This window comes from Schistocerca americana, chromosome 2, assembly GCF_021461395.2.
Source record: "Schistocerca americana isolate TAMUIC-IGC-003095 chromosome 2, iqSchAmer2.1, whole genome shotgun sequence".
Lineage (NCBI taxonomy): Eukaryota > Metazoa > Arthropoda > Insecta > Orthoptera > Acrididae > Schistocerca > Schistocerca americana.
In genome coordinates, this window is record NC_060120.1 from 957,426,034 (window position 1) to 957,714,391 (window position 288,358).

Here is a 288,358-nt window from a genome sequence, read left to right on the forward strand (position 1 = left end):
TAAAATTGTGAGCTATATGTTTGTGACTATTACAGCGCCATCTGTCACAAAGTGAAAAAAGTGGTCCAACCAAAGCATTCATATATCTTTACGTACTACACGAATATGTAATAAAAATTGAGGTTCCTAGTTAAAAATCGCAGTTGATATCCGTTTGGCCTATGGCAGCGCCATCTAACGGGCCAACCATAGCGCCATCTGGTTTCCCCCATCAAGCTAGATAAGTTTCGTTCTTTGTAGTTTTGTAGTTTGACGTTTATTTCGTGAGATATTTGGCCCAGTCATGATGCGTCAGATTGCATTGCTCCATCTATTTGACACGATACTTCTGGATAACAACACGAACTTCCACATAAGAAATTCGTTTCATGTTCAAAATCGGTAAATCCTATGTTCTCAATATAGCAGTTTCTCTGAAACTAATTATGTAATTCCAAAGAAAGAACTGCCAAGATCTCCGGCGGTAATTCGTTTGAATACCGCCCTTCGATTGTGCTATTACGGTACCAATCGAAGCGATAGGTGTTACAGGCGCCAGCCAGCCCGTCAACGTGCAGCAGTCCAGCCAGCATCAGTCCTCGCCAGCAGCCAGCAGCGGTCCCCGCTGGCAGCCAGCAGCATTTCCTGCCAGCGTCCAGCAAAGGTTCCTGCCAGCAGCCTGCAGGCAGCGTCCAGCAGCGGTCCCAGCCAGCGTCCAGCAGCCAGCAGCGGTTCCTGTCAGCAGCCAGCAGCCTGCAGCCAGCGTCCAGCAGCGGTCCCAGCCAGCGTCCAGCAGCCAGCAGCGGTTCCTGTCAGCAGCCAGCAGCCTGCAGCCAACGTCCAGCAGCGGTCCCAGCCAGCGTTCAGCAGCCAGCAGCGGTTCCTGTCAGCAGCCAGCAGCCTGCAGCCAACGTCCAGCAGCGGTCCCAGCCAGCGTCCAGCAGCCAGCAGCGGTTCCTGTCAGCAGCCAGCAGCCTGCAGCCAGCGTCCAGCAGCGGTCCCAGCCAGCGTCCAGCAGCCATCAGTGGTTCCTGTCAGCAGCCAGCAGCCTGCAGCCAGCGTCCAGCAGCAGTCCCAGCCAGCGTCCAGCAGCCAGCAGCGGTTCCTGTCAGGAGCCAGCAGCCTGCAGCCAGCGTCCAGCAGCGGTTCCTGCCAGCGTCCAGAAGCAGTTCCTGCCAGCAGCCAGCGTCCAGCTGCCGTCCCAGCCAGCAGCCAGCAGCGGTTCCTCCCAGCAGCCAGCGTCCAGCTGCGGTCCCAGCCAGCGTCCAGCAGCCAGCAGCGGTTCCTGTCAGCAGCCAGCAGCCTGCAGCCAGCGTCCAGCAGCGGTCCCAGCCAGCGTCCAGCAGCCAGCAGCGGTTCCTGTCAGCAGCCAGCAGCCTGCAGCCAACGTCCAGCAGCGGTCCCAGACAGCGTCCAGCAGCCATCAGCGGTTCCTGTCAGCAGCCAGCAGCCTGCAGCCAGCGTCCAGCAGCGGTCCCACCCAGCGTCCAGCAGCCAGCAGCGGTTCCTGTCAGCAGCCAGCAGCCTGCAGCCAACGTCCAGCAGCGGTCCCAGCCAGCGTCTAGCAGCCAGCAGCGGTTCCTGTCAGCAGCCAGCAGCCTGCAGCCAACGTCCAGCAGCGGTCCCAGCCAGCGTCCAGCAGCCATCAGCGGTTCCTGTCAGCAGCCAGCAGCCTGCAGCCAGCGTCCAGCAGCGGTCCCAGCCAGCGTCCAGCAGCCATCAGCGGTTCCTGTCAGCAGCCAGCAGCCTGCAGCCAGCGTCCAGCAGCAGTCCCAGCCAGCGTCCAGCAGCCAGCAGCGGTTCCTGTCAGCAGCCAGCAGCCTGCAGCCAGCGTCCAGCAGCGGTTTCTGCCAGCGTCCAGCAGCAGTTCCTGCCAGCAGCCAGCGTCCAGCTGCCGTCCCAGCCAGCAGCCAGCAGCGGTTCCTCCCAGCAGCCAGCGTCCAGCTGCGGTCCCAGCCAGCGTCCAGCAGGCAGCAGCGATTCCAGTCAGCAGCCAGCAGCCTGCAGCCAGCGTCCAGCAGCGGTCCCAGCCAGCGTCCAGCAGCCAGCAGCGGTTCCTGTCAGCAGCCAGCAGCCTGCAGCCAACGTCCAGCAGCGGTCCCATACAGCGTCCAGCAGCCAGCAGCGGTTCCTGTCAGCAGCCAGCAGCCTGCAGCCAGCGTCCAGCAGCGGTCCCAGCCAGCGTCCAGCAGCCAGCAGCGGTTCCTGTCAGCAGCCAGCAGCCTGCAGCCAACGTCCAGCAGCGGTCCCAGCCAGCGTCCAGCAGCCAGCAGCGGTTCCTGTCAGCAGCCAGCAGCCTGCAGCCAACGTCCAGCAGCGGTCCCAGCCAGCGTCCGGCAGCCATCAGCGGTTCCTGTCAGCAGCCAGCAGCCTGCAGCCAGCGTCCAGCAGCGGTCCCAGCCAGCGTCCAGCAGCCATCAGCGGTTCCTGTCAGCAGCCAGCAGCCTGCAGCCAGCGTCCAGCAGCAGTCCCAGCCAGCGTCCAGCAGCCAGCAGCGGTTCCTGTCAGCAGCCAGCAGCCTGCAGCCAGCGTCCAGCAGCGGTTTCTGCCAGCGTCCAGCAGCAGTTCCTGCCAGCAGCCAGCGTCCAGCTGCCGTCCCAGCCAGCAGCCAGCAGCGGTTCCTCCCAGCAGCCAGCGTCCAGCTGTGGTCCCAGCCAGCGTCCAGCAGCCAGCAGCGGTTCCTGTCAGCAGCCAGCAGCCTGCAGCCAGCGTCCAGCAGCGGTCCCAGCCAGCGTCCAGCAGCCAGCAGCGGTTCCTGTCAGCAGCCAGCAGCCTGCAGCCAACGTCCAGCAGCGGTCCCATACAGTGTCCAGCAGCCAGCAGCGGTTCCTGTCAGCAGCCAGCAGCCTGCAGCCAGCGTCCAGCAGCGGTCCCAGCCAGCGTCCAGCAGCCAGCAGCGGTTCCTGTCAGCAGCCAGCAGCCTGCAGCCAGCGTTCAGCAGCGGTCCCAGCCAGCGTCCAGCAGCCAGCAGGGGTTCCTGTCAGCAGCCAGCAGCCTGCAGCCAACGTCCAGCAGCGGTCCCAGCCAGCGTCCAGCAGCCAGCAGCGGTTCCTGTCAGCAGCCAGCAGCCTGCAGCCAGCGTCCATCAGCGGTCCCAGCCAGCGTCCAGCAGCCATCAGCGGTTCCTGTCAGCAGCCAGCAGCCTGCAGCCAACGTCCAGCAGCAGTCCCAGCCTGCGTCCAGCAGCCAGCAGCGGTTCCTGTCAGCAGCCAGCAGCCTGCAGCCAGCGTCCAGCAGCGGTCCCAGCCAGCGTCCAGCAGCCAGCAGCGGTTCCTGTCAGCAGCCAGCAGCCTGCAGCCAGCGTCCAGCAGCGGTCCCAGCCAGCGTCCAGCAGCCAGCAGCGGTTCCTGTCAGCAGCCAGCAGCCTGCAGCCGGCGTCCAGCAGCGGTCCCAGCCAGCATCCAGCAGCCAGCAGCGGTTCCTGTCAGCAGCCAGCAGCCTGCAGCCAGCGTCCAGCAGCGGTCCCAGCTAGCGTCCAGCAGCCAGCAGCGGTTCCTGTCAGCAGCCAGCAGCCTGCAGCCAACGTCCAGCAGCAGTCCCAGCCAGCGTCCAGCAGCCAGCAGCGGTTCCTGTCAGCAGCCAGCAGCCTGCAGCCAGCGTCCAGCAGCGGTTCCTGCCAGCGTCCAGCAGCAGTTCCTGCCAGCAGCCAGCGTCCAGCTGCCGTCCCAGCCAGCAGCGGTTCCTCCCAGCAGCCAGCGTGCAGCTGCGCTCCCAGCCAGCGTCCAGCAGCAGCAGCAGCAGCAGTAATAGCGTCCCCACCGGCCTGCCAGCCAGGTCGCCTCCCCGGCCAGCAGCAGCAGAGAGGGGCTTCGGCCCCAGTCTCCTTCATAGTTTCTCCGTCCCTTCTACACTGTGTTTCCGTCGCCTTCTTTGTCCTGTCCTGTGCTTTTCCCCTTCTCGTAATGTCGACCCCCACCACCGCTACTACTGCCACCACCACTGCCATCATATACACATCCCCCTCCACCACCGCCACCACTATCATGTGGTGTGCCACATCACTCCCCCCTCAGTCCATCCCCCCACTTCTCACTCTCCCATCTCCCTCACTATTTGCTGCCCCATCCCCGGTTTCTCCCTTCCCGCGCCTCCTCTGATCCCTTCCCTCCACTCTCTCCCTTTGCTCCTTCCATTTCTGCGGCCCCTGCTAGGGTTGTCGCCCGGAGGGCTACTGCCCATGCTCCACTCTCCCCTTTGCCTTCATCATCATCGTCTTCACCGTCGCCTTCGCCATCGCCCTCACCTTCTCCGGCGCTGACTTTAGCACCGGGACCTGCCACTCCCCGCCACATTCCAGTCACTCCCATCCCCCACACCTCCTCCGCCGCCGCCAAGCGCCCCAGTGGCACCCCTGCCTCCTCTACTCCCAGAAAGTCTCCGCCTCGTCCCCCTTCCCCAGCCCATGATGCCATGGATGTCTCTCCACCTGTCCCTGCCCCCTCCTCCTCCTCCACCACCCCCTCCTCCTACCGCTACCACCTCTCCCGTCCTGATCCCTCCCTTCTTGAGGCCTGGAACCTCACCCTCTTCCTTTGCCAGAATTTTCCTGGTGCCCCCATCTCCCTCCTCACTCCTCACCATGATTCGGTGCTCATTTCCTCCCCCAGCCCTACCCTCCATACAGATCTCCTTTCCTGCATCCCTGTCACCCACTTTGGCCCTCATGCCTCCCTCACCCCTACCCCTTCCCCGCCTCCCTCCCGCCAACCCCAACCTCCGCATCGCCCGCTGACCCTCACCGCCGTGATCACTCAGCTTAGTCCGACAATCACGGTGGAGGAGGTGTTGGCGGAGCTTCAGGCACATCCCCATCTGGAGGTGCGTGCGGTTTGCCGCATCCACAACTCTGCCGGCCCCACCCACCTTATGCGGGTCTTTTCCGAGCACGCCCCCTCCGTAGACCGTCTCCTGAATGAGGGTGCCCTCCTTTTTAACCAACGTTATAAAGTTGATCCCTCCCGTTCCCCTCCTCAATCCCTCCGCTGCCAGAGGTGCTTGCAGTATAATGCAGACACGACATCTGAGTGCCGTGAGGCCCCCACCTGGCCGCACTGTAGACAAGCGCACTTCTTACGGCAGTGCCCCAATCTCCAGTCCCCCCCCCCCCTCCTCCTGAAATACCTGTAACCTGCCACATCCTACTCACTCCCAGAAATGTAAGGCCCGACCCCCTCCTACCACTCCTGAACTCACCGTTTCTGTCCGCCCTCTGGACGCCCCCACCCCTCCCAGCAATTCCCCTTGCCCAACCCCTACCGCTGAGGACATCATCAGATTCCTCACCATCGTCCTTCAAAATGTTCATCCTTTTCAGCGCCCCCACGCCCTCCAACAGATCTCCCTCGCCGCCTGTTCCGTTTTCCACCTAAAAATGTATGCCACCTATTCCAACAACTAGGCCCATTTCACCTTCTCCCGTCTTGACACCCTCGTCTAAATCCCTGTCATGGCGCGACAACACCGTATCCTTTTCAACAACATCCGCTCCCTTCCCGCCAACAAGAACCTCTTCCTGCACACCCTTGCCACCCACTGCGTGTGGATGCCTTCCTCCTCAATGAAACCTTCCTCCAACCCCACCACACTGTCCACACTTCGCCCTACCTCCTTCACCATTCCAATAATCCCCTCCTGATTGCGCATGGCGGAGTTGCCATTGGTCACCACCGCCAGATCCTCATTCGGCTCCAACCTCTCCTTCCCGACCCCACCGAACACCTGATCCTCAGCCTCTTCTTCCCCGGCCTTACCGTTACCTGCGCCACCATCTATGTACGCCCTAACGCTCCTATTCCTTTCGACTTCCTCTCCCACATTGACCGTACCTTCTCCTCCTACACGATCATCGCCGACCTCAACATCCATAGTCGTTCCGCCGCCCAGTTACGGTGGTGGCATCGGTTCCTCTCCTCCCTTCAAGGCGACCTCATCCCCATCCCCAGCACACCTGTCCCGAATCCAACTCCACTCCTGATGTTATCCTCTCCTCCCCCAACCTCCTTTGCCGCATAACGGTGGATGTCCTGGAGCCTATTGGTAGCGACCATCTCCCTGTCCTCCTCACCGTTTCAGACGGTCATCGTCCCAGCCCCGACCCTCATATTGACCCTCCCCCTAAGTACGTCCAAGACTATTCCCATGCCAACTGGAATGCCTACCGGGATACCCTCTCCACCCAGGTCGATAGCCACCCCTTCACCTACCACCACCCTGACGATGTAACCCATGCCGCCTCCTTTCTCCAGCAGACCTCGTCTGAGGCCGTGGAGGCCCACGTCCCTACTGTCGCCATCCAACCCCACCGTCCTACCTTACCCCCACAGGCCGTCCTCCTCCTTCGTGAATCCCACCGTCTCTACCGTGCCTTCCTCCACACACATGACCTGGACACACTACGACGCCACCGGCAACTCCAGCGACACATTCGTAATTTGCTCGCGGCTAAGAAACTCCGGGACTGGCGACAGACACGCACCCATTTAAATGCTACCCTACCTATCAACTCGTCCAAGTTCTGGTCAGCCTTCCGTCGCCTTACCGGAACTAAACCCTCCCCCTACTATCCTCTTCTCCATGATGATCACCCCTTCCCTGACACCCTTAGTAAGGCCAATCACTTTGCCTCCTACCTCTCCGATGTATTTTCCATCCCCGATGATCCCCAGTTCGATTACTCCCTATTCCCCGATGTCCGCGGTCGAACTGACACCTCTGTCCCTCCCCTCACACCTGGTTTCCAGTACTTGGACAACATTGCACACACAGAACTCAATGCCCCTATCACTACACAGGATCTCATTGCTACACTCCGCACAAAATGCAACACCACTCCTGGTCACTATCATGTCACCTACCATCACCTTCGTGAAGCTCCTGTCTCTTTCCTCTCCACCCTGGCCAGGCTCTACAATGTAGTCCTGTCCACCAGTTACTACCCTGACCTGTGGAAAACCTCCCATATCCTGATGTTCCTTAAACCTGGCAAACCACCATTCGCCGTCTCCTCCTACCGTCCCATCAGTATTACCTCGGTCTTCAGCAAGGTCCTGGAATCTATCCTCACCCGACGCATCCACCAGCATCTCCGCCAGCACCGCCTCCTTCCCGTTACCCAGTGTGGCTTTCGGCCATCCTTCTCTTCCGACGACCTTCTCCTTCACCTCACTCATCTCCTTTCCGACCAGCTTAATTCCCGTCGCTCCGCAATTTCCCTGGACCTCGAACAAGCTTATGACCGCGTATGGCATTCCAGTCTCCTCTTCAAGCTCCAAACCTTCGCCCTTCCCATTAACTACGTCCGTCTGATCGGCTCCTCTCTCTCTCACCGTCCTTCCTACATCACCATCCATAACACAGACTCCTACACCTTTTTCCCCTCCGCTGGTGTGCCCCAAGGCTCCGTCCTCTCCCCCCTTCTGTACCTTTTGTATACGGCGGACATGCGGCCGCCGTCACCCCCGTCCACCTTCTCCAGTTTGCCGATGACACCGCCTTCCTTGCCCTTGCCCCCACCCTGCAGCGCTCCCAACACCTTCTCCAATCCCATCTTGACTGGTCCACCGCTTGGTGCAACCAGTGGTTGCTCAAGGTCAATCCCTCCAAAACCCAGGCGCTCATTGTAGGCAAAACCACCCCTTCCTTCCGCCTCCCTGATTTCTATCTCACCATCTATGGCCGTCCTATCGCCCTCACTCCCACCCTTAAGTACCTTGGCGTCACCCTCGACCGTCGCCTCTCCTGGACTCCCCATCTCCAGACAATCCAAGCCAAGGCACGCTCCTGACTCTGTCAACTCAAGCTCCTTTCCGGCTGTACGTGGGGCCTGGACCCCTCCACCTTCCTCCACACCTATAAATCCCTCATCCACCCTATCCTTTGTTACGCCCATCCGGCATGTATCTCTCCCCCCCCCACCTTACCTTTTATAAATCCCTCCAAATCCTTGAACGCCATGCTTTCCGCCTCGCCTATCGCATCCTTCTCCCCTCCCCCACGCGGATCCTGTACAATCTCATCCCCTTCCCCCACCTCCTCCTCTTCTTTGAAAGGATACGGATCCTGTACACCTCCCGCAAGCTCGATCCTCCTCACCTGCTTGTCTCACCCATCCTCTCCCACCCCCACCCACTGCCGCACCTGTATTCCCACGTCCCATCCGGTCTCCATCTCTCCACCCTCCTTACCCTCTCCCAAGGTGGCTTCTGCCAGCTCCCCCTCCCTGATGATGTCCTCCTCCCCTCCATCTACCCCTCCTATCAACTTTGATCCTCCCCCCCCACTTCCTGTGTCCTTTCCTTTAGGCACCCTCCCTCCCTTCTCTTTCCTTTTCCCCCGTCCCCTCCCTCCACCCCTCTTCTCCCGGGCTTCCCCTCCCCCCTTCCTCCCTTCCTCCTATCTCCCCTGCCCATGGCATCTGCTCTCCCCTCTCCCACCACCCCTCCTCCTCTCTTGGCAGGTCCCCAGACTCGCACACGCTCAGTGAACATTCGCGCGCCGGAGATCATCGCCATCAGTGTCTCGTGTGTGTGCCTTTGTTTGTGTTTAGTGTTTGTTCGCCGTCACGCCTCCACTGTTCACGTGTGCCGTCGCCATCATCCATGTTATGCGCGCCGTGTCAACTAGTGTTAGTGATGTTTCTCGTCCAGCATGAATAGCTCCATGTTTTTTTTGTTTTTTAGTGTCTACATTTTTTTGCCCGCCGTTTTGATTGTATTCTCTGTGCCACCTATATGTAATACTTATTGTGAAACTCAACGCTGAAGAGCGGCGTACTATGCTGCTGACAGCCCGCCTTTGTATAAGGTGTTTAAAATCACAATAAAGAAAAAAAAATAAATAAATAAATAAACTGCCGTTAAATTCGCCTATTTTAGAACTTCGATAGTAGCAGCAGAAGTTACTATGCTTTCATTTGAAAAAGCAAAATTGATACCGATATCTTTGCAATTAATATAGCTATGAAAAGAGAATTTACGTCATTTAGTGACGTCTTTCACAAACTTCAAGTGGCTTAAAGCAAATTACAATATCTCAAGAGAGTCAGGAAACATCTAAGGTGAACGTGTTATCTAAATTGCTCTTTGTACTTTTCTTAGCACATTACGTGCCTGAAACGCGACCAGGTGGCGCTGAATCTCGCGGTGGATAGTGGTTGATTAATTCTTGTCAGTATGCTACGTTAATACGAGGTGGGATATTTTGGCAGTAGAAACCTCGTTTAGATGAGCTTTTCCAAATCCTATTGCCGCTTGATACTGCTAAATTGTACACGATGTCTCAGTAAAACTTCCGTAAATTATAGAGGAAAACCATTAGTATATTACAACATGTACAATACCCAAGAGATAAAAACAAGAATGGGAGATCATAAACCAAGTTCATAGATTACAAGGGCTAAAAGGCAGGGATACAGTTAGTCGCCTCTACTGTTCAATCTACAAAGTGATTCCGTGACGATGTTGCAAACATTCCGGGATGACGACAAATGTATCAATCTGAGGTAAGCGACCGTGGTCCGGAAACGACTGAACCGAAAGATGTAAACGAAAATCGTTCTGATTACTCTGGCAGTGGACCTTTTTTACTGCTAGCTCTTTGCTTTCCATATTTTGGGAGGAGATAGTATGGAATAAAACAAAAAAAGACGAGTGTGCATGGCCACTAAAGCGCATAACTTAATAGATACAACCACTTGATCATTTTTGCTACTGTGGAATACATCTCTTCCACTCAGAAAGTGCTCATAGTTCTTAAGGTATACATTCTAGAGACCATGTTCACACTGGAATTTTTTTTTCGTATTTTGGTCTATACTACCTCTTCCAAAATATGGAACGCAAACAGCTTGCAGTAGAAGAGGTGTATTGTCAGGGAATCGAAACGATTTTCGCTTACAACTTTCGATATGGTCATTTCCGAACCTGGATAGCTTACCTCAAATTGATACATTTATACTTCTCTATCATGCCTGAAATTTTTCAGCAGCATCACGGAAATATCTTGTATACAACGAAGAAACAGTGATAGAAATGCAAGAACGATTAAGGAATGGGATTAAAATTCAGAGTGAATGATTGTCAGTGATAACATTCGTTGGATGGTATTGCTATCCTCACTAAAGGTGGTGAAGAATTACAATATCTTCTGAATGGAATGAACAGTCTAATGAGTACAGAATATGGGATGATAGTAAACCTAACAGAAAGGTAAGTACGTAGCACAGAAATGAGGTTAGTGATAAACTTAACATCATAATTAGGGACCACGGAAGTAGTCTGCTACAGCACACTATCACAGGTAAAGAGCCCATTTCTGGCCGACAGAATACTTATTTTTCCGGATCCAACCTCTTCATCTCAGAGTAGCACTTGCAACCTACGTCCTCACTCATTTGCTGGATGTATCCCAAACTCCATTTTCCTCTACAGTTTTTAACATCTACAGCTCCGTCTAGTACGGAAAATAGACTCTTCTGGGGAGGTGAGAAACAGAAGAGAATTAATAATTCTGGGAGAGGGAGAGACCAAATGAAACTTAACGGCTACTTACTTTCCTATGCCTAGTCTGTATGATCACTCGCATTTGTCCCTTCTTAATTATTATTCAATCTGTTCTTTGGGGCGCTCCACTTCTCTATTGGAACAGCCCTCAAACGTCCGTGGAATAATTTTACTTCCTGTCCACAACCAGGGGAAAGGGGCGAGAATGAGAGAAAACCGCCAGTTTACGGCAATAGTTACTTGAGTTAATGTCGTCTGATATTATAAGGGCGCAACGAATAACTGGGGAGAGAAAGAGGGAGGTCCAAACAAAAGAGCAGAACGTGTCTTTACTCTTTCGTATTTACTGGTTATCAAAGGGACTAGGGTTGCACATGCTAATATACACTACTGGCCATTAAAATTGCTGCACCACGAAGTTGACGTGCTACAGACGCGAAATTTAACCGACAGGAAGAAGATCCTGTGATATACAAATGATTAGCTTTTCAGAGTATTCACAGAAGGTTGGCACAGTTGGCGACACCTACGACGTGCTGACATGAGGAAACTTTCCAACCGATTTCTCATACACAAACAGCAGTTGACCGGCGTTGCCTGGTGAAACATGGTGGTGATGCCTCGTGTATGGAGGGAAAATGCGTACCATGACTTTTCCGATTTCGATAAAGGTCAGATTGTAGCCTATCGCGATTGCGGTTTATCGTATCGCAACATTGCTGCTCGCGTTGGTCGAGATCCAATGACTGTTAGCAGAATATAGAATCGGTGGGTTCTGGAGGGTAATGCGGAACGCTGTGCTGGATCACAAAGGCCTCGTATCACTAGCAGTCGAGATGACAGGCATCCGCATGGCTGTAACGGATCGTGCAGCCATGTCTTCATCACTGAGTCAGCAGATGGGGATTGCAAGATAACATCTGCACGGCAGTTCGACGACGTTTGCAGCAGCATGGGCTATCAGCTCGGAGACCATAGCTGCGGTTACCCTCGACGCTGCATCGCAGACAGGAGCGTCTGCGATGGTGTACTCAACGACGAACTTGGGTGCACGAATGGCAAAACGTCATTTTTTCGGATGAATCCAGGTTCTGTTTACAGCATCATGATGGTCGCATCCGTGTTTGGCGACTTCGCAGCGAACGAACATTGGAAGCGTGCATTCTTCATCGCCATACTGGCGTATCACCCGGCGTGATTGTATGGGGTGCCATTGGTTACACGCCTCGGTCACCTCTTGTTCGCAATGACGGCACTTTGAACAGTGGACGTTACATTTCAGATGTGTTACGACCCGTGGCTCTATGCTTCATTCGATCTCTGTAAAAACCTACATTTCAGCAGGATAATGTACGACCGCATGTTGCAGGTCCTGTACGGGCCTTTCTGGATACAGAAAATGTTCGACTGCTGCACTGGCCAGCTCATTCTCCGGATCTCTCACCAACTGAAATCGTCTGGTCAATGGTGGCTGAGCAAGTGGTTCGTCACAACACGCCAGTCACTACTCTTGATGAACTGTGGTATCGTGTTGAAGCTGCATGGGCAGCAATACCTGTACCTGCCGTCCAAGCTCTGTTTGACTCAATTCCCAGGCGTATTACGGCCGTTATTACGGCCAGAGTTGGTTGTTCTGGGTACTGATTTCTCAGGATCTATGAACCCAAATTGCGTGAAAATGTAATCACATGTCATTTCTAGTATAATATATTTGTCCAATGAATAACCGTTTATCGTCTGCATTTTTTCTTGGTGTAGTACAATTTTAATGGCCAGTAGTGTATCTTTGTGCTAATGGCATCTGACGTATTCTACTGATTTACAGGGGATATCTGTCTGCACGTTAAAGATTATGTTCATAATTTAATTATTTATTAACTGAATTAATTGAATCGATATACACCACGGTTAAGACATATACTAACAACAATTCAATTTATACAAAAGTTTCACTACGATTTAGACAAAACTTTCATTGACACACAATACAATTAAGATAGAGACTGAAATATTCACTCTGCAGCGCAGTGTGCGCTGATGTGCAGGAGAGCTTCTGCGAAGTTTGGAAGGTAGGAGAGGAGTTGCTGGCGGAATTAAAGCTGTGAGGACGGGGCGTGAGTCGTGCTCTACCAACTGAGCTACCCAAGCACGACTCACGCCCTGTCCTCACAGCTTTACTTCTGCCAATACCTCGTCTCCTACTTTCCAAAGATTACAGAAGCTCTCCTGCAAACCTTGCAGAACTAGCACTCCTGAAAGAAAGGATATTGCGGAGACATGGTTTAGCCACTGCCTGGGGGATGTTTCCAGAATGAGATTTTCACTCTGCAGCGGAGTGTGCGCTGATACGAAACTGTGAGGACGGGGCGCGAGTCGTGCTTGGGTAGCTCAGTTGGTAGAGCACTTTCCCGCGAAAGGCAAAGGTCCCGAGTTTAAGTTTCGGCCCTGCAGACAGTTTTAATCTGCCAGGAAGTTTCATATCAAGATAAAGACTTATTATCACTATGAGCGCGCACTGCGTGAACACGTGAGGGAGTGGTTGGGATTGCGTTTCGTCAACTTGCCACAACCCGTAATTCGTTAGTCTAGTTTGCATGCATTCAACTACACAAAATGAGAAATCAACTACAATAAGACACGAATGTAATAAGACAGAGAGTGCTGGGGAGAGAGCAGATCTTTAACAGACACGAGGCTATCTTTTGCATACAAGAAAACGTTTAACTTTCTAAATTTCTTCCGTCTTTGCGCGCCTAGCTTACTGTGCTCGCATATTGTGCCGAAGACCACGTGGTCCTGGTCACAGACATAACGCGGTATCCTGTTCGCAAAATCGACCTAACGCGTGCGTGAAGAGGGCCGTGAAGCGGCAAGGATCACTGAATCGATTCCGTTCGGCATCTGATTTTATCAGCGGTGGGCAACAGTCGCTTTGAGAGCGGCACTGTGCACGTGGTCCACACGAAGCCTCATGGGTCACAAAGTACAAACCTTCGTTAATCTAGTCATTTCACACACCAAAAGCGCTTGCAGTTAACCTAATAGCGGATTGTAGGGAGTTTAAACTTCAGCATTGTCAATCACGCGGAGAGGAATAAGGAACAGAGTCCTCTCCAACACATTTTAAAGCAAACCTTAATAAAATTCACAGAAAGAAAACATGAAGTCTTTCACCATGCAACAATGTGAAGGTACTGAAAATACGTCTGCTCCCTTACCTGTCTTCTTACGCTCTGTCCTCCGTCTGCCGAATTGGCGAGCTCCTAACTTTTTTACTGGGCTTCGGTACAGGGGGTGAAAGCGCCAAAACTGCCGTGACCAACATCTCCACCTCCAAGCTTCTTTTAGTCACCCGACGATCTCTGGTCACTACCTGTTTGTGTTCTCTCTGCTCTCATCCCGTAGTGGAAGAAACTAAGTAGGTATTACTCTGTAGAGCTTCTCTGCTACGAAACGTCGTCTGCTTCCCACCTAACGTTGATTACGCTCAGGGATAGGAGGGGAAGGACATGGGATGTATAGACACAAATAGCGCTTCAATACTCACCTAACAATAATAACAAAATATATACAACCTATTTACAATGTTTTTGACTACTGCCATCCGTCGACATAGGGTTGAGCTCTGCCCACGGCAGCGTCGCGCTATATGAAAGGTGGTGGAGCTGCCGCTTGAGTTATTGCATTCGCGTCGTTGCGACTTTAATACTATAACAGACAATCTTATACTGAAGTGCAGGATGATCTGCAACAAATTGACGCATGGTGCAGGGAATGGCAATTGAATCCCAATGTAGACATGTGTAATGCGCTGCAAATACGTAGAAAGAAAGATCCTTTATCATTTAGCTACAATACAGCAGATCAGCAACTGGAAGCGGTTAATTCCATAAATTATCTGGGAGTAGGCATGAGGAGTGATTTAAAATGGAATGACGATATAAAATTAATCGTTGGTAAAGCAGTTGCCAGACTGAGATTCATTGGAAGAATCCTAAGGAAATGCAGTCCGAAAACAAAAGAAGTAGATTACAGTACACTTGTTCGCCCACTGCTTGAATACTAATCACCGGTGTGGGATCCGTACCAGATAGGGTTGACAGAAGAGATAGAGAAGATCCAACGGAGAGCAGCGCGCTTAGTTAGAGGATCATTTAGTAGTCGCGAAAGCGTTACGGAGATAAACTTCAGTGGAAGACTCTGCAAGAGAGACGCTCAGTAGCTCGGTACGGGCTTTTGTTGTAGTTTCGAGAACATGCCTTCACCGAGGAATCAAGCAGTATATTGCTCCCCCCTACGTCTAATTCGCGAAGAGACCCTGAGGATAAAATCAGAGAGATTAAAGCCCACACAGAGGCATACCGACAATCTTTCTTTCCACGAACAATACAAGACTAGAACAGAAGGGAGAACCTATAGAGGTACCCAAGCTACCCTCCGCCACACACTAACAGGAGGTTTGCGGAGTATGGATGCAGATGTAGATGTAGATAATCCTTTCCTAACAGATTTTGAGGAGAATCTCCTGATTCCTTATTTTATCAGTCCACTTAATTTTCAACTTTCTTCTGTAGCACCGCATCTCAAATGCTTCGATTCTCTTCGGTTCAAATTTTTCCACAGTCCACTTTTCACTACCATACAATGATGTGCTCCAAAAGTACATTCTCATAAACTTCTTCATCAAATTAAGGTCTATGTTTGATAAAAGAAGACTTCTCATGGTCAACAGTCCCCTTTTTGAAAGTGCTGGCCTACTATTTACGTCCTCCTTGTTCCGTCCGTCATTGGTTATTTTCCTGCCTCTGTAGTAGAATTCCTTAACTTCATCTACTTCGTGACCATCAATCCTGATGTAGAGTTTTTCGTTGTTCTCATTTCTACTACTTCTCATTACTTTCGTCTTTCTTCGATTTATCAATCCATATTCTGTACACATTAGACTGTTCATTCCATATAGCAGATCATGTAATTCTTCTCCACTGTCACTCAGGATAGCAATGTCATCAGTGAATCGTATCATTGGTATCATTCCACCTTGAATTTTAATTACACTCCTGAATCTTTCTTTTATTTCCATCATTGCTTCTTCGATGTACAGATTGAACAGTAGGGGCGAAAGACTACATTCTCGTCTTACATTCTTTTTAACACGAGCAGCTCGTTCTTGGCAGTCCACTCTTGTTATTACCCCACGGCTGTTATACGTAGTGTGTATTAGCTGTCTCTCCCTATAGCTTGTCCCTATTTTTCTCAGAATTTCGAACAACTTGCACCATTTTACATTGTTGTTGTTGTTGTGGTCTTCAGTCCTGGGACTGGTTTGATGCAGCTCTCCATGCTACTCTATCCTGTGCAAGCTTCTTCATCTCCCAGTACCTACTGCAACCTACATCGTTCTGAATCTGCTTAGTGTATTCATCTCTTGGTCTCCCTCTACGATTTTTACTCTCCACGCTGCCCTCCATTACTAAATTGGTGATCCCTTGATGCCTGAGAACATGTCCTACCAACCGATCCCGTCTTCTGGTCAAGTTTTGCCACAAACTTCTCTTCTCCCCAATCTTATTCAATACTTCCTCATTAGTTATGTGATCTACCCATCTAATCTTCAGCATTCTTCTGTAGCACCACATTTCGAATGCTTCTATTCTCTTCTTGTCCAAACTGTTTATCGTCCATGTTTCACTTCCATACATGGCTACACTCCATACAAATACTTTCAGAAATGACTTCCTGACACTTAAATCTATACTCGATGTTAACAAATTTCTCTTCTTCAGAAACGCTTTCCTTGCCATTGCCAGTCTACATTTGATATCCTCTCTACTTCGACCATCATCAGTTATTTTGCTCCCCAAATAGCAAAACTCCTTTACTACTTTAAGTGTCTCATTTCCTAATCTAATTCCCTCAGCATCACCCGAGTTAGTTCGACTACATTCCTTTATCCTAGTTTTGCTTTTGTTGATGTTCATCTTATATCCTCCTTTCAAGACACTGTCCATTCCATTCAACTGCTCTTCCAAGTCCTTTGCTGTCTCTGACAGAATTACAATGTCATCGGCGAATCTCAAAGTTTTTATTTCTTCTCCATGGATTTTAATACCTACTCTGAATTTTTCTTTTGTTTCCTTTACTGCTTGCTCAATATACAGATTGAACAACATCGGGGAGAGGCTACAACCCTGTCTTACTCCCTTCCCAACCACTGCTTCCCTTTCATTTCCCTCGACTCTTATAACTGCCATCTGGTTTCTGTACAAATTGTAAATAGCCTTTCGCTCCCTGTATTTTACCCCTGCCACCTTTAGAGTTTGAAAGAGAGTATGCCAGTCAACATTGTCAAAAGCTTTCTCTAAGTCTAAAAATGCTAGAAACGTAGGTTTGCCTTTTCTTAATCTTTCTTCTAAGATAAGTCGTAAGGTCAGTATTACCTCACGTGTTCCAGTGTTTCTACGGAATCCAAACTGACCTTCCCCGAGGTTGGGTTCTACTAGTTCGTGTTAGTATTTTGCAGCTGTGACTTATTAAACTGATAGTTCGGTAATTTTCACATCTGTCAACACCTGCTTTCTTTACAATTGGAATTATTATATTCTTCTTGAAGTGTGAGGGTATTTCATCTGTTTCATACATCTTGCTCACCAGATGGTAGAGTTTTGTCAGGACTGGCTCTCCCAAGGCCGTCAGTAGTTCCAATGGAATGTTGTCTACTCCGGGGGCCTTGTTTCGACTCAGGTCTTTCAGCGCTCTGTCAAACTCTTCACGCAGTATCATATCTCCCATTTCATCTTCATCTACATCCTCTTCCATTTCCATAATATTGTCCTCAAGTACATCGCCTTTGTATAGACCCTCTATATACTCCTTCCACCTTTCTGCTTTCCCTTCTTTGCTTATAACTGGGTTTCCATCTGAGCTCTTGATATTCATACAAGTCGTTCTCTTATCTCCAAAGGTCTCTTTAATTTTCCTGTAGGCAGTTTCTATCTTAACCCTAGTGAGATAAGCCTCTACATCCTTATATTTGTCCTCTAGCCATCCCTGCTTAGCCATTTTGCACTTCCTGTCGATCTCATTTTTGAGACGTTTGTATTCCTTTTTGCCTGCTTCATTTACTGCATTTTTATATTTTCTCCTTCCATCAATTAAATTCAATATTTCTTCTGTTACCCAAGGATTTCTACTAGCCCTCGTCTTTTTACCTACTTGATCCTCTGCTCCTTCACTACTTCATCTCTCAAAGCTACCCATTCTTCTTCTACTGTATTTCTTTCCCCCATTCCTGTCAATTGTTCCCTTATGCTCTCCCTGAAACTCTGTACAACCTCTGGTTCTTTCAGTTTATCCAGGTCCCATCTCCTTAAATTCCCACCTTTTTGCAGTTTCTTCAGTTTTAATCTACAGGTCATAACCAATAGATTGTGGTCAGAATCCATATCTGCCCCTGGAAATGTCTTACAATTTAAAACCTGGTTCCTAAATCTCTGTCTTACCATTATATAATCTATCTGATACCTTTTAGTATCTCCAGGGTTCTTCCATGTATACAACCTTCTTTCATGATTCTTAAACCAATTGTTAGCTATGATTATGTTGTGCTCTGTGCAAAATTCTACCAGGCGGCTTCCTCTTTCATTTCTTTTACATTGTCGAACGCTTTTTGTCCATGTTGACAAATCCTATGAACGTGGTTTGATTTTTCTTTAGTCTTGTTTCCATTATCAACCGCAACGTCAAAATTGTGTCTCTGGTGCCTTTACCTTTCCTAAAGCCAAACCGATCCTCATCTAACACATCCTCAATTTTTTCCCATTATTTTGTGTATTATTCTTATGCATGAACTGTTAAGCTGATTGTGCGTTAATGCTCTAACTTGTCGGATCACGCAGTCTTAGGAATTCTGTTACCACCGAACATTGGTCTTAATCCGAGGAAGGAATTCCTGAGAATGTACGTTTGGTGCACAGTAGTGAATCATGTGGGCAAAATAAAAATAAAATAAAATAAATAAATAAATAAAAAACCGGGTGGATTGGTAAGCTAAGGAATGAGGAAGTTCTCCACATAATCGGCAAGGAAAGGAACATGTGGAAAACACTGACAAGAAAAGGTATACGGTGATACGACATTTGTTAAGACATGAGAGAATAAGTAACTTGGTATTTTAGGAAGCTTCAGAGAACAAAAAATGTGGGGAAAGACAGAGATTGGAGTACATGTTAAAAAAATTGGGGACGTTAAGTGCAAGCGCTACTTTGGCACTGAAGAGGAAGTCAGAAGACTGATGATACAAAACACAAAAAGATGTATCCTTGATCACACACCGTAGTCTTTCTAGCTGTGACACATGTAGATGAGTGAAGGCACTTATGCCCCGAGTACGAAAGGGTTGGCGAGTAAAACCAGAATTTTGGTTGGTTCGGTCAGACACCACGTTCAGCAAGTTCTGCGGGTGAAATTCTGTTTCCACAAGTGTTCTTACGCCTGTGAAGTAGAAAGTCACAGATCTGACGGAACTTAACACTCGGGGAAAAGGTGGTGACGTACGCAGCGCGGCGCGGAACGGCAACTGGAGGCCTCCCTGCGGTTGTTGAGGCAGGCCAGCGGACGTCGACCGCTGTTGTCTTAGCGGTGTGTTTGTGACGCCTTTGTTTCGTGGCCAGGAGGGAGGCTAGATCAATAGCCGCGCAGTCTGCACAAAGAGGTCTGCCGCCATCGCGGGTCCCAACTAGGGTCCGACCATCGCGGATCCGAAGCTGTTCCTCTGCCATTCTAAAGCGCTCACTTAAAGTAGCACTCATGGAAGTCCGACTCCGTAAAATGCCCACAAACCGCGTTCTCCGTAGGTTTTCTTCTTTTTTTGTTTTTGTAGTTCGTTAACTCCAATCCTCGCAGTAGGGGGCGGGCTGACAGCAGCTCCCAAGTTTGTAATCTTCAGCCTTTGAATTGAAACAAAATAGATATAAACTGATACGAATAATATCGATGGTCTGCAGCTTGATGAGGTACTGGTGACGTGCGTGGTTTCGAGTCCTGTGAGTATGATGCTGCGGGCTCTTGGTAACATTTTCTAGGTAACGGAATTGGATTTAAATGCGAGTGGAGGGAGGTGATATATTAAAAGCATGTAGTATGAGCACGGGAATTGGTCAAGAGCAAGGATGTAGGTGACAGGAGGCAGGTAAGTTAGCTTTGCAGCAAATGTAAATGTCGTATGACTAGGGCCTCCCGTCGGATAGACAGTTCGCCGGGTGCAAGTCTTTCGATTTGACGCCACTTCGGCGAGTTGCCCGTAGATGAGGATAAAATGATGATGATTAGAACAACACAACACCCAGTCCCTGAGCGAAGAAAATCTCCTACCTGGCCAGGAATCGAACCCGGGCCCTTAGAATTGGCATTCTGGCGCGCTGACCACTCAGTTACCGTGCCGGACAGCTATACAGGGAATGGTTGGGTTGAAGTCTTTGGGTAGTTCTCAGGAATGATTTAATGGGGAGAGAATACTGGCTTCAAATACTCTGTAAAAGGAATAAGGTGTGTGAGCAGGTGTAATGAAGATGAGATTTGTTGACAGAGACGTGGCTTTAGTCCAGCAGTAGTCTATGTTTGAGGATATAGTGGAATGTTGAGATTCTATTTTGTTGTTGACACAGGACTGGTACAGGTATTCCAGGAATTAGACCTGATGTAAGAAATTTATCAGGATTCGAACCATAGAATTGCCCAAATATTTTCAGTGGTAGAAGCTACAAGACAGATATCTCGAGCCACGTAAAGGCTTCCTTGTAAAATTCCGAAATAACAAACATATTAATTGCCCAAAATCAATCTCACTTAACGATAGCGACGGTAGAGTTACAGGTTTAGACAAAGGCGCTTCGATAATAGTCCCCCTGAGCACAATTCACGAGTGTGTCTTCCGCCACAGTTTTTGCTTTTTACAGCTCCCTCTAGTACCATGGACGTTATTCCCTCATGTCTTAGCAGATGTACTATCATCTTATCAATGTTTACCACAGCCGGCGCGGTGGCCGTGCGGTTCTAGGCACTTCAGTCCGGAACCGCGTGACTGCTACGGTCACAGGTTGGAATCCTGCCTAGGGCATGGATGTGTGTGATGTCCTTAGGTTAGTTAGGTTTAATTAGTTCTAAGTTCTAGGCGACTGATGACCTCAGAAGTTAAGTCGCATAGTGCTCAGAGCCATTTGAACCATGTTGAGTCCCATAGTGCTCAGAGCCATTTGAACCATTTTTTTTGTTTACCACATATACCTTTCCTCTCCGATTCTGCACAGAACCTCCTCATTCCTTACCTTATCAGTCCACTTAATTTTCAACATTCATCTGTAACACCGCACCTCAAATGCTTCGATTTTCTTCTGTTCCAATTTTCCCACAGTCCATGTTTCACGTACAATGCTATACTCCAGACGTACATTCTCATAAATACCTTCCTCAAATTAAGGCTGATAGTTTATATTAGTACACTTCTCTTCGCCAGGAATGCCCTTTTTGCCATTGCTAGTCTGCGTTTTATGTCCTCCTTGCTCCTTCCGTCTTTGGTTATTTTACTGCCTAGGTAGTAGAATTCCTTAACTTACTCTACTTCGTGGCCATCAATCCTGATGTTAAATTTCTCGCTGTTCTCGTTTCTGCAACTTCTCATTACCTTCTCCTTTCTTCGATTTACTCTCAATCCATACTCTATACTCATTAGACTATGCATTTGGGTCAGCAGATCATGTAATTCTTCTTCACTTTCACTCAAGATAGCAATGTCATCGGCGAATCGTATCATTGATATCCTTTCACCGTGAATTTTAATTACACTCCTGAATCTTTTATTTTCATCATTGCTTCCTCGCTGTACAGATTGAATAGTAGGGGCGAAAGACTACATTCTTGTCTTACATCCTTTTTAATACGAGCACTTTGTTCTTGTTCGTCCACTCTTATTATTCCCTCTTGGCTGTTGTACATATTGTATATGATCCGTCTCTCCCTATAGTTTATCCCTATTTTTCTCAGAATTTCGAACATCTTGCACCAGTTTACATTGTCGAACGCTTTTTCCAGGTCGACAAACCCTATGAACGTGTCTTGAGGTTTCTTCAGTCTTGCTTCCATTATTAACCGCAACCTCAGAATTGCCTCTCTCGATCCTTTACCGTTTCTAAAGCCAAGCTAATCGTCATCTAGCGCATCCTTCATTTTCTTTTCCATTCTTCTGCATGTTATTCTTGTCAACAACGTGGTTGCATGAGCTGTTAAACTGATTGTGTGATAGAATGAGATTTTCACTCTGCAGCGGAGTGTGCGCTGATATGAAACTTCCTGGCAGATTAAAACTGTGTGCCCGATCGAGACTCGAACTCGGGACCTTTGCCTTTCGCGGGCAAGTGCTCTACCAACTGAGCTACTGAAGCACGACTCGCGGACGGTACTCACAGCTTTACTTCTGGCAGTACCTCGTCTCCTACCTTCCAAACATTACAGAAGCTCTCCTGCGAACCTTGCAGAACTAGCACTCCTGAAAGAACGGATATTGCGGAGACATGGCTTAGCCACAGCCTGGGAGATGTTTCCAGAATGAGATTTTCACTCTGCAGCGGAGTGTACGCTGATATGAAACTTCCTGACAGATTAAAACTGTGTGCCCGACCGAGACTCGAACTCGGGACCTTTGCCTTTCGCGGGCAAGTGCTCTACCAACTGAGCTACTGAAGCACGTCTCATGGACGGTACTCACAGCTTTACTTCTGGCGGTACCTCGTCTCCTACCTTCCAAACTTTACAGAAGCTCTCCTGCGAACCTTGCAGAACTAGCACTCCTGAAAGAAAGGATATTGCGGAGACATGGCTTAGCCACAGCCTGGAGGATGTTTCCAGAATGAGATTTTCCCTCTGCAGCGGAGTGTACGCTGATATGAAACTTCCTGGCAGATTAAAACTGTGTGCCCGACCGAGACTCGAACTCGGGACCTTTGCCTTTCGCGGGCAAGTGCTGTACCAACTTGTTTTTTTCTCTATCTTTTTTTTATAATCTTTTTTTTTTTTGCATAGAAGAACATCAACGATGGTTTGTTAAACCCTTTCCATTACATCATGAGTGATGAAGCACGGTTTCTTCCTTCCAGCCTTGTGAATTCAAAAAACACGAGGTACGGGGTAACGGAGAACGCTAACATTGTGAAATGATGATTAAATCAAGACCTTAAGCCACCGACCGACGTTGATATACAACAACGGGGACAGTTGAAAATGTGTGCCCCAACCGGGACTCGAGCCCGGGATCTCCTGCTTACATGGCAGACGCTCTATCCACCTTCTTTTTTTTTTATACAAAATTAGGCAGTTCGCAAACACTAAATGAAATGCATCCTCTGCAAAAAAAGAAAAAAAATCATTGTAAAACAAATCACAAATTTAAAGGAACAGGGATGTTGTTTTTATTTATTTATTTATTTATTTTCAATAAATATCACTCTGTTAAAAGGAACATGTAGATCATTTCATCGTATAGTATGTGCATTACATATTGAGTGGAGAGAGAAGGGTGAGGTTCATCATCAGCTGCCAAATGTGCACACCAACTGCACCAGGCACAGCCCAACTGCGTGGGGGGTCAAGGAAGACTGCCTGAAGATAATTGGCAAAGGTTTTCGATAGTGTGACCATGTATGAACCTCATTGTGGGCTTGCTGCAAGAAATACCAAAAGTCGAGTCGCGACTTGGCAGCATCCCCATAGAGGTACGCGATCGTCCAACCTTTGACCCAGATGATCGAGTGTGATTTAGTCGCCGGAAAGTAGTCACTCTCCGGATGTAAGAAGGAAGCAGGTGTAACATGTTGCGGGGTCACACGGAGGTAGCAAGCCACCATCTGTCTTCCTAGGAGCCATACGTCCTCCACCGTGATAGAAGTTAAGCGGTGATGGTCGTCATCCACTTGGCGACATTTCGAGCATAGTGGAGTGTCCACTAGTCCAATTGCATGGAGTCGTTGGTTGGTGTTGAACTTGCCACAGGCGACAGAGAACCACAGTGCCCGAACGAAGGTAGGAAGGAATTTTTGGTGCACATGTCTCCAAATCTTCGGCCAATGCAACTTGGGGTGTTTGAGTTCAATGACATTACGACTTATCCGTCGTAGCAGCCAAACAAAAAAATCCTTCGCGCATGGTGGTCTCGTGCGCGGAAGCTCGTCTCTGATATAACTAAGTTCCACGATAAATGTTGATACATGCGCAAAATGTGACGTAATGTTGCCCACCGCCACCGGAGGTGTGAGGGACGCTGGAACTAGGAGATCCAGTAAGCGTGATGTAAGGGAATCACGCCCGCTACGCCATTGCTTGTACATAGTGGCTAGAAGGAGCGCCGTCGCTCGGCAGTGAACATTCGGAAGTCCGAGTCCCCCCTTGTCCGTAGGGAGCGTGAGCGTTGCGTATCGCACCTTGAGGGGCGACCCAATCATCACAAAATAGCCTAGTGCTGATTGAAGTCGACGTCCGAGCGTGAGTGGTAGGGGCAGGATCTGCGAAATATGCACCATTCGAGAAACCACGTAAGTGTTCAGATATTCGACTCGCTGCAAAGGATCAAGGCGCCGTAGGTGATGTTGTCGGACCATGGTACGTGTTGTCTGTAAAATACGTCGGTAGTTAACTGCCGCAGTATGTTTTACAGATGAGGTAAAGTCTATGCCGAGATAGCGGAATCGTTGCACATAAGGAAACGGACTGATTTCTTCCGGCGTAAGGCCCCTTCCAACCGGCATTGCCGCCGATTTGTTCATGTTCACTGCAAAATGGTTCAAATGGCTCTGAGCACTATGGGACTCAACTGCTGTGGTCATAAGTCCCCTAGAACTTAGAACTACTTAAACCTAACTAACCTAAGGACAGCACACAACACCCAGCCATCACGAGGCAGAGAAAATCCCTGACCCCGCCGGGAATCGAACCCGGGAACCCGGGCGTGGGAAGCGAGAACGCTACCGCACGACCACGAGATGCGGGCATGTTCACTGCACTACCCGCCGTCACACTGTGGTCCAACAACAGTTCAAGGACCGTCTTCACCTCTTCCTCAGAACGAACGAGCAGCAGGAGGTCGTCCGCATAGGCACGACATTTGAAGGTGTAGCCCCGCAGTTCCATCCCAGAAAGAGAATTTGTTAGCCTCCCAATTAATGGTTCCAACGCTATCGCGAACAGCAGCATCGAAAGAGGGCAGCCCTGGCGAATGGATCGTCGAATTTGAATGGGCCCTGCTATACGCCCATTAACCTGTACCAAGGATTGTGCGCCCCCATAAATCCTTCTAATGAGACCAGTAAAACGGTCTGGAAATCCCATTTGTTCCAGTACAGCGTACAGATAGTTGTGGCGCACCATATCAAAAGCACCGTCAAAATCAACCGCCACCATCGCCGCTTTAAGCCAGCACTCCTCCGCCAGCGCCAGCACATCACGGCATTTGCACATTCACCGATCCACCCGGTGTCATCTGTTCTGGAGAGAGAACGCTACGAATTAACATACGACATCGGGACGCTAGCAACCGTGCAAAGATCTTATAGTCGGCATTAAGCAGGGTGATGGGGCGATAATGTGTGACCGTAATTCCTGGCTTCGGTTTATGTGCTGGCACCAAGAGGCCTTCCATAAAAGCCGGTGGAATAGGCGCATCGGAATTTAGCATCTCGTTGTACATTTCCGTCCATCGCGGTGCCATTTCGTTGCGAAATTCTCGATAAAATTCAGCAGGAAGTCCATCAACGCCTGGGGACCGATTCAACGCGCCCTTTGCGATCGCATCATGTACTTCCTCACAGCTAATGGCTTCCAGTAAGGTTCCCGCGGCTTCCACCGTCAGTGTACGGGAGACGTACGTGGCTATACGTTCGAGGTCATCGACAGGGGCTGTTTCATCCCGACAGATGTGTTGGTAATGGTCGACGAATGCAGAGACAATGTCCGCTTGACGCGTCACTCTTCGGTCTTCGCGGGTAATTAATTCCCGTACCAAAACGCGTCGTCGGTGCTTTCGTTCATTCACGACGTGGTGCATGGAAGGAATCTCGTGCATTATCGTATCGTGACATCTGGCGGGCACCATGGTTCCCTGAAGATGTTTCCGAGCTAAAGCCACTAGTTTAGCTTTTATCCTTTTGCGTTCGATCCAGACGTCCTGTCCCGGCGGACCATCGTCCAGGTCGCGCAGCGCTGCAAAATAAAAGTCGGTCGTACGGCGGCGCCATTCTGCCATCTCCCTGCTATATGAGATGAACGTACGGCGAAGCGCCGGTTTAGCACAAGCCAGCCACCAATCAAGCTTCGTCGCATACCTTCCAACCCTTCGCTCGCACATCGTCCATGTCTCAAGGATCCGGTGACGGCATTCAGGATCATGTACATGTTGAATGTTTAATTTCCACGGGGCCTTACTGCTCCACACCTCTCTATGGGGAAGAAGCACCGTACAGATGTAAGCGCTGTGATCGGAAAATGCCAATGGCCAGCATTCCGCGTCCTGGACATCATTTGCATGAGCCCGTGAGATATAAATGCGATCTAACCTGCTCGCCGAATGACTTGTCACATAGGTGTATCCCGGTGCAGCTGCATGTCGTAATTCCCACGTGTCACTAAGTACAAGGTCGTTGACAACGATTCGCAACTCCTGGATGATGTTTGCTTGCGGCCATTGGTCTTTCTGGCTGAGAACACAGTTGAAATCTCCACCAATTATTACACATTCATAACGTCCATGGAAAAGAGGGGCAATGTCTTCTGCATAAAATCGCGCCCTTTCCCGCCGCCGATTGTTTTCCGACGGTGCATAAAGATTGATGATGCGTGTCCCAAACGTCGTGAAAGCCATTCCTCTGGCCGACGGAAGGTAACACACGTTTCCCACTGGGAAGCCATCTCGCACGTAAACTGCCACCCCACTCCCATTGTGATCTCCATGTGACGAATACGATTGGTAGCCTGCGATGTATGGGAGTGCAGCTATGTGGACTTCCTGCAGCAAAGCAATATCCACATCAGATGCCCAAATCGTTTCCTTCACTAGGTGTATTTTGGCCGGTGAACGCACGTCATTTATATTTAATGTCGCGATACGGTTCGCATGGCGTTGAATCCCACTCTGTCGATGCGCAACAACATCTCCCTCCATCGGCGCTGGGGGCTGAGTTAGAAGACGTTCTCTCGCCCCTCTCCCTTCACCTTCATCAATTATTAGGCTGTCTTCGTGAGTGCCGGCTGCCTCTGTATGACGTCCGGCGCCTCCTCAATATCGTCATACCACATCTTTGCAGGCAGTGATGTATTCGTGTCCATAGCCACAGCATCTGCGTCTGGAGAGCCAACTGGTTGTGATTCCTCTTCAGCATCACCACGTCCCGGTACCGTCAATTTGACAGACCGCTGCGGGTCTGATCGAACAGTTTCCATTGCCTCATCCTGTTTCATAGAGGCTGTTGTGTCGTCTTGGTCCACAGGCACATCGTCGTCGGGGCAAGGGGAGTCATCCCTAGGAGATGTCGTGCGACGACGCCGTTTCCTCCTTTTCGGGGAACGTTGTTTGCGTGATCTTCCTTCCGTGTCCTGAGATTGGAGGGAATCACGACTGCCCGACAGAAAAGCATGCGTAGGAACCGGAAGTGTTTCGAGTCCCATCGTTGTACTTGGCGGGAGTTCGGTCGAAACTGATGTTGTCGTCACAGAGTGCGTTCCAGACGGAACATCATCCGTAGTGGCTGGAACGGCTTCATGTACTATCGGTGTGCTTGGTGGGAGTTCGGTCTCATCTGATGTTGTCGCCGTAGATTGTATGCTCGATGGAGCAGCATCCTCTGTCATCCCGAAGTCTGTTACAAGGTTTCAGAGAGTGCCATCTTGATCTTCCACCGGGGCTGTGTCTTTTCGGTCATCAGCGGACGCAGTGAGGGCTTTGGCATAGGTGATCGGTAGTACTGTCATCGCCGGCGACGGCTCCCGCACATCTGAAGCCAGTTGCGTAATCCGCCGTTGCATACAGTTCGACCTGAGGTGTCCTTCCTGGCCACAGCCAGAACATGTACGTGGTTGACCAGCGTAAATCACCACCGCCCGAAACCACCAATTGTCAGATAGGACGGTACATGCTTCTGAAGATCAATAGTGATCCGTCGCACTCCGTTAAGAACGGGGTACGTGGCGAATTGTGTCCAGCGTTCTGCTGTGTGACCATGTACCGTGCCGTATGGCTTAAAAGCCTCGATAACTTCGTCAGCCGGGAGCTCAAATGGTAGCTCAAAAACACGTATTGTCCGTACACCCAGACCAGCATGTTCTACAGTTACCGTGCCGACATTCCCGTCACTATGGCAAAATCGGAGACCTGCTTTTGTCGCATGTAGAATTCTCTCACACGCCGCGTCATTTACCATCTTAACATACACCGTGGGACTATCGATGGACAGGTGAATTCCGACAATATCGTTTGACGGTATCCTGACGTCCTCTCGAATGAATCGTTCCACTGCTAAAGCCTTTGGTCGTTCGTAGTCTTTGCAGAAATTGAATCGTAATGTAGTTTTCCTGTACTTGTTCGCCATGATCGTTGTTACTAGCCCGCGCGCAGACTAAGTCCACAAGTAAACAAACACTCGCACACGCCGCACAGGCGGAAGTATCGGACCTCCGCTTCGCACGGCCGCTAGCGCCGAACTGCTCAAAAAAATGGTTCAAATGGCTCTGAGCACTATGGGACTTAACATCTATGGTCATCAGTCCCCTAGAAGTTAGAATTACTTAAACCTAACTAACCTAAGGACAGCACACAACACCCAGTCATCACGAGGCAGAGAAAATCCCTGACCCCGCCGGGAATCGAACCCGGGAACCCGGGCGTGGGAAGCGAGAACGCTACCACACGACCACGAGCTGCGGACAACCGGTATGCCATTTGAGTTTAAAAGACTTCAATTTCCGATCCGTCTTACATTCGCCATGACCATTAAGAAATCACAAGGCCAATCCTTGAAAGTTTGTAGTTTAAATCTGGAATATCCATGTTTTTCACATGGTCAGTTATATGTGGCATTTTCACGGGTCGGAAGACCATCTGCGTTGTTTGTTCTTGCGCCTGACAATAAAACAAAAAGTGTAGTGTATCAAAAGGTACTTAATTGAAGAGTGGAAGCTATGCTCCAAAAAACATAAAGAATAAAAAATCATTAAAATACTTAATTTTTTATTTGTATTTCCTAATAAAAAATTTAACTTAACATCCAAAATCCGATTGTTTATTTGCTTTAAGGCGGAACAGAGTTCGCTGGGTCAGCTAGTACTAAATATTCCTTGACTGGCTGGCCGTCCTGTAGAAATGTGTGCCGGACCGGGTATGAACCTTGGGACTTTCTTCTATCTTGCACAAGTGATCTGTCGGCTGAGCTATCCAAGCACGACTCACGAGTGCACATTACTTCCGCCACCAACGCTTCTCTCATCTACCAGAGTTCCTGTGCTAATACGTTATGATAAAACAGTCTGTGAAACTGAAGTCCATAATAACGTGTGTTTGTACTTTGTTGGTCCAATGTTACTTATCGTTTGCAAAAAAGAAAAAATAAATCTACTCAGAACAGCATTACATGATATAACGTTCCAGTCCGTATATAAAGGGCGAACCACCTAAAACTTGAATTGCAAATGTTGCGGAAATGGAAAGTGCTATTGATTAGCTATTATCACAGACGGGATTGGTAGTCAGGGGCTCCTATTATCAGCCAACAGACAGATTATAATAATATTCATGATTTGGATTTTCAGCTCCTTGTGTTTACAGTGGTTCCAGTTAAAATTGTGGGATGTGAGGTCCTCCAGTTATGCAATACACCGTTTTCTCGAGTACTCAAACATGTTTCAGGTCTTGAAAAATTAGGCACACCAAGTGTGAAAAAAATGGTTCAAATGGCTATGAGCACTATGGGACTTAACATCTATGGTCATCAGTCCCCTAGAACTTAGAACTACTTAAACCTAACTAACCTAAGGACATCACACACATCCAGGCCAGAGGCAGGATTCGAACCTGCGACCGTAGCAGTCGCGTGGCTCCGGACTGAGCGTCTAGAACTGCTAGACCACCGCGGCTGGCACCAAGTGTGAAGATTAAATGAAACGGAAACCCACTGACGATCGCTGAAACATGTACTGAGAAAGAAACGATGTTTTGCATAACTGGGGGACCTCTCAGCCTACAGATTTTAATAATACTTAGAAAGTGTATTTTTTGTTCAAATGATTCAAATGGCTCTGAGCACTATGGAACTTAACATCTATGGTCATCAGTCTCCTAGAACTTAGAACTAATTAAACCTAACTAATTTAAGGACATCACACAACACCCAGTCATCACGAGGCAGAGAAAATCCCTGACCCCGCCGGGAATCGAAACCGGGAACCCGGGCGTGGGAAGCGAGAACGCTACCGCACGACCACGAGCTGCGGACTGTATTTTTTGTGCAAACATAATTTTTAAATGAAACAAATGCCATTTGACATTAAGAAACTACAAGTAGTGAGAATTAGAATGTCAGCGTTGTTTGTTGCAGTATTCTAATGCAAGACGATTACGAGATATCGTATTTTGAAAAGTTCCCACTTGTGCAAAGCCTGTGGTAGCACACACTAAAGACCAGCTCGAGTACATACATTAGTTATGTGGGTTCTGACTAGTAATGAGACGATTGACCAGCACAGGTTGTGTTCAAAATGACCACCACCGGCAACGGCAATACGTGCTTCCAATCTAGTATAGGACGAATGCTGTACACGTGCTTGCGTTTCAATGGAGATGTTCGTGCAGGCTCCCGCAATACGTCATTTCATATCATCTGGTGTAGTGGTATGCCCTGTAGACAACATCTTTCAGTTTGCCCCATAGATAAAAGCCTACAGGCCTCAAATCCTGGGAACGGACCGGCCAAGTTACAGGTCTTCTGCATCTAGTCCAACGATTTGGAAGCTATTTCTGAAGACATGCTGTAGTACTTTGTGCGCTATGGGCTGGACAGTGGGCTGGACAGCCATCATGTTGGTACCATGGGTTCCTCCTAGTCTACAGAGGAACATGTTATAGCATCCGTGGAAAATGATCTGTTAAGAGACTGCAATAATTGTGCTCGTTCAATGACCTACCTACGAAAAACACATGTCTATACTCCATGGGCGCTGACGTTCCACATGACGAAGCCAACCGGGATTATCAATAGACCAATAGTGCATGTTTCGGCGGTTTACATGGCCATGATTGCTAAATGTAGCTTCATCACTAAACAATCTGGAGTATCCTCTCTTAATACCCATGTACAGAAGTTAAGACGATTATCATAATCGTTTCCATGCAGCTCTTGATGGAGAGAGATGTGATTCGGATGGAACCTACGTCGATGGAGAATGCCTACGACACTTGCCTGACTCATGCCTCTGCCATCCGCGACAGCGCGGGAGATACGTGCACCATGGGTGACAAATCAGGAGACTGGTCAGTCACTTCACATATTCTTCAAGGCACTTGTGGTGTGGACTGCAGTGTGGGGTCTGGCCTTATCCTGATGGAATATCCCATTTGAGACCACGATTATGGCGACAGGGTTTATCATTCTTGCCACATACTGGTGAGCATTCATCCTCCCTTGAGCATTTACCAAATCAGTCCTGTTGTCATGTCAAATAGCTCCCCACATCACCACTGGACAAGCTGGAGAGGATGGTTGTCTAATTTTTTGAGTCGTTAGTCTTCACACTGGTTTGATGCAGCCTGCCGCGAATTCCTGTCCTGTACCAACCTTTTTATCTCAGTCTAGCACTTGCAACCTACATCCTCAGTTATTTCTGGATGTATTCCAAACTCTGCCTTGCTTTAAACTTTTTTCCCTCTGGCTATGAATGTCTACATATGTTGATAAATAAATGCTATTGTGAAACTGTGAAAGCTAGCGCAATTCAGCCCAAAACTTCACTCCATAAAATCCTGCACTGCAATATCCGACAGGTATGGAAATAATCGAGTATCATTTTAGTAGTTTTCGCTCGGTATCTTCATGCTATAACGCTTTATTTTACATCGTATGTAACATTGAGGTGAAAATAAAAATCGTGTGAAACCCAACTGCTACGGTCGCAGGTTCGTATCCTCCCTCGGGCATGGATGTGTGTGATGTCGTCAGGTTAGTTAGGTTTAAGTAGTTCTACGTTCTAGGGGACTGATGACCTCAGAAGTTAAGTCCCATAGTGCTCAGAGCCATTTGAACCATTTTTTGAAACCCAACTCTTAGTTTTCTCACATGGCAACAGGAATGCCAAGCAGTCAGGTAGATGCAGTGTTTCTCGATTTCCGAAAAGCGTTTGACTCAGTAGCACCTTCGTTAATTATCAAAAGTACGATCGTATGGAGTATCAGGCAAAATTTGTGACTGAACTGAAAATTTCTTGGTAGGGAGGACTTAGCATGTTATCTTGGATGGAGAACTTCGGGCGTACACAAGGAAGTAGTGTTGGCCCCGTCTCTCTTCACGTTGCGTATTACTAGTGTTGCGGACAATATTAACCCAAGCATCGCACATTTGATATTAATTACCTTGCACCTCACACAGGGGTCCACTGGACCCCACCAAAATGTTATCATATATAATGTGTTCCAAGCTCATTGATATATACGAGTACATTGGACTGTCTTATGTATAAGGGACGTTCTAAAGAACTATGTAGTTAACTGTAGTCATTTTTTTGTTATTACAACAATGAGTAACACGTGGTATTCATAAAATATGCGTAGTATTATTAATAAATAATGTTTTGTATTTTTTTATATTTAGCTTTCTCATATTTGAATGTGTGTAATGCAACAGAATGTCTTACTTGACTTTATTTAGTTACTACAATGAGTAACATACGGTATTTGCAAATTCTGAACATGTTGCACTTCAATACTATACTGAAATTTGGAGCTAAACTGCTGAGGTCATCGGTCCCTAAGCCTACACACTACTTAACCTAACTTAAACTAACTTACGCTAAGGACAACACACACGCCCATACCCCAGGGAGGACTCGAACCTCCGATGGGGGGAGCCGCGCGAACCGTGGCAAGGCGTCCCTGACCACGCGGCTACACCGCGCGGCAACACTATACTGAAAATCAGTTTTTATATATATTTTTTATTAATGTATAAATTCAACATGAGTCTGAACTTGAATGTATAAACTAATATAATGTAATATATAACGGATTATTTGATTTGTACAGGATATTTTGGCCTAGGGTGTTTACAAAATTACTGTTATAGCATATTTGTGCAAAAATGCATCAGAAAGATGGAACTAATGTATATTAGAAGCAAGTGAAAAACTGTAACTAATATACAAGTCACCATTTGCACTGTCAGTGAGCACACTCGGTGTAAATTAGGGCTCTACGTTCATCACAGATCGCTCTTTTAAATCCTGGCAAAACATTTTTGTTTTTCTGTCCCTTTTCCTTGAACGTAGTAAACATCTCACTTTGCTGGTTAGAGGTTCTGGTCTGTCTGGTATCTATTTCCAATATTTTTTCTAAGTTCTCTTCACATTCATTTATAGGTATATTGAATCTAGCCCTTAGGCGAAGCGCAATTAAGTTCCATGCCAGTTTATGCAGAAATTTCACTCGTGGCTTCTTTACTTCAGTGCTGAAAAGGGTAAACAAAATCATGGCGTTTATCCCACTTTGATCCAAAATGCCACAGAAAAACCTCATAGGCCATCTCCTTGTTGCACGTGCAGTGGTGTAAGCTTTTCACAGCTGATCAAAAGTGTCAGTACCACCTTTCATTTCCTTGTGTGAAATTATCATTCCAGGTATTCCTGTTGTTTTGTCGATGTCACTTGAGTAGTGCATGGTAGACAGCGAGAATACAACTTTATACTTCTTTGGAACTTATGACAGTAGCATCTTATACACATCAAAGGCAAGTTGTGTTTTACCGACATTTTGAGAACGTAAAAACGATTGTGGTATTTCAGGTTTATTTTTTCTTACCGTTCCCAACTTTGTCAAACCGAAGTTTTCAATCAATGTCTGATAAAGAGGAACTGACAAAAACCCGCTGGCAACATTCAGGTTCCTATTAGTGCCATTAATGGGTTCTGATAACTTTTTCACGTGAAAAGATGGGACAGCATAATTTTTTTCTGTCACTACCTTGCCAGTGTATGGAATAGCGTTTAGCATGTAATAAGCCTTCGAATCATTCAACATCAGAATCTTAATTCCATATTTGTCCAGCTTTGAAGAGATGTATATTCTGATGGGCATCTGCGACGGAAGCCCATTAGCTGCTCGTCTATTGTACAGTATCTGAAAGGGATTTGCAGTTATCGATAAATTTATTCCAAATGTCCCAAATGGGTGCAAATTTTTCTTCTTGTTTTCTTCACATGCGTGTAGCTTTGTCGTCAGATCTTAGACAACTAATCAAAAACTGAAATCGCCTTTGTGATATTGTAGCGCGAAACAGGGCATTGCCAAATTTCGGAGACCAAAGTTCTTCAAAATTTGTGTGAGCAGAGATACAAGAGCCCAATGGCAGCTCTTAGCTCTACAATATTTGTAGTGTTATGGTAACTTTCCGGGTTTCCGACTGAACAATGTTTGCGGGTAATTTCGTCGTTCGTGTAAGTGACATCAAGTCCAGCATTTCACCTGCCACTAATAATGGCCATGCTTCAATTGGATTAGAAATGGACCTTGCTTGACCCTTTGGTCCTGGGAGGTGAGTAACTAAATTTCTGGATTTAGTTCTTCCTCCTTTAGATGGTGTGGTTGAAGACCAATTATAGCCATTCTTACCTAGTAGGATACTTGAGTTGGGAGAAGTATCGTGACTATCATCATCGTCGTCTCTACTCTCTTATGCACCTGATGGTTCCTGTGTTTCGACAAAATCAGGATCTTCTTGAGAATCCAGATCTCCAAATAAATCGTCTTCCTGGTCCATTTCGTCCGTAAGTGCATTATATATACTGTCATCTGTTATGAGTCGTTTACTCATTGTCGCTGAAAAATAAAATAAAATAATATAGGGCTATATTGAAAGGAAACAGTTATAAGTTACACACAATATATATTTCAATATTGTATATTTACCAAGTTATTATTTTCAATCTGCATAAATGAGCTACACGGAACGCACACTGTGATGATCAAGACCCCACGGATCTTCAACAATCTTTACAGCTAGACACTACCGAAACGACAATGCAAATGTTTGAGTTAATATCGCATACATGTAGACAGTGTTTCCAACCTAATATATGCCAAGTTTCAATAAATTGTAGACAACATACTCTTTGTAATACACAATAAAAATTACGCTGGGCTCCCTAGGACCGCAGTGTGCGGTGCGAATGTTAATATAATCTCATGTTTTTCGATTTTTCGTTGATGGTGTAGCTATCTAAAAAGAAGTACAGTGTGGAAAGTTACAGAGGCCACACCAATATTAAAGATAGGTAGTAGGAGTAATCTACTAAATTATTGGCCCATATCATTAAAATCGACATGCAGCAGGATTTTGGAACATATATTGTGTTCGAACATTATGAATTATCTCGATTGACACACCATCAACACGGATTTAGAAAACATCGCTCTTATGAAACACAACTAGCTCTTTACACACACTAAGTGTTGAGTGCTACTGAAAAGGAATTTCAAATTGATTCTGTATTTCTAGATTTGCAGAAGGCCATTTACACTGCACTGCACAAGCGGCTTTTACTGAAATTGCGCGCTGATGGATTATCGTCTGGTATGCGACTGGATTCGTGATTCTCTATAAGAGAGTTCACAGTTCGTAGTAATTGACGGAAAGTCATCGAGTAACGCAGAAGTGATTTCTGGCGTTCCCCAAGGTGATGTTATAAGCCCTCTGCTGCACCTTATATATATAAAAGCCGTCTTACGCTGTTTGCAGATGACGCTGTCGTTTATCGTCTAGTAATGTCATCAGAAGATCGAAAGAAATTCCAAAACGATTTAGAAAAGATTTATATATGGTGCGAAAATTGGTAGTTGACCCTAAATAATGGAAAGTGCGACGTCATACACATAAGCGCTAGAAGGAATCCGCTAAACTTCGGTTACATGATAACTCAGACATATCTAACGGCCGTAAATTCAACTAAATACGTAGTAATTACAATTACGAACAACTTAAATTGGAAGGAATACACAGAAAATGTTGTGGGAAAGGCGAAACAAACACTGTGTTTTATTGGCATAATACTTAGAAGATGCAACGCATCTTATCCATCCTCTTTTGATTAATACTGCGCTGTTTGCGATCCTTATGAGATATTATTAACGGAGAGCATCGGGAAAATTCAAAGAAGAGCAGCACGTTTTGTACTGATTAGAAATAGGGGAGAGAGTGTCACTGACATCGTACAGGATTTGGGATTGACATCTAGGCGCTTCAGTCTGGAACAGCGCGACCGCTACGATAGCAGGTTCGAATCCTGCCTCGGGCCTGGATGTGTGTGATGTCCTTAGGTTAGTTAGGTTTAAATAGTTCTAAGTTCTAGGGGACAGATGACCTCAGATGTTAAGTCCCATAGTACTCAGAGACATTTGAACAATTTGTTTTGAACATCATCAAAACAAAGGAGTTTTCGTTGCAGCGCAATCTTCTCACGAAATTTCAATCACCAACTATTTCCTCCAAATGCAAAAATATTTTGTTGACGCCGACCTAGATGGAGAGAAACGATCATCATAACAAAATAAGAGAAATCAGAGCTCGCACGGAAAGATATGAGAGATCGTTTTTTCCGCCAGCTGTTCGAGATTGGAATAATAGAGAATCATTTTGAAGGTAGTTCGACGAAACCTCTGCCAGGCACTTAAGCGTGATTTGCAGAGCATCCATGTAGATGCAGATGAAGCTCCACAAATATTTAGTCAGACCTTGATAAGATTTCAAAGTGGTGCAGGGATTGGCACCTTGATTTAAACGTTTAGAAATGTAAAATTATGTAGCTCAATAAAGCAGAAAACGTAGTAATCTATGAATATTATAGTGAGTCACAGCTGTAATCTGTAAACTCATATAAATACCTCATAGTTAGTAGGGGCATGAAGTGAAACCATCACGTAAGTTCAAAAATGTTCAAATGTGTATGAAATCTTATGGGACTTAACTGCTAAGGTCATCAGTCCCTAAGCTTACACACTACGTAACCTAAATTATCCTAAGGACAAACACACACACCCATGCCCGAGGGAGGACTCGAACCTCCGCCGGGATCAGCCGCTCAGTCCATGACTGCAGCGCCGTAGACCGCTCGGCAAATCCAGCGCGGCACGTAAGTTCAGTCGTGGGTAAAGCAGGTAGCAGACTTCGGTTTATTTGTAGAACACGAGTGAAATGAAATCGATCGACATAGAAGATTGCTTAGAAATCACTCGTGCAACGCGTCTAGAGTATTTGCTCAAGTGTGTGGGACCTTAGCAGTTACGACTAACAAGGACTATTGAACGTATACAGAGAAGGGCAGCGTGAATGGTTACTGGTTTGGTTGATCTGTGGGAGAATGTTGCAGAATACTGAAGAAACTGAACTAACAGGCTCTTAAAGGTGAATGAAAACCATCCCGAGAAAGTCTACTAACAAAGAAGTGGTTTTAAACGATTACTCTAGGAATATATTACAGCCCCGTATACAGGGTGAATCACCTAACGTTACCGCTGGATATATTTCGTAAACCACATCAAATACTGACGAACCGATTCCACAGGCCGAACGTGAGGAGAGGGGCTAGTGTAATTGTTTAATACAAACCATACAAAAATTCACGGAAGTATGTTTTTTAACATAAACCTACGTTTTTTTTTAAATGGAACCCCGTTAGTTTTGTTAGCACATCTGAACATATAAACAAATACGTAATCAGTGCCGTTTGTTGCATTGTAAAATGTTAATTACATCCGGAGATATTGTAACCTAAAGTTGACGCTTGAGTACCACCCCTCCGCTGTTCGATCGTGTGTATCGGAGAGCACCGAATTACGTAGGGATCCAAAGGGAACGGTGATGGACCTTAGGTACAGAAGAGACTGGAACAGCACATTACGTCCACATGCTAACACCTTATTATTGGTCTTTTTCAATGACGCACATGTACATTACCATGAGGGGTGAGGTACACGTACACACGTGGTTTCCGTTTTCAATTACGGAGTGGAATAGAGTGTGTCCCGACATGTCAGGCCAATAGATGTTCAATGTGGTTGCCATCATTTGCTGCACACAATTGCAATCTCTGTCGTAATGAATGTCGTATACGCCGTAGTACATCTGGTGTAATGTCGCCGCAGGCTGCCACAATACGTTGTTTCATATCCTCTGGGGTTGTAGGCACATCACGGTACACATTCTCCTTTAACGTACCCCACAAAAAGAAGTCCAGATGTGTAAGATCAGGAGAACGGGCTGGCCAATTTATGCGTCCTCCACGTCCTATGAAACGCCCGTCGAACATCCTGTCAAGGGTCAGCCTAGTGTTAATTGCGGAATGTGCAGGTGCACCATCATGCTGATACCACATACGTCGACGCGTTTCCAGTGGGACATTTTCGAGCAACGTTGGCAGATCATTCTGTAGAAACGCGATGTATGTTGCAGTGCTCTCCGATATGCAAGATGGAACAGCGGAGGAGTGGTACTCAAGTGTCAACTTTAGTTACAATATCTCCGAATGTAATTAACATTATACAATGCAACAAACGGCACTGATTACGTATTTGTTTATATGTTCAGATGTGCTAATAAAACTAACGTGGTTCCATTTAAAAAAACGTAGGTTTGTGTTAAAAAACGTACTTCCGTGCATTTTTGTATGGTTTGTATTAACAATTACACTAGCCCCTCTCCTCACGTTCGGTCTATGGAATCGGTTCGTCAGTATTTGATGTGGTTTACGAAATATATCCAGCGGTAACGTTAGGTGATTCACCCTGTATATTGCTCCCGTATACGTCGTGAGGACAAGATCAGACTAATAAAAGCACGTGCAGAGGCATTTAAACAATCGTTCTTCCCGCACTCCATACGTGAATGCAAAGGGAAAAAGTCATAATAACTGCTACAGCAGGACGTATCCTCTGCTATGTGCTTCACAGTCGTTCGCAGAGTGTAGATGTAGATGCAGATACCTGTTTAACACAAGCGAGAGTTACAGCCGCTGTTGTATGAAACGATTTTTTCGATGCTGTGAGTTTAACGCTGTTTATTCGTTAACCATTATCTCATTATATAATTTATACGTTTATCGTGGCAATTAGTTTTCCAGTTCACGGCTCGGCCTCGCAGCGGGGCTATGGTTTGCCGTGTGACGTAACTTGTTCCGCGGCGTGTGTGTGTTCCCGGCTCACACAGCCCGCGCAGTGAATGGTGGCTAATTAAACGGGCTGCATTATGCCGATAACTGGCGAGCCGCCTCTGACGTCAGGTAGCTGCACCACCTCTGTTCGCCCGTTCCCTCCACCGCCACGTCACCGAATAGCAGAAACGAGGTCCGCATTCAAATTTTTAACTCGATAGACGTGCACAGAAAGCGGGCTGAGAGTTTTAACGCGGTCTGCGAAACGCTTGTGAATGCACTCCCTTGTTTAACGACTCGAATAGAAGCAGACGATTCATAACAACGATTATGTGCCTAAGCCACGCCAAATTTCCCCCATCTGTTCCGAATAGGACTGAAGGAATATCCGTGATGTGATTTATGCAATGAAGAAGGAGACGTAAGCCATCTACTATTCTTGTGTGCCAGATACAAGATACTACATCAATCTTTTAGCCTGTGGCATAATAAGGAGTGGTGGGGCCCGGTTGAGCTGTGAGTGATTACAACCTCTAAAACTTACATTTATTAACATACGAAAAATAGGAAACAATTTGGTAATGAATTTATGCAGTTTTAAAAATGATATTGTTTTTAAGCTTACAACATTATTCTGCACTGAATGATAGTCTCTGAATCATGCCAAATTTCTACGGCGTTGCAATATCCACGAACAAATTCAAAAACGGGTAACGGACCGTAAGGACATTCACATAATGGTAAAACAACTTCACTACTGGCCATTAAAATTGCTACACCACGAAGATGACGTGCTACACACGCGAAATTTAACCGACGGGAAGAAGATGCTGTGATATGCAAATGATTAGCTTTTCAGAGCATTCACACGAGGTTGGCGCCGGTGGCGACACCTACAACGTGCTGACATGAGGAAAGTTTCCAACCGATTTCTCATACACAAACAGCAGTTGATCGCCGTTGCCTGGTGAAACGTTGTTGTGATGTCTCGTGTAAGGAGGAGAAATGCGTACCATCACGTTTACGACTTTGGTAAAGGTCGGATTGTAGCCTATCGCTATTACGGTTTGTCGTATCGCGACGTTGCTGCTCGCGTTGGTCGAGATCCAATGACTGTTAGCAGAATATGGAATCGGTGGGTTCAGGAGGGTAATACGGAACGCCGTGCTGGATCCCAAAGGGCCTCGCATCACTAGCAGTCGAGATGACAGGCATCTTATCGGCATGGCTGTAACGGATCGTGCAGCCCTTCTCGATCCCTGAGTCAACAAAAATGGTTCAAATGGCTCTGAGCACTATGGGACTTAACAGCTGTGGTCATCAGTCCCCTAGAACTTAGAACTACTTAAACCTAACTAACCTAAGGACATCACACACATCCATGCCCGAGGCAGGATTCGAACCTGCGATCGTGGCAGTCGCGCGGTACCGGACCGCGCGCCTAGAACCGCGAGACCACCGCGGCCGGCCCTGAGTCAACAGATGGAGAAGTTTGCAACACAAAAAAACCATCTGCACGAACATTTCGACGACATTGGAGCAGCATGGACTATCAGCTCGGAGACCATGGCTGTGGTTACCTTTGCCGCTGCATCACAGAAAGGAGCGAGTGCGATGGTGTACTCAACGACGAAACTGGGTGCACGAATGGCAAAACGTCATTTTTTCGGATGAATCCAGGTTATGTTTACAGGATCATGATGGTCGCATCCGTATTTGGCGACATCGCGGTGAACGCACATTGGAAGCGTGTATTCGTCATCGTCATACTGGCGTATCACCCGGCGTGATGGTATGAGGTGCCATTGGTTAAACGTCTCGGCCACCTCTTGTTCACATTGAACGCACTTTGAACAGTGGACGTTACTTTTCAGATGTTTTACGACCCGTGGCTCTACCCTTCATTCGATCCCTGCGAAACCCTACATTTCAGCAGGATAATACACGACCACATGTTGCAGGTACTGTACGCGCCTTTCTGGATACAGAAAATATTCGACTGTTGCCCTGGTCTGCACATTCTCCAGATCTCTCACCAATTGAAAACGTCTGGTCAATGGTGGCCGAGCAACTGGCTCGTCACAATACGCCAGTCACTACTCTTGATGTACTGTGATATCGTGTCAAAGCTGCATGGGCAGCTGTACCTGTACACGCCTTCCAAGCTCCGTTTGACTCAATGCCCAGAGTATACGGCTGTTATTACGGCCAGAGGTGGTTGTTCTGGGTACTCATTTCTCAGGATCTATGCACCCAAACTACGTGAAGTGTAATCACATGTCAGTTCTAGTATAATATATTTGTCCAATGAATACCCGTTTATCATCTGCATTTCTTCTTCGTGTAGCAATTTTAATGGCCAGTAGTGTAGAATAACTGCATTACAGAGTGCTGCTCATCAAAATAAGTACAAAATTTTAAAAAATCTAAAGGACATAGAAACTCAAAATAAACTGCTATACCTAGGCCAGAGCACCACATACAAGCTTTCTTGACAGTTCTTACTTGAATGCATGCTCTAGATAACTGTACACACAGGACGGTTAACAAGAAAGTTACTAGAAGGGGCATTCAATAGTCGGCCCCAAGTGGCCGTGCGGTTCTAGGCGCTACAGTCTGGAACCCAGCAACCGCTACGGTCGCAGGTTCGAATCCTGCCTCGGGCATGGATGTGTGTGATGTCCTTAGGTTAGTTAGGTTTAAGTAGTTCTAAGTTCTAGGCGACCGATAACCTGAGAAGTTAAGTCACATAGTGCTCAGAGCCATTTGAACCATTTTTTTGGCATTCAATAACTACTGTGATACTGTCTTTTGTCATTCAATTTCCGTCTAAAAACTGCGGAATTTGTGGTGAGGCATCGTGGAATATTCCCGCTCCAGCCCTTATAGTTTCAGGAAGTTCCGATAGGTAGCGCCGCTGTATGTAGTCTTCAAAAAGGTGCCTGTAACAGAGGTGCGTTCCAATCACAGAGTTGTAATTGAGTTTCTTTGGCGGAAAACCAGAGTATCGTAGATATTCGTAAGTACTTGCAGAATGTCTGCGATGACCTGGCACTGAACAAAATCACGGTGAGTCGTCGGGTGAGGCATCTGTCATCATAGCAACAGGGTGGCGCAAAGCTGTGCGATCTCCTGTGTGCGAGGCGGCCACATTCAGCTGTGACTTCTGCAACGCTAGAACGTGCGGACACTCTCATTCGATAAGATCCACGGATCACAAGCAAACACCTCGCTGATTCTGCCTGACAGCGCAACATCGGTTTCCTGCAGGATCCTTGAACATACTCCCTGTTACGCGGTAAAGTCACGCGCCGGCACGTCAGTCGGGAACGACAGAGAAGAGATGGCTGTGAGGAGTGGTCAGTCAATCGCACTCTGATCGCAACTCCCTCCAGGACGATATCGCAACAGCTGCGGTCCCTATGTGACGAGGACGTAAGCGCCGCGACGGTCTGGCGACGGCCCAGTTCAATAGCAGCTTCAAGATTAGGCACTTGTGTAGCAGCGTCAACTCTGGATCACATCCTTTGTACTCTCTATGTAGTGCAGACTTAGAATTGTCTATACTGAAGAAGCTTGTTTACTTTTTACGCCGTCCTTTGCTTGTGACACATCTGTATAACTGCAAAAGTTAAGTTTTAATGTACTTTTTCTCATAAAACACATTAGTACGATTTGTTTATACACTCCTGGAAATTGAAATAAGGACACCGTGAATTCATTGTCCCAGGAAGGGGAAACTTTATTGACACATTCCTGGGGTCAGATACATCACATGATCACACTGACAGAACCACAGGCACATAGACACAGGCAACAGAGCATGCACAATGTCGGCACTAGTACAGTGTATATCCACCTTTCGCAGCAATGCAGGCTGCTATTCTCCCATGGAGACGATCGTAGAGATGCTGGATGTAGTCCTGTGGAACGGCTTGCCATGGCATTTCCACCTGGCGCCTCAGTTGGACCAGCGTTCGTGCTGGACGTGCAGACCGCGTGAGACGACGCTTCATCCAGTCCGAAACATGCCCAATGGGGGACAGATCCGGAGATCTTGCTGGCCAGGGTAGTTGACTTACACCTTCTAGAGCACGTTGGGTGGCACGGGATACATGCGGACGTGCATTGTCCTGTTGGAACAGCTAGTTCCCTTGCCGGTCTAGGAATGGTAGAACGATGGGTTCGATGACGGTTTGGATGTACCGTGCACTATTCAGTGTCCCCTCGACGATCACCAGTGGTGTACGGCCACTGTAGGAGATCGCTCCCCACACCATGATGCCGGGTGTTGGCCCTGTGTGCCTCGGTCGTATGCAGTCCTCATTGTGGCGCTCACCTGCACGGCGCCAAACACGCATACGACCATCATTGGCACCAAGGCAGAAGCGACTCTCATCGCTGAAGACGACACGTCTCCATTCGTCCCTCCATTCACGCCTGTCGCGACACCACTGGAGGCGGGCTGCACGATGTTGGGGCGTGAGCGGAAGACGGCCTAACGGTGTGCGGGACCGTAGCCCAGCTTCATGGAGACGGTTGCGAATGGTCCTCGCCGATACCCCAGGAGCAACAGTGTCCCTAATTTGCTGGGAAGTGGCGGTGCGGTCCCCTACGGCACTGCGTAGGATCCTACGGTCTTGGCGTGCATCCGTGCGTCGCTGCGGTCCGGTCCCAGGTCGACGGGCACGTGCACCTTCCGCCGACCACTGGCGACAACATCGATGTACTGTGGAGACCTCACGCCCCACGTGTTGAGCAATTCGGCGGTACGTCCACCCGGCCTCCAGCATGCCCACTATACACCCTCGCTCAAAGTCCGTCAACTGCACATACGGTTCACGTCCACGCTGTCGCGGCATGCTACCAGTGTTAAAGACTGCGATGGAGCTCCGTATGCCACGGCAAACTGGCTGACACTGACGGCGGCGGTGCACAAATGCTGCGCAGCTAGCGCCATTCGACGGCCAACACCGCGGTTCCTGGTGTGTCCGCTGTGCCGTGCGTGTGATCATTGCTTGTACAGCCCTCTCGCAGTGTCCGGAGCAAGTATGGTGGGTCTGACACACCGGTGTCAATGTGTTCTTTTTTCCATTTCCAGGAGTGTATGTTTGTATAGCGATCCGCGAATGCGGGCATCCTAGACACTACATTCCCAGTTTGAATATAATAAATTTCCTTGTAATTGAAGTTCTTGTGTCCACAAATCAGCACCGGCCGCCGTAGACGAGCGGTTCTAGGCGCTTCTGTCCGGAACCGCGCTGCTGCTACGGTCGCAGGTTCGAATCCTGCCTCGGGCATGGATGTGTGTGATGTCCTTAGGTTAGTTAGGTTTAAGTAGTTCTACGTCTAGGGGACTGATGACCTCAGATGTTAAGTCCCATAGTTCTTAGAGCCATTTGAACCATTTGAACCACAAATCAGCACGGATTTAGAAAGCATGACTCCGGCGAAACTCAGCTTGCTCTTTTCTCACACGATATTTTGCGACCTGTGGATGAAGGACAACAGGTGGATTCCATATTCTTATGTTTCCTATGTTTGACACGGCGCCCGCTATTAACTAAGGTACAAGCATACGGAGTAGGTACCCAGTTATGTGAGTGGCTCGAAGACTTCCTAAGTAACAGAACCCAAGATGTTATGGTCGATGGCATCTCAAAGGTACGGTCAGGAATGCGCCAAGGAAGTGTGATAGGACTATCGTTATTTGCTACAACTGATCTGGCTGAGGGAGTAGCAATCTGAGGTTGTTTGCTGATGATGCTGAGGTTTGCGGGAAGGTGTCGGCGTTGAGTGGCTGTAGGAGTATACAAAACGACGTACACAAAATTTCTAGTTGGTGTGGTGAGTGATAGCTAGCTCTAAATGTGGAAAAATGTAAGTTATTGCAGATGGGTAGGAGCCCACACTGTTCGAATACAACATTAGTGGTGTGCTCCTTAACCCAGTTATGTTGATTAAGTATCTAAGAGTAACGTTGCAAAGCAATAAGAAACGGAATAAGCATGTAACGATTGTAGTAGGGAAAACGAATGGTCGACTTCGATTTACTGGGTGAATTTTACGAAAGTGTGGTTCATGTTTAAAGAAAACGTCATACAGGGCACTAGCGCGACCCTTTGTTGAGTACTGCTCGAGTCTTTGGAACCCGCACCAGGGCGGTTAAGGGAAGACATCGAATCAGTTCAGAGACAGGCTGCTAGAACTGTTACCTGTAGGTTACAGAAAAACACGCAAATATTACGGAGTTGCTTCGGGGACTCAAACGTGAATCACTGTAGGGAAGGCGATAATTCTTTTCGGGGAGCAATATCGAGAAAATTCAAAGACCCAGCATTTGAGGCTGGCTGCAGAACAGTTGTACTACCGTCAACGTACATTTCACGTAAGGAGTGCGAAGATAAAATTGAAAACATTAGGACTCGTACCGAGGCATACAGATAGTCACTTTTCTCTCGTTCTATTTGCGGGTGAAACAGGAAAGGATATGACTAGTAGTAATACAGAATACCATCAGCCACGCATCATACGGTAACTTACGGAGTGTGTGCGTATGTATGTAGATGTAGATGCAGCCAACTCTTGAACGACAAGATATAGATATAAGGCAAGGATTCCAATTAGAAACTCTGAATAGATATTAGTGCAGCGTTAGCAGACGGCGCGCAAATTATCACACATACGATATTGCATTTGCGCTTTTTTTGCACTAAAATATCAGCCTCAGTGGTAACGTTTTCATATGGTATGTCTTAACTACTAAAACTGTTCGCAACATATTTTGTAGGCAGTCTCCACCATATATCAGAGAATGTTTATGCAAAATTATATCTTTGTGCGACACATAGTGCAGGAGATATGACGTCATAAACACTGAAATTCTTGAAAAACTAGCTTCTGCTTATTTTTTTTTTTTTTTCACTCTCTCGACTTTCTGTTTGTACCCATACAGCCATCTCAATAGTGGAAAGATGATATAATACCGTTTGTTGAGGGGACTTTCGTCATTTATGATTATATGAATGTACGGATAACACAACACCCAGCACCGCAGCGGAGAAAACCTCCTACCCGACTGGGAATTGAACCCGAGCCCCTTCGGTTAGGATTCTGCTTCGCTGATGGACGAGCTTTTCCTTCAAATGCCGAGGATACGCTCATCCATTGCTAGATATTGAGAGCGCTTAGCGTCTTCCAACAAGCTTTTCTAAACCTTTTTTCGCTTATATCCTTAACGGATCGGAGCGTGGAATGTCAGATCCCTTAATCGGGCAGGTAGGTTAGAAAATTTAAAAAAGGGAAATGGATGGCTTAAAGTTAGATATACTGGGAATTAGTGAAGTTCGGTGGCAAGAGGAACATGACTTTTTGTCAGATGAATACAGGTTATAAATACAAAATCAAATAGGGGTAATGCAGGAGTAGGTTTAATAATGAATGAAAAAATAGGAGTGCGGGTAAGCTACTACAAACAGCATAGTGAACGCATTATTGTCGCCAAGATAGATACGAATCCCACGACTACTACAGCAGTACAAGTTTATATGCCAACTAGCTCTGCAGATGATGAGGAAGTTGATAACATGTATGATGAGAGAAATTATTCAGGTAGTGAAAGGAGACGAAAATTTAATAGTCATGGGTGACTAGAATTCGACACCTGGAAAAGGAAGACAAGGAAACGTAGTAGGTGAATATGGATTGGGGCTAAGAAATGAAAGAGGAAGCCGCCTGGTAGAATTTTGCGCACAGCGTAACTTAATTATAGCTAACACTTGGTTCAAGAATCATGAAAGAAGGTTGTATACATGGAAGAACCCTGGAGATACTAGAAGGTTTCAGATAGGTTATATAATGGTAAGACAGAGATTTAGGAACCAGGTTTTAAATTGTAAGACATTTCCAGGGGCAGATGTGGACTCTGACCATAATCTATTGGTTATGAACTGCAGATTAAAACTGAAGAAACTGCAAAAAGGCGGGAATTTAAGGAGATGGGACCTGGATAAACTGAAAGAACCAGAGGTTTCACAGAGTTTCAGGGAGAGCATAAGGGAACAATTGACAGGAATGGGGGAAAGAAATACAGTAGAAGAACAATGGGTAGCTTTGAGGGATGACGCAGTGAAGGCAGCAGAGGATCAAGTAGATAAAAAGACGAGAGCTAGTAGAAATCCTTGGGTAACAGAAGAAATATTGAATTTAATTGATGAAAGGAGAAAATATAAAAAAGCAGTAAATGAATCAATCAAAAAGAAATACAAACGTTTCAAAAATGAGATCGACAGGAAGGGCAAAATGGCTAAGCAGGGATGGCTAGAGGACAAATGTAAGGATGTAGATCTTATTTCACTAGAGGTAAGATAGATACTGCCTACAGGAAAATTAAAGAGGCCTCTGGAGAAAAGAGAACCACTTGTATGAATATCAGGAGCTCAGATGGAAACCCAGTTCTAAGCAAAGAAGGGAAAGCAGAAAGGTGGTAGAAGTATATAGAGGGTCTATACAAGGGCGACGTACTTAAGGACAATAATATGGAAATGGAAGAGGATGTAGATGAAGATGAAATGGAAGATATGATACTGCGTGAAGAGTTTGACAGAGCACTGAAAGACCTGAGTCGAAACAAGTCCCCGGGAGTAGACAACATTCCATTTGAACAACTGACAACCTTGGGAGAGCCATTCCTGACAAAACTATACCATCTGGTGAGCAAGATGTATGAGATACGCGAAATACCCTCAGACTTGAAGAAGAATATAACAATTCCAATTACAAAGAAAGCAGGTGTTGACAGATATGAAAATTACCGAACTATCAGTTTCATAAGTCACGGCTGCAAAATACTAACGCGAATTCTTTACAGACGAATGGAAAAACTGGTAGAAGCCGACCTCGGGGAAGATCAGTTTGGATTCCGTAGAAATATTGGAACACGTGAGGCAATACTGACCCTACGACTTATCTTAGAAGATAGAATAAGGAAAGGCAAACCTACGTTTCTAGCATTTGTAGACTTAGAGAAAGCTTTTGACAATGCTGGCTGGAATACTCTGTTACAAATTCTGAAGGTGGGAGGGGTAAAATACAGGGAGCGAAAGGCTATTTACACTTTGTACAGAAACCAGATGGTAATTATGAGAGTCGAGCGACATGAAAGGGAAGCATAATTCAATCTGCATATTTAGCAAGCAGGTAAGGAAACAAAAGAAAAATGCGGAGTAGGTATTAAAATCCATGGAGAAGAAATAAGAACTTTGAGGTTTGCCGATGACATTGTAATTGAGAGAGCAGATGAACGGAATGGACAGTGTCTTGAAAGGAGGATATAAGATGAACATCAATAAAAGCAGAACGAGGATAATGGAATGTAGTCGAATTCAGTCGGGTGATGCTGAGGGAATTAGATTGGGAAATGTGACACTTAAAGTAGTAAAGGAGTTTTGCTATTTGGGGAGCAAAATAACTGATGATGGTCGAAGTAGAGAGAATATAAAATGTAGACTGGCTATAGCAAGGACAGCGTTTCTGAAGAAGAGAAATTTGTTAACATCGTGTATTGATTGAAGTGTCAGGAAGTCGTTTCTGAAAGTATTTGTATGGAGTGTAGCCATGTGTGGAAGTGAAACATGGACGATAAATAATTTAGACAAGAAGAGAATAGAAGCTTTCGAAATGTGGTGCTACAGAAGAATGCTGAAGATTAGATGAGTAGATCACATAACTAATGAGGACGTATTGAATTGAATTGGGGAGGAGTTTGTGGCACAACTTGACTAGAAGAAGGGATCGGTTGGTAGGACATGTTCTGAGGCATCAAGGGATCACCAGTTTAGTAGTGGAGGGCAGCGTGGAGGGTAAAAATCCTAGAGGGAGACCAAGAGATGAATACACTAAACAGATTCAGATGGTTGTAGGTTGCAGTGGGTACTGGCAGATGAAGAAGCTTGCGCAGGATAGACTAGCATGGAGAGCTGCATCAAACCAGTCTCAGTACTGAAGACGACAACAACAACAACAACATCCTTAACGTCAAATATTTATCACGTTTAGTCATTTGTAAGGCAGTCGGCGCCATGTGAAGCTGTTTGATACCTGCGAGTCCGAGTCCATAAAGAATCGGCGTCGGAGGGGATATACTGGTTGTTAAAAAATACTGTTACACGCACGTAACAGTCTTATGACGCTCCGTTTTGCTGATAAATTAAATTTTCGCCGTGTTAACTCTATATATTATGCAATTTCCGTAACCACAGTCTCCGAGAAATAAAACCGTAAATATTTTCTTGGGGATCAGATGTGGTTTAGCCCTTTCGTACTGGACTACGGCGCATGGCTATTGTGTTCCTCATATTCGTTCTTTCTTACGGTTCACTTTCCACGTGAATGGAACGTAGCCGCGTAACTGAACACTAAACATGAAAATTATTCCATTCTATCTTGACGTGGTGGTAGAAAACCTATTGCTACTATCTGAAAAAGAATCTTAGGTTGCACGATATTCTGTAAAGAGAAACGCGTTTCGCCCGGATGGGGCGTCATCAGATATGTTAAAAAATCAGAATTTTTCGCCAAAAGGCATCCGTCAACAGGGCAAGATATCGAATAAAACGTACTAAAAGGCAATCTCATGCTATCTCGCATTCCTTACGGATGCTTTTTGGCAGAAAATTTCTGATTTTTTAACATAACCTGATGATGCGCTATCCGGACGAAACTCGTTGCTCTTAAAATAATAAAGCATATTTTGCAACCTACGACTGTTTTTTAAGTAGTACTTAACATAAATGAAATTTGTTATCTTCCACCTCTGCACCCAGAACAGGTTCCCAAAATTCTACACATTGTTGCTTATCACCGTCACGTGCGGCTTGTAGTAATTTAATGTGTATGGTTTCAAACTGAAACGCCATCGCATAACACGCCAGACAAACATATGAGGCATGGCTACCCCTTGGCTGTCACGATGAGTACACGTCTGTGGACTGCGTGCACAACTCTTTTAAATGCTGTCTACTTCTTGGACAAGCACGGGAGGGCGACCTGTGGATTTCCCCATCCATAAACAACCTGTCCTTAAAACAACTTCTGTCATCGTCGAAAGCGTTGAGCTGTATGGGTTATAGTGTCATAGACCCCATGAAAACTCTCCGCGCCGTTGTAACTGAGCTGCGTCTGTTGAAACGTTAAATACAAAACGCCTTTTGTTTGCTGCGCTGTCACCATCTCGACTGAAAACCTATTGGGTAATTAATGATCTGTGTGTGAGGGACCACTAACAACAACCACATCAGCCAGAATCAGTCTGACAAGTTTCGAGAAAGAATTAACCAAAAATAGAGAACATTTAAGATGGTGGTTTTGATGCTACGGGTGTTCTGCATATTCCTCCCCACCCCCCCCCCCCCCACCCACGCCGGCTCCTCCTCCCCCCACCCCCCACCCCCCGTACCCTCATACGAGTACACCGCACAGAACGTCCACACAACCATGTGAAACTCTCACGTCTTGCGGATGTCATTCAACTCGCGCCTCGCCTTGGCTAGAATGTCGGTTATGTCATCAAAGCGTTGAACCTTCCTGTGGATTTCTATAGAAAATATCTTCCTAAAGGCCATTTTAGAATATATTCATTATTTTCAAGCTATTAAGCAAATGTTATTTTCCAGAATAAAACTAAAAACATGCTACGTTAACTGTTAGAACTGCGAGAACAATTTAGATATTCCAGTTAAGGAATAAGTAATGCTGTACATAATTTTATAACTGAATTTGTAATATTTGAAAGCACACTAAATGATGAACATATTTTGTTGGAGGTGAAGGACTATGGTTCAGCAACGTTTTTACGTTATTTTAGCAATGTTTACTGAAGTACTGTGATGGTTTTTCTCCAGTTTCACTGGCATCAGCCCTCTATTAGAAATAAAATAATAATTGGACAACTTACAAGCAACTAATTAAAGAACTAGAGGTATTTCACTGTCACAGGCCAATTTCTCATATAATTTCAGAGAGATTTTTCGTATGTCATCTGCGTCCGGATACGCCTAGAGCGTCAGCTAGAAAGTCGTAGTAGCGTCCGTAGCTCGTCCCCGCTATACAGCCATGCGTACCTGGGACGACTGTACTAGAAAAGCGTCGTACGGTCTTGTAAAAATTTGCTTTTGAGATGACGAAACAGTATATCGAAAAGAATTACTTTCTCAAGATGTGAAAAACTTATTTAATGTAGTTTTGTATGCAACACTCTTATGGAACTGTGACGTTATTTAAGTCAGCTGCCTCTCAGATTTTAGAACCTTTTTTGTTGCATTTTGTGCCGCCTGCATGACACACTGCGTGGCAAGTAGAAGTTTCTCGGCACCACGTATCGACTTCATGGCTTGCAAACTTCCTAGCTTTTCAGTTCCAAGTTGCAAGACGCTATTACTGATTTTTTCTAACAGGGTTCCTAGATGCGGAATCAGTGCACCGTTATTAATCCATGCAGGAACTTTTATTAATTGAACAGAAAACTTTTAGATACCCTAACACAGATTTTACCTCAATTTTCCTCATGTTCTTGAAAAGATACTTCTTATTCAGGTCAGAAGTCGACACGTGGATAACAGAGAGCGATTTATCAGCTTTTTGACCCTGTTTTAGTTATCCCATAAATGTTCCTCTGGCTCTTGTTGACTGGGTAGCAAGAACTGTTTTCGAACATTAGCCCAGGTACGAACTAACGGAATGAACAGTCGAAAAAATCTAATGTGATTTTAGAATGGGTCGGTGACCGGGTAACTGGAGTTTCAAATGTGACACTTAAAGAAGAATGAGAATATTCTTGCGGAGAAACAATGAAAATTGACATACAGCAAACATCGGCATGAGACGTTATCGCACATGTCATTACGGAGACTACATCCCATCATTCATGAAACAGGTGTTCACAATGCTGCTTACAGCTTTGAAATCGTGAACATGAACCAAGTTTGCAGGATGTGTTAGAAATCAGCATACAAAGAGATATTGAAACAAAGATATCTTTGGTAATAAACGCTAATCTCTACGGTTAGCGCAGAAAGAAACGTTATTTAGGAGGAAAGCGAACAGGTGGTTACCTGATAGTTAGGCAACCCATGTTACCCTCATGTATGCTATGTGGACTGATAACGGGGTACTTCATAACGCGTGGAGCAACCTCGGGCTAACGCACATGCATATCACATACTCGTAGTAAAGTGATGTGTGATGCGTGACCTCATAGTCGTCACTCGTAGTCATTGGTACACTTTCAGCTCATGCCTGCGACCATGTACACTCCCAGTTTTCGAAAAATACAACATAATCAAAACGCTGCTATTGGACGTAAGTGTTACTTTTCTTGTTCATCTCACAGTACCATCATTTACACAGATATTTGTCATTTGCATCTGAAACAAAACACGAACTGCATTTTTAGTTGGTCCATGTCCAGGCCACTGACATGGTAGATACTCTAGCTTGAATCGAATAAAAATTATCTTAAAATACGGAGATATGTCTGTTCTACCACCAATGAAGATAAGTAATGTGTAAAATTCTGTATTTGAGTACAGTCGATGATTGAATGTTGACAAATCCAACGAAGACTGAGGAAACAATACCCCATGGGCCGCAAATCGCACAACTGTGCTCAATTCTAGTCCGGTGCTCAATTCTAGTCCGGCTCATTTCTATAGCTTCGTCTGCCATCTTGCACTGGCTGGAACCCACTAACTGTGGGTAGCCTATCTTCCACCAGACCTAAGCTGTCGCCGTCTAGAACCACACGGAGTCAAAATGGCATCCAGTATTCTGGCATTTGTGGTTCATTATTTATTGACTCATCCTCGAATATTAATTGAGTATTGTTCTAGTCATCTAAGCTTTGGAGAGGTAAACCTCAATTGGCAGACTTCATTGTACGTGCCTGTTTTACATCTAAAAACTGAAACGAAAAACTAACTACGAATTTTAATAAAATAAAAGTTTAGCTGTTAATTTCAACAGTCTCACTATGACTTGCTGTAATTATTAAAAACGCGTTATCCAGAAGTTTTTTTTGCCGATTCTAGACGCTATAAATCCCTCAGTAGTTGTAGTGGCGACTCGTCGTGAGTGCCTGGGAAGAGATGTAGGCGTTCTCTGTCATCAAAGTTCTCAAGACTTAAATTCACTATTCTTTTATGTATAGGACATATAGAAAGTCCCCAGTACAAGATACAGAGAATCTTCGTTTGCATATTGTGGAGGAATGTGAAGCGTCACTGCATCCATAATTCATCATGTTGGTAGTTGGTGCATGTGTCAACGGCAGCAGAGGGCGTTGCTTGTCAGAAGAACTTTCGTGTGGTATACTAATGCGTTGTTTGTTTCTTATTATTAATATACATGCTGTTTCATACAGATTCATCTGGTTTCACAAGACAACACTGTCTGCCGAAAAAAGTATAAACACCAGAAGCGGAGGAGGAAACTAAATGAAAATTCACTGGCTGACAGGGTATGTGTTTACAAAATCGAGCTTTTATGAGTGTGGCATTGTCCGCTAGACAGACTGGGCCAAAACTGTTGTAGCTGGTTCCTTATAGCCGTAAACTGTCACTATGACACAGTTCACTCCCGATATAGTGCCGCACATGTTCTATCGGGCTATCGAGGACGAATGTGGCTATTTTGCTGGCCACGCTAGTACCTCAAATCACGCAGAAAATTCATAGAGACACGTGCCACACGGACGAGGATCGTCCTTTTGAAAAATGGCACCATGGTAATGTCACATAAGTGGTGACACATGAGGACGCAGGATGCCCGTGACGTAACGTTGTGCCGTCAGAGTTCCCCCAATCAACTGTGCCCTGAAAGCATATGAAACCTGAAGATAAAGGTTGCGATAGGAAAAGAATCACATGGAAGGGTAGGTCCACAGTTTTTGCATCATTTGTCCTTTGAATGATCCCATTTATTTACAGTGCACATGATAGCACAAAATAAAATACAATAATCACCAAATATCTCTGAACATAAGAGGTTATTAAATGAAAATAAGTCCTTTTAAATTTTAACCACAGACTGACATGACTAAACTTTTGATTCTTGGTACCACGAGGAATCAGTGCCAGCAACAGAGAAAAATAAACCACATTAAAATCTCTCTCAAACAGTAAGTACGTAAAAGATAACTCTTGCACAGTCTTTTTTAACAAAAAAATCCTTAGAACGTAAACAATGACAAATTAAGCTCAAGCAAAGAATTCTATTCTATCGCTTGAGCCTTGTCGCGCAGTCACGCAGGGTCGACGCGGACAGCAGGCGCAGATGTGAAGAGGTTACAAGATGCTGGTGCACTACTGGTTGATTCTTCCTTCCGATGACTATTCGGTCAGTCGGAGCCTTGGTGACGTGTATGCTTGACCACGCGTTCCCTTATGTCCAACATCGTGCCACTGTCACAGCAAAATGCGCCAAAAATCTGGATATTTCACGATTCGACCGACCACCTAGCCAGCTGGAGGCCCACAGTGACATAACTTTCGAACTCAGCCTGGCTGATAACTACGTCTTACACAATTATGCAACATACCGATGTCCTTCACAGTGATCACTTAACATCTGAAGCTGTTCACGTCTTGTAACAACAGCAACATAAACAATGCTAATGCGCTCTGTTGACCATTCTACCAATAACAGAGAACTGCAACTCTAATCGTCGATATACTAGCTGTTGATGTGTGCATCTGTGAAGTTACATTGACATCTGAACGTGTCTTCTGCGTGCTTCACTTTTTTTGTCAGGCAGTTAATATCTTCTACACGAATGAACGTGTAAGTTTGGAGTGAATTTTAACTTGCGAATCGGCGCCGGTTGTGTGCTTCTGGTTATGTTATTGACGACAGGAGTTATCCCGATAGTCGCTCACTCATTCATTGCCAATATGCGTCGAGTTAAAATGGCGATAGCCGGCCGAAGTGGCCGTGCGGTTAAAGGCGCTGCAGTCTGGAACAGCGGGACCGCTACGGTCGCAGGTTCGAATCCTGCCTCGGGCATGGATGTTTGTGATGTCCTTAGGTTTAACTAGTTCTAAGTTCTAGGGGACTAATGACCTCAGAAGTTGAGTCCCATAGTGCTCAGAGCCATTTGAACCATTTTAAAATGGCGATAATACAGGAACAAAAGGCGATTGGCGATCTTCGGTTAAAAAGGTACGATGAAGTTACAAGTTGTGAGGAGTACTTTCTGTCTGAGTACGACGCTGCAACTCCTACATGTCAAAGCATTCGAAGATGACAATAGCAGATCTGGCTTTTTCCACAATTGCAAGAAAACGCCGAAAATTCCATTACTAGACAGGATAGACCAATACCGCACTGGCACCACGATGTGAGATCGTTTCTTAACAATAAATTGCCTTAACAATGAATCGCCGAAAGGGACGTACGGGGATGGGGATGCACCATTCGCCTCAAAGGTCACTTGATTTCAAGGTATGTGTCACTTTTTTTAGGCTCCAAACATCTGCCTCCCCTTCTAATAATTTTGAGTGATAGACAACGCCACGTATCAACAGCAGTGAACATCATAACTCCAAAGATGCTCACAAAAGCACTTGACGAGTTTGACTGTGGTTTGGACGTCTCTCGTGCTTCCGGTGAAGGGCACTCTGAACATTTGTGAAAGCGAAATGAAAGCTTTGGTATTAAACGTAACTGTGAAAAGTAGTAGAATGTTGTTCGCGAATGAATGTAGAAGACATACTTTTAAACAAGTATATGGTTCTTTTGAGAACAAAGAATTCGTTGCCTTATGCACGAGAGAAAATCTACCAAAAGTTCCCATCTTCATTCGTGGAGAAATATATCTTGTGAGATGACCCTGAGGAGGTCTACACTGATGCGGTTTTTCGCAGACGTATTCGCGGTCATTCGCAGTAATACTTAGTTTACCGACAAAAGGTAGAACCGATACGAATATCGGTGAGTATACCTGCAGACATCCGAAAAAAAAATACATTGCTGTTTTAAGTTAAATGACAGTGCGAATATTACGATTTTCCTCTTTTTCCATTACATGCGATGGATAATTGTTGGGAATGCTGCAACTAAAAGCTGTTATTAATTCTGCCCAAATATCCTCGGTAACAGAACAGCGGTTTCCTGCTACTGTTGAATAAATTGCGTGGAAACGCCGTGATTGAACTAGCAGCATATATACTCGCTTGACAGAGTAATGTTACGCTTATTTAGGCGAGCTAGTCCCTCACTCAGAATTGCTACAAGGTGGGCTGAACGGAACTAAGCCTGGGGCTCATGGCAGACATAGCGCCTGCTCCAGGTCCACCCAAAATGAAGACCAGAAGTGGGTGAATCCCAACAGAGCGGAGCTGGACAATGGTCGCTCGCCTAGCAGAATGCGGAATGACCAGCAACGGTGGGCTTTGATACAAACTGAAAGATGGCTTCTTAGAGTTCTTCAAGAATCTGTAATAATTCACAATCAGCAAACCTCAATATGTTTGACAGCTCATAAAAGTCTGGTGCGTACAATGATACAACAATATTTCAATGTCTTTAAAACTAAAAAGTTAATATTTAACAACCAATAAAAAATTTTATAATGAACCTCTGAATTAACAACTTTTAAGCGCTTCATGTGATTTCAGCGTATCATATCTCAGATGACAGCATTGCACTACAGCTATCAACAGTGAAAGCTACTTATATGTATCAATTTAATTTATTAGTTAATTGTGTTTTTTATATCTTTTCATTATGCAAATGTTTGTCAGAACAGCGTATCCTCAACAGTTGCACAACAAACGAGTACAGCATGAAGACTTCATGTTTTGTCATATTTGTTTGTCTCTCTTAATGAACAGTTTTCTATTTTGCCAGCAACTTTATTCAAATTTTGATTGCAAGTGTTATTACAAAACTGTGCAAATTTAAAAGCGGTCAGTTGCATATGGTAGCGGACAGCACAGTTGGACAGAGAACCAAAAGAGGCTTCTATTAGGCAGCCCTAAATAATTGTTTAAATAGTTTGTAACGACAATTCGTTATCATTTAACATGGGTGCACTGGCGCAAAAACACTAGCTTATTTATTTATGACAACCCTTTATTTGTAATTATTCTGAACGATCTGTCTGTGACTCAATATTTATAACATTTCTTAAACATATCTTCCTGTAACATATTAGTTTAGTCTGGGAAATGATCATGATGAGTCACGTCATGCTTGTAGCATGTAAGGAAGATGTAGTTTTGGTGAGGACGACCTTCAACCAAAGGAAGAGCAGACAGTAACAGAACTCTATGGAAGTCAACTGAAGACTGGGACTTTTCGAGTAAAGAGCTCATGGGTGCTATTCTGCTCACTTTATGTTGAGTGCAGAATTCAATGGAAGTCAACTGAAGACTGGGACTTTTCGAGTAAAGAGCTCATGGGTGCTATTCTGCTCACTTTATGTTGAGTGCAGAACGAAAGTTGATCTGTCTACAGTTGTAAGTAGGCTGTTTATGTTTTCTTATTGGCAACGTTACGTAGCGCCCTGTATGAAAATCACTGGCTGTGCTGTGTGCAGTCTGTGGCTAGTTAGCATTGTTGTCTGCCATTGTAGTGTTGGGCAGCGGCAGCTGGATGTGAACAGCGCGTAGCGTTGCGCAGTTGGAGGTGAGCCGCCAGCAGTGGTGGATGTGGGGAGAGAGATGGCGGAGTTTTGTAATTTGTCATGAACTGCTATATATATTATGATTATCAAGGTAAATACATTGTTTGTTCTCTATTAATATCTTTCATTTGCTAACTATCCCTATCAGTAGTTAGTGCCTTCCGTAGTTTGAATCTTTTATTTAGCTGGCAGTAGTGGCGCGGGACGTTTCACAGTAACATGCGTGATTCGGTTGTATAGGTGATTGAGTCTAGGTGGTGAACAGCCGATACCAGACTTTAATCTCTGAAAGGACTTTAAACTTTGAGAGGTCTGAATATGTGCCAGAGTAGGATTCTAACTTTTTCCATTTGAATTACGGAACTGAGGGTAGGCAGAGTATGCGTTACTATTCATTGTATTGCTTGTGTCAATTTGTGAGTCATCATGTTGAAACTTCCCAGCAGATTAAAGCTGTGTGCCAGACAGAGACTCGAATTCGGGACCTTTGCCTTTTGCGGGCAAGTGCTCTACCGGCTGAGCTACCACAGCACGATTCACGACCTGTCATCACAGCTTTACTTCCGCCAATATCTCGTCTCCACATTTCAAACTTGCTCGCAAAAAGTAAAGATCCGAAGTTCGAGTCTGTGTCCGACACACAGTTTTAATCTCCCAGGAAGATTCATATCGGCGCACACTCCGCTGCAGAACGAAAATTTCATTTTGGAATCATTATATTGAACTCTGAACTGTTTTTAGATAGTCAATATAGTGTGTACTGTGATTACAAAATGGAATTAATGTTTGCATATCTTTGATGACTGTTTAGTTTGGAGATATTGCTACCTTTCTCTTAACGCTCCCGACTTAACTTTGCTACATTTGACAAGGGTATTTTCTGTCTGTATTTTAAATGGATGTTGTAGGACCATTTCCTGTTGATTTGAGATGGCCATTCGTGAATAAACATTATTCAATGTAGTTCTCTGTCACTCACATCAATTACAGATGTTAGAGCAGAACCTTTGTTATTAAATTATTCATATAACTTTTATTTTGCGTTTTTGTGTAATTTATTGATTCGAAATGTAACCAATGCACAAACTGTGTGACTGTTGGATCACGGCTACAGATTATTATTCACAGCGAGTTAGTTACGGAGCATGAAAGCAGATGTGCGCGGCTCGACCCTATGACTACACTGAGCTATTCTTCTTAAACAGAGCCCTGCATAGACAAAGTACCTAAAGTATCAATAACTATATTTAGAGACGGAACTGGTTTGCTTGTATGGGATTCTGTTTGGAAGAGCACTAATATTCGCTCAAGCTAAGATGACAGTTGGGGCAGTGGATGACAGGAGAGACTGCAAATGGGAAATGTCTTTGCGGTCGATCCCACCAGCCCCCAAGCCGAGTGTCAACATAGTCTGCCCTCGTCGTACACTCAGTAGCAGTAGCAGTTAGGTACTATCGCAGAAGGACTGCACTAGAACCGAAATGTGGGAACACAATAAGAAATAACGAATAACAGGCTACAAAATGGTACTTAACTTCGGTGCAATTTGATGTTTGGCACTTGATGTCCTATCTCCTACAGAATGAAGGGTAAATTACTTTGTTGTCTCTTGCCTGTCTATGATATTTTCACTACGACTGAACGTAATTTTTCAGACATTCTTGGTTGTCTCAGTACTCTGTAATTAGCGACTAATGCGTCGGAATGTTTTGTCCTTAACGGAACTCGTAGAACTGTGGCCATAGCATAATTGAAGGCAGTGAACTGAACTGTTTGACTGCAGGATTTGAACTGTCTCGTCCAACTATAGGATCGGAATTGTACGAGTGGCTTGTGACTGTTAGAGGAAGGATTTCCGTCTCTGCCAGGTACAAGTCGGAATTAATGTGGTCAGTGGTTTACAGCGCTCCTTTTGGGTCCTAGAAACACTATAGGTGGACGAGCATGACGCAGAGATGGACGTGGTGCAGAAGCAGAAAGTGGTCCCAGTTGGTGAGCGCCATATGGAGGCTGCTGCTAGAAACTGAGCGACCCAGGCTTCTCTTGGTATTTGTTGTGTACGTTTAAGCCAGTTACACATCAATAACAATACATTTACATTGTAAGGTTTTGAGGACAGAACAACAACTGTGTAAGCTGTAAATATTTTTGGTTTAATGTAGCAATCTTATCGCAGAAATACACGCATTTACACAGTTTACAACGTGACAGTGTTACGACAGTTGTCAAACGAACGCATCTCGTCCGCAGAAAGTGAAATAATCCTATAGACAACAATGGTAAATTTTAACTAGAAGTTTATTTACAACACTATTCTTACGCCTACGTCATGATGTTGGCCAGTACTATGATAAATCATCTGATTCCGGTTCAAAGTTCAGTACTATTTAGGATGACAATCAAGTCTACTAAGGATGGTTAGTTTTGGGATAAGTTGAGCAAAAGATTACCCAAGGTCGCTCGAGTTTACAGTGGAGACAAGCTGGTGAACCAACAACTTTACGCCTCTACTCACGATATTTACCTTAGCTGAATGAGCTGTCATACGCATGGCTGCTCCTGTCCTCTGAAATTCCTATAAAAATTAATTAAACCTCTGCTAATTTTTCCAACAGAAACTCTCCCTATGTTTCTTGTTATGCGAGAAAACATGTACTGATCCATAGTCTTGGAATACGGCGATATGCAAGCGCATGGCTGGAGCAGCGTGCATATCAAAATGCCCTCTCAGTCCTTGCAAGAACAATTAACTAATTAGCTGGTTCGTTTCTCCACAGTTGGAGCTCAACGATTCTACAGCTAATATCTAGCTGAATGTCAGCCGCAGTAATAGCAGTGTTCACACAAATTTCTCCTTTGCGCCGTACAGAGCGTTATGCGGCCCGTTCTGCACTTGACACCAGTTCAGGGAAGAGTCCTCGAAAATTTCGGTCTTGTCTTTCTCGTAGCCGAGCTGTCTCCCCACCTGGGTTCTTTTGTTCTCCATGCCACGGCTTTTTTCGACCAATGGGAGTGTTCCTCTTATTTTGTGGAAGCTCTCTGTGCCAATTGCAAGGGCTCTACCATTAAACTGCTTCGAAATCTCGGCACTTTACTCGTTCCTGGTTCGTTTCCGACAATAAGACATTTCTTGCCCGCTCCAGACGACTATAAGTTACATGTGTACATCACATGTGTACCACTCGCTGTTCGCGTGATCAACTGTGTCACTGGTTTTGTTTGTATCCATTTGGAATTCCGAAACGCAGCTTTCTAAAGCTTCTTCCTGTCCTACTTCTGGTGGCTCATTACTTGCTCTCCAGTATGCGTCACCTGACTGGTCGCTGACTCTCGCTGCGGGACGCCCCCGAAGAGCTTTTCGTTGTGCCTCCCGTGGTGCGGCCTCTGCTTCTGCCCCTGGATGCTACTACACAAAACATTTCCTTTTGGTGTTTGTTTCACCTTCTGATCATTGACATGCATTATATAAGGAGCGGCGTGTTAATACCGTGGACTGAGTGTCATCCCTTTTGCATTACATACTTACAGGCAAATCTGCTCTTTATCGAAGTAAGTTAGGTGTCATATTCACCTTCCCATTATGATGTATAAAACTCTTATGTAAGGTGCGAAATTGACCTTCATTTATTCTGCCACCTTATGACATCCGTGTTATTACACGTGTGTCCTTGGAGTCTTTACAGTTGCATGTTTCGATAAAGTCCTCTCAGTTTACAAGCCAAGTCATTTCGAATAAAACACTCGGGCTTTCAATAGATGTCTATGCCGTCGTAGTCAGGACACTCTGGGTCTTTCGGCCCAACAGTTTTCACCTGATATTGTAAGCCTGTTCTGCCAAGACTCAACGACAATGTCCTTTCTATACTGCAACAAATAGTACGAGATGGCCGATGTCACAGCCATCGGCTTCCCACAGTCTCTGGCCATCGTGAACCTTTCCATGAAGCACATTAAGGAGCAAGCTCTGAACTCTGCGAGGTTGCGACTATTTTGCTTCCTACTATTTGTTGACAATGTCTTCTTCGTATTGCCTCATTCTGAAAATGCACTGTGGCAGTTCGAGGACAACATAAGTGGTGTCCATTCCAACATTAAATTTACTGCCGAGTTGGACATGGGTGACCTTCCATTCTTGGATGTTTGGTACATTGACCTGGTCTTAAACGCCAACAGGTTTCATCACCCTGAACAAAAGAAAGCGCTACTGAGCACGTTTTCAGCAGAAGGAAGAGACACGGGCTGAGAGCAGTGATCTGGCCTGCCTCCAAGATAAGAGATATGTTGCGTCCCATTAAAGTCAATATACGTCACTGAGCTCCTCGTGTGTATGGTATCAAGTGTGAATGTGGTAGCATCTCTATTGGTCAGACTATTCACACTGTTGCTGAATGTTGTGCAGAGGATTCAAGACGTATGAAACAAGGGGACCTTCAGAAGTTGGCCGTGGCTAAAAATTGCCTGCTGCGAAACGGGCAGAAAATACAATTTAAAACACGTTAGATTTGGCTCATATATCATCATACCGGTATTCCGTTATCAGAGAAGCGGCCGGAATTAGAATAAACTGCAATAGTACTAACAGAGACCAGGTGTACACACTCAGTAGGCCATGAGAGAGGGCTTTGGTCATTGAGTGAAAGCAAAGACGTAGGCTTAACGCTTTTAGGGACGCGGAAACGGCAGTTACAAACGTGGCGCCTGCTGCTGGCCCCATGTGACGTCACCCGGTCCCGCAGCGGACGGAGCCGCTAGGAGCTGCACAGCTTGCCTCGCATGCAGTCGTCCTCTGGCCCTCTCTGGAAGGTTCCAGACGCTGTCATTACGTCTATATATGTAGAACACCGTGATTGTAATCCGAGTATACTTTATAGCACTGTTAGTACAGCATTTGGACCGAATGCCAGCATATTTATTTGAACGTGCATTCTACTGGGGGGCGGTAGATACATTGTTGGCGTTTACAAGGACTAAAGTTAGTAAAATGTCCGTTTTCCTTGCGTCTGGCAGAATTACATGTACATCCTGCTTTCGTTCAATCAGCAGCTGCCTTGTGTCTGCCTCACTCCTGTTTCATTCACATTACGTTCTAATACACTCCATCCAGTGGAATCTTCGGTTTTGACTTGTCTCCTGTTTGCATGTCACATATGACGCAAATAATCTTCGGCGTAAAGTCAATAAAACAACCGGATTTTCTCTTAAATATGTTTGCAAGTATACAGGGCAACGCTTACTACACTAACAGTTACCACATTGTAATATGGTTTAAAATTATAGAGAATTGACGTGCGTTAATAAATGCAACAATGACTAACAGTTAATAGTGTGCAAGATGTGACAACTTGTAACACGATCAACTGACTTCCCAAACCCGAGGAAATATCATGCAGCATATTTCATAAAATCTGTTTCGGTAATTCAGATAGAAAGACGCCGCTTAAGCAACGTATCAACAATATGACTACACTATATGCCCATGATCAGCCTCTTTGTACTTAGTCCAAGAAATATAAATTCCGAGGTCTGAATTCAACAGACGAAAATTCAATCCAGGGGCACGCCTACCTCAGAAATGTTGCTTATCGAACCCGTTGCACTGGCTTACAATATTTTTGTATCCACCGATGCTGACGGGGATAAAATATTGACTGGATGCGGATAACGGATTTTTAGATAAAGTGCGGATTTGGACAGTAGTTCTCTCATCCGTGCAGAGCTTATATTTCGTTTTATGTTGGACTAATGTGTCCTTGAAGTCTGGCCATTGTTTTTGGGTTCATTTACTTTCACTTCGCTACTACGAAAGCCACGTGACGGTTGGTGACGAAGGGTACTTCTGGTATCCTTTTCCACCAACTCGTCTGTCTTCCATCCGTGAATGGGGCGTGAGGAGAATGATTGTAGGTAAAGTCTGGCGTTCTAAATTCTCAGATTTTCTCTCTGTTTCCATTTCACGATCCTTATGTCGGAAGAAATAACATGTTTCCCAACTCATAGCAGAACGTACTCTCTCGGAAACTCCATAGCAAATTTCTCAGTGTCGCACAATGCCTCTCATGCAGCGTCTGCAAATAGATCCTGTCGATCAACTCCGTAACGCTCTTCTTTATTAATGTAACCTGGTAAGGTTCGCAGAATGATGAGCAATATTCAAGAATTGGTCGAAAAAGCCTTCTGTACGTCATTTATCTCGTAAAGAATCTTCTCATCCGTGCCAAACTTTTCATCTCAAAGCAGCACTTTCCACCAACGTCCTAAATTATTTTCTAGATGTATTGCAATTTTTCTTTTCCTCTACAGTTTTTACCCCAGTGCAACAGAGGTTATTCCCTGATGTCTTAACAGGTGTTCTGTCATCCTGTCCCGTCTCCTTGTTAGTGTTTTCCACATATTTCTTTCCTCGTCGATTCTGCGCAGAACCTCCTCATTTAGTATCTTATCAGTCCACCTAATTTTAACTTTTGTATGTAGCACCAGGTCTCAAACGCTTCGATTCTCTTCTGTTCCAGTTTCCCCACAGTCCGTATTTCCCCACCATACAGTACTGTGCTCCAAATGTACGGTCTCCGAAATTTCTCCCTGTGGTTAAAGACTATGTTTGATATTAGTAGGCCGCCCGCGATGGTCTCGCGGTTCTAGGCGGTCAGTCCGGAGCCGCGCGACTGCTACGGTCGCAGGTTCGAATCCTGCCTCGCGCATGGATGTGTGTGATGTCCTTAGGTTAGTTAGGTTTAAGTAGTTCTAACAAGGGGAGGCCGCCAATTGTGAAATTCAGATTCTATTCATACTGCGCATAATAAAAGCTCATGGCCAGAGGTGTAATGTGGCGAAGCACCAAGATGCACTTCTCAGCCATTGTCGAGAAATTGACGGTTAAAAGAAACCGTTACGGTGAAATACTCTCTACGATTAATAATTTTCTACAGCTCGGGTTCGTAATCCGAAGGTAGCCGGATCGAATCTTGCGCCATGCAACTTTTTTTATTATTAGTTTTTTGTAATTCAAATGTATACACGCACACACACACACACACACACACACACACACACACACACACACACACACACACACATAAACTATTAATGAATAGCTTATGCATGTTGGTGAAGGCGGACCGCTCTCCAATTGTACCGCCTCCATTTTTCCGTTTGTTTAACAGGGTGTACCAAAGCTCTCACGTACGCACTGATTTTCGACGATGTTATAAGTTGCGCTAGGGACCGCATCTACCTTCTTTCGAAGTTAGCAGGCAACTACGCTGTTGTGCGGCGGCTCGTTTCGGCCCATTCAACATCTGTCCTTCAAGTGTAACGAGCGAGTAACGGAGTTCATATTTCATACCTGCCACAGCAAATTTGTGTTCTTGGGTATCTATTCTAATTCGAACGTTTGACTTACGCTATACGTATTCGTTTCGGAATATCGTTTCTACGTCTTCCGTTAACTATACGTGGTAAACATTACGAAGACAATTAATAACATTTGTGAAATACAACTTTGTTTGCGGAAAACATAATGATGTTCGAAGTCGCCAGTTTTTCCACGACAAACGACTTTCAACAACTTATTATATGCATAATTGTTGCAACTGATTTACAAAAAATAAATACTAAAAAAAAAAAAAAAAAAAAAAGGTTCCATGGGGCGAGATTCGATCCGGCAACCTTCGGATTACGAACCCGAGCGCTTACCGCTGCGCCACGACGCAGCTGAAAATCGTTAATCATAGAGAGTATTTCACTGCAACGGTTTCTTTTAACTGTAGATTTTCTCGACAACGGCTGAGAAGTGCATCTTGGTGCTTTGCCACATTACACCTCTGTCCATGAGCTTTTATTATGCGCAGTATGAATCGAATCTGAATTTCACAATTGGCGGCCTCCCCTTGTAAGTTCTAGGAGACTGATGACCTAAGATGTTAAGTCATAGTGCTCAGAGCCATTTGAACCATTTTTTTTTATATTAGTAGAATTCTGTTTGCCAGGAATGTATTTGCTAACATTTGTTTTATGTGGTTATTCCATTTTAGCTCTCTGCAGATAGTTATTCGTAGGTATTTTGTGTTAGTAACCATCTTGAGTGATTTGTCGCCAATAGCTTAATCGTAAAATAGCGGCTTTATTCACCTATTTATGCGCAACACGATACATTTATTTACTTTCAGAATTAACTGCCAGGCCTTGCATTACTAATCCACCCTCCTGCAGTTCTTCTTGAAATTTGCTGCAGTGTTATGGCGTTGCTACCTGCTTATAGACTAACGCATCATCTGCGAACACAGCTATGGAGCTTCCAGTATCATTCATTGCATAATGTAAATTGCAAACAGTAACGGTCCTATCACACTTCCTTGAGGCACTTCTGAAATTACCCTTGCATCTGTCTATTATTTCTGCTACGAACGTCTTGTTGACTTCTGTTTGCAAGCAAGTTTTGGATCCAATTACCATCTTATCCAATTCCCCCTAATCTCAAACACTGCTATTGACATTTGAGCAGCATATTACCGACGCAGTATTGGTATCTGAATGGTCAGCACGACGGAATGTCATACCTAACGGCCCGAGTTCGATTCCAGGCTGGGTCGGAGATTTTCTCCGCTCAGGGACTGGGTTTTGTTTTGTGCTTATCATCATTTCATCCCCATCGACATGCAAATCGCCAAAGTGGCGTCAACTCGAAAGGCTTCCTCCAGGCGAACGGTCTACCCGACGGGAGGCCCTAGCCACACATCATTTATTTACAGGTGCAGGGGCAAACGTCTTTGGAAAAGAGAAAACGAAAATTTAAGCATTAGATAAGCGACAGAATATGTATACAAACAGACACGTGCTTTTAAAAGAATCCTGGCTGTGCGCCAGTAGCCCTGCAGACGTTGCGGACATTCACGGGTGTGAAATAAGGCATTGGTCCGACGCCTGCTAAGAGTTAGAAGATAATGCTTATCAAATTCGAAGAGCAATGTTACAGAGGGAGGAGAGCAGGGATTCGACGTCTGCCTAAGATATGGCTACAGCACTTCAGGCGGGGTCGAGAGTTGGTGCACAAATATGCATTACACGGGGAACTGCCCGAACGTTGGATATGCCTGCGAGCACAGTGCACAAATCCTAGGAAATATCCTGCTTTGTTATCTATACAAAATCATCTGTGTTGAAGAGTTACGGAGTTTCTTTCGCACGTGGAAGTGAAAAATGAACGGAGATGGATCAGTCCCTGCACAGACGAAACCCATTTCCACCACCAAGGACATGTCAATTCGCAGAACTGCAGAATATGGGCAACAGAAAATCATGACGCAAATCAACCGGTACCGCTTCATTCTACATAAGTGACTGCGTGGTGAGGGTTGACGGCTTGTGGCAGGAGCGTATTTCTTCGAGGAGATTCGTTCTGCGGGTCCTGTTGTAAGGTGTCAGGCAAATCCAACACCTTCCATGAAAACCCTGACATGATAAGCAAATCCAGTAGTATGTCACATAGCTCCGAATAAATCGTGACATTAAATTAACCAAAGTAATAGGAGTAACGAGTGAGCAAACGGAATACCACAGACTAACACAAGAATGCCTAAATGCATGTCATACCTTCCCACCGTGAGACAGACGCAGTTCCGAGGGGAGAAACGAGAACAGAAGCCGAGAGCAGAACCGTGTTAAGCTGGAAGGCCCTACGATAAGGGATGGACGGACACCCATGTTGCCAGCTAACCTCTAGGACCACACCACCCGCAAGTTTTAGCGTGAGACTTTTTCGCATCTCTGTTACGTCAGCCAGCCAATGTTAAAAGCTAGAGCCCTCCAGAAGAACAGTATAGATCTTACGATAACACAAAAAGGGCTACACCACCCGCAAGTTTTAGCGTGAGACTTTTTCGCGTCTCTGTTGCGTTAGGACCCCCCCCCCCCCCCCCCCCCCCAGCCGATGTTAAAAGATAGAGCCCTTCAGAAGAACAGTATAGATCTTACGATAACGCTAAAAGGACCACACCAGCTGCACGTTTTAGCGCGAGACTTTTTCGCGTCTCTGTTATGTTGCAAATTTTAAAAATGTTGCCCCACCACGAAAAGTATAACGTTTCTCATTGGATAGACAGAATTTTTGTAGGCGGAGTTTAAGGTTAACATTGAGACCCTGATTGGTCAGATGAAACCACAGCCAGATAGTTTTTTTTTAAACCAGCTTCGGTAAATTGTAGTAAGGAGAAGTTAGGACAGAGTCGCTTCCGAGATGGCGAGGTGAACGGAGCTGTGCTGCCCGCCGCCCCCTGACAAACACCGACAAGGTAATGAACGCACGCGATGCCGCATTTTTGAGCGCATAAGGCTTCACTCAGAACTGCTTAAGTCTCATCTGTTACACCCCCTTTTTGCGTAATACTAGTGTTGGTCGTCAATTAAAGCTCATGGTGTTCACATTTGCCACTTGAAGTAAAAATCTGAAACGCGATGATTTTTCTGTTATATAGTTATTGAGAAGCCACATCAGCCACTGTGATTTACGACAAGTTAGATAAGTAATTAAAGATAATTGAGGGTCACTGTAGAGCATTTTGATAGTTTTCTCTTTTGTGAAACTTAATTTAAACCTAGATTATAGATGTGATATGGCATAGGTCATCCTTCGATCCATTGTAGAACTTGGAAACCCATTCAGGGAATATTCGTTCACATTTTTGTTGAACGCAGTTGGTTTTTACCATCCTGTATTAAAACATTTCCTTTTATCAATAGTGCAATTTATAAACAACGTTTTGTGAGTAGAATAAAATTTCCAATGCTAAACTTAACTGCTTTTTCGATGTTATTTTACCAGTTAACTAAAAATAAGAAAGCCTTGAACCCCTTCCACTAAATTTAGTTAGTATTAAGATTCTTTTACAGGGAGTGCAGTGGAGCTGACGCTGAAATTATTAAGTATTTGGTTATATCATCGCTAGTCTCACTGAACTCTTCTGAATTCTACATGGCATGTGTGGTCTGGCGTTTCCTTACCAGCGACAGGTCCCAGGTTCAAACTGGTCAATTCCCTAAAAAACACACTCTGCGCGTCGTTGCGCGAAAGTGGTAGGTAGACACGATATAGAACAAACAGACACCACGCAGAATGTTTAGACTGTTACCTGTAACACCACTGGTAAACGCTATGAGAGTTTGCGCACCAGCGTCATTCTAGCCCTTCAACAGCGTGGATGTGTGGGTAAAATCAATTTAATGCAAGATGGCGCTCCTCTGCATATTGCACAGCCAGTGAAGCGGCTGCTGCAGAGGCATTTCAGAAATGCGAGAATAATCAGCCGTCATTTCCCTGCAGCCTGGCCGCCAAGATCACCTGATTTTAAACTGTGTGACTTCTGGCTGTGGCGTTCTCTAAAAGATATTGTGTTCACTGCTCCACTTACGAACGTAGCTGAATTACAGACACACATTGCGCAACGAATTCTGAACGTTGTTGTGGAACATGCAGTTTCCCGATTTACACTTGTGGCAGAAAACAGTGGTCAGCACACTGAACGTGTCTTGTGTCACTCTCACAACAGCGGGAAAGTGATGTCATTTTGCTTTTTATGTGGTTTTTTGCCTCAGGACGACTAAAACCTGATTTTTTCCCATCCGATGCGGTACATTCTCGCCTTGGTGGATGGGCTTCCCTAACAGTGCCACAACAGTTGACTGCCGAACTTGTGCAGTCATGCACATTGAACAGTACACATGGTAATGTGCAACACAAACCGTAGCCGTCGTATTGCGTTTTATCCGTCATTTGTAAGTTACAGTGCTATCTACTGGTAAAATTTTTGCTAAATTATTTTTTGTTCCACGAAGCTTCCCCCTGAGTCAATAAGTTGCTGTTCAGATTTGAAGTCGTTCTGAACAGTGGTTCTCTTTACATAGCGTTTTGAAACTGGGACTTTAAGCACGGACACCCTGTATTTTGTTCACTAAACGACAGTGCGGTACTTTATATCTCGAAAACTAGCAAACTTCTGTATATATTTCAGTAAAAAGAAAGCGACAGATATAGTCTTCCTGTGAAATAAATTTCAGTGGGCGCGAATCAGTGATTTGCCGGTTACCGACCTGGCGGGAACACGTGAGACGCCTTTTCGTCGACGTGACACTCCAGCGTCGTCTGCCGGAGATGTCAGCGCCGAGACCTCGTTACTTGCCACTTCAGCGGGCGACTCCTAGTGTGCACCAGAAGATTGCGCGTCTCCTGCTGGTAGGTAAGGAACGATTCGAGTGCTCAGTCGTCTGTTCATAAGGAAGCACACAAGCGAAACCTAAGCTTAATGAGTTTGACAAGTACGTAGTCCATTCACAAAAGGAATAATGTTTACGCAGTGTAAAAAAACTTGAGGGGATTTTTACTGGATGATATTCCCACGTTCACCTCATACTTCACAAAATAATATCATTTTCAGTCACAACCGCAAAGCACTTCTACAGCTACGACTTGTTTCGATATTTAGGCTTACAGCACAATAATGACTCTTGATGGAAGGAGGGCGTCTTCTTCAGTACTTTTTCCAATCCTAGATACCTGGGAAAGCTCTCCGCACGTAGTGCGGCAACCAGAGATGTGGGAATTTTAGTAAAATTATCTGATTAGGATACTTCATGGAGGTATGTTCAGTCTTCGCAAGTAAATGAAAAATTTTTATTTATGAAGCATCTTCGTGAGGTTAAATTATCGTTAGGTGTTACTTACGATTTCCGATGTTGCTAGTCCGTGTATGTGGTCCTGGAGATGTATTCATTCAGTCCCCATACTCCAGATGGCCGATTTCCGGCATTTTCCAGCATCATTTATTACAGCTCATCATGTACATTTTTCATTGTGTGATCACATGTGTGTGTTTACTGTTTGCAGTTTCGTCATCTGTCGCTGTGTGCTTACCTTTTCTCCTTTTGTTTGTGTAGAGTTTGTAGTTTGATATTTTTCAATTGTTTTGTGTGTGTGTGAGTGTGTGTCTATGCCAGCGTGTGTGTGTGTGTGTGTGTGTGTGTGTGTGTGTGTGTGTGTGTGTGTGTTCTTGTGAGTGTGTTTTGTTATGTGTGAATGTGTCATTCACTGTGAGAGTGCTTACAAATGAGGATCTGTTATTCTTTATGTGTGTACGTGTGTGTGTGTGTGTGTGTGTGTGTGTGTGTGTGTGTGTGTGTGTGTGTGTGAGAGAGAGAGAGAGAGAGAGAGAGAGAGAGAGAGAGCGAGAGAGAGAGAGAGAGAGTGACGGCCAGAAGAGAGGACGATTCGTTAATTATTTAGTTAGGTTATGTTTCACATTATTGTTTGTTATTGTTTTAATGGCTATTATGATCACTGAGCTACTGCTTACATTGATTTGATCATTGATTACTTTCTTTTTCATTGCAAGGTCCCTTTGCATGGGGACCGTATGAACACGTCTCCAGGACAACAAACACGGACTAGCAACATTGGAAATCGTCATTAACACGAAATGATGATTTTACCTCACGAAACTTGTGCTACAAAAGTTGTTTCTAATCTGGAAAACAAGAGAAAAACATGAGGAAACGTAACATCGTAACATTGTTGTTACCACTGCATGATGAAATTATTACATATATCCAAACAGACATGTATTACAGGACACTGACGATGCTTAATAAATAAAAGAAGCGAAACGCGTACAGCAAAAAACAAAGTGTCTTTTATTTAGTTGCAAAGACGGAAGAAACCTCCATCAATTTTGAAGCAACTAAGGAACGACAGAAAACGGAAAAAACGACGACCTAGGAAACTTGCTTCAAGTGAAATGGGTATTTCCCTTATGCGATATGTTTTACTTGATAAATACTAAATTTTGCATAGCAATTTTCTAAAAGTTCTTGAGACGAGAGCCTCGAGGGGTAGCCGTGCGGTCTGAGGCGCCTTGCCACGGTTCGCGCGGCTCCTCCAGTCAGAGGTTCGAGTCCTCCCTTGGGCATGGGTGCGTGCGCTGTCCTTAGCTTAAGTTAGTTTAAGTTACATTAAGTAGTGTGTAAGCCTAGGGACCGATGACCTCAGCAGTTTGGTCCCATAGGAACTTACACCAAATTTCCAAATTTTTCTTGAGACGAGAGAGAAACGAAAATTAGATCATAGTTTGTAGAAGATTTCAAGGATGATGAAACACCATTCAATTTATAGTTATTAATTTTCACCAATCGATCGATTTTTCGCTGCCTTCCCTACATGGGACTTGTTTATTGGAAGTCAACTCACACTGACTGGTATCTTCACACTGATAATTGTCACTACCCGGCAGTAGTGGTGCAAAGTTTGTACCACCCCACGTTGTATTGTTGCCAAATTGATTCAAGATGGCGGATCCAAGATGGCGGCGATAGATATGGCAACATCGCAAGGGCGTCATGGTGGGAAGTTTAATGTCGGGAAGATAGGTCAATTGGGCTACCTTCACTAACCTAAACCCTTCCCCTCCCCCAGAAAATGGCGGAAAGTTCAAATTCCATCAGGACAATACAACACACCATGGCTGCCTCTACTAGCCTAAGAAACAGCTCGGAGACTTGCGCTACCTCCACTAACCTAAAGATGGAGGCAAGGTATCTAAGATGAACATCAAGAAAAGTGAAACAAGGCTAATTTAATATAGTCGAATTAAATCAGGTGATGCTCAGGAAATTATATTAGGAAATTAGAGACTCAAAGCAGTAGATGAATTTTGTTATTTGGGCAGCAAAATAACCAACTATGGCCGCAGTGTTGAATATGTAAAATGCGGACTGGAACCAGCAAGATAAGACTTTCTGAAAGAGCGAAATTTGTTACAACTGAATATATATTTAAATTTTAGGAAGTCTTTCCAGATGTTGCATGTAAGCAGTGTTGCCTCCTACGGGAGTGAATTGTGGACAATAAGCAGCTCAGATAAGAGAATAGAAGCATTTGAAATATGGTACTGTAGAAGAATGCTGAAGTTTAGATGAGAAGGTACTGAATCGAATTGGGGAAATGAGAAAATATGGCACAGCTTGACTCAAAGAAGGAAGGACACATTGTGAGACGTCAAGGTAAGGTCATTTTGGTAAAGGAATGGAGTGTGACGTATAAAAATTGTAGGAAACCAAGACCTGAGTAGCAGTTTCAAATAGCTCTAGGTTGCAGCAATTATGTAGAAATGAAGAGGCTTGCACTGAATAGTATAGCGTGGGGAGATGCATCAATAAAGTCTTCGGACTGAAGACCACAACATCAAAATGTTAAGTTCATTTTTCATACACGCCTCGCTATAAAGATCGATTGTGAGTCGCATTCTGTTTGGCCATCTTGGTCAGAGCTCATTATTCAGATGCCGCGTATTGAAGAACTCAGCTGCTTTCTTTCTATAATAAAGGTGTCGAGGCTGATACCTAAATATGCTCGGTTGAAGTATTTAATTTCTCCTTCATATTGTATCAAGTTCAATGAAGAAAACACAATGAGTTTCTAAGAAGCGTAAGCATTCTGCTACATTAGTTACAGTCGCCAGTAGTCCTTCTAATTAAGTTTGTTTGCCTACAGATTCGTAGCAGCCAAGTAGCATCAAATAAATTGCCATAATTGTATAACGCGAGGAGATTCTAAAGCATATGAATCATTTAAAAAAAAACTGGTCTAGGTAGATTGTCATTCATAATGTAACAATGTAAGAAATGATACAGTATGTGAATACAAATCTCTCCCTCTTTCTCTCTTTTTTAAACGTGTTTAGTGCTGGCAAGTTAGTTTGGAAAACCACCAACAAGGGCGCCACTGACTGTAGTTGCTGAAAATGGCGGTGACCCGCGAAGAGAAAGCATTTTGGTTATTAGAATTTACGCATTGCCAATCGGTAGTGCATGTGCGAAGTGCTTTCCGTGGCAAAATTACAACAGTACAGTGAACTGGTACAAGAAATTCTCGAAAAGAAAGGCCCTTTGTGCGACAAGAAACATTCGAGCTCAGCAGTAGTGTCAAAACATATAGTGGACCGTGTGAGCGTCATGATGTTGCGATGTCCCATACAGTTTACCTTTCTAATTCGTGAGAACGGACCTCATTCAGCAGCGCGAAAAATCTTTCTAAAACGGCTGAAGGTGAACCCGTACGAAGTGCAGCTCCAGGAAGCAATAAACCTTGGCTAAAAACTGTGTTGTCCGCATCTCCTCACCAATTGCAGAAAAATCTTAATATTACGGCTTCGTTAGTAAATTAATCTTAAGTGACAAAGCCACCTTTCACTTTTCGGGAAAATTCAACAGGCACAGCACACGAATATGCGGGCAAATAATCTACAAGCAGCTGTCGAGCTCGTCCGGGATTCCGAGAGAATTAGTGTGTTTTGTACCATGTCCAACAACATAGTCTATGGACCCGTCTTCTATTCTGAGAGAACTGTCAATAGTACCACCTATCTCGACGTGCCGCAAATGTGGCTCATACCAGAGCTTGACACTGATAGGATGGATTTCATCTTTCATCAATATGGCGCCCCTCCACATTTCCACAGTTGTGTTGGTTGGTTGGTTTGTTTGTTGGGTAAAGGGACTAAAGGGCATGGTCATCAGTTCCAACACAAGTCGTGTACGAGATTACCTGAATGAGACGTTGCCAAGTCGATGGACAGGTCGTGTTGCGGCCGCTGATCTGGTGCTACTCGTGTGTTCACCAATCACTGATTTTTTCTTGTGGGGTTACATCAAGGACACCGTTTATGTTCCACCTCTACCACAGAACCTCGAAAACATGCGACAACGCGTCGCGGTAGCTATTCGTACCGACGCTCTTGACATGCTGGGTTGGGCATTGGCAGAATAGGATTACTGAGCAGATGTGTGTCTTGTGACGAAGAGTAGCCACACAAAATACTTAACAAAAATGAAAAGCTTCGAGAGTTTATTTTTCATTTATTGCGTAATTCTAGGCCACATTTCAATACCGATTTTCAAGAACTTCGTAATTATTCGATATCATATAAAATATAATGGCGAACACCCGACGGACAGGGATCTGGCAAAACGACTTAAAACACCTTTTCGCGTGAGTATTATCATGGCCCCTAAGCCCTTCGTGCACGATGCTGTAGGAAGTTGAAATATCAGCTTACAACTTGTATAGCACTGTCTTCGTATCAGAGAATTAAACATGATAACAGAGTTTTTAATGGACTGTAATGTAGACATGTAATTGAGTGTATTCCTACAGAAAACTTCCGTACAATGCCAGCGAGTGTTAGGTCTAATCCTCTATGTACACATCGCTTAATATTATGGATATACTGTCAGTCTGCCATGCAAACCGCTGTTTCTTCATATAATAGCCAAACATGATTCAGCATCTTCGCCAGTAGATATTCTTCATTTAGTTTTATAAAATATTAACATGTTTGAAGTGACAATTACTCTCACGAAAATTAGGCCTAAAGACAGATTCTGTCTGTTGCTATCAGTGCCTTAATTTTTACATTGTTGAGTTATGTAAGGTCCTCTATACATTAATGGATACTTATAGATGCAAATATCCAATAATGTGCAGAGAGCACTGCATTATCCAAGGCGATGATAACAACCTACAATAACTGTTTTAGGCCTAATTTTCGTTACAATAAATGTCACTAAAACTCGTTTACATTTTAAAGAACTAAATAAAAAATACCGATTGGCGATGGCATAAAGGTGCTGACACACGTCTGAATTTGATGTGAAAAGCAGTTGTTTGCATAACAGGCAGACCTTGCAGCCATAGTTTTGTCTGTAAATGCGGGTGTTGTTAAAGCTTCAAAGCTAAAGCTTACCTTGTAGATCCCATCGTGTACCCAAAAGATTACCTTGCAGTATCGCTTTAGAAAAAGTATTGCGATTGTTAACCGGTTTTCGGCTTACATGGCCATCTTCAGACATTTACTGAGTACAATCACCAAAGAAGTTAAATGTTAGCAAACAACATTGGAAGAGAAGTAACACATCTAGACTGAAGTAGAAACATACAGTAAGTAACATCTTGCAACGAAAAAGTAAAAACTGAACAGTACATAAATAACAATGGAGTTGACAGGAAAACCTTTAGGACAAAATAGGAATGGCATGCCTACATAACAGTTTATATTAATAAACAAAACTAATAAAACAAAATAAAATTAGTACTAGACAAGGCTGCATCAGGAGGTATGGAACATGGAGTATGACACATTTATTATAATGTTGTTCTACCAAGAACAACCGACGGAAGATTCTGTTAATTGCGATTGTTTTATTCTTTATCTGTTTATTGTTCAACGATTTGAAAGAACTATTGTGACATTATGACCTTATATTAGGTACTATGTGCTGTGTAATCCTTGCAAAATTTTTGTATTTATCAGATGTAGCACTTACATTATAAGGTGCTGGAAGCATGGTCTGTAGACTTTGCGCCTAAAAACCAAACTTTTACGGGATACAGTATATATAAGATTATGTACCTTGGTTGTTGCACTGACAAAGTGATTTGCGAGTCCCTGGAGAACCTAGAAGATCTCAAGCAAACTTTCAGATTTCAAGATACTTTCTTGAGTAATCCCATTGATCAGAGATGATTAGTGCTCACAAACAATGGATAAAGCTTCACATACAAATACTGTAGCGAATTGTTTAGTGCTTTACAACCGTTTAGGTAGCAAACGATATCAACTCTTTATTTTTACGATAATTATGGAAGCTGAAGGAATGAATTAAAATTTGAGCCATGGCTAGGACTTGAACCCGGATTACCTTGCGGAATAGGCAGGTTGCTAGCAATTACACCACCACAACATTACAGCCAACAGATTGCATGGACTACTGTCGTCCAATGTCCTCGCTAAAACAAACATCAATTCATATCTTCTTTATTTGTAACGCACCTTTAATTTTGCAAGATTTTACATGTTCTTAAAACACATGTTTTGCTCTATGAACCTTTGTTTTTGGCAATATTCATCGCTTTTGAAGAGATTTGGTTGCTCACCTTCGTTTCTCCCGTGGAACGCTGAAACCAATAGATTTCGTTCTACTGCGCGATCATTGGCACATGTACAATCATTGCTCGTAGATGATTTTCCTTGGATATACCTGTGTGAACTTCAAGGTGGATGTACAATTTGTGGATGTACAAGTTTGCTTAACATAGTAGAAATGACACTTTGAAGAGTATCCCTTTTTCAGTTAGATTTGCCTGTTTGCATTGCACATTAAGCGAATCTCCGTTTGAGATCAGCAGGCAAATAATACGCTTTTAAAGTATCGATATAGTTTTATAACCAACTGTCCACAAGGCACAAAGAAAATTAAGAGAAATCCGATTTCTAGTTCCCGCATAGAGAGTGATGTAAAAAAGTAGCTTCAGACTGTCAGGTACACATATGTCTAAGAATCTCAGATTCCTCTTTGAGTAGGAAGTCGTCCTGCGCTATTGAAATGTACTTCTGTTGAAAACGTATTCCAACATAAATTCATAAATGATTATCTCTAAAAGAATTAAGAAAAGTAAAAGGTAAGAAGAAATTCTTCTGAGTGGAAAAGAGAAACGAGGAACAACAGAAGAAATCACTTATCTCCCTCGCTCGTAAATTACAGTCGCGAAGGAGAATCTTGGATAAAGCATTTATCCATCATGTACTGGCTTAACCAGAAATCCGCTTCTACATGACAATAAACCCTTAGGTATAAATTCACTTCTGTTAGTGTGAGAGACATGATGTGTACTTTTACTAGTTTTTTTTAAAGATGTGGTAATGAAAGAACATAAATACAAACATAGTAAAATGAACAAATGTTAATTGGATGTACATGTGGTAGTGTGTGTTGAATTTCTATTAACTTCTCTTTCAAAGTAGTTACATCACTTTCACAGCCTTTCACATATTAACAAACAGTGTAATAAAGCACAGAATCCCATCTTGGAAATCCATTTCTACATAAAATCAACAGATGAATGAAGATGTTTATATTTTCTTTACATAATAATTTTATTCAGAGTCACAAAGACTACACTGTGGCTCGAAACTTAGTTTTTAATGTATTCACACAAGTTTGCGTTTCCAAAAAGAAATTACACCTTAACAACAATTGGTTTCACTATTGTGGCAAGTCGTATATACATCAAAAAATTGGTATATTTGAAGATTTGTACTTTTACACATATTGCAGAGTAGAATTTCCTGGAGCACATTTTTGGAAGCTGAAATTCTCTGAATGCATTGTATATCTGATATTTTCACAGGGCCATAAAAAGGAAAAAATACTGATTATTTTGGAATTAAAAATTTACTGCCTGTCCAGGGTATTCTCCTTCATATCACATTTTCAAAAATTAGCTGCAGGGGAAGTAAATAAGCTATTAGATGTGAATCGCGCTTCCAGTACATATGTGCGATTACTTGGTACCACAAAAAGCACATGTATGTAGAGCTGAAAGAAAAGGCGAATTTAAAGGGTTCCATTAACAAAGGACACAACCACTATGTTGTTCGATAAGAGGAATGTAATAGAAACGTTTGCATTTTCTGCACACTTATCGTTTCCTACCGCACTTTCTATCTGTCTGTAGAGTAACAATAATATGATACAACCATTTTTCCAGATAATCACATTCTGTTGGTAGCAATGTTTCAAAATTTGTCCCTTTGTACTTTTCGATGGTAACATACTGACATGCTGCGTCTACACGGCTGTCACAAATATTTCTAGAAGAATGTAATCAATTTCATGAGTATTTGTCCTGTTACCTGACGTTTCTTCGTAGTGTAAAAATCCCACCGACACGTGAACAGTGCAAATTGTATGGGTAGTGATTTTCACTTCAGAATGTAAATGAGAGGTATCTGGGAGAGGGGCAGAAGTTAGAGCTTTTCAGTGTTCTCGGAGGTAACTGAATTTTGTTGAGTATTTACTATGTAAGTGGTCATAGTGCGTGGAGAAGGCTGTGTCTTACTGCAGTAGTGAATGTAAGATTGCTGATGATGATGGCTGAGAAATAGAGGTAATACGTGGAGGCAAGGACAGTGAGAGAACTCTTGCGATTAGCGGCAATTTGGGCGTATCTCACTGCAGTCACGTTTATGATAAGATACATTGCTATCTCGCTGTCCTCGCCTCTAGAATACGGTTGAAGTAAGAAATGGAAATGACCAAAAGCAAGCCATCATGATGGCGAGACGCGATGAGTTTTCGCCTCTGGGACCGCTGGTCCTTCGGGACACTGGGTCGCAGCACAACACGGAGCACTTTCGCCGCGGATGTCCACACGGAGAGACGACGACCTCGCCGGACGAGACGAGCGGCGGCCTCCGGCCTGCTGGACGGGCTGCGGTGCAGAGGCCGGGATTCCAGAGCGAGGTCTGGAGGAGCGGCAGCTGCAGCGGCAGTCAGTGCGGCCGCAGGAAGGCCGTGACGGACGCCAGGCCGGACAGCAACGTCGCGACGCCCAGAGACGCCGGCGCCGTGGCCGCGTTGCAGCCGTCCGCGAAGCACTGGCACACCACCTCCAGGTGGTCGTCGTCCTCGTACTGGTAACACGGGTTGCGGCTGCGCTCCCAGCTGCACGTGCGGCGCACGCGGACCACCGGCTCGTCGCGTTGCACTGCAACACAGGATATGAGACTTGTGGCGTGTCGCAACGCGGCAGGCCTGAAGGCAGGGGAAAGCAACTCGCTGGGAAACGACGTTTCACGCAGCCTCCCAAAGGCCGTTGTGAGCACTATGTAAAAAGAATTAGTCATCCCCGAGAAAAATGGCGTGAAGATCATCTACAGCCAGTCGGTACATTTCGTGGTGTTTCCGAGGCATTTGATTCTCTAGATCACTGGTTCCCACCAGATGGTCCGCGGACCCCCAGGGGTCCGCGAGCTTTGCCAGACGCGTCCGCAAGATGCTATTAGAATAAAAAAATACGTTAAATATATTCCGTATTGTGGTGTGTGTACTGTAAGACCTTCAGTACACGCACCATCAGATTATTTGACTTGTCGCTCTAACGAAGTAGGCGAGTGTCAGCTATATGTCTCGTGGTCTTATCGTGACGTTTTTATCTTCTGCCGTTAGGTCAGACAATAGAAATGCCACTTGCACGCTTAGAGTAGCAAATTGACGGTGACCAACTTTAAACAGAACTTGATTAATTTTCACACACATTTATTAAAATAATAACAAGCATAAAAATTAATTAACTTGGTTCTGGATGCTATTTACAATTGACAGTCTGAAGTTAATCTTATTCTCACACATATCTCTGATACTTGACAAAAGTGTCTATACATTTATCTTCGTGGCTATGTACAGGAATATGAGAATCTTATTAGGCGCAGACTGATACTTGACTATAGACTGGTACAGACAAATGTAGAACTCGTACAGACTGGTACAGACAAATGCAGACTGACTAATCGGAGGTCTGTACACTCGTTATAATACCTCGCGCGTTCATGTATCACTGCGCGAGTGTGATCCATGAGGAGAAAAGGTTCTACGTTAGCAGCAATCTCATTGCCTGCGTTACATATTAATACGCGGATCGGCGGAAGCAGAATTTGGTCCGTCTCTATGGCAGCGCCATCTTGTAGTGCAGAGACGGACGAGCGCTGCACCTGCGCTGTTGTGCTTAGCGGGGCGCGCTCTAGTGGGAAAGTTGTGTACACGCTGACTACATGGAACTATGTACACAACACGTATGATAACAGATTTTTTGTTGTGGCCGCTTCCTGCATGAGCAGAGCCTTAGCGAACGCTAGCCTCTGCGTCTAGCGTCTTCCTAGAGCCAACTGACACTAGCACACTAGCAAAACTAGAATTAGATAGAGGCAAATAGTTCTGCTGTATGCCGTTAGACTGTGCTCACTGCCCCTTTGCAGCCGACAACTAAGAACTGAAAATTAAAACTAACTGTATACTGATGGAGTACTGTGTTGTAAGTGTATTTTTTCAAATAAATAATACCCTGCATGAAATTAGTGGTTCCTTATTTTTCACACATGTCTACTCAATGCAATCTCAAGTGTAGTACATTTGATAGACCAATACACTCAGTTTTCATTTTTTCCTGTCATTTTCAGTTCTTACTCAATTTTTATTTTTTAAGGAGTTTGTTATACTAAACACCCAGATCTGAAGACAAAGTTTTTGAGCAATAATCAAAAATTTAAGAATAACAATGATGTCTAAATTGATAAAGTTTTAATCTCAATTTTTTTCAGTAATGAATATGTCAATGCTTTTTCTAAGTACCAAAAATAGAAAAAGTATAAAAAGCCTCTTAATTTGGCTTTTTTAGGTACTTGATACTGTGATATGACAAGGTACCAATCATGCTCGATGAGGGGGTCCTCGAGAAAGTTTTTTTGGCAACCCCTGCTCTAGATCGTAAATTATTACTCTCTTAGAAAAATATAAGTTTTATGGAACCGATGGCTTCACTAATAACTGGTTTCGATCACAGTTAACAAAAACAAAGCAAAAAGTTACGTGGAATATTTCAAACAACGTTCGCTGGAGAGAAAATTTTAGTGTTTCGGTACAATGCAGGAGGTATGTCCCACAGGGCTCTACTTTGGGTCTACTCCTGTTCGCTATACAGGCTGTCACTCCCAAGCGTCGACAGGCGCATCTTCCCTGATTTTTCCATTGATAACTGAAGCTTATTTTTTTCAGTGTGTACCTGTAGTCAGCCCAAACAAATGCTGCTCATCAAATCTTTCATGCAACACCCAGTGACAACAAAGTGTCAATTTGTTTCCCAGTATGAGCAAAATCATTTTTAAAGCGGGATTTTACGAGCCCATTCGATTGATCTGTCGCAAATTAATGTAGTGCGATAATTTTTATCCATTTGTGTTAACAGGAACATTAAAACACGAAGAAAAACTAGTACTCCGGCATCAATTGAGCAGCGCTCCTGCATGGGGGTAGCAGTCTGCATGTGCCAGGGCAGTGCTGTCGTTGCTGGAGTACTGGTTGTTCTTCGTATTTCAGTGTTGCTGTTAACACAAATGGATAAAATGAATATCTCCTCGACTAATTTGGGACCGTTCGATCGAATGGACACTTAAAACTGGGCTTTAAAACCCATTTTGCTGCTAATGGGAAACAAATCGGCACTTTCTGGTGTCACTGGCTGTTGCATGGAAGCGTTGTTGAGCAGTATTTTTTGGGGGGGAGGGGGGTGGGGTTGACTCCAGCTACACATTGCAGAAACGAAATTGCAAATTCCTGCCGAAATACCTGAGAATATGCGCCTGGCGGTCCATGGGAGACACACTTGTTAGTGCGGATGAACGTTCACCCACAATTAGTCAACCAGAATGTGTGCTTTTTTGCAAATGATACTAGCGCGTTAGTAAATCCTCCTAGATAGTATGCCACAGGAGAAATCGTTAATGATGTTTTCCACAGATTTAATTGGTGATTCCTTGAGAATAGACTATCTTAATTTTGAAAGGGTACACTATATTCAATTCTGTTCAACAAATATAACCTTACTCCATAGCCAATGCTGATAAAGCACACTTCTGCAGTGGCACTCGACTCGTAGGCAACAAGGCTTAAATACTGGTGGTGGAAATATGCACTGCCAGTGTTCGGTCAGAAAGAGGAGGAGATGTGTTTATGTAGAGTTCCTGATCATCAGTTTTTGTGCCAGCGTCCTGGATTAAATTCCAACGCCTCTGCAGGATTTCACTGTTACCTTCCGGCAGGATAACTGTCCCTATCACAAGGCCAGATTCGTGCCAGGGAGGTTTCAGAAGCATGGTACTGAACTCACGTTGTCTTCGCCACAAGGTCACCTGGTCTGAATCCGATGCAACACGTCTGTGACGTTGAACCCGATGCGACACGTCTGGGACGCTATCGAGCGCCAGCTCCACATCCACAGTCCACTGGCCCACAATTTACATAATTTCCGCGACCTGTACGTAGATATCAGACACCTACCAAGAATTTGTCGAATGCATGCCTCACAATATCACTGCTGTACAGCGTTTCACAGGTGGACCAACATGCTGTTAATCAAATGACAATAACGCCTGGCTCATCACTTCATGTCGACTGTGGTCGTACCCAATTGTCTTCCCACGGACCCTTAATTTCATGTTAAATGTTTAACACAAACAATAAGACGTAAAAATGCGTTTCTTATGCGGAAAGTGTTTAGCATGTCACATTGCCATAAATACAACAGACAACTAGTCGCTTACTCAGACAGTGGAAAGGCTATTTTTACGCCATGACGACAGAGACATAATTAATTGTGGAAAATATTTTATTTCAAACACTGATATTATTTGCAAGTTTTAGGAATGCGTGGAACTCCCCTGAAGAGAAAATGCTTACTGACAAAACAAATGTTCGATTTTTCATGATATTTCACTTGTAAAGTCGTCGTTACAGGGAGCGTTCAGTAAGAAATACACTACTGGACATTAAAATTTCTACACCAAGAAGAAATGCAGATTATAAACGGATATTCATTGGACAAATATATTATACTAGAACTGACATGTGATTATATTTTCACGCAGTTTGGGTGAATAGATCCTGAGAAATCAGTGCCCAGAACAACCAGCGCTAGCCGTAATGACGCCCTTGATACGCCTGGGCATTGAGTCAAGCAGAGCTTGGATGGCTTGTACAGATACAGCTGCCCATGCAGCTTCAACACGATACCAAACTTCATCAAGAGTAGTGACTGGCGTATTGTGTCGAGACAGTTGCTCGGCCACCATTGACCAGACGTTTCCACGTGGTGAGAGATCTGGAGAATGTGCTGGCCAGCGCAGCATTCGAACATTTTCTGTATCCAGAAAGGCCCGTACGGGACCTGCAACATGCGGTCATGCATTATCCTGCTGAAATGTAGGGTTTCGCAGGGATCGAATGAAGGGTGGAGCCACTGGTCGTAACAGATCTGAAATGTAACGTCCACTCTTCAAAGTGTCGTCAATGCGAACAAGAGGTGACCGAGACGTGTAACCATTGGCACCCCATATCATCACGCCGGTTGGTACGCCATTATGGCGATGACGAATATACGCCTCCAATGTGAGTTCACTGCGATGTCGCCAAACACGGATGCGACCATCATGATGCTGTAAACAGAACCTGGATTCATCCAAAAAAAAAAATGACGTTTTGCCATTCGTGCACCCAGGTTCGTCGTTGAGTTCACCATCGTAGGCGCTCCTGTCTGTGATGCAGCATCAAGGGTAACAGCAGCCATGGTCTCCGAGCTGATAGTCCATGCTGCTGCAAACGTCGTCGAACTGTTCGTACAGATGGTTGCTGTCTTGCAGACATCCCCATCTGTTGACTCAGGTAACGAGACGTGGCTGCACGATCTGTTACAGCCACGCGGATAAGATGCCTGTCATCTCGACTGCTAGTGATACGAGGCCGTTAGGATCCAGCACGGCGTTCCGTATTATTCTCCTGAACCCACCGATTCCATATTCTGCTAACAGTCATTGTATCTCGACCAACACGAGCAGCAATGTCGCGATACGATAAAGCGTAGTCGCGATAGGCTACAATCCGACCTTTATCAAAGTCGGAAACGCGATGGTACGCATTTCTCCTCCTTACACGAGGCATCACAACAACCTTTCACCGGGCAACGCCGGTCAACTGTTGTTTGTGTTTGAGAAATCGGTTGGAAACTTTCCTCATGTCAGCACGTTGTAGGTGTCGCCACCGGCGCCAACCTTGTGTGAATGCTCTGAAAAGCTAATGACTAGCATATCACAGCATCTTTTTCCTGTCGATTAAATTCCGCGTCTGTAGCACGTCATTTTCGTGGTGTAGCAATTTTAATGGCCAGTAGTTTACAACACACTTTTCTTCTCGGCCTGTTTTGGTTGAAAAAACGCGAATGTGTTGTGGGACATCGTGAAATATTCATGTTTCAGCACTTAAAATTTCATAGGTGATGGCGCTATGCGTAGCCTTCAAAATGGCGTCTGTAACGGAGGTGCGTTCCAAGCTATGAGCTACCATTGAGTTTCTTTCAGCGGAAAACCATAGCATCGCAGATATTCGTAGGTGCTTGCAGAATGTCTACGGAGACCCGGCAGTGAACAAAAGCACGGTGAGTCACTGGGCGAGTCGTCTGTCATCGCAACGAGATTGCGCCAACTTGTCCGATCTCCCGCGTGCCAGCCCGCCGCCCACAGCTGTGAGGCGTGCAAAGTTGGAACCTGCGGTCACTCATTCGTGGTAATCGACAGATTACAAACAAACATTTTGTTGCAAAACTGGACGTCTCAGTTGGCAGTACTGACACACTCGTCCAACAGTTGGGGTACTCTAAAGTGTAGTGCCACTGGGCTCTCGTCGCCTAACAGAAGACCATAACGAGCAACGAGTTTGGATCAATGGAGGAAGGATTCCGCGCGAAACGGTATGTGGATGATGGGGAGGTTATTGATGCAGAGAGTGGTACCATGCGAACATACAGGTCCTCCCAGTATTATAACGTAAGGCGGTCGCATTAAAAGGAGATTATGTTGAAAAATAGGGTTTTAGTAGCAAAAACAGTGGGAAATAATATCGTGTACCGGAATCTGAAGAAAACCAACCTGCCTTCATAAAAAATGTGTTGCATCACATGTTGAACGCCCCTCGTATGTCGAACGTATAAGTCACAATTAGTATTGCTATTTACTGTTCGTAGCTGGTGTAATTAACATCCGAGGAATGACAGAACAGGATGACAGACAAAACACCAGACGCTACCGGAAACGTAATGTCATCCACCAGCTGATGGGACTGTATGTCGACAGTGCGTAACGCAACCGAAACAGAGTTAATGACGCTATCGTCGATCAAAAAAGTGAAGCCACATTATTATTAATACTCAAGAAACGGAAATCGAAATAAATTAATGTCAGAAGAAACGCTATCAAACTTGTTAATAAAGTTACATTGGAGATCCTTGGTAGCTTCACACACTGGAGAATTAAATGCCTTTAAGCAGAGCGAGCCATTATCGTAGAAAGGAATAGAATTTCAGCACAACATTTGTTGTTGTTGTTGTTGTGGTCTTCAGTCCCGAGACTGGTTTGATGCAGCTCTCCATGCTACTCTATCCTGTGTAAGCTTCTTCATCTCCCAGTACCTACTGTAACCTACATCCATCTGAATCTGCTTGGTGTATTCATCTCTTGGTCTCCCTCTACGATTTTTACCCTCCACACTGCCCTCAATTGCTAAATTTGTGGTCCCTTGATGCCTCAGAACATGTCCTACCAACCGAGGTGGTCACTTCTTGTCAAGTTGTGCCACAAATTTCTCTTCTCCCCAATTCTATTCAATACCTCCTCATTAGTTACGTGATCTACGCATCTAATCTTCAGCATTCTTCTGTAGCACCACATTTCGAAAGCTTCTATTCTTTTCTTGTCCAAACTAGTTATCGTCCATGTTTCACTTCCATACATGGCTACACTCCATACAAATACTTTCAGAAACGACATCCTGACACTTAAATCAATACTCGATGTTACCAAATTTCTCTTCTTCAGAAACGCTTTCCTTGCCATTGCCAGTCTACATTTTATATTCTCTCTACTTCGACCATCGTCAGTTATTTTGCTCCCCAAACAGCAAAACACCTTTACTACTTCAAGTGTCTCATTTCCTGATCTAATTCCCTCAGCATCACCCGACTTAATTCGACTACATTCCATTATCCTCGTTTTGCTTTTGTTGATGTTCATATTATATCTTCCTTTCAAGACACTGTCCATTCCGTTCAACTGCTCTTCCAAGTCCTTTGCTGTCTCTGACAGCATTACAGTGTCATCAGCGAACCTCAAAGTTTTTATTTCTTCTCCATGGATTTTAATACCTACTCCAAATTTTTCTTTTGTTTCCTTTACTGCTTGCTCAATATACAGATTGAATAACATCGGGGAGAGGCTACAACCCTGTCTCACTCCCTTCCCAACCACTGCTTCCCTTTCATGCCCCTCGACTCTTGTACAACATTTGTACATCTATATAAAAACAAGATCGTAACAGCAGTCTCAGAAAATCAGGAAGTCAAACATATTGTGTCGTTGCTATGCATGACGATCAACCTAATGCAACTACGTGTACAACGCAGGGTGCGAAGGTGCGTTCGGTGCCTACACATGAAGGAAAACCGAGCGAGGTGGAGCAGTGGTCAGCGCACTGGACTCGCATTCGGAAGTACGACGGTTCAATCCCGCGTCCGGCCATTCTGATTTAGGTTTACCGTGATTTCCTTAAATCGCTCCAGACAAATGCCGGGATGGTTCCTTTGAAAGGGCACGGCCGACTTCCTTCCCTGTCCTTCCCTAATCCGATGAAAGCGGTAACCTCGCTGTTTGGTATCTTCACCTAAACAGCCCATGAAGGAAAGTGGAATCTTTATAGTGTGACCTAGTGCATTGTTCTGTGATACCCCAGAAAGTGGCCAGTAAAACTGATATCTGATAAGTTTGATTCCAATTTACGATTACAAAAGAATTCGCTTTGTGTTCTTTGAACCATTTCAGTAAAGAGTATGTATAAAGTTTAGATATTTTGCGATCATAAATGCTAATGTCGCCGTTTGGGGAAATATGTCGAACAGGATTCTAAAAACTTAATTATTTTCCTGTCTCTCAGCTCAATGAGATCTAGAAATAAAATCCTCTGGTAATTCTTAGTCCCAGCCATTAATTACCAAAAATACCGTGGGGTATAGGATTCGGCCGAAATTGCAAAAAAGGTGGTGATTTATTTCGCAAGACTCCTTATTCCTTTTTTTTTCTTCAGGTATGTGTCATTGGTGACGAGTTTTGAGTTACACGAGTATCTAACTTTTCTTGATGGTATGTTAAAATTTGCTTCTTTTGCCAAACCACCGTAGAGTTTACATACATTCTTAGTGCAGACACTCCAATGCAGTTGCAATTGCAAAAGAATCCTGAAATAGTGTATTATTTAACTAGCAGGTGAGGAAGATGTACTTGATGACAGTCGGCTAGAGTTTTAACTTTAAATGCGAACATTTTTAGGTTAGGCTTTACCATGACTGTTACTGACATTAAGTGAAACAACAAGTTCACTGTTACCAGTCACCGTTTTATTTATTTCCACGACGCGTTTCGAAGGTTTAAACCTCCACCATCGGGTGGATTTACATTATTAAGTATTACATTTGTGTGTGTGTTGTGTTACGATTTTTTGGAGGAACTTGTGGCACTGCCTAGTGGAGAAACGTGACACTATTTCAGAATATGGTTTAGGATTACTTTTGACGAAAAATTAAACTGATATCTAATGGTAAACATAAAATAGGTAAACTACAGTACCTTCAGTGATCACAGGTTCCTTTTGCTATCGTAACACATCACATGTATACTGCCACATTTGTAAACAACATCGCCACACGAAACCCACTTCATCACACAGGTGTGTACAAAATTGAATGTTTGGACTGTGACTGCTTCTACATAGGCCAGACAGGCAGATCATTTGAGATTAGGTTCAAGGAACACATGGCAGCACTAAATAACAAAAAATATCACACATCAGCAATAGCTACCCACCTGCATGAAACAAAACACCATGTTAACAACACAAGTATTAGCATCTTACACATCCAACCAAAAGGCAGAAAACTAGACATCCTTGAAACACTCCAAATATACAAACATCAAATGAAACAACCAGAGTCCATCTTAAATGACAAAAATGACAATATTTACAATAGTATCATCTCCGTTTTCAGAAACTGCCTCCACTCATAAAACTGCACACACACACACACACACACACACACACACACACACACACACACACACCTAATATTTACCATAAATATTGACAGCTGCCAAGAGTACAAGAGGTTGACCTCATTCACAGATAATTCATCACACCAACAGCTTGTACCCCTTGTCAGCTTAAAACTGTATGTACACCAACTACTGGCATAAATGTATATCTATCTACATATTTTATAGCATTAACCAATGTATTACCCCAACCTTTAGGCAGCTAATATATGCAACATGCAATCTTAAGACTCCTTGCCATGTAAATGTTTCCTCTCATATAATCACACTTTCCTCTCTCCCTCTCTCTCTCTCTCTCTCTCTCTCTCTCTCTCTCTCTCTCTCCCTCCCTCCCTCTCCCTCTCCCTTTCACTCACACACACACACACTCTTTCTCTCTCTCTACCTCTCCTTCTGCCTCCAGCCCCTCACTTCACATCTGTTTATTAACCCCAATCAAAGAGTGTAATGTATGTATGATTTTAATGTTGTAGCCAATATGATCATTGTAATTACAGTCTGTAACATTTCACCTAATTGTTATCATAATTGTTATCAATAAGTATGAAGTTTAAGCCATTTTAACATTTCACCTGATTGTATAAACGAGTACGAATGTTTGCTGTTTTAACTTGTCAGAATTGGATTTATATACCACCGGAAGTACACACACATATATTTGACACCTCAAAACAAACACCGCCAAATGCTTAAAGCAATTATTCTGTAATAATATTGTTATGATGTGTATTCTTTGCACTTTGCGATTATGTCTTCACTTCCGCTATACGAACCTTGCACCCAGCTGATTCCAGACGCCATATTTGTTTACAATGTGGCAGTATACATGTGATGTGTTACGATAGCAAAAGGAACCTGTGATCACTGAAGGTACTGTAGTTTACTTATTTTATGTTTACCATTAGATATCAGTTTAATTTTTCGTCAAAAGTAATCCTAAACCATATTCTGAAATAGTGTCTCGTTTCTCCACTAGGCAGTGCCACATGTTCCTCCAAAAAATCGTAACACAACACACACACAAATGTAATACTTACTAATGTAAATCCACACGATGATGGAGGTTTAAACCTTCGAAACGCGTCGTGGAAATAAATAAAACGGTGACTAGTAACAGTGAACTTGTTGTTTCATTTAAAGTCGGCTAGAGTGTTTGTCATTTCTCAAACACTCCGGACCATCTATAAGCCGTTTAAACCAATCATATGCTTTGGTCAAAGCTCGCTCATGCGGTGGGTGTGTACTTTATAGTTTGTGTTCATGAGCGGAAGGTGAAAACAGATTATCAGTGTCTTTGGCGAGCTAAATTGCGTTTCAGGCGAAAAAATATAGTTGAGGTGACAAATACAGTCCTTCAGTCTGTGTAGGAATAAGAACTAAAAGTTATTATACAATGAGCGGTGAATTGTTTTCGTATTTCTCGGATCATTAATATACAGAAATATAACTCTTTGAGAAGTTTCAGTTCCAGAAGTTTATTATTAAAATACTTAGGGTATGGGATTGTGCTGAAATAACAAAAGAAGTTGCGTTTCATTTTCTCCAGACTTCTTACTCCTTTTCACTTTCTTCATAAAAGTGTCATCAGTGACGAATTCTAATACATAGTTCTCTTGCTCTTTTGTTAAAGTTTTCTTCTTTTATAAAAAAAGTTAGAGTTCACAAACATTTATCTCACTAACAGTGTAATGTAGTTTACATTGCGTCAGAATCCTGAAACAGTGTATTATGAACCTAAGAACAGAGGGCCAAGACAGGCCAATAGTTTATGAAGGAGCCCACTCATGGTACAAAAATAAACGAATAATTTATTCACATATGTTATTGCAAAACCCACAGCACTCTCTTCTCATCAGTTATTGATGACCCTTAAAATTACATTACTCCATCGAAGATATCTGAAGTTACTTCCATATAGCGGTTAAAAGTAATTTCTGCGCATTAACCATATGCCAAATTCTCTCCTCTTGTGGGCTAACGTTTGCCAAAATCTCGTTTCGATATCTCAAACAGTTTGAGATAGAAGGTATGTTACGAATGTTTCATTCTACTTCTATACTCCAGGTCTCGAGCGGAACTGTGTGAGCAACATACATTGTAGATAAATGATCTGCTCCCAACACTAAGGAAAAGTTCAGTATCTTAGCTACATTTCATATGCAGTAATGTGTGACTTAACATGCACCAAATGCAAACACATAGCAACCCTTAATTTTCAGTGCAAACTATTGGAATTTCGATCATTATGTTGCATATTGTCGAGATACGACAATAACTATGATCATTAACAAAATTATAGGCAGTTCATTAAGAAGCTCATGAATTGGAGTAAGAGATGCGAGTAATCATAGAATTTTACCAGAAAATTTTTTGAGAAAATTGTATATACCCGGCGGGCGTGTCATATTTCATTTGGGGTGGTTAACCAGCGTTCCCTGTGAGATCCTGCCTAGCAGGCTGTGACATCAGACCCTAAACAGGTCTCCTCATTTGCCAGCAGGTAGCAATCAAAGAACTTTGCTCGCGAAATAGAACTGTGGCTATCACGGAAAACAAACGAAGCTCCTTGAACAGGTGCCAGCTAGCAGTCGACAGAGCCTACTTGGGAACCGTGGCGAAAGCCAGCAAGTACGTTTACAGCAAATCTTACTGTATGAACTGAAGACTTGGGGAAAGTATATAAGTGGAGCAGACTCGAGTGGGGACTGATTCTAGAGACGATGCGGGTTGCAGATGGAGAAATTTTCACTGACGTAGATAATTATGGCCCAGCAACTGAAAACGAGCATCTCGGAAAGAGTGAAGCTAATTAGATGTTCACTTGCTACTGTTGTGAACATATATGGAAAGTGGTTGAAAGATGGTGAAACCACGCGCAGGACAAGTGGCAATTTGTGACAGATCTGACGACAGACTGCAATACCAGTGCGTAACAAGTGTTTTGGAACACATGATTCAGTACAAATTGTTGAACATGAGGCTGCGCAGCAGATGACACCTACGCCACCCCATGCCGACCCAAGACATTGTCAGTTACGACTGTACTGGGCACGGGATCATAGAGATCGGACCGTCGATCAACAGAAAAGTGTCGCCCAGCCGGATGAATCAGGTTTCTTGTTACAACATGTCATTGGTCGTGTCTGGATACTCCGTCATCGATTTGAACAGGCATGTACTGTAGCAGGGACACAGATCAATGGGGCAGTATTAAGCTGTGGGGGATATTCAGCTGGGCATCCCTGGGATCTCTGGTAGCAACGAAGGCGCCGTGACTGCTGAGGATTAAGTGAACATTATTGTTCACCACTTGCATCCCTTGCATCCCTAGATGTCTCCCCCAATAGACATAGCCTCTTCCAGCAGACTAAATGTCCATGTCACAGCGAGCATGATAGTGAGCTCATGTTGATATCCTGGCCTCCAAATTCATCTGATCTGAACCCGACAGAATACATCTTGCACGCTGGTGGAAGCCAAAAACGCATCCACCGACCGCAAACACGTGATGTGCGGTTACTGTTGCCACATACCTCTAGGAACTTACCAAGGACTCGCCGAATCGACACCAGCAAATTGCTGCTGTATTGCGTTCCAAACGTCAACCAACACGCTGTTAACCCGTTTGTCGTAATGTTTTGGCTCAGCAGTGTATTACTACGACATTGCTAACTCAGTAGCGGAAGAAAATTATTTCATTTCTGCGAAAGCTGTTCAGATTGTTCACTAAATGTAGATACTGTGTGCAGTACTCACGCGTTTGAACCATTTTGCGGCAGAAGGGCTCCGCCCCGTTATAGTCGCCGTCACACGGCTTGAGAAGGCGATCGTACGTCGCGTTGCCCATCGTTATCTTGTCGCAGTCAGGATCCTCGAAGGAGTTACACTGGTAGCAGCTGATGGCGCGAGCTGCAACATATCGAGACACACCGTTGTCAGCGCAGATCCACTGCCGATGCAGAGGCAGCCATCTTCTACACTTCCAGTAGCAACTGCGGTGGCTCTCCTGTTACATGAGAACGACAAATTCCACAATTCATACACAACAGTTGATACAAGTTCACTGTGCCATATAATTCTTTTTATTCTCCGTTCATTTCGTAGATTAACCTTTGGAGAACTAAATCTGTATCTCATCGATTGCTTCAGAACGAAAGCCCTCTGATCATCACAACCTACATGTTCGCCCAGTACAATTCGACTCTAATGTAACGTAGCAGTCACTTTTGGCTATAACATAAAATTGCTTAACATTATTCGTCTCTTTCTATATCGATCTCTTTACTTGCAATTACTTTATTCGTATTTGGCTTCTCTTTTAGAGCCGGCCGGGGTGGCCGAGCGGTTCTAGCGGCTACAGTCTGGAACCGCGCGACCGTTACGGTCGCAGGTTCGAATCCTGCCTCTGGCATGGATATGTTTGATGTCTTTAGGTTAGTTAGGTTTAAGTAGTTCTGTTCCAGAGGACTGATGACCTCAGAAATTAAGTCCCATAGTCCTCAGAGCCATTTGAACCATTCTCTTTTAGAAATTGTCCCCAGAGCGACTAGCAGTTACTGGAAGACAAGCTTATCTCTCACTAAAAAAGATGTTTTTAACTAAGCAAAGCCTACAAAGCGTAATATGACCGTAATGCTCAACTACTTTGTTTTTAAAGCATTCTAAAGTAGTAAAGTATAACAATCTACGTACATGGTCGAAATGCCTCGATACAAGTGCTTTGTTTCATCCAAAGCTGATGATTTAATTAAAATCACTTAATTAAAACATTGATACAAAAGAATCGATAACTTACGACATACATTGACCTAGAAAAATTCAAGACCAGATGTATTATCGGTGATTAAAACGTAATCTTTTGATAGTTATAAACCTTCTGAACGTAATTATCCTTACAGTCCTACATAACACGTAAGTGACCACTCGATTAACATCTCATGATTGTAGTTCACAGTCACGTAGAATTTTTTAAAGGATATCATATTCGCCGTTGACTGCAGGGAGACTTTATTTCACAATTAAGTTTCGGGCTTAAGGCCATTATCAAGTGCTATCCAAAAGATTTTACTTCAACTCACGTCAAACCTTAAAATCCTCTGACATATTCTATTTATTTATTTATTCACTCATTTAGCCTGACCTGATTAGGGCCATCAGATCCTCTCTACATCACACCAGGATTTCACACATACAGTACTTTCTTTACATCATAGTTCCCTAAGAAATAACAATTATAGTATGGCAGATAGTATCAAAATGATTTGAATGTCTACATTGACAGTAGGAGTAAATAATACTGATTATGCACTGTTGTTGTTGTTGTTGTTGTTGTTGTTGTGGTCTTCAGTCCTGAGACTGGTTTGATACAGCTCTCCATTCTAATCTATCCTGTGCAAGCTCCTTCATCTCCCAGTACCTACTGCAACCTACATCCTTCTGAATCTGCTTAATGTCTTCGTCTCTTGGTCTCCCTCTACGATTTTTACCCTCCACGCTGCCCTCCAATCCTAAATTTGTGATCCCTTGATGCCTCAGGACATGTCCTACCAACCGATCCCTTCTTCTACTCAAGTTGTGCCACAAACTTCTCTTCTCCCTAATCCTATTCAATACCACTTCATTAGTTATCTACCCACCTAATCTTCAACATTCATCTGTAGCACCACATTTCCAAAGCTTCTATTCTCTTCTTGTCCAAACTATTTATTGTCCATATTTCACTCCAACCGATCCCTTCTTCTAGTCAAGTTGTGCCACAAACTTCTCTTCTCCCCAATCCTATTCCATATCTCCTCATTAGTTATGTGATCTACCCACCTAATCTTCAACATTCTTCTGTAGCACCACATTTCGAAAGCTTCTATTCTCTTCTTGTCCAAACTATTTATTGTCCATGTTTCACTTCCATGCGTGGCTACACTCCATACAAATACTTCCAGAAACGACTTCCTGACACTTAAGTCTATATTCGATGTTAACAAATTTCTCTTGTTCAGAAACGCTTTCCTTGCCATTGCCAGTCTACATTTTATATCCTCTCTACTTCGACCATCATCAGTTATTTTGCTCCCCAAATAGCAAAACTCCTTTACTACTTTAAGTGACTCATTTCCTAATCTAATTCCCTCAGCATCACCCGACTTAATTCGACTACATTCCATTATCCTCGTTTTACTTTTGTTGTTGTTCATCTTATATCCTCCCTTCAAGACACTGTCCATTCCGTTCAACTGCTCTTCCAAGTCCTTTTCTGTCTCTGACAGAATTACAATGTCATCGGCGAACCTCAAAGTTTTTATTTCTTCTGCCTGGATTTTAATACCTACTCCGAACTTTTCTTTTGTTTCCTTTACTGCTTGCTCAATATACAGATTGAATAACATCGGGGAGAGGCTACAACCCTGTCTCACGTCCTTCCCAACCACTGCTTCCCTTTCATGCCCCTCGACTCTTGTACAAAATTTGTACATCCATATAAAAGCAAGAGTATTCCAGTCAACATTGTCAAAAGCTTTCTCTAAGTCCACAAATGCTAGAAACGTAGGTTTGCCTTTCCTTAATCTTTCTTCTAAGATAAGTCGTAAGGTCAGTATTGCCTCACGTGTTCCAACATTTCTACGGAATCCAAACTGATCTTGCCCGAGGTCGGCTTCTACCAGTTTCTCCATTCGTCCGTAAATAATTCGCGTTAGTATTTTGCAGCTGTGGCTTATTAAACTGATAGTTCGGTAATTTTCACATCTGTCAACACCTGCTTGATTACGCACTAATGAAGTTAATATTGAAAGTATTTCTAGTACTGCTTCTGCTACAACTAATAACAATAGTGAACCGTTGCACGATCGAAAGCTGACGCCACGTCTCCTGGAACACGATCTTCGACGTTTAAGTGGCGAGGCACGTCTGCAGCGATTGGCTTTGAGGCATTTTTCCAGGAGAGGCAGTAAGTGAAGCAGCACGGGCAGCGTGGGTCTCAGGGATAACGGGCTTCCTGTTTGTTCTGCCGTCCGTGGCGACCTCCAAGTTTGCCTGGCTGAGCATCTTCCGGACACGAGGGACGTGCACCGGAAATGGGAGTGGACATATTATTCCTTTGACTGGCCAGATTCGGAGGCGAACGGTGGGTCATCGTCATCCACACATTTTCTGGCGGCTCCAAGTTTTTCACTGTTTGTCACTGCAAAGCGGCTATGGGTGTTCGATGAACTACTTTTAGTCCGTTGCTTAGGTGCCGAAGCCACGCGGCATTCGTAAAGTCTGATCTTGCTCCCCGCTGTGAGTGTGATAACAGTGACTGGTTCGCTTCCAGCGTGTATTTGTGCCCTGCTGCTTCTATATCGGACTCAGTTCAGCCTCCTGTTGTTGTTCCCTGTTCCTGTGTCTAGCCAGGCGATCCGAGTAGCATGTCACTCGTGTGAGAACGTAATAGCTCCAGTTTTCTGACAGTCATAAAGCTGTGATTTGACTGTCTCTTTTAAATTATTGAGGTTTTATAATCTTTTTATGTTCAGCGTATCACTATTCATGACGTCCATTTCTTTTTTTTTTTTTTCCTTGTTACATTGACAATAAATCGCCAAGTCGTTTTCTTTAGCTATTTGGAGCCCGCAAGCTCATGTGTCTTATGGGGCAAATCTTGTTTCTTGTACTGTATTTTGCTGGGTTATGACTCCAAGCCAAGCTTGTGTTTGACGTAAGTGAAGTTCATCAGCCAACCATTCGCTTCTTCCTTCCACCTACGTTTCCGTCCCACACGACAGTTAAGCATTTACCGGTTCCACCGCATAGCGTGATTTGAAACTGAATCTCCTGAACTTCCTTCCAATCAGGTGTAAGTGGGTAGGATTGCCTTGGCCTGGTACCTTATTACCTTTTAACAACTCACCACAACTGTTTTGTCTGCGCTGTCAGGGTCTAACTGATGACTTAATTTTTTACTTGTTTTATTTAAAAACTACTTCTGTTCTTCAAGCTATCATTGTATGTTTGTGTCTTGGGGCATGGGCCCACTGGCTGCTTAGAAAAGGAGGAGCATGGTGAAGAGCGTATCACGTCTGCCTAGAGTAATTTTGGGACCGTTCTTCCGGACCACATTGCCCAATGCATGGTGGTTTCATATCGAGCAGCTTTAATTCTTTTTCTTCCTTTTGATATACTCTCTTTTAGGTATTTTATTTTAGCCCCACTTTCTAGAGATGTGTATTGCCTGCCTGTTTCGGGGACTGTTCTTAGGTTATGTTCTACTTATTGTAAAAAACTCTTATTTGGACTTCATTGAGTTTTGTAAGAAACTTAAATCTTAAGAACTTTTAAATTATCTTGTCTGAATTGTTTTGTTTAATATATCAAGGTCCTGCTGACCTAATTGGTAAAGCTACTTTTTCGGAAGAACACGAATAAAAATCTTGATACGAATGATGTTCAGTCGTCGTTTTGCCCAGTCCTTCCATTCCCAGGCGACGTTACTACAGTAGTGTGCACCATTTTAGTAGCAGAGCATGGTTGTTTCTGGAAGTTGAAGGACTAAGTTATACGGAACATATGTACTGTTTCTGGCTGGGCACAGTCTGTTGGTTTTTGGCTTTGGGTTTCAGGTGCATTTGTCTGTTTGCTACACCTAAGCGAGGTGGCGCACAAGAAGTCGAACGGAACTCGCTTTCGCGATGGAAACGATTCAGATGTCCGTTCAGCCAATGGATTAGGATTCTTCGTCGTTTCCTTGTATCATTTAACCCCCATGCTAGGACGGTTCTTTTTGAAATGGACTCAGTCGAGTTTCTCCCTCTTCGTTGTTCATTCCAGCCTTAAGTTACAACCCTAACGAGAGTCGGCGAGGCGCTAAATTCTAATCTTCCTTGTCTATAAATGACTTAACATCATTATGTGAGTCCGCGATCATAGTTATCAACTAATATAATTGTCCATCTAGATCGCTACGTGTTTTAATTATACGCCCTATGGTATTTCGGTCACAGCCATCATCACAATCTGTCAGATTAGAAGTAGAACAAATCAGTGGCTGTATTTCTAAAATTATTATAATAATACATATAAAGGACGAAATGGAAACATATCACTGTTAAAATTTCGATACACTGTATCTTGTCAGTTCTCATGCCTATTTGTACCATAGACTAGTGCTGCTAACTAAGAATAGTAGGCCGGCCGCGGTGGTCTAGCGGTTCTAGGCGCTCAGTCCTGAACCGCGCGACTGCTACGGTCGCAGGTTCGAATCCTGCCTCGGGCATGGATGTGTGTGATGTCCTTAGGTTAGTGAGGTTTAAGTAGTTCTAAGTTCTAGGGGACTAACGACCACAGATGTTAAGTCCCATAGTGCTCAGAGCCATTTGAACAATTTTTTTAAGAATAGTAGAAAAAATTGTAGAAGTCTGTTTGCATTTGATGCTAACAAGCGGCAGCAGATTTTTATTTTAAGCATTCTGCCTCAGTAAACAGCACAAGTGTATGGTGGAGGTATACATGAGAAATGACAAGATGTAGTGTACCGACGTTTTGAATGTTTCTGTTTCTTATCTGACGGATTATGACTATGGCTGTGACCGGAACGCGTTAGGGTGTTTTTTTTTTTAAACTAAAATCAACAATACAGGTGGACAACATTATCGCCTAATATTCCTTCTTTTCAATCTGCACATATTCTTTCGTTTGTCAGAAATTCTACATCAGCCACAATGTACTCTTGGAGTTCGCCTTAAGACGACTAGGACGTTATGTGTCCTTCGTATCAGTTTGTGGAACTGAGATGTGATAAAATGTCCAATCAAATAATCTGAAACGTATCAGCACATTCCACAATAAGTCGTATCAGTCTACAACAGATGTTTTCTCATAACTTAGTCTCCATACTTTTCGCCAGTGCGCTAAAAAAACTTCGAACCTCAGTTCAATAACTTGACTGGGAGAAGAAACAGAGACAACTCTGACAATAATGGCTGTTGTAGGTGGTCCCATGATTTAAGTCATAAGCTGGTAATAAATACGCTCAGAGAAAAAGAGGCACCACGAAGGAATTATTCGAATGATATGGAAATCGATAGATGTGGTGCACATCCACATTCATACAAATGATTACAGTTTCAGAGAAACTGGGTGATTCGCTCAAGAGAAAGAACTTCACAAATTGGGCAACTCAGTAAAGCTTTGGTACACCTCTGACTATTGGCATTGATTAATAGATTCATTGGGTGTCATCATGGGGAATATAGTGCCAAATTCTGTCCAATTGGCGATTTAGATAGTGAAAATATCGAGATGCTGATATGCTCCAAACTTTACTAACTGGGGAAAGGTTCGGAGATCTTCCTGACCAAGGTGGGGTTTGGTAACCACAAAGATAAACTATAGAAACTCTCGCCATGATCGGTCGGACGCTATCTTGCTGAAATGTTAGCTCAGAACGGCTTGCCATGAATGGAAACAAAAGGAGAGTACAAAACAGTCGACGTAATGATGTGCTGTAAGGATGTCACAGATGACACCCAAAGGGGTCCTGCTATGACAAGAAATGGCACCCCAGACCGTCACTTCTGATTTTCGTGCTTGCCACACCATACCTTGACCAGAAAAGTCGCCGGAACTCTCCCAAGCTAACAAAGTTTTATATGTTCCTGGTAGGTATCACTGTGTTTGCAAGAGCTCGTTGTGGTTTATAACACTGGAACACACTTCCATTTTCTACCTTCACTATTATTATCACATATATAAAAACGTACGTGAAAATAAAATATCGTGTTGTATTGTCTACAACATTGCTTTCCACGAGTTGATTTGACACCGTGTCAAACAATCAATATATCAATAGTTTTTGTGTTTAGGTGCACATGTCACTGTGGCAGAAGTGTTATTCAAATACACATAAGAAAAAAGTTTTACATCGTCTCAGTTCCGAGAGTTCCGGTACCTGAACAGAAAACTGGAATAGAGATCAACATAAACATCATTTCCACTCCTTTTATTGCTCATGAAAACCACACACTGCATTTTGTACCACCATACAGCGAGACCTTCAGAGGTGGTGGTCCAGATTGCTGTACACAACAGTACCTCTAATGCCCAGTAGCATGTCCTCTTGCATTGATGTATACCTGTATTGGTCGTGGCATATTATGCACAAGTTTATCAAGGCACCGTTGGTCCAGATTGTCTCACTCCTCAACGGCGATTCGGCGTAGATCCCTTAGAGTGGTTGGTGGGTCATGTCGTCCACAAACAGCCATTTTCAATCGATCCAGGCATCTTCGATAGGGTTAATCTGTGGACCACATGCTGCCCACTCTAGTCGAGCGATGTCGTTTTCCTGAAGGTGGTCATTCACAATTTGTGCATGATGGGGGCGCGGAAGAAGACGACGAATGTCTAGCCAATCTGCTGCCGATATGGTTGCACTATCAGTCGGAGAATGGTATTCACGTATCGTACAGCCGTTACGACGCCTTCCATGACCAACAGCGGCGTACGTCGGCCCCACATAGTGCCACTCCAAAACAGCAGGCAACCTCCACCTTGCTGCACTGGCTGGACAGTGTGTCTAAGGCGTTCAGCCTGACCTGGTCTCGTTTCTGGCGATTGTCTGGTTGAAGGTATATGCGACACTCCTTGGTGAAGAGAACGTGATGCCAATCTTGAGCGGTCCGTTCGGCATGTTGTTGGGCCCATCTGTACCGCGCATGGTGTCGTGGTTGTAAAGATGGACCTCGCCATGGACGTTGGGCATGAAGTTGCGCATCATGCAGCCTATTGCGTAGCGTATAGTTTGAGCCGTAACACGGCGTCCTATGGCTGCACGAAAAGCATTATTCCACATGGTGTTGCTGCCGGCGTTCCTCCGAGCCGTAATCCGTAGGTAGCGGCCTGAGCAAGGCACGTCATCATCAGTTCCTGTCTCTCTGTATGTCCTCCATGTCCGAACAACATCGATTTGGTTCACTCCAAGACGCCAGGACACTTCCCTTGTGGAGAGAACTGCGGTACTGACGGTCTAGACATGTTTGAACTACAGACAAACGAGCCGTGTACCTCCTTCCTGGTGGAATGACTGGAACTGATCGGCTGTCGGACTCCCTCCGTCTGATAGGCGCTGCTCATACATGATTGTTTACATTTTTGGGCAGGTTTAGTGAGATCTCTGAGCAGTCAAAGGGACTGTATCTGTGATACAGTATCCACAGTCAACGTCTATCTTCAGGAGTTCTGGGCACCGTGTTGATGCAAAATTTTTTTTGATGTGTGTAGGGTACGAGTTCGAAATGTTCCTATCGTTCGAGTATACTACACCGACCGCGTAAAATTATGAGAACAGAACTAACCACTTTATAATGGCACATTGACAAAATCAGTTAATCGTGTGAAGTTATGGCTGTGGTCACATTGAAAACAAAATGGAGGGATTTCTTAAATGTGACTGTGGCACTGGATATGAAAAAAAATTGCCCTCGAACGTGGATTCTATTTTCCAGAGCTTTTTGGACATGTCGTAGGCAAAACATGAGGTAATACCAAGTTTTCAATACCGATGACTTCCCGCATAATTATCAGTTAGTTTTACAGGGAACCAACAAACCAGAAAGAATAAGTGCTGAGTACGTGGACAGTTCCTAAACTAAAAACTGTGAATTAAACATAATGGCTTTGCAGCAATATCAGAGGCAAAAATTTACGATATCTTTAATTTGAATCATGGTCCAAATCGAAGTTTCCGACTGTATGTTGTAAGTTTCAGATTCAGTGTTAAGCTATTCCCAGACATCCCTCCTCTCAAAGATGTCGTCCGTTACGCAAAGTATCCACCGTCTAGCCATGTTCGTTACTTGCCATTATAATATTACTTCTGTTCTTATTGCAACAGCTCGAATAGCACCTGAAGCAAACCTACAGATTTTAGATGAAAACTACGATTTTTCACAGTATTTTGTTCAACATAAATTGATTTAAATTCTCTCAATCAGGATAAACCAATTGAACATACTTGCTGATCCCCTTTCGTCGAATTTTGACGATGGTCGGAATCGTCTAGAGAACCGCCGACCAGTTAAGCAGGAACCGGTAGAAATCGCAATCGAAAGAGTAAGATTCAAAACTGAAATGTTAGACTCCTGTGAAGTAATGGTTACAGAAATCAGTGTGAAATCGTACGTAAATCTTTCCTTTCCCATTAGCACTTTGATTGTGGTAAGCACCAGTCGCTGCTTCGGGACTTTGTACTGGTGACGCGACACGGCATTTATAAACTTACAACCTTTAGCACCAACGCAGTATTTAGGGCCTACATTTACATGTTCCATAAACACACTCGTAATTGCAGCAACCCATGGTCAAGCTCATCATGCTGCTGGTTCTTAGAGCATCTTCAGTGTTATCGAAGTGTGGATGTCTCGTGCAGTGCAGTTGTATTGTTTTGTTTTTTTTTTATTGCTTTTTCAAGAGTGTCTCTCTCTCTCTCTCTCTCTCTCTCTCTCTCTCTGTCTCTCTGATTTCGAACATTGTAGTAGGTTATACAATCGGATACATGGATTAAAAGCGTACCCGTCAAAATCTAGTGGTAGATGCTACTTAGAGAGACGTTGTGCATCACGGAGAGGTTTACTGTTGAAAGAACCGCGAACATATATTGCAAGAGTTAGGCAACATTTACTTCCACTAAATAACATGGTAATAACAGTAAAAATCGGGGAAATTAGATATATTGCTCTTAGTGACCGTCGTTCTTCCAGTACACCTTTCATGAGCGGAACAGGAAAGGGTCGAAGTGATAGGGAAAACCAAAGTATCTGTTGTCATGCACAGGGTGAATCACCTAAAACCTGCACTGCAAATATTGCGAAAATGCAAAATGCTATTGATGTTCGGTTTTTAGAGAATGGATTGGTAATTAGGGGCTCGTATTGTTAGCCATTACAAAATATTGTAATAACGCACTTAGAAAGTGTAGTTTCAGTGCAAACATACACGTTTTAAATGCAATAATGCTTGATGACATTGACATTCTAATTTACATTTATTTTGTTAATGTCAGTAGGCATTGTTCCTTTTAAAAAGTGTATGTCTGCACAAATACACACACACAACATATACATATCGGGTGTTAGGGGTGTAACTGCAGATATTATAACCATTGTTACCTTAATATGTACCCAGTTCATTGTATTTCTTGTGTTTTCTCTGTGTCTAACGTCTTCCCGCAAACATGTCACGTAATTTACTACTTGATGTTTTTTGCAAAGTCATAGCTCCACCAGTAAGTGTTGCCCGTCAGCAAAGGCTAACCGTTTTGCGTCAACAATTCAAAATCTGACCTGCTGCCCAGGGATTATCCTTTGAGGTGACAAAAGTCATGGGATAGTGATATGGAGATATACAGATGGCGGTATTACCGCATACACAAGGTATAAAAGAGCATTAACATAGGCGGAGCTGTCATTTCTGCTTAGGTGATTCATGCGAAAAGGTTTCCGACGTGGAAGTAGCCGCACGACGGGCAACAACGGACTCTGAACGCTGAAAGGTTGTTGTAGCTAGATACACGGGACATTCCATTTCGGAAATCTTTAGGAAATTCAATATTCCGAGATCCACAATGTCAAGCATGTCCAAGAATACCAAATTTCGGGCATTACCTCTCGCCAGGAACAATGTGCTAACTGAGAGCCTTACTTAATGACCGAGAGCAGTTGTAATAGAGTTGTCAGTGCTAACAGACGAGCGACACTGCGTGAAATACCCGCAGAAATCAATGTGAGATATGATTAATCTATCTGTTAGAACATTCCAGCGAAATCTGACGTCAGTGGTCTATGGCAGCACCCAACCAACGCGAGTGTCTTTGCGCCTGCAGCGCCTCTCCTTGGTTTGTCATGATATCGGTTGGATGCCAGGTGACGGGAATACTGTGGCCTGGTCAGATGAGTCCCGATTTCAGTTGGTAAGAGCTGATGGTAAGATTCGAGCCATGGACCCAGGTTGTCAACAAGCCACTGTGCAAGCTGGTGGTGCCTCCATAATGATGTGGGCTGTGTTTACATGAAGTGGACAGAGTCCTCTGCTCCAACTGAACCAATCATTGGAAAAGGCTATGTCTGGCTACGTGGAGACCAAATACAGCCATTCATGGATTTCATGTTCCCAAACGAAGACAGAATTTTTATGAATGACAATGTGCCACGTCACCGCGCCACAACTGTTCGCGAATGGTTTGAAGAACATTTTGGTCGATTCGAGAGAATGATTTGGGCACCCAGATCACCCGACATGAACCCCGTCGAACATTTAGGGGGTGCAATTGTGTGGTCAGTTCGTGAACAAAATTCTGCACCGGCAACACTTCCACAATTATGGACGGCTATAGAGTCAGCATGGCTCAATATTTCTGCAGCGGACTTGAAATAACGTGTTGAGTCCACACCACGTCGAGTTGCTACAATACACTGGACCGACACAACGTTATGAGGTATCCCGAGACTTTCGTCAACTCGGCGTAAGTATTAATGGCTTGCTCTTGCCACATGTACTTGGAAGTACTAATGAAACTGAAAACATAGTACTCTTAATAGCTACAATAACTAGTCTCAAATGAAGTAAGTTCTGATGTAATGATTTTCAGTACACTGTCCATAGTATCCAGCAAAAATTTTTATACTCCCGTACGACGAAAAACATCGCAGATTTCAGAGGGTCCCACGAGAAAAACTAACTGCAGATAGAAACCCGTGTCTGAAACCATCATCCATCAAGGCAACAGAGAGTCGCATTCATAGGAGTCAAGGCCTGTGTAGGCAGCAGCTAGCTCCATCTTCTCCACTGGCAATCGTGGCAATCGGTTGAGATCACTGAATAACGAATAGAGTCTCAAGACGTTCCGCCTACGGTCTGTCAGCGTACAAAGTTACGTTCGCTGCTGAAGCGGTAACGTAGTGGCAGGTGCCAGCGTCTATAACTTCGACGCTCTGTAGCGTCGTTGAGTGACGTTCCTGGACATGGGATCCTATCCTCAAGGGATCCTCTTCAGTCCTTTGGAGTTTGTCGCAACATTTCTGGGACACCTTGTATAATGCACAATAAAATTAAAGGGTTGCTTTTAAGAAATTTCGTAACTGTCTCCCGGTGAGATACAAAGGTTTGAAATTTGGCTCGAAGGCGCTTACAACCTTCCTCTGTAACAGTGCAGAAGCAAGGCGTCCTCTAACACCGCCCTCTTGCTCAATGACGCTTCAATCAACAAGGTGTCGACACATGAGGAAAGAAGTCCACAGCTCTGAAATTCATGTGCCCGCATGGAAGCAACCCCTTCGACATCGTTCAGATCCTGCGAGCCTGCAAGCAGGCATTAGAGCAGCAGCTTACTGCCACTCAGCTTAAGAGGGTCGAGAGGTTGCCTGCCTGCAGGCGCTTAGGAATCTGTCATGGGCTGTCTCTGTACAATTCCTTTTTTTAAAATGCTCATGAAAGGTGTGCAGGTGGCACTGAGGTTGCTGCAAAACTGGATGTCTCAAAGGGACCCTTTACCATTTTATTCAGGCATGTTTCAATCTTTTTGTAAGAGATGGAGAATCACAATGCCTTCAGTCCAGTTGCATATATGAATTCTGCTTCAGTATCATTCCCAGATCCATTGTTAAGGAAGAGCAATTCACATTAGTTCCATTTAGTATTAAAGTTTCGAGGTATTTCCGACCCTTGAATGCCTTACCAGTATCAAAATGGCTCTGAGCACTATGGGACTTAACATCTGAGGTCATCAGTCCCCTAGAACTTAGAACTACTTAAACCTAACTAACCTAAGGACATCAGACACATCCATGCCCGAGGCAGGATTCGAACCTGCGACCGGAGCGGTCGCGCGGTTCCAGACTGTAGTGCCTAGAACCGCTCGGCCACCCCAGCCGGCTTACCAGTATCTCTTGGATTTTGCAGTCTGAAGTTTAGCCCAATATTCCATGCCTATTACGATGCACATGATGACATTGACGTTCACGGTGGATGCTCTCAAGTTAATTTCTTATACACTTACCTATAACCAGAGGTCATTAGCACACACGTGGTTCTGACAGTTGGGACAGAACGGAGGATATGTCATTGGCATACAATGAAAAGACCCTCACACCTAATATGAAGCCAGGATGATGCCTGACAATCCATGTCCATGACGGATTTGAAGTATCATTTATCATGTAATACTGACGAGACGTCAGGTACAAGCGAAAACATTGTATAACGCGTGGTGAAAAATTCTGTCTGCTAACTTTGTCAAAGAAAATGTCGAAAGGTTTGCTAAAACCTAAAAAGCACACTTCTGCAACTTTTAGTGTGTCCATTGGTATCTTCTAGTCGTCCGTAACTTTTACTCGAGCAGATGCTGTGTTTGATGTTAAGGGGGGTAGGACGTCGAACGGGCCGACTTGGATTAGGAGAGACACCACAGGACATTTTAATTTCCACTGTCTATACTTTCACAAATAAATTCATAAAACTTTGTCAGCATGACCAGGAAGGATTCGGGATTCACACTCATAGCAGTAGAAGTTCAAAAACATAACAAAATAAATTTTATTACATGTGAAATTTCATCGTTATTTCGCTTACTATTGGCTGCATTTGTTGCTATAGGTACACTTTTCTTCGCAAGTAAGAGAGATTCTTTGATGAATTTTGTACAGCATACAAACCATACTTACAGGTGTATGAAACTCTAGAATTTTCCAAATCTATTAAAAACTGTGGTAAAAATTGAGATAATTAACTACAAAATTTGATTTTTTCTAAACATAGAGTTTAAAACGTAACAGCTCATTCATTTTTTCATAAATGAAATAGATTCTAGAGTTTCAGACACTTGTAAGTATGGTTTGTATGATATGAAAAATTCATCGAATAGTCTCTCTTACTTAAGAAGAAGTGTACCTACCCCCCTTAATAGAAGCCTGACTGGTATTCATTTCGTATGTCATCAACCTACGTGATAGCTCAGAAACAAATGAAGCAACCAGTATTTATTTTTCACAACAGGAAATGATATTAATTTTGTACTCGCAAGTACTTAGCATGAAATTATTAATGTTTCATTACTTGCATCAATCATTCATGTACCATCAAAGCTTGTAAATTAGACTACAGTTTTTAAATAACTCGTAAGTTGCCACTAAAATAGCTTCTCCCCGGACGATTAATACATATCCCAGTTGCACGTGTGTATGTTCTGCAGTTAGCAACAAAGCGTCTAAAGTGCTGTAATTGAAATGCTTACTTCGTTCACTCCGCCGAAAAGATGTTTGTCTGACGTCAGCTTACCGTCCTTGAGTGGTTTCATTCCGTAACCGGCACGAATTGCTTAACCACGCATGAGACGGAACAAATAGAGCGAAGCAATTTGTTAGTCAAATTCTCTGACAGGGAAGCTAACGCGATGGCCAACACCCGTGACTCTGACATCTTCCTTTATTACCTTCAGACTAGAAGACTCACGTAACAGCCTCCGCGGTCAGTTGTGTTGTAGGGTAAGAGTCCTGGAGACAACCTTGTCCATGGAAAGCGCACAGCTTACGACACCGAGACATGAATTTATTTTCATTGCCGTCAGTGCTGCCGTTCCCTCTGTAATCAACGGAGGAAATAATTTAATTTTAACTGTTCGAACTTTATAATATTTTGTGTAGTTCAGACATAAAATGCTCAAAACTCAAATTCGTTTATATCCCAGGCAATCATAACGCGTAGCCGAAGCGCGTGTCAGACCGCCAGGCTGCCGTTATATCAGAAATCCGACGCTTTACTATAAGTACCGACCCTTCCTTAAATAACTGTTGTTTATGTCTGCACGTCATCGATATTTGCAGTCTGACTGATGGCTTGGTTCAAATGGCTCTGAGCACTATGGGACTTAACAGCTGTGGTCATCAGTCCCCTAGAACTTAGAACTACTTAAACCTAACTAACCTAAGGACATCACACACGTCAATGCCCGAGGCAGGATTCGAACCTGCGACCGTAGCAGTCGCGTGGTTCCGGACTGCGCGCCTAGAACCGCGAGACCACCGCTCTGACTGATGTTTAACTCGGATATCGAAGGAGCAACGTCAGAGCAAACACCAATGTTAACACTGGCCAGACCACGACAAGCATTTTCATTTACTGTATTAACGAAACTAAACGTGAAAGTGCAGACACATGCCAGTTCTTGTCAGATAAATTTTTGTTGCGGAGAACCCGCACTTGGAGCCCTTTATTTGGAAATTAACACTGTGGTGCAGCCGTCCACTGCAGTGGACGGTTGTTAACGGTGGTTTCTTTGGCGTTCTTAATCAGTCCTGAGGCTGCAAATGCACGGAGAGTACAGCACCAGTGGGGAGTATCTGCAAGAGTGAACTGCGTGCATTTGCAGCCTCAGGACTGATTCAAAATGCCAAAGGAATGACTATTAACAGCTGCCCACTGCAGTGGACAAGTCCACTACAGTGTTAATTGACCTATAACTGCTTCTCAGCGTCACATACAGTTTCTCTCTTGAAACCAAAAGGAGTGTTGCCATATAGTAACCGCTACCTGTCAGGAACGCTTCCTTGCTATTCAGTCCACCGGACTAATCAGCACTTCTCAATTCATTTTTTTCGTCTACGGCATTCAGTTCCTGCTGGTCCTACATGAAACGTGTTGTGTGTAATGGTGTGGTTCATTGTTAAGTCAGAGACCTTACTTTCCTAGAAGTGACTGGCTCATGTTGCGTAACGCTCAGCACGCTGGCTTGAGGGACAGAGAGGTGAGCCAGACCCGGATCGAATGTGCCTGCGGCTTAACGACCGTGTCTTGTGCACTGCCAGCCTCCTTGTGTTCTTAGGCGGGTTAAGGTAAATTCTAGGCTGGTCCCAAATTTCCGCCTCATGAAATGCGACTCACAAACGGTTAAAATACGGTCACACACACGACAGAGTTTACAAGATTCGCATATGGGCCGCGCGGATTCTCTCCGCCATCCTCACGGCCCACCACTAACAAAAGACTACTTCACTTCCTTGGCGTATTTACTGTGGGATCCCTGGTACTAGCACACGTGGACTAGCTTTCATCAGGAATCTATATTCGACAGCGTGTTGTCTCCAATGCAGTAAGATGGACATCCATAAATATGGTGTAAGGGTCAACCAATATACTGCTTTCGCCTACTTATATCCATCCAAAACTTCACGAAAGTAAAATTACAGAAAAATTAGAGCTCACGCGGAATCTCACCAGCAATCGTTCTTCCCGCTGACCATTCCCGATTGGAACAGCAAAGTGGTACGCATCATAAGATGAGATGTAGATGTAAAGGTAAAACTGCATTCTCTGAGCAGCTGAGTAAAGATCTCTGCGTCTTTATTCTTGAACAGAACGCTGCGTCTTTTGTGTACATTACTCTGTTTAGGACAAGAAACGTTCTCAGAAAGTGGTATTGCCCGCCAACCTGGTGTACGCAACAGCGACATCTCAGACGCTATCGCTAGACACAAAACAGTGAAGACCTGTTTCCTAATGACCAGCCACTGTCAACACGTTCAACAACAGCAGCTGATGACCGCTATGTACGAATTGTGGCTTGAGTGCACTCTGATGAAAATGAGGCAGTATTGAGCGATCTCGTTTTGGTGACGACTGGAGATGCCGTACTGAATCCATACAGTACGCAGTCGCTTCCAGTCAATCAGTTTGGCCTTCAGGCGTCACTCACGAACAACAAGATCAACAGTAGAATCCTTCAGGCAGTATGGTGGGCGAATGAGGTGGGCGATGGAACACATGGTGCGCAACTTGGGTCAGTGGTGTCGGGTTCAGGATTTGTCTGACGCCTAATGATCGTCACAGAAGAGTATGGAGGCACCTTTTGAAGTATACAGTTCCATTAGGTTAGCAGGGAGGTGGGTTACTCACGTTTTTGGTTGCTGTCATAAGCAGATGCCTGATCTGTCCCAGAATTTTTTTTTTTTTTTTTTACGAATTCTTCTCCTGCACAAACCTCTTCATATCAAAATAGCACTTGCACCCTATGTCACTAGTTATTTGTTGAACGAATCCTAATCTCTGTCTTCCCCCAATAGTTTTACACTGTTCAGCTCCATCTGGCAGTAAAGAAGTTATTCCCTGATGTCTTAAAACAGGTCCCATTATCCTGCCTCTTCTCCTTTTCAGTGTTTTGGTATGTTCCATTGTTCGCCGATTATACGGAGAGCCTCCTCATTCCTTATGTTATCAGCCCACCTAATTTTCAACCTCCTTCTACGGCACCACACGTTAAATGTTCCGATTCTCTTCTTTTTCGGTTTTTCCACAGTCCACTGTGAGGCAATGGTTCGTGGACTGTAACATTCACAGAAATGGACTGATCTGACCAGTCCCTCCTCAATGGAACTCCGTTGGGATGAGTTAGAACGCCGACTTGGTTCCATACTCCAGCGTCTACTATCATTACCACCTCTGGCTACGGCTCCTGAGGACGAATGGGTCGCCATTCCTTCACAGTCATTGAGACACCTCACTGAAATTGCCTACAGCATTCAGGATGTCACAAAGGTGAAGTCTGGACGCAACACTAATAGGTCCCCGATGAAATAGTGTACACTGCTGGCCATTAAAAGTGCTACACCAAGAAGAAATGCAGACGATGAACGGGTATACATTGGACAAATACATTACACTAGAACTGACATGTGATTACATTTTCACGCAATTTGGGTGCATAGATCCTGAGAAATCAGTACCCAGAACAACCACCTCTGGCCGTAATAACGGCCTTAATACGGCTGGACATTGAGTCAAACGGAGCTCGGATGGCGTTTACAGGTACAGCTGTCCATGCGGCTTCAACACGGTACCAAAGTTCATCAAGAGTAATGACTGGCGTACTGTGACGAGGCAGTTGCTCGACCACCATTGAACAGACGTTTTCAATTGGGGAGCGATATGGAGAATGTGCTGGCCAGGGCAGCAGTCGAACATTTCCTGTATCCAGAAAGGCCCGTACGGGACCTGCAACATGATGTCGTGCATTATCCTGCTGAAATGTAGGGTTTCGCAGGGATTGAATGAAGGGTAGAGCCACGGGTCGTAACACATCTGAAATGTAACATCCACTGTTCAAAGTGCCGTCAATGCGAACAAGAGGTGACCGAGCCGTGTAATCAATGGCACCCCATACCATCACGCCAGGCGATACGCCAGTGTGGCGCTGACGAATAAAACGCTTCCAATGTGCGTTCACCGCGATGTCTCCAAACACGGATGCGACCATCATGATGCTGTAAACAGAACCTGGATTCATCCGAAAAAATGACGTTTTGGCTTTCGTGCACCCAGGTTCGTCGTGAGTACACCATCGCAGGCGCTCCTGTCTGTGATGGTGCGTCAAGGGTAACCGCAGCCATGGTCTCCGAGCAGATAGTCCATGCTGCTGGAAACGTCGTCGAACTGTTCGTGCAGATGGTTGTTGTCTTGCAAACGTCCCCATCTGTTGACTCAGGGATCGAGACGTGGCTGCACGATCCGTTACAGCCATGCGGGTAAGATGCCTGTCATCTCGACTGCTAGTGATACGAGGCCGCTGGGATCCAGCACGGCGTTCTGTATTACCCTCATGAACCCACTGCTAACAGTCATCATATCTCGACAAACGCGAGCAGCTATGTCGCGATACGATAAACCGAAATCGCGGTAGGCTACAATCCGACCTTTATCAAAGTCGGAAACGTGATAGTATGCGTTTTTCCTCCTTATACGAGGTATCGCGTCTCACCAGGCCACGCCGGTCAACTGCTGTTTGTGTACGAGAAATCGGCTGGAAACTTTCCACATGTCAGCACGTTGTAGGTGTCGCCACCGGCGCCAACCTTGTGTGAATGCTCTGAAAAGCTATCATTTGCATGTCACAGCATCTTCTTCTTGTCGGTTAAATTTCGCGTCTGTAGCACGTCATCTTCGTGGTATAGCAATTTTAATGGCCAGTACTGTAATTTGTAGCGACTATAGTACATTGCCTTTGCGTACTGCCCGTACCATTGTAAAGTCAATGTATACACAAATATCAGTATTGCACTCATTTACAGTGAGTAGCTTTTGAAATGAAATATGGCGTTTTTTCAAAAAAATATATTCTTTAGCTCTGCAAACTGAAACAAACTAAAAAAAATGGATAGCATTTCCATTTCGCTGATGACTCCTCTGCGTCCATGACATCACATGGACGATGGCTGTCAATAAAGTACTTACTGGACGACACAGCCGGAAATTTTCAGACGGTTTGGGTTCCACTTATCAGAGCACGTGTTTATAAAGGATAAATACATTCACAAAAATTTTAAAGTTGGGTTCTGAGGTAAACAGTAGGGCGCACGTGAAATAACTTGGCCTGTAGCAGCACAGCGGGTGTTAGGGAGGAGACCACATTAGTGGTGGGGGCTCTATTGTGAATGGTCACTGTCCAGTAGGTGAGTTACAGTTCGACAGATGAAGCCTAGGTACAAACGTGTAACTTGTAAGCTAAGCTAGTGGGTCTGCAAACAATAATATTAACAGGGTATGTTATTTCAACCAAGAAATCGCCAAATACATAAGTAAAAATTCAAAGTCAATAGTTTCTCCCTAGTGTACAAAAAAAAAAAGTAGTTGCATAAACAAAGGATCAAACAAAGCAAAACTGGTCTTAAAAAACAAAACAGATATAAAAATGTAGCGCAGCGAACGACGTTACTTAGTACGACACTTACAATCTCTATACATAAAAGGAAATGTCTGACTGACCCCTCATTGCGAAGCACAAATCGCTGAGGATCAAATTTGGAAAGGGTGTCTATCTTATGTGGTAGGTATCCCTTGAAAAGCGATTTTTAGAAATTCGACCTCTAAGGGGGTGAAATAGGGGATAAAAGGTCTTCTGAAAATGTGTTGCTATTAAGGCAATTTTGAAGCTGGAAGTACGAAAAATGGTATTTGATTTCTCGGTCAGTAACAAAAAAATACTTGTTTCAACATATTTGGAAATTCAATCCCTAAGGCGATGAAATAATACGTGAAAGGTTTTTAAAGAAATGGTTATTAAATAAGTACTACAGCATTTTCAAAGCTACATCTATGAAAATGTGGTATTTGACTTCTCCGCCATAAATAAAGAAATACGTATTTCAGTAATTTTGGAAATTCAACCCCCAAGGCGTGACACTGGGAATGAAAAATTTTATGAAAATATTTCATTATCTTGGTTCGAAATAAAGAAAAACGTGTTAAAGGCTGAAAGGTTCTATGGAAATATTGCTACAATAACTCAAAAGGCTGGATTAATAAAAACTTCAACTATCAATAGTGTTCTGGTCAGAACTACACTCGGAAAAGTCTATGCTTTATGGTCTTGATTAGAGTATACAGTCCACGCGAGCGAAGCAGTGGTTGCTCAGCTGGTGAAAAATAAAGAACATGTGTCACGTGGAAGTTATGTGTCAGTCCTCTGGCAACCTGTTCGCCTTTATTGCCTAAGTATAAAATTTTCTTCTCCTGTATCTCTCTAAAGTAATGTAGGCTTAGAAAGTACTTCTAGCTATGTTTGCCCATCTCCTTTTATTCTCGTTATTGTGGCATTGCAGTAGCTAGCGGTTCCTGCAGTCCTCTCAGGCACATTTTTAATGAGATTTTTGTTTCCTCATTTGCCTCTTTTAGCTGCACAGCCATGCTAGTTAATTAAGAGAGAGCAACGAAGACACCCAAAATGCGCTGGTCTGTAGGCTCAGGCAACTGAGGCGTCCATAGCTTCAGAACGATGGGATGCACTCGTCCAGTGTTCAGTATGAAAACGCATTTTTCGCCAGATCCATCTTACTTTGTGCAAGCCCTACCTGAGACTGATTTGTGACTAGTCACTAGTCCAGAGCAAAGCACGCAAGTCTCCTGCACTTTCTAATGTTAGACAGAAATATTTTGCCCCATTGTATTGTTGTCAGTGTGGCATCGCATATCAATACCACATCACAGGCGTCAAAGGTGTCAGCGGAACTGCAAGTTTCCATCAGACGCCGATAGCAATTGTGCAGGGTCCGGCGGAACCAACGATGCGCACCCACTGGACACGCCACAGTGGTTCTCGGCTACGAACCCCCTTTGAAGTAGTAATACAGAATGACTGTCACTCAGCCTTGTTGCGCTGGGAGACACTTCACCACGTGAAGCTATGCAGAGACAGCCCAGTCGCAGCTCCGACACCATCGTTCATTCTTAGTTCAGAGAGCTTAATTCTTGTTGACGTTGAGAGCTGGACTTTATTTCTTGCTGCGTCATCTTCAATGAGTCTACGTCACTGGGAGGAATATAGGTTAAGTAAATCTTCTGTTTATTGCATTAACTTGTTCACTTATCACTTCTGCTCCTGTCCACTTCCCTACAACGACAGTTGCCGCTGTGTAGCCCACGTCCCCTTACCGTTGTATACATAGTCACACACACAACAGTCGTATACCACCTTTCCCAGCGAGAAGCTCCGTGTGATTAGTGTTTATGTTTTATTGCAAATGCTCGATTAGATACGCAGACAATATACACTACTCATTTACACGTAAAAATCCGCTTTATCCGCCAATGTAGTGCATATTTGAGGCTACTGATTGTGACGAAGGAGAAGGCTTTATCCCATCAAATTTATGGTGTTATTCGTAAGAACTTCTTGGTGTTTCAGAAAACTACTGGGTGAAAACTGGAAGACATACAGAAAAGTGACACATAAAAGTGGGTGAAACCTCTTTCCAAGTTTCGATTCGTAGCACCTTGGCGGGAGGGGGGGCAGGTATGATAGGACACGATATATAATAGGAAAACGTGTGCGTTTTGTGTTCTTGAATGCGCTACGTGTGAGTCAGCTGCAACGTTTCAGCCATCGTTTCGTGCCATATAACAGGTGAGAGCTCAGAGAGACAGAACAGACAAAAGGTGGGACAACATATTCCGTGAGACTGGGTCCTTATGTTATGCGAAGCAAACAGGCGGATAAGGATCGTTTGCAGGGAAGTTAGACCGCGTGCGGGAATCGTTTCGTCACAAATAGACGACGCTCCTTATCAGAGAACCGCAGTCTACTGTCTGGCGCCTTCTACGCAAAAGTCTGCTTGTAGACCCAAGCCATTGCGGTTCTGACTGCTGCAGTGGCTTGCCGTGTCTACTGAAGGAAGCCAGTTCTAAACACTTGCTCTTCAGTGACGAAGCCATGTTCCATGTGCTCACACCAGACTGTGGAACACATTCGTGTTTCATCTCAAGTTAACGTCTTTCTTGCCATATCCTCTTCAACAGTATATGGACCATTCTTCTTTCGGAAAAACTGTGACTGGTTTCGTTTACCCGGAAATGCTGCTGCAGTGACTTATGCTACAATTATAGAAAGACAGTGGCACCTCATTTTGTAGTAAGACAGTGCTCCACCATATTTTCTGCCATTACCTCAATGCCGAACTGCCTCAGCATTGGATGGGGCGTACTTCCCATCATGAATCTTCTGTTCTTCAATGGCCCTCATGCTCACCTCGCTTGGAGCCATGAGAGTTCTACTTATGTCAAAGATCGTGTGTTCCTGCCTTTGGGAGAAATTCAAGGAAGCTAATATGGTAGCTGATATGGACCATGACGTATTGGGACGTTTATGGCAAGAATTTGATTCTCGTATTGACATTTGCTGCGTCGCAAATAATGCCCATATTGAGCACCTGAACTGTGAGCTGAAAACTTGGAGAGATGCCATCCACTGACGTATGTCTATTTTCCGTATGTAGCTTCTACGCAGTCGTCTCCTGAAACACTGGTTGTACTTGCAAATAACCCTGTATTAATCTTGGGCTTCGGCTTCCTACACAATTATCCTTCTGCTATGTATCAACGAGCGCACTGTCAGAAGTTTGTACAAAAACACATGTCTTGTTGGAATACAGACGTGATACGACTTACCAGCGGGCAGGCAGACCAGCAGAAGCACAAGTAGCGAACTCCCACATTGGGCGAGAAGCTGCGATGGGAGCAGTGACCTGGCCATGTTGGCGGAATTCTCTCTGAAACAAAGCAATAAAATTCAGTTAACCGTCATGGGGAGCCAGGTGGTCACATTAGACAAGAAATGGGGAGGTTCTCTGCAGAATCGGCGAGGAGAGGCATGTGTGCAAAGCATTGACAAGAAGAAGGGAAGGGAAGACAGGAGATGTGTTAACACATCGAGAAATAACCTCAATGGTACTAGAGGGAAGTGTACAGAGCAAAAATTGTAGGGGAAGACAGGGGTTTGAATATATCCAACAAATAATTGAGGATGTTAGGTGCAACAGTACCCTGACATGAAAAGGTCGACACAGGAAGGGGATTCGTGGTGGACCACGTCAAATCAGTCAGAAAGCTATTAATACACCCACCTGACCCGGCAAATATAAGGAGCTTTCAAGAAACGACACGTGTCGTCAGTGCCCCTCACCGCATATCAGACATCTACCAGCATTCCCTAACAACAACTCAAGATCTGATATGTCCTGAATTTTTATTTTTGCCTATGCATAACACCTAATTCTTCCCCATCTCCTTCTTCATATCAGCCCATACGAATCTTGAACACACTACCCAGTTACTATTCAAAGCCACTCTGCATAAAAGAGGGGATTAGACTCCACTATCACGGGATGTCCCAGCTTCCATATGTTCAACAACGAACTATTACTCGTGGCATATTGTCAACACTGTCAACGTTCCACCAGCTCCAACATAATCGCGTATACAAACAGTGATCCAATAGTGTCAAATGTTCTTTATTCCAGTCTCTGATTACAACATCAATTCTTTAGACGATGACCGGCTTCTGTCCGTAATGACCATCCTCAGATCTTTTTTACATCATGTCCTAAAGTGATAAGGCCATAATGGCATCGTCAAAACATATAAATATAATCAGCACAGCATCGTCACATAGATCTAAAATATGGTGTAGAATAGGCCACATTATTGCAATAATCACTGTGTGGACGATGTGGCCTATTCTACACCTTATTTTAGATCTATGTGACGATGCTGTGCTGATATTATTTATATGTTTTGACGATGCCATTGTGGTCTTATCACTTTAGGACATGGTGTGAAAAAGATCTGAGGATGTTCAGTACGGACTGAAACCGGTCATCGTCTAAAGAATTGATACTGTGATCAGAGACTGGAATAAAAAACATTTGACTGTCAACGTTTATTTCAGCCCTTCATCTCCTCTGCTAATCTTACTCTTTTACGCTCATCTCTCTGACGATCAGCTTCTTCTCCAACGTTCACTCCTTCTGTGTTGCTGCCATACATTCCTTTAGATATCGTTGTGGTGTAGAGAGCCTTATGGGTATAACTGCAGATATAGCTATCATAGGTACCGTAACATGTACCCATTTTATTTTGTTGTTTTTCTCTGCGTTAGAACCAATCTTCCCACAAATACGTCACATAATTTACTACGTGATGTTTTCTGCTCGGTCATACACAACTAAGTCGACTGCTCGTCTCAGCATAAATTAATCGTTTTGCATCCGTGTGTCCACTCTTCAACACCTAACCTGATGCACAGGGAAAAATAAGCATTAATGGCTTGCTTGCCATATGTTCTTGTAGATGATATCCAACCTAAAAACATTCTACTACTAATAGCTATAATTATTAGTCTGCAAATGAGGTACATATTGATGTAACGTCGTTCAATATATTGTCACCAATAGAAATATCTGTGCTAATACCCCCTATCATCCCGCATATTGTCACATTACTGTTGTCTTTGTTTTGCACAACATAGCTTACATTGTTTGGTGTAATCAAGTCAATTGCAGTTCACATCCAGCTTTCTGAAGAAGCTATCTCAGATAATAATACTTCATTTTCTTGGTTCAAATGGTTCAAATGGCTCTGAGCACTATGGGACTCAACTGCTGTGGTCATAAGTCCCCTAGAACTTAGAACTACTTAAACCTAACTAACCTAAGGACAGCACACAACACCCAGCCATCACGAGGCAGAGAAAATCCCTGACCCCGCCGGGAATCGAACCCGGGAACCCGGGCGTGGGAAGCGAGAACGCTACCGCACGACCACGAGATGCGGGCCTTCATTTTCTTCTGTGCCGCCTTATCTTTAATGTTCCCATCACACGGGATTAAGACTTCGATTAAGAGGCATGACCTTCAATCTGACTGGTATTATTCTTACGATTATTATTATTATTATAACTATTTACTGTTCATGTACTACACTTATAAGGGGTGATCAAAGGGTTTCCATTCGAAAGTCTTACAGTCCAGAATCGGTATACCAATCAGGCAAAATCGCCATGAGCACAGAGGCAATCATTGTACCGGCGCACGAGGTTGGATATACCACTTTGGTAAAATACCTTGTTATGCTGCCTAATGAAGTCCGTGGCAGTCTGCTGCACATTCTCGTTCGGCAGGCACCGTCGACCCTTCAAGGTCCTTAGTAAGCGACCGAAGACGTGATAATCGCATGGGGAGAGTTCAGTACTATAGGGCTTATGTTCAAGTATCTCCCACTTCAACTGGCGTAACTTCTGTGTCGTGACATTTACAATATCGAGATGTATGTTATCACGAAGCAGCAGCTCTTCTTGTCGCAGTTATCCCTTTCTGCAGGCCGTAATTGCTCTATTGTTGTGCAGTACCGTTCCCCAGCGATGGAGACACCAGGTTCTTAGAAGAATTGGGCCACGGTATTCAAAGAACAGGATGAGCATCACCTTTCCAGCAGATGGCTAGCTCTTGAACTTATTGGGACAGTGGGACTATGGATGACACAACTGCATCGTCGACGATTTCGCCTCCGGTTCCCAATCGTGACACCAACTAACGTCGCCTGCTAATAAAAAACCCAAGATCGATCGATGTCTTCTGTCGACCGCGATCAGCGCGCGCACCATTCCATAGCGGTGGTTAGCGACAAACATGCTGCCATGTATACACTGTTCATCCCACTGTAGATGACTACGGCATTTGTCCTTCAGCAGCCATGAAGAGAATAACAGAAAGTTAGTCGTATTTGGACGCATTTGGTAATAATGTCGCCATAGTTCACATTCCAACGTACACCGTACACACGTCCAAACGATACGATTGCCACACTAATTTCTTGCCTACATGTCGGTGATTATATACCCGCATCGGAGTCGCGCTAGGTTGCAAATACGGTGGAGAAACGCATTCAAACGGAAATATTTTGGTCGCCTCTAATATTATGGCTCTACCTTGCTGAGGAAGAAAACGATGTGTGTGGCCGTGGAGGACCTAACCACGTCAGGCGAAATAAAAAGCAAGATATAACGTACAGGGACCTTGCTGAGGAGGAGAAATATGTGTGTGGCCGTGGAGGACCTAACCATGTCAGGCGAAATAAATTCATAGATAAAAAAGCAAGATATAACGTACAGATAATCAAGTCTCAAGCGAATGCTGCACCTTCTAAATTTCCAGTATCGTATTATTTCCTAGAGTGTGTTTCGACTGATGTTATCAAATTACTTTCGCAATAGCGTATGGGAATTAGAACGCTTTTATTTATCACTAAACATTGCAAATGATTGTAAATCGCAACAGACCGGACAAAATTGTCATCACAATGCATGTCCTGCAGTCATGCGTGGTCGCACAACGCTTGTCTATCTTTTAATGACGTATAACCTGGAAGGAATTGATTAAGGAACCAGAACCCACACACATCGCCTGGGAAGTAATTTAGATATTACTGATGAGCCACAATTAGGCTACCTGCACAAGGGTGAGACGAGAGACAGGAGAGCCAGGAGAAAGCTAAGCAGACTCAGTTACGAGCCGAAGGCTACAAATAATCGAATGACCGACATCAACCGTTCTATGTGACTATAATCGCATGAAAAAAAAAAAAAAAAGAAAACGGCACGGCAAAAAACTGAAAATTAAAATAGCGTTTGAACCAGAAACAGCTAAGTACTTCTTACTGCGGCAGCAGATGAAGATGAAAACATCTGGTGACAAATATAAACACAGTCTGAAACCTTTGTTTCCAAAAGAGTGAAAGAGTGCGAAAAGTTTTTTCGGATACTAATGGAAATACTCAACGATTTCTTAACCACGGCACCACATTATTCTGTCGCCTTAAAGGCCGAGATCATACACAATTCTGTCATAGTCATCGCATATGTACACTCCTGGAAATGGAAAAAAGAACACATTGACATCAGTGTGTCAGACCCACCATACTTGCTCCGGACACTGCGAGAGGGCTGTACAAGCAATGATCACACGCACGGCACAGCGGACACACCAGGAACCGCGGTGTTGGCCGTCGAATGGCGCTAGCTGCGCAGCATTTGTGCACCGCCGCCGTCAGTGTCAGCCAGTTTGCCGTGGCATACGGAGCTCCATCGCAGTCTTTAACACTGGTAGCATGCCGCGACAGCGTGGACGTGAACCGTATGTGCAGTTGACGGACTTTGAGCGAGGGCGTATAGTGGGCATGCGGGAGGCCGGGTGGACGTACCGCCGAATTGCTCAACACGTGGGGCGTGAGGTCTCCACAGTACATCGATGTTGTCGCCAGTGGTCGGCGGAAGGTGCACGTGCCCGTCGACCTGGGACCGGACCGCAGCGACGCACGGATGCACGCCAAGACCGTAGGATCCTATGCAGTGCCGTAGGGGACCGCACCGCCACTTCCCAGCAAATTAGGGACACTGTTGCTCCTGGGGTATCGGCGAGGACCATTCGCAACCGTCTCCATGAAGCTGGGCTACGGTCCCGCACACCGTTAGGCCGTCTTCCGCTCACGCCCCAACATCGTGCAGCCCGCCTCCAGTGGTGTCGCGACAGGCGTGAATGGAGGGACGAATGGAGACGTGTCGTCTTCAGCGATGAGAGTCGCTTCTGCCTTGGTGCCAATGATGGTCGTATGCGTGTTTGGCGCCGTGTAGATGAGCGCCACAATCAGGACTGCATACGACCGAGGCACACAGGGCCAACACCCGGCATCATGGTGTGGGGAGCGATCTCCTACACTGGCCGTACACCACTGGTGATCGTCGAGGGGACACTGAATAGTGCACGGTACATCCAAACCGTCATCGAACCCATCGTTCTACCATTCCTAGACCGGCAAGGGAACTTGCTGTTCCAACGGGACAATGCACGTCCGCATGTATCCCGTGCCACCCAACGTGCTCTAGAAGGTGTAAGTCAACTACCCTGGCCAGCAAGATCTCCGGATCTGTCCCCCATTGAGCATGTTTGGGACTGGATGAAGCGTCGTCTCACGCGGTCTGCACGTCCAGCACGAACGCTGGTCCAACTGAGGCGCCAGGTGGAAATGGCATGGCAAGCCGTTCCACAGGACTACATCCAGCATCTCTACGATCGTCTCCATGGGAGAATAGCAGCCTGCATTGCTGCGAAAGGTGGATATACACTGTACTAGTGCCGACATTGTGCATGCTCTGTTGCCTGTGTCTATGTGCCTGTGGTTCTGTCAGTGTGATCATGTGATGTATCTGACCCCAGGAATGTGTCAATAAAGTTTCCCCTTCCTGGGACAATGAATTCACGGTGTTCTTATTTCAATTTCCAGGAGTGTATATTGTCACGCTGAGAGTGTTGTACATCGTTTCAGTTATGTGTCTTCCTAGGTGTTCAATTTGGTTATTTTATCCCGAGTTTTCATGTTACCACTGTTTGGACACTATTTGTCAGGCTGAAATGAGTAACCACTGTGCTGATACAGGTGAGGGAAACCCCTACCGAGCGAGGTGGCGCAATGGTTAGCACACTGGACTCCCATTCGAGAGGACGACGGTTCAAATCCGCGTCCGGCCATCCTGATTTAGGTTTTCCGTGATTTTCCTAAATCGCTTCAGGCAAATGCTAGGGTGGTTTCAAAATGTTCAAACCTATGTGAATTTCTAAGGGACCAAACTGCTGAGGTCATTGGTCCCTAACCTTACACATTACTTATACTTACGCTAAGAACAACACACACACGCACACACACACACACACACACACACACACCCAGGGTGGTTTCTTTGAAAGTGCACGCCCGATTTCCTTCTCCATCCTTCCCTAATCCGATGGGACAATGACCTCGCTGTTTGGTCTCCTATCCCAAATCAACCAACCATCCACAACCCTCTAAGTTTGATATTGTGCCTCGCTGCAGTACCGTGCCAAGGGTAGCTAATATACGGCTCAGGGAGTCAATTCAGCTCATGCCTGTTGCAGCTCTGATGCGAGAATTGTAAAACAACGGTTTGCGCAGCAATGGAAACAGCTAGTTGTAACTAATTGATTTGTACAGTTGCTTTAATTTGTACTCATGCAAGGTGATTAAACCTATCCAAACTCCTTTTTTCCGTTTTCTCTATGAGTCCGCCAGTCGCTAAGTACATCGATTTATTCGGACAAGAACTTAAGGCCGACGACCTTGTACCACACCAGTTTACGGTGGGCGCTCGTAGTTCCGCGTTATAGAGGCGATAAGATTGCTCCGAGAGAAATTAACGAGCCGCGTTGAAACCCAGCGTGGAGTAACATTGCAACACAACCACTGATACACCGGCAGACAAAGAAACATAGACATCTAAACACAAGTGACTTCAGTTAAAAGTTATCATGTTAAGTCACCAAACTACAGTACTTATGTAATAAAGCGTTAAAAAAGAATCAGAGCGTTTTTTCTTTTCACAGATTGCAGAAAAGTTCTCGGATGAAGGCAGCTTCACTAAAGAGCTTACCAGAATCGATTGCCCCAATCGTGAAAGGGCTGGCTGGCACTGGTTGATTCCAGCTAACGCTAGACGCTGCGCGCTCTTTAGCGGACTTGGCACTTAAAACTGTTAATCCTGCCTATGAGCTCATAAGCGCTCACTAATTAACGATTTCAGATAACTGGCCATGCTGCCGATCCTTACCTTATTTATTCCTCCCACTTCATATGAAACGTCATACAAAAATTGCCTTGGAGCACCCTTCGTTACAGAATCAAACTGACTCCGTTGAGTGAATTTAAGAAGATATCGGAACCACGTTTACCTCGTCTTTCATTTCCTATACGAGTTACCAGCACAGGCTGTTATAGTGCTCTGGTTGCTTTTCGCAACGATGCGGCAGTGGGTCACTGGTGTTGTTAGCCGGAAATGTTAGGAAAGGCACACTAGTTCCGGTATTTTCCCCATAAACAAGAGAAACCTCCAGAACACTTGGTCGGAACCGGAGGCATTGGACTTAGGGTCAGATGTGTCCAACAGGCACAATATCACGCTGTCGTCGTCATTTTTTATTTATTTTCGTGAATATACACACGAGGGACATTCCATAACTCTTGGCAACGATGGTATATATTGTGATAATGCGACAAGGAAATCCCACGATATGTACTGAACCGGTAAGGCGGTGTGTATCTGAATGCCAACATAAAACAGGATTTCAGTACAGGAGGTAAAAATTGAAATGTAACATGCTCATTGGAACTCTGTGTACATTTATTGCGCACGAGTACAAATGGAACAAAAATGAATCAAAATCTTCTACTGACTTTCAAAATAATCCACCAGTGCATCCACACAGCGTTGCCAACGATGGGATAGGCGACGAATGCTATTGTCATTGCCATCAATGTGTGCTGCCTGTCGCCGAAATGTCGTGAGGATTTTCGACCTCTTTGCAAAGTCCTTCCCATGCACTGGTTTCTTCTGCTGTGGAACAAGGTCGAAGTCGCATAGACTGAGATTCCGTGATTCGGGTGGGTGGGAGAGCTTTCTCCACCCCCACCGCAGTTCCTGATGACGCCTGCACTATGGGCTGTAGCGTTATCATGGAGTATAATTGCATTACACAGCAGTGCCAGACGTTTTCGCAGAAGTGTATATCGCAGGTGGTACAGCAGAAAGTTACGCTAGTATTTGTCATTGACGGTGAGGCCGTCCCTAACAGGGTGACTCCAGATTACCGTGGCTCTCATACGACAGAATGAGCATGACTATGGGTCTGTCACCTACAACTTGCCGTAGTTACGCTTGGCACTGAGTAGCGTTTCTGACAGCGAATAGGGCTATTTTCACGTATTCTCGCTGTTCCATTCTGCTTATATCCGTCTTGCAGCATGGCCAAGCTCACACACAATGTTGCAGGTGATGGTACCAAGATATCCCGATCGCAGTTGTCGGTTGATTGTAGTACTGTTTGCCGCGGGCTTTCGAATATGTTTATTGCGATTACGATGATGTCATATGTTCGCACGATGTATCGTAGTTGCCATGAGTGACCTATCCCTTCTTTTAGTTCAGCTAGTGTCATAAAGCTCTTTTCTCCTCAATTTCTGTAGCGCCACATTTCAGAAACTATTATCTTCATGTAACTATTACATACCATTCACGTTTCTCCTTCACTGAAAAACAGTACTTAGTACGTTGAAATTAAGCGAAAATGTTAAAGTGCTTCTTATTTCTGAGTATAAAGAACTAAATTACAACTGTATAATGTTTATAACACTACCTTTTAATTTACCATGTTGTACTCAAAAAGCGTTTAAAAACTATCGTAAAAATTCAAAAAGTAGAAAAAGCTACAAAACTGTACCATCACCATTTCAGAATAAAATTCGTTCACCAGTTGCACAGACATTTTTATTTCTCTCTACTGGTTTCAACAGATTAATCTGTCATCTTCAGAAGCTAAATACTAATTTCTTCACTGTAAACTGTCAGTCCGAAAATGTGTGTTTATAACAATCACATCCAATACGAGTATATACAGTTTTGGACATGTAATGGCAGTATGCTTCCGTGAAGATGCTGACATTCGATAAACCAATTCTAAGCATCTGAAGATGACAGATTAATCAGGTGAAGACGGTAAAGCGAAATAAAAATATTTGTGCAACTGGCGTCTCAATTTTATTCCGAAATATATACTAGACTCGATGAGAAAGTAACAGCAAGGACTAGAATAGCTCACCACTGTCATTACAAGCAGTTGAACTCAACAGTAGGTAACCAAGACTATCAAATGAAGTACAGTAGTATCTCACTTCATATTTAATTTTTAACGACGGTCACATTTTGAATGTCTTCAAAAAAAAAAAAGAAAAAATTTATTAGCAGGATAAAGGAGAAGTGTACAAATTTTTGGGATCTTATATACGTGTAACAATATATATATTTTTATAGCGGTGCGTCAGTATTTGTCATTTGTTACGAAACAGCTATATCATTAAAGAAAAATTATGTCAATCAGTTTATATTAATCTTTTGTAGGTCATGATTCGTCTGCTAAAGTCATCTTATGCAATCTTATCGGAACCGGTTATAGCCGATCATTTACAATACGGGCTCAGGAATGTGACCATGCAATTTCTTACGTGATAGCGCTCTGAAAGAACTTCCAGCGAATAAGAAACGGAGAAATCGGATTCAGAAGCACATTTCGTACACCAGGGCGACTACGAAAGTTTCACTCGCCTCGCGCTAAGTTTTTGTTGAACTTTCGCGAAAAGCCACCTTTCCCTCACGCGCTTGCACTGTTTCTGCAAGTCTTTTTTCATTCATTGTTTGCTGACATTCATCAACTGTCTGTTGATACAAACAGGAGCACCTGCGGTAAACCAGGCAAATGTTGCGTAGCCGTCTCTATTACAAACTTCCAGCAGCAGAAGTCAGACTGTCGAAAGGAATTACTTGGGAAGAATGAAACATGCATACGATATTTGCCGAAGCTGTCAATGAAAAATGCTGCTTCTATAATTGCAGTAAATGATATTGCGACGCTCAATTTCAATCCTGCGTTAACATCTGGAAGTTATTGAGTATGGAGGTACGTCTTTGTTAACCTCTAAATCAATTCGAGAAAGTGTACACAGAGCTGCTACATTTTCGTCGGAGATGTAAATGTAATTTCGACATTATAAGCACATTTCTGATTTGTCTACACTTGAAAATGGTCACAGAGGCTTAGGCCAGCTGACTGGGTAAAAGATGTACGTTATTTTCTAATTATTAGAACAAAGTGAAGGAAAATTTATTTCACTAAATAGCTTTATACAGCTGCTGACCCTAGTCACGTGATAAAAACCGGCAAAATGCATGCTTATTTTATTGACATATTTTTACCTTTTTTCGTGATTTGTAATTAGTGTTTATACATTATTACGAAACTCTTTGTGAATTACTGTCACATCTGAAGAATGTAGTTAATGTGTCAAAATCAGCGATATGAATGTTTGTAGCAATTAGTGGCTATCGCGACATTATAAGTTATTGCACAAACATACACAGGTTGAATCACCTACAACTTGCACCGTAAATATTGTGGTTTCAACAGAAAAGATTCGTAGTCAGAAGATCGTAATGTTAGCAAATCAACAGACTGTAATAATACTAAGAAACTGTAATTTTGTGCAGATATACACTTTTTTAAATGTAACAGTTCCAATTGACATTAACAAACTAAAAGAACAGTCAATCAGAACGTCAGCGGTATTTGTTGCAGGGTTCTATTGCAGGTCGTTTACGAGGTATCATATTTTGGAATGTTTCCGCACCGAAACTTGTACAATACCTGTGGTAGCACACAAAAAGGAACAACACAAGTGCATACATTAGGGATCTGGATTCTGACCATTAACGATACAACTGACCATCACAGGTTGTGTTGAAAATGACCACCGGCATCGGCAATACACGCTTCCAGTCTGGTATGGAATGACTGCTACACAGTTGGCAGAATGTCAGCGGAGATATCCGAGCATTCTGCAGTAATACGTCGTGGTATTTCATCGGGTGTAACTGATATGTCCTTGTATACAGCGTCTTTCAGCTTCCCCCACAGAAAAAAGTCTACTGGCGTCAAATTTGGGGAACGAGTCGGCCACTTTACTGGTCCGCTGCGTCCTGTCCAACGATTTAGAAACAATTCGTGAAGACATGCTGTAGTACTTCTTGCAATATGGGCTGGACATCCATCATGTTGACACCACAGGCTCCTCCTAGTCTGCAGAGGAACGTCTTTCTACATCCGTGGAAGACGGTCTGTTACGAGGTTGCGATACCTGTGCGCGTTCTGTTTCCGGAGTATGAAGAACAGACCTGTGAGCTGGTAGTTCACTATCCCACACCACACTACATGGACGCCAGCGTTCCACTAGATGAAGCCAACGGGGATCATCAACAGACCTATAACGCACGTTTCGGCGGTTTAAGTGGTCATGACTGGTAAATGTGGCTTCATCGCTAAACAAGATACATGATACCTCTGGAGTATCATCATACATATGGAGAAGTTAACACAATTCTCATAATCGTTTCCATGCAGCTCGTGATAGAGACAGATGTGATAGGGATGGAACCTATGTCGATGTCAAATGCGTAGGACACTTGCTGCCTCATGCCGCATTCTCGTGCGATTACTTGGGGCTATCGTGAGGATCAACTGCAACAGCAGCAAGAACATTAAGATCGCGCCTCTTCTGTCGTCACTTATTTCCTTCTGTTACGTTGTCTACGTGTTACTCTACCACTTTCACGTAACTGGTTGGAGAGGTTGATAAAGAACTGCTGAGACAGATGAGGTCTATTGGGATATCTTGCTGGATACACCGTACATGAACGAATTGGTTCTTACTACACTTCATACACCATGAGCCTGTCGACTATTCTGCATTAGTAAATCACATCGTCCACTCACTACCTACCGCTTACGCTGTTACACACTGACTTGGCGGAGGAACACACAAGTACACTGTAATCAAACATGACGACATCGTACTTAGGAACCACGCAGGCTGAATGCCACAAAGATGTGTCGGTGTGGAAACTTTCCAAAATATGGTATCGCGCAAAGGACTCACACTAGAATCCTGCAATAAACACCACTGACATTCTGACTGACCCTTCTTATAGTTTGTTAATATCAGTAGGAATTGTTTCATTTAAAAAATTGTATGTTTGTACAAGAAGTACAGATTCTAAGTACGATTACAATTTGTTGATTGTCTAACAGTGTGATCCCCTAAATCATTTATGTGGAAACCACACATCAATAGCACTTTCCATTTCCGCAATATCTGCGGTGCAAGTTTTAGGTGATTCACCCTGTTTAAGGTCGCATGTTTCCATTTCACAATTTATCACCTATTAAAGAATCCCGAAATTTGCCAGATGAAACTTAGGAAGAACATGGAATACCTATATCAGGACGGCAAGGTGGAGATTTATGCCTAGGACCTTCCGAATGCAAGCTTAGTCATTTTGAAACACACATCATTTCGTTCTTCTCTGGTGCGCAAAGAAGTTACTTTAAAACGTAAACTGCCAGTACTACACTATCGATACATTTCTCACTACCAGTCAAAAATGGCTCGAAATGGCTCTGAGCACTATGCGACTTAACTTCTGAGGTCATCAGTCGCCTAGAACTTAGAACTAATTAAACCTAACTAACCTAAGGACATCACACACACCCATGCCCGAGGCAGGATTCGAACCTGCGACCGCAGCTGTCCCGCGGTTCCGGACTGAGCGCCTAGAACCGCTAGACCACCGCGGCCGGCTCAAAAATGGCTCTGAGCACTATGGGACTTAACTTCTAAGGTCATCAGTCTCCTAGAACTTAGAACTACTTAAACCTAACTAACCTAAGGACATCACACACATCCATACCGAGGCAGGATTTGAACCTGCAACCGTAGCGCTCGAGCGGTTCCAGACTGAAGCGCCTAGAGCCACTCGGCCACAGCTACCTGCTTGGAAGAGTAAGAAAGTCCTCCACTTTGATGTTCATATCCGAAGTCAGTAATACAGGCTGCATTTCTTATCAGTCCGTTTACTATATATGTTTCGGTTTCGGTTTGTAGGTTTCATTTCTGGTAAATATCGGAAACGAAATGTAAGATCTAATCTGTCTGTATTCTGGCTTTTCATTTTTGATAGGTACCGGAAATAAAACCGAAATACAGAGGTCGACAGACTTTTACTCATAAAATATAATATATTTTACTGTCTCTACGTGTGACCTGAAACCATTATGAATTCGTTAAAAAATGGAACAAGTGCTTCATCTCTTGTATCTCTGTTGCTGTGCTCCCCTGCATGATGTATCCCACAAGGATCTCCAACATTTAAATTTCTCCAGATTTTTTCATTAAAGTTCCGTCCACCTCGCACTGTATCACGTATATTAGAACAGCATATAAACCTGGGCTCAGTGACAAAAGACGAACTATTGTATGGTAGCAGTTGGCATGAGATCGCTACGCACGGCACAGATAGTGTTTGTGGCGGGGAGGGGGGGGGGGCGGGAGGGGGGAGGAGGCGACGGCTGTCGTCGTTCCTAACCAATGGCAGGACAAGGAAAGTTGGTGGCTCTCTTGGGTCCTACACACGTCTAATTTGTCTGTCGGTCGGTTCCGCAGTTTGTAGGGACCTTTATTCTGTGTTGCACATGACAAAATGGCTCCTCAACGTGAAATGACAGCAAGTGGTCGTCACTTAACGGGCGCGTCCCCGTCAGCGTTAGTTAACTCGTCCCGTGTGAGTCCCGTGTGTAGCGCAGTTTACTCGAGCACGTTGCGCTCCGATGCCTCTTGTCTGGCACGCGACGGCGTCCTCGTGCCAGCAGCAGTGTTTGGAGGAGGATGGCGGCGCGGCGCCAGCAGAACTGGTGCTGACAGCGGCCACGCGGCTTCGCAGACATCACCAGACGCAAGGTCGCCGGCGCCCACAGCTGTCGCCGCCTTCCGCCAGCAGAACACCAAAAGCAGACAACAGCCGAGTCCCCCACATAAACTATACACCACTAATACTGCGTAAACTGTCACGACTCTGACACGTTTTGTAGGTACAGTTACAGTCAAGCAGTATTGATTGCAATTTTTTAATTTGTATCACGCAAGAGACGACGAACAAGACATTCCGGTTTTAAAGACGGCTTGTATTGGTCATACTGCACATAATTATAAGCCTACATCACTGAAGTCAGTCTGGTGTAGAATTGCAGAAATTACTTTTTACTCAAGTATTATGACGTTATTGAAGAACGAAAATTTTCTCTAAAAATTGGCCGGGTGCGAGTAGCACTCGCGTGCTGATGGTCCTGTACAAACTTAATTGTGTGTATAGACAGTTCCTCCACCCCGGGAATCGAGAATCGCGACGACTTTTGCCTGTTATCGACATTGATACTGGCAAGGTATCGGTCCCGGGAGTTCCAAGACTTCAGAGAACGTTTTAATTTCAAGTTTGAAATCAAATAACAAATGAAAAAAATATTTTTTCGCATCATATAATAATAAATTGACAATTCCTTTGATTGTATTGTGAAACCTTGTTTCTTGGGAAAATTCACAATTCTAGGTCGACTGTGCTAACTATTGTATTTTTCCTGGACTCTCTGTAAACGACAAGTAAAGCAGTCCGCAACCCATAGGAGTGTAACAGCTGCAAATTGGAATTTTATCTGTAATAGTACAGCTGTATGAAGTTTTCCCTTTCGTAAATGACCTTATGGTCGCCTTTGACTGTCAAATTATTTATTTATACAACCCACTATTGCCTTATGAAACAGTTGTTCGACCGATTCTTGAGTAATGCTCATTAGTGTGGGACCCTTACTAGATTTGACCGAGAGGAAATAGATGATATCCAAAGGAAAGCAGCACGTTACATTTACTAAGCCCGAAAGTGTCAAGCAGATGGTCATCCAGTTCTTAGTGACAGAGGCAGCAGGAGAGGCGCTATGCTTCATAGTGTGAATTGCTGTAAGTGACATGTATGTACTAACATGTGATGGTTTCAATACAGATATGAACACCACGGTAACCGCGGGGTCAGTGTGACTGGATGTCAACTGAACGGGCCCAGTTTCGATTCCCGGCAGGGAACTGTTAATTTGTAATTATATCACACGAATAATTTTTGTCATTTATGTACCCTTTGGAACTACTAGTGAATAAACCTGGTCAATTTATTATGTATTTCTATGTCTACCATGAGTTGCAGGATGGTAAATATTCATATCGATGACTCAGGAGCAAACACATTATGCATGGTAGTACCATTGGTAAGCACATTTAACACTTAATTCTGTTCGTTCGTTCCTAGAAGAGTCAGTGAATATACTGCTTCCTCCTACATATATCTCGCGAAAAGACCGTTGCCGGCCGAAGTGGCCGTGCGGTTAAAGGCGCTGCAGTCTGCAACCGCAAGACCGCTACGGTCGCAGGTTCGAATCCTGCCTCGGGCATGGATGTTTGTGATGTCCTTAGGTTAGTTAGGTTTAACTAGTTCTAAGTTCTAGGGGACTAATGACCTCAGCAGTTGAGTCCCATAGTGCTCAGAGCCATTTGAACCATTTTTTTGAAAAGACCGTTAGCTTCGTTTTGTTGACATTCATTTTATAGCCTCCTTTGAGGACACTATCCAATACGTCCAGCTTATCTTCCAAGTCCTTTGCTGTCTCTAAATGAATTACAATGTCATCAGAGAACCTAAATTTGTTTATTTCTTCTCTATTGTTTATTTCTTCTCTATGATCTTTAATTCCCTCTCCAAATATCTCCTTGGTTTGCTTTATTAGCGGCTAGGCGAGGGGAAAACAAAAGAGGAATCTGTTGAACTTCTCGTAGCTGGGGTTCAGAGTCATGTAAAATTTTTCAGATGACTAGAGGGTCGTCTTTGACTATAAAAGTACTTAATCTACTATCTACCTTGCAATTTCGACCATATGGACACTATAAAGTGGTACAACTGTGCTTTAGGAAATGTCAAAATTTAAAAACATCTGACATGATTGTGTGTTCACGTCACAGCCGTATGTTGCGCCTGTGATGTTACCTTTGTTAATATCTTTCAGTTGAGTCACTAATCACATCAAATCACTACTGGTATACACTGTGCACAGGGCTAATGAAATAATTTCGCTGCGTTAAAAACGACGGATTGAGCTCTGTCTGCAAGGAAGTCCTGAAATCAGTCACAAATCTAGTGCGAAACACGGTCGAGTTGATATTTCCATCACTGAACAAGAACGCCGAACTGTGTCAAATACCATTTGTGGAGTAAAGGATTACGACATAAGCCTGAGCGCCGTTGTGTGCGGAGTTGTCGATTTCTTCAGTACAGAGCGAGCTGAGTTGCGCAAAATCTCTACAGAGTGAAAAGTATTTAAACCGACAAACTCTGGGAGGCTATAGGGGACATCAAAACAAATATTTTTCCCTAATGTCATTTTTTCCTATGACGAGTATTTAAGCCGGTAGAGGAAGATTTCTCTGGCGACAAATTAATTAAACCAACGAACACTTTTCTATTTTTCTGTGACCAAAACACAACACATCAACACAACCCAATTTCAATTACAGTAGATCTTCAAAAATGCCTCCATTGACACGTAAACAAAGGTTACACCGTCGGATCATGTTCTGTCTGATATGAGAAAAAACTACAGGAGTATCCTGAATTGTTCCTGTTGCTGCTACTATCCGGGCAACCAGATCCCCTTCTGATGCAACAGGAGTTGTGTAAACCAGGTTGCGCATCTCTCCCCACACAAAAAAGTCCCGAGTGGACATATCTGGGGATCGAGCAGGCTATGGTACAGCACCACCTCTGCCAATCCACGTTTCTGGGAACCGATGGTCCATGAATCGACGCACACGACGACTGAAATGTGCCGGCGCCCCGTCATGTTGGAACCACATGCATTGTCTTGTAGGGAGCAGGACGTCTTCTGGCAATGCTCTGGCGAGAAAATTGTAATAGTGCCTGCCATTTAATGGTCTAGGTAGCAGATACGTCCCAGTTAAACAGTCCCTAACAAAACCGACCCACACATTAACGAAGAACCGCACTTGATGAGCGCTAGTAACTGTGGCATGTGGGTTATCCTCACTCCAAAGATGCGAATTGTGCATGTTGAAGACTCCAACACGCCCGAACGTTGCTTCATCGGTAAAAAACACAGAGGATGGAAATGTAGAATGCATTTCACACTGTTCTGGGTACCACTGCGAAAACTGTGCTCTGGGTGAATAATTAACCCTGGGTTCCTGGGTTCGATTCCAGGCGGGGTCAGGGACTTTCTCTGCCTCGTGATGATTGGGTGTTGTGTGATGTCCTTAGGTTAGTTAGATTTAAGTAGTTCTAAGTTCTAGGGGACTGATGACCATAGATGTTAAGTCCCATAGTGCTCAGAGCCATTTGAACCATTTTTTGAATAATTAACTGGTTCCAGATTGTGGACACGCTGTAAGTGAAATGGACGTAACAATTGCTCTCGAAGGGCTGTTCTTACATTCGTCTGATTCGTCCCCATGTTACATGCAATTGCACGAGTGCTGATTGAAGGATCCCGCTCCACAGGCTGCAAGACAGCTTCCTCAAACTGCAGCGTTCTTACCGTGCGACGGCTTCCCTGTCCAGGTAATCTGCTAAATGACCCGGTCTCACGCAGACGTTGGTACACAGCAGCAAAGGTCGTATGATGCGGGATACGGCGATTAGGATACTGTTGTTGATAAACACGCTGTGCAGGTCCTCCACTGTGGTGCGCTACGTAGTATGCACCAACCATATCAGTGTACTCACTGCAGGTGTATCGCTCCATTAGTAAACAGAGACAATGCACTACTACACTGGTGGACAACAGTTGCCTACAACTGAAGAGCGTAAAACGCCCTCTAACAAGTGAAGATCGTAATACGGCCTCTAAAAAATGAAGAGCGTAATACGGCCACAACCAGTTTAAATAATCCTCATAGGAAAAAAATGACATTAGGGAAAAATATTTGTTTTGATATCGCCTAAAACCTCCCAGAGTTTGTCGGTTTAAATACTTTTCACCCTGTATTTGCGGAATTCATGCTCATTTTTAGGATTCTGTACCTTAATTGGTAAAATCTGGACCCTTACAGGATCACTTTCTTGTCCGTCTTTCTGTCTGTCTGTCAAAAAACCTTTTCCTCATAAACAAGTAGGGGTATCAAGTTGAAATTCAAGTTGAAATTTATTTCACATACTGGTGTCTACCGTCCCATGGCGGTGTGAAAAAGTGAAGCTTCTAAGTCAGTGCAATCAAAAGATACGACCACTTAACGTCGCATAGGTAGACTCAAATTAGTCACTATTTCTGGGCAATGATTTCGTAGATACCGTTAGTAACCACTCGGGTGTTAAAGAAGGGCAGGAGCTCGCTACGGTGCCAAACAAACGTGACGGGGGAGCGGTGAGCGGCGCGTACCGGAGGCGGTGCGGCTGAGGTCGCTGCTGCGTCACAAACGCGCCGCGGATCCCCAAGCAGCGTCCGGCGGCTGCTGTAGTCGGACGCCCGGTGTGCGAAGCTCACTGTGCAGCAGTGGCCAGTGGGCAACGGGCTGTGGTCGTCCCCGCAGCTGGCAATGCTCTGCCGTGCTGCTAGCGGGCCTGGCGTGGGCGCGCGCCGCGGCCAGATCTGGGCAGTTTACACCAGAACTCGCCGCACTACACTCTCGCCACGGCACCCGGCACTACGTTTATAGCAGGCATCGCAGTGTCGCTGCCAACGGGGCCACTGCCGAGATGGCCAATCACTGGCGGAACACTCTCTCCCTGTCCACGTGTCTAAGCGTCTTAAACGACGTGCGGTCCCTGTTGCACGTTGCCTAACTAACGGCTTCCAGGCGCAGCAAAACTGATCTTCAGTATTTCATATAATTACTGACCCAATTTAAAAATTATAAATGCTCCAGAATGACAGTTTCACTCTGCAGCAGAGTGTGCGCTGATATGAAACTTCCTGGCAGATTAAAACTGTGTGCCCGACCAGCAGGCCGGAGTGGCCGAGCGGTTCTAGGCGCTTCAGTCTGGAACCGCGCGACCGCTACGGTTGCAGGTTCGAATCCTGCCTCGGGCATGGATGTGTGTGATGTCCTTAGGTTAGTTAGGTTTAGGTAGTTCTAAGTTCTAGGGGACTGATGACCTCACATGTTAAGTCTCATAGTGCTCAGAGCCATTTGAACCATTTTTTTGTGTGCCCGACCGAGACTCGAACCCGGGACCTTTGCCTTTCGCGGGCAAGTGCTCTACCATCTTTTTTTTTTTTTTTTTGTTTTTCTTAAGTGCAACTCCTTAACCGCTTTTTAATTCCACAAAAACAGTAACAAAAATGGCTACAATGAAATGACATAAATAAGGTGACAGTTTTCATCTGCCAGGAAGTTTCATATCAGCGCACACTCCGCTGCAGAGCGAAAATCTCATTCTGGAAACATCCCCCAGGCTGTGGCTAATCCATGTCTCCGCAGAATCCTTTCTTTCAGTAGTGCTAGTTCTGCTCGGTTCGCAGGAGAGCTTCTGTAAACTTTGGAAGGTAGGAGACGAGATACTGGCAGAAGTAAAGCTGTGAGGACCGGGAGTGAGTCGTACTACGGTAGCTCAGATGGTAGAGCACTTGCCTACGAGAGTCAAAGGTCACGAGTTCGAGTCTCGGTCGCGCACACAGTTTTAATCTACCAGGAAGTTTCATATCAGCGCACACTCCGCTGCAGAGTGAAAATCTCATTCTGAAGGTGACAGATAATTGCAGTCATAAATTAAAGCACTCAAAGAATGAGTCTTTAGCAGTAGCACAATTTAGCACCTTCACTGTCACCTTCAACTAGTGGCAGTTCAGCATGCACATTTTCTTCTTCTGCAGCCTGAGGTTCCTCATCATCATTTCCCAAACCGAAATTAATCATTCAGTAAATCCTTGATGTGTGTTCCTTCCAGGATAAATTACGTGGACAGAAGGACAGCGACATCGCAAAATTCTTCACTGCCTTGTTATTTTTTCCAGTTCCAACCTTCTAAACGCATCCATTGGGAGTTCAAGATCTTCCTTTATATCAGACACCAGATGTTTGTCGCCATATTCTTGTATCTGCTCTACTACTGATTTATTTTTCATGTGTGACTTGCAGGTGAGGTTAGGGTCGGGAACGTGGCCCAACCCATTTCCCCTCTACTAGGAATCCAGTTCCTAACCTATACCCATTCTGTTGAAGACAATTCGGAGCATGTTACCATATTTCTTATTGTGATTCTGATATTTAAGTATTTTCTCGAATTCATTTTCCATATACATCTTGTATTCAATATTTTCATCGCTCCCAATAGTGTTAAAAACATAACTTGTATATTTGCCCATTAACCAAATCACTGCGTTATTTTTTGCCTGAGGGTAGTGACTTTCCTCTGGTCTGAAGAAAATGTTAGTCGGTACAGTGTTTGCTGAAGTTCTTGTTATTTGAGCAATTTTCTCCCTGGTCCACCTCCAGTTGATAATCCGATCTCCACATGTGTAACGATGAGGCACACTATCAACGAGGTTGCATTTGCTGCAGAGGTTAGTGTCACTTAAACCGACGGCAAAGAGACGCTCATCTGAGCTACCGAAGCACGACTCACGCCCGGTCCTCAGAGCTTTACTGCTGCCAGTATCTCGTCTCCTACCTTCCAAACTTTACAGAAGCTCTTCTGCGAACCGAGCAGAATTAGCACTCCTGAAAGAAAGGATACTGCGGAGCCAGCCACAGCCTGGGGGATGTTTCCAGAATGAGATTTTCACACTGCAGCGGAGTGTGCGCTGATATGAAACTTCCTGGCAGATTAAAACTGTGTGCCCGACCAAGACTCGAAGTCGGGACCTTTGCCTTTCGCGGGCAAGTGCTCTGCCATCTGAGCTACCGAAGCACGACTCACGCCCGGTCCTCACTGCTTTACTTCTGCCAGTATCTCGTCTCCTACCTTCCAAACTTTACAGAAGCTCTCCTGCGAACCTTGCGGAACTAGCACTCCTGAAAGAAAGGATACTGCGGAGACATGGCTTAGCCACAGCCGGGGGGATGTTTCCAGAATGAGTGTTTCACTCTGCAGCGAAGTGTGCGCTGATATGAAACTTCCTTGCAGATTAAAACAGGGGTCAAATGTATCGTTACATTATGTAACTCACCGACTGCACAGTAACGATTCACAATAGAGCCCCCACCACTAATACTGTAGTGAAACAGAAGTGGATAGTTCCTGTCAATTATTATGAGTGGAGGTTATACTCAACAACCGAGCTAGGTTAATAATTGGCTCATTTTACCGACCTCCCGACTCAGCAGCATTAATGGCAGAACAACTGAGAGAAAATCTGGAATACATTTCATATAAATTTCCTCAGCATGTTATAGTCTTAGGTGGAGATTTTAATTTACCAGATATAGACTGCGACAATCAGATGTTTAGGACGGGTGGTAGGGACAAAGCATCTAGTGACATACTGGAGTGCACTATCCGAAAATTACCTCGAGCAATTAAACAGAGAACTGACTCGTGGAGATAACGTCTTGGACCTACTGATAACAAACAGATCCGAACTCTTCGACTCTGCAAGCGCCGAAGAGGGAATCAGTGATCATAAGGCTGTTGCAGCATCCCTGAATACGGAAGTAAATCGGAATATAAAAAAGGAGGAAGGTTTATCTGTTTAGAAAGAGTAATAGGAAGCAGATTTCAGACCACCTAACAGACCAAAACGAAAACTTCTGTTCCGACACTGACAATGTCGAGTGTTTATGGAAAACGTTCAAGGCAATCGTAAAATGCGTTTTAGACAGGTAAGTGCCGAGCAAAACTGTGAGGGACGGGAAAAACCCACCGTGGTTCAACAACAAAGTTAGGAAACTACCGCGAAAGCAAAGAGAGCTTCACTCCAAGTTTAAACGCAGCCAAAACCTCTCAGACAACCAGAACCTAAACGATTAGGGAGGGCTATGCGTGAAGCGTTCAGTGAATTCGAAAGTAAAATTCTATGTACCGACTTGACAGAAAATCTTAGGAAGTTCTGGTCTTACGTTAAATCAGTAAGTGGATCGAAACAGCATATCCAGACACTCTGGGATGATAATGGCATTGAAGTACAGGATGACATGCTTAAAGCTGAAATCTAAACACCTTTTTCCAAAGCTGTTTCACAGAGGAAGACCGCACTGCAGTTCCTTCTCTAAATCCTGGTACGAACGAAAAAATGGCTGACATCGAAATAAGTGTCCAAGGAATAGAAAAGCAACTGGAATCACTCAACAGAGGAAAGTCCACTGGACCTGACGGGATACCAATCCGATTCTACACAGAGTACGCGAAAGAAGTTGCCCCCGTTCTAACAGCCGTGTACCGCAAGTCTCTAGAGGAACGGAAGGTACCAAATGATTGGAAAAGAGTGCAGATAGTTCCAGTTTTCAAGAAGGGTCGTCGAGCAAATGCGCAAAACTATAGGCCTATATATCTGTTCTAGAATTTTAGAACATGTTTTTTCCTCGCGTATCATGTCATTGCTGAAAACCCAGAGTCTACTCTGTAGGAATCAACATGGATTCCGGAAACAGCGATCGTGTCAGACCCAACTCACTTTATTTGTTCATGAGACCCAGAAAATATTAGATACAGGCTCCCAGGTAGATGCCATTTTCCTTGACTTCCGGAAGGCGTTCGATACAGTTCCGCACTGTCGCCTGATAAACAATGTAAGAGCCTACGGAATATCAGACCAGCCGTGTGGCTGGATTGAAGAGTTTTTAGCAAACAGAACACAGCATGTTGTTATCAATGGAGAGACGTCTACAGACGTTAAAGTAACCTCTGGTGTGCCACAGGGGAGTGTTATGGGACCATTGCTTTTCACAATATACACTCCTGGAAATGGAAAAAAGAACACATTGACACCGGTGTGTCAGACCCACCATACTTGCTCCGGACACTGCGAGAGGGCTGTACAAGCAATGATCACACGCACGGCACAGCGGACACACCAGGAACCGCGGTGTTGGCCGTCGAATGGCGCTAGCTGCGCAGCATTTGTGCACCGCCGCCGTCAGTGTCAGCCAGTTTGCCGTGGCATACGGAGCTCCATCGCAGTCTTTAACACTGGTAGCATGCCGCGACAGCGTGGACGTGAACCGTATGTGCAGTTGACGGACTTTGAGCGAGGGCGTATAGTGGGCATGCGGGAGGCCGGGTGGACGTACCGCCGAATTGCTCAACACGTGGGGCGTGAGGTCTCCACAGTACATCGATGTTGTCGCCAGTGGTCGGCGGAAGGTGCACGTGCCCGTCGACCAGGGACCGGACCGCAGCGATGCACGGATGCACGCCAAGACCGTAGGATCCTACGCAGTGCCGTAGGGTACCGCACCGCCACTTCCCAGCAAATTAGGGACACTGTTGCTCCTGGGGTATCGGCGAGGACCATTCGCAACCGTCTCCATGAAGCTGGGCTACGGTCCCGCACACCGTTAGGCCGTCTTCCACTCACGCCCCAACATCGTGCAGCCCGCCTCCAGTGGTGTCGCGACAGGCGTGAATGGAGGGACGAATGGAGACGTGTCGTCTTCAGCGATGAGAGTCGCTTCTGCCTTGGTGCCAATGATGGTCGTATGCGTGTTTGGCGCCGTGCAGGTGAGCGCCACAATCAGGACTGCATACGACTGAGGCACAGAGGGCCAACACCCGGCATCATGGTGTGGGGAGCGATCTCCTACACTGGCTGTACACCACTGGTGATCGTCGCGGGGACACTGAATAGTGCACGGTACATCCAAACCGTCATCGAACCCATCGTTCTACCATTCCTCGACCGGCAAGGGAACTTGCTGTTCCAACAGGACAATGCACGTCCGCATGTATCCCGTGCCACCCAACGTGCTCTAGAAGGTGTAAGTCAACTACCCTGGCCAGCAAGATCTCCGGATCTGTCCCCCATTGGGCATGTTTGGGACTGGATGAAGCGTCGTCTCACGCGGTCTGCACGTCCAGCACGAATGCTGGTCCAACTGAGGCGCCAGGTGGAAATGGCATGGCAAGCCGTTCCACAGGACTACATCCAGCATCTCTACGATCTTCTCCATGGGAGAATAGCAGCCTGCATTGCTGCAAAAGGTGGATATACACTGTACTAGTGCCGACATTGTGCATGCTCTGTTGCCTGTGTCTATGTGCCTGTGGTTCTGTCAGTGTGATCATGTGATGTATCTGACCCCAGGAATGTGTCAATAAAGTTTCCCCTTCCTGGGACAATGACTTCACGGTGTTCTTATTTCAATTTCCAGGAGTGTATATAAATGTCCTAGTAGATAGTGTCGGAAGTTCCATGCGGCTTTTCGCGGATGATGCTGTAGTACACAGAGAAGTTGCAGCATTAGAAAGTTGCAGCGAAATGCAGGAAGATCTGTAGCGGATAGTGACTTGGTGCAGGGAGTGGCAACTGACCCTTAACGTAGACAAATGTAATGTATTGCGAATACATAGAAAGAAGGATCCTTTATTGTACGATTATATGATAGCGGAACAAACACTGGTAGCAGTTACTTCTGTAAAATATCTGGGAGTATGCGTGAGGAACGATTTGAAGAGGAATGATCTGATAAAATTAATTGTTGGTAAGGCGGGTGCCAGGTTGAGATTCATTGGGAGAGTGCTTAGAAAATGTAGTCCATCAACAAAGGAGGTGGCTTACAAAACACACGTTCGACCTATACTTGAGTATTGTTCATCAGTGTGGGATCCGTACCAGGTCGGGTTGGCGGAGGAGATAGAGAAGATCCAAAGAAGAGCGGCGCGTTTCGACGCAGGGTTATTTGGTAAGCGTGATAGAGTTAAGGAGATGTTTAGCAAACTCAAGTGGCAGACTCTGCAAGAGAGGCTCTGTGCATCGCGGTGTAGCATGCTGTCCAGGTTTCGAGAGGATGCGTTTCTGGATGAGGTATCGAATATATTGCTTCCCCCTACTTATACCCCCCCAGGGAATCACGAATGTAAAATTAGAGAGATTAGAGCGCGCACGGCGGCTTTCCGGCAGTCGTTCTTCCAGCGAACTATACGCGACTGGAACAGGAAAGGGAAGTAATGACAGTGGCACGTAAAGTGCCCTCCGCCACACACCGTTGGGTGACTTGCGGAGTATAAATGTAGATGTAGATGTAGTTTACGATGCCTGTGTTTCCTCGGCACGATGGCATGTACCAGCAGGACAATGCAACGTCTCACACAGCTCACAGTGGTTTCAAGAGCACCAGGATGAGTTCACCGTGCTCCCCTAGCCACCAAACTCCCTGGATTTAACCCCAAACTCAGAATCTGTGGGACTACCTCGATCGAGCTGTTCGCAACGTGGATCCTCAACCGCGAAACCTAGAGCAGCTGGCCAGGGCACCAGAGTCGGCATGGCTCCACATCCCTGTTGCTACCTTGCAGAATCTCACTGGCTGTTTTCCTGTACGTCTCGCAGTGGTCGGCGCTGCAAAATGCGATTATTCACGCTGCTGAAAGTTGGTCACATTAACGTGACTGGGTAGTCTGTGTGAACTTTGGGAAAAATGCTTTTTGCTTTGCCATCTTAGCCTGAGGCGCCGGCCGGAGTGGCCGAGCGGTTCTAGGCGTTACAGTCTGGAACCGCGCGACCGCTACGCTCGCAGGTTCGAATCCTGCCTTGGGCATGGATGTGTGTGAAGTGATTAGGTTAGTTAGGTTTAAGTAGTTCTAAGTTCTAGGACACTGATGACCTCAGAAGTTAAGTCCCATAGTGCTTAGAGCCATTTGAACCATTTTTAGCCTGAGGCCGAGGCTCGTATCTCGAAACATGTTTCTTGATAGCATAATTTAGGTAAGTCCGCAGAAATTCGTGTCTGGAAACGGTTTCTGAAAAACAATTTACATTTTTGAAAGACTCGCGGTCGATTAACAGTCATTATGGCTTTCAAATGTGGTAATACCTATTGCGTATAGTGCTTAATGGAAACCTAGTACAATATATATTACGATGGCTAGAGAAGGGGTAAAGCATGGATACTATACCGTATAGTGTGGTAGAAAGTATGTTAGTTGAGCCAGCAATACGATCAGGAGAAGGAGACTGCAGCATCTTGCAGCAGTGTGTATCGGCGTGGAAATTGCAAATACGAGGTGTGTTCCAAAAGTGAGGTGACTGTATTTTTATGAAAAAAAAAATATTTTCGTTGTCCCCTTCAAAGGTATCCTCCTCAGATACAATACACTTATGCCAACGCTTCTTCCAATCCTCGAAGCACTTCTCATAAGCACTTTTTGGTACAGCCTTGAGTACTTCCAGCGATGCAGTATTTATTTCCTCAGTTGTTGAAAATCTTCGTCTTTTCATAGGTCTCTTCACTGTTGGGAACAGGACAAAGTCGCAGGGGGCCAAATCCGGTGTATGTGGTGACTGAGGCATGATTGTCATGTTGTATTTGGCCTGAAAATCTCTCACAAGCAACTATGAATGAGCAGGTGCATTATCGTGATGCAAAAGCCATGAATTGTTTCTCCACACGTTGTTTGCGCGTTGCTTCTCGCAAACGGCGCATAACGTCAAGGTAATACTCCTTATTAATCGCACAACCTTGAGGAAAAAATTCATGATGGGCTACACCACTGTAATTGAAAAAACAGTGACCAAATCTTTGAAATTTGATCAAAGTTTGTGTGCTTTTTTCGGTCTTGGCTCTCCGGGATGCTTCCATTGGAATGATTGTGCTTTCGTTTCGACGTCATAACCGTAAACCCATGTTTCGTCACTAGTTATTACTCCTCTGAGCAAATCAGGATCATCACTGACGTCATTCAAGAGCTCATTAGCGATGCTCATGCGACGGTTCTTATGATCAAAATTGAGAAGCTTTGGAACAAACTCGCTGACACACGTCTCATGCCCGTAAAATGCATTACACGAGCAGACCGATATGCCAAAGTCCTCAGCAACTTCTCTTACGGTAATTCGACGATTTTACAAAATAATATTCTTCTCAGTTTCGACGTTATCATCTGTTGTTGGCTTTCTGGGGCGTCCAGAGCGAGGTTCGTCATTGGCATCTCCTCGGCCATCTTGGAAGAGCTTGTACCACTTGTGAACACGTTTTTTACTTAGAGCAGACTCACAGTATGCCATTGTCAACATTTCAAGTGTTTTAGAGCACTTGATTCCATTTTTCACACAAATTTTGATGCAAATTCCTTGCTCCATTTTTATAATAATCAAAAATCGCCGAGCCCACTAGAACACGTCTAACCTTTCTTCTGTCAAAAACAAACGAAGTATACTGTACACCTGAAACTGTGAACATATGTTCTGGACATGTGAACCAATATAACAAAAAAAAGATCGATAGTCGAATCTACGTTGCCGCTCAATTTGAAAAGTCACCCTACTTTTTGAAACAGCCCTCGTACATCCTTGTCGACCAATAGACCTATACAGTGTGATAGCCTGGGATAGTCCCCTTCATTCTGTAGCGGCTGATACGACACATAACACAAAGCAAAACATATCCCGATACCTATTGGTTGTATTTCAGTGGTTACAAATTCTTCTACTGTACTGTTTTTCAGCAAGGAGATTTTTCATGGATTAATTATTCCCAAGACTGCGTGTCAAGGAAACAGGCAGATACGAATTATGTGAGGCTCCTTTTTACCACAACTTATCATCCAGACAGTTACTTCGCACTGTAGGCACACCACGCTGATCAATCTCGGCTGGCTACTGCGACAAGCAAAAGGAACGTTATACAAAAAATATTGCCGCTGAATGTTTGTTTTTACTACTGCAGAGGGGCTTTTAAAAACTCATCTCCAAGAATAGTCACTGTTAATGGCTAGCCATTAGCTCGAGCGTTTCTTTGTGACTTGTGACCTATTTTCACGGGTGGTAGTAGGTTGTATTGAAACACTAAGATACACTTCCTTTCCTTTCCTCAACGTAGTACGTGTACTGTCTTATATTAAGTTGGTGGCATCAGTTCGTAGCATTTTTCCATAAGCCTATAAATACAAGAGATGCACGTAACAGAGACTTTAGTCATCAATGATATATTCTTCTTCACTATTGACAACAGTCTACCAATGCTTTGGTAACTTTTCGATTCCGCGACTGTAGAAATTATGTGATTTGGAGGCGAAGAACTCAGCGAGCCACGTTCGGAGCGCATTTTCATCCGAGAAGAAAGTTCCTTGAAGGATGTATGATAGAGAATGGAAAAGGTGAAAATCTGGGGGCGCAAGATCAGGCGAATAAGGTGGGTGCGGGATGACTCCACATTCCAACTCCCGTATAATGTATTTCGTCAGTGTAACAATGTGGGCGGGCGTCATCGTAGAGTAGCATTACTTCACGCAATATTCTTGGTCGTTGTTCTTGGATTGATTCTTCAAGACATCTCAGTTGTTAACATATGTCATCAGTGATGGCTAGACCTCAGGGAAGCAATTCGTAGTACATCACACCGTCACTGTTCCACCACATGCATCACATTATCTTTCGAGGAGTTGCTGCTTTGTATGGGCTGAACGATTCCTTTTCGTAATGTTAGCATAAAGACACCTTTTCTCGTCATCAGTAGCGATACTGGATTGGAATGGTCGGTGTTGTTCACGAGCGAATTGATGACGAGTAAGCAGAGGTGCCCATAAGGCCACCTACTGATTTTTGTGATGTTGGCTTATTCACACCCGATTTTTGAACCTTCCCCTCTGCATGCAAATGTCGGACGATCGGAAATTGTCACAGTTCATCCCATTTGCCAGTTCTCGAGTACAATAATGTGAATCATTGTGGAGTAATATGTTTTAAAGGTTTTCATGAAATGCCGAAAAGTCTTCCTGAAGGTGGAGAGCCACTAATGTTAAAACGGTCCTCCTTAAAAAGAGAGAAGCATTTCCTTGGCGTGTTTTGTCCAGTAGTACTATCCCAATACAGGGCAGAAATATATCTGGCTGCTTCCACTGCTGCCCCCTCTAATGATCTCAAACAGAAGAATATGTCGGAAATGTTCCGATTTCTCCACTTGGCACTCGATCTTCTAGCGTCCACAACTCCGCTCACCATCTCCAGATACGAAATGACAATATGTAAATTCAGAGAGTAACATTAAATAACAAAACAGTGATACTCGATAAATAGAGCCGTAGCAACCGGAACATGCAAAACAAAAATGCTATGAACTTGGTTGCACCATCCTAAATATTTTGTCTGCTGATTTTATGCTTGATGTACATCGCATTGTAATGTGCTTTCGGAATTTGATATTTTTGTGTTGCTTTGGATGTTTGCTGAAATAAAGGATGTAAACACTGAAGTCAATAGCGGCACACAGGTACGAGGGTTATTCCAAAAGTAAGGTCCGATCGGTCGCGAAATGGAAACGACTATGAAAATCCGATAAAGCTTTGCACAGATGTGTTGGGTAGTGTCTCTAGTATAACCCCAGTTAGCATCACGTCGCTCTTCTCATTTCTGAGCTCGCAGTGAGTGCGTAAAGATGTCTAGAAAATAGTGTCTGCCGCCAAGTACGAGGGCCTGGTGAGAAATTTCGCCTGAAGCTATGCAGCCAACATTACATAACTGTCGTGCTGTTTCGTCTTCACGACAATTCTCAGCCGCATTCTGCAGGGGCAATGAAGATGCTCCTGCATCGTTTTCAAATGGAAATGTTAGATTACCCACAATACAGTCCGCAATTGTCTCCCCCTGAGTTTCATCTCTGGTCACATGAACCGCTGTCTTTGAAGACAACATTTTGACACAGACAACGAGGTGTAGGCCAGCGTGGAGAATTGGCGGAAAGCACTGGCGGCTGCCTTCTATGATGAGGCTATTGAAAAGTTGGTACAACGCTATGACAAAAGTCTAAGTCAGAACGGCGACTACGTAGAGAAGTAGCTGAAAGGTGTAGCTAATTGTTACAAGTAAAACATTTCTGATGTTCACTGTGGTTTCAATTTGGCAATCAATCGGACCTTACTTTTGGAATAACCCTTGTACAAGGACGACGCCGTGATTAAAGATCTTCCGACCACAAACTGATTGCAATTATCAGTTGAACATACTTCCGCTCCGGGACAGAAAACCGAATGTTTCTAGACAATGACGCCTCTTCTGGTGAGCAGCATTGCGCATCACAACGTCTCGTCCATTTTGCTGAGCGTATGTGAATGTTCTCTCTTTGAGAAAAGTACCATTGTATTAGAGGCGCATCATGTACCTATTCTCTGTACTCCACCAATCACCTTACGATGAGACTTACGTGACCGTCATACCTTGCCCGATTCGTCTTGAAACACATGCCTTCGGAATTTAAACACGTAAACCACTCCATGATGCGCAACGACTCTCCTGTAGCGTTTAGCGCCCTGACGCATGTACACTCAAGCTCATAAATTAAGGATAATTGCAGAATGTGGCGCCACACAACGTGGCACTACACAAAACTGGCGCTAAATGCATAGGCACATAGGGAACACACACGACACAGATCTGTAAGTCCACGGTATTGGTGATAAGTTGAGGAAACCGTCCCGAAACACATTAGATACAAAACGCCACTGTTTCCTGCGCATGCACCCCGACATCAGTATGGGTATGATCGCAATGCACACGTACACAGGCCGCACAACGGGTTGGCATACTCTGGATCAGATGGTCGAGCAGCTGCTGGGGTATAGTCTCCCATTCTTGCACCAGTGCCTGTCGGAGCACCTGAAGTGTCGTAGGGGTTTGAAATCTTGCAGCGATACGTCGACCGAGAGCATCCCAGACGTCCTCGATGGGATTTAGGTCTGGAGAACAGGCAGGCCACTCCATTCGCCTGATATCTTCTGTTTAAGGTACTCCACCACAGTGGCAGCTCGGTCGGGCCGAGCGTTATCATCCATCAGGAGGAAGGAGGGACCCACTGCACCCCTGAAAAGGCGGACATACTGGTGCAAAATGACGTCCCGATACACCTGACTTATAACAGTTCCTGTGTCAAAGATAAGTAGTGGTGTACGTGCATCAGTCATAACCCACCCCACACCATCAGACCACGACCTCCATACAGGTCTCTTTCAAGAACATTAAGGGGTTGGTATCTGGTTCCTGGTTCACGCCAGATGAAAACACGGCGAGAATCACTTTTCAGACTATACCTGCTCTCGTCCGTGAGCATAACCTGGGACCGTTGCTCCCATGATCGTGTACTGTGTTCTTGACACCAGGATTTACGGGCTCTCCTGTGACCAGGGGTCAGTGGAATGCACCTTGCAATTCTCCGGACGAATGAACCATATCTGTTCAGTCGTCTGTAGACTGTGTGTCTGGAGACAACTGTTCCAGTGGCTGCGGTAAGGTCCCGAGCGAGGCTAACTGCAGTACTCCGTGGTCGTCTGCGGGTACTGATGGTGAGGTATCGGTCTTCTTGTGGTGTAGTACACTGTGAACGTCCCGTACTGTAGTGCCTGGACACGTTTCTTGTCAGCTGGAATCGTCATCATAATCGTGAGATCACGCTTTGCGGCACACGAAGGGCCCGTGCTACGACTTGCTGTTTTTGACCAGCCTCCAGTCGCCCTAGTATTCTACCCCTCATAACGTCATCATTATGCGTTCTTTAGGCCATTTTCAACACACAGTCACCATTAGCACGTCTGAAAACGTCTGCACATTTACTCGCTGCACCGTACTCTGACATGCACCAACACACCTCTGCGTATGTGGACTGCTACCAGCGTCACCGTGCGACGACCGCAGGTCAAATGCACCGCATGGTCATACCCCGAGGTGATTTAAGCCCGAAAACCGCCCACCAGAGCGTTATTTCACCATGTATCAGCATTATCCTTAATTTATGAGCATGAGTGTATAAGACAGAATTCTGTGGATGAATTTCTTACTGCAGAATGTAAAACGCCCAGTCGTATTCATGAAAGGCTTAAGAAATTGTGTGGAGTTGCTACGGTGGACCTCATCGTTGTTAGACGATTGTTTCGTCGCTTTACAGAAGGCGGAGCGATTGGCCGGCGATTGCAACGACGACAGAACGTCCACCGTGTCGCCCAAATCACCCGTGACGACTGCTGGGTGGCATCTGGTGAAGTATGTCGCCGTTTATCAATCGGTAAAGGCAGCGTAGAAGCAGTTACTGAAAAAAATGACCTACTGTAAGATTTGGGCACGCTGCCTACCGAAAATGTTGACTGAACGAGTCTGAAAGGGGTCAAACTATGGACCGCCGAGTGCTGGGATGGTCCTTTCGGATGATCCTTGCTTCCACGCAACACAGACGCCCGCCGTTGTATTGTAAGGGCAGCAGTGGCAGGTCGTACAGCAACCTTAGCACAAATGAGATGGCTTGTAAACCCAGACGTGTCGACACGAACTGCTGCGAACCGGTTATTAGCGATGGGACTACGGGCACGCACCATTCTCGCCTGCCTTCCACTCACGCCACAGCATCGACGTGCACTGCTCGACTGGTGCTAACAGAGGATCGCTTGGAAGATGGAATGGCGAGCCGCGTTCTTCAGCGAAGAAGTGATGGTTGTTTGGACTAGACCTGGTGAGCTCTGTCTCAGAGGGCATTCGTCCAAAACAAACTGGCCCCACCCCAGGACTAACGGTCTGGGGTGCGATAAGCTACAACTCCCGTTCACTCGGGCGTTTCTCGAAATGACGCTAACCAGCTCTCGGTAAGTGCAGAATGGCTCAAATGGCTCTGAGCACTATGGGACTCAACTGCTGTGGTCATCAGTCCCCTAGAACTTAGAACTACTTAAACCTAACTAACCTAAGGACATCACACACACCCATGCCCGAGGCAGGATTCGAACCTGCGACCGTAGCAGCAGCGCGGCTCCGGACTGGAGCGCCTAGAACCGCACGGCCACCGAGGCCGGCTAAGTGCAGAATGTTGTTAGACCCCTTCTTTAGCCGTTATTGCAATGGGAAGGTAATGTGTTGTTCCAATATGAAAATCAGTGTGCTCTGCAAGACGTCCAGCAACTTACCTAGCCAGCAGGATCTCGAAACTTGTATCCAGTCAAGCACGTGTGTTATGTAATAGGACAAGAAGTGGGTCACGTGACTCATCAACCAATAACTCTCTACAGAACTAGGCGAACTGGTCGATCAGGCATGGCAGAACGTATCCCAAGACAGTATTCGCCATCTGTACGATCGAGTGGATGGCAGAGTCAGCGCCTGCTTTGTTACCTGCGGAGGCTACACCACCGACTAATATGCGTGTTTGAACATAAATCGATACCTGGTACATCAGAACTGCTTATGCCATTGATCTGTAAATGTAATGATTTCATGTACTCCATATGCACTCTTGCAGCAATATACTTGAGTGAATTGTAAATCTCTAAAACGGTGTACTGTTTTTTTTTTTTTTTTTTTTTTCGAAGCAATGTATTTGGGTTAAGGGGAGGTTTATTATCTTTTGGTTCAAAAAATCCACTTTATTAAAATTGCATTTTTGGATCCATAAAAGTGTTAAGAATCCACCCCTGAAACGGGTTTTACGAATACGGGACGGAAATGTTTGTTATTCGTGGTTGAACAAAAAAAATCACCTGCCTGTAATCGGCCTTTTTGAAGCACCAATTTTTTCTCTTTCGAAGGACGAGTTATTGTACCGGTGCTTGGGAGGAAACACGCAAAATTCAAATGAAAGTTTGAACGCGTGCGTTTGGAAGTTAGCCCCCAAGCATTTGCATTCTCGTGCGAAGACTGTGGAGATTGCGACTCTCCTGGCAGTGAGCAGTTTCAACGAAAGGTATTCAGCAATTCTGAAGACCATGACAACGATGGACGTCACCCTGGGACTCTATTTGACGCAGTTCGCCAAGCATTCGGACGACCACCGGATTCAAGCGCCGGAAACCGCTTGTCACCGGCCTTACGAGCATGTCTGGAGCAGCGCAGGATGGCCCAGATCGAGCAGAACGCCCTCTGTGACGACCTGGAAGCACTATTTTATGGACCTGGAATAGCAGATTGAACGTAAGTTGCATAATATTGCATTTACACTCCTGGAAATGGAAAAAAGAACACATTGACACCGGTGTGTCAGACCCACCATACTTGCTCCGGACACTGCGAGAGGGCTGTACAAGCAATGATCACACGCACGGCACAGCGGACACACCAGGAACCGCGGTGTTGACCGTCGAATGGCGCTAGCTGCGCAGCATTTGTGCACCGCCGCCGTCAGTGTCAGCCAGTTTGCCGTGGCATACGGAGCTCCATCGCAGTCTTTAACACTGGTAGCATGCCGCGACAGCGTGGACGTGAACCGTATGTGCAGTTGACGGACTTTGAGCGAGGGCGTATAGTGGGCATGCGGGAGGCCGGGTGGACGTGCCGCCGAATTGCTCAACACGTGGGGCGTGAGGTCTCCACAGTACATCGATGTTGTCGCCAGTGGTCGGCGGAAGGTGCACGTGCCCGTCGACCTGGGACCGGACCGCAGCGACGCACGGATGCACGCCAAGACCGTAGGATCAAAAAAATGGTTCAAATGGCTCTGAGCACTATGGGACTCAACTGCTGAGGTCATTAGTCCCCTAGAACTTAGAACTAGTTAAACCTAACTAACCTAAGGACATCACAAACATCCATGCCCGAGGCAGGATTCGAACCTGCGACCGCAGCGGTCTTGCGGTTCCGAACTGCAGCGCCTTTAACCGCACGGCCACTTCGGCCGGCCCCGTAGGATCCTACGCTGTGCCGTAGGGGACCGCACCGCTACTTCCCAGAAAATTAGGGACACTGTTGCTCCTGGGGTATCGGCGAGGACCATTCGCAACCGTCTCCATGAAGCTGGGCTACGGTCCCGCACACCGTTAGGCCGTCTTCCGCTCACGCCCCAACATCGTGCAGCCCGCCTCCAGTGGTGTCGCGACAGGCGTGAATGGAGGGACGAATGGAGACGTGTCGTCTTCAGCGATGAGAGTCGCTTCTGCCTTGGTGCCAATGATGGTCGTATGCGTGTTTGGCGGCGTGCAGGTGAGCGCCACAATCAGGACTGCATACGACCGAGGCACACAGGGCCAACACCCGGCATCATGGTGTGGGGAGCGATCTCCTACACTGGCCGTACACCACTGGTGATCGTCGAGGGGACACTGAATAGTGCACGGTACATCCAAACCGTCATCGAACCCATCGTTCTACCATTCCTAGACCGGCAAGGGAACTTGCTGTTCCAACAGGACAATGCACGTCCGCATGTATCCCGTGCCACCCAACGTGCTCTAGAAGGTGTAAGTCAACTACCGTGGCTAGCAAGATCTCCGGATCTGTCCCCCATTGAGCATGTTTGGGACTGGATGAAGCGTCGTCTCACGCGGTCTGCACGTCCAGCACGAACGCTGGTCCAACTGAGGCGCCAGGTGGAAATGGCATGGCAAGCCGTTCCACAGGGCTACATCCAGCATCTCTACGATCGTCTCCATGGGAGAATAGCAGCCTGCATTGCTGCGAAAGGTGGATATACACTGTACTAGTGCCGACATTGTGCATGCTCTGTTGCCTGTGTCTATGTGCCTGTGGTTCTGTCAGTGTGATCATGTGATGTATCTGACCCCAGGAATGTGTCAATAAAGTTTCCCCTTCCTGGGACAATGAATTCACGGTGTTCTTATTTCAATTTCCAGGAGTGTATATGTAGTCAAAACTTCAAACCCGTTTTTCTCGAAATGACTTGTTTTCTTTATCGCGCGGTATGGTAACTTCAGATCTACTGAAAAGATTGTTTCCAACGAAGCTAACTGATTTGTCTAGGAGTTGAACCACTTTCATTCCGATCCATCAACTATAAATATTTTTACTTAACCGACTAAGTCGAAAAATCAATGAAAAAACCCTATTTTGTTCCAAATGGCCGTCATTTTGTTTCCTATGGTCCAAATAACTTAAGGGAGGTACAACTCCTAAAGAATCTTATATACTTCTCTAGCATCAAGTCAATTTTGATTTCAGACCGTGCATGGAGGTCTACATCGAAATTTTGTTTCGTTCCAACGGCACTTCCGCCTTTGCTCTTAGACAGTTCCGGTGTAAAAAATTGTAGTTTGTAGAGGAAATATAAATAAACATTTTGACCAAACTTGGCATTGATATCTATAACACATCCCGAGAAAAAAATTCTCAAAGAACATGCTTTTTTCGGTCCAAAGATAGTAAACCTCGCCTTACTGGTTACCTTGTAAGTCCCTGCACCATTGGTCAATTTCGTGCTGCATTTCGGTACAGTTCTCTGGTGTTGCAACTGTCTTGTAGGAGTAACCAAGTTACACTATAAATGGACATTAAATATTGTTATCAGCCAGCTTTACTCTACTTCCGACAGCGTCTAGAGTTAAACTAATAACTGAAAGCAGCAGCCAATACTTTGTCACTGTACTCGAATAAAGACAGCTTGGAAACATTACAGCTCTATCGACACTTCCCAGAGATCTCTGTTGGTCCATCATGAACAGGGAACATCGGCTGGTTAAGTAATTGTCAATGTCAATATAATTCATCAACAGCAGTATAACTTAAGATATTGTTTTATTTTATTGTGAAGGCTTCTCTTCAGCTTTCCATTATACCATCTTCAGGCACCATACGCCTCTATTCAAATAAACGGACATGTCGTATAGAACCATAACACATTGGATATCGTGAAATCAATCGTTACACAATGGCCTCATTCTAAGACGTGATAGAATTGCTATTTTATTTGGACTGAGGCGTATGGGGCCTGAAGATGGTATAATGTAATGCTGAAACTGGTAGCCTTCACAAAAAAGTAAAATAAAATAATATCTTAAGTTACAGGGCTGTTTGTGAATTTTATTGACTTTGACAGTTACTTCCCAGAGATGTCGTGTTTTTCAAGGCTTGTACAAAGTTAGGTGCTGCGTTATTGGTGTTACAGAGTGTCACGCATTTTATGCTCAATTCCAGGCTGATCTTGGTGAAGCTGTGTTACATTCAATGCCGAATAGGAAATCCCGAGAGAGTCAGCTCAGCTGACAACTCATGGGGCACGAATAACGACCAGTTTTTCATACGGACGTATCACAGTAACTTAACACTGGCTAAGTGCGCATTACTGTGGTGATGGGATAAGAAGGAGGAAGCCCTTGTTCATAAAATAGTGCCAGGAATAGACTTGCCCGTGCTAGACGTCCAAATGAAGGAGTTAAGATAATTATTGTTACAAGAAACTTGCCTTACTTTTTACGTCTTTTGTTACTTAGGTCGTTAGAGACGTATCTTTGTAGAGCTTGTCATTACATGACGCTGGAAAAGCAACATCAGACTCTCTCAGAGCTCGTGAAGACGCCATGTCGCTCGAGACACATCTAGTTCCAGCCGCACAGACGGCACTAAAAGCCCGTAGCGTTCCAGCATACAAAACGCTGCCCATTAAGACGCAGCTTTCCCCTCTGTCTGGTCGACCAGTCGAGATCGAGATTTGTGGACAAACTCGTAAAGCACACAACAGCTTAATGGCTGGTTCTTTACGCGCTACATACAAGCTGACGCAAGAAGAAGCCGTTCCTTTCAAAGGCCACGGCAGTCTACCTTCCTCATCTTTTACCAAGTGAGCTTGTGCTCCGGCTATAAAGGCACTTTTACGTGAGCGACTTTCTTGTTTCACTCGACTACCCGTGGCCAATGAGTCTACTGCAGCACCCCTGGAGTTTACTCCTGTTTTCTCGTACGACACGAGTGTCTTTTTTCGTTTACACGTCAGTGCCAAAATTATGTGTATTACGACAGTTGTCCGCTTTGCAGTTTGGCACCCAAACGTTGAAAGCAGGAATTTCATGAAAAAATAGAAACACAGCAACAGAATGTAGAAATAAGCTGTGATAACACTTCATTAATGACCAACCCAAAACTTATAGATCGTGTAGTAAAATTCCCTCCTGAGAACTGAATGGGGAAAGAATCGTCCAGACATTTCAGTACCTCTACATTTATTTGCTATAGAAAACATTTACTGAAGAACACATCAAACAATATTTAGAATACGTTATCCTTTATAAAAGTTTGACACTGTGTCAACTGTTGGGGCGATCTAAATTGTTATATTATTCTTGAAAAATCAAGTCCACCTACATCTCTTGTAAATATTTTTACTGATTACTGATTTCCACAGCTCTTTGCTGCTACAAAATCCAATGATGGCAACACAGATCTGCCGAAACCGGTAATCAACAAAAAGATTTAGAGACGATCTTGGCGAACCCGATTTTTTAAGAACAATATAATGTTATCTTTTAATGTTTGTTTTCTTTGTAAATGCCACATAACACCGACAACTATTTTCCTTGTTGAACAGAGCTGACTTGTGCGTTTTTTAAAGAATTTTCGTTAAAGAACGTTTCCTTTTAAGTATTTATTTATACATAGTGTAATATTTTCCCTTGTCCAGTATTTTTGCCATAAGATATTTCGTCTCTCTTATGGAATTCAAAGGGTGGCAGGGGTAAAACACATGGAGCGAAAGACAAGTTACAATTTCTACAGAAACCAGATGGCATTATAAGAATTTAGGGGCACGAAAGGGAAGCAGTGGCTGAGAGGGGAGTTAGACAGGGTTGTAGCCTATCCCCGATGTTAATCAATCCCCGATGTTAATCAATTGAGCAAGCAGTAAAGCAAACAAAAGTGTTTGGAGTAGGGATGAAAGTCCAAGGAGAAGAAATAAAAACTTGGTGGTGTGCCGATGAATTTGTAATTCGGTCGGAGACAACATCTACATCTACATCTACATCTACATTTATACTCCGCAAGCCACCCAACGGTGTGTGGCGGAGGGCACTTTACGTGCCACTGTCATTACTTCCCTTTTCTGTTCCAGTCGCGTATGGTTCGCGGCAAGAACGACTGTCTGAAAGCCTCCGTGCGCGCTCGTATCTCTAATTTTACATTCGTGATCTCCTCGGGAGGTATAAGTAGGGGGAAGCAATATATTCGATACCTCATCCAGAAACGCACCCTCTCGAAACCTGGACAGCACGCTACACCGCGATGCACAGCGCCTCTCTTGCAGAGTCTGCCACTTGAGTTTGCTAAACATCTCCGTAACGCTATCACGCTTACCAAATAACCCTGTGACGAAACGCGCCGCTCTTCTTTGAATCTTCTCTATCTCCTCCGTCAACCCGATCTGGTACGGATCCCACACTGATGTGCAATACTCAAATATAGGTCGAACGAGTGTTTTGTAAGCCACCTCCTTTGTTGATGGACTACATTTTCTAAGGACTCTCCCAATGAATCTCAACCTGGTACCCGCCATACCAACAATTAATTTTATCAGATCATTCCTCTTCAAATCGTTCCGCACGCATACTCCCAGATATTTTACAGAAGTAACTGCTACCAGTGTTTGTTCCGCTATCATATAATCATACAATAAAGGATCCTTCTTTCTATGTATTCGCAATACATTACATTTGTCTACGTTAAGGGTCAGTTGCCACTCCCAGCACCACGTGCCTATCCGCTGCAGATCTTCCTGCATTTCGCTACAATTTTCTAATGCTGCAACTTCTCTGTATACTACAGCATCATCCGCGAAAAGCCGCATGGAACTTCCGACACTATCTACTAGGACATTTATATATATTGTGAAAGCAATGGTCCCATAACACTCCCCTGTGGCACGCCAGAGGCTACTTTAACGTCTGTAGACGTCTCTCCATTGAGAACAACATGCTGTGTTCTGTTTGCTAAAAACTCTTCAATCCAGCCACACAGCTGGTCTGATATTCCGTAGGCTCTTACTTTGTTTATCAGGCGACAGTGCGGAACTGTATCGAACGCCTTCCGGAAGTCAAGGAAAATAGCATCTACCTGGGAGCCTGTATCTAATATTTTCTGGGTCTGATGAACAAATAAAGCGAGTTGGGTCTCACACGACCGCTGTTTCCGGAATCCATGTTGATTCCTACAGAGTAGATTCTGGGTTTCCAAAAACGACATGATACTCGAGCAAAAAACATGTTCTAAAATTCTACAACAGATCGACGTCAGAGGTATAGGTCTACAGTTTTGCGCATCTGCTCGACGACCCTTCTTGAAGACTGGGACTACCTGTGCACTTTTCCAATCATTTGGAACCTTCCGTTCCTCTAGAGACTTGCGGTACACGGCTGTCAGAAGGGGGGCATGTTCTTTCGCGTACTCTGTGTAGAATCGAATTGGTATCCCGTCAGGTCCAGTGGACTTTACTCTGTTGAGTGATTCCAGTTGCTTTTCTATTCCTTGCACACTTATTTCGATGTCAGCCATTTTTTAGTTCGTGCGAGGATTTAGAGAAGGAACTGCAGTGCGGTCTTCCTCTGTGAAACAGCTTTGGAAAAAGGTGTTTAGTATTTCAGCTTTACGCGTGTCATCCTCTGTTTCAATGCCATCATCATCCCGGAGTGTCTGGATATGCTGTTTCGAGCCACTTACTGATTTAACCTAAGACCAGAACTTCCTAGGATTTTCTGTCAAGTCGGTACATAGAATTTTACTTTCGAATTCACTGAACGCTTCACGCATAGCCCTCCCTAATCGTTTAGTTCTGTTTGTCTGAGAGGTTTTGGCTGCATTTAAACTTGGAGTGAAGCTCTCTTTGCTTTCGCAGTAGTTTCCTAACTTTGTTGCTGAACCACGGTGGGTTTTTCCCGTCCCTCACAGTTTTACTCGGCACGTACCTGTCTGAAACGCATTTTACAATTGCCTTAAACTTTTTCCATAAACACTCAACATTGTCAGTGTCGGAACAGAAATTTTCGTTTTGATCTGTTAGGTAGTCTGAAATCTGCCTTCTATTACTCTTGCTAAACAGATAAACCTTCCTCCCTTTTTTTATATTCCTATTTACTTCCATATTCAGAGATGCTTCAACGGCCTTATGATCACTGATTCCCTCTTCTGCACTTACAGAGTCGAAAAGTTAGGGTCCGTTTGTTATCAGTAGGTCAAAGATGTTATCTCCACGAGTCGATTCTCTGTTTAATTGCTCGAGGTAATTTTCGGATAGTGCACTCCAGTATGTCACTAGATGCTCTGTCCCTACCACCCGTCCTAAACATCTGAGTGTCCCAGTCTATATCTGGTAAGTTGAAATCTCCACCTAAGACTATAATATGCTGAGAAAATTTATGTGAAATGTATTCCAAAATTTCTCTCAGTTGTTCTGCCACTAATGCTGCTGAGTCGGGAGGTCGGTAAAAGGAGCCAATTATTAACCTAGCTCGGTTGTTGAGTGTAACCTCCACCCATAATATTTCACAGGAACTATCCACTTCTACTTCACTACAGGATAAACTACTACTAACAGCGACAAACACGCCACCACCGGTTGCATGCAATCTATCCTTTCTAAACACAGTCTGTACCTTTGTAAAAATTTCGGCAGAATTTATCTCTGGCTTAAGCCAGCTTTCTGTACCTATAACGATTTCAGCTTCGGTGCTTTCTATCAGCGCTTGAAGTTCCGGTACTTTACCAATGCAGCTTCGACAGTTTACAATTACAATACCGATTGCTGCTTGGTCCACGCATGTCCTGGCTTTGCCCCACACCCTTTGAGGCTGTTGCCCTTTCTGTACTTGCCAGAGGCCATCTAACCTAAAAAAAAACCTGCTACCCGTGTAGCCGCTTGCTGCGTGTAGTGGACTCCTGACCTATCCAGCGGAACCCGAAACCCCACCACCCTATAGCGCAAGTCGAGGAATCTGCAGCCCACACGTTCGCAGAACCGTCTCAGCCTCTGATTCAGACCCTCCACTCGGCTCTGTACCAAAAGTCCGCAGTCAGTTCTGTCGACGATGCTGCAGATGGTGAGCTCTGCTTTCATCCCGCTAGCGAGACTGGCAGTCTTCACCAAATCAGATAGCCGCCGGAAGCCAGAAAGGATTTCCTCCGATCCATAGCGACACACATCACTGGTGCCGACATGAGCGACCACTTGCAGATGGGTGCACCTTGTACCCTTCATGGCATCCGGAAGGACCCTTTCCACATCTGGAATGACTCCCCCCGGTATGCACACGGAGTGCACATTGGTTTTCTTCCCCTCTCTTGCTGCTTGGAAGAGCAGTTGAACGGTGTGGACAGCGTCTTGAAAGGAGGATATAAGACGAACATCAACAAACACAAAACGAGGGTAATGGAATGAAGTCTAATTAAATTAGGTGGATGCTGAGGGAATTCGGTTAGGAGATGAGACACTTAAAGTAGTAGATGAGTTTACTATTTGCGCAGCAAAATAACTGATGATGGTCGAAGCAGGGAGGATATAAAATGCAGACTAGCAATGGAAAGAAAAGCATTCCTGAAGAAGAGAAATTTGTTAACATAGAATAAAGATTTAAATATCAGGAAGTACTTTCTAATTTGTATGGAGTGTAGCCATGTATGGAAGCCATACAAGGACGCTAAACAGTTTAGACAAGAACAGAATAGATTCATTTGAAATGAGGTGCTACAGAAAAATGCTGAAGATTAGATGGATAGATCACGTAACTAATGAGGAGGTACTGAATAGAACTGGGGAGAGGAGAAATTTATCGTACAACCTGACTAGAAGGAAGGTCCGTTTGGTAGGACACATTCCAAGGCATCAAGGGATCCCAATTTAGTACTGGAGGGAAGCGTGGGGGGTAAAAATCGTAGATGAAGACCAAGAGAGGAATACAGCAAGCAGGTTCAGAAGGATGTAGTAGGTTATAGTAGTCACTTAGAGATAAAATGCCATGCACACGATAGAATAGCACGGAGAGCTGCGTCAAACCAGTCTTTGGACTAAAGACCACAACAACAGCATAACAACAAAACAACAGCAACAACATGGAAGAACACTTGGAGGAACAATACCAGGTCCTCCTGCAAGCTTTGTAATGCGCTGAAAAAGTAAAACAAACAACGAAATATAGATTAAGAAGACATAAATCATCAAACCCTATTACTTCGTATAGTAGGAGAAAGATCGTTGACAACAGGTTAACTTCCGATGTTAGCAGTTGTTTTGGTTCATGCGCATTTTGCAGCAATAAAGATTTTAGAACTCTACACTCGATTCAGTCAGTTGAGCATGGACGTCAGTGACCCAGTCGCAACGTGGTTTGCTGCGGATTTGCACAGTCACGTGATGCGTATCCACAACGAGAAGTCAGTTTTAATCAGAAAGTCGCTCGTTTGAAACGGACGTAATGCGCTCACCGATCCAGGCAACACCATAGGTAGTTTAGCCTCTGATCGAATTCGGGAGGAGCGGGGTTCGAGTCTCAATGCGACAGCTCAGAATGAAGTTCTTTTCATTCTTCTTCTTCTCCTTCCTCTTTCCTTTTTCTTCTTATTCTTCAAACAGTAGGTGATTCGCCTTTTTCGGTCACGGAGAAAGTTGTTGCCAACGTTTCCTTGGTCTTCCAGTCTTTGGACTAAAGACCACAACAACAACATAACAACACAACAACAACAACATAGAAGAACACTAGTAGGAACAATACCAGGTCCCCCTGCAAGCTTTCGCATCATAAAACTTCTTCTGGTGTTTTCTCTTCTTGGCATTCTAATCAGATGTGAGAATCGCGTCTCTCCATTTTGGTTGATTCTGTTTCAAAAATGTCCAGTTCTCACTGTATGTAGGCGTTTTTAAATCTATGCAGTCATATGGAGCCTTTCAGGGGTCTCGGTGTCTCATTTATGGCTTCTGTATCTTACTAAAATGTTCACCTCTAGCCACCCACGTCTCCGGGCCGCTAAGCAAAATTGCCAGGGCTATTAATTCAGAAAATTTCAGTCTTGTTTCTTTTCACTTTTTCCTAGATAATGTTCCTCGGATTGTAACACATATGCCCTGTACGTCTTCAGTTTGTGATCGATATCAAGTTCAGTGTCATAAATTATGTGGTGTGTCCGGACAGTAATGGAAATTTAGCAATTCCTCGCCAGCTGTTAGTCCAAATCGAGCTTGTTGTATTAATAAACAAGTCTTTTAATTATGAGTACGGATTTATCTATATGGCATATTTAGTCTATTTTGAGCTACCAAAGGGATAACATGTGTTTTGTCAGTAACAGCGATTGTTTGTGATATATAAAAATGGATCAGAGAATTTGTATTAAATTTTGCCGTAGGAACTGGATAAAATGCAGCACTGAATTAGAAATGGTAAGTATCGCTTTTTTTAGGTATGAGGAAAGTGCTATAAAGGTTTCGAAGAGGCCCCGAAGATGAATATGACGAGCGCCCTGGACGGTTCAGCAAACCCTAAACTGATGAAACAAGTGACAGAAAATATTAAGAACGATCGCCGACGGTGGTAACACAGTAACTGGCTCATGCCACGAAATTTTACAGTTTTCTTGAATATGGAACGTGCGACAGCAAAATCTATTCTAAAATTTTTGAATTTTGAACAAAAGCAGCGGCGAACGCAAGTTGCTTTTGAGTCGCCAGATTAAGTCAGCAGCGATGCAGAACGACAGAAACGTGTCTTATTAAGGTGGTTACACATGGTCTTACATATACGAATTCGAAACTTGGCTACATCATCACAGATGTAGCATTTTGGATCGCCAAGTCGGTAAAACGCTCGAAAAGTGCGGTCAGATGCGAAGGCTGTGCACACTGTGTTCTTTGATTTTAGCGGCATAATGGACCATGCGTTCTCATGAGTTGGATCAATAAGGAGTTCAACTTATGCAAACACCAAGATTTGTAGTGAAACAATTCATGGCGTTTGCACAACGATAATACCCCTGCCCACCATTCATTGCTTGCTCCTGGATTTTTGGACAAAAACAGTACTATAATGATGCGTCCACCTGTATATTCGCGTTATGGCCCTGTGTAGCTTTTTTCTGTTCCATAAATACCGAAAACATTAAATGTCCGTCGTTTTACAAGCATAGATAAGATTGAAAACGCATCGCCGAAAGAACTAAAAGCTATCTGAAGTATCTGAAATATCGAATTGTAGGAATGTTTCGGGACTGTTCGAGTTTGTCGTCATTTTGAGCAATAGGTCTTTCGACAGCGTTTTGAAACTGGAACTTTAATTATGGACACTCTGTATATTCCTTTATTTCAGCTGGTTCATTATACCCACTGCTTTACCGCATATCAGCCACACTGGCTGTTTTCTTCTGCCCACGTCTGAACTGGTCACGTTCCTGCCTAGTACTGCTGCGTATTATCACTGCGATGGCGCAGCATGTGTACTGATCACATTACTGATCCTCCGAGCACGCGCTCCCTTTTCTCGCTCCTGCCCTTCGAGCCCAAGGTAACCAGCGTGAGTCATGTCAGCATAAGAAACGTTTCTCACTAGTGTGTCACTGGCAAGGAAAGCAGAGGTGGTCGTCAACAGTTTCTGTTCACTGAACTATTTAAGAATGTCTTAAGTTTAAAAAATTAAATCCGTCCACAGTGCCTCATGCCGCCAGAACACGTTGCTCAGTTGGTGTTGATCCATCCACCATATCGGGAAGTTAAGCTCGGCGACTCCCTTGTTGTTGTTCCAGAGGAACAGACTATGGTGGCAGCACCTGCTTTCATCCTCTTCTTCCTTTCGTTTCCCTAATCATGTTCAACAGTGCAACCATATTGCACACTGCACTGTCCACGCACTCATATCGGTTATCAACACAACTGAATTTAGTAACAATGCAGAGAACCGAATAGTGAATTATCCCTGCCAAGAATGCGTCCGCAAAGCTCACTAACGAGTCTGCTAATGACTTGGCGTAGGGGAGAGCGAGGCATGTTGAAACAAATTTCAGATTTTATTTCTTACATTTTTTGTTTTAATTTTGTTTTAATTGGGAAAATTATAATATTATACTTCGATTAGTTGTGCACTTTTCTATGGTATTTACGCTTTGATTAACCACATGTATCTCCCAAAAATAAAATATTTGTTTAATGCTGCAAAGTGTATCAATGTTCCCCACATGGGGGCAAGTTGATACTAGCGGGAGGCAAGTTGATACAAATGTATAAATAATAAGCTAATTGGCATTAAGGTAGCAAATAATCACTCAATAGATAATCGAGAACATTTATTAAGCAGAATATAGTACAAAAGTAACGTAAGACATATTATTTACTTATTTTAAACACACAGATCATGAGATTGTTTCCATAACCTACTCAGAATCACTGATTACAAAGTCAGATGTACAGTGAATACAAGTATACATATTACAGACGTTACCACATTCTATATAGGCCCATTCTTTGCAAGAAATGCACTATATCCAGTCCTGACATTGCTTGGATTCGGAGAATGGCTCCAAACATATGAGACACAAGGCGTCGTTTTCTTCCTCAGACTCTGATGCAACCTTCAGTTTATTCTTTAGGACGCATTTCTTTTAGTTCACCTTGTTCTTCTCCTTAGTCTGGCTCTCTATCATTTTAAAAAGCCTTTTTTTTGTGTTTTCTGACTTGGCTACCATTTTAGCTTCCTTTTCTTTGGCTTCCTGTTCCAGTCTCTCCTTTACTGGTGTGCTAGTAAGGATAGCGGATTTAAAAGGTTTATTCCCTTTTTTGATATTTTTTCGCTCTCCAGCTTTAGGGCATGGGCGGATGTCTTGAGGGCTTACAGGTTCGTAACACATCTGAAATGTAACGTCCACTGTTCAAAGTTCCGTCAATGCGAACAAGAGGTGACCGAGACGTGTAACCAATGGCACCCCATACCATCGCGCCGGGTGATACGCCAGTATGGCGATGACGAACACACGCTTCCAATCTGCGTACACAGCGATGTCGCCAAACACGGATGCGACCATCATGATGCTGTAAACATAACCTGGATTCATCCGAAAAAATGACGTTTTGCCATTCGTGCACCCAGGTTCGTCGTTGAGTACACCATCGCAGGCGCTCCTGTCTGTGATGCAGCGTCAAGGGTAACCGCAGCCATGGTCTCCGAGCTGATAGCCCATGCTGCTGCAAACGTCGTCAAACTGTTCGTGCAGATGGTTGTTGTGTTGCAAACGTCCCCATCTGTTGACTCAGGGATCGAGACGTGGCTGCACGATCCGTTACAGCCATGCGGATAAGATGCCTGTCATCTCAACTGCTAGTGATACGAGGCCGTTGGGATCCAGCACGGCGTTCCGTATTACCCTCCTGAACCCACAGATTCCATATTCCGCTAACAGTCATTGGATCTCGACCAACGCGAGCAGCAGTGTCGCGATACGATAAACCGCAATCGCGATAGGCTACAATTCGACCTTTATCAAAGTCGGGAACGTGGTAGAACGCATTTCTCCTCCTTACACGAGGTTTCACCAGGCAGCGCCGGTCAACTTCTGTTTGTGTATGAGAAATCGGTTGGAAACTTTCCTCATGTCAGCACGTTGTAGGTGTCGCCACCGGTGCCAACCTTGTGTGAATGCTCTTAAAAGCTAATCACTTCCATATCACAGCATCTTCTTCCTGTGGGTTAAATTTCGCGTCTGTAGCACGTCATCTTCGTGGTGTAGCAATTTTAATGGCCAGTAGTGTATCAATACAGCAACGAAAAAATTTACTTGGATATTAGAAATGCTTCAAGCTGCAATTAAAAATAAATAAAAATTGTTGAGAGAGGTAAGCGGTAATAACCATTTTACACCACTACAAACAGACTGAGCCGTTGCGTTCAATCCAACAGGAGACCAATTATCGCGTTTGTCGTGAAACCAAAGTACAAAATACGATGTATACAAGAGCCTAGAGTGAAAAATAAGAATGGGAGACTAAGATAGAAGTGGTCTGTTTGCAAAGTGTGTAAGCTGGGGACGTAGTTTCGCCCCTACTGCTCAATTTATACATCGAAGGAACAATGGTGTAAATAAAAGAACGATTTAGGAGTGGGATTAAAATTCAGGGTGAAAGGATATCAATTACATGATTCACTAATGGTATTTTCATCATCAGTGAAAGTGACAAATAATTGCCGGATGTGTTTAGACGCATGAACAGTAATGAATACAGAATATGGATTAAGAGTAAGCCGAAGAAAGACGAAAATAATGAGGAGTAGCGGAAATTAGATTAGCTGCAAAATTAACATCAAAATTAGGCACGGAGAAGTAGACGAAGTTAAGAAATTTTGCTACCTTGGAAGCAAAATAACACATGACAGACGAAGCAAGGAGAATGCAGAAAGTAGACAAACAGATAAAAAGCACGTTGCTGGCCAAAAGAAAACTAGTATCAAATATAGGCTTTAATCTAAAAGAAATTTGTGAGAAAGTACGTTCGAAGTATAGCATCCCGTGGTAGTGACTTATAGACTGTGGGAAAACAGAAAAATAAGAGAATCGAGACGTTTGAGATGTGGTGCTAAGAAGGATGTTGAAATTAGGTGCATCGGTAAGATAAGAGATCAGGACTTACTCCGTAGAATGAGTGACGAAAGATGTAGAAAACATGATGTGAAGAAGAGACAGGATAATAGGACACAGGTTAAGACACCATTGAATAACTTCCATAGTGCTGGAGAGAGCTGTGCAGGGTAGAAGCTGTAGGCGAATACGTAGATTGCGAAACATTAAAAAAAAATTGAGGATGTTGAGTGCAAGTGCCGTGATTGAAATGGTTGTCACAAGGGAACGCTAATGACCCATAAAAGAAGAATCCTGACTGACATGCCGTCTGCAATGAATCGGTAAACACCTATCTTCCTTCCTCCCTTTCAGTATACGTGTGAACTTAGTCAATTGGCTGTTGCCAGGCGATGCCTTACGCTATCAAAGGCTGCTTGGAAACCGTGTACATTCGTCAGCGCATCTCACATGGTCTCGGGTCTGACAAGTTCACCAGTTCTGTACGCTTTGTTTATAAAAGAAGGGGTTCACTTATTGGTAATAAGATGAACCATTACTTTTATCCGAACCAGAGGGGTTCTCCATGAACTCTCTGTATAGATCAAAAGCAAAAAAAAAAATAAAAACCAGACAGGGCCGAGCAAGATCCACATCCTAAGAATTTCATACAAAATAAATTATGTACATACAGGTGATAAGAATAATTTCATGTGGCTCAGTGGTCTGTTGCAAGTCTTTCTATTGGAAGACACTTTGGAGACTTGCGTGTACAACATGGGAAACGTGTTCTACAGTGCAAAGTGGAATCCCAGCCACAAGTTGTTTCCAGTTACTCCACACATTGTTCAGAGGTGAAGACTAGCTTAAAACGAAGACTGAAAACAAATCGTTGTTCAACCGAGTCTGAATCCAGTGACCTCTCGGTTTCCAGGCACACGCTTTATCGCTGAACAACCGGGTACGACGTATATATGCAATGCTAAACTGTAGGTTTAAAATTTTATTCGTGGTTGTCAATCAGCAGCTGCGAAACATGTTTTATGGATAGAAATAATCAGGCGTTAGGTGCACAAATTTTTATTAATTTAACTTCTTGACTAGTTTCGGCAAATTAATTTGCCATCCTCGGAAGATCGTGCAATTAAGCTTAAATCGGAAAGCAGTCGTCAAGCAAACTCTGGACAATACAGTTCTACGAGAATGGATGTAGAATAAGAATTTAGTGATTACCAGGGTTAGATCACAATTAACAGCAGATTAATAGCTGTAAATGTACCAGAGTAAACAGATTATAAACGTACATTCGTTAAAAATTTTACTTAGTACTGAAAAACTGTCAAAAAGTAACATAAAAAACACGAAGATATTGTGACCAAAGAACTTTGCATCGTAAGTAAAATATAGAAAACCACGAGACACAAGAAGATTAGCATCAACATACTGATGGTTTGACTATAAAAGATATCCCTTATAAACTGAAGCACCAAAGAAACCGGTACAGGCAAGCAGATTCAAATACGGAGGTATGTAAACAGGCAGAATACGGCGTTACGGTCGTCTACGTCTACATGAGACAACAAGTATTTGGCGCAGTTGTTATGTCGGTTATTGCTGCTTCAGTGGAAGGTTATCAAGATTTGAGTCTGAACGTGGTCGGCGCATGAGCGATGGAACACAGCGTCTGAGAGGTATCGATGAAGTGGGGATTTTCCCGTACGTCAATTCCCTCCAGCACTATTTCAGACATTAGTCGAGACCATGCCACGTCGTGTTGCGGCGCTTCTGCGTACTCGTAGGGGCCCTACACGATATTAGGCAGTTGTACCAGTTTCTTTGGCTCTTCAGTGTATAAGAAGCAACGACCGCTAGAGTGCCTAAAATCTTACGAAGATCAAACACAATGAGCGCGCTCGTACCTGTAACATAAGTCAAACGAAACTGAACGTCAGTCTTAAACAAATGAAACACCATTAGGACCTTGCGTCACGTGCTAATCAAGCGTTTAAAATTTATACACAAAAATGTCATAGCTGGTAAAAAGGGGCTGAAGAACGGGTACAATGATGAGGTTTATTTAATAATCAGCTTAAGGTGGCGCCGTGGGCCAATGGATAAGCGGAGCTACAGTGAACTTTCCAGTATCTTGACGCAGAGGCCGGCCGCTGGATACGAGTTTTCAGCGACGCGAGTAAGTGGGTCCGCCACGGCTTAGACATCCGACTCGATGGCGACCGCGAGCTACCAGTGCGTATTTACAAGTTATGTTTCCGTTTAGGACCTCTATCTACACCTAATATAAATACGAGGTGCATTCAAGTTCTAAGGCCTCCGATTTTTTTTCTCCAGACTGGAAAGAGATAGAAACATGCGCATTGTTTTAAAATGAGGCCGCGTTCATTGTCAATACGTCCCAGAGATGGCAGCACCGTACGGCAGATGGAATTTTACCGCCAGCGGAGAGAATGAGAACTGTTTTAAATACTTAAAATGGAGACGTTTTCCTTACTTGAACAGCGTGCAATCATTCGTTTTCTGAATTTGCGTGGTGTGAAACCAATTGAAATTCATCGACAGTTGAAGGAGACATGTGGTGATGGAGTTATGGATGTGTCGAAAGTGCGTTCGTGAGTGCGACAGTTTAATGAAGGCAGAACATCATGTGACAACAAACCGAAACAACCTCGGGCTCGCACAAGCCGGTCTGATGACATGATCGAGAAAGTGGAGAGAATTGTTTTGGGGGATCGCCGAATGACTGTTGAACAGATCGCCTCCAGAGTTGGCATTTCTGTGGGTTCTGTGCACACAATCCTGCATGACGACCTGAAAATGCGAAAAGTGTCATCCAGGTGGGTGCCACGAATTCTGACGGACGACCACATGGCTGCCCATGTGGCACGTTGCCAAGCAATGTTGACGCGCAATGACAGCATGAATGGGACTTTCTTTTCGTCGGTTGTGACAATGGATGAGACGTGGATGCCATTTTTCAATCCAGAAACAAAGCGTCAGTCAGCTCAATGGAAGCACACAGATTCACCACCACCAAAAAAATTTCGGGTAACCGCAGTGCTGAAAAAATGATGGTGTCCATGTTCTGCGACAGCGAGGACGTAATCCTTACCCATTGCGTTCCAAAGGGCACTACGGTAACAGGTGCATCCTACGAAATTGTTTTGAAGAACAAATTCCTTCCTGCACTGCAACAAAAACGTCCGGGAAGGGCTGCGCATGTGCTGTTTCACCAAGACAACGCACCCGCACATCGAGCTAACGTTACGCAACAGTTTCTTTGTGATAACAACTTTGAAGTGATTCCTCATGCTCCCTACCCACCTGACCTGGTTCCTAGTGACTTTTGGCTTTTTCCAACAATGAAAGACACTCTCCACATTCACCAGCCGTGCTGTTATTGCCTCAGCGATTTTCCAGTGGTCAAAACAGACTCCTAAAGAAACCTTCGCCGCTGCCATGGAATCATGGCGTCAGCGTTGTGAAAAATGTGTACGTCTGCAGGGCGATTACGTCGAGAAGTAACGCCAGTTTCATCGATTTCGGGTGAGTAGTTAATTAGAAAAAAAATCGGAGGCCTTAGAACTTGAATGCACCTCGTACTAGCTGCAGCACAGCACATCTACCTGACTAGCCATCACAGTTAAAACGTATTTAATAACTGGAAAAAGCAAATTATGTTGAAAAGCTCAAAGACATTTTGACTAAATAACAAAGCTGCGGAAAAAAAAATGAGCAAACAACAGTTACAAATGCTCGTTCTTAACATGCGGTAAGAAGCATTAAGCAAGTAGGAAGGTTACAGATCACTAGAATCGACAGGTATAAATGGTGGTTTTTATTATGGAGATAAGCCATTGGTTAAACAAACAGGCAGGCTACAAATCATTTAAAAAGAGCGGAAACATATTTAAGAAACCTACACTCCTGGAAATGGAAAAAAGAACACATTGACACCGGTGTGTCAGACCCACCATACTTGCTCCGGACACTGCGAGAGGGCTGTACAAGCAATGATCACACGCACGGCACAGCGGACACACCAGGAACCGCGGTGTTGGCCGTCGAATGGCGCTAGCTGCGCAGCATTTGTGCACCTCCGCCGTCAGTGTCAGCCAGTTTGCCGTGGCATACGGAGCTCCATCGCAGTCATTAACACTGGTAGCATGCCGCGACAGCGTGGACGTGAACCGTATGTGCAGTTGACGGACTTTGAGCGAGGGCGTATAGTGGGCATGCGGGAGGCCGGGTGGACGTACCGCCGAATTGCTCAACACGTGGGGCGAGAGGTCTCCACAGTACATCGATGTTGTCGCCAGTGGTCGGCGGGAGGTGCACGTGCCCGTCGACCTGGGACCGGACCGCAGCGACGCACGGATGCACGCCAAGACCGTAGGATCCTACGCAGTGCAGTAGGGGACCGCACCGCCACTTCCCAGCAAATTAGGGACACTGTTGCTCCTGGGGTATCGGCGAGGACCATTCGCAACCGTCTCCATGAAGCTGGGCTACGGTCCCGCACACCGTTAGGCCGTCTTCCGCTCACGCCCCAACATCGTGCAGCCCGCCTCCAGTGGTGTCGCGACAGGCGTGAATGGAGGGACGAATGGAGACGTGTCGTCTTCAGCGATGAGAGTCGCTTCTGCCTTGGTGCCAATGATGGTCGTATGCGTGTTTGGCGCCGTGCAGGTGAGCGCCACAATCAGGACTGCATACGACCGAGGCACACAGGGCCAACACCCGGCATCATGGTGTGGGGAGCGATCTCCTACACTGGCCGTACACCACTGGTGATCGTCGAGGGGACACTGAATAGTGCACGGTACATCCAAACCGTCATCGAACCCATCGTTCTACCATTCCGAGACCGGCAACGGAACTTGCTGTTCCAACAGGACAATGCACGTCCGCATGTATCCCGTGCCACCCAACGTGCTCTAGAAGGTGTAAGTCAACTACCCTGGCCAGCAAGATCTCCGGATCTGTCCCCCATTGAGCATGTTTGGGACTGGATGAAGCGTCGTCTCACGCGGTCTGCACGTCCAGCACGAACGCTGGTCCAACTGAGGCGCCAGGTGGAAATGGCATGGCAAGCCGTTCCACAGGACTACATCCAGCATCTCTACGATCGTCTCCATGGGAGAATAGCAGCCTGCATTGCTGCGAAAGGTGGATATACACTGTACTAGTGCCGACATTGTGCATGCTCTGTTGCCTGTGTCTATGTGCCTGTGGTTCTGTCAGTGTGATCATGTGATGTATCTGACCCCAGGAATGTGTCAATAAAGTTTCCCCTTCCTGGGACAATGAATTCACGGTGTTCTTATTTCAATTTCCAGGAGTGTAATAATCTACAGGTTTGATGAGTGAGTTTGGGAGCATAAAAATATGACGCGTACACTTCCGTATGTTTCGATTGCGCTGACTTAGGAGTTCAAATTTTTTATCCTGTTGAGAGACCGTAGACCTTAGTATCTGACATAAGTTTCAATTTGATACCTCTACCAGTCCCTGAGAAAAAATATTGTTCAAATTGCTCTGAGCACATGGGACTTAACTTCTGAGGTCATCAGTCCCCCTAGAACTTAGAACTACTTAAACCTAACTAACCTAAGGACATCACACACATCCATGCCCGAGGTAGGATTCGAACCTGTGACCGTAGCGGACGCGCAGCTCCAGACTGTAGCGCCTAGAACCGCTCGGCCACTCCGGCCAGCTTCCTGAGAAAAATGGTCTAAACAGTCGGACAGGCTAACGGACGTATACCAGACGGACAACAAATTGATCCTATTAGAGTTCCGTTCTTACCGATTGAGGTCGCGCACTCAGATCATAGTTGAGCAAAGAAAATCGCTCTGGCTTTACTGAAGAAGTCATCATAGTGTCTATCTAAAGTAATCGGAAGGCTTTTTCCAAAGTCGAATGCCGCATGTCAACAGTCGTATGACAGATCCGGTCGCTGACTTGGCTGCTAGTTGCCGCAAGTGTACCAGTGAGAGCGGCCCACGCCCTGTACAGTTGCGCCAGTCTATTCCTGGACGCCACCTGCCGCTTCACGATGAGTCAAGTCCCCGCACATTCCTACAGGCTCGCAGACGCTATACTGCGGCTTGTAATAATAATAATAATAATAATGCTAGAGAGGTTCAAGAGGTGCAGTGACAGTCCTCGGTTACAAGTGGTGAAGAATACCTGCGTGAGTGACCTTGCAAGCGAAACAGATACATTTGTTCGCGTTTCCTGACCTTGGGCGTGCGAAGTAAACGAGATACTTCAGTGTTACCTCACTAAAGCTCTCGCCAGCACAGTACAATACGAGAGAGTGTGCCAGGATCGTGGAGCCAAGTCTATCAGCGGGGTAACGAAGGCGTTGTGACGTAGCGTGCGCACCACGAAACTGCGGAAAAGATGGCGCGAGCGGCAGGATGCACGCATTTGAAATACAGATGCTATTCACTTCCCATAGCGTGTCATACAATTTTTATAAAGCCGAGATCGACTCCTTCTACTCGATATATTCCAAATACAATGCTTCGATGCAATCTGCCAATTGCTAATCAATGACAACTGCTTTGTTCGTCATTACCTAAATTCTACGTAATAAAAGTTGTCTCTGATGTAACATAACAGACACTTTCGCCCACTGCATAAAATTACTTGAAATTATCCGTCCCTTTCCACATCGAAATGTTTTTTGTATTTACTTTATCAGTTTTGTATTTGATTTGTCTTTGAAAATTTATCCTGCAAAGCCTGATATTAATTCTGTCACTGTCTGTAGAAAGGACTTGAAGTATTTTAGTCCAAGCACGAAGTCGAAATACCTTGCAATTTTTGTAGTAATTTTTGTTTTTGTATGTTTGTAGCCCTTCCGCATTTCGGTATGTTTCAATCATTGTATTATAAACGCGCTCAGAACCAGCAATTTGTGGCTGCCGATGTCATTTGGATGCTTCCTTTCCCCCTCCAGAGTGTGTACCGTATGTATCCATCTTAAAACAGATGGTTACAATGCATATGAACTGTATGAAAACAAAACATAAATGCACATTAAAGTGCACGTTTTCAAGATGGCGTTGTACTGTGTTTGCCTATGGACAAGGTTACAATACTGCGGCAGCGAACTATTTCAGTCCGTCGTGTTCGTGTTATCATTTTGTACCGAACAATAATAATCAGTCATAGCTAGAAGTTTCTGGTTGTTATTTATAAAATTAAGACTATGTCAAAAATATATTGGAACCATCGACCTGCAACGCTGAACAAACAAACAATGGGATAAGCTGTAAGTAGGTGTCAAGCGGCAGACTTTCAACCGTAGGAAGATTTATGAACGGTAAATTTCTTCCTTGATAATAACTCTGTGTGGCTTGATGGACTCGTGAAAGTCTTTCAATTGAACTAAATTTCTGAGACTTCCGTGTTTCTGAGCTACACGAGTAATCTACGCGGGGAAATGAAACTTATAGTTGAACGTGGAATCCGAACCACACTTATTTACTGGCAAATCTTCACGTCATTGAGAGTTGGAGGCTACATTAAAGGCAGACTGAGATTTTCTGTGGTCCGACCGGCATTCGGTACCGCGACATTTTGGTTTCCAGGCACACACATCACCACTATAACACAAGGCCAGACCGTTCTTAGATAAAAGAGCGCCCTTTGAGAGTCACGTGGAATTACTCGCCGCACGGAAGATTCTCGACAAATACGAGATAGGAAAGGGTCCAATTCCGTAGCTGACTCCATGTAAAACGTGGTGGGAGATTCGTCGAGATCTTGTGCCTTGCACTTCCTGGTGGATTAAGACCAGTGATGATTCGAAGTTAGAAGATAGAGCACAACAGAAAAAGGCAGCGCAGGTCACAGTAATTATTTATTTCACATTATAGTAAACGGTTTCTGGCTAGGCGACCATCTACAGGTCAGACGCGTCTTGATGACTTGTGGAGCCGGTTCACGAAGTGGTTTGAATACAAGAATCAATAAATAAATAATTATTGTGATCTTTTTCTGCTATAATCTTAAATATTTCACCAAAAATTACTAAGAGAAAGAGGTACTGGAGCAAGTAAAGCTGCGAGGGCGGATCGTCTGCAGAGCTTGGAGTGCTCTATCAGTAGAGCTCTGCCCTGCAAAAGGTAAAGATCCCAGGTTCGTCTTAGTCCGTCACACAGTTTAAATCTGCTAGAAAGTTTCAGTTTTCATGTAAATTTCATTCCCTACTTATTAGAACAAGGCGGGTTGCTGTATAACTTCGCTTTTCCCAGGCAAATATCCCAGCAGAGTGAAAGTTGGAGCCAATGATTCCCAAATAACTAGGAGAGAATTTACAGTTCTGGCATTCTCTTGAAAACCAAAGGCAGTATCCCGAAAATCTTGCTCCGAGCTGGGGGACTGGGTTTATATTAACAGATTTCTGGGCCCATGTAGTTCGCTGACGCAGTCAAAAATCAAACAATTGTTTGTATGTATGTGTGTGTGTGTGTGTGTGTGTATTAATAAATTTAGCATATCTTGCGCAGGGTGTCCCAGGAACAACGAAAAGGTATGACAAAAACGATAATTCAAAGCAAAAAGTTCTAGTGAAGTAAACTTGCTTACCTTAAGATAGATGAGCACTTGTTCAGTAGACGAGATGACTTGCACAGTAGCGGAAATGAACAAATGCTCATAGCTCTGCACTTTACATCCCGTGTTTACTAGAGTTTTTTGTTCTGAATGATCGTTCCTGTGATATCCTTGAATATTAACCATTCCTCCTGGGAAACCCCGCACACTTTTCATTTCTACTCCTAATGGAATGAACTACTCGACTTTTGGCCCGTTGTAGGTCTTTCATTAATTCCAATGAAATTCATTTTTCTTGTGGCTGTATTTTTTAGTTTATTATAATGTTCGCCTCGTACAAGTACCATCGATTTCAAGGCAATATTGTCTCATCTTCAGGTATCTACGCCACACGAAGCTCGCGTGTGACCACCTCCATTACACTTATGATGTAACTGCAGGTATTAGTCAAGTATTCCTCAATTGATATTCCCGAAGGTACACGTGATTTGGTAGTCAAGTAAAATAATTACAGATAACCATACCCATAGCATTTGCATAATATTTTGTCAGTAGTATAAAATCCTACTTGCGGTGTACCCATGTGTGAAGATATTTCCGTCAAACACATCTAAAATTATATAGAACTATTAGGAGGGAGTCTAAATTAGGATGGTAGTCATAATATATCAGTGCGTTTGCATATATTACTGTATTCATCGAAGTTAGTTACTCAGTTTAATGTTCCATGGATCACTTTCACTATAAATCGTAAGGGGGTGGGACGTATCGCTTTACATTCACATCGAAAATTAAGGCGTAAATATGGCTAATTGATAAACATTTATAAATTTTTTCTTATTTTATTTAAAAATTTTCATATCTGAGTTAGTAACCCCTACCCACAACCTTTTACACGTCGCAATAATAGAAATTTTTCTGCGGAACAGAAGGTGTTCCCACGGAGAGACTTTTTCAGTTTATTTTGAAATTCTACTTTGCTGTCTGTCAGACATCTTATATCACTGAGTGAGCACCAAAAATATTATTTGCAGCACTGTGCACCTTCTTTGTGGTAAAGGCAAACTAAATGTGGAGTAATGAATGTCATTTTTCTTCTCTTTTTGTAATTATTACATCAATATTCGTTTTGAACTCAATTTCATGAGGGAATAAGTATATTGCGAAGCAGTAATCAAAATGCCCAACACCTTATTAAAAATCTGTCTACAAGATGATTGTGGGTGAGCATCACATATTATTCTTACAGCAGGTTTCTGAACAAAGAAGACTTCCTTAAAGATGAGTTGCCTCAGAACATAATTTCATACGGCAATATTGAATGAAAATATCCAATATATGTCAACTTACTGATTTGCCTTTTCCAAAGTATTTGCAATGATTCTAAGTAAAAATGTGGCTGAACTAAGTTGTTTTAGGAGATCCCAAACGTAATGTTTCCCATTTAAATTCTCATCAGTATGGACACCTACATTTTTTTTTTACTTTTCAATCTATTTTTTATTTTCTCACCATGTATTACACTTACCATTGATGTAGTGCCTATAGGTATGCAGAACTGAATATATCATGTCTGTTTAAAATTGAGTGTGAGACCATTCGCAGGAAACCAGTCAATAATTCTACTAAGAACATAGCGTGCCGTTGCTTCCGTTGCTGTATGTATGCTTGGAGTAATTACAATACTTGTGTCATCCGCAAAAAGAACTAATCCTGCTTGTTGTATAAAAGACACAAGATCGTTTATAAATACGAAGAATAATAGCGGACCCAAGGTTGAGCCTTGGGGTACATCATACATGGTTCCTGTAAAGTCAGAAAAATTTCCCTTCATTAGATTGGTTGAATGACTAAGTACAACTCTCTGCGTTCTTTTAGTTACATATGATATTATCCATTGGTTGGCTCTACCACGAATTCCATAAAATTTCAGTTTATCTGGGAGAATATTGTGATTCACTTATACACATGCCTTAGATAGGTCTGATAAAATACCATTCGGTGCTATTGTATTATTTAATTCTCTAAGGATATTATTGTTGGCAAATTGATATATTATACGCGAATTTAGACTTTCTCAGCTAATCTCGGAGATAAAGTCTTTTAGCGTTATGAGCCAAGTTAAGGCGTCGTTCTGCAGCAACTTTTCAACAAGTTTCCTAATTGTCATCTCCAGGCGAAGAAAGGTTTAACAATGACATTTCTCCCTGGAAAAATGCCTTGCGTTAATGATGCATTACATATTTCAGATAAGACTGGGCTCATTGTATGGAACAAATCTTTAGTACCCTATTGAAGACCAATAGATAATATATAACATGAGTCTTAATTTCAGTGATGCATTATATACGTCAGGTAAGGCTGTGCTTATTATGTGGGAACAAGACTTTAGTATTCTGTTGGAAAGACCATCAAAACTAGATGAGCTTTTATGGTTCAGAGAACGTATAAGTCTCAGTTTCAGAAGGAAAACTTGGTGATGCACTATGTGATAAAAAGCATCCGGACACCCCCAAAAACATACGTCTTTCATATTACATGCATTATGTTGTCGCCTACTGCCAGGTACTCCACAACAGTGACCTCAGTAGTCAGGTGTTTGGGTGTCATGTGTGTCATACGTCTGTACGCGAGATTTCCACACTCCTAAACATCCCTAGGTCCACTTTTTCCGCTATCATAGTCAAGTGGAAACGTGAAGGGACACGTACAGCACAGAAGCGTACAGACCGACCTCGTCTGTTGACTCACAGAGACCGCCGGCAGTTGAAGGAGGTCATAATGTGTAATCGGCAGATATCTATCCAGACCATCACACAGGAATTCGAAACTGCATCACGATCCACTGCAAGTACTATGACAGTTAGGCAGGAGGTGGGAAAACGTGGATTTCACGATCGAGCGGCTGCTCATAAGACACACATTACGGCGGTAAATGCTAAACAACACCTCGCGTGGTGTAAGGAGCGTAAACATTTGACGATTGAATAGTGGAAAAACGTTGTGTGAAGTGACGAATCACGGTACAAAATGTGGCGACTGGATGACAGAGTGTGAGTATGGCGAATGCCCGGCGAACTTCATCTTGCAGTGAGTGTAGAGCCAACAGTGAAATTCGGAGGCGGTGGTGTTATGGTGTGGCCGTGTTTTTCATGGAGGGGGCTTGCACTATCGCAGCACTGGCCTATAATGATGTTTTAAGCACCTTCTTGCTTCCCACTGTTGAAGAGCTATTCGGGCATGGCGATTGCATCTTTCAGCACGTTCGAGCACCTGTTCACAATGCACAGCCTGTGGCGGAGTGGTTACACGATAATAACATCCCTGTATCGGCCTGGCTTGCACAGTGTCCTGACCTGAATCCTATAGAACACCTTTGGGATGTTCTGGAACGCCGACTCGGTGCCAGGCCGCACCGACCGACATCGATGCCTCTCCTCAGTGCAGCACTCCGTGAAGAATGGGCTGCCATTCCCGAAGAAACCTCCCAGCACCTGATTTAACGTATGCCTGGAAGCTGTCATCAAGGCTAAGGGTGGGCCAACACCATATTGAATTCCAGCATTACCGATGGAGGGCGCCACGAAATTGTAAGTCATTTTCAGCGAGGTGTCCGGATACTTTTGATCACATAGTGTGCATTCATATCACTAAATTTTATGAGGATTTTTCGATATATTGCTGTGATTTTTCTCTTGATGTGTTAATACATATACCTTCTGCAAAATTTAGGGAATGATTATTAAATGTTTTTGCTACCTCTGACTCACCATTTATAGCCCTTTCATTCAGTCCAATAGTTATATTATCTTGTTCTGTCGCTGGTTGTTCTGTCTCTCGTTTCACTACGTTCCGTATAGCCTTAAGCCTGTTGTAGGAATGACCGAGCGAGGTGGCGCAGTGGCTAGCACACTGGACTCGCATTCGGGAGGACGACGGTTCAATCCCGCGTCCAGCCATCCTGATTTAGGTTTTCCGTGATTTCCCTAAATCGCTCCAAGCAAATGCCGGGATGGCTCCTTTGAAAGGGCACGGCCGACTTCCTTCCCCGTCCTTCCCTAACCCGATGAGACCGATGATCTCGCTGTCTGGTCTCCTTCCCCAAACAACCCAAACCCCAACCCTGTTGTAGGAATTACTGATTTCTGACAGAATGTGCATTTTCCTTGATTTTTTTAATAACTCTTCTTAGAAATTTTGGGTAGTATTGTAGTGTTAAACTATTATAGAGTCTCTGGTTGTTCTTGTGGAAGATACATTTGCTTTTTCCTTTCTGAAGATACTTAATCCCTCTAGTGAAAGGGGATATAATTATAGAAATCTTCTGCTTATAGCCTGTGGGAATGTGTCTATATGCGTCTCCTACGAAATACAAGCTACTATGACTGATGTCAGTACCAGTGATATCTAGGCACTTACTGAAGATGAGACAATATTCACTTGATGTCTGTTGTCTGTACATACGTGAGATTAACATGAAAATGAAATAAATAATAAAGTTGCAAGGAAGCGTACTTTCGTTGGAATTAACAAATAACAGCTGAAACTATTAAGAAAATTCGGTACGTAGCCGACTTCTACAATTTATCGTAATAAATTCAGCCAGACAGAGATCGAGCTGTTAGCCGAGCAGAGGCGCGCGGGATTAGCCGAGCGGTCTCAGGCGCTGCAGTCATGGACTGTGCGGCTGGTCCCCGTGGAGGTTCGAGTCCTCCCTCGGGCATGGGTGTGTGTGTTTGTCCTTAGGATAATTTAGGGTAAGTAGTGTGTAAGCTTAGGGAAGATTTCACATACGTTTGATCATTTTTGATAGTCGAGCAGACATAGTGACACTTGGGAATGTTTCCACATCCAACATTTGCTTGACAACCAACGGAAACCTCCTAAGAACCTTGTTCGGAATCGGCGGGATGGGGGCTGAATTATCTTCAATTTAGTTCAGGTAGAAGATGCCGAAAAGCTCTGAAAGCTAAGTGTACGAGTAGGTATTTTTTTGCAAAAGCTTACCCAGTAAAGCAGATGACTAGTTTGTCACGTGTATAATACCTAAGCCGCTGCAAACAGAAAGGCGTTCCAGTGATGGCGATTTCATTGATTGAATCGCAGTTTAGCAGCTAACGGACTCTGCATCTGGGCTGGGTACTGATAAATTTGTCTGCAACGGGAAAGCCAAGTTCATTCGCCACTGGCGGAGGACGTCCGTCGGTCTTATCGGCAGGTCTAGGGACCACACAGATTAGGCTTATCTGCAGCGGTGCTGGCTGGCACTGCGGGCGACTGGCGAGAACATCACCCTTCCCACGAGCTGCCGATAACAGCCTCTCACCGCCAACAGCAGCTACTTGTTCCTATGGGGACCGTCAAGAACCTCCTCATCTGTGATACAAGGGTAGGAAAAATATTCGACGAGTCATTGGCCCACTCACGAGCCTATTGATTTGTGGCGGGTTAAATGATTCTTTATGTTGACCGGAGCGTCAGATAGTGGCAAGCAGTGGAACACAACGGATGACATAAAAAAAAGAGCTGTGCTTATGCGAGTAATGATGCAGTAAGTGGAAAGTAGCGCACTGGCAGGAACGTGCCGACAGAATATTTGAAGAGACGGAGTAACTCTTTGCACGCGGTATTGTGGAATGTTTCTCAGAGGGTGGCAAGTGACGGCTGTCTCCAGACAAATGTGTTGATTACGCTGTGGGTTCAATGGTCCAGTCTAACGGGAAACGTCAGTATCCGCCAAATACTGAGTCAACAAGCCACAGCCTTGTAAGTCTTTTGTATTTAAAAATCTTTCAGATATTATAAATAGCCTTATAAGTAGGGAGGAATCGTGTGCTGTTTCGCTGATCCACAAATACGTTGTTGGAGCTGATCAGGCTACTTGGCCGCTCACGAAAGACACTTCTTCTCTGGAACACGTGGTCAGCGGAAGCACAATATTTATTCGCGAGCACGCGCAGCCGACGCTCACAGGATCGGTTTGATTCTGATATTCCACAACACTGCCAAAGCGTTGCGTATCGAATATTGTCCCCATGAAGAAATAGTTTTAGAGTGAATGATAAATTGCCCAGTGACATTAATGTTGTGGTGTCACCGCCAGACACCACACTTGCTAGGTGGTAGCCTTTAAATTGGCCGCGGTCCGTTAGTATACGTCGGACCCGCGTGTCGCCACTATCAGTGATTGCAGACCGAGCGCCGCCACACGGCAGGTCTAGAGAGACTTCCTAGCACTCGCCCCAGTTAGTACAGCCGACTTGCTAGCGATGGTTCACTGACAAATTACGCTCTCATTTGCCGAGACGATAGTTAGCGTAGCCTTCAGCTACGTCATTTGCTACGACCTAGCAAGGCGCCATTACCAGTTACTATTGATGCTGTAAAACATGTACCGTCACGAGCGATGCTCACCAATTATGGATTAAAGTTAAGTATTCCAGCAGCTACGTACGTTATTGGCTATTATAATTACCTTGTCCTGTTCCAGACCTCACGCCAGCCTGCGTGAGCTTAAACGCGTGCCTTTCGGCTTCCTCATAGTGGCTTGGCTGTCTTGCCAAGCCACAACAAATGTGACCACCTATGAGAAGCGTGACTAACCACTTTTTGCAACGCAGCCTTCTGTGAGAAGTGCTGGAAGAGTCAATGAGGTTCTCGAAGGTACCGACAGGTATATGGAGCCATACTGCCTACAGTGCCTTTGCCAGCTGCGCTAGGTTGCTCAATTGATGATCAACAGCCCGACAGAGGTTGTCCCACAGATTCTCGGGGATACTGGTGGGCATGGAGGTACGTTAAACTCGTCCTGGCGCTCTTGGAAATTCGCATATGCGTTGTAAGCTATGCGACACGTCGCATTGTCCTGCTGGTACATGTCATCGTCCCGAGGAAACAAGACCTGCATGTAGGGGTCGACATGGTCCCACAGCACATATGCATACTTGTGTTCCTCCACTGTGCCGTCCAGGATGACGAGATTACCCAGGGACTGCCACGAAAGCATTCATCAGAGCATAACGCTCTGTCCTCCGTACTGGAAACTTCCGACGTTTGTTGCCGTGTGTTTACTTTCAGACGTTTCACACCGTACACTCCAAAGGCCACCTGTTCAAATGAGTCAAATGGCTCTAACCACTATGGGACTTAACATCTGTGGTCATCAGTGCCCTTCACTTAGAACTACTTAAACCTAACTAACGTAAGGACATCACACACATCCATACCCGAGGCAGGATTCGAACATGCGACCGTAACAGCAGCACGGTTTCTGACTGAAGCGCCTAGAGCCGCTCGTCCACGGTGGGAAGGCCACCTGTCCAATGGGCCACATTCAGTGATTCATCTGAAATGGCCACACGTCGCCACTCAGTGGACATAAAGTTGCTATACTGGCGTGCAAATTCCAGTCATCCTCGCCGATAAAGAGCAGTTAGCATGGTTGCATCAAGCAGACGCCTGCTGCGAAAACACATACGCAGCAACGTTTGCCGAGCAGTCGTGGAGGAGACACTATTGGTAACCCCTTGGCCCATCCCGGCAGTCGGTTTCTTAACATTTGCACAAATACTGACCCGTAAACATCTCCGCAGCCGTCGTCTACCCCTGTCATCTATGGTGGGTGGTGCACCACAGTTGTCCTGTTTTTGATAGCTCCATTTTTCCGTAAACGGTATACTTTAACCACGGCAGCACAAGTACAAAAATGGTTCAAATGGCTCTGAGCACTATGGGACTTAACTGCTGTGGTCATCAGTCCCCTAGAACTTAGAACTACTTAAACCTAACTAAGCTAAAGACATCACACACATCCATGCCCGAGGTAGAATTCGAACATGCGACCCTTGCGGTCGCGTGGTTCCAGACTGTAGCGCCTAGAATCGCTCGGCCATTCCGGCCGGCAGCACAAGTACAGTTTAGAAAATTAGCCGTTTCGGAAATTCTTCCACCCTTGGCCCGAAAGGCAATGATCTTGCCCTCTTGGACGTCAGATAAATCGCTCCAATTCCGGTAACGACGGCTGCAGTGTTTTCTGTGTCACACTTTGTGGTGGTGGTGGTGGTTAGTGTTTAACGTCCCGTCGACAACGAGGTCATTAGGGACGGAGCGCAAGCTCGGGTTAGGGAAGGATTGGGAAGGAAATCGGCCGTGCCCTTTCAAAGGAACCATCCCGGCATTTGCCTGAAACGATTTAGGGAAATCACGGAAAACCTAAATCTGGATGGCCGGAGACGGGATTGAACCGTCGTCCTCCCGAATGCGAGTCCAGTGTGCTAACCACTGCGCCACCTCGCTCGGTGTCACACTTTGTATACCCTCCACTGCCAGTGTTGCCACCTGCCGTCTGCGAATGTTTATTGCGAGTTAACGTCGAGCATAGGCGCTGGTCACATTACTGTCATTGCACCCTGCGATCAATTAAGATAGTAATAGTGCTACAGCGAAGTTAACTGAGGAAATATACACTCCTGGAAATGGAAAAAAGAACACATTGACACCGGTGTGTCAGACCCACCATACTTGCTCCGGACACTGCGAGAGGGCTGTACAAGCAATGATCACACGCACGGCACAGCGGACACACCAGGAACCGCGGTGTTGGCCGTCGAATGGCGCTAGCTGCGCAGCATTTGTGCACCGCCGCCGTCAGTGTCAGCCAGTTTGCCGTGGCATACGGAGCTCCATCGCAGTCTTTAACACTGGTAGCATGCCGCGACAGCGTGGACGTGAACCGTATGTGCAGTTGACGGACTTTGAGCGAGGGCGTATAGTGGGCATGCGGGAGGCCGGGTGGACGTACCGCCGAATTGCTCAACACGTGGGGCGTGAGGTCTCCACAGTACATCGATGTTGTCGCCAGTGGTCGGCGGAAGGTGCACGTGCCCGTCGAACTGGGACCGGACCGCAGCGACGCACGGATGCACGCCAAGACCGTAGGATCCTACGCAGTGCCGTAGGGGACCGCACCGCCACTTCCCAGCAAATTAGGGACACTGTTGCTCCCGGGGTATCGGCGAGGACCATTCGCAACCGTCTCCATGAAGCTGGGCTACGGTCCCGCACACCGTTAGGCCGTCTTCCGCTCACGCCCCAACATCGTGCAGCCCGCATCCAGTGGTGTCGCGACAGGCGTGAATGGAGGGACGAATGGAGACGTGTCGTCTTCAGCGATGAGAGTCGCTTCTGCCTTGGTGCCAATGATGGTCGTATGCGTGTTTGGCGCCGTGCAGGTGAGCGCCACAATCAGGACTGCATACGACCGAGGCACACAGGGCCAACACCCGGCATCATGGTGTGGGGAGCGATCTCCTACACTGGCCGTACACCACTGGTGATCGTCGAGGGGACACTGAATAGTGAACGGTACATCCAAACCGTCATCGAACCCATCGTTCTACCATTCCTAGACCGGCAAGGGAACTTGCTGTTCCAACAGGACAATGCACGTCCGCATGTATCCCGTGCCACCCAACGTGCTCTAGAAGGTGTAAGTCAACTACCCTGGCCAGCAAGATCTCCGGATCTGTCCCCCATTGAGCATGTTTGGGACTGGATGAAGCGTCGTCTCACGCGGTCTGCACGTCCAGCACGAACGCTGGTCCAACTGAGGCGCCAGGTGGAAATGGCATGGCAAGCCGTTCCACAGGACTACATCCAGCATCTCTACGATCGTCTCCATGGGAGAATAGCAGCCTGCATTGCTGCGAAAGGTGGATATACACTGTACTAGTGCCGACATTGTGCATGCTCTGTTGCCTGTGTCTATGTGCCTGTGGTTCTGTCAGTGTGATCATGTGATGTATCTGACCCCAGGAATGTGTCAATAAAGTTTCCCCTTCCTGGGACAATGAATTCACGGTGTTCTTATTTCAATTTCCAGGAGTGTAGATCGTTAGCGATAACACTAATAAAAAACAGAGCTCTCATGGCTTTGCTTTGTTCAGTACGGGTGAGAACACGTTTGCGACATGGCGTTACCAGTCCCTACTGGTGTTGTTACACGTTCTGTATGCGGTGTGATGAGCGCGTTCACTGATCGACATGGCACAGAGCTGAAGATGTAAACAACGGTCAATGGTGTCTGCGCTGCACAGAGCAGATCACGGTCCGGTGATTTCTGCAGGTCGGAGAATCTGTACAGTATGACAGACACATGCAATCTTTATGATATCACAACAGATGACTTGTCTATTAACGCGGGCAGCTCATCAGTTTCCTTTAGTTTCAGCTGAGGCGTGTGACAGGGTCAGCACTGGCGGCAGGTAATACGCGTGCAAGCGTCAGTCTAGAGTTATTCTACTGTGTACATGTGTATTTGTTGTGTCACATGGAGATGGCATTCGTAGGATAATACTCAGTAAGATGCCAGAAATTGTTTTCTGCATTCTTGCAACGGCTGTATAAGGCCGATGGGTACAAGACTGTGAGCATGACTTCTTCCTATGCCAACACTGCTGTAGTCCAACAGAAATTAATATACGCGATTTTTCCTGTTATTAATTGAAATCAACACGATCCATGACGCTGAAAGTGCTTAACCACAAAGACAATAATACTGAGGGTTGGGTTGGTTGTTTGGAGGAAGAGACCAAACAACAAGGTCATCGGTCTCATCGGATTAGGGAAGGAAGTCGGCCGTGCCCTTTCAGAGGAACCATCCCAGCATTGGCCTGGAGCGATTTAGGGAAATCACGGAAAACGTAAATCAGGATGGCCGGACACGGGTTTGAACCGTCGTCCTTCCGAATGCGAGTCCAGTGTACTAACCACTGCGCCACCTCGCTCGGTGAATAATACTGACCATCTACGCAGACAGTACAGGTTAAGACAGGATTATAACAGTCGGTTTGATAAGGATCCGAACTTCTTTGGCTTTGGTCGTCACCACTAGAAACTGGACGGTGTACTGTAAGTAAAACTGACTTCTGTTTTGCTTTGTTATTTACCTGAATGGGAGAAACTGTAGTGTAAGCACTGACAGAGGGGCGTACTTGGACAATCTTCAAGTGGTAATAAGACATAGGGATAACCCTAACCTAAATAAGTGATTGGCGAAATGTCGGAGCCCCAGGGAACCAAAATATTACAACAAAAGAAAAATAAATTCCTACATCAGACGAGATATTGTCCATTTATCTGAATACAGACCGTAAATCATCATAAAGAGATAGCTTCTTTACTACTAACTCTATTCGCAAAACATTTTGCACACAGTATCCACATACACCACTGAAAGAACCTGCAAAATTATATCACTGTATTACACACTGGTGAAAATGTAAATGCGAGTTTTTAAAGAAATGGGGATGGGGTGAACGAGGGGTGAGGAGTTTCTGGTACAATCTAACTAGTTTAATGTACTTATCTCCACAAGAAAATTGTTCTAATATTCTGCAGTTTCCGTAAAACGGATTTCGTGCAACAAGTTAAAGTGAAAGAACGTTTCCCTTTTTCTCTTTCGTCCACAGTTTGCGCTTGACAACAAACCTTACGGCTGAAGGTAAAATCGCAGCAGCGCACCCTGTCTGACAGACGATCCAGTCAGATTAATATGTTCTACGTCAACGTGCAACAACTACTCCCAGACGGCGGGTGGCAGCCCAAGTACTGACGGGTATATAAAGCGCGTTGGTGGGGGCGCGTAAAAAATGCAGTTGTCGAAATGCTGAAACGAAGCGATTTATCTCACGTCCAGAAGAGTAAGGTCATTGCCTTGCGGTCCAAGGGTAGAAGCATTTCCGAAACGGCTATGTTTGCAAATTTTTCGCGTCCCGCAATTGCTGAAGTATAGCATACATGGCAAATAGGCGCTATCCATAACAGGCGCCGAGCCAACTGTGGGCACCACAGACTATGGATGACAGCGGTGGACAACGGCTACTGAGATGTGTACGGGCGAATATACGTGTAGCTGTTGAGCAACTAACCGCCCAGATGCACCAGACGATTAGGAACAGTGTTTCCTGAAGAACCGCTGTTCATAGGCGACGAAGGCGAATTTGCACGCCAGTAGCACAAGTGGACGTCCACTGAGTGTCGGCAGATGGCCTTTTCAGATGAACCGTCTTTTAATTTCCATAGGACAGATGGCCGTTGGCATGTATGGCGTGAAACGTCTGAAAGAAATAATAATCATCGGAAGGATCCAGGTCGGTAGGAGCGTTATGGTCTGCGGAATGTTCCGTAGCATTGCCTGGGTGATCTCGTCATTCTTGAAGGCAAAGTGGAGGAACACAAATATCCTTCCGTCCTTAGGGACCATATTCCGGCTTTTGACAGGTGGTCACGTTAATGTTATTGGGCAGTGTAGCCCATGCTCAAAATTACGTGAAATTTGTCAAAGTAGCGTCCCACAGGCTCGGGAATGTGTTGAATACTGGCAAAAAATATTGACAGTATTTCGTAGACAGGTGGACGCTGGTCAGTAATGATGGCGGGAGTGATGTATAGTCATGAACAGCGGTGGAGATATGCGTCACACAACCTGCAAGTAACTTTTATACATACAGCATGATAAACTGGTTGCAGAGTAGCGCTGTCCGCTTACCGTTACTGACTGGGTGGAATGAAACATCGACCCAGAATGTGGAATGTGCAAAGGGGGTGAAATGAAACATCGACCCAGAATGTGGAATGTGCAAAGAGAAATCGGACGTCTTCACGAGGCGAGTGTGCGTGTTTGAGGGGGGGGGGGGGGGGGGACTATTGGTTGAACATGCGAACCAGCATTGGTGCACATGTGTGGTTGACAGAGTACTGTAGATTCACAAAACAAAGAGAGTGAAAAACGACAAATGACGTATCACAATCTGCATCTGGCCTTGAAGCCCCATCTGCTACGAATAGAATAATTTTCCTCTCCTCTTATTCCAGTCAAAGGAAGGAAGGAAGATTAGGTAATTCGAGGCATGCTGCCACTGGGTAGTAGTTACACAGCTGCTCAGTACTGAGGAAATTGGATAATTTATTTTTTATTTCGTCCAACTCAGTTGCACTGATCTAAAATTCAGCTGTACTGGCTACCGGTTTCGGGCTGATACTATCGTTTTCAAATCACACACCGTGCTGTTAACTGTAATTATTTACACAATGTGGTGCCAAAAGCACTAGAAAGTATACATTGGGCAACAAGTACGCTCACTGATCTTAGACTATGCCTCCGTTGCTACTAACTGACAAAACCAAACTGTCGCTCAGGAGCAACGATTTTATTTGAAAATGGGTGTGTCGCCACTACAGATGAATGTTATATCAGTGCAACTGAGACGGACGAAATAAAAAAAATCATCCAATTTCATCAAGGAAGATCAGAGTTAACATCCCATCGACCGCGCGGTCATTGGAGATGGTATTCCAGTCGATGATGGCGCGCCCTTTTCGGTGTCATACTGTCTTCATCAGACCCGCCAACCTTCTCGTCTCAGAGTAGTACTTGCACCCAGCGTCATCAATCATCTGTTGGATATATTCAAGTCTCTGTCTTCTCCTACTGTTTTTTCCCCTTACAGTTTCCACAAGTACCATGGAAGCCTTAACACACGTCTTCACACGTGTGCTCTGATCCTGTCTCTTCTTCTTGTGGATATTTCAGAAATGGATGTACAGTTTAAAACAGCCTTTATTGTGAAGATCAGTTTCAGCAAACTACGTTGCCATTATCAGATACAGCAGACTTTATGATGGCATTAATCCAGATCACCCATAGCTTGACAATGTAAAGCACATAGTGTGAATATTTACCTGGCATGTCTAAATTTCTCTATCTTTACATCTTTGTCCATTAAGAGGCTACGAGCTACATGAAGTAATATATAGTGCCGCAACAAAAATGCGCTTTCCTCAGGGACTGTCTTTAGTTGCACCAAGGTATAATACTTGTATGCCGAGGGGTTGTAGTGTTTGTGAGTCATTTTTCACGGTCATCGGCGATACGATGGCGCACAGGAAGCCTGGCTGTGCGTACTCCCTCTTGTCTCTGCAGGCAATAACTGTGCTACATTTAAAGGTGAACTGTGGTTGCAAAATTCATTCTAGGGTACTACTATGCCTCACCGACAAATACTTCTCCTTTCGCGGGAAGCTGGATGGGCGCATCCACGTACTGCTGAACATGTTGGGCACATTGTATCGATGGTGTGTCATTCTTTCAGCAGTGATCTGTGGAACATTCGCACACCTGTAGACCAGGCTCTGGACGTTTGCGTAATGCAAATGCACATCAAGATCGACGCATTGTTCTAGCAGCGGCGGACGACCGAAAAGTATCTAGGGAAGATATTCGGGTACATGGTGCTCTTGCTGTGTTACCGAGGACCACTGGAAACCGTCTCCTGGCTGTAGAACAAAGATCACGTGTGCCTCTGGCCCGGCAGCCACCGACACCGCTTCATTGAAAAAGTCGGATGGTGGGATGTCGCTCTGTCGCCTTCAGTGATTGGAGTAGGTTCTGACTGTATGCGCGTGATGGACACAAACGGCTACGCGTAGACTTGGTGAGCGACCTATTCCGGAGTGCATGAGTTCACGATACACAGGTCCCTCCCCAGAGCTCATAGTGTGAGGAGACACCAGTTAAAGCTCGCGACCACATATGGTGTTTCTGTTGGGTAAAGTAACAAGTGCCCGCTACACTGCACGGGCTGTTATCCCCGTGCTACCACTACTTCTTCGACAGGAAGGTGATGTCCTTTTTCTGCAGGACAATGAACGTCTACCTCTACCTACGACTGCTGCCACACAGTGTGCTCTTCTTGGAGTACAGTAAGTACCCAGGCTAGCAAGAGCGCCAGATCTCTCGCCAATTGGCCACGTAAGAAATGTGGTGAAGTGAGAAGTTACTCGTCTTCCAGAGCCTGCAAGAAATATTGCCAAATTGCAAGAGAGGATGTACGGTGTCTGGGAAAATTTGCTGCAAGATGTAATCTCCCATCTTCACGATTGTTAGCGTGCGAGACCACACGCCTGCGTTTCCGCCTGAGAGGCGTACGTTGCATACTGACGCGACTGTTTGGCCACCCTTAATCGTAACGTGGGTGTTTCATTTGGTCTGAATTTACCGTATACTCACTCCTACAATGATGAATTTCCTGTCGCATGAGCTGTTAATAAAAGTGACCCTGTCCTTGTGGGCGTAACATTTTCTTTTTCCTCCTGTGTACGTATTGAGCATAGTGTAATGGAATGTAGTCGAATTGAATCAGGTTATGCTGAAGGAATTAGATTAGGACATGAGACATCAAAATTAGTAGATGAGTTTTGCATTTTGGACGGGAAAATAAATGATGATGGCCGAAGTTGTGAAGATATCAACTGCAGACTTTATACAGCAGAAAAAGTATTTCTGAAAGAGAGGAATTTGTTAACATCGAGCATAAATTTTAATGTTAGTAAGTCTTTCCCGAAAACCTTTGTATGAAGCTAACCTTCTACGAATCTGAAACGTGGACAGTGAGCAGTTCAGGCAACAAGTAAATAGAAGCTTTTTAAATGTGGTGTTATAGAAGAATGTTAAAGGTTAGACAGATATATCGAGAAACTAACGGGGAGGTACCGAACCATAACAGATAAAAAAGAATTTTATGGCACATCTTGACTAAAAGAAGATCTTTGTTGATAGGATACCGCCGGAGCAGTGAAGGAATCGTCAGTTAGGCAATAGATGTGAATTGCTAGGGGAGGGGTAAAACTGTATAGGAAAAGCATGGCCTGACTACAGTAAGCAGTAGGTCGCAGTAGCTATGCAGAAATTAAGAGGTTTACACAGGCTAAACTAGCGTGGGGAGAGGAAGCAAACAAGTCTTCGGACTGAAGTCAAGAAAAACAAGAGGTGAGGGACTATTGGTAAATAACAGATACAACACAAGCAAAGGGTAAATACTTCGTCACGTGTCAGTACATCTTCGTCCTGCATTAAATCGTAAGTCTCGAAAACATTTAAGGAGAGCCGAAGGGAGGCGTATGTCGGGGTAGGAACGTTAACCCTTTGTAATCACTTGCTCTTCACGTGTAGTGGACTACATGACGGTTCACGATATCTCCTCTGATCCTCATAAGATACAGCAAAAGAGACACTACTGATCAGTAACACTACTTGCACTAGAAATGTAGACCCTCAGCTCATCAGGAAACGATCAGAGGAAGAAAAGCATCTGTGCCCAAACAAGATTTTCCTGTTTCACTTTTAGTTGCTAAAGATGCCGAGAAACATCGTTAGATATTGCTTTGCTGTTCGTAACTCAACAGGTGAAGTGCAAGCAAGTACGCCGGCCGCTGTGGCCGACCGGTTCTAGGCGCTTCAGTCCGGAACCGCGCTGCTGCTACGGTCGCAGGTTCGAATCCTGCCTCGGGCATGGATGTTTGTGTTGTCCTTAGGTTTGTTAGGTTTAAGTAGTTCTAAGTCTAGGGGACTCATGACCTCAGATGTTAAGTCCCATACTGCTTAGAGCCATTTTTTTGAAAGCAAGTACGAGTTACCGGTAACGAGATAGCATAATTTAATGGGATAAACGTAATTTCCAAGAAATTACGTCTTATCTAGCAGTGAGTGGTATTCGCTGTAGCCATCGTGTAGCAGACTGCAGTTCTTGCCGGCAGTCCCGCCTCCGCAAGGCATCTCATTTCCCATTCAAATGTCAGCCATGTAAGAAACGCAGTGCCCGTAACGTAGTAACCATGACGAGCTTCCATGAATTTCTTTTAATGGTAATATACCGTTTCTGTTCTGGAAGCTGTGAAACTGTGATGAACTGAGATGGCAGTTTCCAGTAGTCATTCTCCAAAAAATATGGTTTTTAGAAGTATACTAATCACCGACTCAAGCACATGAGTAGAGGCGCAACATTTCCCTTGTGGAGTTCATCAGAAGTAGATAATTCAGAGCAAGGTGCATGTACTGATAACCTTTCTCATATTCTAACAAAACAATATCTGAAGCAGTAGCGAACAGCAAGAAGTTATAACTTCTGGTGCAGAACTTGGAGAGGTGTTTCGACATCAGTATCCTCTGTTGACACCACGACGAATCATGAAGGCTCCATTACTAACGGAAGAATTTGTGTAACGAAACCGTACTGCAGTTTCCCCGGCGCCATACCGTTACGCGCAACTGTTGGACTACGAATTCCTATGGCGCCTTCGCGTTTGCAAATAGAGCAACGGGCAACGAAAATCAAGAAGTAGAATCACGAAAAGCACTTGATATATGTCTGTGCTTCATGTAAGTTACCTTCACACCCTAATACTGCTTTCGTAAATTAGGATGAAAATGATGTCCGTAAATTTGATTGTCAATGATTTCCATTTGTTGGCGAATCTCTCAGCAGTGATGTTTCATCCATCGTTCTTGTATTCGATTTTTTTAGGGATGACACCGCAGCATGAGATCACTAGATTCCTTTAAAGAAAGGGGAAAAAAGGCTTGTTGGAAACAGGCAGGATGCAGATTACTGCAAAGAGAAACAGAGTACGTTTTATCTTAAGCATCTGCATGGTTGTTTGAAAATTCATTTCCTAAAATAGCCAATGCGACAGATGGAAAATTTATGACACCATGGGAGCAATTCAACAAACGAACGAGGTGCGAATCCCAAGTAAGAGATACGAAGACACATTAACTTCGTAAGTACAGCGTCGTTCGATGGATATTTCTAATTCCTCACTCTTGATTTCGTGTCATTCACATAAGAAAACATAAGGTGACGTAAGGGATGCTAGCAAATTGTTCAAAACTTAGCACGGAGCCCGTATGGCTGGCAGTGTACTTTACACAGTCAGCAGAGGGAGCACACAGTGAGGCTACTACTTATCAAGGATGTTAGTCCGGTCACTGGCACATTACGGATGATGAAGTGTTATACAACGATGACATTACTTGCCACGGGGCGCAGCTGTTCCCTCATGCTAATGTCTCTCGCTAAGTCCTCACTACACAGAAACGTTGTAGCAAAACAGTTACCGACAAGGCACAGATCGCTCTGAGTTCATTAAATATATAATGGTATATATACTTGAAAAAACCTACGAAATTTTTAAGTAGAAAACAATTCTCTGGCGTTCTGCAAAATATTTTTTACTGGATCACGAAAATACTTACGGCTTCCTATGCCACCGTCAGCTGACAACTGAATGTCGCAACCACAGATGATATGACGTGCGCCTTACACAGATATTACTGACACAGAAGGTACGGAGTGTTTACAAAGTAAAGTACTACATTCATGTTACGCAGAAACAGTTGAAATAAACAAAACCATATAAACCATTCGAGTCTCGGTCCGGCACACAGTTTTAATCTGCCAGGAAGTTTCAAAACCATTGAAGTTGTATAGCTGAAATGTACAGAAGCAGAAAAAATAAACTGAGTTTGTGCATTTACAACTAAGGTATACTCTGTGACATAGGTTTCCAGTACTTTCATATACCTGCTTTAATACTCACGATGAGCATTGCATTGATGGCTTTTTCTAAAAAGATGTTTCGCAAAGGTTGTTAGTTCCCAACATACATGATGATTCGATAACATAGCTTATCTCTGCCTGACTAACCAACATATACTTTTCCATAGTGTTTGCATGAAATGTCAAAGATACCGCTGGACTGTTGCATAAGTGTTTTTCTTTTCAGCCAAATATCACAGTAGGCTGTGAACGAGGCAGAGATTCCCGATTATTGAAAATATTTGGAAGGGAATTCTAGTCCAAGATTCGCTTGATGACCAAGGGAAACCTCCCGAAAAGTTTGGTCGGAACCGGGGTTGTGTGTGTGTGCGTGTGTGCGTGCGTGTGTGTGTGTGTGTTCTTTTTTTTTTATTAGTTCTGTTATGCCACTACGTATCCTTGTATCCTTACGTAATTGTTCGGTTAAGGCGGGAGCATCATATAAACGCGTGGGACATAAAAACGTTGGCCGCGTACAGATTTCTTTTTGAAATTTCGAAAGCTTATTTTGGCATATGCGTATCAAGTAAATCTGCGTGATTAAAAGTAGATCATTTTAAGGCTATACATTACGTTTAATGTGAGATGGAGGATACACTGATCATTTTCTGAACTACGTGGTGATTTATCCACAATCTTGACCGCAAAAAGTAACATTTTTGATTACTTGTTTGGAGTAGTAACTAACCGTCTTGAAGTTCACATCGTTACAACTGCAATGTATCTAAACACTCTTTTTGTGTGATTCTTAAAGTTTTCCCGCAGTAATTTGCGTCCTATGAGTTTTCGGGATTGCCGCCGGGTGACTTCGCCACGATATTTCGGCTAACAACCACTCAGCCATATTCAGACCAGTGTTTTAAAACACCTGAAGAGGACTGAATAGTTGTCAGCCGAAATATCTTGGTAAGGTGTCAACGTATTCTGGCTGCTGTTCCGCAGCCTCTTGATTTGCTTTGATACGCGGCTTCATAAACAGCTGCTAAAGAAAACAGCTAACTAGTATGACAGTTATTGTTACGATGAATTCTGTATATAAGTTTGATAGACACCTCGAGAAGCTCGATCTTACGTGGAATAAATCCGTAGTCTTACTCTTGTTGCCATTAAAGAAGAAGAGAAGGAAGCCGGTGTCAGAGTCATTAGAGACAAAGCAAGAAGTTCAAGAACAGTGCAGGTTGTCGTTTGTGGTTTTTTAGAAGGTTCTATCCCAAGATTACCTGAAGTGACGGTGGTAGCGTCTTCTACACTGGCATCTAAATAAATATTTTGCAAACCAGTGCACAGTGTTTGGAGGAAAATGTTTCTTACCATTACTGTTGATTTTCTGTCATATTTCATTCGCATATTGAGCGACGGAATATTGGCTGTAGACTGACTCTGTATGTGGTGTAACCTCTCTGATCTTTCTATCATTATCCGTACGCAAGATGTATGATAATTGTAGTACCATAATTATAGTAGAGCTTTCCACCGCCACCGGTTCTCTAAATTTACTCAAGAAGGTTTCGCAAGAACAGCTTCAGATTTCTTCCAAAGAATCCTATTTGAGTTCGGAGCCATCTTTTTTGCACCACTGACAATGCTATACCGACCCTTTACGATCCTAGTGGTGCCTCTATAAATTCCTTCGAGGTCTGGTCTCATGCCTACTCCAAACGCCAAAGCGGTTTTCAAGAACTCGTCCCACACGTCTTGTAAGCGTTCTCCTTTGGAACCAACTTCCCCAGAAACCTTCTAACAAATCTGAGACTTATATCCGACTTACCTGTTACGGGGAACCCATCCCGTCAACACGTCGTTGCCCATGGCAGTTAACTGGCAGCGTAACGGTTTCCCCGAATCGTGGTACCGGCAGTGCATTCTCCTCTGGCCAGACGTGAAAAGTCTAGTGCCTACATTCGTTTTCAAATGTTGTGCCTCATGCGCTGGGCTTCAACGATATGGCCTCGATCAGATGTACTTTCACAGATAGAACATAAAAGGCCGAAAAATATACGGCACCTCACGTCGCTTGTAGAGTCCGTGTAGAGATAGCTGTATGTCATGAATGCAACACGTTTTAATCAATCTCCGTTATCGTGTAGAGCCGCACGGCATAAAGTAGTACTCCAATTTCAGCTTGATTCAACACTGAGAACGTTGTGAAACTAGCCAAGTTCCCTAGTTAATGTTTGACGACAATCTGTTCAACAGCAAACGGTTTCGCGTAGCTGCAAGAGAACGTAGGACAATCCCCACTTACAAAAAGGGACACACGTCGCAGAAACCTTGAGCATACACTGAGGCCAAACGTTATGTCGTTCCTGAAAGGAAAAGCATATCTCTCATCTCAAAAATGTAAAATAGCCGCAGTATTATTTTCATTCATTTTCAGACTTCTGTAAAAATAGTTGCTGTATCTGTATCGCCTTGTTACCTCAACGTATACGTGTTGAACATGGCTAGATTTAGACGCTCACTTTTGATACGGTTCATTCTGGTGCCACGTCTGTCTACGTAAGAGTCAGGACTTATATATGTTATAATTCAGAACATTTAGTAAACTTGGGTTAGCTGTACGCTACATAATACATGGTTTTAATTCAGCATACGACTCCGTTACTGTGTCTAATTTTAATTGATGTTACGTTAGACGCAACTAACGCTTCAGCTTGTTATATGAACTTTTTGATAACAGTTTCTGTACGATATGTGAAATGAGACTGTAGCTTATTTCACACTAGTGTCTATGCTTGCAGGTAAGTTCTTACTTTTATGCGTGTATATCTGTGAGCGCAACTGTAACTGTAACCAGCGTAAGCGTCTATTAGGTGCAACATACAGCGTACCTGTTACGACTGTCACATTTTTTTATCGCAGCATACGACACACAGCTTGTATAATCGTAAGAAACTAGTCGCTGTTGATGTGTCCTCAATGACCATCTTTGGTTCTACCGGTAAACAGATGTCAGATGTGCAGTCGGCTCTATGAGGTATCGTCCGATCTCAGCGTTAACGCCCATTGCTGATGTGACATGAAAGAGTGCACTGCCTAGCACAGTTTATATACAGACGATGTAATTTAAATTGCGACGTTGCAACAGGTAACTATGTATAAATGCGAATCATTTATGTTTTTGTGATATGATTTGTTCATAATGGGCTACATGACTGTCTAGTCCTACTTTTATTTTCAGTGAGAATTTCATGGTTTTATTAACCGACGGGAATGATTTTATATTCGCGTGATACGATGCTGTAGATGCTTTTATATTGAGTTGTGACATTTTATTACGTATGTGATGTTCTTCACACATACACCAATTAACAGATTTGTGACACTTTACTCTTTTAATCCTCCTTACGTGTTATTCCAATTTCGTACACAGAAACCTCATGATGGTCACTCGACCAAAACGGGTTGTTCAACTAAAGATTTTATCAGCAACCCAAGGCGGTAAGCAGGACATTTTTCAAAGATCTGCGAGCTGTCAGATAGCACTTGTGAAGACATTTTAAGCTCTCTCAGTCATTACACATTTACGAAAAACCATCGTGTGAAGTACGGCTTGCACAATTCGTACACCGCGTCTTTCAGAGAGAAGATTCTGAAGAACAGATAAATCCTTTTTTTCGGATTTCCAAAAAGGCTTGCTTCCGACACTATATTACATCGTTGACTAACAATCAAGAGATTCTGGTCCTATGTAAAGTATACCAGCGGCAAGATGCAATCAACATCTTCACTGCACGATAACAATGGTGATTTTTTGATGTGAGTTCCACTAAAGCAGAGTTACTAAACACGACTTCCCAAAATTCCTACACAAAAAAAATACGAACTAAATATTCCAGAATTCGAATTAAGCACAACTAGCTTCAGGAGTAGCTTAGAAGTAGATATCCTCGGTGTAGCAAAGCCGACTAAAACACTATATATAGCCAAGGCCTCCAGTGCAGACTGTATACGAGTCAGGTTTCTTTCAGAGTACGCTGATACAATAGCTCCATACTTAGCAATCATATACAACAGCTCGCTCGCAGAAAGATCAGTACCCAAAGTACGGAAAGCTGCACAAGTCACAACATTACCAAGAAAGGAAATAGGAGTAATCCGCTGAATTACAGCCCCATATCACTGACGTCAATTTGCAGTAGTATTTTGGAACATAAACTGTGCTCGAATATTATGAATCACCTCGAAGAAAACGATTTATTGACAAACAGCCAATAGGGATTCAGAAAATATCGTTCTTGTGAAACACAACTAGCTCTTTATTCTTACGAAGTAATGAGTGCTATCGACAGGAAACGTCAAATTGTTTCCAACTTTTTAGGCTTCCAGAAGGATTTTGACGCTGTTTCTCACAAGCGACTTCTAATGAAATTGCATGGCTATGCGGCATCGTTTCAGTTTTGTGACTCGTAATTTCTTGTCAGAAAGGTCAGAGTTCATAGCAACTGAAGGAAGTCATCCAGTAAAACAGAAGTAATATCTGGCGTTCCCTAAGGAAGTGTTGTGGGGCTTCTGCTGTTCCTGATCTACGTAAACGATTTCGGAGACAATGTGAGCAGCCCTCTTCGATTGTTTGCAGCCGTCTTGTAAAGTCATCAGGCGAATTGCAAAATGATTTAGGCATCTGCATGGAGCAAAAAGTGACAATTGACACTATATAATAAAAAAGTGTGACGTCACCCACATGAGTACTACTAACAGGAATCCGGTAAATTTCGGTTGCACGATACGTGACACAAATCTAAAGGCTGAAACTCAGTTAAATACTTGGGGATTACAATTACGAATAACTTAAACTGGAACGATCACAAAACTAATATTGTGGGTAAAGCAAACAAATGGCTGCGATTTATTGGCAGAACGCTTAGAAAATAGGTCTACTAAAGAGGCTGCTTACACTACGTTTTTCCGCCCTCTTCTATAGTATTGCTGTGCGGTGAGATAGGATTGACGAAGTACATCGAAACAGTTCAAAGAATGTCAGCTCGCTATGTATTATAGCGATATAGGACAGACATACACGAATTGGGGTGGCACTATTAAAACGAAGACATTTTTCGCTGCGGCAGGACCATCTCATGAAATTTCAATCACCAACTTTCTCCTCAGAGCGTGAAAATTTTTTTTTTGGCGCCCACCTACTTAGGGAGAAATGACTATCGTGATAAAATAAGAGTAATGAGAGAATGTAGGATTTCACAGGCGGTATCGTCTTCACTTAAAACTTCCGGACTGATAGGCCGTGGTCGATGTATAAAACTCTCCGTTAAGTGGTCGATGTATAAATGGTCGATGTATAAAACTCTCCGCTAAGAGGGTTTTATACATCGACCACGGCCTATCAGCCCGGGAGTTTTAAGTGAAGAATAATCACAGTCCACCTGGAAAGATGAAAGCGTCCGTTTTTTCCGCGCGTGGCTAGAGAGTGGAACGGTAAAGGCGTAACTTGAAGGTGGGTCTCTGAACTCTCTGCCGGCCACTTAATTGTAGCTAGCAGAGAAATAATGTATATCCTGCGTTATTCCAGAGTGGAACGGACGACAAGTAGCGTGAAATTATTTCGATGAACCCTGTGCCAGACACTTAGGCGAACTCGGGGCAGAACGGGGTAGCCGTTGCTGTTTTCTAGACCCTACAGTGTTGCAACCTGTTGTATGGGCATGTAACTATTTCTACGAATGGAAGGGAAGTGAGGGCAGCCATTCTGATTTAGTTTGAAGTGCGAGATCTAAGTGAATTGTTGTCCGTCACGTTACCGCGTTGTTCTAACGTTTGATGAATTTCAACGCCAGGTAAGCTGTTAATTGTTAATTGTATACCATAAAATGACACATTCCCTTAAAGTGCATGGCATTTGTTAGACTTTAGTTATTTAATGTGTTTAAATACGTCAGTTATTACACTCCATGAAAGTTCTTAAACTCAAAGTGCTCCTGGGGCGGAACGGGACGGTGCAGAATGGGATAGTGTCCCGTTGTGCGCCATCATATTTTGATGCAAGTAGAAAGCAAACCCAGCCTGGATGTTCATGGATGCCTGACTCTCCCAACCAGCTATGTTCGCCGAACAACTCAGCTTTCCAGTTATCGCTCGAGGCTGTCATTCCAGTCCCACTAATCTGTCAAAATACTCGGCGGACTACAAGACGAAAAGGAAAAACCGGCGTATTAACAGATTCTCTTTATAAGAAGGAACTGCAGAATGCTGTCGCACGCAAAGTAGGCCTACAGAAAGGAGGAGGGTGCACAAATATAAAAAAATGTCAGGACAGAGACGTCGGGTGCAATACAACTTAAGGCAAAAATATCAAACTGTGCACCCAAAAAAACCAAAACAGAGGACATCAAAGACCTTAAGAAAAATAAAAGGAAGAAGATGGTGGACAAGAGAGAATCAGAGAGAGAGGATGCTGAGTGTCTCCGCTGTGGGGACTTCTACTCCGTTTCTAATGAGGGCTGCGTTGCATGCCAGAGTGGGCACACAGTTCTTGTTTTGGCGCAGACAGTGAAGATGAAGAGGAAATACTGATTTGTGACTATTGTCGAAAGGGCTAGTAGTTAGTGGTTTGGTGGTTATTAAGCATTGTACATTTTTCGGAATGACATTAAAATATTTTCTTATTTTGAAGAATGACATTTTAATTATTTAAATTACACATTCCTTAGTCTGAATTGACTGTTATACAACATTTTGTCATAGTTTGATACGATATTCGTAATTCAAATTCAACGTTTATGCAATAATTTAACAAAAAATACCCTTATCCCATTCTGAATACTAACGCGAATTCTTTACAGACGAGTGGAAAAACTGGTAAGAGCCGACCTCGGGGAAGATCAGTTTGCATTCCGTAGAAATGTTGGAACACGTGAGGCAATACTGACCCTACGACTTATCTTAGAAGAAAGATTAAGGAAAGGCAAACCTACGTTTCTAGCATTTGTAGACTTAGAGAAAGCTTTTGACAATGTTAACTGGAATACTCTCTTTCAAATTCTGAAGGTGGCAGGGGTAAAATACAGGGAGCGGAAGGCTATTTACAATTTGTACAGAAACCAGATGGCAGTTATAAGAGTCGAGGGGCATGAAAGGGAAGCAGTGGTTGGGAAAGGAGTGAGACAGGGTTGTAGCCTCTCCCCGATGCTATTCAATCTGTATATTGAGCAAGCAGTAAAGGAAACAAAAGAAAAGTTCGGAGTAGGTATTAAAATCCGTGGAGAAGAAATAAAAACTTTGAGGTTCGTCGATGACATTGTAATTCTGTCAGAGACATCAAAGGACTTGGAAGAGCCGTTGAACGGAATGGACAGTGTCTTGAAAGGAGGGTATAAGATGAACACCAACAAAAGCAAAACGAGGATAATGGAATGTAGTCGAATTAAGTCGGGTGATGCTGAGGGAATTAGATTAGGAAATGAGACATTTAAAGTAGTAAAGGAGTTTTGCTATTTGGGGAGCAAAATAACTGACGATCTGATATAAGATATAAAATATAGACTGGCAATGGCAAGGAAAGCGTTTCTGAAGAAGAGAAATTTGTTAACATCGAGTATAGATTTAAGTGTCAGGAAGTGGTTTCTGAAAGTATTTGTATGGAGTGTAGCCATGTATAGAAGTGAAACGTGGACGATAAATAGTTTAGACAAGAAGAGAATAGAAGCTTTTGAAATGTGGCACAAGTTGACTAGAAGAAGGGATCGGTTGGTAGGACATGTTCTGAGGCATCAAGGGGTCAACAATTTAGTACTGGAGGGCAGCGTAAGAATCGTAGAGGGAGACCAAGAGATGAATACACTAAACAGATTCAGAAGGATGTAGATTGCAGTAGGTACTGGGAGACGAAGAAGCTCGCACAGGATAGAGTAGCATGGAGCGCTGCATCAAACCAGTCTCAGGACTGAAGACCACAACAACAACAACATCCCATTCTGCCCCGTGGGTGGGGCGGAACGGGAAATATGCAAGACTTTCTTTGAAAAATTGTAAAAAATGCAAAATGTATTGTTTTAAGTGATTTTAAAATAAGGTACATTAGGTTACACTATAAGGTGTTTTTTTATCACTTTAAGAAGTGTTTCCTTGTGTTCCCTTATTTTATAGAAATTGTTAAACATTAAGTATCCCGTTCCGCCCCGAGTTCCGCTAATTGTGAACTGCAGAACAATAATGTAAATACAGAAGAAAGCATCATTTAGAGTTATAGGATTCGTTCCATGAACGTTTGAATCGCGGATGCGTTAATCACAATGTATACAATGTAACGGACGGTGGCTCTTCAAGAAAAACCTAAGTGACGTGGAACATTTTCGTGGGAGTAACTTGACAAACCTGCAGCAGCAAGTAGCAGACTTCTCAGAGGTGTCCCTCGCGCGGCGGAGGAGCGAGCAGCTAGTGGAAGGCGTCCAGTGAGCGGCGGTCGTGCGACGCTGTTGAGTAGTGCGGCCGGACTGCCCGGCCACGCGGTCCCGCCTCCCACTATAGGCACGCCGAACACCCCCCCACCTCTCCCCCGCGCCTAGCAGACACCTAGTCCACTCCACGCACTCAGCTGATCGGTCCGGTTCGAGCCGCCGGCCGGCACCCTTCGACAGGAAGCGCGGTTCCATCCAGATTCTCCACGATATTTCCAGCCGCGCCGGAAAACACTGTGCCCCGGCGGCTCGGCACGACGTGCCCGCTACGGTCGTCGACGGCTTGCGTCACCGCGCCGCGCACAAAAAAGGCCGCCATGTCCCGCGGGGACGATACGTGTATCGCCGTATTGGCTGATCGGGGAAAAGAGGCGAAGGTCGCATCCACGCGGGGGCAACCGACGCGAACTGGATTACGGTGGAAGCGGTAATGCTGAACTAGTGTCAGCACTCGCTACGCAAGAGGCGATGGTACGCGGTCGAGAGACACAAACAACGCGCTAAGAAGCAGACGTGTCGCTGACGTCTGAAAAATTGTCTCGTGTCGTTTTGCGCCGCCCAGTGAAAGCTTAGGCCGTAGATGATACAGACAGCGCTCGGTGTCATTATACAGAGTGTTACAAAAAGGTACGGCCAAACTTTCAGGAAACATTCCTCACACACAAATAAAGAAAATATGTTATGTGGACATGTTAGAGCTCATTTTAGTTTCGTCAGGAAGCCGTTCGAAGCAATTGATCGGCGTCTTAGTGAGCACGGAACATTCCTGCCTATGACTCGGGACTGGGAAAGACCTAGAACGACGAGGACACCTACAATGGACGAGGCAATTCTTCGTACAGTTGACGATAACCCTAATGTCAGCGTCAGAGAAGTTGCTGCTGTACAAGGTAACGTTGACCACGTCACTGTATGGAGAGTGCTACAGGAGAACCAGTTGTTTCCGTACCATGTACAGCGTGTGCAGGCACTATCAGCAGCTGATTGGCCTCCATGGGTAAACTTCTGCGAATGGTTCATCCAACAGTGCGTCAATCCTCATTTCAGTGCAAATGTTCCCTTTACGGATGAGGCTTCATTCCAACGTGATCAAATTGTAAATTTTCACAATCAACATGTGTGGGCTGACAAGAATCCGCACGCAATTGTGCAATCACGTCATCAACACAGATTTTCTGTGAACGTTTGGGCAGGCATTTTTGGTGATGTCTTGATTGGGCCCCATGTTCTTCCACCTACGCTCAATGTAGCACGCTATCATGATTTCATACGGGATACTCTACCTGTGCTGCTAGAACATGTGCCTTTACAAGTACGACACAACATGTGGTTCATACACGATGGAGCTCCTGCACATTTCAGTCGAAGTGTTCGTACGCTTCTCAACAGATTCGGTGACGCTCTCAGATTCGGTGACCGATGGATTGGTAGAGGCGGACCAATTCCATGGCCTCCACGCTCTCCTGACCTCAACTTTCATTTATGGGGGCATTTGAAAGCTCTTGTCTACGCAACCCCGGTACCAAATGTAGAGACTCTTCGCTCGTATTGTGGACGGCTGTGATACAATACGCCATTCTCCAGGGCTGCATCAGCGCATCAGGGATTCCATGCGATGGAGGGTGGATGCATGTATCCTCGCTAACGGAGGACATTTTGAACATTTCCTGTAACAAAGTGCTTGAAGTCACGCTGGTACGTTCTGTTGCTGTGTGTTTCCATTCCATGATTAATGTGATTTGAAGAGAAGTAATAAAATGAGCTCTAATATGGAAAGTAAGCGTTTCCGGACACATGCATATTTTCTTTCTTTGTGTGTGAGGAATGTTTCCTGAAAGTTTGGCCGTACCTTTTTGTAACACCCTGTATAGGGTGAGTCTTATTACCGTTTACAAACTCCCGGAGCCACGTAGACGACGGTGAGACAAGTAATTTGATATAAAGCGCCTGTGGTCGCAACTGTCGGGAAATCGCCTAAAAATAAATCAGAAATGTTGAAGATGAGACGTCTCCAGAAAAAGTACGTCGCCAAATGCGCAGAGGTTGGGCTTGCGTGTGAAGGGATGATTGAGCGATGCAGTACTTCCAAACGGTGCAAATTTATAACAGCTTTCGTAAATGTCTTTTGTTGTAAACGTAGAAGCTGCAAAATTATTTTCCTCGCTGTAACCAAGTAAAAGCTGTTCTTATTTTGTCTTTCTTCTCCTTTGTCCCTTCCTTTTTTTGTTAACAAATACTATTTATGGCTGTACCTTTACATAACACAAAATCTTTCTCCGTGTCATTCTCGATCTCAGCCATACGACTATGGAACGCGCTCCCCTGCGATCTGCGTCTTATCCAGAACCACTCAACATTCAAGAGGGAACTCAAAACGTACATATTAGGGACGGTATAGCCACCATTGTTGTGCCCCTCTCATCTCTTTCTTTCTCCTCTCCATCATAGCTTCGAATTTTACCATTCTATTTCTCTTCCTCTAACCTAGCTACCTCTTCTATATCTCTTTCACCCCATTCTATCGTCTTATGTCTCTGCCCGATGTGAATAACTCACAAGCTGCAAGAACATAACGAGAAAATTCCCAACTAGCAATAGGACTGACATTCATAAAGGAAAAATATGTTTACTTTCATATACATAGTCATTGCTATTATTATTGTTCTTGATTGTTATAATTTTTTGATTGTTATAATTATCCTTGTACTACTGTTACAATCTCTATTTTTTTCTTTAAATTAATACTGTATAACACGTGGTATGTCCATAATGTTCTGTACAAACTGAAATTCGTTCAGTCTGAGTATGCCTGGTTAGGTGTAAGAGAGGGCCTGAAGACCCTAATCTTCCCAGGTAAAATAATGCATAAATAAATAAAATAAATAAATTTAGTATTGAAAACGTAGATCATTTACTGGTAACGACGCAATTCGGAAGCTTACACTCATTTACTTGCGACGCAATACGGTAGGTTTTTGTATACTGTATTTTGCAATAAACCAGTGAAGACCGCGAGGCCGATGAATAAAATAATAAATCTTACCTCGATGTAAACACGTAAGTGTCTGATGCAATGAAAAAAATACTGCCTTCCAGACGCAAGACTCGAACCTTGAGCCTACAACCACAGTGACATGTATTGACTTAGATTGCGACGATCAGGTGCGGCAGACCGAAAGGCTGAACCGCGGCACGTGCGGTGGCGAGGTACGTTATCTGGTGACGTCACATTTTTAACATTTGTCACCCACTTTTGGAGTATTTTCCGACATTTGCAACCCCATGTATCTTATATGAAACCATTTGCCTCACTGTTATCCAAGTCCCTTCGGAGGTGTTTAAACATTAAGAATAATCACCCTGTGTTGAAAACAACATCTCGATCAGTTAGCTAACTAGTGGCAGCATCGATTTACAGGTGACTTAGGAATGTTTTCCATTTATCCATTTATCTTAAATGTAGACGTTTCGGAAGGGGGAGCGAAGGTTCTTTATTACAGTGGTGAAATCATGTGCAGCGTTTGGTTGCACCGAAGAATACGTGAAAATTGCTGTAAGAATACAAACAGTGTTGCGACAAATTTTTCGATATTAAGTCAGTGAATGTAGTGACTGAAGCTAAAATGTGATATCGTTACCAATCAGATGCGGATTACCTTCTGTTTGAATTTATCTTTCTATAAGTGAATTCTGTCAGAGACAGCAAACGACCATGAAGAGCAGCTGAACGGAATGGACCATGTCTTGAAAGGAGGATACAAGATGAACACCAACAAAAGCAAAACGAAGATAATTAAATCGGGTGATGCTGAGGGAATTATTTTAGGAAATGAGACGCTTATAAGTAATAAATGAGTTTTGCTATTTGGGGAGCAAAATAACTGATGATGGTCGAAGTAGAGGGATATAAAATGTAGAGTGGCAGTGGCAAGGAAAGCGTTCCTGAAGAAGAGAAATTTGTTAATGTCGAGTATAGATTTAAGTGTCAGGAAGTCGTTTCGGAAAGTATTTGTATGGAAGTGAAACGTGGACGATAAATAGTTTAGACAAGAAGAGAATGGAAGCTTTCGAAATGTGGTGCTACAGAAGAATGCTGAAGATTAGATGGATAGATCACATAACTAATGAGGAGGTATTGAATAGATTTGGGGAGAAGAGAAATTATGTGGCACAACTTGACTAGAAGAAGGGATCGGTTGGTAGGACATATTCTGAGGCATCAAGGGATCAACAATTTAGTATTGGAGGGCAGCGTGGAGAGTAAAAATCGTAGAGGGAGACCAAGAGATGAATACACTAAACAGATTCAGAAGGATGTAGGTTGTAGTAGGTACTGGGAGGTGAAGAAGCTTGCACAGGATAGAGTAGCATGGAGAGCGTCATCATACTAGTCTGACTGAAGACCACAACAACAAGTGAATAACGATAAAAACACTCAACACTCATTAAAATTATCATAAAAATAATAAGAATTAACAAGTCAAGAATGAAGAGGTGTTCCCAAAAGCCACATAGCTGTACGAAGGTGCTTTATTCGCATCTACAGCTTTCACGTCAGTATAAACGCATTTTCATGTTAGATTTACCTGTCAAAAAACAAATCACTGTATGATATTTTTTTGAAATAGTAGAAATACGGGACCGTAGTGTTGGCATTCAACCAAAAACTACAAAAAGACGATGACATGTACTCAAAATGGTTATATTGTTATAATGTAGACTCAGCATTTGGGAAGTTATCCACGTTAAGAGTCAAACTACAATGGTGGGCTGTCATAAAACAATTGAGTATACCCGAAGATACTTGTCAGAAGGTGCAAAGCATAACTGATGAACGAACCAGGCTTACAAAAAAAATCGGGGAAAAAACAAATGAATGGGACACTACTGTGAACCCGGATCGCACAGTTATTTGTATCCTTGTCAGACAAACCTGAAGCTGCGTCTATACTGACGTGATACGGATAGTTGCGCAAGAAGCACCTTCATACAGCTATGCGGCTGTTGGAAACACCTCATCAGTCATAACTTTTTAATTCTCATTATTTCCGTGATATCCTGAATGGTTATTGAGTGAGCGTGGAGTGTTTTGTATTGTCTCTGAGATGTAGTTGCCCTTCCCAGAAAGTTGCTTGTCTCTGTATAAGTGTTACGAACTGAATGACATAGATCGTTGGGTAACTGTCTCTCAAAAATACGGACTACAATCAAAATTAATGATATTGAAAAAACTGGCGAAAATCTCACTTGTGAACGGGAACTACTTCAAAATCCCTGCAGAGTTATTAACATGAAATTCTGGACGTGTGTTGGTTCCCAGACCTAAAACTCAGTGAATGGTAAATATTTTGAATCGGCAGAGGTTAATATCTAAGTCATCACTAGTGTTTTCTCTACAATTAGCTTTTTGTAATACACACTCATACTAAAAATAGGACGCACCACGAAGGAATTATCTGAATGGCATGTAAATCTTTAGATGTGATGTACATGTACCGACAAACAAATGACTACAATATCAGAAAAAAAACTGAACGATATATTCAACAGGAAGAGCTTCAGAAATTGAGCAGTTCAGTAACATATTATTCCACCTCCAGCCCTTAAGCAAGCAGCTTTTCGGCTTGGCGTTGATTGATAGTGTTTTTGATGTCCTCGTGTGAGATATCGTGTCAAATTCTATCAAATTGGCGCGTTAGGTTGCCAAAATCTCGAGCCAGTTGGAGGACCTTGAATATAATGCTCGAAATGTTTTCAATTGGGGAGAGATCCAATGACATTGCTGGCCAAGGTAGGGTTTAGTAAGCACGAAGACGAACAGTAGAAACTCTCGCCATGTGTAAGCAGCATATGTTATTTATTTATTTATTTTTGGGTCATCGGTCTTTTGACTAGTTTGATGCGGTCCACCACGAATTCCTCACCCGCTCCAACCTCTTCATCTCAGAGTAACACTTGCTGGATGAATTCCAGTCTCTGTTTACGTCTACAGTTTTTGCCCTCTACAGCTTCCTCTAGTACTATGGAAGTCATTCGCCGGTATCTTAACAGATATCCTATCATCCTATCCTTTCTCCTTAACAGTGTTTTCCTCATATTCCTTTCCTCTCCGATTCTGCACGGAACCTCCTCATTCCTTACCTTATCAGTCCACCTAATTTTCAACATTCGTATATAGCATCACATCTCAAATGCATCGATTCTCTTCTTCTCCTTTTTTCCCACAGTCGGCGTTTCACTACCATACAATGTTGTACTCCAGACGTGCATTCTCAGAAACTTCTTCCTCTAATTAAGGTCTGTGTTTGATACTAATAGACTCCTATTGACCAGGAATACCCTTTTTGCCGTTGCTAGTCTGCTTTTGATGGTCTCCTTGCTCCATCCGTCATTGGTTATTTTACTGCCTAGGTAGCACAATTCCTTAACTTAGTCTACTTCACGACCATCAGTACTGATATTAAGTTTCTCGCGTTTCTTATTTCTACTACTTCTCGTTACCTTCGTCTTTCTTCGATTTAATCTCATTACACTGTTCATTCCGTTCAGCATATCATGTAATTCTTCTTCACTTTCACTCAGGATAGCAACGTCATCAGCGAATGATATCTTTGATATCCTTTCACCTTGAATATTAATTCTACTCCTGAACCTTCCTTTTATTTCCATCATTGTTTCTTAGTTGTACAGATTGAACAGTAGGGGCGAAAGACTACATCCCTGCCTTGCACCATTTTTAATCCAAGCAATTCGTTCTTCGTCTTCATTAGAAGAGTTGTGTTTCAGAGTAGCAAAGATGAACAAGTGCTTATAGCTTTACAGGAATGCATTTTAGAGCACATGTTTACCGGACTTTTTTACTTGTTTTGGTCCCTACTGCCAGTTCCCAAAATATGGAAAGCAAAGAACTTGCAGTAGAAGAGATTTGTTTCACAGCATCGAAGATGAAATATTGCTCGTAGCTCTTAAGGTATGAATTTTCGACCGCATGTTTACTGAGATTTTTTAGCTTCTAGTATCGTGTACTTTCAGCAGTATACGTTTACACCATTAATTATGATACACCCTATATGAGGTTATCGGTCCCTAAGCTTATGCACTAATCAATCTGACTTAAACTTACACTAAGGACAACACACACCCTTGCCCGAGGGAGGACTCGAAACTAATATGGGAAGGGGAGTGGTGGTGGCGGGGGGGGGGGGGGGGGGAGGGGGGAGCCTCGCGGACTGTCACAAGGCGCCTTAGACCGCATACACACACACACACACACACACACACACACACACACACAGGGTGGTCCACCGATAGTGACCGGGCCAAATATGTCACGAAATCAGCATCAAACGAAAAAATACGAAGAACAAATCCGTTCGAGTGTGACGGGGAAAAAAATGGCGCTATGGATGGCCCACTAGATGGCGCTGCCCTAGGTCAAATTGATAGAAACTGCATTTTTTAAAATAGGTACCACAATTTTTATTACAAGTTCGTACAGTGCGTAAATACATATCAATGGTTGATTTGGAATATTTGTTTCGATTTGTGATGGATGGCACTGTAATATTCCAACACTTATAACAAGCCTCACTCATTTAGATGAACAGTTGATAACAATGTGGTTTTTTAAATTAAAACACAAAAATTAGTTACGTTTCGACTTTATTTCTGTTGTTCCAATTTGATACATCTACTTTTGTGACCTTTCCATAAATTATTTGAGCGCATGCTGTTACTGCGTGAGCAATCGTAATAACCTCTTTTTTTTCTTTTTATTTTATTTTATTCTTTTCATCAGACCTCTGACTGGTTTGATGCGGCGCCCCACGAATTCATCTCCTGTGCCAACCTCAACCTACATCCTCTATTATTTTCTGGGTGTATTCCAGTCTCAGTCGTCCCCTAAAGTTTTTGCCGTCTACAGCTCCCTCTAGTACCATGGAAGTCATTCCCTTATTTATTAAGAGATGTCCCTTCTCCTTATCAGTGTTTTCCACATATTCCTTTCCGCTCCGATTCTGCGCAGTACCTTCTCATTCCGTACCTTATGAGTCCACCTAATTATCAACATTCGTCTGTAGCACCACATCTCAAATGCTACGATTCTCTTCTGTTCCTTTTTTCCCACAGACCATGTTTCATTGCCATACAATGCTGTACTCCAGACTTAAATTCTCAGAAATTTCTTCCTCAAATTAAGGCCGATATTTGATATTAGTAGACTTCTCTTGGCCAGAAATGCCCTTTTTGCCAGTGCTAGTCTGCTTTTGATGTCCTTCTTGCTCCATCCGTCATTGGTTATTTTACTGCCTAGGTAGTAGAATTCCTTAACTTCGTCTACTTCGTGACCATCAATACTGATATTAAGTTTCTCGTGGTTCTCATTTCTACTACTTCTCGTTACCTTCGGCTTTCTTCGATCCATTCAGCAGATCATGTAATTCGTCTTCCCTTTCACTCAAGATAGCAATGTCATCAGCGAATCATATCACTGATATCCTTTCACCTTGAATTTTAATTGCACTCCTGAACCTTTCTTTTATTTCCACCATTGCTTCCTCGATGTACATAGTGAACAGTAGCGGCGAAAGGCTGCATCTTTGTCTTACACCCTTTTTAATACGAGTGCTACGTTCTTGGTCGTCCACTCCTATTATTCCCTCTTGGCCCTTGTACATATTGCAAATGACCCGTCTCTCCCTGTAGCTTACCCCAACTTTTTTCAGAATTTCGTACATCTTGCACCATTTTAGGTTGTCGAACGCTTTTCCAGGTCGACAAATCCTATCAACGTGTCTTGATTTTTCCTTAGTCTTGCTTCTATTTTTAACCGTAACGTCAGAATTGGTTCTCTCGTGCCTTTACCTTTCCTAAAACCAAACTGATCGTCATCTAGCGCATCCTCAATTTTCTTTTCCATTCTTCTGTATATTATTCTTGTAAGTAACTTAGATGCATGAGTGACAATTCTCGCACTTGTCAGCTCTTACCATCTTCGGAATAGCGTGGATGATGCTTTTCGTAAATTCAGGTCGTATGTGGCCAGACTCATACATTCTACACAGCAACATGAATAGTCGTTTTGTTGCCACCTCCCCAAATGATTTTAGAAATTCTGATGGAATTTTATCTATCCCTTCAGCCTTATTTGATCTTAGTTTCTTCGAAGCTCTTTTAAATTCTGATTCTAATACTGGATCCCCTGTCTCTTCTAAATCGACTCATATTTCTTTTTCTATCACATCAGATAAATCTTCCCCTCATAGAGGCTTTCAGTGTATTCTTTCCACTTCACTCTCTCCTCTGCATTTAGCTGTGGAATTCCCCTTGCATTTTAATGTTACCACCCTTGCTTTTAATGTCACAGAAGGTTGATGTGACTTTGCTGTATTATGAGTATGTCCTTCCGACAATCATTTCTTTTTCGATATCTTCATATTTTTTCCGCAGCCGTTTCGTCTTAGCTTCCCTGCACTTCCTATTTATTTCATTCCTCAGAGACTCGTATTTCTGTATTCCAGAGTTTCCCGGAACACTTTTGTACTTCCTCCTTTCGTCGATCCATCTTCTGTTACCCCTGATTTCTTCGCAGTTACCTTCTGTGTACCTATGTTTTCCTTCCCAACTTCTGCGATCGCCCTTTTCAGAGGTGTCTATTCCTTTTCAACTGAACTGCCTACTGAGCTATTCCTTATTGCTGTATCTATAGCCTCAGAGAACTTCAAGCGTAACTCGTCATTTCTTAGTACTTCCGTATCCCACTTCTTTGCATATTGGTTCTTCCTGACAGCCTACTCTTCAACACTACTGTATTGTGATCTGAGTCTATATCTGCTCCTGGGTACGCCTTACAACCCAGTATCTGATTTCGGAATCTCTGTCCGACCATGATGTAATCTAACTGAAATCTTCCCGTATCACCCGGCCTTTTCCTAGTATACCTACGCCTCTTGTGATTCTTGAACAGAGTTATTCGCTATTACTAGCTGAAACTTGTGACAGAACTCAATTAGTCTTTCTCCTTTCGCATTCCTTGTTCCAAGCCCATATTCTCCTGTAACTTTTTCTTCTACTCCTCCCCCTACAACTGCATTCCAGTCCCCCATGACTAATAGATTTGCATCCCCCTTTACACACTGTATTACCCTTTCAATATCGTCATCATTTATCTTCAGCCTGTAACGTCGGGATGTATACCTGAACTATCGTTGCCGGTGTTGGTTTGCTGTCGATTCTGATTAGAACAACCCGGTCACTGAGCTGTTCGCTGTAACACACTCTCTGCCCTACCTTCCTATTCATAACGAATCCTATCCCCGTTATACCATTTTCTGCTGCTGTCGATGTTGCCCTATACTCATCTGACCATAAATCCTTGTCTTCTTTCCACTTCATTTCACTGGCCCCTACTGTATCTAGTTTGAGCCTTTGTATTTCCCTCTTCAGATTTTCTCGTTTCCCTACTACGTTCAAGTTTCTGACATTCCACGCCCCGACTCGTAGAACGTTATCCTTCCGTTGATTATTCAATCTTTTTCTCATGGTAACGTCCCCCTTGGCAGTCCCCTCCCGGAGATCCGAATCGGGGACTATCCTGAATCTTTCGCCAATGGAGAGATCATCATGGCACATCTTCAGTTACAGGCCACATGTCCTGTGGATACACGTTACGTGTCTCTAATGCAGTGGTTTCCATTACCTTCTGTAATCTCATGCGGTTGATCTTCGCTGATTCTTCCGCCTTCAGGGGCAGTTTCCCACCCGGAGGACAAGAGAGTGCCCTGAACCTCTGTCCGCACCTCCGCCCTCTTTGACAAGACCGTTGGCAGAATGAGACTGAAATCTTATGCTGGAAGTCCTCGGCCGCCAGTGCTGATTATTAATAGAAATTTAAGCAGCGGTGGGATTCGAACACGGGACCGAAGACGTTTTGATTATTGATCAAAGATACCACCCCTAGACCACAGGTGCGCGGTGTAACAACCACATTAATGTAGTAAATGCTCAAAATGATGTCCTTCAGCTTCAGTGCATGTGGCAATACGCGTAACGAAATTCCTCTCACCAGAGAGTAGATCGCCTTCAGTAATGGTCGCACATGCATTGACATTGCGCTGACGCATGTTTTCAGGCGTTGTCGATGGATCTCGATACCAAATATCTTTCAGTTTTCCCCAAATGAAGAAGTCCAGGGCTGTAAGGTCCGGTGAACGTGCAGGCCGCGATATGGTGCTTCTACGTGCAAGCCACCTGTCATTGTATATTCTATTTGATACCGCCTCAACTGCACGCGTGCTATGTGCCAGACATCCATCGTGTTGAAAGTACATCGCCAATCTGTCATGAAGTGAAACATCTTGTAGTAAAATCAGTGAATATTAATTAAGAAATCGGCATACATTGCACCACTTAGATTGCCATTAATAATATAAGAAGAACCAATTAGATATCCTCCCATAATTCCACACCATACATTAACCCGCCAGGGTAGCTGATGTTCCACTTGTCGCAGCCATCGTTGATTTTCCGTTGCCCAATAGTGCATATTATGCCGGTTTACATTACCTCTGTTTGTGAATGACGCATCGTTACTAAATACAACTTTTCAAAAAAACCTGTTATCGTCTCGTAATTTATTTTGTGTCCAGTCTCAAAAATTTATACGACGTTCAGATTCATCGCCATGCAATTCCTGGTGTATAGAAATATGGTACGGGTGAAAGGTATGATGACGTAGAATTCTCAAAAAACGACGTCTTTCAAATTTCCGTTTCTCGCTCAATTTGTCTGCTACTTGTGTGCGGATTAGCCTCAACTGCAGCTAAAACACTTATTTTGGCATCTTCATTTGTTGTAGTTCTTGGCTGCGTCTTCTTCTTTGGCTGAACACTTCCGGTTTCTTGAAATACACACACCAAAACAGTTTTGCATCAGCTCGGTTCCGAGAGTTTCGGCATCTGTACAGAAAATTGGAATAGAGGTCGACATAAACATCTTTGCGCTCTTTTTATTGCTCATGAAAACTACATATTGCATGTTGTACCACCATACAGCGAGACCTTCAGAGGTGATGGTCCAGATTGCTGTACACATTGGTACCTCTAATACCCAGTACACGTCCTCTTCCATTGAAGCATGCCTGTATTCGTCGTGGCATACTATCCACAAGTTCATCAAGGCACTGTTGCTCCAGATTGTCCCACTCCTCAACGGCGATTTGGCGTAGAACCCTGAGAGTGGTTGGTGGGTCACGTCGTCCATAAACAGCCCTGTTCAATTTATCCCAGGCATGTTCGATAGGGTTAATGTCTGGAGAAAATGCTGGTCATTCTATTCGAGCGATGTCGTTATCCTGAAGCAAGTAATTCACAAGATGTGCACGATGGGGGCGCGAATTGTCGTCCATGAAGACGAATGCCTCGCCAATATGCTGCCGATATCGTTGCACTATCGGTCGGAGGATGGCATTCACATATCGCACAGCCATTATGGCGCCTTCCATGATCACCAACGGCGTACGTCGACCCCACATAATTCCACCCAAAAACAGTAGGGAACCTCCACCTTGCTGCACTCGCTGGACTGCGTCTAAAGCGTTCAGCCTGACCCGGCTGCCTCCAAACTCGTCTCCGACGATTGTCTGGTTGAAGGCACAAACGACACTCATCGGTGAAGAGAATGTGATGCCGATACTGAGCGGTCCATTCGGCATGTTGTTGGGCCCATCTGTACCGCACTGAATGGTGGCGTGGTTGCAGAGATGGACCTCCCCGTGGACGTCGGAATTGAAGTTGCCCATCATGTAACCTATTGCACACAGATTGAGTTGTAACACGACATCCTGTGGCTGCACGAAAAGCATTATTCAACATGGTGGCGTTGCTGTCAGGGTTCCTCCGCCCTTGGGCGGCCCGAGCGAAGCATGTCATCGACAATTTTTGTCTCTCTGAGTCTCCTCCATGTCCGAACAACATGGCTTTGGTTCACTCCGAGACGCCTGGACACTTCTCTTGTTGAGAGCCCTTCCTGGCACAAAGTAACAATGCGGGTATTGACCGGCTAAGCATGGTAGAACTACAGACAACACGAGCCGTATACCTCCATCCTGGTGGAATGACTGGAACTGATCGGCTGTCGGACCCCTTCCGTCTCTTATGCACTGCTCATGCATGCTTATTTACATCTTTGGCCGGTTTTAATGGCATTACTGAACAGTCAAAGGGACTGTGTCTGTGATACAATATCCACAGTCAACGTCTATCTTCATGAGTTCTGAGAACAAGGGTGATACAAAACATTTTTGACGTGTGTACATTAACTATCCGACGAAAAGTCCGAACACTTGGATGCTGTCTGTCAGGGTAACGATCAACATACATAGCACAAGCTTGTTGGGCATTTTGATCACCATAGCCATAAATAAACACCATATCTGCCTTTTCTGCGACTGTTATACGTCCCATTTTAACAAAATTGTGTCTTCCTCGTAATTATTATGACTGAACAAGCGTATTATCATTCCCAGTTTAAGTAATGAATAGCAGACAGAGCTATCTGCGTTACTACATTTGTCAGAATATAACAGCGCCATCCATGAAAAAGCGAAACAAATGTTCCAAATCAAACATTCCTGTTTATTTACATACTATCCGAATATGTAATAAAAATGGGGGTACCTGTTTAAAAGAAAAGCATTTTCTATCAGTTTGACCTATGGCAGTGGCATCTAGTGGGCCATCCAAAGCGCCATCTGTTTTCCCCCGTCACGCTCGAAGGGATTTATTCTTCTATTTTTTCGTTTAATGCTAATTTCATGTGGTATTTGGCCCAGTCACTGTCAGTGGACCACCCTATATGTATAATCCGTGTCCGTCCGAAGTTTTATTAGATTATTGTGTAAAATTTGGAACTAAGTCGATTAATAAAGTTTTGGCTTTTTGATAATAGCGTTTACTCTTTATATATTACCTGTTTACTTGCATTTTATATATATTAAGAAAATAGACATATGAAGTAACGCACGTATTGGAATGCAACAGTGTGTCAAACTTTCGAGGCGATAGGTGAAGAACTTTCAAATATTTAAGGTTTTGAACAAACGAAAATTTACAATACTACGTATATAAATTCCGCGTGAAGAATCCTATTTACAAAGCGTTTGAAAATTTTGCGGCAGATGCCTAGGGATGATGGATCACTTCATGGGGATCAAGTTCACTGATAGTTCTGGGAGACGCTAGGCGTCTCTTTGTTATAAGTTATGCCAGTGGAAGGTGGTAGGTCGTTGGTAACTAGGGCGTGCGTATGCAATCTGTGTTGCTTGTGGTCTCGTCCTCTGCTCTGCGTGAAAGAGGGCAGGTCGAACATATGTTTCGCTTCTAAATTATCTTTCACTACTTAGAACCACTAATTATTAAGATTTTCTTGTTGAAAATTACAGGGTAGATAGTATGCAGAGGCAACACACCTGCTTAAGAGACACTGCTAGTTTGATGAACTTCTGTCGTCCCAGAGTTGATGAAATCAACAGAAAAACGCCTAGCGTCGCCGGGAAGAGTCACAAATATTTTACTTGTCGCAAAAATAGATCCCCATGAGGTGAGCTGTAACCCCTAGGCGATAAATGCAAAGACTTTCAAACACCTTGTATAAACAAGGTGTAAAAAAGTTCGTATACTAATTTTTACCGTGTTTGAAGGACAAGCAAGAGAAAATTTTTTTATGTGACAAAAATGTCACAGGCACACCCTTAGACATCGTATGATCCACGATCATTTGGCACTAGACATGTTCATAGACAGTCTTGAAATTGTTGTGTGATGAATATTATTTATGAAATGTTGCTGAGCTCTTAAAGATTTCTTTTTGTAGCGAGGGGACATTAAGTGTTGTGTGTACAAGACACAGATAAACACTCCAGAACAGCTGGTTCAAGGAAACGCCTGTTTGTTTTGATCCTGTTAGATAGTCATTAGAACGCAGATGCTAGTTGTGCATTGAGGTAACCGGACGTCGTTTTCAGCGACATCTCTATAACAATATTCATCACATGGCAGTTTAAACACCATCTCTGATCGTCAAAATTTTGATGACTCTCTCGAGGGGAAATGGTGCATCTGTGACATTTTTGCTAGATAACAAAGTTTTTCTTTTTATCTCCTCTAAACACTCTGAAATTTTTTTGTAAGCAAGTGAAAGCTGTTCTTATTTTGCGTATTTCCATATCTCCCTCCTTTTTTATTTACAGACTTTTTTTAGTAAATAAAACGTAAGTCAGTTACTGGTAGTGACGCAGTTTGGAAGTTTATACTCATTTACTTGTGACACTATATATATATATATATATATATATATATATATATATATATATATATATATATATATATATATGCAGCGTGACTCTTATTAGCATTAAAAACCCCTAAAGACTTAGATGACACCGAGACAAGTAATTTAATACAAAACACATGCGCCCGCAAATGTCAAAAAATACCCGAAAAGAGGATGAGAAATGTTGAACATGTGACGTCACCAGTTTATGTACCTTGTCACATATGCAGCGGCTGGACATCTCTCCTATGGGCTACTCCTTTTTCAAACACCTTTTGCAAATGTGATCTGTTGTAGACCTAGAAGCGACAAAATTATTGTCCTCGCTGTAACCAAGCAAAATGCCAGTGGGCTTGCCGCAGTGGTAACACTGGTTACTGACAGATTGCTGAAGTTCAGCACTTTCACGCTTGGCTAGCACTTTGCTGAGTCACCGTCCGGGTCTGCCGAGTGCTGTTGGCTAGCGGGGTGCACTCAGCCCTTGTCAGGACAATTGAGGAGTTACTAGATTCAGAAGTAGCAGCAACGGTCACGGAAACTAGCAACAGCCAGGAGAGTGGTGTGCTGACCACATGGCTCTCTGTGTCTGCATCCGATGACGGTGTGGTTGTTGTAACCAAGCGAAAGCTGTTCTTATTTTGTGTATTTTTCCATCCCTCCCTCATTTTTTTATTCACAGACTTTATTCAGTAAATAAAAGATAAGTCAGTTACTGGTAGCGACGCAGTTTGTAAACTTATACTCATTTACTTATACTCATTAACTTGTGATGCAATATACACTCCTGGAAATGGAAAAAAGAACACATTGACACCGGTGTGTCAGACCCACCATACTTGCTCCGGACACTGCGAGAGGGCTGTACAAGCAATCATCACACGCACGGCACAGCGGACACACCAGGAACCGCGGTGTTGGCCGTCGAATGGCGCTAGCTGCGCAGCATTTGTGCACCGCCGCCGTCAGTGTCAGCCAGTTTGCCGTGGCATACGGAGCTCCATCGCAGTCTTTAACACTGGTAGCATGCCGCGACAGCGTGGACGTGAACCGTATGTGCAGTTGACGGACTTTGAGCGAGGGCGTATAGTGGGCATGCGGGAGGCCGGGTGGACGTACCGCCGAATTGCTCAACACGTGGGGCGTGAGGTCTCCACAGTACATCGATGTTGTCGCCAGTGGTCGGCGGAAGGTGCACGTGCCCGTCGACCTGGGACCGGACCGCAGCGACGCACGGATGCACGCCAAGACCGTAGGATCCTACGCAGTGCCGTAGGGGACCGCACCGCCACTTCCCAGCAAATTAGGGACACTGTTGCTCCTGGGGTATCGGCGAGGACCATTCGCAACCGTCTCCATGAAGCTGGGCTACGGTCCCGCACACCGTTAGGCCGTCTTCCGCTCACGCCCCAACATCGTGCAGCCCGCCTCCAGTGGTGTCGCGACAGGCGTGAATGGAGGGACGAATGGAGACGTGTCGTCTTCAGCGATGAGAGTCGCTTCTGCCTTGGTGCCAATGATGGTCGTATGCGTGTTTGGCGCCGTGCAGGTGAGCGCCACAATCAGGACTGCATACGACCGAGGCACACAGGGCCAACACCCGGCATCATGGTGTGGGGAGCGATCTCCTACACTGGCCGTACACCACTGGTGATCGTCGAGGGGACACTGAATAGTGCACGGTACATCCAAACCGTCATCGAACCCATCGTTCTACCATGCCTAGACCGGCAAGGGAACTTGCTGTTCCAACAGGACAATGCACGTCCGCATGTATCCCGTGCCACCCAACGTGCTCTAGAAGGTGTAAGTCAACTACCCTGGCCAGCAAGATCTCCGGATCCGTCCCCCATTGAGCATGTTTGGGACTGGATGAAGCGTCGTCTCACGCGGTCTGCACGTCCAGCACGGACGCTGGTCCAACTGAGGCGCCAGGTGGAAATGGCATGGCAAGCCGTTCCACAGGACTACATCTAGCATCTCTACGATCGTCTCCATGAGAGAATAGCAGCCTGCATTGCTGCGAAAGGTGGATATACACTGTACTAGTGCCGACATTGTGCATGCTTTGTTGCCTGTGTCTATGTGCCTGTGGTTCTGTCAGTGTGATCATGTGATGTATCTGACCCCAGGAATGTGTCAATTAAGTTTCCCCTTCCTGGGACAATGAATTCACGGTGTTCTTATTTCAATTTCCAGGAGTGTATTAGTTTTTAGTTTTACTGTACTTTCCAATAAACAAGCGGGTACTGCGAGGCCAGTAAAGAAAATAATAAATATTACGTCATTGTAACCAAATAATTGTCTAACCCAATGCAAAAAAAAAAATTCTTCCTGTCGCCCGCAAGGCTGGAACCCTCAAAATCACATGCTATAGTCGCGCACGTAGGCCAGAACCGCAGCGACGTAAATACTTGACTTGTGTTTGCGTGATCGGGTGTGACAGAGCAATAGGCTCAACCGCTGCACGTGTGGCGACGTACATCATCTGTTGACGTCAAATGTTCAACATTTCTCATTCACTTTTCGGGTATTTTCGACATTTGCGACTGCATGTGCCTTATAACTAAAGTGACAAAGCTTACCTCTTAATATTGTGTCGGGCCTCCCTTTGCCCGGTGTAATGGTGCAGCTCGGCGTGGCGTGGACTCAACAAGTCGGAGGTCCCCTGCAGAAATATTGAGCCATGCCGTCTCTATACCCGTCCATAAATTGCGAAATGTTGCCAGTGCTTGATTTTGTGCACGAACTAACCTCTAGATTATGTCCCATAAATGTTCGATAGGATTCATCTCTGGAGATCTGGCTCGCAAAAGTCATTCGCTCGAATTATCCAGAATATTCTTCAAACCAATCGCACACAATAGTGGCTCATCTATATGGAGCATTACGATCTATAACAATTCCGTTGTTGTTGGCTGCAGATGGTCTCCAAGAAGCCGAACATAAGCATTTCCAGATAATGATCGGTTCAGTTGGATCAGAGGACTCAGTCCATTCCATGTAAAGACAGCCCATATTATTATGGAGCCAGAACTAGCTTGCAGAATGCCTTGTTGACAACTTGGATCCATGGCTTTGTGGGGTCTACACCACGCTCTGACCTCACCATCAGCTCTTATCAGCTGAAATCTGGACTCATCCGACCAGGCCACGGTTTTCCAGTCGTCTGGGGTTCAACCCATACGTTCACGATCCCAGGAGAGGCGCTGCAGGCGAAGTCGAGCTGTTACCAAAGGCACTCCTTTCGGTCGTCTGCTGCCATACCCCGTTAACGCCAACTCTGGCAGCACTACCTTAACGGATACGTTTGTCGCACGTCCCACGTTGATTTCTGCTGTTCCTTCACGCAGTGATGCTTGTCGCTTAGCACTGATAAATCTACGCAAACGCCACTGATCTCGATCGTCACGTGGAGGCCGTTGACCACTGCGTTGCCAGCAGTGCGAGGTTACGCCTGTAATTTGGTACACCTGACATTGTGGCTCTCGTAAAATTGAATGCCCTAACGATTTCCGAAAAGGAGTGTTCCATGCGTCTAGCTCCAACTACCATTCCGCGTTCAAAGTCTGTTAATTTCCATAATCACGATGGAAAGTTTTTACATGAATCTCCTTAGTACAAATGGTAGCTTCGCCAATACACTGCCATTTTATACACTACTGGCCATTAAAATTGCTACACCAAGAAGAAATGCAGATGATAAACGGGTATTCATTGGACAAATATATTATACTGGAACTGACATATGATTACATATTTGGGTGCATAGATCCTGAGAAATCAGTACCCAGAACAACCACCTCTGGCCGTAATAACGGCCTTGATACGCCTGGGGATTGAGTCAAACAGAGCTTGGATGCCGTGTTCAGGTACAGCTGCCCATGCAGCTTCAACACGATACCACACTTCATCAAGAGTAGTGACTAGCGTATTGTTACGAGCCAATTGCTCGGCCACCATTGACCAGACGTTTTCAATTGGTGAGAGATCTGGAGAATGTGCTGATCAGGGCAGGAGTCGAACATTTTCTGTATCCAGGAAGACCTGTACAGGTCCTCCAACATGCGGTCGTGCATTATCCTGCTGAAATGTAGGGTTTCGCAGGGATCGAATGAAGGCTAGAGCCACGGGTCGTAACACATCTGAAATGTAACGTCCACTGTTCAAAGTGCCGTCAATGCGAACAAGAGGTGACCGAAAAGTGTAACCAATGGCACCCCATACCATCCAGCCGGGTGATATGCCAGTATGGCAATGACGAATACACGCTTCCAATGTGCGTTCACCGCGATCTCACCAAACACGGATGCGACCATCATGATGCTGTAAACAGAACCTGGATTTATCCAAAAGAATGACGTTTTGCCATTCGTGCACCCAAGTTTGTCGTTGAGTACACCACCGCGGGCGCTCCTGTCTGTGATGCAGCGTCGAGGGTAGCCGCCGCCATGGTCTCCGAGCTGACAGTCCATGCTGCTGCAAACGTCGTCGAACTGTTCGTGCACATGATTGCTGTCTTGCAATTGTCCCCATCTGTTGACTCAGGGATCGAGACGTGGGTGCGCGATCCGTTACAGCCATGAGGATAAGATGCCTGTCATCTCGACTGCTAGTGATACGAGGCCGTTGGGAACCAGCAAGGCGTTCCGTATTACCTTCCCGAACCCACCGATTTCATATTCTGCTAACAGTCATTGGGTCTCGACCAACGCGAGCAGCAATGTCGCGATACGATAAACCGCAATCATGATAGCCTACAATCCGACCTTTATCAAAGTCGGAAACGTGATGGTACGCATTTCTAATCCTTACACGAGGCATCACAACAATGTTGCACCAGGCAACGCCGGTCAACTGCTGTTTGTGTACGAGAAATCGGTTGGAAACTTTCCTCACGTCAGCACGTTGTAGGTGTCGCCACCGGCGCCAACCTTGTGTGAATGCTCTGAAAAGCTTATCATTTGCATATCACAGCATCTTCTTCCTGTCGGTTAAATTTCGCGTCTGTAGCACGTCATCTTCGTGGTGTAGCAATTTTAATGGCCAGTAGTGTAGCTTGTGCACACCATACTACCGCCATCTGTATGTGTGCAGATCACAATCCCTTGAAGAACCACCCTGTTTAGAACGTTGAATATGATCATACCTAATGGGTATCACACTTACCAATAGACTCTCTTGGACAATAGATTCTGTAAGCACTGGTGCAGTCCTGCAACCGTACACAGATCTGGCGACTGGCGTCGTCAGGTATGCCGCTTGAAGCTGGTTCCACCTGTTGTTACTTTTAGTGAAGGGATGTTGCCAGTAATACATGCTGAGCATCAATGACACTGCCTACCACGCTACAGCTATGTCATTGGAGCAAGTCAGTGGATCGTGTTGGCAAAGTAAGCTGACAGACATCATGCAACATGTGTTGTGTTGTGTCATAATTGGAAGAAAAACTCTACCTCACGTGGAAGAATCAGGAACGGGTTGGATCGTGATACGGATATTGCCTCAACTAAGAGCAGAGCGGTATACCAACATAGCGTTAGCAGAAGGACCAGCAATTTAATTTAATCTTACCAATTTTTTTTAACTTTCTGTCTTACATGCTTCCACATTTGAGTTAATGGTGACCAGCTTGGAACGATTTGCCGTATTTGTTCGTTTTCAGATCATTACTTACTTTAGTTATACATCACTAGTCAAAATGTAAGAGACATAACAATGTAAAAAATGAAAAAATCCGGATAAGTGCGAGTAGGTCTGGCGCAACGAGTGTTCCGTACTGACTTAATTACATATGTAAGTAGATATATACGAGGGTTAGAACTTTAATAGTGCCAACTATTTATTTACAGCTCGTACAGATTGATAGGTGTTTCAAAATTTTACTGACTTTCAAAGTAGTCACCAGGATTGTGTATAAGCCGTTGCCAGCGATGTCGAAGTCGTAGGATACTTTTAGCAGTAACAGTCCTGTTGACAGTTTGAGCGGTGCGGTCGATTGCCCGACGAATTTGTTCTGAAGCGAATGCCGTGAAGTGTTTTCTTCAGTTTAGAAATCGAGTTGAACTCACTAGGGCTTAAGTCAGGGGAGTGCAGTAGGTGGTATAGCACTTAGCAGCTCCATCAGTCAAATAAATCAGTAACAGCTTGCACTGTACGTACTTGAGCATTGTCCAGGAAAATGATGGTCAGGTCCTGCAGAAAGTGTCATCACATCTGTCTCTAAGCTGGTCGTGGGTTGTGTTCCAAAAATGAACAGCATAGAGACAGAAGTGATGACACTTTCTGCAGGGGCTGACCATCATTTTGCAGGACAATGCTCATAGAGATGCAGTATAATAGTCAGCTAGTGGCGCAGCACAGCGCAGTGTGTTGCAGGCTTAGACAACTACGACAGCGCCTGTGGCTGCAGTCAGTATAGATGGTGTTCACGAACATAATTTTGAATATTATACAAACCAAATATTCAATTTAATAGCCTCCTTTTACGCATTTTAGAAAGGTTTTAGTGGTTGTTAGAAGTACTTTTTTAAACCAAATATAGATCGTTAACATCACCATTTGAAGAATTTAAGACAAATAGTAGACGTGTTAAAATAATCTTACTCTGTGCAAAAAGTTTTGTCTACTGTTATGCTATATCGTAATTGAAGATGATGCAAGTACTATATATAATTTATCTACTAACGTTTTTGTCATATATCGAAAGATGCACTCTTAGTGGTACTAAAGGAGAAATTATAAGATGCATACGATGACACCACCCAAGAATACATGATGCACGTAGATGGCGCCTCTCAAATGATTCGAGCCACATTTTCCTAACAAGTGGCTCAGTCTGCAGCAGTTAGTGGCAACAAGGGGACAAAATTTCTTCAAATGAGAACTCTTGAGAACAGCTCGAAATGTGTAATTGTTATACTATGACATTATTTCATTAACTACGTGGGAACGACTCAGGAATGTTATAACCACTGTGATGAAACAACGTGTTTTTACATACAGAATCCTTAATCACTGTATATTTTAATATTTTGCATTCCAAATTTTGACTACTGATGAAATTTTAATGTACGAGGGTCACTCCAAACGAAATGCACACTATTGTTTTTTAATCCATCGTTTATTCTACATGTTTGACATTTTTGCAGTGTGTAAATACATCCTTTAGGAACAATATTTTCATTTCTCCGCATAATTTCCATCCATCAAACTGCCTTACGCCATCTTGGAACCAACGCCTGTATACCCACATGGTAAAATTCTGGACCAACCTGTTGGAGCCACTGTTTGGCAGCGTGCACAAGGGAGCCGTCATCTTCAAACCTTGTTCCACGAAGAGAGTCTTTCAGTTTTCCAAAGAAATGATAGTCACATGGAACCAGGTCAGGACTGTGAGGCGGGTGTTTCAGTGTTGTCCATCCGAGTTTTGTGATCGCTTCCATGGTTTTTTGATTGATGTGTGGCCGTGCATTGTCGTGCAACAGCAAAACGTCCTGCTTTAGCCGATGTGGCGGAACACGACTCAGTCGAGCTTGAAGTTTCTTCAGTGTCATCACATATGCACCAGAATTTGTGGTGGTTCCACTTGGCATGATGTCCACAAGCAAGAGTCCTTCGGAATCGAAAAACACTGTAGCCAAAACTTTCCCAGCAGAAGGTGTGGTTTTGAATTTTTTTTTCTTGGGTGAATTTGCATGATGCCACTCCATTGACTGCCTCTTCGTCTCTGGTGAAAAATTATGGAGCCATGTTTCATCACCTGTCACAATTATTCCAAGAAATTCATCTCCACCATTCTCATACTGTTCCAAATGTTCGCTGCATACCGTTTTTCTTGTTTCTTTGTGAGCCACTGTCAACATCCTGGGAACCCACCTGGCACGAACCTTTTTTAACGCCAACACTTTCAGTATTCTTCAAACACTTCCTTCTCCTATCCCGACGTAGCGTGACAATTCGTTCACTGTGATGCGTCTGTCAGCAGTCACCAATTCGTTAACTCTCTCCGCATTGTCTGGAGTGTGTGCAGTACGAGGCCTGCCGCTGCGAGGACAATCATCAATATTGCCGTGCCCGCTTTCATCACGTAACCTGCTTGCCCACTGACTAACTGTACTGTCATCGACAGCAGTATCTCCATACAACTTTTTCAACCTCTTGTGGATGTTTCCCACAGTCTCGTTTTCACAACACAGGAATTCTATGACAGCACGTTGCTTCTGACGAACGTCAAGTGTAGCAGCCATCTTGAAGACATACTGTGACGGCACCGCTCACGGGAACAGATTGAACTAAGTTTGAAAACAAGCGGGAAGGATGTATCTACACACTGTAAAACTTCCAAACATGCAGAATGAAAACTGTATTTTTACAAAAATAGTGTGCATTTCTTTTGGAGTGACCCTCGTAGATAATGGTCTGAGAAATGGACAAATATTTCGAAATTACTTATAATTATATCAAATATGAATCCAAAAGAAAGAAATAGTACAAAGAAGAGAATACTTCCTTGCGCGTTGAGAAAGTGTTTACTTGTGTTGCCAGAGTACACAGAGCAAGCTTCGCTGTAGCTTGCCGTTACTGATTTAAGTAAAAATATATCATTCCTACTGTTCATAGACTCTCGCATTTAGTATTTTTCTGATGACTGACACTAGCATTGGTGGTAGCTTATCTTTCTAGCCTAATGAGGCCTGGTAGATGCGTTGTTGTATAACAACCACGGACCCCATTATACCACGAAAAGTGTTATTGCGTCCATCCTTTTGTACATAGTGATGTAGCGAGCTGTAGTGTGATTTACAGCGTGAAAAGCTCAATATCAAATCTTACGTGACGTCTTTGTGTTAGTACAGGCGATTATTTCAAGTCACACAGATTACGTCGTTGAGTGTAGGCAATGTCTTGTCAGTACACGTTATTGTAGTATTACGAGAGTGTGCTACATTGCCCGACATTGCTATACCTGGCGAATCTACACTCTACCAAAGTCGGAGAAATAATCACTTTCTGCACAAGCCGATAGTCTTCTCATAATGTCTTTCTAAACGAGTTAGAACTGCTTTGAACACATTTGAGTTCTATCGCCGCTGCAGACTAATTCACCCACCGTACGCGTCAGCCGATCTCATTACACTCTTGAGATAATCTCTCTCGAGGTTCACTACTCGAATAATATTCGGACACTCAGCTCAAATTCTAAAAGGACAAGCCAAGAGCCATTCTCTGTGAACAAACATATCACGCTAACTCTCTCTTTAACAATAACGTTTCTTCTCAGCAGTCGCCTACAAAAGTTTCTAGTGGCCAGCTGCTTCGTAGTTATCATCTTTGCCGTACGCCGCGACTCAGCAGTCGGCTGCACAGCAGTCGGCCGGGTGTAGCAAACTCGCTGACTTGACAGATGTAGCTTTCTTCGACCATCAGGTGTCACATATCTGCAACATTTTAAAACAAAAATTAAAGACAATTATACAAACAACTTAGCAAAAGTTTCATTCTCTGGAAATATTAAAATCGATGATACGTTGAGGCAATATTAAGAAGTGATGCGCTTTTTCGAGTTGAAGGCCTTTGGCGCATTGCACTTTATACATGATCCTTTCAATCTCTTTTTCTTGTCGACATGCATTTATTTCTATCTTGTGTATCACATTGGTCCCTGATCGATACGTCGGCCGAAGTGGCCGTGCGGTTAAAGGCGCTGCAGTCTGGAACCGCAAGACCGCTACGGTCGCAGGTTCGAATCCTGCCTCGGGCATGGATGTTTGTGATGTCCTTAGGTTAGTTAGGTTTAACTAGTTCTAAGTTCTAGGGGACTAATGACCTCAGCAGTTGAGTCCCATAGTGCTCAGAGCCATTTGAACCTTATCGATACATTTCTTCCCTTCTCCCTTATGGCTATTCCTTGGATATGTCTTAGTACCAGCCGGCCGGTGTGGCCGTGCGGTTCTAAGCGCTTCAGTTTCGAACCGCGTGACCGCTACGGTCGCAGGTTCGAATCCTGCCTCGGGCATGGATGTGTGTGATGTCCTTAGGTTAGTTTGGTTTAAGTAGTTCTAAGTTCAAGGGACTGATGACCTCAGTAGTTAAGTCCCATAGTGCTCAGAGCCATTTGAACCATTTTTTGTCTTAGTACCTTCATTTTGATTGCCATTAAGCTTTGTTTTATCTTCTCGGTTTCCCCTATAGTTTCTGCAGTATAAAATCATAAAATACTGGTCCATGTATTTTCAGTAATCTGAGTGACTGAGACAAAGACATGGTACGAAAAATATCCCCAAAATGTTGTGGAAGCACGCCCAACTTGAACTACAGCGTCGATACATTAGGAGTTGAACATTCTTTGGGCCGTCAGAACTCTCTGCGCCTAACATCATTTGAAAGCAGGAAAAGTAGCGTCTTATCTGACGACATTACAGTCAGTTACTGAACACTTTTATGTTCAGTGTCATTTTGCGAGATATTCGACCCCAAATGTCCATTGCATGCAGTTCTCTTCGCAATGTTCTCTCGTAAACTGGTTGAGAAGGATTGTGTACACTGACAGTATCAATTTTCGTCGGGTTTGAAACCAACATGTCGTTCACAAGGCACATTTGTTTCCATTCCTTGCGAGGTGCCGGGGCTAGCAGTGTATTTAACACTAAATTCTTCTAGAATCTACATACGTAAATGATGCTCTAAGCCCCCCCTATTCTAACTCCGGCTTTTGCTGTTGCACATGGATTAAAAAGATACGTGAACTGACTGTAATCAACCCAGCAAGTGGAGTAGAAAAGAGTTTGGCACCTGCAATAATTTAATTTGATAAATAAGTTAAATAAAGGAAGGTTTCATTAACGTAGTGAGAAATGATAGGGTTGCTCTACCGATTAACAGAATGAAAGTTCTGTCCAAAATAACAATATGATTTATTAAGACTAAACACAAAATAATAAACAGAAACACATGAAACAATTTACAATACATCAAATTGGCTCAAATTGGATACTCAAATAATCGCTGTGAAGGTGAAGTTGTCCCTAAACTAGATTGTGAAGTTTATGACGAAGTGGTATGTGGAGCCAATTCCTTGCTACTCAAATCTTAAGAGAGACACACAGCTAACCCAACATTAATTGCTGCTACATTAGCGAGAACTCAGACAATGAACACCCAAGACAGAACAAAGTTAGAAAAGACGAACAGGCGCGCCCTGCTGAGCTCTGATTATCGCCTAGCAAAAATGCCTGCTTTGCCGGTGCTGCGGACGTACATTACCAAGCTGTCTTCTTAGCTGCAAGGACACGATCTGGCGTACTGGAAGCGAATCATTAAACTAACCTGAACTCACTCACACATGATACTATTTAAGTTAACAATCTCTTTATGAGCTTTCAGAATCTAATTACAACCTCCGATTCATTCTGTCTCCCTGCAGCAAGAATAACCTTTACAAAATGTTCCCTGAACTGATGGTCCATTCACAATGACAGTGGTGGTATCTGCTTCAGTTTATGGGTACTTCAGGCACACTGTTTGCATACACACAACAATAAATACAAAATACATAAAAAACAACATGGTGTGGAGAACAATACAGTAATTTGTAATTTGTGCGCCCTACTCTATCACTTACATAAGAATTACAGTGTAAAACACAAACACATGCAAGGTATAATATACATTACAAAAACAACACCAGAGAAAGAAATTTAAGAGAAAAAACATGGTTCATGGGGCGTCAAGTTGAGCGTGCACATTGCACAATGTTCACGACTGTGCTGAGAATGAGGCACTAAATCACGTTGTTAGAAATATTCGAAGCACTTCACAAATTCGTTAGTTTCTCTGAGGGTGTTGGTATGTTGAGTCATATGCATTGATGCACGTGGTTCCATGTCTTGAGCATTGGAGAGCGGCTTTTGGGATGGGGCCACAGTACTGACATCACATAGGGCTAAACGTCGGGTGTTGTTGCTACGTTGTTGCAACAGCAATAGGGTGTGCTGGAGAATCTGCAGTACTCTGTTGAGATTGCAGCAAGACCCATGCATATGATAATGGCAGTACAGTAGGAAGACATAGTGATAGGCTCTCCTCATGTCGATTAAATGTCTCTGAGGTCTACTAGTTGGGATGCATCACTAGTCCAGATCTCTTCTCTCCCTGGACAGTACTTTACGTTTTCCAATATTGAAGTTCGACGAGGGATGATGGCACGTGAAGTGACTCCACAAGTGTGTTAGGTCATCCAGACAGGATCGAACTAGGAGCGACGACTGCTACAACTGCTCTCTAATGAGTGAGGAGAAGTTAGAAATGAGACAATTCGTTTGTTAGAGTTTGTGGCACGATACTGCTTTGTGTACGCAGATCGGCCAATGCTAGTGAGTTGTAAAAACCCAAACAGGTGAATATATAGCGTCCCTTTCTGTCCTGAGGCACATGAGGTGCAGGTTCTGACACCATATGTGATCTTCTTCGTGTACTCACGACGACGTGGTCTGCCGCAGGGAATCCCTCCAAACGGCTGCCTCGTCCAGAGAGCTAGCTGGCTGTCGCGTGTGGGTCGCGTGAGGCCACCCTCACTTTCGCTTGTGGCCCGGCGAGGATCCCGCCTAATCCCTCAGGTACACGGCCCGGTGACTGTCAGCTTGCAGGACTGGACGCTCCCGCGCCCTTCTCGTCAGGTGGCGCACTGATGCTCCCCTTCTTCCAGGTAGCCGAAGACCTCTTGTTTTTGCTCCGGCTGGCCTCTGCATTGCCACGATACCCGTCATCTGCACAATTCTGACAAAAATCTTATGCCTAACTTTTTTTCCATGACCTTCTATGTTATAATAAATTTACATAACGACACATTGACGGTCTGTCATTTCAGACACTCTTATTTTACTTTTATAGTTATTAATCTATGGCTATCATTATAACAAAATCTTGGTGTATCTAATCTAGACATGGAAATAATTTATCTTGATATTTGCGTAGAGACAACTGATGCTATGTATTGGATGAACAACTAAATGTGCGGACCCGCACTAATATTACTATTAATTATATAGATCGACAGTAGACATGCTCAAGAATTAACTACCATTTGCCAACGACCTACATTCTATGTCTTTTGACTAAATTATGTTGTTATGCAGGTCGAAGTTTTACTGTGCTATATAAAGAACATGCAACTATTCTACTTTCGCTCGCCCGTCGTCCCTCCATCTCGGGTCTGTGGTTTGGTGACCTGAAAAGTAACATCCCAACAGGTGCGCGCCAAACACTTGTGGTAGAAAACGACCACAATATGAAGGATCTAGTTATTGTTAAATCCTAAAGTTTAACTTATCCTAGTATATGGTACTCTCTCTCTCTCTTTTCTCTCTCTCTCTCTTTGTTTTATTTTATTTCATTTTATTTATTTATTTTATTTTATTTTACCTTATACAACACTCTTACATAATTCCTGTTACCCTGAGATGTCTCCCTGCTCGCCGCTATTGACGACAGTGATGTGCGCGCCGTACGACATGGCCTCCGAGTTCTCACTACGCCTCACTGAAACTCCAGAGACTGGGTTAGCCATGGCAATACAAGACAATAAATTTATAGTTGCAACTTCTTTTTCTATGTTATGCGGTTTTCGCTATCAATGCACACCTTTCCAGAGGCAATGTAATATGACCAAACCAGGACTGGTTCCTGTTGAGGATTCAGTCGCCCACCACACTCCAGCTACACAGTATCTCACGAATCTCCAAGTATAATTCCTTGATTATTCATCTGTGACAGTCACGAGCAGCACGCTAAATCCCCAACCAGCACATTGGCATGGTAGGCTTTATGCCCGCATTTCTACAGTCTAGGGCACCATTGGAGTCAAACGCTCACAGGTTGACCCGGACTTGCAAGACAACAATGCTGGTGCATCTCTGTAAAAACTATACTGCCCATATTCATCCCCGAAATCACGCAATATACCACAATCTTACAGTGCACTGACGTGTGCCTGCAAGCATTGGTATGAACGTCTCACGAACTGGTTGTGGCCGCTATGGAGCGTATTACGACATCCCAGAACGCTTCTAGGAGCACGTTCTTGTATGCACCCGTTTGTGCGACATCTCCTCACTCATCATTATCCCTCAACATGGACACCAGACAGGAAAGGACAAAAACATTGCTCATGGAATGGTAGTGTCTCCTACTCCATAGACATTGGAAGTTGCGAACATATACAAAAAAAAGACTAGCAGCAGTAAATTCTTTTACAAGCCAACGCAGCGTGTTAATACTTTAACAATCTTAATCTAGGGTATTAATGCAGCGATTATTGTTCCCCAAAGAACGGTTCATATATTTGCCTATTCTACTATGTACATTACTTAAACTACTATTATTCCATGAACTTCTTTGTGTGAGAGATGTGGAGGAGTCCTATGGACTAGCGCCAATCCCTTGTTAGACTCCCCCTCCTCTGACGTGCATTAGGATTTGCCGGTCTAATTTGAGTCTCCTGGTTCTCATGTTGTCCTTGATCTCTCTCTCTCCAATTACGGTCGCTTTGCCGTTCGTTATTCCTCCTGTCCCAGATTCCTTGTCTAGATTGACCCTGTTCCCTGACGTTCTGGTTTCTGTGTCTCTGGTTTCCATAACCTTGAATAGCGTAACCTTGATTTCCGTAACCCTGGTTTCCTAACTGACCAGTGCGATTATGCGATCTGTTGTCGTCTTCCCTTGCTGGCCTGTGGTATTTGTTATTTTGCGCCTTCTTCCTGTCCTTTGCGTCTTGTTTATCAAAGACTACTTCGAGTTCGCGCAATAGACTCTTGAATGCTTCTATGTCAGATCCACACTTCCCGACAAGTGTTTGTTGGTACCTAACTGGCAATTTGGAAAACCAAAATTTGATGATTTCTCCCTTGCTATATGGACTATCTAAAAATTGATTCTTCTTGAGTACGTCATCAAAAAATTTGGTTGCGCTCCTTTGCCCGGACACTTCCAGTTCAGGACAAAATATTATTTCCTCGTTAATCCTGTCTTGCGTTTCCTTTGACCAGTAGATCCCCAGGAACGCATCAGCAAATTCCTGATAAGTCTGACACGTCGCTGCCACACCCCGCATCTTTTCCACGGCTTTGCCTTCGATGTGTCCACACATGAATTCTAATTTTGCCAGGGTTGGCCATGATGACGGTAATGAATTTGTAAACTGCATCACCCAGCTCTTGGGATGCATGGACCCTCCATTATCTCTGAACTTCTGGAATTTTAGTATCGACAGGAAGTGATTGTGATCAAAATCCTGTCCGATCCTCGCACTGGTGTTGTCACTCGTTTCCGATACTTGCACGTCTGCTGAGTGTCCTGATCTATCTTGCTGATAACTGTGATGTGCTACCTCTCTATCACAGTGGAAGTGGAATTCAGCATTCACTCTTCTAAGTGGGCTGCAATTATTGGAGCTATTACTCTCTGTTTCTGCGTGTGCATTGTTAGTTCCGCACTCCGTCACTGGTCACTGGTCACGGTCACGACGTTGCTCTAAGATCGCGTCCAAATCACCTTCGTCATCAATGACCCTGTCGTCCTGTGCTGCTAAAAAAGTGCCCATCTCATCTCCGAACCTATCCTCGTCAGTAACCTGCCTCTTATCCATTATGCTATCCTCTTTTGTTTTAGTTTCGCTCGATAATAGTCGTGCCTTACTTCCCGTGATCGTTCATAAAAAATAAATTCATCTAAAATTCCCAATAAAAATCATCTACTCCCAATATTTTTCCACATAGACATAAAATTTCAACAACGCCGTTCCAACGCTGTAACTACAAGCGCGATTTGTTGTGGTACAGAAACTGCACGCAAACCCAACAAAGTGTGATGTGGTATGGACACCACATCAAAGAAACACAAAAAACAATGAACAAACAAAAAATATATACACTGAAACCAAAAACTGAAATCATGTGCCGCTAATAAAAACTAATCTCGGAATTACAAGAACAAGAACTTGGGTACTAATCACTAAAAAAAAGTAGAGAAAAAAAATTTGAATGTTCCTACTAAGAACACTGTTAGCTTATCAGTGATTCACAGGAAAGATTCGAGGCTAAGGGTCGCCATTTTATGCGAGGTGCCGGGGCTAGCAGTGTATTTAACACTAAATTCTTCTAGAATCTACATATGTAAATGATGCTCTAAGCCCCCCCTATTCTAACTCCGGCTTTTACTGTTGCACATGGATTAAAAAGATATGCAAACTGGCTGTAATCAACCCTACAAGTGGAGTAGAAAAGACTTTGGCACCTGCAATAATTTAATTTGATAAATAAGTTAAATAAAGGAAGGTTTCATTAACGTAGTGAGAAATGATAGGGTTGCTCTACCGATTAACAGAATGAAAGTTCTGTCCAAAATAACAATATGATTTATTAAGACTAAACACAAAATAATAAACAAAAACACATGAAACAATTTACAATACATAAAATTGGCTCAAATTGGATACTCAAATAAACGCTGTGAAGGTGAAGTTGTCCCTAAACTAGATTGTGACGCTTATGACGAAGTGGTATGTGGAGCCAATTCCTTGCAACTCAAATCTTAAGAGAGACACACAGCTAACCCAACATTAATTGCTGCTACATTAGCGAGAACTCAGACAATGAACACCCAAGATAGAACAAAGTTAGAAAAGACGAACGGGCGCGCCCTGCTGAGCTCTGATTATCGCCTAGCAAAAATGCCTGCTTTGCCGGTGCTGCGGACGTACATTACCAAGCTGTCTTCTTAGCTGCAAGGACACGATCTGGCGTACTGGAAGCGATGGCTGGTTGCTTCGAGGTCCCGTCGTGGTGATGATAATGTCGCGAGTATAGCCCGAAACAAATTGTCCTGGTCTGGTTGTTCCAGACTAAAGACTTCCTATCAATACAAATACGCCTCTGAGGGAGATGAAGAAGGCTCGCCACACAATCACTGACGGTACAGTGATTGATTTTCACAAGCGAAGTCACACAGTAACTCTGATACAGTCAACTTTAGCCAAAACTGCCAAAGACAGACAACATAGGCAGCTTGTACGCAGAACGCTCAATTGCCAACTGTACTCGGAAAGTTACGTTGAAGTCGAAACTTCAGCAACTTCGTTAAACAGTTACAATCAAATAAAAGTATATTAGACAGCCAACGGAAGGTATGCTGTCCAGAGTAGCGAGAGCTCAGTGCTGTAACCTACTCCGACTGAAAGGCGAGAGCCGACTACCCACTAGAGCACCCGTACAAACCGAACACAGAACATTCCCGCCCCCACGACAGTGGCCGTGGTTAACCGTTCCAATCAGCAACTCGAAAACCGGCGGAAAATTCCACTCTATTGCCGGAGCACTACCATTCCACCAATGGAGATTCTTGGCGCCAATTTCTGCGCCGATTTTGCTACGTCATGGAGCTATGCCCCGAGCAAGCCAATCACAGTTACGATTTTGCAGAAAGCGTGGGAATTTGCCCGCCACAACTGCCTGGGTACACAAGTCATTCCCACGCCTCGCTGGTAGCCCACCAGAAAGTGTTTATGCGAAGTAACCGAACCTCTAGCCCAGCCGCTACTTCAGGGCGTGTCTCAGCCGCTATTCTACAATATCAGCGTCTGGAAAGCATTCACTCGACTCCCTCACACCCGTCGGCTTACCCTTTCAAGATCAGCAGAGCCCGCCTGTCACCAGACCACCCGGGTGACGAGAGACGCTGCGTGGGAAGTCCGCGTGTGAAGGAATAGCAACTTTCCACCGCATGCAATTAGAGAGGAAAATCGTAAGATAGCAATATGAGAGGGGGCTCATGCCACCTCTCATATGGATCTGTGTACACTGACAGTATCAATTTTCGTCGGGTTTGAAACCAACATGTCGTTGACAAGGCACATTTGTTTCCATTCCTGTCAGTTATGATAATTCCTCGACCATTGCTGTTATGCCCTATTACATGTTTGTGAACGGTCCATCATTCCCTGTGGACTCTTTGAGAGTTGGTATATCATCAAATTGTGTGTCTTCGTTGATAGTGTGGCTATGGGGAAGACGAAACACGCTGGTCCCTTTCTGTAGTTCTGTTACGGCTCCACATCGACCAGCGTTATCGCACTGATTCCACACAACCTACTGTCACATACACACCACTTCAGCACTATGGCAGCGGTGGTGGATCGCCTGAGCGCATGGTACCAGTTCTACGCCATTTACGGCACTTCTAAGCCACTGGTCAACCCTCTTAAGATGGTGTCTAATACTTTAGCCTTTGCGCTTGGATGATCATACTACGCGTGTTGTTCAATAAGTAATGCAACAGGTCTTTGTTCTCGATCAGAAATGCGGATTTTTCGGGACATCGTGGTACATTCTCGCTAGATCCCCTACAGCATTATGAACTACCGATAGATGTCACGCTACATGTAGCCTTCAAAATGGCGTCTGTAACGGAGTTGTGTACCAAGCAGAGAGCTGTCATTGAGTTTCTTTTGGCGGAAAACCAAAGCATCGTAGAGACTCATAGGCGCTTGCAGTATTTCTACGGAGACCTGACAGTGAACAAAAGCACGGTGAGTCGTTGGGCGGAGCGTTTGTCATCATCGCAACTAGGTCACGCAGACCTATCTGATCGCTCACGTGCCAGTCGGCCCTCATGAAATCGAAGCAACGACTTCAATATGTTCGTCGCCACAATAATTCAAACTATCTACTCCTTCTACATGACAACGCAAGGATTCATTCTGCGGGAATCATAACGTGGATGATGGGGAGCTTATTGATGCAGCCAGTAGACTGGTACCATGAGGGCATACAGGCCCTGCTAGTAAGTTGTGGTAAGGCCATCGCATTTAATGAAGATTATGTTGTAAAATAAGGTTTTGTAGCCAAAAGAGTGGGGTGTAATATGGTGTTTGGGATCCTGAATAAAATCAACCTGCTTTCAGAAAAATGTGTGTTGCGTATCTGATTGAACGCCCCTCTTATAAATACACTAAAGTTCAAAGTGAGATATACATTACAGTCTTTCTGATTAAGAACTGATAGCAACTTAACAGAATAATTCGTCGCACATTGTATAATGGAGCATATCACATTTATAACAATATTTCCAAGTCCAGAGAACAGTTCTGACAGATCGATTCTCTAAGTATAGATTCCATATGTTGGTCTTTTTATTCAGAGCATGTCTTCGGACTGTAATTATATAACTAAATTTTGTAATTCTAACAATCAATGGCTGTCTCGTTCTTTTAAACTAAATCGCTTGGCACCTGATACTTCGTAGATCAATCGTCCGATACCACTATTCGTCGAACTCTCTTAATCTACATGTTTTGTTCAAAAACTCTGTTTTTCATTACTTTCGTCCTGTTTTGTTATTTCATTACTCGTTTTATAAATGGCGAAAACATTTGAACATGATTCACATGAAAAAGAGATTGACTCCAGAAAGGTAATCATCCTCATACGTACCAAGATCATTTTAAATAAAAATAGACGGAATGATATTTTAGAAAATAAAAAGACTATAATAAATAATCAGAATGTCTTTGATGTTGTCAAAAACAAAGAAAACATTAATTTTACTCAAGGAGACGAGATACTGGCAGATGTGAAACTGTGAGGACAGGGCGTGAGAGTTGCTTGGATAGCTCAGATGGTAGATCACTTGCCCAGGAAAGGCAAAGGTCCCGAGTTCGAGTCTCGTTCCGGCGCACAGTTTTAATCTGCCAACAAGTTTCATTAATTTTACTGAAAATATTTATACTCAGATACACATACACTGATCAGCCGGAACATTATGACCACCGACCTACTATCGATATAAACTCGTCCAGGCGATACCAGCGTCTCCTGTAGAGGAATAGCTGCTAGTCAGACACACACAAGGTGCGTGTAGTATCAGTGAGCGTGATGTTCGTGTGTAAACTGGTGAAGGCGCGCAATCTATCTGAGTTTGAACAAAGGGCAGACTATGATGGCCCGGAGGCTCGGCAGGAGCATTTTGGAAACTGCACGACTCGTCGGTTGTTCGGGGAGTGGTTTGATGTCTTCAACACGCGGCGGAACCGAGGTGAAAACACGTACAGACGTCATGGGGTTGGGCGGCCACCCCTCATTACAGATGTCGAACGTCGATGGCTGGCCAGACTGGTAAAACAGGACAGGTGGCGAACTGTGGCGGAACTAACATCAGACTTTAATGCTGGACAGGGTACAAGTGTGTCTGAATACACAGTGCAGCGAACACTCCTAACGATGGCCCTCCAAAGCCGACGACCCATGCTTGTGCCAATGTTAACACCAGAAGATTGGCAGCTACGACTCAAATGGACACTTGATCATCGATACTGGACGTTGGTGCAGTGACAGAGCACTGCATGGTCTGATTAATACCGATATTTTCATCATGCCAATGGGAGGGGGCGAATCCGTCGTCCTCCAGGAAAACAATTCTTGACACCCATACTGTGGGACGGATACAAGCTAGCGTCGGCTCCATTATGCTCTGGGGAACATTCACGTAGGCATCCATGGATCCACTGGAACTCGTGCAAGGTACCACGACGGCCAACGGGTATCGAACACTGGCTGCAGACCACATACACTCCTTCATGACGATCATATTTCCCGACGGCAGTGGCTTTTTTCAGTAAGATAATGCACCACGTCACAAGGGCCAGAAGTGTGATGGATTGGTTCGATGAACACAGTGGAGAGTTCCACTTGATGTGCTGCCCCCGTAAGTCGCCAGATCTGAACCCGATCGAACACATCTGGGATATGACTGAATGATTCCTCAGAGTTCATCGCGTCCCTCCCGGAATTTAGGGGAATTAGGTGACTTGTGTGTGCGGAAGTGGTGCCAAATCCTTCCAGCGACCTACGAAGACCTCATTGTTTCCATGTCACGACGCGTTGCCGCTGTTATCCATGCCAAAGGTGGGCATATCGGCTATTCCGTAGGCGGTCGTAATGTTCTGGCTGATCAGAGTATCTGGCTTGTAGACTGAGTTGTTATTCGTACCTATATTGCATTTACAATGTAAGAAAAGATAGGCTGCTGCTCACCGTGAAGATGACACGTTAAGTTGCAGACAGACACAATTAAGAGACACTTACACATTAGCTTTCGGCCACAGCCTTCGTCAGAAAAACGGAAACACACACTATTCATTCATACAAGCAATCACACCTCACGAACACGCAACCGCCAACTCCGGCAGCTAAGCCCAGCCTGAGTATTGCATTTAGTTAGATGGATGTTGGTTTTTAAAAGTAATGAAGGTCGGACATACTGTTACGAAATTACTAATTGATAGTCATAATAGTGTGAGATCAAGAGACAATTTATACATAACTGTATTTGAAAGTCATGTCCAATATCACTTCTGAAAGAAACAGTTTCTAATAAATCGGCGACTTCAGAATGGCATTAGTGTTCTCAGTCATTTCGAGACAAAGGCGCGGACCAACTAGTATCAGATCTTGAAGAAATCGAGTCTACCTTGGACAAATGAAGACATTTCAAAAGATAATTACTGACAAACATACAACAGCAACACCAAATCATTATTTTTCACGCTAGAATATAGTGATGATTACTAAAATTCACACTGTGATTCTGTTGACTTATTGGTTGGACATCTACTTTATGTGCATGTTATAAACATGATAGTTTTACAGGGCAATTTACTGTAAAATAAAAGAAAACAGTCCCGTCAAGGTTTGTGAACCAAATGACATCGAAACTGACACCGACCCTACCGGCAGAAATTAAATGCTTGGTTACATATTTGTGGTGTTGATAAATTTATTTTTCGCAAATGTTCTAGACAAATACCAGTACCTGTGCGATATTGCATCTGCACACTGAATCAGATAGTAGGATTTGTAAGGAACGACATGTGGTACATCTTGGAAGCATAACACGGTCATACCTGCATTTTTCTGTGTTTAAACAACACCGTTTTAAGTCCAATAATAGTGGCTATTATTAAAATACGATGCAGGAATCAACTCCCGATGTCCTGAAATACGAAGTCAAGATTTACACAAATTACAGGTGCTAAACACTCGTTGGAAGAGGTATATTTAAATCAGTAACTGTTTATTTGTTTGATTTTGTTTGCCTGAACAGTGTGTGTGTGTGTGTGTGTTGGGGTTTATGGGCGCTCAACATCGAGGTCATCAGCGCCCTGACACACAGTAAAAGGAACGAATGTGGAGAGACCTAATAAAACTGAAAAACACACTCAAAGCAGGAAAAGAGGGAAAATACGACCTGAGAAGGTAAAACCTAAGGTAAGGGATAACATAGCGACAAGAATGACATAGGAAACCGTCAGTGTCTGGCCACTTACATAAAATATGGGCGAGCTTGTCACACAGGAAACAAGTTAAAATCCCCTCCCTAAAATCTTTGTAAAAACATTCGACATGGCACAGAACTTTAAAACTTTAACCACATTCGTCCGAGTGTTGCCTAAAAGAGTTGGCAGGTCCGCTGGCAAGGCAGCCGCGGCCCGCTGGTCAGAAAATAAAACGCAATCCAATAAAACGTGGCGCACAGTGACCTGGACGCCGCAAGCACCACACAGTGGAGGGTCCTCCCGCCGGAGCAGGAAGCCATGCGTCATAGGGCTGTGGCCTATTCGAAGCCGAGTGAGGAGGGCAGATTTGGAAAGCGCACAAAACGTACTCCAATATATTATACAGCATATTTTGCACCGCAATATGACGTTGCAATTTTAAGGCGAATCAGATAGTAAATAAATTGGTTTCTTTGGCAGCTTAATTTACTTGGAGAAATGTGTGGTCATTTACAATTTACAATGGTTTTCTAAATCTCACCCAATTCAAACACGTTGAATTCTGAAATACACTGACTGGCCAAAACATAGTGTTTTATAGCGTGTTGCCCCACATGTGTAACGCAGTGGAGATTCATTTCTGCGTGACATGGATTCAACACGTCCAGAGGTATGTGGCACCAGATGAATACACCCACGTTACGCAGTTCACACGAAGTACCGGCCGGCAGACTGTAGTCTTGCAGCTGGCAGCCATAACGTTCCCTATGTGCTCCGATAAGGATCAGATCAGACGGATTTGGTCGCCAAAACATCAACGTGAGTTTAGTATCAACCTCCTAAAACCACTGTAGCCAGGCTTCTGGACTTGTGACACGGACGGCTATCTCACTGTAAGAGACCATTGCCCTCGAAGGAGATACGAAGCATGAAGACATGCACTAATTAACTTTTTATACCTGGGATTCACAGTCACGTAGAACTTTATAAAAGACATCATATTTACGTCAGTGACTGTAACACTTTCTCTATATCACGATTTCAATTTCGGTCTTGTCCATTGTCAAGTGGAGATTTTTGTGGCTTTAAGCCACGTCAACATAAAATGACTTGACACATTTATGTGTCGTTGTCATTACTATTTTAAGTTGACATGGCCTAAAGCCGAAAAATCTGCACTTGATAATGGCCTAAGGGCGAAATTGCAATCGGGAAATAAAGAAAGTGTTACAGTCACTGGCGTAAATACACTAATGGCCATTAAAATTGCTACACCACGAAGATGACGTGCTACAAACGCGACATTTAACCGACAGGATGAAGATGCTGTGATATGCAAATGATTAGCTTTTCAGAGCATTCACACAAGGTTGGCGCCGGTGGCGACACCTACAACGTGTTGACATGAGGAAAGTTTCCAAACGATTTCTCTTACACAAACATCAGCTGACCGGTGTTGCCTGGTGAAATCTTGTTGTGATGCCTCGTGTAAGGAGGAGAAATGCGTACCATCACGTTTCCGACTTTGATAAAGGTCGGATTGTAGCCTATAGCGATTGCGGTTTATCGTATCGCAACAATGCAGCTCGCGTTGGTCGAGATCCAATGACTGTTAGCAGAATATGGAATCTGTGGATTCAGGAGGGTAGTACGGAATGCCGTGCTGGAAGCCAACGATCTCGTATCACTAGCAGTCGAGATGACAGGCATCTTATCCGCATGGCTGTAACGGATCGTGTAGCCACGTCTCGATCTCTGAGTCAACAGATGGGGACGTTTGCAAGACAACAAACATCTGCACGAATAGTTCGACGACGTTTGCAGCAGCATGGACTATCTGCTCGGAGACCATGGCTGAGGTTACCCTTGACGCTGCATCACAGACAGGAGCGTCTGCGATGGTGTACTCAAGAACGAACCTGGGTGCACGAACGGCAAAACGTCATTTTTTCGGATGAATCGAGGTTCTGTTTACAGCATCACGATGGTCCCATCCGTGTATGGCGACATCGCGGTGAATGCACATTGGAAGCGTGTATTCGTCACCGCCATACTCGCGTATCACCCGGCGTAATGGTATGGGATGCCATTGGTTACACGGCTCGGTCACCTCTTGTTCGCACTGACGGCAGTTTGAACAGTGGACGTTTCATTTCAGATGTCTTACGACCCGTGGCTCTACCCGTCATTCGAACCTTGCGAAACACTACAGTTTAGCAGGATAATGCACGACGACATGTTGCAGGTCCTGTACGGGCCTTTCTGTTCGACTGCTGCCCTGCCCAGCACATTCTCCAGATCTCTCAACAATTGAAAAGGTCTGGTCAATGGTGGCCGAGCAACTGCCTCGTCACAATACGCCAGTTGCTTACTCTTGATGAACTGTGGTATCGTGTTGAAGCTGCATGGGCAGCTGTACCTATACACGTCATCCAAGCTCTGTTTGACTCAATGCCCAGGCGTATCAAGGCCGTTATTACGGCCAGAGGTGGTTGTTGTGGGCACTGATTTCTCAGTATCTATGCACCCAAATTCCGTGAAAATGTAATCACATGTCAGTTCTTGTATAATATATTTGTCCAATGAATACCCGTTTATCGTCTGCATTTCTTCTTAATGTAGCAATTTTAACGGCCATTAGTGTATGATGTTTTTTTTTTTTATAAAGGATGCAATAATGTTCACGTAGTTCACAGCTGTCATCTTGCCTTCGATTATTCCAGAGCTGACATGGAAGGCCAGGTGAACGTCAGCCATATCACACAAATCCCCCGCCCGTATGCGTTCCTGGTGTGGTGTATGTTTCGAGCAGCCTTTCTCGCGAATGGCGGCGTTTTTGGACGCAACCATCGGCCTACTGTAACAAAAAATGTGATTCATTCGACCAGGCGACACACATTTCCTGTTTCGACGGTCCCCTGACCCTCTAGTCATAACTGACGGCGTCGTTGTGTTAACATGGGAATACACAGATATCTGTTGCGGTCCTCCATGTTCAACAACGAACATTGAACGCCATGCTCCGAGACACTTGTTCCTATACACTGACAGAATGGTGTGCTCCGAAACATTTTTGTCTGTACGCTGTCCTAGGGTCAGTCACAGATCGCTGGCCCTCAAGACATTGCCGTTGTGCGCCCACAACAACATATCCTCATCACAATGGCACAGATCACGCCTGTATTGCCTTGAAAAGCGGCCAGGCCTACGACTTCCACGTTCTGTGATGAGGAGGAGACGTCCAGCGCCTTGTCGCCTACTCGTGATTTCATCATCCTTGGACCACTCCACATGCTCACGACAGCAGCACACGTGGAGCCGATCAGCTTCGCGAGTCCCGAGATGCTGTTTTTCTGGAGAAGGGCCATAACATCCTGCCCTTTGTCAAAGTCGCTTACGTCAGAGGGTTTCTCCACTTGTGGCCTTTATCGATGTTGAATGGTTCTGAGCACTATGGTACTTCACTTCTAAGGTCATCAGTCCCCTAGAACTTAGAACTACTTAAACCTAACCAACCTAAGGACATCACACACATCCATGCCCGAGGCAGGATTCGAACCTGCGACCGTAGCGGTCGCGCGGTTCCGGACTGTAGCGGCTAGAACCGCTAGGCCACCCCGGCCGGCTATAGATCTTAGAATGAATCTCTATTCGTCTGTATTCCGCTCGTATACTTTCCTTACCGCGTTACGGGTTCAAAATGCTACCATGCAGAATTCAGTCTTGCGGTGGGCACTGGTCATAATTTTTCGTTTCATCAGTGTGTGTTATTCTTCTATAAATTAATTTTGTAAGTTAACAGCTGACTAACTCTTGCATTTATCAAGTAAGCTTTCCAAAGACGCTCATTAGTCATCTGTAAGCATTTTATTTATTTACGCTGAAGGACGAACCAATATTTACGATGAAGACCATAGTGGCCGACTGTCCCTAGTGACATCAGAACTGATGGAAAGTATGCGCCAAGCAATTTTGCGGAACCGGCGCTTCAGAATTTCAGAACTCTCTAGTCAGTTCCTCTACATGTCTCGCTTACTGTTGTACGAAATCGTCTCCAGGTGGCTTTGTTTTCATAAACTGTGTGTAAGGTGGGTGCCAAGGAAACAGACAGATGAACACGAAACCAAACGTATGGTCGCAGCATTGGCGTTCCTACAGCGGTATGAAAAGAACGGTGTTGAGTTTCCCGACCATACAGTCTCTGGGTATGAAACGTGGGTGTCGCATACCACACCAGCAACAAAAAAACGATCCATGCTTTGCCCGCGTAGAGGTTCACCTGTGAGGATGACATTCAAGCAGACAGTCTGCCAAGTGTTAGCCCAGCCCGACAGCGCTTAACTTTGCTTGAGACCATAAATACTGATCGGTATTTTCAGACATTGAAACATCTGAGGATGGAAATCCAGAACAAGAGATGTGGGATGTTGATCAGAGGCACACGGTTATCCATGGCGATGCAGGACCCTATACAGCCAACGCCATAAGAAATGTTTTTAATCAGTTTGGATTGGAGATCATTGACCATACAACCTATAAACCCAACCTCGTTCCGTATGACTTTCATCTCTCCTGTCTCATGAAGCATTTCCTGGTAGGAAAACGTTTCCACATCAATGCTGAGGTGCAGACTGAAGTGTCTTCGCCGGCCGCTGTGGCCGAGAGGTTCTAGGCGCTTCAGTACGGAACCACGCGACTGCTACGATCGCAGGTTCGAATCCTGCCTCGGGCATGGATGTGTGATATCCCGAGGTTAGTTAGGTTTAAGTCGTTCCAAGTTCTAGGGGACTGATGACCTCAAATGTTAAGTCCCATAGTGCTCAGAGCCTTTGAACCATTAGATTGTTACCACCCAAGAGAATGCACCAAATCTTCCTGAAGGATAAACATAAGAATTAAATGTAAGGACGAGAAAGTGATGTAAGAATGAAACATAAGAATATAGAAAGATTCTAAGTCCTGATAATACCAGATGCAAAGACAGATTGTTCGGAAATTCTCGTTACAAACTTCTACGATGTGTGAAGGAAACTGAATGGACAATATTTTGAATAGGCACCCATGCCCGTAAACGTTCCGTTTCTGTGTACAGTCGTCTGGAAACATGTTTGCTAGTTAGGTATGTAACACGGTAGTCATGGTGATGGGTGGCTACGTCGGATAGGCTGATGTTGTTTGATGTCTATGCTACCTCTTCGACTTTGTTCGAGCCTCATTCACGAGTGTGTGTGTGTTAGAGCAAGGTGACTGAGTACACGTTTGCAGATTACGCCCACATTATCTTTCTGAATAGCGAAGCTCACGGTAGTGGAAGAGCTGCTCGTCATCTGCATCAACGTCCGACTCCATCGCATACCCTTTTCGCCACAATTACGCAACGACTTCAAGAAAGGGGTACCTTCAACATCAGCAGGTGTGACAGTGGTGCTCCAAGGAGACAACGCACGGGCGAATTGGAAGGGGCCGTACTGCACCACATCGAAGAGAAGTGGTTCAAATGGATCTGAGCACTATGGGACTTAACATTTGAGGTCATCAGACCCCTAGACTCAGAACTAGTGAAACCTAACTAACCTAAGGACATCACCCACATCCATGCCCGAGGCAGGATTCCAACCTGCGACCGTAGCAGCAGCGCGGTTCCAGACTGAAGCACCTAGAACCGCCCAAATGGCTTTGAGCACTATGGGACTTAACATCTGAGGTCATCAGTGCCCTAGAACGTAGAACTACTTAAACCTAACTAACCTAGGGACATCACACACATCCATGCCCGAGGCAGGATTCGAACCTGCGACCGTAGCGGTCGCGCGGTTCCAGACTAAAGCGCCTAGAACCGCTCGGCCACACCGGCCACTGCGGGCCAGCCATATTGAAGAGAATCCGTTAACGAGTTCAAGAGCAGATTTCTGTGGCTGTTAATGAGTGGAACTGTAAAAGAAGCCTTGGTAACACCTAATCAGCTACCTTGAGAAGTGGTCGTGTTACCACCATGTTTTCAAATGATTGTAGAGCGGAAACAGTACGTTTCCGGACATGGAATCCTGTTCAAACTATTTTCTACTCACTCCACTCTACAAGTCTAGAAGTTTGTAACCGCAATTTCCGAGCACTCCGTATACTGTATAATAAATGTGTGACACTCATTGTGAACCCATTTGTTATTTTACAATTAATATAACGCCTTTCTATCCCATAACTTGAAAAGAAACGTTCGTATAGTAACACTCTACGGACAAGGATAAATAAATAAAAAAATAAAAACAATAATCATGTTTCGAAGACGGGATGCAACAGAGAGAGAGAGAGAGAGAGAGAGAGAGAGAGAGAGAGAGAGAGTGAGAGGCCGCTATGCTAGCCACTACGCCACCATTTGGGCGAAGTGTATCGTCCACTAAAAGGCATCTAAATTACGTCGAAATGTTCGACAGTCGTTTTCTCAGAAACGGTCGAGTATCTATGGATAAGCCGAGACACGTGTTCGCTTTTTGACACCTCTTCCAGTGAAAGAAATTTCTAGAAAATTGGTTTACTGACATTTGTTCTGTCCTCCTTATTAGTAAAACTAAATTAAAAAAAAAAAAATTCGGGCCCAGGAAATGACCTGGGGGGGTCTCTGCAGACATCATGAGACTCTGGCATAAAATGGGGGTGATACGCGATTACAAGAACTCAGCGAGAGAGTTCTCACAGCCTCTGTCACTTCAATTCTCCAACTTCCTACCTACACGTGGTGCCCCTGTTAAGCCGAGCAACTCAGCGGAAGGTTGGGTAACCAACCCCAGCGGGAAACTGAGTCGGTGAGCAGACAGGAGTTGGAGGACAGTGGAAGGCAACGGGAAACCACCAGTGAACTATCCCAAGAAAACCGCATGGCTTCGCTCAGCTCAAAATGTTCCGGAGTTTCAAGTGCCCCAATCGGATCTCCGGGGGGAACCAGGTTGAGAGGAGCTTCACGAAGAGTAAGATGGTGCAAAGAGAAGCACTGCATAGGAACATGGAATGTAACATCGATGTATCAAGGAAAACTAGACATAGTGAAAAGAGAAATGGAGAAAATTAACATCGACATATTGGGAATAAGTGAAATGAGGTGGACTGGCATGGGAGAATTTGCTTCGGATGGCCATATGGTGTATTATTCTGGGCACGATAACAACAGAAGTAATGGAGTAGCTTTCATAGTTAGTGATAAAGTGAGAAAAGCTGTGATGGGATGCAAATATAAAAATGATAGAATGATGTCCATCAGACTTCAAGGTCAGCCCCTCAACATCACAGTAATTCAAGTTTATGCACCAACAACCGATGCTGAAAAGGAAATTATTGACCAGTTCTATGGAGATTTACAAGAATTACTACTGTCAACACCAAAAAAGGATATCGTCTTCATAGTTGGAGATTGGAATGTAAAAGTGGGAAATGAAGCTGTAGAAGGTATAACAGGGAACTATGGTCTTGGTACAACAAATGAAGCTGGACAGAGACTCCTAGAATTCTGCCAAGAAAATTCATTCATAATTACTAACTGTTGTTGTTGTGGTCTTCAGTCCTGAGACTGGTTTGATGCAGCTCTCCATGCTACTCTATCCTGTGCAAGCTTCTTCATCTCCCAGTACCTACTGCAACCTACATTCTTCTGAATCTGCTTAGTGTATTCATCTCTTGGTCTCCCTCTACGATTTTTACCCTCCACGCTGCCCTCCAATGCTAAATTTGTGATCCCTTGATGCCTCAAAACATGTCCTACCAACCGATCCCTTCTTCTAGTCAAGTTGTGCCACAAACTTCTCTTCTCCCCAATCCTATTCAGTACCTCCTCATTAGTCACGTGATCTACCCACCTTATCTTCAGCATTCTTCTGTAGCACCACATTTCGAAAGCTTCTATCTCTTCTTGTCCAAACTAGTTATCGTCCATGTTTCACTTCCATACATGGCTACACTCCATACAAATACTTTCAGAAACGACTTCCTGACACTTAAATCTATACTCGATGTTAACAAATTTCTCTTCTTCGGAAACGATTTCCTTGCCATTGCCAGTTTACATTTTATATCCTCTCTACTTCGACCATCATCAGTTATTTTACTCCCTAAATAGTAAAACTCCTTTACTACTTTAAGTGTCTCATTTCCTAATCTAATTCCCTCAGCATCACCAGATTTAATTTGACTACATTCCATTATCCTCGTTTTGCTTTTGTTGATGTTCATCTTATATCCTCCTTTCAAGACACTGTCCATTCCGTTCAACTGCTCTTCCAAGTCCTTTGCTGTCTCTGATAGAATTACAATGTCATCGGCAAACCTCAAAGTTTTTACTTCTTCTCCATGAATTTTAATACCTACTCCGAATTTTTCTTTTGTTTCCTTTACTGCTTGCTCAATATACAGATTGAATAACATCGGGGAGAGGCTACAACCCTGTCTCACTCCATTCCCATCCACTGCTTCCCTTTCATGCCCCTCGACTCTTACAACTGCCATCTGGTTTCTGTACAAATTGTAAATAGCCTTCCGCTCCCTGTATTTTACCCCTGCCACCTTCAGAATTTGAAAGAGAGTATTCCAGTTAACATTGTCAAAAGCTTTCTCTAAGTCTACAAATGCTAGAAACGTCGGTTTGCCTTTTCTTAATCTTTCTTCTAAGATAAGTCGTACGGTTAGTTGTGCCTCACGTGTTCCAACATTTCTACGGAATCCAAACTGATCTCCCCCGAGGTCCGCTTCTACCAGTTTTTCCATTCGTCTGTAAAGAATTCGCGTTAGTATTTTGCAACTGTGACTTATTAAACAGATAGTTCGGTAATTTTCACATCTGTAAACACCTGCTTTCTTTGGGATTGGAATTATTATATTCTTCTTGAAGTCTGAGGGTATTTCGCCTGTCTCATACATCTTGCTCACCAGACGGTAGAGTTTTGTCATGACTGGCTCTCCCAAGGCCATCAGTAGATCTAATGGAATGCTGTCTACTCCCGGGGCCTTGTTTCGACTCAGGTCTTTCAGTGCTCTGTCAAACTCTTCACGCAGTATCTTATCTCCCATTTCGTCTTCATCTACATCCTCTTCCATTTCCATAATATTGTCCTCAAGTACATCGCCCTTGTATAAACCCTCTATATACTCCTTCCACCTTTCTGCCTTCCCTTCTTTGCTTAGAACTGGGTTTCCATCTGAGCTCTTGATATTCATACAAGTGGTTCTCTTCTCTCCAAAGGTCTCTTTGATTTTCCTGTAGGCAGTATCTATCTTATCCCTAGTGAGACAGGCCTCTACATCCTTACATTTGTCCTCTAGCCATCCCTGCTTAGCCATTTTGCACTTCCTGTCGATCTCATTTTTGAGACGTTTGTATTCCTTTTTGCCTGCCTCATTTACTGCATTTTTATATTTTCTCCTTTCATCAATTAAATTCAATATTTCTTCTGTTACCCAAGAATTTCTATTAGCCCTCGTCTTTTTACCTACTTGATCCTCTGCTTCCGTCACTACTTCATCCCTCAGAGCTACCCATTCTTCTTCTACTGTATTTCCTTCCCCAATTCCTGTCAATTGTTCCCTTATGCTCTCCCTGAAACTCTCTACAACTTCTGGTTCTTTCAGTTTATCCAGGTCCCATCTCCTTAAATTCTCACCTTTTTGCAGTTTCTTCAGTTTCAATCTGCAGTTCATAACCAATAGATTGTGGTCAGAATCCACATCTGCCCCTGGAAATGTCTTACAATTTAAAACCTGGTTCCTAAATCTCTGTCTTACCATTATATAATCTATCTGATACCTTTTAGTATCTCCAGGATTCTTCCAGGTATACAACCTTCTTTTATGATTCTTGAACCAAGTGTTAGCTATGATTAAGTTATGCTCTATGCAAAATTCTACCAGACGGCTTCCTCTTTCATTTCTTCCCCCCAATCCATATTCACCTACTATGTTTCCTTCTCTCCCTTTTCCTACTGACGAATTCCAGTCACCCATGACTATTAAATTTTCGTCTCCCTTCACTACCTGAATAATTTCTTTTATCTCGTCATACATTTCATCAATTTCTTCATCATCTGCAGAGCTAGATGGCATATAAACTTGTACTACTGTAGTAGGCACGGGCTTTGTGTCTATCTTGGCCACAATAATGCGTTCGCTATGCTGTTTGTAGTAGTTAACCCGCACTCCTATTTTTTTATTCATTATTAAACCTACTCCTGCATTACCCCTATTTGATTTTGTATTTATAACCCTGTAATCACCTAACCAAAAGTCTTGTTCCTCCTGCCACCGAACTTCACTAATTCCTACTATATCTAACTTTAACCTATCCATTTCCCTTTTTAGATTTTCTAATCTACCTGCCCGATTAAGGGATCTGACATTCCACGCTCCGATCCGCAGAACGCCAGTTTTCTTTCTCCTGATAACGACGTCCTCTTGAGTAGTCCCCGCCCGGAGATCCGAATGGGGGACTATTTTACCTCCGGAATATTTTACCCAAGAGGACGCCATCACCATTTAATCATACAGTAAAGCTGCATGTCCTCGGGAAAAATTACGGCTGTAGTTTCCCCTTGCTCTCAGCCGTTCGCAGTACCAGCACAGCAAGGCCGTTTTGGTTAATGTTACAAGGCCAGTCAGTCAATCATCCAGACTGTTGCCCCTGCAACTACTGAAAAGGCTGCTGCCCCTCTTCAGGAACCACATGTTTGTCTGGCCTCTCAACAGATACCCCTCCGTTGTGGTTGCACCTATGGTACGGCCATCTGTATCGCTGAGGCACGCAAGCCTCCCCACCAACGGCAAGGTCCATGGTTCATGGACTAATACACTGTTTCAACTACCAAAACGACGCCTATATACCTGGACTTCGCCAGATGGCCAACACCGGAACCAAATTGATTACATACTTTGTAATCAGAGGTGGAAGAGCGCGGTTCAGTCAGCTACAACAAGACCTGGGGCTGACTGCGGATCAGATCATGAGCTCCTGATTGCAAAATTTCGGCTGAAACTTCAGAATGTAGCAAAAAGTATCCCAACTTGCAGATACGATCTTAACTCTATACCCTCCGACTATGCTGTAGAGGTACAAAACAGATTTAATGTATTACAGCTGGAGGACAAAAGCTCGCAAGAGATGTGGACAGAAGTTGCTAATACTGTCAAGGAGGCCGCAGAGAAACGCATTCCCAAGAAAAGGAACAGTAAGAAGGCTAGATGGCTATCAGTTGAGGCACTGCAAGTTGCAGAAGAACGAAGGAAAGCAAAAATCAAGGGAGATAGATCAGCTATGTTTGAATTAAATAAAGATTTTCAGAAATTAGCTAGAAGAGATAAAAATATATTCTTTAATGAACAGTGCAAGGAAGTTGAAGATAGTAACGTAATGGGGAAAACAAGAGATCTTTATAAGAAAATTAGAGAAATTAAAGGAAAATTCCAGGCAAAAATTGGAATGATAATAGACAGAAACGGGAAAGATCTGAGCGAAGCAGAAGATGTTAAGGAAAGATGGGCAGAATATGTAGAAGACCTATACAAGAAAGAACTGCACCATGACAGGGCTCCTACTGCTGATGTTAATGTTAATTTAGAACTAGAGCCAGATATTTTGGAGAGCGAAATCCAGTGGGCCCTTGAAAATATGGCTGATAACAAAACTAGTGGACATGATGAAATACCAGCAGAATTGTTTAAAGTCACTGGAAAGGATGCAGTGAAAGTGCTGCACTCAATATGTCGAAAAATATGGATCACGCAGCAGTGACCAGAAGACTGGAAAAGATCAGTATTCATCCCCGTTCCAAAGAAGAAAAGTTCTAAAGAATGCTCAGATTACCGAACAATCGCACTTATTTCACATGCTAGCAAAGTTATGCTGAAAATCTTACAAAATAGACTTCGCCAATATCTAGATCGAGAGCTGCCAGAAGAACAAGCTGGATTTAGGAAAGGAAGAGGAACTGGAGATCAAATTGCTAACATTCGGTGGATTATGGAAAAAGCGAGAGAATTCCAGAAAGATATGTACCTCTGCTTTATTGACTACGCCAAAGCCTTTGACTGCGTCGATCACAACAAATTATGGAACGTACTGAAAAACATGGGTGTACCAGATCACCTCATTCATCTGATACGGAGTTTATACCTTGACCAAGAAGCCACGGTGAGAACTATGTATGGAACAACGAAATGGGTAAAGATTGAGAAAGGGGTCCGGCAAGGCTGCATACTGTCACCATACTTATTCAATCTGTATGCAGAACATGTCATGAGGAATGCGAGGCTAGATGAAGGAGAAACAGGAATTAAAATAGCTGGAATAAATGTAAACAACCTCAGGTACGCGGATGATACGATCCTGTTGGCAGAAAGTGAAGAAGAACTGAGAACACTCTTACTGAAGATGAAAGACGAAAGTGAAAAGGCTGGTCTTATGCTGAATGTGAAGAAAACGAAAATTATGGCAACTACACCTACCAATTCGTGGGATATAGCAGGAGAAACCATGGAGGTAGTGACCACATTCAGTTATCTCGGTTCCCAGATCGCTGCTGACGGTGACTGCAGCCATGAAATCCGGAGACGCCTGTTGCTCGGTAGACAGGCGATGTCAAACCTTGACAAGGTTATAAGGTCCAGAGATATAACACTAGCAACAAAGATCCGTATTGTGATGGCTATGGTCTTTCCAGTTGTGATGTATGGATGTGAGACCTGGACCATTAGAAAGGCTGAACGGCGAAGAATTGACTCCTTCGAATTGTGGTGTTGGAGAAAACTTCTTAGAGTTCCATGGACTGCAAAGAGAACCAACAGATCAATATTGGAGCAAATTAAACCAGATTTCTCCCTGAAAGGTCTAATCTTAAAACAAAAGCTGACCTACTTTGGACACTCAATGCGAAGGCATGCCTCGCTGGAAAAAACATTAATGCTGGGGAAGATTGAAGGAACTAGAAGAAGAGGACGTCAGAGGATGAGATGGATCGATGGCATCACAGAAGCAATGTGTTCCAACCTGGAAGGTCTACGGGAGAAAGTGCAAGACAGGAAAAAGTGGCGTGATTTGGTTCATGGGGTCACGAAGAGTCGGAACCGACTAAACGAATAGAGAGAGAGAAATAAAAATTCAGAGCGTGACTTTGTGAATTTTGTTTAAATTCCAAATCCATAGCTAACAGATTTAATCGCAGCAGAAGTTAATTGAGCTTGAATGTATGTGTGTATGGGTGTGAATTTCTAAGGGGCCAAACTGCTGAGGTCATCGGTCCCTAGACTTACACACTACTTAAACTAACTTACGCTAAGGACAACACAAACACCCATGCCCGAAGGGGGACTCGAACCTCCTGCGGGAGGGACCGCGCAATCCGTGACATCGTGACTTCCGAAATTTGTTGGTATATTTTGCGAGGTGAAAATACCAAGACGTCCTGGAAAGCTTTACACATTTAGCGTTGGATTTGGATGGAGTGGGTTTCACACTGAGGCTTGTGCAGGTATAAGCTCAATTTTAGAAACAATTCATTAAACATAAAATATTCCTATTGCCAACTGACAATGGTTAACACAACTGCATTTAATCTGCAGCGCAGTTGCAGTTCTTGAAACCAAAGCTAAAATCCTAACGTTGCCTCAGCACAATATCCTTAACAAAATTTACAATTGGCTTCGCTCCAGTAAGGAAAATTACACCAACAACAACAATAGTTCACAATATATCGTCCGTGGCCACGGACATGAAAATGGTTAAAGAAACTACCTTCCACAAATAACCACTTGGTACAAGCAAACAATCAGAAGACAATTCCCTGGCTTAAAATGGACTTACTTTTAGTAGCACTCAGCCAAATGTAGATCATGTTAACGCATCCTTCCATTGCTTCTTGATAGAACAACATAATTATAAATGAAAAGCACAATGTTAATATGTTCCACAGGAACACACAGAATTCTCTGTTTTTCATTTATAAATTTAGATCTATGAGCTCTCCCATCACCGACTACTCACCAAAACAACGCTATCAATAGATACTACACTACTACCTACGTACATTTTGCAACTACATTTTACTGTGCAATGGCACATACAGAATCAACCATCTCCACAGCTTAATAATAACACGATAATTTTCTGTACAATGGCATATATCAACCGCACTCACAGCACAGTGATAATAAAATTGATTTTCCATATGGCACATATAAAATCAATCACACTCACCGCTTAAAATTAACTCTGTGTATATGACTTCCGCTTAGACACAACTATATGGCCAGCGTATCAACACAGAATAACATGAACACGCAGGCCTTCGTCGCATATTACTGATAATTCGTCAAACTGAATGCGCTACTTTTCAGTTATATCAACTGTGCGTAATGAAACAAAGCTCGACCAGTTTAGGCGTAGACTCTCGCTAATATTTAAAACCCAAAACACAGCACCCAATGATCTCTTTTAGAGAGAATTAGCGTGTTCTCTGATAAATGGTTCTTGATTTGTTGTTTAGGGACAAGGAGAAAAGCCATCAAATTCTCAGTGAACTTCCGATCCTTTCTCATTAAATAAGTATTACGTAGGACGCCCATTGTCTTTCATATAGACTACACATTCAGGCATCCAACGAGATTTCCGTAATTTACTATATTACGACGCTCACGCCGAAGCCACACAATAAATGCTAACCAAAAAGTCACTATTCCTCAGTGCCTGCGTACGCCTGTACAACCACAATAACGCCGTGCACCGCTACCGTCGCTAAGTGCATGTTTCATTTTTTTATTTATTTATTTATGCATTTATTTTACCTGGCAAGATTAGGGCCTTCAGGCCCTCTCCTACACCTAACCAGGCGTACTCAGATTCAACAAATTTCAGTTTCTACAGAACATTAAGGACATATAACATGTTATACAGTATTTATGTTAAAGAAAAAAAATAGAGATTATAAACGTAGTACAATGATAATTATAACAATCAAAAAATAATTATAACAATCAAGAATAATAATAATAATAATAATAGTAGTGACTATGTATATGAAAGTAAACATATTTTTCTTTTATGAATGTCAGTCCTATTGCTAGTTGGGAATTTTCTCGTTATATTCTTGCAGATTGTGAGTCATTCTCATCAAGCAGAGTCGTAAGACGATAGAATGGGGTGAAAGAGATATAGAAAAGGTAGATAGGTTAGAGGAAGAGAAATAGAGTGGTAAATTTCGAAGCTATGATGGAGAGGAGAAAGAAAGAGATGAGAGGGGCACAACAATGGTGGCTATACCGTCCCTAATATGTAAGTCTTGAGTTCCCTCTTGAATGTTGAGTGGTTCTGAATAAGACGCAGATCACAGGGGAGCGCGTTCCATAGTCTTATGGCTGAGATGGAGAATGACACGGAGAAAGATTTTGTGTTATGTAAAGGTACAGCCAAGATGCTAGACGTATCCGATCTGGTATTGCGGTTGTGGAATGATGATAGGTATTTAATGTGAGAAGATAAGTATTGAGGGCACCGGTGGCTAAGAAATCGATGAAGTAAGCACATCGTGTGGAGATCGCGTGCCTTATGTGGGCGTATCCAACCTAGCTGGGAGTATGAAGGACTAATATGATCATACAACCGTATATTGCATACGTATCTAACGCAAGCATTCATCACTAGCTCGAGGCATCTCGAATTTTCACTATTTGTGCCGTGTTGAACTACATCACAGTAGTAAAGATTAGGCAAGACTAGTGTTTGGACTAATTTTTGTTTAACATGGGTTGGAAATATTTTTCTAAATTTTTGAATTGCATGTAGGGAGGAGAGCGATTTCCGGCAAGCTGTGACTGTTTGTTCTTCCCAGTTTAGGTGTTCATCCAAGATTATTCCAAGGTCTTTTACTGTTTTTTGGTATGGTAGTTGGGTACCATTGAGGAGTATTTGAGGGACTGTTTCGCGAAAGTACCGACTGATTAACTTTGGATGAGATATAAGTATGACCTGGGATTTCTGGGGGCTTAGTTTCAGACCTAGGTTCTGTGCCCATCGAGAAACAGAGCAAAGGTCTGCGTTCATACTCGCTACTGCGTCAGCAATGTTCTTGGGGCTTGCACTTATGAACAGTTGGATGTCGTCGGCATATAGATGGTAGTTGCAGGAGTGAATCACTGAAGAAATATCATTAATGTACAGTGAGAAGAGTAATGGACCAAGGACGGAGCCTAGGGGAACTCCAGAGCCCACTTTTTTCCATGATGACTTTTCCGACCAACAAATGACTTGTTGACTTCTGTTTTTGAGGTAGCTGTCGAACCAGTGTATTGCGCTGTTTGAGAAGTTCAGCTGCTTCATTTTAATCAGTAATATATCAAAGTCAACTGTATCAAAAGCCTTGCTAAAGTCAACCACAAAATAACTAAACAACTTCATGCCAACACGTCACTTCACATATACCATCCAATGGAAAATCTCCCAGAAATATTGAAACACGGTTCGCCATCAAACGCGTGGCTATTAAGAAGCGCAACAAACCCTTAATCATAGGCGCGCGGTCTGGGGCTCCTTGTCACGGTCCGCGCGGCTCCCCCCATCGGAGGATAGAGTCCTCCCTCGTGCATGGGTGTGTGTGTTGTCCTTAGCGTACGTTAGCTTAGATTAAGTAGTGCGTAAGCTTAGGGACCGATGTCCTCAGCAGCTTGGTCCCAAAAGATCTTACCACAAATTATAAATTACCCTTAATCACAAATGATCACACTTCAATATGGTTTTCCTGTACCTGGAGAGTTTACACTCTACCAAAATCGGCGAAATAATCACTGTCTACACAAGCCGATAATTTTCTCAAAATATCTTTCCAAACGCCTTAGAACTGCTTTGAACACGCTTGGGTTGTATTCCCGTTACAGACTAATTCACTTATCGTTCGTGTGAGTCGATCTCATCACACTCTTGAGGTATTCTCTCTCGAGGCTCACTACTCGAACAATACTCGGATACTCGACTCAAATTCTGAAAGGACAAGCCAAGAACCATTCTCTGCGAACAAACACATCACCGTAATTCTCTCTTTCACAATAAATGTTTCTTCTTAGCAGTTACTGACAAGGGTTTCTAATCGCCAGTTGCTCCGTAGTTGTCATCTTTGCCGCACTCCGCGATTCAGCAATCGGCTGGACGTAGAAAACTCTTAAAGTGTTTTTCGTTGCGACGTGATCTCTTCACGGAATTTCTGTCACCAACATTCTCCTCCGAACGCTAAAATATTTTGTTGATACCCACCAATATAGGGAGAAATAAGCATTGTAATAAAATAAGAGAAATCATAGCTCTCACGCAGAAATTTAAGTGTTATTTTTTGCCGCACGCTGTTAGGGAATGGAAGAGCAGGGAAATAGTGTGAAAGTGGTTCGGCAGTCATGTAGATGTAGATCAGCTGAAACTCTACCTTAGATATATTTTACACCGAAAGCGTCTGTTTTGTTCTTCCACTTTCATTACTGTTCTGTCTGCTTATTGAGGATTCTGTTGATTACTTGTCTCTTTCAGGCTGTCTGCGGCTTTGGAAGAATCACCAGCCTGCTTGTTCCTCGTAGATTCACCTCTTGACTACACCACGTTGCATCACTCAGCCGACCAATATACCGCCGTCAGTCAGTAAGCAACCTACTAGTTCCTTTTGTAATGTGGAAGACTATGTCGGCATCTCCTTTGGAATGGCCGTCCTCTCGCCCAGAAAAAGAAACCAATTGCCCTATTTGATTGTTTGCTCCCACACAGCGGCCTTGTCTCACACTGACCGTTAATGTAGTTTCGAATTCAGCTCCTGGCCATGTCAGCTTTAGAGAACGCTTTCCTTTCCTGGCTGCCAGCAGACTCACTCCATCGTCCGCTTTTCCACGTACCTCAACCACAGCGAGACTCGTGTGTCGCATCATCCACGTGCGTGGGCAGACCACCCTCTCATGGCGTGCCACCCGGTAAAGCTGCCAAGCCACAGGCCAAACAAACGTGCTGCTGGCCATGGCACAAGCATCAATCCCATTTTATGGAGAGTCCTTTAGCAACAGTATTTAAGTAGAAGAACCACTGGTATACGAAAATCGGTTCTCACAAAAGAGCTTGTGCATAGGAATGGAAGAAAGTTGTGGACGCATTGCATTGACTGAGAACTGTGTTGACTGATATTGCCCAGTTCCATTCATAGGGGGACGATGTGCAATGTGAGGGCTGTTTGGTCACATCAGTCCTTCCTATACTCAGGTTGTTTGCGACCAAATAGGTGACTTAATTTTCACACCCTCTGTCTACTTCATCAGCGTCTTAGCCACTGGTGTTTCCATTTTCTCTTCTCACGTATCAGATACCTATCATCATTTCGTGTCGGGCGCTGATGACGGAGCAATTGAGCACCCCACAAACCAAACAGCATCATCATTTCGTGACTACAATACCAGATCGGATACGTCCAGCATCTATGCACGACAGCAAATGTTTCCCCAGCTGTTTCTCCATTTCAGTCATACGACTGCAGAACAAATTACGTGTAACGTACGACTTACCCATAACCACTCATTCAAGAGGAGATTAAATCTTTAGCAGTTACCATAACCGTTGCATTCTTTGCGTCCAATAGGAAACCAGTCTGTCTGTCAATACGTAAATTATCTGAGCTTTTCTCTTCCTATTCCTGTTTTCTTCCTCGATTTCATCTGCTAATCTTAGGCCATTATTTCTCGGTTTTTCTCTGACAATGAACTTCTTGTCCCGCTTCCGAGGGGGAAATGATAGTGGTACCAGAGATAAACTCCGTGACAAATCATAAGGTGACTTGAGAAGTATAGATGCAGATGTACAAATCTCGAAGAACGTGTGACGAATTTGAACTCCTATTAGACTACGAGATATTCTTTGTTAGACGTTTCAGGCTACTAGATAGCCATCCCTACACTTTCAAAATGAAATTACATCAGTCAAAATTCGTACAATGTTTTTAATAACGCAGTATATAATCACTACAAAGAGTGCAACAGCTAAATTCTATAGCAAAAGAATAATAACATAATATGCTGCTAGTATTCTTTTCCGAGAACTAATTGATATTAATACAATCAGTCTCTGACAAAATACGTACATCTTCGATTTACTCAAATTTGCTTTCTCGGATTTGTATTTCCTGTGAGAAGCTTTATAACTAAACAATCCAGCATAAATTAGTATGAGTGCAAGAAAACATACAACTATTAATAACGTGTTTACGGGCGCTATAATGTGGCTTGCAGTGAATAATGGCACCGTTACTTTTAAAACTCAGTCTCATAAAACTTAGTTTCCACGAGTTTTCCATTAGTTATCTGTTGTATGTCTAATGGTAGAGAAGAAAAAGGCCAAGTTTCTGCCTCGCCGAGAACTCACTTTGCTAAGAAAGGCTCTTATCGCTGACGTTAAAACTTTATGACTCACATTTCAAAACGTTGTCTTACAGTCACCATGAGATGAGAAACGACGTATACATCTGGCATACGAGAGGCCACAACAAAAGCGCTGACCTGGATGTAAGAGTTTCGAAAGTCAAGGACAGAGAGGCAAGTCTTCTGTAGACCTGCATCACAGACGCTACACTTCGGCACATCTCCTACAAATACCCTCTATATCTCCATTATTCTGTTTGCTGTATTATGGCTGTAACATCTCCACTGCTACAACAACGGAAGGTAATACACTTTTTTAATGTTTTTTTCCTTGTTTACAGAGATTTTTTCCGACATATTCCATTTCCTGCGTCCAGTGCCGCGGAAGTCTTTATTACGCCATAGTTATCCCACACTTTGTTACTGCCCACGGCTTCCTATACGCATTGACCCCACGTTCTCCTCTCTCTTCTTTATATCTCACTTTCAGAAGGCACCCGGTTAGTTATTTTTATAATTCCCCTCTCAGTCTCCGTCCTTCTAACACCTAAACACCATAGCAGCCTCTTTCGGTATCATGCGTATAATATGTCTTATCATCTTTATCTTTCTTCAGAAAAAATGGTTCAAATGAATCTGAGCACTATGGGACTTAACAGCTCAGGTCATCAGTCCCCTAGAACTTAGAACTACTGAAACCTAACTAACCTAAGGACATCACACACATCCATGCCCGAGGCAGGATTCGAACCTGCGACCGTAGTGGTCGTGCGGTTCCAGACTGAAGCGCCTAGAACCGCTCGGCCACACCGACCGGCTATCTTTATTCCGTGGTTGTATCTGACACATGCCGCAGCTGCTACTGCACAGCTTATTTATTTATTTATTTATTTATTGTTATGTCCCATACTCTGATTTGATGCTGTTGTGGCTTTCAGGCCAAAGTCCGATTTGATGCAGTTCTCCACACTAGTCTATCCTACGGGACACTTCATCTCTGTATAACTGCTGCGACCTAAATCCATCTGGTCCAGTTTACCGTACTCATCTCTTCGTCACCCGCTACATTTTTTACGCCCGACACTTCCTTGCAAACTGACGATTTCTTGATGTTTCAGGACGTATCCTATAGACCGATAATTTTTTCAGTGAAGTGATGCAATAAATTTAGTTTCTCCCGAGTTCGATTCAGTACCTCTTCATTAGTTTCTCGAAGTACCCACCTAGTCTTCAGTATTCTTCTATAGCACCACATTTCAAAACCTTCTGTTACTTCTTCTCTGAAATGCTTGCCGTCTATGTCCACTACCGTACAAGGTTACATTACAGACAAATACTTTCAAAAACCCCTCGTAACACCTAAATGTACGTTACACTGACGAAAACAAAAACCGCAACACCAGAAAATAATTTAGAGTAAGGAAATTTCGTAAATACGTTTGTCTAGGTAACATATTTAAGTGATTAACATACTAAGACCACAGCTTACTGTATGTGCGAGATGCGGCATTGGAAATGTGAAATGCTGGTACATTAAAGACCGTTGTAACTGCCAGAACGTTGAATGCAAGCACATAAACGTGCATGCATTGTGTTGTGCAGATGCCGGATGACAGTTTGTGGGCTGGAGCTGCATGAATATTGCACTTTCCTGGTCTATACAGGGGCGATTAATGCTGTTTGTGGATGACGCTGGAGTTGTCGTCCAATAATGTCCCATTTGTCTCGATTGGAAACAGATCTGGTGATTGAGCTCCGTAGACCATGTTGTGTCATAACAGCAGTATAAGGGCGAGCGTTGTCCTGCTGGAAAACACTCCCTGGGTTATTGTTCATGAATGGCAGCACAAGTTGAATCACCAGACCGACGTACAAATTTGCAGTTAGGGCGTGTGGGACAACCATCAGAGTGCTCCTGTTGTAATAAGAAATCGATATCGCACCCTGGCCCTTAACTTCAAGTGTAGGTGCACTGTGTCTAACACGCAGACAGGTAGCTTGCTGGTCCTCAGCTGGCCTCCTAACCAACACACGCCCATCACTGGTATCGAGGCAGAATCAGTTTTCATCAGCAAACACAACACACCTCCACTCTGACCCCCCCCTCGCCCCCGACCCTCCTCCCCCCCCCCACCCTCCCGCCAACGAGCTCTCGCTTGAGAGCACCGAAGACTCAAATAGCAGCGATTTACGGTCAGTGGAAAGCACGATACGGGGTGTCTGGCTCGGAGCTATCCTTGAAGTAATCTATTTGTAACTGTGTTGTGCCACTAAGTTGCCGATTGCTGCTGCAGTTACAGTAAGATGCGCCAGAGTCATACGCCGAACACGATGGTCTTCCCTCTCGGTAGTGCCACGTGGCCGTTCGGAGCCCAGTCTTCTGCGACAGTACATGCACGTGACCAGCGCCACCAGAAATCATGTACAGTGGCTATATTCCTGCCAAATCTTTCTGTAAGACCGGAGAAGAAACATTCAGCTTCTCGTAGCTCTATTCACGATCTCGCTCAAACTCAGTGTGGTGTTGATAACGGCGGCTTTTTCGCGTTAAAGGTATTCTTGACTAACATCAACTCACCACATCTAGTCCCGAAGGTAACTAACGCTCACGATGTTACAGCGTGTATTTAAAGCAAACCTGATTAGCATCCTGATAGTGGCAATACTAGCGCCACTGTTATGCAACTGGGCAAGATACGGATAGACATCATATTTCAGATGCAGAAACACGCCTACCAACTTCCCTTTATGCTGCACAACTCCTTCCTGGTGCTGCGATTTTTTCTTCCGACGCTGTAGATGTTAGCAAATTCCTATTTTGCAGAAATGCAATTCTTGCTGTCTCTAGTCTGAATTTTATTTTATCTCTAATCAGGCAATAGTCAAAAAAATGGTTCAAATGGCTCTGAGCACCATGGGACTTAACATCTGAGGTCATCAGTCCCCTAGACTTCGAACTACTTAAACCTAACTAACCTAAGAACATCACACACATCCATGCCCGAGGCAGGATTCGAACCTGCGACCGTAGAGGTCACGCAGTTCCAGACTGAGGCGCCTAGAACCGCTCGGCCACAACGGCCGGCCGGTAATAGTCAGTTGTTTTGCTAACCCAAATAGCAAAACTCGTCAGTTACTTTTACTGTCAATTTGCCTAATCTAATTCTTTTATCATCTAACTTAACACGATTGTATTCTATTCACTTGTTTTAATTTTGTTGACATTCATCTTGTAATCTGTTTTGATACAATATCTGTACAATTCAATTACACTTACAAGTTTCTTGTTGGCTCTGATAGAATTGCAACATCATTGGAAACCCTCAAAATTTTTAATGGTTGTCCTTGATTTTTAATTTCCTTTCCCAATTTCTTCTAGCTTTTCTTTGCTATTTGCTCAAGGCACAGACTGAATAACGTCAGGGAAAGGCAATAACTCTGCCCCACTCCGTTCTCAACGTCTGCTTGCTTTCATGCCGCCTGACTAAAATGGTATTGAAGTTTCTGACAGGTACATTTGTAACGTGCTGAGTGAAGTTGCGTGGGTGGCATCGAGGGTGTTACCGAACTACGGGTTCTTAGAGGGGCTCTTTGCCGTTTCATTCACGCACGTATAAATGTTACACTCCAACGTGGTCACGACATAGTAGGGCGAAAAATAGGAGGGTCGAAAAAGCATAAGTACGTTTTGCTGCTTCGGATCACGTTCAGATTTCGTCGAATGGTTTTGAACGGTCCCTAGTGGTTCCAGCCTGTACACGAGAACAAAAATAGCACTGAAGCTGGTCTCCAAATGGGTGTGATCACGTTCAATAGGGATGCGTTCACACAACGCCCTTACAGAATGGCTGAAACGACCGAGCGTCTCAGCAGCGTCGCAGGTTTGTGAAGAGTATCATCTCGATGCTCATCACTTTGCGAACTGTCCTTTTCAACCACGAGATGTATAGGAATCAACGCACCAGGGAAGTGGGTGATTTCAATGAAGCCCTTTATGCCACCCCTGAGGTCTTTTCGTGTCTATGAGCGGCCGTGCGTCTGAAATGTTTTCGTCGGCTACCCATTAGTTAACCTGTGTGTTTTCAGTGCTGGGTGTCGCAGAGACATCAAAAGTAGAGGTGAAATGTTAGTAAGAGGGCCTGTGACCACTTTCTTATAATGTTACACGTCCACCGTGGCTTTGGGCAGGATTGTGGTGAAATGTGGTGCATGAACTTCGAAATTTTTGTCGTATGTGTCAAAGCCTTACTGTTTGAAATGTCGCCAGCTCCGAGGGTGACGTCGCAGGGCGCCACACGTTTGCACCATTATACATGAAGTTGTAGGCAACTTTGGACCAAATTTAAAACTTGTGCGTCGCAATGGGACGCTGTTACAGGGGCTCGAAATAGTTATCCCTCAGTTCTGTTGCGCAGTGTAGAGTACCTGAACAAATTTTTGGACTCCCTTCTTCGAAAAACCGAAGCCTTTATCGTGGCTAGAGGCGGTTTTACTAGCTATTAAAGTGATTTCTCTTGGGCTGACTAATTTTGTGATCCTAAGCTTAAGAACTCACACGGATAGTAGGAAAACAGTAATAGGCCTAAACCGTTTCCAGTAGTCAGATACCGCCTTCAGTGACTGATACCCGTTTGATGGTTCCAGGACCGGCTGCGGTGGCTGAGCGGTTCTAGGCGCTTCAGTCCGGAACCGCGCGACTGCTACGGTCGCAGGTTCGAATCCTGTCTCGGGCATGGATGTGTGTGATGTCCTTAGTTTAGTTAGGTTTAAGTAGTTCTAAGTTCTAGGGGACTGATGACCTCAGATGTTAAGTCTGATAGTGCTCTGAGCCATTTTAACCATTTTCTGATGGTCAACGAGAACGATATCGATCTTGACAGAGAGAACTTACATATAACGGTTTCGCAGCTCTCGTAGATAGCTATTGTGTTGCTGATCTGTGGTCATCCGTACGGTTGTTTATTTGATCACACGTACGTAAAATATGAGAGAGAAGTTCCTCCTTTGTATCCACTCTGCCTTGTCGATTTCTCTTTAATCAACCCCACAAACAGTAAGCTAATGGATTAACATCAGGTGACCTCGGTGGCCAAGAAATGACTCCACGGCGGCCGATCGAACACCAAGCACACGTTTCAGTGAGGTACTGTGTTACTGGTCGTACGCAATGTGCAGGAGCTCCGTCGTGGTGAAAGTACATACGACGTCATGTTGCCAAAGGAATACCCTCCAAGTATTCGTATGTGACTTCTGGTGAAGAGACACATGCGACTAACGCCTGTTATTTTCAAAGAGCTGTAAGTCAGATACGGTTAAGAAAACAGCATATGTTCATGTGAAGATTTTTGTTCTGCATTACCAATACTAGTATCCCTCAAAAGGTTTAACTTTCTTCCAGACGCACCTCGTACTTTGATTTCCTATTCCTTACCGCGCAGTATAGCCTTCAAATAAAGTGAAAGTTTTTTTAGGGTCTACTGCGGTAACGCAGAACGTTGTACGATACTGTGCGAAATATAGACAGACTTTGCAACTGCTGTCTCGTCTGCATGCGTACACTATAAACGTTACATCATCTGCTTGCTGTAATCGTTGCATCACGGAGAACATCATGTAATATCTAGTGATTGTATAATTACTTCCGGCGCTATTTTAACAATCATTACGGCTTAATTATGTAGTTGTTATTAAAATGTTCCTCTGCGGTACTTTTTTAAGTTTTTCCAGAAAGTATTATGGGGGTTTGTGAAGAAGTGATCTTGATTATTCTTGTTTCGCTCGCCTCGAATCTACTGTTACTGAGATACTGTGTAGGTGTATATCAATGCCCCTGCTAAGAACATATTCGATTACTTTGACCATTTTTCTTTTTTAAAAATTGAAAACGTCCACCACTGTCACATAAATGAATTTTGTGCTTTGCTGTTTAGTATCTCTTTTAATTAATGAATCTACTGTTATTAACTTTGTCATTCAGATGTAACATGTCATTAGGTAAATCACCGACAGTAAAATATTCAGATGCCTTTGGAGACGTCTGTAATTACTGTAACGTATCTGTCTGGGAGTTACGAGATCAATGATCCTTGCAACTGTTCGTGGCTTGCTAGGTACCTAGACATCACAGAAAGCCGTCAAAGTTCTCACTCCCTTGCCTGTCATGACTTGTGAGATATTGTTTTACATTATCCAGTCAAGTGCACTGCCCTTCTGTCTTGGAACACTTTACTGAGGATTTAAAACTCTTGACCTCTTTTGTAAACTCCTCCCTCAACTGGTGCAAGCCACAATTTCTCACGACTGACGTTTTTCATACGTGTGACTTATGTTTACAGATTTTTTCCCTCAATATCTACAAATAAAATGAGGCTGCTGGGTTCTTTCCAATGAACTACTGCGGTTGTGTGAATCGTTGCAGTTACAGTAGAAGTCCATAAGTCAGCGGTCCAACATATCGTGGGTTCGGATATAACACGGGGCAGTCTTCGATAACTAGGAGCCGATAGCAGAGATCATAGATCACAAAGATCCTGTAGATAATCTACGAAATGACAGTGGCAAATCTGTCGAATATGACGATGATGATAATACAGATGCTGCTGCTGATGATGATGATGGGATGAAGAATGCATAGAAGGTTAGATCGTATATTTTGATTACGTACATGAAGAGACAAAGCGAACAAACCCACACTCGGTTAAGCACCAGAAGCACATAAAACAAAACGTACAAAAGAATATGTGTGAAATGACCCCCAGAAAACGTAACATGTTTAAAGGAGTGGAAGAATGAATCTACAATAGTTTGCAGACAGTATTGTAAATAATAGTGTATTTTAAATGTATTTTATATACCGTAGAACAATAATGTATTCTACTGGCAACTGATGTAGAGTTATTGTTTGGTCGCCATGTAAGTGACTTTTATCTTGTTCCCATATTTGGTACGTTGATTTAAATTTTTTGTTTCGAATGTTTTTTTTTCGATTTAAAAACTGCACAATATATAGTACAATATAACACTGCAATGTGTGGTTGTCCAAACTTCCCATAAATTGCCTCTGAACTGTTCGCTACAGGTCCTGTGTTTATTGGTGGACAGTCTGTTCTCACTGGCTTCTTTGTTACTACGCAGTTATATGAAAATCTACACTCAATATTACTTTTGCCAGTCTGATCTTCATGTGTATGCAAAAAAATATGCAATTTATAAAAATGGCATAAAACAGTATAACAACCGCAATTTCACTAGCATAGACATCTGTGTTTTCAGCTCGTCCTTACATTTACGGCTTCACATTGCTGACATCTTCTCAGAGATGTTTACGTATTTATTGAATGTCAGGTACCATTAGAAAAAAAAGATAGGTAGTTTAGTCAATTATGGCGTAGACAGCTACACAAAATATTAAATTATATCATTATACACTTCAGTGCAATGAAGCATAAACAAAAAGAGATTTTTTTATCAGAAGATTGTTAGTGTTACTTCATTGGTTCACGGGCGTCGAGTCGGATTATGTTGTGGAATGTCCGACCCCGGTAGCTGAATGGTCAACGTGACGGATTAACATCCCTTTGGGCCCGGGTTCGATTTCCGGCTGGGTCGGGGAATTTTCTCCGCCCAGGGACTGGATGTTGTGTTGTCCTCATCATCATCCTTTTCATCCTTTCCTCCTCATCGACTGCAGGCCGCCGAAGTAGCGTCAAATTGAAAGACCGTCACCCGGCGAACGGCCTGCCCAACGGGATGCCCTAGCCACACGATAAAATAAATAAAATAAATGTTGTGGAAGCTGCACAATATTTCGACGAGACAATTGCTCGTGATTCTCAGGTGATTATTAAAATGTTACTGCAATGGCTCGCCATTACATACGCTGATTCGCAAGAAAAGCGTAGGCGACGAGGGTTGAGGCTATAACGTCATCGTAGACGAATCATAGACAACGTCGACAACCAGTGCCCCCTGCCGTACAAACGCGCGACGGGATTTCTCGTTCGCGACGCTGGAAATGCGTGACCACAAACAGCGGCTCAGCGCGGATGCGGGAAGACTGTTGGCGCCCAGTTTAAGTGTGCGGACTTTACTCCTCTGCCCCTGTTCGTCTGCGGCCGCTGATGCCTTAGTATTGCCAGTGCTGGTTCCCATCCCTTGCTGAGTTGAAATCCCGTGTCTCTATTGATTAGGTCCTTACTTACACAAATTTCGACAGCTTCTTTAACGATGGAGTTCCAGTACGTGGAAGCGGACGAAAGGATCTTCGACTCTCCGTAGTTCATGTTGTGTTCTGTGTCAAGACAGTGTTCCGCCATAGCAGACTTCTCTGGCTGACTCAGTCTGGTGTGACGTCTATGTTCAGCACATCTACCGTTAACAGTGCGACTCGTGTGGCTAATGTATGATTTCCCGCTCTGGCACGATATTTTATATGTTCCTGGTCTCTTTAGACCTAATTCGTCTTTGACAGAACAGAGCATAGTTTTCACTCGCGCTGGAGGGCGCAAGACACATTTTATTTGACGTTTTTTGAAGAGCCTGCCAATCTTTTTAAAGGACACGCCACCAACATACGGTAGAATAACCATCCTCTTGGAGTTCTCTGTTTCTTCTAGCTGTTCTTGAGCTTTAGAGGGTACAGCTTTAAATGCATTACGGGTCTGTTTATCAGAGCACCCGTTTTGTACGAACACAGAGCGAAGATGGCTAAGCTCTGCTGATAAGCTCACTGCATCAGAGATAGTTCTAGCTCTATGAACGAGATTCCGCAACACGCCACTGGGTTCAGATGGGTGACGGCAGCTAGTAGATATAGGTCAGTTGTGATCGAAATAAAATGTTGCAGGCAAAAGAACTGTAGCGTTTCCTTTGTCAGCAGGTAAAATCACAATTTCTGTGTCCTCTCTTAAAGAACAGTGAGCTCTCCTTTCTTCAGTGTTGATGTTCTGCTTCGATGTGGGCGTCCAGGTTATAACCCTCCAAGCTCTCACCTTATTTCTTCAGCTGTCTCACTCGGAAGGCTGCGCGGGATTAGCCGAGCGGTCTCAGGCGCTGCAGTCATGGACTGTTTGGCTGATCCCGCCGGAGGTTAGAATTCTCCCTCGGGCATGGGTGTGTGTGTTTGTCCTTAGGATAATTTAGGTTACGTAGTGTGTAAGCTTAGGGACTGATGACCTTAGCAGTTCAGTCCCATAAGATTTCACACACACATTTCACTCAGAAGTTCTAAGACACTTTGCACAAAGGCACTGATAAAAACCTTAATAGGCAATTTCTTTGGAGTGGGCGTAAAATTAGTCCCTTTTCCAACACTGACATCACAGCATTACTCAGTTGTTAATCTGTGAAATTAAACACAGTACGTCTGCGTGGTTTACGTTCTTGCGATGACTGGCGTGCTAGGCGGTGGGACTTCGAAGTTTGACGTGCCACGGACGGCTGCCATTGAGCGACGTGTCTTGGAACTTCCGAGTGAGACTGCCGAAGAAATAAGGCGAGAGGCTTGCAGGGCCATAACCAGGACGGCCGCATCGAAGCAGGACATCAACGCTGAACAAAGGAAAGCTCTCCGTTCTTTAAGAGACGATACATATATTGCTATTTTACCTGCTGACGAGGGAAACGCTACAGTTCTTTTACCTGCAACATCTTATTTCGATGAGATGACGGATTTACTACAGGACTCCCAGCGAATCGCCGTCTCCAGAAGGCTCCAAATGACGCAGAACAACGGAAGTCATCCGAGCTCCTCAAATCCAGCCAGTCTCCTGAACATCTTAAAAGGAACGTAAGAGCACAAGCGCCAATTCCACCACGACTTTATGGGCTGCCTAGACCTCCCGTTTCTTGGTGCCTTGGTCCACATTAAAGAAGATGGCTCCTTGGGTCACAATGTGTTTCGCAAACCGGCTCACACTGACCTATATCTACGAGCTATCAGCTGCCACCACCCATCTCAACGCAGTGGCGTGTTGCGGAATCTCGTTCATAGGGCCAGAATTATCTCTGATGCAGGGAGCTTATCAAATGGTTCAAATGGCTCTGAGCACTATGGGACTCAACTGCTGAGGTCATTAGTCCCCTAGAACTTAGAACTAGTTAAACCTAACTAACCTAAGGACATCACAAACATCCATGCCCGAGGCAGGATTCGAACCTGCGACCGTAGCGGTCTCGCGGTTCCAGACTGCAGCGCCTTTAACCGCACGGCCACTTCGGCCGGCGGGAGCTTATCAGCAGAGCTTAGCCATCTTCGCTCTGTGTTTGTACAAAACGGGTACTCTGATAAATAGATTCGTAATGCATTTAAAGCTGCACCCTCTAAAGCTCAGAACAGTCAGAAGAAACACAGAACTCCAACAGGATGGTTTTTCTACCATATGCTGGTGGCGCTTCCTTTAAGATTGGCAGGCTCTTCAAAAAACGTCAAATAAAATGTGTCTTCCGCCCTCCAGCGCGAGTGGAAACTGTGCTGTGTTCTGTTAAAGACGAATTAGGACTAAGGAGACCAGGGTATATAAAATCTCGTGCCAGTGTGGAAAATCAAACATTCACTCGTGTCGCACTGTTAAGGATAGATGTGCTGAACATAGACGTCACACAAGACTGGGTCAGCCAGAAAAGTCTGCTATGGCAGAACACTGTCTTGACATGGGACATAGCATGAACTACGGAGAGACAAAGATCCTTTCGTCCGCTTCCACGTACTGGGACTCCATCATTACAATAGAAGTTCAAATTCGTGTAAGTAAGGACCTGATCAATAGACACGGGATTTCAACTCAGCAAGACATGGAAACCAGCACTGGCGTTACTGAGGCATCGTCAGCCGCAGACGAACGAATCTGAGTCAACATAGACAGAGCATGAAAGCAGACTGGGCGTCAACACTCTGCCCGCATCCGCGCTGGGCTGATGTTTGCGGTCGCGCTTTTCCCGAGTCGCGAATGAGAAGCCCGTGGCGCGTTTGAACGGCAGGGAGCACTGGATGTCGCCGTGCTCTGTGATTCGTCTACGATGTTATAGCCTCAACCCTTGTCGCCTGCGCTTTTCTTGCGAATCAGCGCATGTATTGGCGAGCCATTGCAGTAACACGTCAGTAAGTACCTGAGGATGACGAGTAGTGGTTTCGTCGAAATACTGTGCATCTTCCACAACATTTTCCGACGGGGCGCCTTTGAACCAATGAAGCAGTTACTACGTCGAGAAAGTCTTAAACAGCACATCTCGTAAGCGTTGCTAACAAACATGAAGGTCCCGGAAGTTGAATTTTATATGGGAAGAACAACAACGGCTGACCAAGAATTGTTGAGGGGCTGGAGACACACAAGAAAATCTCCGTAGTAGTTGTTATGAAACAATAAGAGAAATTTATTAAAAAGGGTATTTATCTTTGGTCAAAAATACGTATCATATACTATCAACTAAATAATTAGTTTTTAATATAATCGCTACTATTCTTTGTTTTTAGGAAGCACCTATCAAATTAATTTTGTAGAAATGTTTGGACAACAAACTATTTTCATATTATTCTATCTTTATAGGAGGGAAAGAACTCTATCTCAAATGGTTCAAATCGTTCTGACCACTATGGGACTTAATATCTGAGGTCATCAGTCCCCTAGAACTTAGAACTGCTTAAACCAAACTAACATAAGGACATAACACACATCCATGCCCGAGGCAGGATTATGTCTTCACTGTAAACAATTATCATTTCAAATCAGTGACTAAACAGAACAGAAATTATTCTGATTTATGTTAGCAGATACAGTTACTTAGTGTAGGGTCATCAAAATTATGTGAGTCATCAAACTTATGTTAGTACTGGTGTCTTGCTCGTCTTGTATATAACACCATCAGGTAGCCTACTTCCGAAAACATATACCATACATGTATACAGGGTGTTACAAAAAGGTACGGCCAAACTTTCAGGAAACATTCCTCACACACAAATAAAGAAAAGATGTTATGTGGACACGTGTCCGGAAACGCTTACTTTCCATGTTAGAGCTCATTTTATTACTTCTCTTCAAATCACATTAATCATGGAATGGAAATACACAGCAACATAACGTACCAGCGTGACTTCAAAGACTTTGTTACAGGAAATGTTCACAATATCCTCCGTTAGCGAGGATACATGCATCCACCCTCCGTCGCATTCAATCCCTGATGCGCTGATGCAGCCATGCAGAATGGCGTATTGTATCACAGCCGTCCACAATACGAGCACGAAGAGTCTCTACATTTGGTACCAGGGTTGCGTAGACAAGAGCTTTCAAATGCCCCATAAATGAAAGTCAAGAGGGTTGAGGTCAGGAGAGTGTGGAGGCCATGGAATTCGTCCGCCTCTACCAATCCATCGGTCACCGAATCTGTTGAGAAGCGTACGAACACTTCGACTGAAATGTGCAGGAGCTCCATCGTGCATGAACCACATGTTGTGTCGTACTTGTAAAGGCACATGTTCTAGTAGCACAGGTAGAGTATCCCGTATGAAATCATGATAACGTGCTCCATTGAGCGTAGGTGGAAGAACATGGGGCCCAATCAAGACATCACCAACAATGCCTGCCCAAACGTTTGGAGAAAATCTGTGTTGATGACGTGATGGCACAATTGCGTGCGTATTCTCGTCATCCCACACATGTTGATTGTGAAACTTTACAATTTGATCACGTTGGAATGAAGCCTCATCCGTAAAGAGAACATTTGCACTGAAATGAGGATTGACACATTGTTGGATGAACCATTCGCAGAAGTGTACCCGTGGAGGCCAATCAGCTGCTGATAGTGCCTGCACACGCTGTACATGGTACGGAAACAACTGGTTCTCCCGTAGCATTCTCCATACAGTGACGTGGTCAATGCTACCTTGTACAGCAGCAACTTCTCTGACGCTGACATTAGGGCTTTCGTCACTGCACGAAGAATTGCCTCGTCCATTACAGGTGTATTCGTCGTTCTAGGTCTTCCCCAGTCGCGAGTCATAGGCTGGAATGTTCCGTTCTCCCTAAGACGCCAATCAATTGCTTCGAACGTCTTCCTGTCGGGACACCTTCGTTCTGGAAATCTGTCTCGATACAAACGTACCACGTCACGGCTATTGCCCCGTGCTAATCCATACATCAAATGGGGATCTGCCAACTCCGCATTTGTAAACATTGCACTGACTGCAAAACCACGTTCGTGATGAACACTAACCTGTTGATGCTACGTACTTATGTGCTTGATGCTAGTACTGTAGAGCAATGAGTCGCATGTCAACACAAGCACCGAAGCCAACATTACCTTCCTTCAATTGGGCCAACTGGCGGTGAATCGAGGAAGTGCAGTACATACTGACGAAACTAAAATGAGCTCTAACATGGAAATTAAGCGTTTCCGGACACATGTCCACATAACATCTTTCCTTTATTTGTGTGTGAGGAACGTTTCCTGAAAGTTTGGCCGTACCTTTTTGTAACACCCTGTATATATATATATATATATATATATATATATATATATATATATATATATATATATATATATAAAAACAAAGATGATGTGACTTACCAAACGAAAGCGCTGGCACGTCGATAGACACACAAACAAACACAAACATACACACAAAATTCAAGCTTTCGCAACAAACTGTTGCCTCATCAGGAAAGAGGGAAGGATAGGGAAATACGAAAGGATGTGGGTTTTAAGGGAGAGGGTAAGGAGTCATTCCAATCCCGGGAGCGGAAAGACTTACCTTAGGGGGAAAAAAGGACAGGTATACACTCGCACACACACTCATATCCATCCGCACATATATATATATATATATATATATATATATATATATGTGGTGTGTGTGTGTGTGTGTGTGTGTGTGTGCTACCATAGCTATGGTACTGCTTGTGCAGTCTTCATTATATAATTTGCATACAAGTTATTTCACGTAGTGCAATCTGTATTCTGCTATGTCATAATGTTTTATGTACAAATTGACGGATTATTATACTATTTTTTTTAACTTTTTAACGGGATATTTATATATGGCTTAATATGGGATTGCACGATAAATAATCCAAATAATGACAACTGCAGCTGATGTAACTCCATTCGAAAAACTGTTTTAGCAAGTGAGGACTGATGTTCAAATAAACACATTACATCGTATTCTTAGTACGATCCATAACGGATGGATGTTATTATATGAGAAGACCCCAAGCTGTCGTATACCTTTCACAAAAATTTTGATTTTTGACTTTATTTTATATCGAAGATATATTACGTACCTCATATTTGCTCTTTCTTCAGAGCTCTGCCTTTTGCCTCTTGAAGGATCTGGCAAGTAAAGGTGTAACGGCTACCGCAGAGCCAAGAGGACGTGCCTGTAAAGCTGTAGCAGTTAAAGCAATATACAGTAATTTAGTTGAGATTCTGTTCTTAAAATGTACTTCTGCAAGAAATGAATTGCTCCTGTGTATTTTAACGTTGGATTAGTGTTTACTAGCTTACTCCTTGCTTTGAGTAAATTTATTGCTTGCTTGGGTAATGTAGACTAGAGATAGTGTAGCAGTGGAACTTAGATTGCACTAACCGACTTCTCAGGTTAATGTCAGTTACTCATGACACAAATAAACAAAAAATATTCATTAAAAATTGTTAGGGACTGCGCCTCTTGCGTATAGAGGGAGAGAGATTCGGCCACAGTCCGTAAACATCTGGAAGCTGAGCTGGTCACAGTCGACAGGCTTCAAACTATTGTTGTGGGATGCGGTGGCGCTGGCCACCTGACATGCTGCTGCAGCTTCTGGTCCTCATGTCCACACTGATCGACACTTCCCGGCGGTGATTAATGAACAATGGCTGGGCCGCCAGTCTATGGGCGTGAGCCGAATGTACCAGCAGTCTGCTTACACCTCAGTAACTAGTTTGAGGTACTGCTCACTGCCGAAAGTACATCTGAGCCAGCACTGGATGTATCGCCTGTTGCGATTGTGACGGATCTTCCCGAGAGGTCTGGACAAGTCTTTGGGAGCTCCAATGTTAGGATGATGATGGAGCCCCTAAGGGAAATAGCGGGCATGTCGGGAAACAATTCCAGGGTTCACTCTGTTTGCTTGCTGGAGCGTCTCGTTCGAGATGAGAAGGAGGCTCTGCTGGCAGAGGTTGAGCGCACTGCATGCACCCAGCTGCAAATGGTGACTCATCTAGGAACAAGTGATGTCTGCAGCCTGGGTTGAGAACCCACCCTCTTTTTATACAGGCGCTGGGAGATGTGTTGCAGACAGCTAGCCTCGCCCGTGGGGTGGAAACAGGGGCTATAGTTTTTGCATTGTTCACAGAACCGATCATGTTCCTCTGGTTTGGAGCCGAATGGAACGCCTAAACCAGAGACTAAATGACTGTACGATGATATCGGATGCTAATTTTTCAACCTCCACTTCTGGTGGAACAATGTAGGACCTCCCTTAATCGGTTTAATAGGTCAGGGGTGCGCTACACACAGGAAATGGCTATCAGGATAGCTGAGTAGGTGTGGCGTACACATGTGGGTTTTTTAAGGAAGAGAAACCCCTCCACAGGCCCGATAAAAAGCGTTCTGAGTCCAGACATGGTAGCAGTCGACATAGCGATCGGAGAAACAAACCATCAGTATAGTATTAGTTATCTGCTGGGGAGTCTGTGGGAAGACCCCAGCACTAGTCTCACTTAACAGTGGTCACGCCGGCCGCTGTGGCCGAGCAGTTCTAGGCGCTTCAGTCCGGAACCGTGCTGCTGCTACGATCGCAGGTTCGAATCCTGCCTCGGGCATGGATGTGTGTGATGTCCTTAGGTTAATTAGGTTTAAATAGTTCTAAGTCTAGGGGACTGATGACCCATCATCCGCCGACCAGTCCAGTAGTCCTGAAATGTCTGCGTCAGATGTTCACGCACATTTTGACAGAAGTGTGCTGGTACGCCATCATGCGTGAACCACGTTTGTGTTAGTTGCTGCAATGTAGACAGTACATTAATCAGAAAGTTCAGATAATGCGCCCCAGTTCACCTTTATGGTAGCACGTAGGATCCTATTAATTTATCCCAGTACTGCTGCCCATACATTCATTGAGAATAGGTGATGGTGCCCTCATACCTGCATTGCTCGGGGATTTACGTCTGCCCGTACGTACCGGTTATGGAAATTCACGACCCCATCTCTTGTGAACACTGCCTCATCGACAGAACCGCCGACTGCCATGATGATCCTGTGGTCTTAGGGCCTGAACGCCCTGTGGATGATATGGGTACAGCATTTCTTCCTGAAGTACCCCCAGATAAGAGAGTGAGACACGCCTTCTGCTGCTGCTAATCGTCGCCCAGTAGTCCCAGGGGTTTCTTCCACTGATCGTAACACACGCTCCTCCATGTCAGGCGTGTCGTCTGTGAGGGCCCTTCCACTGCCAATCTTCCAACGTGCATGGGTATCTGTGTCCCTTAAACGCTAGAAAAAGTCTGCCAAACAGGTTATCAGAGGGCAGTCAGCGCTGTGGATATTTTTCAACTTAGAAGGTATGGGCTCGCAGGCTACGTTTATTTGCTAAACAGTAGCAGAATATCATTTCACTTGTCGAGTGGTATGCTTCCACTGCTAACAAGGGTGGAAGAGAGAAAATATGAATGTACTACACCATTTTTACGTACAAATAGCGTAATAACAGTAAACACTCACATGTAAATCTGCGTTTGGAAGAAGGTAGACCGAGCGGTCTCAGGCGCTGCAGTCATGGACTGTGCGGTTGGTCCCGGCGGAGGTTCGAGTCCTCCCTCGGGCATGGGTGTGTGTGTTTGTTCTTAGGATAATTTAGGTTAAGTATTGTGTAAGCTTAGGGACTGATGACCTTAGCAGTTAGGTCCCATAAGATTTCACACACATTTGAACATTTTTTGAAGAAGGTGGAACACCATGATACCTACCCGGGGTTGACAGTACTGTACAATAAGGACAATAAGGAACACAAACATGACGAAAACCAACGTAACCTACAACAAGACTTGAACCACACAACTGACTGCAGGCTACCTAACGTTAGGTAAAGAACAGTGAATAAGACATCATAACATCCTGCAGACACATTTGACGGAACGCCATTGCAACGACTGTGCTAATATCCACAACTAAGAGTCCCGCAGTCCTTCCTATAAACAAGTGTTTATCTCGGAAAGTATGAGTTGATGGACCCACGTTTACTGTGTAACACCACCGGATCTTTGCAAATTGACAATCACCGGTAATGTTAACTTCCTAAGCAGGGTTTAGAATGACCGTGGCTGTACCAAATGACAAGGAATCGGACTATAATTTCGTAATCGCGAAGTACGTGAAACTAACAACAGCAAAGCAAACGAGTTTTGAACTTACGTTCTACTAATACGAAAGTAAACTGTAATTATATATGCAGGTGGTCGCTAGCCTAATCAGGCAGTGCGGTATCAAGTTTTATGGCAAAGCGGAAATAAACTTCACCTAAGGAAACTAACCTCACTTGATACCATAAATAATTTCTTCTAACACGGTTACTCTCAATATTATACAGCAACTTGCCTTAGTAAACAACGCAACAGCTAACCCTTATTCAGAACATAGAATGGCGAATAAATTCAGCATTACACACTGTCTTACAACAACATTTACTATTGACAAAACTATTATGCAGTATAATGAACAAACGCAAGAGGGCATATGAGCCTTAACAAAGTCTGACTGTCAATAGCATGAACTACTTTTATTTTAATTAACTATCACGAAAAAGGTCATAATCATTTGAAACAATACTGATTACTATGGGCTACAGAAATTTGCACATGAAGTTACACTATACAAATGGGCAGCACAGTTATTATTTATAAGAAGAGTTTTGATGCAGAATAAATCATTGTACTGATTGCTACGCTTGCTCAGAAGGAGTCTTTACTTTCATTTATCACAGAAGTTAAGTAGCTTATGGAGTCCGTTAAACTGGTATGGTTTGAAGTATAGTAATTAATTTTAAATGGTAACACACAAAATTAAGAAAATTGAAAATACCTGTAGTAACGACTTTAAATATAATGAATAATGCAAATTTAGTTCAACAGTTAACAAGGGGACCTAGCAACTAACAAACAATTACAAGTTTATGAACCTGTTCAAAGTGAAATAATGCTTTTACTTACAGACAGCTATAAGCACTTTATATTTTTGTCATTGATTATTTTAATGACAGTTTCTTATTTAATGACAGTCTTTCTTTACGAACACACCTTTAGGAAACTTTAAGATCAAAACTTATGTAGAGTAAATCATTTACTACTATACAGAAAACTAGACAGATTTAATACACCACAATAACACTGCAAAATGTACTCTGTATATTTTACTGTCCATAAGTAGGGAAGCTAAATGTAGGACCTGTAGTTTAATAAAAACAGGATACTCGGAATTAATTCACTTGGAAAGGACCCTGTCTAGGAATATGACTGGATACTCACAGGTGTCCAGACTTAAGTCAGAAGTTCCACAAAAGTTATAATTCAATATATAATGCCTGGTCCACTGGACGTACATATTTAGATAACAGTTCTACTGAAGGTGGTGGCACTTGTGGCAGATTACGGTGGCTATAAAATTGGCGGTAAATTAACCATGATTCTTGATGTTAGCGACGCCCTGAAATAACTTTTGGAGGCGCAAATTTAACCAAACAAGGCCAATAATGATACGATGGTCGATACGTCACTTTACATTCCACTCGAGGCTAATTTACATGCTCGCAAGCTCTTCTTGCCTCAATTTATACATCCAAATTAATCACAATAGCTGACCAAGGTTGCCGCTGCTCACTCAGCATCACAGTCACATCGGAAATGCTATTCGCCACAAAGGAATCAAGCGCCTCGCGCGGTAACTCCACCTCCTCCAGTCCCGTCAGACTACTTCCGTAGCGCCGGGGCTTTACTACAGGTCTTACATTCAGCTTCCCTGCTTATGGATCAGTAAAGTATAGAAAGTTTTTACAAGTTACATTCACAGAGAGTTGCATATAAAACCAGAGGTACAGTTAAAATACAATTTCTTAAAAGGCCAAAGTAATTAAAATAATTATTGCATATTTACACATCCAAAGATCTTTTCTTTTGGATGCCCTGTATCTCGCGAGAAGATCATCAAGATAAAAGCAGAGAGATTGGAGCCCCACACGGAGATTTACCAGCAATCATCCTTCCGCGAACCATTCTCGACTGGAACAAGAAAAGGGTGAAATGACAGTGATACACAAAGTACCCTCCGTCACGCACCGAAAGGTGACCAACGGACTATAGATGTAGATAGGAGAAAGTGTATAGGCAAATGTGGACAGTACCTCTTCCACAGTTCTAGCGGTGTATCCTGCAGAGATTTGGGAGGAAACCGCTAGAGATCGGTGAAATTCTCCTGATGCCAAGGATGAACAAATTTAATTAAGCTAGTAAACTTTTATTTTTATTAAAACTATATTCATGGGATTTTTAACGAAATATGCAAGAACAGGTGGAAATACAATCAGGACTCATATCTTTCCGAGGGGTGAAAACAAAATGCAATAGATGAACGTTTACGAACCATTCTAAACTAATTTGTTGAAAATAATACCTATTATCAAAATTTTGGCGCACTTTAACGCATAACACATCACAATCATCAGCTACAGCAGCCACCTGATATCCACTGCTAGGTAGAAGGCTCCTCTAGAGATTTCCATGCGTTGGGATCCTCAGAAATACGAATCAACGCTTCTATTGCGTATCTTTTAATCTGTCTGCCTACTATCCATAAGTAGTCTTCCCAGTATTTTCTTATTTCTTGGAATCCAGAAAAGAACTTCCTTTTACCACCTACCACCGTTCTGCTTACTACCCATCCCATTTCCACTAGTTTTTCCGTCACTATCACAGTTATCTAGAATTCTAGTCTGTTCCCGAATCCAGTTGCCTACGTTCCTTTCCCTCCAAGTAATTTACAACATGCACTTCTCCATTGGTCAATGAGCCACCGTCAAATTTTGAGCGTATCATGTTAAAGGATCAGGCCTTGCTATCATGCGCCAAAACTGTTAACACGAACTGTTTGTTAACGTTCAGGTTTATACTCGTTAAAAGCTTCCTTTCTAAAATTTATTTAATTCACAATGGTCGGGTTTAACGTTTTGGTCACTGCTTTTACTCGCCGCCCAGTGGTAGTAACCACTTACCATCAGTGATAAATTCTAATAGTAACTCTTTTATCATATTTGGAAATTTGACCGGTGTTCCAATCCCAAAGTACAATTTCATGGTCTTGCAAAGGTAACACGCTATTAATAAGTTTTCATGTAACACAACTGTCATTGTTTTAGCAGCTGATCTGTCGTTAGTACCTACTGTTGACGGAAGTGTCCTTAAGAGCACCAATATCTTTCACCATAACTTACAGGCGTGAACGTAGACATTTGATTACGCTAAAAGAAATTGGTAGATGACTTCCGGTCTCCCATTGCGGGCACCAAACCAAATTCAAAAACGATTGTTAGAAATAGACAGAGGTAAACACCCCATTCACTCATTTTTTGGTTTAGTGAAAAACATAGAAAATGCATGAAAATGAATCTTAACGAAGTGTTATAAATTTTCTCACTTTCAGGATAGTAGTGTTAATTTGTTTAAGGTCTAATGTTTCATTCCGTCATAATGACCGGGAGAGCGGTGTGCTGACCACACGCCCTTCCTATCCACATCCTCATCTGAGGATGACACGGCGGTCGGATGGTCCCGATGGGCCACTTGTGGCCTGAAGACGGAATGCTTTTTTTAATGTTTCATTACTGTATATCCCAAACTTTGTTTAGGGTACTGGATGATATTTAATCTCGTTTAGGGGTAGTAGTGACAGAAGTGCTGGGAACCACTGATTTAGAAGATGCCCTCTGTAAATGTTACAACAGCCTCCACTGTCATATGCCTCAAAAATGCTATTAATATTGTTCTTTTTCCTCCTGCTAAGAAACCACAAGATCACTGCCGTACCTTTTTCTTCTTCTTGCAGCAAAACATCTGTGTATTTCAAAGTAAAACCCAAATCGGCGGTGCATAGAGCCAGTCTGTCACCGATTGTCTGCTGCAGCTCCCGTGTGGCTGGGGCCGTACTTGGGGAAACACCGGTGGCTTCAGCCGAGTGGGGTTCATAGCGTCATACCCCCGAGTGACAAGAGCCCTTATAGGTGCGTTGTCCACGGCGGCAGCGGATGGTCATAACTCTCTTGTGTCGCTCAGATATGCGGCATCGCGACTGCCATTCAGCCTCAGCCACCATTGATTCTCAGTATACTTATATGGATATGGTATCTGTTCTTTCGGATATGTTCGAAAGACCAGACACCATATCCACATATGTATATAGTTCTAGCAAGCCGCGCGTGATTATCCGGGCGGTATCAGGCACTACAGTCATGGACTGTGCGGCTGGTACCGGCGGAGGTTCGAGTCCTCCCTCGGGCATGGGCGTGTGTGTTTGTCCTTAGGATAATTTAGGTTAAGTAGTGTGTAAGCTTAGGGACTGATGACCTTAGCAGTAAAGTCCCATAAGATTTGACACACAATACATAGTTCTAGCAATACCGGCCATCACCTTCCTCTTCTGTGTGGATGCACACATATTACCCGAACTCTTGCGGGAACTGGTAAGAATTTCTTCCACAAGTAATGAATGTGTTGGGTACGGACACATAAGGTGAGAATGTAGGTCTCGCAGGAGGCGTGCGAAAGATATTCCCCGCAGTCGCACTATCCTCTGTGCCCTCGGTGGCTCAGATGGATGCTAGCACGGTAGCTCAGCGTGTACGGTCAGAGAATTAGCTATCCTCTGTAATAAAAAAAAAAACTGAGTTATCGGATCAACGATGCTTCAAAATGGTTCAAATGGCTCTGAGCACCATGGGACTTAACATCTGAGGTCATCAGTCCCCTAGAAATTAGAACTACTTAAACCTAACTAACCCAAGGACATCACACACATCCATGCCCGAGGCAGGATTCGAACCTGTGACCGTAGCGGTCGCGCGGTTCCAGACTGAAGCGCCTATATCCGCTCGGCCACCAGAGGCCGGCGATCAACGATGAATCTGAACGGGTGTCAGTGGACGTGTCCACCCAGAACAAATTCAAATTCAACTAACAATATAGAACAAAATGAGATTTTTAAAAAAAAGAAAGAAAAAAGATGAGTAGAGCGTCTGCCAAGTGAGCACGAGATCCCGGGTTCGAGTCCGGTAGGGGCACACATTTTCACCTGTCCCCGTTGATATATATTAACGCTCGTCAGCAGCTGAAGGCATTAATATATAATTCTAATTGCTTCTCAGGGCGGGGCCCGAGGATTTTAAAGTATTTACTACTTCGCTATAAGAAAAAGAAGACGACACGATAATGCTATTGTGGCTCCTCAATAGGAGGAAGGAAAGAAGAAGGAGAAGATTAACAATATTTGTGCGTAACATTATAGTGGAAGTTGTTATAACATTTTGATCAGGCGCAGCTCGTAATTAAGGGCTGTGAGGTGGAACCGCGCCAAAACATATACTAAAATAAATTTCTCAGTAACGTATTAGAGAATTTAAACTATCTGAACGCACTTCGCATATTTCCCACACGGATTTAAATTATGTCGGTCAACGTTTTTAGAACTGTTGCTGTGTGATGTCACGTGACGTTTTTCGAACGGGTAGTAGTCAGTCTTAAGGCTGTGCCTTGATATGCAGCTTAGCTCCATGCAGGAGAGCTTTGGGAGCGCATTTTCCTCGGAGTACACCACTTACGGACGTCACTGAGGCTCTGGTGTTTCAGTCTAAGCCTGTCTTACCAACCTGCACACAATTTTCCCATTCCACCGCTTACATCAAAAGGGAATGAACAGAGTTTCTGAAACTGCGCTATCGAATCTCTGTCTCAGTATATCTCTATTATTCTTTGATTGTCTGTGGTCGACTTTTAGTATTAGTGTTTTGAGTGTTTTCGACAGGTTTTTCGTTTCTGCGATTGGCTATCCTATGGACTGCTGGAATAAGTGTAATGTTGTTGCATTAATTTGTTCTGAAAGCGGTGCTGATATTCAAGACAATAAAAGCGGGTTAAAAGTGAAGGGGAAGTTAACCTTGCATTACTGAGTAACTGTTTCAGCAGGTATCCAGTCTAGCTTACCAAATTTCCAACCAGACTAACATTAATTACAATCTTTTAATAGTCATCTTCCGACAACTGGTGATATATATATATAAAAAGAGAATTTAAATAAAAAGAAATAAATCGGTTTACATTTGGACATTTATTTTAACATTGATCATTGTTCCGTTAAAATTTCAGCATATTACACTTGATTCAGAACTAAACTGGTGCCTTATTTAGGATTGTGAAAATGTGAGTTTGTAGTCTTACGGAACACATCAAATATGGAGCCAAGATTGGGAGACTGCATACAACACTGCATTCATAAAATAACATACGAAGAACGTTGAAACATATGCAAGAGGAAATTAACCACAACCAACCGATTCAATTTTCACCCAAAAAAGTTACGTTCGTAGCGCAGTCCTGTCCGTCATGAAATTACCACACACTGGTATACTAAATTCATACTAACCCTCTGTGGAATCTTCCCGAAAAGAATAGCTGAAGGCTGCTTTGATGATTACATCACATGCTACACGTGGTCAACTTGGTTTACACAAAGAGCGTAAATCCACAATAATTTTGATAATTAAAATAAATTACATCGAAACGCAATTTACAAACGAAAAACCTCCAACTGATTACTATCATCTTACTATTAACCTGATGGGTCAAACAATTGTATAAGCACGTGGTACTGGTCCCACAAAGTACACCACACGTGGGTTGAACGTAAAGAAAAGTTGCTATATTGAAAAATATTGTCAAGATGAGACGTTATAATCTCACACACATTCGCATTTAAGATTGATGATTTAGAGTTACTGATCAACATGTGGTTCCACTTTACTCACAAAGTAGTGACAAAGCAACTACCGGAAGATATTTTGAACTCCACACTCGAATTACACTGCGTTGCAATTTAAGATAACATTACATATTTTAGAGCTAACCTGAAATAAAGGCGATATAATTTTCAGTTAGGCTGAACTTAAGAAATCCATTCTCCTACGCATTTAGCAGACACGCGCTTAGCCGGAGATCATACCACTTCAGATGCTCGCCGCGGACAGACTGACCTGGCTCCCTATCGAGCATGCTTAACAGATACAAACGGAAGTGATCAGAGAGGCAGCTTCCTATACCAACATGACAATGGACGGCCAGGACCATACTAGGAATAGAAACCTCTCTGCTTTTAGAAACCTGTTCCGACATTGGTCCTACTGTTCTCTAGCAGACAGGCTTGTCTGCTACCATCAAGCATGCAACTAGAAATACATTTGCTCATTCATCCTCTCACACAGATGGGAAAGGGGGATGACAGTATCTTATCATATACGAGGTGCATTCAAGTTCTAAGGCCTACGATTTTTTTTCTCTGGACTGGAAAGAGATAGAAACATGCGCATTGTTTTAAAATGAGGCCGCGTTCATTGTCAATACGTCCCTGATATGGCAGCACCGTAAGGCAGGTGGAATTTTACCGCCAGCGGCGAGAATGAGAACTGTTTGAAATACTTAAAATGGCGACGTTACCTTACTTGAACAGTGTGCAATCATTCGTTTTCTGAATTTGCGTGGTGTGAAACCAATTGAAATTCATCGACAGTTGAAGGAGACATGTGGTGATGGAGTTATGGATGTGTCAAAAGTGCGTTCGTGGGTGCGACAGTTTAATGAATGCAGAACATCGTGTGACAACAAACCGAAACAACCTCGGGCTCGCACAAGCCGGTCTGACGACATGATCGAGAAAGTGGAGAGAATTGTTTTGGGTGATCGCCGAATGACTGTTTAACAGATCGCCTCCAGAGTTGGCATTTCTGTGGGTTCTGTGCACACAATCCTGCATGACGACCTGAAAATGCGAAAAGTGTCATCCAGGTGGGTGCCACGAATGCTGACGGACGACCACATGCTTGCCCGTGTGGCATGTTGCCAAACAATGTTGACGTGCAACGACAGCATGAATGGGACTTTCTTTTCGTCGGTTGTGAGAATGGATGAGACGTGGATGCCATTTTTCAATCCAGAAACAAAGCGCCAGTCTGCTCAATGGAAGCACACACATTCACCGCCACCAAAAAAATTTCGGGTAACCGCCAGTGCTGAAAAAATGATGGTGTCCATGTTCTGGGACAGCGAGGGCGTAATCCTTACCCATTGCATTCCAAAGGGCACTACGGTAACAGGTGCATCCTACGAAAATGTTTTGAAGAACAAATTCCTTCCTGCACTGCTACAAAAACGTCCGGGAAGGGCTGCGCGTGTGCTGTTTCACCAAGACAACGCACCCGCACATCGAGCTACCGTTACGCAACAGTTTCTTTGTGATAACAACTTTGAAGTGATTCCTCATGCTCCCTACTCACCTGACCTGGCTCCTAGTGACTTTTGGCTTTTCCAACAATGAAAGACACTCTCCGTGGCCGCACATTCACCAGTCGTGCTGCTATTGCCTCAGCGATTTTCCAGTGGTCAAAACAGACTTCTAAATAAGCCTTCGCCGCTGCCATGGAATCATGGCGTCAGCGTTGTGAAAAATGTGTACGTCTGCAGGACGCTTACGTCGAGAAGTAACGCCAGTTTCATCGATTTCGGGTGAGTAGTTAATTAGAAAAAAAAATCGGAGGCCTTAGAACTTGAATGCACCTCGTACAGTGTATAAAAGAAAGCGGATGTAGGTTCCGTATGAGACTGTGTGACATGAATTACATATAAACTGTGTTTTAAAGTGTAGTAGTGTGACAGATCGTTCTTGTTTATGTGTAAAAGTAACATGTTTCACTGCTCAGTCTCCTCCCAGATAGTCAGAAACACCACAGTAAATTTAGAAGAGGAATTTATGCCGTAAATGACAACAGATTTAAGAAATTAACATGAAAGGAATCCAACAGAGACCTTTGATATGTTTGCAAAAGTCTCGCCAGAGTGCACTAGAGTACGGTAGCTTAAGTATCACCACCTATCGAGACTCTGACAAATGATTAGAGAAAGAACCCTTCAATATACCCCTTGAGCGAAATATGTCCTGTTACTTTAGTTTCTGTCTTTGCTGATTGCGGGTAACTTGCATTATTAGCAGGTTTCCTCTTGTGAATGTATTATGCATGAGTTTAGCGTTTTACTTACTTGCGAGCAGTATATCATGAGTTTGACAACAAAACATTATGAAATCGGTGCGCAATTTGTAAAATAAAATTTTGGAAAATGAGTGTAGGATAGAAGTGAAGGAACTTGGTGCGTCTAGACTCGACATAAACATGAATCAAGAACAAAACTAGTGTAAACCAAGCAAGGGTGTCCAAACAGGTTTAACAGAGCAATGCACAACGCAGCATCACTTAAAATGCGTATTTTTTTAACACACAAGTGGTGGTTGCTCAGGTTGCTTATGGCAGCCGTTCACAGACCAAGGTCCATGACACCGTGGCAATATCACTGTTTGGTCACGCAATCTCATAAAACACTGCTGTTTGAGTGCATAAAACAATAAACGTCTAAAGTTTATCAATGAAAATACAAAAAACTATCTGTATGCAAAGAAACGAAGATACACCACACTAAAGATCTCTCCAAAAATCGTGTTTTAGTACTGTTTGTTGTGGTAAACTATCGGGAAATGTGACGTTGGAGAATAAATAAGCTACCTATAGATTTTATCTTGGAGTTAGACACGTTCAGAGTACCAGGTAGAAGGACTGGTGGCGCGCGTAAACAGGTTCAGAGCACGAAGGGGCAGGTACAAAGGCGCGCGCTTTGGCTCTGAGCACTATGGGAATTAACATCTATGGTCATCAGTCCCCTAGAACTTAGAACTACTTAAACCTAACTAACCTAAGGACATCACACAACACCCAGTCATCACGACGCAGAGAAAATCCCTGACCCCGCCGGGAATCGAACCCGGGAACCCGGGCGTGGGAAGCAAGAACGCTACCGCACGACCACGAGATGCGGACAGCGCGCGCTTTAACACGTCCAGAGCAGTTAAAGGGTTAATACTTGATTATGAAATAGAAAAAGATACGATATATGGACATTTGGTTAGAGTGTGATATTGCACTCCCCCCCTGTCCTGAAATCTTGGTTATGGTGACAGACTGATCTGTAGCGTAACCAGAGGTATAGATTAGTTCCGAACTATAAATGTCGCAACCTTCCCCACTATGGAAATCATGAGCCGCGCCTGATTTTGACTAGGTGCCTTCTAAATGACTACGTAAAATGCAGACTTTATTTTAGATTAACAGTCAGCCATTTCCCAAATGTTTGGGAACTTATACAAAGCACTATATAGAAAAAATACGTGCATCAGTTCAAGAAACCAGTCACTGCAGCTGGAAAACTGTCAGTGACGCAAAATTTGCTGTCCATTTACACAGATTTTTGGCAAACGTTATCTGTATCAATAAAAATGTAAATGTTTGTTTGTTCAAAATCTTAAATCTCTGAAAGCTCTTCACTGATTGCTTTGAAATATTAACTACATTTCGCATACGAATAAGCGCGTTTTTGTACACCTACTGGACACGCAAATACAAATTTAATATAGAAAGGTGATAGGTTGTTATCAAAAATCTCCCAAAGTGGTTGACCGATTTACTTCACATTTTTAATCGGTACTCTAATGAAAATTTGGACGTCATCGGCTATATATTTTTAATATACACTGAAGAGGCAAAGAAACTGGTATAGACATAATTTCTGAAATACAGAGATATGTAAACAGGCAGAAAACAGCGGTGCGGTTAGAAACGCCTATATAAGACAACAAGTGTCTGGCGTAGTTGTTACATCGGTTACTGCTGCTATAATGGCAGGTTATCAAGATTTGAACGTGATATTATAGTAGGCGCACGGGCAATGGGACACAGCATCTCCGAGTAGTGATGAAGTGGGGATTTTCCCGTACGACCATTTCATGAGTGTACCGTGAATACCAGAAATCCGGTAAAACTACGACATTGCTGCGGCCGGAAAAAGACCCTGCAAGAACGGGACCAACGACGACTGAAAAGAATCGTTGAACGTAACAGAAGTGCAACCCTTCCGCAAACGTCTGCAGATTTCAATACTGAGCCATCAACAAGTGTCAGCGCGCAAAGCATTCAACGAAACATCATCGATATGGGCTGAGCCGAAGGCCCAGTCGTGTATCCTTGATGACCGCAGGACACAAAGCTATATGCCTCGCCTGGACCCGTCAATACCGCCATTGGACTGTTGATGTCTTTAAACATGTTATATGGTCGGACGAGACTCGTTTCAAATCGTATCGAGCGGATGGACGTGTACGAGTATGGAGACAACTTCGTGAATCCACGGCCCCTGCATGTCAGCAGGGGACTTTTACAGCCAGTGGAGGCTCTATAATGGTATGGGGCGTCTGCAGTTGGAGTGATATTGGATCCCTGATACGTTTAGTTATGACTCTGGCAGGTGAAACGTACGTAAGCATCCAGTCTGATCACCTGCATCGATTCAAGTCCATTGTGCATTCCGACGGACTCGGGCAATTCCAGCAGGACAACGCGACACCCCACACGTCCAGAATCGCTACACAGTGGCTTCAGGAACACTCTTCTGAATTTAAGCACTTCCACTGGCCAACAAACTCCCCATACGTGAACATTGTTGAGAATATCTGAGATACCTTACAACGTCCTGTTCAGGAGAGATCTCCAACCCCTCGTACTCTTACAGGTTTATGGAGAGTCCATGATTCATGGTGTCTGTTCCCTCCAGCACTACTTCAGGCATAGGTCGAGTCCATACCACGTCGTGTTGCGCCACTTCCGAGTGCTACTGGGGGCTCTACACGATATTAGGCAGGTGTACCAGTTTCTTTGGCTCTTCAGTATATGTAATACACAAAGGGGAAACGTTGTTATAATAAAACTTGACTGTTCTTGAATAATTAAGTAATTAAGTAAGTAAAGAAGTATAAGAAAAGTAAAGAAGTAAAGTAAAGTAAGAAGTAAGTAAAGTAAGGATTAAGTAAAGTAAGAAGTAAGTAAAGTAAAGTAAAGTAAAGTAAAGAAGTATAAGTAATATTTCTACACTATACTCCAATGAACATTCGTGTGGTCATAGGCTATCTATTTTTTTAAACAACCATGTACAGGTTTTCTGTTAAAACCGAATGCGAAAAAAATGCTGCCTCTCTCTGCTGTGAATATGTTCTGTTTTGTTTTGTTTCTCGCAGTCGTAACTACGCTAGTAGAAAATTTAAACAGCAAAAAAGTGGCTTCACCAATACAGTTAGACCGCAATAGACTGGTAATGCTGTATTGTAAATAATCACAGTAAAAATATAAATTAAAATTATAAAAAGATAGTCCATCTAGGTGTGAGAAAGGTAAATTGGACAGTTAGTAATACACGAACTTTAATATTCACTACCTTTTATTGTAAAGATATCATGGAATAACTAGTTAGATACTAGGAGTTTAAAATATTACAGCCAGATTTAACAAGAAGGCATTACAAGAAAATTATTCGTACAAGGGGCGCCATAGGCAAACCGGTTAATATCTAATGAAGAAAGAAGCTGAATCCATTAAAATTTTTTTTTAAGTACGGTGATATCAAATATACGCTGGCCTGCGTGACTGAGACAGGTGGCGCAGCTTAACACCTCCACTACAGTGTGTAAACTTATAGATGGCAGACCTCTCCCTAGTCCTGAATCGGTAGAAGTCGGGAGGCTTCGGTAGGCACGCAATTTCGACTGCTGCCAACATTACGTAGCTGAATGTATTGTACAAGGTAGCCATTGTCGTCTGCTTCGTTATTGTTTTGCGCTGTACTATTCTGCGTGTTTTTATTGTGCAGTTGTGCTAAACATTATCAAAATGAGTGAAGAGGCAGTTGCTGGCCCATCTCGGGAGTCGTCAACAACGCCTACCGGTAGGCCTACGGTTAGAAGGAACCCAGTATTACGTGGCGATACTCGCAAAATTATATTGCGTGTGACTGATTGCTGCGAAAGGGAAAGGGAGCAGAAAAAATTGCTTCACCCCATTTACAAATCTTCAGTGAGATCTGCCACATACACAGGGCAAAGCATGCGTAGCATTGGAAGATTCAAACAGTTTTCCAAGAATCATCCTGGCGTATCACCGCAAACGCCTGGCAAGAAAAGGTGAGTTTCCATTTCAGATATTTTGTACACGATCACTTTGAAGGAGCCCCCTATTTCGTCCGAATTACCTTACATTTCATTTTTCAAAGTAGGAATAGCACAATGGGGTGTAGGGCTTTACATAAGGAAAGAAATGGAACCCAGTGTAGTTGCAATAAGGTATGTAAACGAATGATTGATGTGGATAGATTTGACAGTGTCTAGCAAGAAAATTAGGATTGTGTCAGTATATTCGCACTGTGAAGGGACAGATCAAGATAAGATGGATAGTTTTTATGAGGCACTCAGTGATGTAGTTGTTAGAGTAAAGAACAAGGACAGTGTTCTGCTCATGGGTGATTTTAATGCCAGTATTGGAAATCGAACAGAAGGCTATGAAAAGGTTATGGGTAAATTTGGAGAGGATATGGAGGCCAACAGGAACGGGAAACAACTCTTGGATTTCTGTGCCAGTATGGGCTTAGTGATCACAAACTCCATTTTTAAACATAAGAACATTCACCGGTATACTTGGGAAGGCAGGGGAACCAGATCTGTCATTGACCATATAATAACAGATCAGGAAGGCTGTGAGGGACACACGTGTATTCAGGGGATTCTTTGATGACACTGATCATTATTTAATGTACAGTGAAATTGGGATTGTGAGGCCGAAAGTGCAGGAGGTCAGGTCCATATGTAGGAGGATAAGAGTGGAGAAACTTCAGGATAAGGAAATCAGGCACAAGTACATAACAATGATCTCAGAAAGGTACCAGTTAGTTGAATGTAGTCAATCAGTCTTTGGAAAAGGAATGGACAAGGTACAGGGACACAGTACTTTGAAGGAGCCCCCTATTTCGTCCGCATTACCTTACATTTCATTTTTCAAAGCAGGAATATCACAATGGCGTGTAGGGCTTTACATAAGGAAAGAAATGGAACCCAGCGTAGTTGCTGCCTTGCAACAGTAGTGTGTAAAGGTAGGATGAAGCAAACAGCTTGGTGGAATGACACAGTCAAGGCAGCCCGTAAAAGGAAAAAGAAGACGTATCAAAAATGGCTACATAATAGATCTCAGGTAGACAGAGAAAGGTATGTTGAAGAAAGAAACAAAGCCAAACAGATAATTGCAGCATCCAAGAAGAAATCTTGGGAAGACTTTGGAAACAGGTTGGAGACTTTGGGTCAAGCTGCTGGAAAACCATTCTGGAGTGTAATTAGCAGTCTTCGAAGGGGAGGTAAGAAGGAAATGATAAGTATTTTGGACAGGTCAGGAAAACTGCTGGTGAATCCTGTGGATTCCGTGGCCAGATGGAGGGAATATTTTGAAGAGTTGCTCAATGTAGGTGAAAATACGATCAGTAATGTTTCATATTTCGAGGTAAAATGGGATAGGAATGATGATGGAAATAGGATCACATTTGAGGAAGTGGAGAAAATGGTCAATAGATTGCAGTGCAATAAAGCAGCTGGGGTGGATGAAATTAAGTCGGAACTCATCAAATACAGTGGGATGTCAGGTCTTAAATGGCTACACAGGATAATTGAAATGGCCTGGGAGTCGGGACAGGTACCATCAGACTGGACAAAAGCAGTAATCACACCAATCTTTAAACATGGAAACAGAAAAGATTGTAACAACCACAGAGGTATCTCTTTAATCAGCGTTGTGGGTAAAATCTTCTCAGATATTGTTGAAAGGAAAGAGCGAGTATTAGTTGAGGACCAATTGGATGAAAATCAGTGTGGTTTAGGCCTCTTAGAGATTGTCAAGACCAGATATTTAGCTTACGGCAAATAATGGCGAAGTGTTATGAGTGGAACAGGGAATTGTATCTATGCTTTGTAGATCTAGAAAAGGCATATGACCGGGTTCCTAGGAGGAAGTTATTGTCTGTTCTACGAGATTATGGAATAGGAGGCAAACTTTTGCAAGCAATTAAAGGTCTTTACACCGATAGTCAGGCAGCAGTTAGAGTAGACAGTAAA

General features: G+C 44.1%; 1 protein-coding gene across 1 annotated transcript; it reads right to left on the reverse strand.

Annotated features, from left to right (window-relative positions):
* Nucleotides 1–77,561: 77,561 nt before the first annotated feature.
* Nucleotides 77,562–199,066, reverse strand: LOC124595409. The gene is made up of 4 exons (XM_047134138.1): nucleotides 198,931–199,066; nucleotides 115,338–115,438; nucleotides 92,142–92,294; nucleotides 77,562–79,174 (listed from the first exon to the last, which is right to left on the reverse strand). Exons 2-4 carry the CDS (start codon nucleotides 115,420–115,422, stop codon nucleotides 78,960–78,962), a joined length of 453 nt encoding a protein of 150 aa, XP_046990094.1. The 5' UTR covers nucleotides 115,423–115,438; nucleotides 198,931–199,066; the 3' UTR covers nucleotides 77,562–78,959.
* Between the last annotated feature and the right edge of the window lie 89,292 nt (nucleotides 199,067–288,358).

Coding starts and splice junctions, on each gene's coding strand:
- LOC124595409 (XM_047134138.1), bottom strand. CDS start 115,422: ATGGCCAGGTCACTGCTCCCATCGCAGCTTCTCGCCCAATGTGGGAGT. Junction 92,295..115,337: donor GCTGGTCTGCCTGCCCGCTG/GTAAGTCGTATC, acceptor GATATGTTGCAG/CTCGCGCCATCAGCTGCTAC. Junction 79,175..92,141: donor CCGCAAAATGGTTCAAACGC/GTGAGTACTGCA, acceptor CCTGTGTTGCAG/TGCAACGCGACGAGCCGGTG.